Below are 288358 nucleotides of genomic sequence, written 5' to 3'. Positions count from 1 at the left end.
GCCTGAACATAAAAAAATAAGAATATTAAGAAAGAACAAGTTATTATAAGTATAAATAAATTGATAATAAATATCACAAAAACATGGACCTCTCTGCTCTTTCGGGTGTCAAGCAAAACACATCTGGATCCAAAGCTTGAGCTGTTTTTGAGCAGACTCACTGAAGGACTTCCAAGGTCCAGGGCTCCTCTGCTCCCTCCTGTTCCCCCTCTTTGTGCCTATAGTTTGAGCTTAGGCAAGTGAACACGTTTTTGTGAGGGAGACAAGTTAATGTTGGACCAAACTGTATTTTTTCCAGACTATCTTTTCTGGGATGATTGTATCATGAACCCTCTCAGAAGACAGAGTATTTCCTCTGGAGCAAAGGGCAGTTTTCTTAGTCTTGTAAGATAAGCTTCCACACAGGAAGTACAGTGTTATCATTGCTGTGGTCCCCAAGTGGAGCCAACATCAGTCAGGGAGCACAGGTTGACAATAGTTCCATGTAGCCTGCCAACCAGCTATGGTTCTAAGAGTCCCTAGTTCAGTCTGAATAACTGAATCTAGACCTCATTTTGGAGGCATGCTGGGAGCCATCAGCCAAGTAGGTATGACAATTTCCTTGCCAGCGTACCCCCATGTTTCTTTAGTGGAAGGACTCGTGGAAATAGGACATTTTGCAGCGACATTGCATGTAAGGTGACCTTGCTCAAGGACCAGGGCGGATCCGTGTTTAGGGTGTTCCCGGTTTAGGATAATCCGAATTTAGGGAGTTCCCCGTTTAGAATAGGGCGCATCCTGCTGCCTGAGTTCCCCTTGAGTTCTCACGGGATTCAGAATATATTTGGGAGACAGAAGCCCAGTGGGTGTGGATTTGGGCAGAGAACGTGGATTTCCCCAGAACGTGTTTGTAGACGGCCGGTATGAGATCGGGAATAAAGAATTGCTGTTTGAATCTACAAAGCTGTGAGTGGCTCGTGATTTGTGCCCAGTCAGACTGCAGCAGAGGCACTGCAGAAGGCAGTCAGCACAACCTTTCAGTTTGTCCATATAACCAACCAAGTAGGATTCACCTGCCTCTTTGAATGACTAAGTGATGACTATGGAAATGGCAGTGGAGAGGATATCCAGTAAGTCAGTGGGCGTTTTGCCTGAGAGGTATGGCAACTGGGGCCCCCCTGCTATTTCCCAAAGACTTCTTGGTTGTTTTAAAGGGAATTACAATTAAATGATATACAGAACCATCTGGTGGAGGATGTTAGTTAAACTTAAGGCATTTGTAATTATCAAATATAAGGCATTTGTAATACTTGCAATTTTTGTGAGGAAGGCTCCAGGTGTGGTTCTAAAAGACAAGATCCTTTTCCCTCCTGTGCCTCTTGGGTCTTAGGGTTTGCCCTCTACTGCCAAACAGAACAAAACAAAACAAACAAGAACAACAAAAAACTAGCGTGCTCCATTCCACTAGCTATCATTTTACTTTATTTCCAGTCATCCTCTACTTACACTCAGACCTTTTGTCCAGAAGAGTCCGGCACAAGAAAGACAAGTTTTTTTTTGTTTGTTTGTTTTTGAGACAAGGTCTTACTAAATTGCTCAGGTTGGCCTTGAACTTATGATGCTCCTGTCTGAGCCTTCCTAGTAGCTTGGATTATAGGCATGCATCACTGCACCCAGCCAAAACAAACATGTTTTTATAAAACTTACAGAGACTTTTACATTACCTAACTGACGTACATGTCTAATGTTAAGGGTACTTGAGAAGTATATTCAAATGAGCAGTCAATGTTCTTCTTATGATCTAGGCCATATCAATTCAAGAGAATCCAGGTGGCTGAACCACAATTGACCTTAAGTCTACCAGACTTCCCTTAGTTAGGCTTCCATGTAGGGAGTGTAAAAATCAGACCAGTATGGAGTTCCCATTTGGAAATAGATAGGAATAGCCTGCCCAGGAGTGATCATTGTGGGATTCTGGATTTTCTCAAAAGGTTTAGACAACCAATCATCTGCCTCTTTATTCCTAATCATCACCCAAGTAGTGGCTGAAGGAAGGTGGTCTCTTTCTGGGAATAGCCACATTCATTGACCAGAACTGATTTACTGATGTACATGTCCTATAAAAAAATGAAAGAAGTAGAGATTGTGCCCATGATCGACAATTCTAGATGACTGTGGATGGTAAGGGAGAGTGGACGATCCATCAAATACTCTCAGTCTGCTGTTGAGTGGCTTTTATAATAAGCAGTGCACCATTATCAGACTACAAATCATCTAGAAAGCCAAACACAGGCCACTTGCGAGGGCCATAATAGTGTTCCTAGATCAGCAACATCATAAGTAAAAATAAAAAGAAAAAGAGAAAAGAAAAAGTCAACAGTAGTAAGGTACAACTGATAGTCCCAAGAGGGCATAAAATTTCTGAACCAGTTAGTCTGCCAAGGGAGGGAACATCAGACCCTCAGTACCATGTGGACTTTATAACCACAAGACAATGGGGACAACTTTGGGTAGGAATCCCAGTTCTGGCATGAAGTGATAGCCTTTGCATGAAAACTATAAAGCCCTTCCTTTTGGCCTCCAGTTTCAGTTTTGAGGCTTACTCCATATACAAATATTGCTAGGTCGGGGGTTCTGTGTTGGAGTTTCTAATTAATTTTAATGAGCTGAGGAAAGTTCCCTAACTGAGGTAAGACAATCACGAGGTTCCCTTTCTGCTAGGCCAGATTCGGGATGTTGCCATGGTGAGGGCAGAGTAACAGAATCTCATAAAAAAGTTAATTGGCTGGGCAAATGTGTTCTATATTTCTAGTCAGAAGAAATACCTGTTTTGCATGAAGAGGTAGGAAATCAAGTAGGGAGCCTAGAACTAGTTCAACAGGAGCATTGACAAGTTTTGCAGTGGCAGCTATTGCCCTAAAATAAGCAGGTTAGGCCTTTGCAATTAGATCATTGAAGAGGCTATCATAAACAAAGTTATTTTGTTTGTTTTAGTACTAGGGATTAAACCCAGGAGAGCTTTACTTGGAGCCACATCCCCATCCCTTTTTGAAACAGGGTCTCACTACGTTGCTTAGGGCCACATTTAATTGCTGAGACTAACCTTGAATTTACTATCCTCTTGCCTCAACTTCCTGAGTCGCTGGGGTTAGATGTGTGTGCCATTATGCCCAGCAGCAATGGGTTTTTGATGGTTCTCGTGAAGCTAACTTAAAACCCCAAAGATTTGTCCAGATTACTCATGCCAATCTTTATATTGTCACCTTCTTTAATTCCTAAATGTTGTTGGAAGGTATTTGGTACATTATTCTAAAATAATCTCTGTTGGCATATTTGAGTTAGGGTTCACTTGGGTTCCTATGGGAAGTGTCTCAGGTGTGGCTATTGGAGAATTTGCCCAGATTTGGGGGGGCGGGGATTTTTGATCCTTGGATTAACTATGGAAAGAAGTATCCAAATTGGAGTCTTTGCCCAGCTTTAGGGACCATTTTTGGTCCTTGGATTAACTATGGAAAGAGGAATCCTCTAGATACTATTCTGGGTCAATCCAATCAGCCTTTGCTACCCTGGATTCAGCATCCAAGTTTCTGATTAACATGTGTATGATTTGATCTTGTTCAGAGAACCCTGGGCTCATATGCACCAAGGTCACATGCATAATAATTTTGAATTCATCTATGAATAATTGTTGTATTGCCCGGGCTTAGGTAAATCCTTAATTATAGCTCTTGATTCAGCTCAGATCCAAGGTTTAAATTTTACTATTGATGGCATAATGGTTCAAGGGCCAGATTGGTTGGTAGAGGGCATTGATATCTTAGGTATCAGGAGAATTGTTGGAAAGGCAGGGGGTTTGGATGAAGAAAAAAGAAGCCTAGATGTAGAAATAGAGAGGTCAGAAGGATAAATGATAAGAGAGAGGGCTGGATGAAGAGAATCAGCTGGGAACAGGAGCAGGGAAATGAAGCTAGTTTATTATTGGCTGAGTTTATTAGCTTTGGGCAAACAGTTTGTTTGTTTGTTTGTTTGTTTAGTGAAGCAATTATTGAATTTAAATTTTGTCTGGAGGTCTCTGCATAAAAAAAACAGAAGAAGGAGAAAGAAAGAAAAAGAAAAAGAAAAAAATATTGCACATAGGACTTAAGATTCCCCTCACATGAACATATCGCTCAAGTCAAATGTCTTCCCAGCGTAGTCATTGAGGGCCCAAGTCAGCCTTGGTGAGTAATGCTTCAGAAAGAAGTCACAAGAACTAGGACTGTAATGAAAGTACTAGTGAGAATTTTGGGGGGGCTGGGGATGTGGCTCAAGCGGTAGCGCGCTCTCCTGGCATGCCCAGGTTTGATCCTCAGCACCACATACAAACAAAGATGTTGTGTCCACCGAAAACTAAAAAAATAAATATTAAAAAAATTCTCTCTCTCTCAAGTATGTAAAGTATTTAAAACAACTAAATAACGTGTTAATAAAAATACAAAAGTTTGACTTCTTTTAAAAAAAAAAAGTACTAGTGAGAAATTTTTCCTGGAGGAGAAGAGGATTTAGACTAAGCTGAACCCATGAGAGCTGACAATGATCCGTTGAAAGTGATATGCATTTTGTGTCTCGGATCCCAACCTGACAATTGGCCACCTCAGAATGTGATTATCACTAGTAAGTAGAAAAGCAGAGAGAACGTTCTTTCTGGGTCAAAACCAAGATCCCAGGACCATCTTCCACCAAAACCAAAATCAAGACAGAAGAATGTAATCCAATTTTATTGGTGACCCACATCAAAATTTGTTTGAATGAATGGCTACTGGTTTGGTGAGAATCATCTATTTAATAAGCATATGATACTGACTAAGAGAAAAAGCCAATAATAGATCCAAAATGATTTTACAAGAAAAGTGACAGCAATAGGAGGCAGGAGGATCACAAGTTCAAGGCCTGCCCTATCCACTTAGCAAGACCCTGTCTCTTCCTTCAGTACTTTCTGGTTGGAACCACTGTTGACATTCCAGATGACTTCTATCATTTATGAATTCTGAACAATCAGAGGAAAAGAACTATTGTGGAAGAACTGCTGACAGATCATCAGTTCAGAAGATATAACCAAAAGAATGACTCAGAGATCATGGCTTGTGAGGTATGATGGTGAATGCCTATAATCCTAGTAATTTGGGAGGCTGAGGCAGGAGGATTGAAAGCCCAAGGCTAGCTTCAACAACTTAGTGAGACTCTGTCTTAAAATTAAAACAACAACAACAACAAAACTAAAGGGCCAGGGTACCTGGACTAAATCCCTGGGGTACCTCAAAACAAAAGCATGGCTAAAAAACAGCAATGCAGCAAGAAGAAATTTTGCAATTAAGATTCACCAAGAAAATCACAATATTTTATCTCTTGCCTTCATTTATTTACTAAAGATGTTTTGAAAACTCATGCCATCACATAAATAAATTTAACTTTAAAAATAGGTTAATGAGGTCTGTGCCTATGTTCTGCTTTTTCCCTATGGAAAACAGCACTTTCAGGCAGTGTAACACAAATTAAAAGCACAAAAAAGCAAAAAACGATGAAAAGATATAGCTTACTTCAACAAAGGATGCCAAACAAATGGAAACTAATAAATAACTTGGGTATCAAACAGAAGAAATAGTCATGGAAGCTGAAGCAGGAGGATCACCAGTTCAAGGCCAGCCCTATCCACTTAGCAAGACCCTGTCTCAAAATAAAAATTGAAAAGGACTGGAGATATAGCTAGTGGTGAAGCACCCTTGGGTTCAATCCCCAGTACTTTGGGTGGAGATGGGGGTGGGGGAAGAATCATGGAACTCAAAGTAAAGAGGCAGAGTTTCGACTAGGTGCCGACTTACTATGACAAAGTGAATTTAAAAGCCACAGGTAGAGGGACCTAAGGGGTCTTGGTGGTGCTATACTAGGTAAAACACCGTAGTCTGCAGCAACAGGCAGTGCAGATCATGTATCATGGAAGTCCCAGAAAAATTGTGGAAATAAGCAAAGGCCACCCAAGTGCAAACAAACAGAGGCTACACATTCAGAGATTGCTATGGCAAAGGAATGAGCCACTATCATTTGAGTTTGGCAGAGACTCAAAGGCAGGCAGGCAAGTGGGATTTACAGTGAGGAAAAAGAAGACTTCCGGGTATGTGTTGATTGGAGCTGTTGGCATGGGGAGGCTGGAGGCAGGCCAGCCAGCAGCAGGCATCTATACGACTGGTTTGCAGAGCATACTTGGCTTTTTCTGGTTGGTTCTGGGTTGGGAGGGGCAGGCAAAGATAGGGATGCTGACAGTTAATGACCTGATCGTGTCCTCACCATTCTGTGCCATTGCTGCAGAGGCTGTGATTTGCTTTTCTGGATTAGTGCTCACAGATTGTGGATAAGAATTCTATTGTTATATGTGGTCTGCCATTCTCCATTTGTTTTTTTTTGTTTGTTTGTTTGTTTGGCACTGGAGATCAAAAACTGAAGGATTCTATTTCTAAGCTCATCTAGAGTCCCTTTTACTTCCTTTGTTTGTTTTAGCTGGGGAGAGCCTGGGGATTGAACCTAGGGGCACACTACCACTGAGCTACACCCCCAGCCCCTTTAAAATTTTTTTTTCTTAATTTTGAGACAAGGTCTCACTAAGTTATCAGGCTGGCCTTGAACTTAACAATCCTCCTGCCTTAGTTTCCCAAGTAGCTGAGGCAATGGTCCATTTGTATATTGAGTCTTTTATTTTAATTTATTTTATTTTTTTAAAGTCAATCTTACCCAAGTAGAAGTATAGACTCAATGGTTTTTTAAAAATATTTTTTAGTTGCTGATAGATCTTTATTTATTTATTTATTTAATATGTGGTGCTGAGAATCAAACCCAGTGCCTCGCACATACCAGGCACGTGTGCTACCACTGAGCCACAGTCACAGCCCCTGTATATTGAATCTTTCATCGGGAATCTGATACTTCTTAACTGTACTATATAGTCTGACGTCCCCTTCACCTCGTAGGAGAATGCCCCTCTCTTGGGCTGCCTGAGACATTAGCAACATCGGTTTAGAATGGTCTGCCTGTTGCTTACACCTCAACTGGGAATTCATTCTGCTGGCCTAATTCATTTCAGGGAGTAGAAGCCTGGATTCTGGTTGTCCCTTCATTAATAACGATAAGCCCTGGACACTTTTATTGATCCTCTTTGGTACTCAACTGCTATTCTAATAAAACAGGCTTAAAGATAAAGGTATTTCCCCAAAGACAAAAAGAATCAAACCAGATGTTCACTTGCAGTAATTTCTAGCCCCAAGTTACATGAGAGTTCTAGGATTTTTTTTTTTTTTTTTTTTTTTTGATTCTAGGCTAGTCCCCTGGGATGGGCACCAGGCTGCTGGGATAAATGGGAAATGCTCACTTGTGGTTGTTTGTTTTCGTAACTTGAGCTATGACAATGCACTAATTCATCCTTAAGCTGTTTTGCTACAGTGGTGTAGTAAGAAGAGCTCTGAATTTGAAAGGAGCTCCCTGGTGAGTTAGAGTTCTGATGTTTAAAAAGTTTGTGATTTTCAGTAAGTTTTTTAACATCTCTGTGCCTTACTCTCTTCATTTGCAAGATGTCATGCTGCCACTTCGAGGTTGTAAGGAGAGTCAGTACGTATTCTCCTGTTGATCTTTGGCTTCGTTAAAATTGTGGTATTGAATAAAATCAAATGTGAATTGAAGAAAATAATTCAATGTGTTTTCCGTGCAGAATTTAAAACCTTAAAGAAAATGTTGAGAACCACAGGAAGTATTTTCTAGACAGTTTATCCATAGACTCATAGGTGGGGTTCTATATGCCCCTTGACTGACAGGGAAACCACTGTTTTCTTGGTGAAGGAGAAAGAGAAAATTTCTTTCTTGTGTCAGGAGTAGCTTTCTGGAAGACAATCTCATGTCTGCATCTAGTCAATTCTTTGGAATGCTCATTCTTATTTGGCATTTTCCCTGGGGAGAAAGCAAGAGAGAATATAAGAAAATAAGATAAAATTTATCATTTTCCTCAGGAGGCCGAGGCAGGAGGATCACAAGTTAAGTTCCAGACCAGCCTCTGTAACATAGCAACACCCTGTCTCAAAACAAAAAATAAAAAGGACTGGGGTTGTAGTTCAACGATAAAGTTCCCCTGGGTTTAGTCCCCAGTACCAAACCAAACCAAACTAAACCAAACAAAACATTTTAACCATTTTAAGTACACGATTCAGTACACATTCAGTACATTTATATTGTTTGCAATCTTCACCTCTGTCCATCTCCAGAACTTTTCCCTCATTCCACTGGAACTTTTGTACTTTCTTTCTTTTCTCTTTCCCTCCCTCTCTCTCTTCCCTCCCTCCCTCTCTCTCCTCCCCCCTCCCTCTCTCCCCTCCCCCTCCCTCTCTCCCCTCCTCCTCCCTCTCTCCCCTCCTCCTCCCTCTCTCCCCTCCCCTCCTCCCTCTCTCCCCTCCCTCTCCTCTCCCTCCCTCCCTCCCTCCCTCCCTCCCTCCCTTCTTTCTTTCTTTCTTTCTTTCTTGTGCTAAGTATTGAATCTAGGGCTTTACACATTCTAGGCAAACACTCTACCACTGAGCTACATCCCAAGCTCTTGTGGATTACTCTTGATGCAATCATGGTTGTACATAATAGTGGGGTTCCTTTAGACTCTTTGATAAATATATATAGCATAGTTTCCTCCATTTCAATTATCAGTACCTTTCTCTTCCTTCCACTTCTTCCTCTTCCTTATCCCTTTCCTCTACTCTTTTAGTCCTCCATATATTTATTTATTTTTAATTGTTTTATTGTAGTTATGCATAAAATTGGAATATATTGTGGTATATTCATTCATGCACAATTTGGTCAACTTTATTCCCCATTTCTTCCTCTTTGCCTCCCATTCTCCCTCCACCATATTCCCCTGGTTTTATTCTACTGCTCTTCTTTCCATTTTCATGGTATCTCCTTTCTCTCCCCCCCGCTTTTTTTCTCCCTCGAGCTTCCACCTATGAAAGAAAAATATTACCCTTGACTTTCTGAGTCTGGCTTATTTCACTTAGCATGATGTTCTGCTCATTTTCCATCTAATGCCATAATGTCATTCTTCTTTAAGGCTGAATAGAGCTCCATTGTGTATAATACCCTACATTTTCTTTACCTATCCGTCTACTGATGGTCCCCTAGGCTGGGATTCCATAACTTGGCAACTGTGAATTGTGATTCTATAATCATTGGTAAGCATGTATCACTAGAGTGTGCTGATTTTGATCTTTTGGATAAATACCAACCAGTGGGATAGTTGGGTCATATGGTGGTTCCATTTCTAGTCTTTTAAGCAGTCTTCATACTGCTTTCAAAAGTGGTTGTACTAACTTTCAATTCCACCAACAATATATAAGTGTACCTTTTCCCCTACCTCCTCATCAGCAGTTATTGATATTGGTATTCTTTTTTTTAAGAGAGAGAGAGAGAGAGAGAGAGAGAGAGAGAGAGAGAGAGAGAGAGAGAGAGAGGTAATTTTTTAATATATATTTTTTAGTTTTCGGTGGGCACAACATCTTTATGTGGTCCTGAAGATAGAACCCAGCACACCGCGCGTGCCAGGCGAGCGCGTTACCGCTTGAGCCACATCCCCAGCCCAATATTGGTATTCTTGATGATTGCCATTTTGACTGAAGTGAGATGAAATCTCAGTATAGATCAGGTATGCATTTCCTTGATTACTAAGGATGTTGGATATTTTTTCATATATTTGTGGGCCATTTGTACTTCTTTTTAAAAAAAGATTTTTTTTTTTTTTAGTTATACATGGACACAATATCTTTTTTTGTTTGTTTATTTTTATGTGGTGCTGAGGATCAAACCCAGTGCTTCACATGGGCGAGGCAAATGCTCTGCTACTGAGCCACAACCCCAACCCACCATTTGTACTTCTTTTGAGAAATACCTCTTACAAGATGAGAAGACTCCCCTTTGGATCATTCACCCATTTATTGAGTGGGTTATTAGGATTTTTTTAGTTCTTTATATATTCTGGTTATTAATCCTCTGTCAGAAGAGTATCTGGCAAATATTTTCTCCATTGTGTAGGCTCTCTTCATGATCTTAATTGTTTCCTTTGTTGTGCAGAAGCTTTTTAATTTAGTGAAATCCCATTTATTGATTTTTGGTTTCATTTCTTGAGCTTTAGGAATCGTATTAAGCAAGTTGGTGCCCTTGCCAATGTGAGTGTTGATCCTATGTTTTCTTCTATCAGTGTCAGTGTTTCTGGCCTAGTTCCTAAGTCTTTGATCCACTTTGAGTTGATTTTTATGCAGAGTGAGAAACAGGGATCTAGTTTCATTCTTCTACCTATGTTTATCCACTTTTTTCCAGCACCATTTGTTAGAAAAGCTACATTTTCTCCAACTTACGCTTTTGACACCTTTGTCAAGGATTAGATGACTATGTATCTATGTGGATTTGTCTCTGTGTCTTCTTGTCTATTCTATCCGTCTTTGTATCTATTTTTATGCCAGTATCACGCTGTTATGTGACTATGGTCCTGTAGTATAATTTGAGAGTGTATTGTGGTGACTCCAGCCTCACTCTTGATGCTCAGGAATGCTTTGGCTATTCTGGGTCTTTTATTCTTCCACATAAATTTTAGGACTGTTTTTTTCTAGTTCTGGAAAGAATGTCATTGGTATTTAATGAAATTTGCATTAAATCTGTAGATTGCTTTGGTAACAGCCCATTTTGGTGATATTATCTCTACCTATCTATAAATAGGGGAGTCTTCTCATCTTGTAAGGTCTTCTTCCATTTCTTTCTACAGTGTTTTATAATTTTGTTTGTAGAAGTCTTTCACCTCCTTAGATTTATTCTCAAGTATTTTTATTTTGAGACTATCATAAATGGAATCATGTTCATGATTTCTTTCTCAGCAGATTTATTATTAGGGTATAGGAGAGCTATTGATTTTCATATGTTGATCTTCATACCCTACAACTTTGCTGAATTTGTTTATTGATCCAGGAGTCTTTTGGAGGAATTTTTTTTTGGGGGGGGGTGTCTTCTAGGTATATGATAATGTTGTGAGCAAACAGATAATTTTACTTCATTTCCTATGTGTATCGCTTTCATTTCCTTCTCCAGACTGATAGCTCTGGCTAATACTTTTAAGAACTCTGTTGAATAGGATTGAATACCACCATTTCTTTATCTATTCATCCATGCATGGGTGACTCCATATCTTGGCTACTGTGAATGATGCTGCAATAAACACAAGAGTACAGCTATCTCTTTGACATAGTGGTTCTTTTCCTTTAGATGTATACCTAATATTAGAATTGCTGAATCATATGGCACTACTGGGTTTTTATTTTTTTGAGGAATCTTCATACTGTTTTGCATTATGTCTGTACTAATTTATATTAGAGCAACAGTGTAGGAGAGTCCCCTTTCTCAACATGTCTGCCAGCATTTATTTATTTATTTTTGTCTTTTTGATAATAGCCCATTCTAATGGTGGCAAAATAATATCTTATCATGACTTGAATATGCATTTAGCAGTGCTGGGAATGGAACACAGGGCTTAAGTGCTAGGCAAGCATTCTACCACTGAGCTACATCTTCAGCCCTGAGCAGTTTTTTGTAAACTTCTTGGTCATTTTCATTTGTATACTTTTCTTTAGAGAGGTACCTATTCAGATCATTTGCCCATTTTTCTGTTGTTTGAATTCTTCATATATTTAAATGTTTGGGATATTAATCTGAAAGATTAATAGTTTGCAAATATTTTCTCTCATTCTGTAGATTACTTTTTAACTTAGCCAATTGTTTCCTTTGGTCTGAGGAATGCTTTCTTACTTTTAGTAACTAGCATATGTTGCTGTTTCTTCTGGTTTTAGGCACATTCACCAGTTTGTCCACCATGAATGTTGAGGGAGGATTCAACCCTCCTGTTCATCCCTCACTATTCTCCACCCTTAACTTTTCTGTTTGCTCCTTATTCTGTCCGTGCAGTACAAGGGAGCCATAAGAGAGGATCACTTTTCTTCGGCAAATTAAAGGCAAGTCTCCATTGTCTTTTACTCTGGTTTAAAAGTTCAGTGCTCTTATTATTCCTTCTACTTCCATTATGACCTTTTCCCCTTCATCTCTAGAACTTATAGTTACTTGTCTCCAGTGTTCTGAATTTCATAAATATGTGCCTTACTCTAGGATCTCAGGGAGCCCTTTCAATGTGGAAATCAAGTCTGAATTTCACTGATGAATTCTGTTTTTTTCTCTCCTCCATCTTACTCTCTTGAACCCTTTTGTGGAATGTTGGCCCTCTGGGATCAGTCTTGTAATTCTCTTTTTTTAGTCTACTCTGGGAAATTTACTTAATGAAGTAAGTTGAAAGAACACAAATGTATCATCTTAAATTTCTGAGGCTCAGAAATCTATCAAGAGTTGCACTGGGATGTCGGAAGCCATTCTCACACGTGACTGGGTGACTCCCGGTTAGGGTCTGAGGCGCTCTGGCTGTGTCGGAGCTTTCCCGGCCCTCTCCTGATGAGAGAACCTGTCCGTGTGGGGGTGTAACTGATCACTGACCCTGACCTTGGAGTGCGGCTCCCCCTTCAACCTTCATTGGATGGAATTATCCCCTGAATTTCTTGCTCCCCAATAAAAGGCTACTCCCTGGCGTGCTCTCTCTCTCTCTCTCCTGCTAGCCCTGAGTAATCCTTGCTGCCCTGCCGGGCGGTTAGAGGAGGGAACCAGAGAGGGGAGCCGTCTCGGACCTGGTCATAGAAAAAGGTAACTGAGTCTGTGTGTTTATTTCGATCTCGCTAGCTAACTTTTATGCCAAGAACCTCATTAATGAAACCATTGCGCTGGCCGCATGGTAGACTGGGATAAACAAGTTGGCTGGAGGACTACACTTTTTCTGGAGACTTGGGAAAAATATGTTTCTTGCTTATTCATGCTGTTGGCAGAACTCAGTTTTATATGATTGTAAGAATGACATCCTGCTCTCTGGATAGCTGTCAGCAAAGGGATCTTTTAGCTTCTATATCTACCCACAGTTCTTAGCTCATGCCTCTTCCTCTATCTTTAAGCCAGTAACCATGGGTCAAGTTCTTCTCATGCCTTCTAATCTCTCTTGCTTCTTTGTCTGCTGCAGTATCTCCCAACCTCTGGCCACTAGATTCTCATATTTTAAGACCTCATGCAATTAGATTGGGCCCACCCAATAATCCAGGAGAGTTCCCCCATCTCAAGATCTCAAACCTTAGAGTCTGAAAAGTCTTTTTTTGCCATAGGCTCTGAGGATTAGGACACAGTCTCTACCTACTGCAGGAGTTGTTTTTTAAAAATTTATTTATTTATTCTAATTTGATATGCAAGATATGCATTTCAATTCATAGTACACATATGGAACACAATTTTTCATTTATCTGATTGTGCACAAAGTAGAGTTACACCATTCGTGTCTTCATGCATGTACCTAGGGTAATGATGTTCATCTCATTCCACTATCTTTCCTACCCCCATGCCCTCTCCCTTGCCCTCCCTCCCCTTTGCCCTATCCAAAGTTCCTCCATTCCTCCCATTATGGATCAGCATCAACTTATCAGAGAAAGCATTCGGCATTTGGTTTTTTGGGATTGGCTTACTTCATTTAGCACAATATTCTCCAACTCCATCCATTTACCTGCAAATGTCATGATTTTATTCTCTTTTTAATGCTGAGTAATATTCCATTGTGTATATATACCACAGCTTATTTATCCATTCATCTATTGAGGGGCATCTAGATTGGTTCCACAATGTAGCTATTGTGAGTTGCGCTGCTATAAACATTGATGTGGCTGCGTCACTGGAGTATGCTGTTTTTAAGTCCTTTAGGTATAAACCAAGGAGTGGGATAGCTGGGTCAAATGGTGATTTCATTCCAAGTTTTCCAAGGAATCTCCATACTGCTTTCCAGATTGGTTACTATAGGAGTTTTAATGTCTATTATAATCTATTGAATTTTGAAGAACTTTTTGTTCTCTGAATGTTCCCTTTTTCATATAGCAAATTATTTTTGTTTCATGTTTGGAATATTTTCTTTTTATTTTTTTTCTTTTTTAGTGCTAGGAGTTGAACCTTGACCCTGTGCATGTGGAGTGTGCACTGTACCACTGAACTACATCCTTAGTCATAGGATGTCTTCACTTATCTCTCTGAATATATAATGAGAACTTTTATTTTTTTATTTTTATTTTTTTAACAATGCTAATTGGCTTCATTTTTAATTTTAAAATCAGGTAACTTCATTCCATAAAACAGAATCAGTTTTCCTATGAGCCAAGCACTCATCAAAAATAATTTGATGAGTTAACATCAGTTTATTTATTTTGCTTACACAAAATAAGGACAAGGGAACTTCACTATTTTGCCAGTTGAGAATGGCTGTTCTCCCCCCAATCCAGATTTCTCTTGGAGGAGCAGATGTGTCAGCTTGGTTTGATTGACTCCATGTTGTTTTTTTTCCCCCTGGAATATTGTTTCTGTTGAAAAACTGGCTTCACCAAAGAAGGTGGCAGTAGGAAAATTTCAGAATCCAAAGCTTAAAAATAAGTCTTGGGCAGTGTGGGGTCATTTTCTGTCTCTGGGAGGGATCATCCAGTGTCTGAGGCCTGGAGACAGAGGCAAAGTCCCAGCTGCCCATCCAGGAGATGTCACTCTCAGTAGTCTAGTGTCCTGACCTTTGCTCGCCCAGGATGACAGTGGGTAAGGAGCAGCAGGTCACAGGGGCCCCCTGACCCTCTGGGAGACAGAGCTCTCCCTGGGCAGACCCTGGGGCTGAGGGTCCATGGCCAGGGGAGAATCATGTCAACGTCTCCCTGCCTGTAGTCCCTGAGGTCCTGGGGCAGGGATGTAGGAGGCAGTTAGTGTCATAAGACGCCCCGTCCCCAGCAAGGCTGGGCGCCTGGTTAAGCGAGGAGAAAGACGGTATCCCTCCTCAGGGCCTGGCCCCTGCTCCTGGTCTCACTTCCTCCCCAGCACCGCCTGGAAGGGGAGGAAGTGACACCCAGGGGAAGGCCGGGAAGTGAGGCCACCGTCACATTCAAGTTCAGGGTGCGACAGCTCAGTCTGACCCCTCAACAGGCCTCATACTCAGCTCCCCTTCATGGGTCACGTCCCTTCTGAGAGTCATGCCTTGCCCCTTATAGGCACAAGGACCCAGAAGTTTCAGGGACACGTCCATGTTTAGGCGCCCGGATCCGGAAGTTCCTCAGGCGTCCATATTTAGGCCCATGGATCCGGAGGTTCCTCAGGTGCATGTCCATGTTTAAGGCCCCAGGCCCGGAAGTTCCTCAGCATCCGTGTTTAGGCTCTAGGATGTGTAAGTGCCTCAGGCATACATGTTTAGGCCCTCGGATGCGGAAGTTCCTCAGGCGCACGTCCATGTTTAAGCCCCTGGATCCGGAAGATCGTTGGGTGCACGTCCATGTTTAAGCCCCCGGGCCGGAAGTTCCTCAGCATCCATGTTTAGGCTCTAGGATCCGGAAGTGCCTCAGGCGTCCATGTTTAGGCCCTTGGATGCGGAAGTTCCTCAGGCGCACATCTGTGTTTAAGCCCCCGGATCCAAAAGTTCATCAGTCCTCCATGTTTAGGCCATAGCAACTGGAAGTTCCTCAGGCACACATCCATGTTTAGGCCCCCGAATCCTGAAGTTGCTCAGACATCCATGTTTAGGCCCCCGGATCCGGATCCAGAAGTTTCAAAGGTGCACGTCCATGTTTAGGCGCCCGGATCCGGAAGTTCCTCGGGCGCACATCCATGGTTAGGCCGTAGCATCCAGAAGTGCCTCAGGTGCACATCCATGTTTAGGCTCTAGGATCCGGAAGTTCCTCAGGTGTCCATGTTTAGGCCCACGGATCTGGAGGTTCCTCAGGTGCACATCCATGTTTAAGCCCCAGGATGCAGAAGTTCCATGTTTAAGCCCCCGGGTCCAGAAGTTCCTCAGGCATCCATGGTTAGGCTCTAGGATCTGGAAGTGCCTCAGGCGTCCAATGTTTAGGCCCCAGGATCTGGAATGCCTCAGGCGTCCATGTTTAGGCCCCAGGATCTTAATGGGAGCTTTTAAAGTCCATTTTCTCCTCTTTGTAAAGTTTATTTCATGTATGTTACCTTTTTATTGTGATGTTTGGTCTCTATTTTCCACCTGCTTGCCCTAGGCATTAAGCACCTGATTGGTTCCTCTGGGTACCTGGGAAAGACCTGTGGACCATGAGTTTGAAGATAAAGTGACCTGGCTTGTGCAATATGAATCTTTTTAGTTCTTTTCTCATGGGTTAGTCGAATGCATTAGAGATGGATCTTTCAATATCCAGCTTTCAGGGTGTGGTGCTGGCTGTTTGCATTCTGGGAAACAAGGAGAGGGAAGTTGGAGATCTCACCATTCATAGTGTGCCTGCTAATGGATTTCTCATCTTCCATAGGAAATCCTTACCATCAAATGTACTTACTAACTGTCCTCTCATCAGGAGATTATTCAATTCCCTTCTTCAAAAAAAATCATTTTGGTTTTCTTTGCAGAGGAGGGGAGGAACCTGGGACTTAATTCTTTCTTAAGTGGACATTCAAACCATCCCCCTGTTTTGATTCTTTCTTTGTGCAGCAAAGATACCTGATGCCAAGTCCCAAAGCTTTCTGGAAGTTCTGAGGTGTAAATTAGAATGGTCTTGGCTTTCTCCTCTGCCAGCTTAGCATTGGGTTTTTTTTTTTCAGATCTGAAAGATCAATGATCACTGTGTATCCTCTCATATTCTCTTTGTCCTTGTAGGTTTGTCCCCTTACTGTGATTTTGTAGCTATGGGAGGAGGTAAAAATGAATCTATGTCATGAATACACTAAAAATCAACGAATTATATACTTCGGAAGGGTGAATTTTATAGTGTGTGAATTATATCCTAATAAAATAAATTGAAAAAAAATTAATGGAATATGTGTAATATAGCATTTTAAACCCAAGATATAGCTTCAGGTTTTAGAAATGAGGATGGTGAATCAGAGAAGGCTATGTGAGAAGCCCAGGACTGGGATGGTTTAAGTGATGACGTGTGTGTGTGTGTGTGTGTGTGTGTCTGTGTGTTGCTGGTATGACTTTTAAGTGATGATTCAGCTGAACCTGTTCTCATGTTCTGAGTTGTATCTGGTCTTGCAGTGTTGTGTTTTAGTGACACTAACACACACATATATTCCTCAGCCTTCATCCTGGGTTCTTGATATTCGAACCTACACCATTTCTTCAAGAGGATCACTGTTACGCTGGAAAACTACTCACACTTGCAGGATGAAATGATCTGTAAGACACTAAGTCCGAACATCCGTTAAAAATTTTAGAATATAGGGCTGGAGTTGTAGCTCAGTGGTAGAGTGCCTTGCACACGTGAGACCCTAGGTTCCATCCCCAGCACCATATAAAAATAAACAAATAAAAATATTTATATTGTGTCCATTTACAACTAAAATTTTTTTTAAAAAAAATTTAGAATATTATTAATTGTTTAGTTGTTGAATTGATATAAAACTAATTTATACCCTGGGTCATTTAAAGGATGGTTGAAAATATAAAAACGCTTGATAGCAGTGATAGCAGAGACCACAGAGGAAAAGGGGTCACATCTCTCTCCGTGCTTCCCTCCCCACCCAGCTCTCATAACACAATTTGATAGATACACAGAATTCAAAGTGGCTCAAAAACATACAAGGAAGATTAAGTGGTCTATGGCTTTTCTTAACATAGCCAAAATCAATAATGTGAGATTGCTTCCTGTGAATGTTTAGGAATTTATGTGTCCAACTTGTATTAGTGTTAAGTACTCTTTCCTGCCAATACCCATTTCTACATATTTTTTTAGTTGTTTATCTCATATCCACAGTTACTCTTTATAGCTGAGAGTACAAGAAGATGACTCTCCTGTTTTCTTGATCAATTAAATGTTAATTACCTGACATTAAACTGATTTTTCTCCAAAATTTGTTCTTGGTATCTTGGATCTCCTAATCCTCACCCTCTCATTTACTTTCATTGCTTAAGCAGGAACAGTCTGCCCTTCTCCTGAATGATAACTTTCAAAATTGTGGTATCATCTGCCTTTGCTTGTTGGATGAATCAGTGAGTCCTACTGTCCTTAGATGCACGGTTGTCAGATTTAGCAAATAAAAACATATGATGCCTAAGACTTTTGAATAAATAAGGAATAATTTTTTTTTCAATATAAGCAAGTTACAAATACTTTGGGGATAGATATATTTAATCTAAAAGATTACTTGTTATTTATCCGAAATTCATATTGAATGACACATCCTTTATCTTAGGGGGCAACCCTAGATTTAGGCTCCTGGGAACCCATGTATGGGCCCCGAGCTTTAAAGACTGCCTACCAGTGTGTCTCTTCAAGGAGGAGAGTCCTTGACACCAAACAAACATCTCCATTCATACCTGCACACTTTTTATAGATCTGGCACCAGGTACCTGAAACTCTGAAATCTCCTTCCTACACTGACCCGCATAGGCTGTCAGGGCCTCCAAACTTTTCCCCAAGACAATCCTTTTGGAGGCCACTCTAGGCTGGCAGTATGGCCAAGAGGCAGCTGATGGAAGAGGGTGGATGGATATGGGATTTGTTGTAAGGTGTCTCTACCAGAGGAGTGGGCCAGGCTCACACTGATGTAGGACAGGGCAAAATGGAAAACAGAAGAGAAAGTCAGGGCTCCATTTGTACTCTTGCCCCCAATATGAGGGTGGGCCTGAAGAAAACATCCTAATATCCACACAGTTTGTGTGATTTCTGCTGGTTATCATTTTGAGGGATGTGTATAAGGAAGGCAGAGTGTAGAAGTTTCTACTTATATAACCTCTATTTATTTATTTATGCCAGAGATCAAACCCAGGGTTTTTCATATGTTAAGTGCATGATCTAAGTGCATGATCACTGAACTTTGAATTACATTCCCAGCCTCTAAATTCTGTCTGTCCTCTTTAATACTTTTACTTGCTTCAATCCATCTGTTTTGGGAGAAGTCTACAGTTTCTTGTAGAAATTTCATCAATAAGTGAGCATTTTGAAAAAAAAAAAAAACAATAAATAAATCCATGTCACCCACCAATAACAATAGTAACACAACAAAGTAAATCTAGCGTTTCTCTCTTGTTCTGAACCTTTTAAGTGTGGCTCAGCTAACTGCACCCAGGTCCTTTGTTTAAGTGCTAACCATTCTCCAGAGATTCCTCAGAAGGCTATTAGCTCTGTTCATTTTAGAAGAAACAGAGTTGTAAGTGAAGGGTCTGGTTGTCAGGGGGGAAAATTAATTAGAAGACAAAAGAGAAAAGCAAGCTTTTGTGGAAATATTATGTGTTAGGTTGTTCATAGAACAAAAAGAACTTATTTAACCTTACAGTGAAAATTAAGGTACAATTTGCCTAAGGCTCAGGATTGCATGAACCCATCTTTGTGGGCATATGCCAGAAGGGGATTTAAAATATTCCCTCTTTATCAGGATTGCTTTCAGCTCCATGTAACAGGAATCCAACCAACTACAGTGGCTTAAAAGAGTGGAATATTTGTTTTTCTCCTGTAGGAACCAAATCTGTGATGCCATTAAATACCCATTTATTTATTTATTTTTGCCTTTCCACTCTGCCTGCCATCTTTACCTTGTGTCTTTCTTCTTCATATTTGCAAGATGGCATCTGCTGCTCCTCCATGCAGGAAGGGCAAAGGGGAAAATAATATTATGGAGTCTGTTTTCATTATAAATATTTACTTGAAGATTCATTTTTTTTAAAAAATATTTTTTGTTGTAGATTGATATAATACCTTCATTTTATCTATCTATCTATCTATCTATATTTTTTTTAATGTGGCACTGAGGATTGAACCCAGTGCCTCACACGTGCTACGCAAATCTTCTACCACTGAACCACAACCCCAGCTCTTGGAGATTCCTACTGGCAAACTTTGCTTATATCTCATTGGTTATTAATGACTTAGAGAGCTACCCCTAGCAGTAAGGAGTCTGAAGTGTTCAGTGCGTCAGCTGGGCACATTGCTTTCCCAAACAATATTTGGGTTCTTTCAGGAAGGAAAATGAGAAAGCTGCCATGTGTGAACAAGTACATAAACTCTTCAAAATATAACATTTTTGCTTTTCAACATTCATATAAATCAAATCCATCACTGCATAGTGAATTGAACAGTGTTTTAGCCAATACTCATTTTCAAGTGTCATTCATTTCTACACAAATCAGTTCATAGCCTGAGAGATTGTCTTTCCAGATGTTTATCTCTGTGAAATAGATGGAGCAGTAGCTAAATCAAGAATTCTTTTTTTATGTGTGTGGTGCTGCGGATTGAGCCCAGGGCTTTGCATGTGCTAGGTAAGTGTCCCCTCTCTGAGCTATGCCCCAGCTCCATCTAGTCAAAATTCTTTCACACATTATAGAATTTCCTTCCAATGCGAAAATTTATTTTAAAATATATTTATTTTAACAATATTCATGGATTTATTTATTTTAGTACCAGGAATTTTACCCAGGGGTGCTTAACCACTGAGCCATGTGCCCAGCTCTTTTATTTTTTTATTTTGAGACAAGTTTTCGCTAAGTTGCTAAGGGACTCCCTAAGTTGCTGAGGCTGGTTTTGAACCTGAGATCCTCCTGCCTCAGCTTTCTGAGCTGTTGGAATTATGGTCAGCAACACTGTGACCACAAAAATATATTTTTTAACAGCATACCACTTCACCTCTTTGTTATAAACATTGGATTGGTAGCAGATACAGTATACCTTGTTATACAATATACCTTATACTGAAAGCTAAAATTACAATACTTATTGTGTGTGTGTGTGTGTGTGTGTGTTTCTGTCACTACAATCAAAATGTCTGAGATAATCAACTTATAGAGAAAAGGTTTATTTTGGTTCATAGTTTGTGGAGGTTCCAGTCCATGATCAGTTGACCCTGTTGTTTGGGCCTGGCAAGGTACCACTATCATGGAGGGAGCTCACAACAACATCATGGTCAAGAAGAAAAAGAGAAGAAGGAGCTAAGGTCCCACTATCCCCTTCAGGGCCATGTCTACCCCCATCTAATGACGTCCCAATATGGCCCTCTTCCTAAAGGTTCTAACATTTCCCAATAGCAGTACCATGGGACCAAGCGTTGAACACATGGCCTTTGGGAGACATTCAAGATCCAGATTATAACATATGTGTGTAATTACAGGGATGCAAAGATGACCAAAATGATCCTTGTCCTCCGGAACTTGTAAGGTAGTTGGATTGTGAAACAGATAAAACTGTGACAGGATAGAGCCAGGAACAGCCATCAGGATTAAGTGCTAGAAGAGACAAGCCAGGTGCAGTGAGAGGAGTCAATACCATACCGAGTTGGGGTAAACAGAATTCACTTCAACAAAGAGAAGACTTTGGGGAGATTCTGGCGGGAAGCAGCTACACTTTACATACAGTGCAATAGTCTATATAGAGAAAGCAAGGAGCCACTTTTCGCAACTAGAAGTAATTTAAGAATATACTAATAAAAGCTTAGGGTCTGAGGAGTACTATACAACGCTCAGAGCTGAAGGTCAAGAGCCCCCGAGTCTCCACGGGTAACACAAAGGCACGCCCCGCACTAGCATCTCAGATGGCTAATGAAATTGAGGTACCGTCTTAGGACCTATATAATCAAAATGCCTGGAAGAGGATTAACCTGTAAAACACCTTGAAAACAGAGTGCCAATGCTGATAATTGAAAGTATTGTCATAGGAACTTCAAACAGACGTTTGATCAATGAACATGAAGCCTAAAAATGCATGTCTCTAAGATCCCTGCTGATATTTTCTGCCCAGTGGTTGATTAATGTCATTTAATTCACTTGAGTGTTGTCTCCAGTCCTGCTACTCAAAACACTCACATTCTTATGACATGAAATTCTTCCTAATTGGTCACCTAAAAAATCCGTAGATTCTATGAAAAGAAAGGACTATTATTTTCCAGAGATCCTTTGTAATGTTCGCCTCTGCTGGTTTTTGACCTAGTTAGTGAAGATATCACAGGGTACTGAGAATATGGAGACTAAAGGGGAAAAAAGAGCCACTGGCATTTCCAAATACCCTTCCTGTGGTTTCTACTCTACAAGTGCATGAGAACAGGTGCTCCCAGAGGCGGAGAAAGGGCACCTGCAAAGCCCAGAGGAAACTTTTGATTTTATAAATAAATTGTTGGAGGCACACGAACGCCATCTCGGTTCCCAAGCCCTCTCCACGCGGCCTCCATGGTGAGCCTCTCCTCGCGGCCGCCCTCCTCCCTTCTCCCGGCCGATTTCCTGCCCGAGCCCCAGCCGCGACGCGCCCGCCTCGCCCGGCACCGCCCGCCCGCGCCGACGTGGCGGAGCGCACAGGTCGCGGGTCAGGTGGTCGGGTGACGCCCCGAGTAAGCGCTCCCGCCCGGGGCGGGCGGTGCCGCCGCGCCCGACGCCTCAGGGGGTGGGGACTTCGCAGGAGTCGCGGCGGAGGCGAGGAGGAGCTCCGGGCGCGGCGCGGTGCGGCGCGGCTGGCAGGGGCGGAGGCGGACGGGCTGCGGGCGGCAGAGGCGTAGAGGACGCGAGGCGGCCGGCGGGAGACATGGACCGCAGCGAGCAAGGTGAGCGCGCGGCCGCGGCGGGCTCCGCGGCTCCCGGGGCGGGGGCGTTCGGCGGGCGCGGGTTCGGCGCCGGGCTGCGGGCGGCCGGGCAGGTGTTGAGCCTCTCCGGCCCGAGCCGCAAGTTGCTTCTCCCGGATCCAGATCCGGCATCCTGGGGTGGCTGAGCTGGAGGGAGCTGCCCTGGCGGGCGGAATCGGTACTTGGGTATGTGTGAGTGTGTGTGTGAGTGTGTGTGTGTGTGTGTGTGTGTGTGTGTGTGTTGGGGAGAAATGGAGAGAGAGGGGAAGGAGCTATAGGAAAGAGGGAGAGGGAGAGAAGATTCTGGGATGCAGAGGAGGTGCTGGCCAAGCACCCAACGCTTTGGGCGTACAGTACAGCTACAGCTTGCAAGTGATGGGAACCAGGAACTGGGGGGCTGTGGGTCGGTTTTTTTTTTTTTTTTTTTTTGGTCTCTCAATAAGAACCTCAGAATGGGTACCTGACTTAAGACTTTTTGCCTACTTGGAGTTTAGGTGCTTGGTTAAGATTTTTAGTGGTCTTTGATCCTGTGGCAATGGTTTTGGAAGTAAGATATTTGACATACCAGGTGTTCCCAAATTGTGGAGTGGTGTCTATGGGTTTAATTTGGGGGGTGGTGGGGTGCGGGAGGGAGCTTTTTATATTGAGGGTTTTCTTTTTTCCAGCAAGGTGAAATCCCACAGGACAGAACCCTTAATTTACCGTAGCTCTGTTTTTTAAGATGGTAACTTAAGTGAAATTGCCTTGAAGAGAATCCTTGTATGAGGTGTGGTAATATTAGGGCACAATTTTTAGATTTAAATATTACTTCATCCTAGAGATCTCTCTGCTGATAATAAACCAGACTAACATAGATATGCATGGCAGGCCTTTAAAAAGATATACAAATGCTAAGAAAAGATAACAAGGTAACATTTGGGAAGTAGGAATAGGAATCATTCCCGTTTTGAGCCCAGACACAACACTTAACCATTTTTGCTTATTTTCTTGCAGTATTTGCCTTCATGATGAGTTTTTATGTAAATAAAACCATATTCCACATATACTGTTTTGTTTTTTACTTCTGATAGCTTGTAAGATAGAATCCGTGGAATCCTCTGACACTTGTTTTCCTCCCAACCCCTCAAATTAATTTCACACTTACCATGTGAATGCTTATAAATCTTATGTACAATATGTTTTATACATACGCATATTATTCATTATATATGTATCTATATGATCTATATGCATGCATACATTATCTGCTTGATTTTCAGCTTTTTTTTTTGTTTTTTTGTTTTATGCTAGGGATGGAACCCAGGGTCTCAGGAATGCTAGGTAAGCTGTATACTACTGAGCCACATCCTCAGCCTGTTTTTAGCTTCTTAAGGTCAGAACATTCCATCTTTGATCATGTGTGGTTGGTTGGGCAGCATAGTGACTTGTACATAGTAGATCCTCAAATGAGTGAAGAAATCTCAACATAGGTTTTATATGTATTGTTAGAAGACTTGGGGGCCACCATGGCCCCCCAACTCTGGTTTTTAATGTGGGTGATGGCAGAGGTAAACATGTACATGGATATTTGTATACTCATTTGTTTTTAACATAAATTTGCTTTTAACATAAATGAGATTTTTAGAGTAACTGAGCTTGGTACATGCCAAAGTAGTTTAAACAGCTGTTTGATAAAGGTGATTGGACTGATTAGTTTTAATATGTTGTGTGTTCTGCTTTGTGTGGTAACAATTGCAGTACTACTGCGATATTCTAGCTTGCTTACATACTTTCTGTGATTTTATAGATTTTTTTTTAAGTTTCTAATTCTAAGAAAGTTTAATTAATCCTTTGGCTTAAGGCAAGTCTATAATATTCAGATGGTGTCTTTGGTTGGTTGAGATATTCATTAGTTAAGTTAGTCCTTGTTTTTAATTGTCCATCCTGGAGGACTAGGGAAATCCTCCTTTTTAATGTGATGGACAATGTGGTAGACTTTAATGATAAAGAAGAGTTCCCTGCTTTGGGAAGGTCCGTTGGCTTACTCCTATGCTTTGCCATGCTAGATTCATATGGCCTTTTCTTAAACTTTTGCTTCTATCTGCCTGTCATTTCATCTGTATGTTCTCATGGCATACAGTTAGTGCTCAGCAGTGTGTTGACTGGATAAAGTGTGAGGGAAAGGTATCCAAGAGCAGGTTCCAGTAGCGGGAACCTCTGTCTCTCTCCAAATTGATCTCTTGTTTCCCACTGCCTCATGTCCCTTTTTCCCTATTTCTCAAGAAGCAGAACTCTGCGCTTAGGTAAAGAAAGTTGCTGATAAGGCTGTGTTGGGCTTAGTGGATAAGTTTACTTCAAAGGCCTTTGAACTGGTAGCGCAGAGAGATCTGTCTTAAATGAATCTGTATCAAGATGTCTGGCTTAAAGTGAACAAGGTGGAATGTTTGAGTTTGATGTTCATTAGCAAACTGTGTTGACTGAGATAAGATTTATAAAACTTTGTGATTGTCTCTTGAATTGTGATGATTTTTTTTCAAATTATTTCAAACCAAATCATAAAATTTTTATGATTTCTTTCTTATGTGCATGAAGTTTTCTTAAATTTGTCTCTTAAAAACCAAAACTCTCATTACAAAGTTAAATGCCCTCTTTCCTTACATGCATTCTTTATTGAAAATGTCCTTCTTAAACCTTATAAGATCTCAAAATCTGTCCATTGCTGGGAATTTTATGAACAGCTGCAAAGTTTAAAAAGGAACTTTTTTCTTTGTGTTTTCAGCCATATATTCTAATGTTGTGTTGTAGGAAGACCAGAATATTTTTCTACTTTCTTCTATACCCAGTCCTTATATACAATACTCTGCTTACAGTGAGAGTTCAAAAAACATTCAGTGATTTGAAATACCTTAAACTGCATAATGTCTTTCAATAATTTCTAAGAATTAAGCTAACCACAGTGCATTTAATGTGTGAAGCGTTTCCCAGTGTGACTGGCTAACTAGAGCATACCTTATGTTGAAACAAACAAAACTAACAACAACAACCCCCCCCAACTCCTGCCTCCTTTTATAGGCTGAATAAATATTTATATGCAAGTATTCTCTTATGTAAGTTTAGTTTAGCATTATTATATTGAAGCTGAGATAGTCACCTAGCCACTAAGAATTTTAATAGTTAGAATTAAAGGGGAAAAAGCCAACTTTATTACTTTCAGAGGATAGGGGAAGATTTCTGAGGCCAAAAACCTGAAGAGGGGAGGCTGCAAGATAATTGCCACTACCATTTCCTCATTGTAATTATGCCTTAGGTATAACACAAATGTGGCATGTCATTTATTTAAAAGTAAAGCATTTATGGAGAAGAAAGGACACCATTGTGAGGGTCTGCTCACAGTCTCTGGCTGTGATCTATCTAGGCTATTAATTTCTTTGGTCAACACTCTCGATTTCCATATGGTGCTAATGTCTTTGTTAGCCCTCCTTCACTTCCTGCATTTATTTTTATGCAACAGCTTGCCTAGTCCCTGGAGGAAAAGCTGAGTGGTGGGAGGGGTTGTGATCTCTTAGCAAGATCTCAAAACAGAATAATCTATGCATGCAGTAAAAACAAATATTATACATGCACAGTTTAGAACACAAAAGAATACCCAAATCCCCCAAACATCAATGCTCCTGAGCCTTTTGTTGCAGGCTAAGCTTATTTTATTTTCCTGTTGGGGTTAATTATTGCTGCTTTAGTTGTTGACTGTTGTGAAATAGTAAATTGTAAATTGTCTCTCCTCTGAGACATTCCCAAATTTATTTAAACTGGGTATTTACCAGCTGTGCTGAAACCATAATTTTAGCATGTCTTTTTATCTAAGACAAAAAGGTAAAAATGATAAAGATATTTAAATTTTAATGAAAGTTCATAAAGAAAATGTTTGAATGTAAAATTACTTTGTTTTTTGTTATCAAGAATAGTTGTCCATTTTAGAAAAATCAATAGTATAGATTCAGAAAAAGAAAATGAAATCACTTGTAATCCTATTCTGGAAAATTATAGTTAACATATTGGTTTGTTTTCATCCGTATAGTTATTTAAAATAAATCACAAAGCAGTCTTATTGAATACATTTAAACTTAAAAAAAATAAACTCGATGTATTTTAAAAATATTATTTCGACATCATTTGTCTAGTATTTTCAAGTAATTAATGCACCTGGTACAAAACTCAAAATGACTGAAAGGGTGTAAAATTTAAATCTCTTTCTCATTCTCATCTCCTTGGCTATTATTTCTCTTAGATAACAATGCTGTCATCTTTACTAGTTTCTCTGTTCATCCTGGGAGATTCTATGTATGTTTGTATAGATGTACACATATACTTAAGCACCTATGTGTGGCTTATGTAAACTAGCATATAAATTGTTAAGGCCCAGCTTTCTTCATTAAATACAGTATTTGTTTTACTGATCATTCAACACAATATTATTATATGGAACAGATTTTTGTTGTGGTGGTTGTTATGCTGGGGACAGAATCCAGAGCCTTGTACATGTTAAGCAGGCACTCTACCAGTGAGCTATAGCGCAACTTACAAGAGCTTTATTAAAAAAAAAAAAATATTTTTAGTTGTAGATGGACACTATATTTATCTATCTATTTTTATGTGGTACTGAGGATCAAACCCAGTGCCTCACATGCTCCAAGCAAGCGCTCTACCATTGAGCTACAGCCCTAGCCCCTAGAACAGCTTCATTTTTAATGGCCATTTGTACATGTCTGTTATATATATACTATTTTGTGTCTGCATTAGGCAGTTTTTAACCCATTTTGTTGTATCTTCCCAGACGTGAAACACCTATAAAAACTTATATTGAGCAACGAATGATGTCACTTATAGTAACTCTGAAATAATATTTACATATTTATTATGTTTGCAGAATTGAAAGCTTGGGACTCAGTAAGTTAACTTGTTCCCTGCTGATGGGTATTTTAAGTGTGGCTTTATAGGGGAAGGGAAATTTCTTCTCTAGTTTCTGATGGGCCAATGTATAAAGTCAAATCAACAGAAGAAAAATATACTCATCATATGATTCAAGTGTATGATATGTCAAGATCATTGTACTATCATGTGTAACTAATTAAAACAAATGAAAAAATAAAAAAAGAAAAAAATATACTCATTTATAAAAGTATGTAAATTTATTTAGTTTACCTGTACAGGCAGGCCACTCACAAGAAATTGAAGACCCAATTAAGTGACTAAGTTCTTATATACTAGGATTGGCAATTGTGAAAAAGTAACTAAGACAAAGATTAGTTTAACAAGATTTGTTGGTATAGATTTCTCTTTGTCTTCTATTTTTGCTGTAAGAATGTTTCTTTTTTTCCTGTGTAGGAAGGACATTGTTCATATGTAAGTTTCATCTGATTGCAGATGTCAGAATTCAAAGGATGTCAGAATGCCCTGCTATTATTCAGGGTCATTTAGCTAAAAATAATCATTAAGCCAAAATGGAATGTTTTGGTGATGGTGTGTGTTGAAAAGCTTCAGCAGATATACACCTATATATGTATATAGATCTATACCCATATATATGCATCATTTTGCAAAAATGCCAATATGTCTGTAGGAAGAATTCTTAGAAAAATGTGACTGTTCAGTTTTGATTGTGCCAAATTCTGCTCCATAAAAGTGGTGCCAATTATACTTCTACCAGCAGTGTGACCGTCTGCTTTCCTACACCACGTGGCCAGGCTGTTCTCACACTTTTTCAGCTTTGCTTATCTCACAGAAGAAAAGTGGCTTCTCAGTGTGTGTCTCATCATATATCCTTAATATGAAGTTAGTTGTACTTCTGATATGTTTTAGATCTAGATTTCAATTTCTGTGAAGTTTCTGGTTGTAGTAACCTTTGCCAGCTTATCTATTATGTGTTTTTTCTCTTTGTTTTGTAATGTGTAGCTCTTTGATCATAATGTGAGTTTTTAATACATATTTTTCCTAGTTTGTCATTTCTTTTTTTTTTTTTTTTGATTTTAGTGATTCCCCGCCCCCCAACCAGAAATACTAATTGATGGCTTCATTTGTGGATTCTAACTTTTGAATCATTCCTAGAAAAGCCTTACTCACTTTGAATTTCTGTTTTTATGATTTTATTTTTTACATCTAAATCTTTCATCCATCTGGAGTTTATTTTGGCTGGGTGTGGTGGTGCACACTTGTAATCCCAGACTCTGGAGGCTGAGACAGAAGGATTCCAAGTTTGAGACCAGCCTCAGCAATTTAGCAAAGGCCCTCAACAATTTAGTGAGTTTCTGTCTCAAAAAAAGACGGGAAAGCAAATCTGGGTTAAATCCTTAGTACCCTCCACCCCAAAACAAAGTGACTGGAGTTTATTTTGATTGAAGTAAATTATGACTTTTAATACCTTTACCCCCCTCCCCTCTTTTGGCTACCCATTTGCTTAACACAATTCATCACCCAATGGATTTTTCCTCTACTGATTTGAAGTGCTACAGTTATCATATACTATTCTTTTTTGTTGTTATTGTTATGCTGGGGATTGAACCCAGGGCCTTGTGCATGTGAGGTAAGCGCTCTACCAACTGAGCTATATCCCCAGCTGTAAATTCTTAACTTATTTTTTCCCCTTGATATATATGTTCATTGCCAACAACTAAACTGTGTAAATTATTGTAGTTTCATAAAATGTAAAAATGCCTGGAAGGGGATCACTTCCTTGATTACTCCCCTAATTACTCTCTCTCCCTTTTTTTTGGTGATTAGGTTTTTCATGCCAGATTTTATTTTCAAATGAATATTACAGTCGACTTATATAGGTGAAAATTCAACAGAAATGGTGTTAGCCTAGCTGTTTGTCTTCTGTCCCCTTTCTCTCTCTTTTTCAGAAATTGGTCTGTTTCTTTATTCAACACCCCAATAATATGTCCATCAGGTTCATATTATATATTTTTTTAATCTTAATGTTTAGGGTACTATTAGATAATAAGACTTTGCCATAGCATTATAAATGTTTCCTAAACCTGTAATATTTTATGGTTTCACCCTTCCACCATTTGAATATTCATTTAAATTGTTTCTCTGTTACAGTATAGATTGTGTTCCATTTCAGCTACTACAAATAATGCTTTAAGAGAAATTATTTTAAGATGGAATTCCTGAGACATCAAGGAGGTGAAATGTTTCCGGCTTTAAATATGTGATATCTTAATAATTTTTAAGTTTAACATACAGTAGTGTTAACAATATGTACTTTATTTAACAGATCTCTGGAACTTTTTCCTATTGCAAACTGAATTTAAACCCATTGAACAACAATTCCTTCTTTCCTTCTCCCCTGTCCTGGTAACTGTCATTCCTGAATTTACTGTTTGACATACCTCATGAAGGAGGAATCACTTAGTATTTTTCTTTTTGAGACTGACTTATTGTGCTTAGTATAAAGTCCTCAAGGTTCATCCAGGTTGTAGCACGTGACAGTTCTTCTTTCTTTTGGGAGATGAATAATGTTGTATGCATACCCTGCATTTTCTTTATCTTTCATCTGTTAGTGGACATTTATGTTGCTTCTATCTTTTGGCTGCTATGAGTAATGTTGCAGTAAACATGAACATGCACATCTCTTTGAAATACTGTTTTCACTTCCGTTAGAGATGTCTCTAGAAGTGAGATTGTTGGATGGTAGGGCTTTTCTATTTTTAGTTTTTAGAGGAACTCAATATTTCCTCACATGTCTATACCAGTACATATTCCCACCAGCAGTGCCCAAGGATTATCCCAGTTTATCCACATCTTTGCCAACACTTCCTCTTTCCTTTTTACCTCTTCTTCCCTCTCCTTCTCCCTGTCTCTCTCTCCTCCCTCCCCTTCTGCCATCCTAATGGGTGCAAGGTAGTGTTTCATTTTGGTTTTGATTTCCTTTTCTCAAATGGTAAGTAAAGTGTGTTTTTATATATATTTGTTGGCTTTTTGTGTATCTTCTTTGGGGAAATGTTCAAGCTCTTTGATTTTTTTTTCTTCTAATCAGTTTACTTATTGTTGAGTTGTGGGAGTTCTTTATTCTAGATACTAATTTAAGAGTAAATGTTTTATAGATGACATTTTTGGATACATTGCTTGGCTCTTGAGTGACTTTTTAATACTTCCCTCTCTCTATCTTCTCTCTTTAGATACTTCTGTAACCAGTACTAAAAAGAGTGGTTTCAGAGAAGCTATTAATTTATATACTTTAGTATATAAACTGTATTTCATATTAATAGCTATGTTCATATTGCAAAACTGAATCTAAACCCATTGAACAACAGTTATAATTCATAATAATTCATAATCTTTAAATAACAATATTGTATATTACTATAATTTTATTTGTTATTATTGTAATCTCTGTTGTAAATTGCAAGTTTTTATTTTCCAAAGGGTTTGGGATAGAGTCCTCTATCAATACTTTTTTTTTTTAATTTATTTTTTAGTTGTAGTTGGACACAATACCTTTATTTTACTTATTTGTTTATATATGGTGCTGAGGATTGAACCCAGGGCTTCACAGGTGCTAGGCATGCACCAGACACCTCTATCAAATCTTTTAATAACACATTTTCTATACTGTTCTATCAAAGTTAGTTACTTGCTTTTAATGTATCCTGATCTTAGGACAGATGGGTATCTCAATATATTTTAGAAGTAGTTTCTTTGAAACTAAATTTCTAAAAGAATGGTGTCAGAGAAACTATTAACTTCATACCTTAGCTTATAACATAATATATTTCATGTATAGCATAGCACCTATGCTATGTTCTTATTGCAAAATTGAATCTAAACCCATTGTGGAATGAATGTATAATTCATGAACAATTCCTTCATAATAATTCATAAGCTTTAAATAACTTTCAATATTGTGCATTGCTATAATTATTTTTATTTAGTTATTCTTAGCTACTTGGGAGGCTGAGGCAGGAAGATTGAAAGTTTGCCATCCTGGGCAAGTTAGTGATATCCTGTCTAAAACTATAAGAAAAAGGGCTGAGATATAGCTGTGAAGTAGGTAAATGCCAGTTTCAAAAATGACATAATATAATTTTTGAATACAATCATACTATACCTTGATAAAGTTTTGGACTATGAATTTACAAGGATTAAATTAGGGTTTATTGAACTATTGTGGTATTGAAAAGAAGCTTGTGGTTCAATCAGGAGGGCTGAAGGAATAAAGATAATAGTTTATCCAACTTGTTGGAAAATGTACTTGGCTAGAAATAAAGTGTCGCTAGAATATTTTCTCAGCACTCCGTTCAAGGGTGTGTGTAGTAGGTACTCCATAAATATTTGTTATATCACACTCACATCAGCTGGAAGGACTTCTAGCATAAATAGAGTCAGATGGGAGTAGACAGAAAAGGCTAAGAATTAGTGAAAGAAAAAGGTTTGGCAGGGAGATAGGCGTATATGTTCCAAATGTGCTTAAGGTTTTATATATAACTACTGAAAATCTGATCTGTAAATAGAGAAGAAATTGGAACTCTGCTTTGGAATTCTACATGTAAAAATGTGCATGTATACATAGAAGGGCTAATGTTGGCTAAATTTTTATTCTTCAAAGGGTGTGGGATATAGTGCTCTATCAATACTTTTTTAATAACACACTTTCTATGCTGTTCTATCAAAGTTAGTTACTTGCTTTTAATGTGTCCTGACGTTAGGAGACATGTGTAGTCATAATACATTTTAGAAGTAGTTTCTTTGAATGTCACTGAGAAGGGTGTGTTAACAGTAGTGAAAAAATGCTTGCTACTAGGAAAAGAGAACAAAAACTCAATAAAGAAAAAAATGCAGCCAGGTGTGGTGACACCTGCCTGTAATCCCAGCTAGTTGGGGGGTTGAGGCAGGAAAATTGAAAGTTTGAGCCATTCTGGGCAAGTCAGCGATATCCTGTCTCTAAATAGAAAAAGGGCTGGGATATGGCTCTAAGATAGGGAAACAAAACAAAACAAAAAACAAAGAAAAATGCAAAATCTGCCTGTCTGGGACATTTGCAAAGGAGAGACCCTCTGGTCTCTCTTATCCATGGAGATTAGATACATCCTAGGGCCCATAGAGGATGCCTGAAACTGTGGATCATACTCAATCCTGTATGTACTTTGTTTTATCCTGTGTATGTATGTATATGTGTATATATATATATATATATATATATATATATATATATATATATAAATATATATGTCCCTGAGAGTGTTTAATTTGTAAATTAGACATAGTAAGAGATTAATAATAATAACTAATAAAAATAGAATAATTATAACATTTTACTACATTAGAAGTTATTTAAAGCTTATGAATTATTTATTTCTGGAAATTTCCATTGAATATTTTCATACTGTATTGAAGCAGAGTAACTGAAACCACAGAAAATGAAACCTGAATGGGGAGATTCTCTGTATTATTGTCCCAGGTGATGGTGCCACGTGGTCTTTCAGAGCTCCTACTAACTTTCCTCTTATCTCCTTTGAGTCCTCAGTGGTGTAGTAGCTAGGACTGGCAGATGGGGAAGCAATCGAAATGACCACAGCTTCCCCAGACTTACTCTTCTGGATGTGGAGAGCTGTACAAAAACTTCATCCCAAACCTATTGTCTCTAACAAAATAACCTGGGTTCCAAGAGAAACTTAATTTACATTTGCTGCGCAGTTTGGAGGGATAGGAACGTGTTCTAACTCTTTAGAAGTGTTTTCCTTACAAGTAATTTAAGCAAAATTGATATCTGGAGGGACACAGCTTCAGTCCTGTGTTTTATTTGCTAAAGTTTTCCAGCTGAGGTTTAGGGAGTGTTTTAGTAATACTACTATTACCAGTAGCTGCAACATTTATTGAGTATTTTCTGTATGTCAGGTTCTGTTCTAAATGCTATTCTGGTTTCATTTTTAAAAATCTTGACAACAGGCAGGGAGCAGTGTTGATAGTGTCCCTGCTTTACAAAGGAAACAACCAGGCGTGAAGGGATGGAGTAATAATAACTTCAGGGACACAGAGCTTGGCACAGCTGGAGAGCTTGGCACAGAGCTTGCACTTCTGATCTGTGATGCCTGGATATAGAGTACATGACGTCCTTACCTATTATACTGCCTCAAAGTTGTACAGCCTCTTTTGTTTCCAGAGGTGGTGTTCAAGAGTAGCATAGCTATGGCAGAAGCTACTAACGGCAACTCTAAGAAGCAGATGACCTGCATGTCTGTCTTTGTGCTTCAGAGCTAACTGTATATGTTGGGGCAGAGTGCAGAATGTGAAGCATCACCTGGGTTCAGAATTTGACTTCATCATTTTCTGTTTATGAGACATTGGATACGTTGCTAAACCTCTATTGAGATTGTCGGTACTTTAAATATTTGTGAAAATTACGTAAAAAATCTGGTGAGTAGCACTGGTGCTCCATAGATACCAGTTCTGAAACTGAGTGGCACGTATTTCTGGGGAGTGCTGACTCTGTGGTTCCAAATACAAATTATCAACCTATTATTTAGAGACAAATAGGATAGAGTGACTGTCCCCAGACTCTTCGGCCAGTCTGGAGGAAACAAACATGCAACTGGGCTGCTGTGGGGAAATGGATGTTGTGAGAGCCACACAACTCTGCCAAGGAGGAAGTGAGCAGTTTCTGGTGGGGTCATCAGAAAAGAACCCAAAGATGACCTTTGAATTTGGACTTGAAGGTTGCTATGGACTGAATGTTTGAACTCCTCCCTAAATTCACGTGGGGGAGTCTTAATCTCTAATGTGATATTTGGAGTGAAGTCTTTTGGGAGCCCACAGGAGTGGGATTAGTGCCATTTATAAGAAGAGAAAAGCGAGAGGTGTACTGTGTCTACCCTGTGTGGAATCAGCAAGAAGCAGCCATCCGCAAACTGGAAAGAGGGCTTTCACCAGGAATTGAATCTGTGGTGCCTGGATCTTGAGCTCTAGTCCAGAACTGTGAGAAGCCAGTGTCTTGTTGAAGTCCTTCAGCCTGTAGTATTTTGTTATAGTAGCCTAAGCTGACAAAAGATGAAGTAGGACTCTCCTAAGTGCCGAGATAAAGGGGCAGGGAAGGAAATTTACCATGAAGATTGAGCATGTGCAAAGGTGCAGAGGCATAAAACCACAAACAACACAAATGCAAAAGTAGGTGAGGAGACAAGGAGAGTGAGGTGCTTGATTCCTGAGACTTCTGGGATAGAATAGGTCAGATGGCAGCGGGTAGGGTAAGGAAGGGAAGAAGAGAGAAAAGCTTTCAGGTTGAATGAAGGAGAAACTGGAATAGTGAATACAGAAGGAAGAGCAGATACCAGGAGGGAGATAATGGATTTGTTTTGGGGGTACATTATATTTGATGTTTGTCCCAAGTTCCAGAGCTGCATAACAAACCTATCCAACATTTATTGTGGCACAGACCTGTGATTGGAGAAGGGCCTCTGAGGACAGCTATTCTCATTCAGCCTCAGCTGTAAGGATTTGAAGACAGAGGCTGGGGTCTTCTAAAACCTCACTCGAGGGATGATTGGTATCAGGAAGGTTTGAACAGCTGTGTTCCTTGGACAGCTGTCTCTATTAACCTGGTCTTGTGCAGCCCCCAGGTGCCCAGACCTCCTGGATGTTAGCTCAGTGTTTCCCAGGAGGGACTCTGAAGGAGGCAGGGACAAGCTATATGGCATTTGATGACCTGGCCTTGGAAGTCAGGAGGCCTCACTTCTGCATCATTTGAGTGTTAGAAATGTGTTCCCAGCACCAACTTACGTTCAGAGGGGAATTAGACTGCACCTTTAGGTGGGAAGAGTCAGTGAATGTGTTCATGCTTTATGATCACCAGGTCTGTGTGGAATTTCCAAGTGGCTAGGTTCAGGAGCAGAAAACATAGATCTCCACACTAACAAGTTGGGCAGGATTAGATCACAGCTGTGGAGATGACCTGGGAGGAAAAGTAGAGCTGAAAGAGAAGAGATCCTCAATCGTGGACCTTTCAGATTGGGGAGGGGAATGTGTGAATTAAAAAATTGAGTTAGACTTCCAAAGGCTGTGGAGTTATAGGTCAAGATGGGCAGACATAATTATTCCAGGCTTATGAATAGTGAAACAGAGGCATCCAAAAAGGGGACTCTGCTTTTTTTGGATAAGTCAAGAAGTGTTTTGAAAGGAAATTTGGAGTAGGAGGTGATGACAATTTGTTTGCCTGCCTTTTTTTTGGGGGGGGGGGAGGGTATTGGGGTTTGAACTCAGGGGCACTGTACCACTGAGCTACATCCCTAGCCCTTTTTACTTTTTCTTTTGAGACTTTGTCTTGCTAAGTTGCCCAGGCTGGACTCCAAGCCTCCAAAGTTGCTGGGATTGTAGGCCTCCACCACTTCACTCAGTGCTTGCCTATGTGGAGTGTCTTTATTTACTGTGGAAATGGAGAGGATAAGTCCTTTGACAGTTGTGTTTGTAAAATGAAAGAGAAACCGGAGGGCAAGGGAGGAAAAGTGAGTTTGCTATTCCTACATATACCAGTGGTTTTAGTGAAGATGCTTTTAATGTGAAATGTATTTTATTTTATTTTTGGGGGTAGTGGCGATTGAACTCAGAGGCACTCGACCACTGAACCACATCCCCAGCGCTATTTTGTATTTTATGTAGAGACAGAGTTTTACTGAGTGCTTAGCACCTCGCTTTTTGCTGAGGTTGGCTTTGAACTCGAAATTTTCCTGCCTAGCCTCCCAAGCCACTGGGATTACAGGCATGCCCTACCGTGCCCAGCTGCAAAATGTACTTTAATAGTAATATTATGGAGTCTGACCTTCAGGGAGCTCAGGTCTGTAAGCAATAATTTACTTCAATGTGTAAGAGTGTTGCGGAGCATAAGCACTTATTAACTGTTTCCTTGGTGAAAGTTTTATACTTTCCTTGGGTGGTCTGATCACCAGAGAAGCAATTTAGCCTAGAGGTGACGTTAGAGCAAAATTGTACTGCTGTTATTTAAAAAAAATTTAACCAGCGGTTTCAAAGGGCAAACTGAAGTTGTGAGTACTTGCTTTCCTCATGGAGGGTCTTGGCGATGGGATTGATTTGTGTGGTGTCTGGATTTATCAAATAGTCTTGCTCATGTTTTTTTTTTTGAGAAATGATTTTCATTCTGCAGTGCCAGTTCCCTAACTCGGGTGAAAGTCAGCTCTTTCCTTCAGGTCATCTTTGGAAGATAAACCTGTTTGCCCTGTCTGCCTTGCCTGGTGATTTTAAATGGATTGTTACTGCTCATTGCTTCAGGGATTCAGTGAAAATTTGACTCATAGTAAAGATAACATGACAGATTTTTCTTGTTTAGGATCTTTAGAATTCCTTCCCAAACTTTCTTCATTTTTATTGTTTTAAATTCCCCAAGAGGGGACTCCGATTGGGCTCTGGCCAGGGCTGTGGTCTCTGCAGAGCACATTCTCCTGGTGCAATTATTCCACTCATAATGAAAGCAGGTAAGTCTGTTGAGATAGCCAACTTCTCAAAGGGCTCCAGATAACTTTGCTCATTTTCTCCAACATCTAGGGAGGTGCAAACCTCAAGTCAGTGTGTCCACTTTCTTTTTTCCTCTCTGCAGGTACCTTTCTTTCAGGGCTTCTACCTCCCATTCTTACTTTCCTATCCTTTTTCTTCACCAATTCCCTTCTTTCTCTTTTTATCCTTTCCTATTTGGAATTCATTAAAATGGAACTCAAGTGTTTTTGTCTTGCTTCTATGTTAGGAATTTCATGAACTTATTCAGTGTGCTTTATGTATCCTATTAATTTATTTTTGTGCGCAGGAATAAGAGAAAAATAACTTCTGAAAATGGATTTCACTTACTATGTTCATTTATTATTCATTTCATTGCTTTTTCAGAGCTGATTTAGTGTGGGTGGGAGAAATGCTTCAAGGTTTAAAAGAAACATTTCAAATTGTTAATTGATGGTTTAAGAAAATCATATTTTATTGGTTAGCTTAACTTTTTGGGTTTCTCTGGGCCAGCAGAGAAATAGAGGCCACAATAGCTTTCCCTTAATGTTATTGTCATTTTAACTTATTAGAAGATGAACAGGAAATTTTGAATTTTATTTTCTCAAATAAAGGTTTTGAGGGAAAGTGGTGAATCAGTTGTTGATTCTAATCTGGCTTCATCCTAGGACCTGGACTTCTGTGGTATTTATTGTCTTCATCCCCATGGACACTAGCCAGTGCTCAGAGCTCCTGCTCCTGTGGTGCTAGAATTCAGGAGAGGATGCAGGTTGGGCCTGTGTCTTTCTGACTCTCCTGCTTCTCTTGACCAGAACACCTGCCTGCCCAATCACTTTTTTGCTTTTGACAGTAACATACACTTTTTTTAGGTGTGTTCATTTTCCCAAAGTTAGAATATGTTAAATCTCTTATCTTTGCACAGTGAACAAAGGAAAAATGTCATTGTGCTCCTCGTAGTGTGGCAGTTCTACTCATCTCTTTTTTAAAGGTTGGAAAAGGTGAATGAGAGATTGCAGAGGGTGAGATGGTTGGTCTGGGCTGAAGAATTTGGAGTTTTTAGTTCTTTTCAACTAGTACTGTATGGAAAAGAAGCGATTTCGTTTGGTAGTGATATTAACTTGCATCATGCGCTTCCTAGGTCCTGGCTACGGCTCCACATTTATGGGTGAGTGCCTTAATTGAGCCTCACTTCAGCCCTGACAGCTGATGTACTTTTCCTTTTCCTGTTTACTGATGTGGGAGTTTAAAGCCTATGAGGATTAAGAAACTACCCCAAATCACAGAGTTTATCTGCAGTCTTACTACCTGTTTCTAATGTAGAAAGACCTTATTTTAAATGAATTTGTTATAGACATTAATTTGCCAAAATGAAGTTGATTTATTTAATAATTCCAAGTCTCAAATAAGGGATGGAATTTTGGCTGGGAATTATTAAGTTAATCATGGGTGGAATGTTATGGTACCTGGAGAGCAAAATCTTTGGTTTTGCTGTAGGCCATTTTGGAGAGAAAAGCCCCTGTGATGCAGGAGAGGGGAGAAGGCAGTGGTAAGCTGTGGAAAGTGCTGAGGAAGTGTTCTGCTCACCCCTGCCCAGCCTGCCCAGGGGAGCTGTAACTGCCTTTGAAGAAGTAACTGTTCTATGGAGGCTGTACACCTTTGTTGATTCCAGCGGAAGCCTGGGCAGGCCACTGTGCAGCCCTGTGTTCTTGGAGACAGCTGTGGTCACCTTCAGTTTCTTTCAATTTCTGGGCATTGTGAAGTCAAATCAGCTGTACTTAATGTATTTAGTATTTTTGTATGTTTTCAAGTAATTACTTTTTTTTTTTTTTTTTTTTTTGTATCAGGGATTGAAACCAGGGGTGCTTAACCATGAGCCACATTCCTAACCCTTTTTTATTTTGAGATAGGATCTCACTAAGTTGCTTAGAGCCTTGCTAAGTTGCTGAGGCTGGCTTTAAACTCATGATCCTCCTGTCTCAGCCTCCAGAGTTGCTGGGATTGCAGCAGCTGTGCATCACCATATCTGGCATAATTATCACTTTTTTTTTTCTTTCCTAAGTTACACATAACTTTAGTGAAGAAATGTATAGGAGAGCATAGCAGTGAGACATTTTGATAAAACTAGACTTTCATTAATTTATTTGTTTATATGTAAATAAATTAATTATTAGAACCTATACAGTCTTAAGCACTCTTCTACATTGACTTGTTAGTGTCTTAAGAGTCCATGTTTCTTTGAATATACACGTAAATTAAGGGGCAAATATGCTAACAGAAACATAAGCACTTCTAATAAGAGTGAAACTCAAGCAAGACCTCATTTTCTTTATTCACTAGCAGTGGTCGGCCCTCCCTGCACACACCCGGCAAGTCACCGTTCAGGTTCTCAATCACAGGCCTTTACTTGAAGCACAGACTGCTTTTGTTGGCAGCCCTTCAAACTATCAGGTTTCCTCCATTCAAAGGGAACCCAAGACCTGCTTATGCCTGCCTTTTTTTCGTGTAAGAGATCGTGTTTAGAGCTGGATTTGCCAGTCTCAGTTTGGATTTAAATGTAGTGGGTGTTTTTTGGTGGGGTGGGTGCAGAGGAGGAAAAATGTTTTCACAGCATCATTTCATGCCCGTCTCGGTGCCCCAGGTGGGGTTTCCTTGTGTCAACGTGGGCTTGTCAGTTTCTTGTGGGCTGGCCTGGCTCCTACATGCTTCTCAGCTTCCCCATCACTTCTCTACCTCTGGATGGGGAAAAATGTCCAGGACTCAACTTGTTGCTGAAATGGGGGCCCGAGGGCAGGTAAAGTCAGTTCTGGCCTTCCTCCTTTCTTGAGTTGTTGCAGGCTATTCAGACATGTCTGTTTCAGAAGAAGTCTCCAAAGCCCAAGCCCCAAGAAGAAAGAAAGGTGCAGGGCTCTTGTGATATGGAAAGCTGCTGATCAGGAAGTGCTGAGGCCTCTTTTGACAAATATTGACATAAAGGCAATTATATCTGATGTCTTGCTTTTAACTTGTTTCCTGACTCATGTAGGAATGGATATATTCCAGAATGTTCATGTACTGTGTCTTACACCTGTCAAAAGACAGAATGACAACAAATTTAGTTACAGATCAAATTGAGTTTTATTTGAGATTCGTTTAGAATGAGAACTCCCAGTGGGGATGATGGAACAGCGGGCTTTGTAAGGTGGGAACAAGAAAATGGAACAATAGGGAAAAAAAAAAGATTGACTGACATCAGGTTACTTTTTTTTCCCAAGGTTTAAAGCAGAGGGGACTTCCTTTGTTAAGCTGACTCGGATAGACTGGAATCTTGTGTTTTCAGAAAAAAGCTAGACTTTTTTTTGGAATCTACCTGTTCAAGTTTCAGTTTGATTCTGTGGCACTTAGCAAAAGTTGAATCCATTTTTCTTTAAACTGCTTTCTTGGGCTTTAGTATAGCTGATTCTCAAACAAATGGCCTCTAATTTTCTTTTTTTTTTAAACATGTCTTAAAAACGATTTATGCTGCTTTTCTCAAGTATTAAACATCTTCCCTTTAGAGGTAAAGTATATCTATTTCTCTTGTTCCTTCTCACACAGTAGCAGATCCTTTTCCTTTTTGGATAATTGGTTATCCCTATTTTATGAGACTATAACAACAACACTTTTTGTATTATCTTCTCTGGTAAAGACTAAGTTTCTTAAATGGATACAACAAAAAATCTGACCTTGTTAAAGGAATCAAAAGATAGACTGACTAGTGGGAGATGAGAAGAGTCGTATTTGCTTTCAGGTTTAAAAAAGAAATATTTTTTTTCTATACAATGGAAAATCATTGCTCCAAAAGTCGAACAGCACATAGCTGTTTCTTTGTAGTTCTGCAGTCCCTTCCAGCATGGGGTCTCAGCAAATATGAGGATGACAGAGGGGGCTGGGAGCTGCAGTGGATGTATACTGCTAAAGACTCAAAAAAAAAAAAAAAAAAAAAACACAAAAAACAGGACAACAAAAGACCTTATAAACATAGAGCTTTGGCAAAACAAGGTCTGCATTGTTCAGTCTTTTTCATCCTGTGGCTACTAGCTGTCCTCCTTACTAGGCTTGGCCACTTGTCATGTACTCTCTCCATGGAAGATCCCAGTAAGACCAGCTCTTGAGGGTTTGAGTGAAATCTCCACTGGATGTGTTTTTGTGCCCTTTGTAATCTCCACTGTTGAGCCTCTCCTAAGGGCCCTCATTCTGTTTCACTAACTTTATCTCTCCCATTCTTGCATAGTTAGCCATTTCACTGATCCTCCCATCCCAGCACCTGTAGTATCTCAAACAAGTTACTTTTAATTTATAGAAGCAATGCACAAATACACTCTTCTTGTTTAAAAGTAAGTGAAAGAGAATATAGATAAAGCTCAGGGATCTCAGTTGGTGTAATTGTCTCTTAGTGATCTCTATGCTAATGTAGACCAGGGGTTCTTAAACTGTAGGGGTATCCAGGGGCTTGTTAAAATATAAATACACACCCCACCCACAGAATCCTAATTCAGTAGGTCTGAGGTCAGGCCCAAGAATTAGCATTTTTAGCAAGTTCCTGGTAGTGCTGATACTGTTGGTTCAGGGATCACATTTTTTCCCCATAGTTTTATTGGTGCATTATAATTATCCATAATAGTGGGATTTGTTGTTAAATATTCACAGGGACCACATTTAGTAATACTACATAGAACTGGTTTTTGTGTGTGTGTGCCTTTTTTTTCTTGGTTTTGCAATGCAGGCAATCAAACTTGTGACTCATGCATGCTAGACAAGAGCACAACTGCTGTGCTACACTTCACACTCTTGTGTGCCTTTATAAAAAGCAAATGCTAACACACTATTCCTGTTTTTATCAGCTTTGTGTCATGGAGACCTTTCTGTGCAAGTACACATTGGGCATTTCACTCTTTTTAACTGCTGCATAGTGTTCCACGGTATAAATATTCCTTAATTCAGCTTCTAATAATAGACATTTCCAGTATTTTTATTATTATAAAAAAATGCTGCATTGTACCTTTTTGTATATTTCTCTTCTATGCAAGCATGCTTACCTAGGGTAATATGGAGCAGTGGAATTGCTCAGCATGCATGCACATGTTTAATTTCATTTTGGGGCTAATAAATAATGACCCCCTGACTTTTTTTTTTTTTAAAGAAAGAGTGAGAGAGGGAGAGACAGAGAGAGAGAGAGAATTTTTAATATTTATTTTTTAGTTATCGGCGGACATAACATCTTTGTTTGCATGTGGTGGTGAGGATCGAACCCGGGCCGCACGCATGCCAGGCGAGCGCGCCACCGGTTGAGCCACATCCCCAGCCCCGACCCCCTGACTTTTTGATTCTTATCACATTAATGTACAGTTCTAGGTAATTTGTTTTTTTCCTCTTACCAATTTGGGATTTCCTCAGAGTTGATAAGAAAATCACAAAATATGTGCTGGCTGGATCCTTTAAAAATTCAACGTGCATTGGGTTTTGAGCTGTTGGCTAATTTAATTTTTTAAATAGAATTTCTAAAGCAGTGACATTCAGCGTCTGCCTGCCAGTACACCGAGGGATGAGAATTGCCCTCAGCAGCGACTCACTTGGATCCACTTCTAGGGGATACTGATCTAAATATATTTTTTTTCGTGGGGTTGGTGCTTCCCCTTCCCCGGGGATCTCTCACCTGGTGTCAGACTCGACCTGTGTGTAACCAAGTGCAGCATTTTTGTGCCCTCCTCCTTCCAAACCAGTTCTTCTCTTTCTTCTTGGACCTGAACAGTAATGGGTGTTACTTGAGTTGGACAGGTTTTGGGGAGGCCTGCTGTCATAGGTGAGTTCGAGCAGGGTGAGTGGGCGTTAATCCTGCTATTACCAATCCTTATTTTTTTGGATTTCATGAAATGATAAAATCAGGGATAAAGAGAGCTCACACTGGATTTTCAACTCCTTCTTTTGCCAAGTCATTAAAACCAACCAACAAAAAGCTGCCTTCTTTTTATAAATATGAGATTTTTACCATCCCTCCCTCCCCAATCTGGAAGAACATTATCTCAGAATAAAAGGCATTACTTCTATGTTTAGTGTCAGGAAAATTGGTTTTTCATTTCTCCTTTTGCCTCACACAAGTGGAAATGTTGATGTAGTATAGAATTGTCCTGGTTTGTAGAGGAACTCAGTCATTTCTTGAATAGGTTTGATGGCTGGTTCAGGCTGGACTGGATTGTCATGTTGTGATTGTTCTCTGCCTTAGAGGCTGCTGGGCATGCAGTGGGCCTGGAGTCTGTGGTGTCCTGAAGGAAGCAGCATTCTTGTGATTCTTAAGAGTTCCCACCCTTTGAACACCTGCTGTGTTCCTGCACTGAGCTAGGCCTGGAGAAGGAATGGTGTCCTTGCAGGACAGCAGCTCCTGAATACAGCTTCTTCAATAGTGTACAGTCTGCTGTCCTGTGAAACCTTCTGTGCTGATAGCTTGCCATGCCTGCTCAGATATCACTTGCCATCAGAATCGACATAGATCTGTCACTTCTGGCCACTGCTGGGCTTGAAGATCTCTGCTGTATCTGAGAGTGTTTTGGGAGGCATTGCTACTCACTTAGCTGCAGGCAGGGTGGGGTCAGGCAATGGCAGCCCTTTATTGCTAGGAAATCTTCATATCTGTTCCCAACTTCTGTGCTTCTGCTTTGGGATGTGAAAATAACCCTAATACATGACAACAAAATTTGCACTAACGTTAACATCTAGGCTCCCTAGATATGGAATGGCCCTCCAGGAGGGCTTCTGCTGAGTCTAAGGTAACTGTTAATTTTAAACCTCATGTGGTATGTGGAAACAAATTAAAAAATAACCCACAGAATAACTCTTTGCAATTATAATTCTTTCCAAACAATGAAGATATAAAGGGCTTATTAGGTTTCAAATAGATACTGTACTTTATTAATTTTTTTGTCCTTGTTGTTCTAACTTACTGAATGAGGTGCTAAGGGGATTGAGATGACCAGAAAACTTTGAAAAACATTTCAAAATGGACACAGAATGCCATGCAAGAAATGGAAACGGAGTTGTGTTGGGCTGGGATGTTACTCAGTGGCAGAGAGCTTGCTGAGCAGAGGCCCTTGCTTTGATCCCAGCATAACTAACACACACACACACACACACACACACACACACACACACAATCATAAAATATAGACGGGACAATCCAATACCTTCCCACCCCAAGTAATCAGTTGTGGACAGTCTCTTTCTGGGTTTCAGTGAATCTGAAGGAAGAGGTGTCCTTGAAGGAGAGATGGTACGCTCTAAGCTGTGTGTGCCTCCCATGAACTTCTCCAAGAAGCCTCCTGTTCTGAAGCCTAATAAATGTTTAATGTAAGAGGAGGCATCTGAAGGGCTTGCTGCAATTTCTATGGAGGCAGTGTTGGCCTCAGCTGTGTGACACAGGCAGGCCTTTTAGCAACCAGAGACAGAGCAAAAGGTCATTTAATCTCCGCTAGAGGTGCCCTCTTGGTTCTGGTGAGCATTGGGCATTCTCCATGGTCTCCCATATTGTAATGTGTCTAACATTTTTAACTGTTCATGATTTTTTAATTTGAATTAGAATTTTATTTGGACTAGTTACAGTTGCAAAATCTTATTGGCCTTGTATGTTGGTAAAATTAAGATATAATTCACTTGCCAATTGTTTGTAACATTGTACAATTCTTCACAGTAGGGTAAAAGAACAAAATATTACAATATTTATAGTAATTATAAAATATTAAAAAATTCTTGCCTGACAAAGATTGCTTTTATTTGAAGAAGCGTAAATGCTCTCGATTGATTCTGAGTATACCTAGAATTTTAAAAAACTTATTATAAAATTTGTCTTATTTTGTCATGTAATTTAAATTTTGGAATCTTTTACATGAATTTCATTTTATGGATTAACCAACAAATGGAGTGTGATTTTAGTGATTGTTTAAAAAGTTAATCTTTATATTTCATGAATATTATATGAGAATGTTTCATAAATAACATTTAAAAATATTTTTAGTTGTGGATGGACACAATGCCTTTATTTTATTTAGTTTTATATGGTGCTAGGGATCAAACCCAGGGTCTCACACATGCTAGACAATTACTCGACCACTGAGCTACAACCCCAGCCCCATAAATAACATTTTTGGGAAAATATTTTTGCTTCTTTTTGTCTGCTTTGGTGCCTAATACAGTGGAATGTACTAGAACCCTTTTTTTTTTTTTTCTCCTTGTGCTGGGGATGGAACCTAGAGTCTCACACATGCCCGACAAGACACTGCACCACTGACTACATCTCTAGCCCAGAATGTTCTAAAATCTAATAACTATTTAACAAATGTGCTTCACGTTGAAAATAAAACTATCCAATTCTTAGTAGGTTCAGTGTTTCTACTTTCTTAGTCTTCTGAGTGAGGTTATATGATCCTTGGTAAGTTCTAGAAATATTAATTTTTGGTTGACTACTCAGTTAGTTGTCTATAAAGTAATGGATACTGTGCTAAACTATGATACTTTTAGGAATAAAAGGAGAGAAGGAAAGGCATCCTTGGCTTTTCTACCTAAGTAAGGTATAGATAGGTGGGGGAGGCCAGGAAGTGTTATTTAGAGTGGTACTCTGTATAATTATTAGTTCAAAATAAGCTTATGGGTGGCCTCCTGTTAAGTTTTAAAGAGTTCTGATTAATATATGTTTTAAGAGAGCCAAACTTTTAGTTGGGGCCACCTGTATGAATTCAAGGATGGTAGAGCCTCTTGGGATTTGTGGCAACAAAAGCAAATAGGAATGACTTTGGGTCTTCAGGTTGCTGCTTATACCTTCCTATTCTGGGCACAACTTCTCAAAGGGCCAGAGAGGCGAAGGGAGTGAATGATTTGACAAGCTTTGCTCTGGGTGTTTTGTTAACTTCTAGATGGGTGTCATTTCCTCTCTTCAACAGCTGTCTCAGTCATTTATGGGTGATCCAAGGGTCCAAGAAGTGGATACTTCTTCCTTGCTCATGATCCATAGTGGAGTGGAGATGGAAACCTGAGTTGATTGGATTCTTAATTGTGTGATCTATGGCCACTACTGTCAACCGTCAGCTGTGGGAAGATCTGGGTAGATGTCTTGGTGGGTGGTGTTCTGTTGCCTCCTGACCTACCTGCCTTAACCTCACTTCTCCTGTGAACATGTGCACCCATGGGTACGTGTGAACATATAACTGAACATGTGTATAGAGGCCTTAGCTCTTTCTGTATTTTGGGCACAGCATCATCATCATCAAGATGATGTTTCTGTGAACTATTTCTCCTTCCCCACTGCTTCTGGTAGCAATATAAGAGAGGGGAGGGGTAAGAAAGGTAAGCAAAGATTGGATCTCTCTGAGTGTGCTTTTTTCTTTCCTCTTTCTTCGACCCTCCATGTTTTTCTCATGTGGTTCCTGATTAGAGAAGGGCTCTCCATGGGTAATCAAGTCTTTTTATCATTGGGAAAAAGCCCAATCCTAATGTAACATCCAGCAATGTCACTTTCCAGTTTTTTCTGTATGCAGGTATGGGGTAGGTGTGAGTCCCTAACATGACCAGGCCAAACTGCTCTCGGTGAGAAGAGATAGGCTGCATACATGTCTTAATGTAGGGTGGGATGCAGGGACATGAGCCTTAAAGCAGAGTGACATCAGTGTTAAAGACTGAGCCATGCAATTTGAGTGAAGAGAAAGGAGTAACTCCTGAGAGTGAGATTGCAAATTATTGTCATAAATGATAAGCCACTTTCCTTGGATCACAGTGGTAAGAATTTTGGCAGGTCATCCTAGGGAAGAACATTCCAGATAAAGGGGATATGGAGCTTGTCTTAGTGTCTGTTGCTGCCTAACATACTATTCTCTACCAAAACAGAACAAAACCTAGAACATTGTTACCTCTTGCTGTCCCTGCAGCTCAGGAGCTTGGTGTGAGCTAGTTGAGTGGTTCTGGCTCAGTGTTTTCCTAGAGGATCCACTAAAGCTGTTGGTTGGGGCTCCAATCATCCCAAGGCTCAGTGGGACTGGAGGATCTACCTCCAAGCTCACATGGGTAGGAGGTGTCAGTTCCTTGATCCTGGGTCTCTTTGTAAGCCTGTATAGGACATGGCTTCTCTCAGGGTCAGTGATCTGAGAGAGAACCCAAGAACTGTTTTAGTCTGTTGGTTGCACAGATCAACCCTGGTACCATGTGCAAAAGGCCTACACAGTGTGTATATCTCAGTGATCTTGGGGCCACAGAGATGATGGTCCAGGTATGCGATGTATGTGGGGAAAAGGCACACCTACTTTAGCTGGGACCTAGGGGCTCAGGAGTGATGTCTGGAAGGTAAAATTGATGCTGATGAGTAGTTGAGTTTTGTGGGGTGTGGAACATGTGGAATTGACCTTCAAGTAACTTAGTCTAGTTGGGTGTTAGCATTTTTGTTTAACTGTAATCCAAGTAGGAAATTAATACACATGCAGAGGTATGGATTGTAAGGATGTGAGTTTGGAGTTCACTGGGAGCTGAGGGAGTAGAGCAGAGCCAGGTTTGTGTGGATGGGGTTTGGTCCAAGTGTGGGTCACCTTGGGTTTTTATGCCATAGACTGCTGTGATTGTACACATGTGCGCGCGCGCACACACACACACACACACACACACACTTATCTAGTCATTGAAAGAGCCTCTGCTTGTGTGTTTTCTTGCTAGGATGATGGAACTTGTAGAATGCTAGTGTAGAATCAAGTTAATTGGTCACTCTAGTTGGTTTGGGAGTGTTGACCCCTCTAACTTTTCTGGTTTTAAATGGTGCAGAAGTTGGAGCTGGTAGGAAATATGTAATTTTCTAGATTGCACTTCTACTAAACCTTTTAATTTATGTTGTATTGTTTAGAGTTTGTTACCACATGTGACCAATTCACTTAAAAATAGATGACATGAGGGAGTTGTGTTTGTCCAGATCATTGTTAATTTTAAGAGACATGTCCTGCACCCTGGGAGGTCTTAACCATTGTTACTTATGTGGATTACTTTTCAGTAGTTAGTTAATCTCTTTAGGTCATTAACAGCTTAGAGATTAATACACAAACCCACAAAATACTACTTTGTGCTTGAAAAAAGAGTTAATGTTCCTGGAAAAAGCAAGCTGCTTTCTCTAGCTGACAAGGTGGGGCCGGTGTTCCCAGTGGGTCAGGTTATAAGACTCGATGAGTCAGGAGTGATGTCATTGTGGGGGACAACTGTAGAGTAATTAGAATTTTGCCTCAATTTAATTAAAGGATTCTAACTTTAACCTACCTTCCCATCTGAGGGACACATATGTACTTTAGGTTCTGTTCCTGATTTTCCATGTAATCTGGGGAGAACTCCGGACTTTGACATCGGGGAGGGCTCTCATTCTTGCCACCAAACAAAGGGAAAGCATTTATACGGGACATCGGACCAGTGTCTGTGTGTCACAGGCTGGCCAGTGCCGAGAAAATCTCCAGGGCTTAGCATAAAACAAAGACATGCTTTGTTGTGTTGAGAGCATAAATAGCTTGCTCTTATTTTCCTTTTTTTGAGTCAGATATGTGGTTAGAATTGCTTAACTGTAACACGGTGTCTGCTCAGTGAGCCGGTTTGTTCACTTTTCCTACACAGGCAGAAGAGCTGGTCTGGGGGTTCAGCCTGGGTGACTGGGAGCCAAGTGTCACCCTTGAGTGACAGGCTCTCCACTCACAACTATCCTGTGTACCTACCAAGATGGTTGGAAGAATTGAAAAATAGCCACTGTTTTTTAAAATTTGATTTTGTGATAAGACCATTTTCCATGAGACCTACATTCCTAATAAATTTTTAAATGTATAATATAGTATTGCTAGCTGTAGTATTTGAGTACATTTTATAAATTGTCCAAGCACAGACACATTTATTGTTGCATATTATTTTTTTTAGTTGTAATTGGACACAATACCTTTATTTTATTTATTTATTTTTATGTAGTGATGAGGATCGAACCCAGTGCCTTGCATGTGCTGGGGGAGCACTCTACTGCTGAGCCACAACCCCAGCCCTGTTGCATATTATTTTAATAGTTATGCTGATTTTTTCCCCCCAGGGGAAACCTTACCTCTGCTCTATGAGTTGTATATGCTCAACAGTGGGTAATTATTAACTGTACTAATCTAGATCACATACTGTACAGTCTTCGGATAACATGAATAGTGTATAAGTTTAAATGTTCTTAAAGTTTGTACGTATGAAATTCTGAACAAAAAACCTTTTTTTTTTTTTTTTTGTCATAAGATCACTATCCTGGACTGCTGATGGGTACAAGTTTCTCTTTGGGGTAATGAATGTTCCTAAAATTAGATCCGGGTGACGGTTGCACAACTGTGAATAAACCCTTTATAACCACTGAATCGTGCTCTTTATGAAGGGTGAATTTTACAGCGTGTGGATTATGTCTCGGTAAAACTGCTGTTAAGAAACAAAACACGTCCCTAAATGTTACTACAAAAATCCCCTCATTTCTGGCCTCTCAGTGTCTAAGACACAATAAGCTATTCAGCACATACAGGTATCTGAATGTTGAGCAGTATTTTAGTCCATTTTCTGCTGCTGTAATGAAATATCTGAAACTAGGTAATTTCTAGTGAACACAGATTTCATTCAGCTCGTGTTCGTGGGAGCTGGGATGTCCATGGTGCAAGGACCTTTGTGCTGCCTCGTCCCATGGAGTAACGTGGAAGGGTGAGAGAGAAGCCAAAGAGTGCTGAACTTGCTCTTATGACAGATCCATACTTGCAGTGACAGATCACTCACTTCTCTGATAATAAAATCCATTCATGATTGCAGATCTCTTGTAACCTAATGACCTCTGATGAGGCCTCACTTCCCAGCACTGTTGCATTGGGGATTAAGTTTCTAACACATGAATTTTGAGAGACACATTCAAACCCTGGCAGATAATACAGTTGAAGTAATCCAAATGGCACAAATAGGTCAGAGTGGGTGTAGGGGCTGTTAGAGTGGGAGTAAAACTCCCAGGGGAGAGGAAGGTTCCAAGGGTGGCAGGAATGTTGGTTCAGAAGGAAGACGTGCCTCATCCAGATGGGAAGACTGTAGTTGAGTCTGGATGCAGGTTGGACACAAGTCCTGTGTTTGAAAGTTGGGTAGTATTTTATGATTCCAGTCCTGGTTACTGGGGTCTTCTACATCAGGGTGGGCTTGAGGCTGGAGAAAGCTGCATTTTGTGGAAGTTGGGGAGGAGAGGATGGGGTGAGCCATAAGTTCTTCATTTGCTATGTCTGGGTCCTGGCATTGCAAGGTGATAGATAGCCAAGGGATGAGGGGAGATAAGAAGTGGAGCCACGCCTGGGACTGGGCAGTTGTTGAAGGGCCGACTGGCAGCTTTGGGAGTGTGGGAGCTACTTTTGGGGTCAATTTTAGTTTTTTCTTTGTGTATTTTTATTTTTGATAACTCTCCATAAAGGAGTACCTTTTCAGTTCCCTGGTGCTGATAGCCCTGTACTGGGGAGTAATGTAGCTAATGCCTTTTCAGATTTCCAGTTGCAAAGCTTAAGAGTTTCATTTGAGCACCTGCAGAAGCAGATGACTAAGATTTAGGAAGCCACACTTCCCCTCCTCAGAGGGCATTCAAATTCTCTTCCTGTTGGGTTTTATGCAGTTAAGCTTTCAGATGGAAGATTCTGTCACTTGGCATTTTATTGTCAAAGACAGACCTTTTAAATGTAGTCTTTTACTGAGGAATATTTAAATTCTGAAGCACCCTCTTTCAAAGGATCCAATCGACTAGCACTATAAGGAATTTGAGATTACTGTGTGAGTCCTACTTCTGAGGGCTTCCATCCAACTTGTTTTTTTGTTTATGAAAAATAATACGTGCTCAAGGCAAATAAATTCAAATAGTATAAAGTGGTGTGCAGTTAAAAGTCAAATTCTCTTTACCTGGACCCATTTCCTGCAGATAACAACTGTCATGATTGGCCTTTTGGATGTCTCACCAGAAATGTCCAAGCACGTAATGTGGGCAGCCACCTGCTTGTCCCACACATTGTCCTGTACTTTGCTTGTAAATCTTGACCATTTTTCCTTATTTGGCATGTAAAGATTTTTTTTAAAAAATAATCTTATTGAGGTATAATTTGCTATAAATAATTACCATATAATTTACCTTAAAATTTGCTTTTTAATGAGAAATTCATTGATATTTATTAAACTTAGCATTGTGCAGCTGTCACCATAGTCCTTTTAGAACCTTTCTGTCGCCCTGTGCCTGTTTACAGTCCTACGCGTTCCTACCCCCAGGCAACCCCTAATCTATTTTCTGTCTCTGTAGATTGGTTTTACTCTTTTAAACAGAAGCTGCTGGTCCATTTTGTGGAAGTACAAAAATGTACGTAACTGGTCTCTTTCCAAGCAGATTTAGTTTTTTTGCTGATGTATTATTCTAAAGCTTTCCTACTTCCTCCTAAAAATGTTTTGACAAGATGGAAATTTTGCCTTTCAGCCACACTTTGTAAGATTGATAAGGGAATTTTAGCTGAAATTGTTTATGGGTTTTCCAGTCATTAACTGGAGGACTAGGAGAATTTTAGGGCCTGGATAATTATCTGCATTTGAATAGAAACTGCCTGAGGTTGTTCTTGATTAGGTAGAATTCCATGCATTAAATGTGTATTTTATGGATGTGGATGAAGTGGAACTAAATATTTGCACATGATTGAGGCTGAAGGGAATTTATTATTTGGGTTTTCACTTTCATCTCTAAGTAGGAGGATTTCAGGAGCTGTAGAATGTTCAGGCATATGATTAAAAATATATTTTTCTTACCGTGTATTGGGACCTATTACTGGGTGATGACTTTTGACCAATTATTTTTTAAGAAACAAAGGAGAGTGCTCCCTTCGGCAGCACATATACTAAAATTGGAACGATACAGAGAAGATTAGCATGGCCCCTGTGCAAGGATGACACGCAAATTCGAGAAGCATTCCATATTTTTTAAAGGAGAATAAAATCATGGCATTTGCAGGTAAATGGATGGAGTTGGAGAATATAATACTTAGTAAAGTAAGCTAGTCTTCCAAAACCAAATGCCGAATGTTTTCTCATATATAAGGATGCTGCTTCATAATGGGGATGGAGGGGCATGGGAGGAATGGAGAAACTTTTGATAGGGCAAAGGGGAGGAAGGGGAAGGGGGGGGCATGGGGGTAGGAAAGACAGTGGAATGAGATGGACATCATTACCCCTGAGTACATGTATGAAGACATGAATGGTGAATGGTGTGACTCTGCTTTGTGTACAGAGACATGAAAAGCTGTGCTATATATGTGTAATATGAATTGAATCTCATTCTGCTGTCATGTATAACAAATTAGAATAAAAAAAGGAATAGAACATATAATAGTAAAATATTTTACATGTTGTGGTGGTGAGCCTTGTTCTCTGAAACTTGAGATTTAGTTGTGTGTATACAGTGTGTGTGTGTGTGTGTGTTAAATAAATATCAGAATCAAGGGATCTAACAGGTTATATTGAGGATTCCTCTACATCTGAGCTTTCTGGGTGTTGGTATGGTAGGGTGAGAAGACTAGGACCCAATGGCTAGTGGTTTTTTTTTTTTTGAGAGGGAAGGGTACTGGGGATTGTACCCAGAGGCGCTGTACCACTGAGCTACATCCAGAGCCCTTTTAATTTTTTATTTTGAGGCAGGGTCCCACTGGGTTGCCCAGACTGGCCTCCAATTTTTGATCCTCCTTTCTCAACCTCCCAGATCACTAGAATTACTGATATTTGTCACCGTGCCTAGAAAGTGGTTACTTGATTGAGATAAAAATGTGTTGGGGTTAGCTAGGGAAGTCAGTTAGTTAATTGTGGGAACTGAGAGGTGAAAATGACACTTCCTGTGTAACCACTTTTCTTCACCAAAATAATGAATCATTTCAAATGTGCTTGACAGGAGGCTTTGAGTGATTTCTGTTTATCAACTAATCGCTTCTGGAATTTTTGAAAACATTATATACATCTAGATTAGGAAAGATTTTAGAAAAATTAAATTCATTGGATCTTGTGGTTGAAAGTAATGTGAATGGCCCATCCTGTGCAGGTTTCTATCTGAGGTATGCATCATTCTATCATACCTGTTTGATATTTCTACATACCATATTTGTATATATCAGTCAAAAGGGGAGTCATTAATTCCAGGGATCCCAGTTCTTTAGTTTCTTCATGTTGAAGATACTTAGGCTTCATATGTCTCAGTTTTCTGGATTGGGTAACTGTATGACTTATGACCGTTTAATAGATTATCTCAAAATTTAGTGGCTTAGGCATCAAATATTTATTATCTCAGGAATAGGTCGGGAATCTTGGATTGAATTATCTGGATGGTCTGGCTGAAGGTTTCTTATGAGACGGCAATCAAATTGACAGGGCTGCATTCAATTGAAGGTTGCATGGGCAAGAGGATCGTCTTTTAAGATGGCTCACTTACATAGCTGTTGGCAGGAGACCTGCGTTCCTCACTCTGTAGCTTTCTGCATGAAGTTGCTTGAGTGTTTGCATGACACACTCTCACATCAAGAGTGAGGAAGAAGGGCTGTGGATATATCTCAGTTGGTAGAGTGCTTGCCTGGCATACATAAGGCCCTGGGTTCAATCTCCAGCACCACAAAAAAAAAAAAAAAAAAAAAAAAAAAAAGGAAGAGGTAAGAATGTCTTTTATGATTTTACTTTGAAATATGTATAATATACTAAGTGTATTATATATAATCATGTATATAATCACTTCTGTATTTTATTGGTCACAGAGACCAACCCTGATACAATATGGGAGGGTGTACCCAAGAGTGTGAGTACCAGCAGGTAGGATCGCTGGGGCCATCATGGAGACTGGTCACCTTAGCAGCTGACTAGATGATGGTTATAGCAATGTTCCAGGGGATCTTGGTGGGATCTTGTGATCTTCCTGAGCACAGTTCAACTTGACTGTCGATGATGAGTTGAGTTTGGCTGTGCTGTTTAATATACAGTTGTGCGTTGCTTAATAGGGGTATGTTTTGCAAAAGATGTCTTTAGGTGATTTTTGTTGGCCTAATACCATGGAGTGTGCTTGCACAAATATAGATGGCATAGCCTATGGCATACCTTGGCTAAATGGTGTGGCATGTTGCTCCTAGGCTGAAAATCTGAATAGTTTGTACTGTACTCAGGACTGAAGGTAAACATAGAAAAGGTACAGTAGAAATTATGTATAAAAGACACACACAAAGTGACGCACCTGTATAGAGTGCTTAGCTTGAATGAAACTTGCAGGACTGGCAGTTTGCTCTGGGTGAGTTGGCGAGTGAGGACTTCACTGTACCTAGGACTGGTTCTTCACTGTACAGTACTGTAGTACTATGGTATTTATAAAAAGTTTTCTTCAATAGTAAGTTAACCTTAGGTTAACTGTAATGCTCTTACTTCATAGATTTTTAACTTTTAAAAATCTATGAATTTTGACTCTTGTAATATCACTTAGCTTAGGGCTGGAGTATAACTTAGTGGTAGAGCACTGCCTAGTGTGCACAGGATCCCTATGCTAGTTCACATAGTCAGGTGTTGCTTAAAATTGGGGGTAATCTGAGAAAGGTATCATTAGGCAATTTCATTTTTGTGTGAATATCATAGAAACTGCTTAGAAATTCAGACAGCTACCATGTCTATTATGTAATATGATCTCATGGATCCACCATTATGGACCAAAACGTCATTATGTGGCAATGACTGTGTTTGAATGACTGCAACACCCCTTAGGGTTGCAGTGAAGATCATGGGAGAGAATACATGTAGATCACAAAGCCTAGTACCTAGTGCATGGCAAATGTGCAATTAATAGTGCTGTCAGAATTCCTGAAATAGATATGATATGACTAAGTAAGACTGTTAAGTTAAATGGCTGCTGCCCCTAAGCCATGACCATGGGTCAGGGTCCACACTGTATCTGCCACATCATTGACTGTACAGAATATTAGATATAGGGAAATGGTTCTTATTATTTTCTGTCTGGATGACATAGAATAAATGTCATTTTCTGTGTCTGGAAGATTTCCCCAATTTAAGTTTCAACCATGACTCCTGGTGCCCTGAGTCATTGTCATCTTAGGCTGCATCGTACAAGAGAGACTTAAATGCTTAAAAATGATTCTTCCTTGGTATGTATTGACTGTTCTCTTCCTCTTTACCTGGCTTCCTCAAGATGTACCAGCAGTTCTTTTCCTTTTTAATGTTAGTGATACCAGCAGTTTCTGGACTCCAGATTGAAGAATGGAGACAGGGTCTGCAGCAATCCATTAGGATAGAGGTGGTGGTGTGATCTAGGCCTAAGGTGTGGTAGGAGGAATGGAAAGAAACAAAGCCCAAGGATTTGGTTGTGCACTGGCTGAATTAGTGGATGGGACCAGGAAATAAAAAGTATAAATATAGAGTGCTGTGTGTGTGTGTGTGTGTGTGTGTGTCTGGGAATTGAATCCAAGGGCATTCACCGCTGTGCTACATCCCCAGTCCATTTTATTTATTTATTTTTGAGACAGGGTAACTCTAAATTGCTGAGAGTCTTGCTAAGTTGCTGAGGCTGACCTCAAACTTGGTGATCTTCCTGCCTCAGCCTCCCTAGTTGCTGGGATTAGAGGCACGTGCCACCATGTGATTATGTTATTAAGAAACCAGAAAGAACAGAAAGGAAAAGAGAAAAGAATATCTGGTTTTGGAGGGGGAGAAGTAAAATTCAGTTTAGATTTTAAATTGAAGGGAATGGGTGTTATCCACCAGATGGTTTTACTGGAGATTATGACCCCAGATGGCTATAATGTTCCTTGATGTTACTTTTTGAACCTCTTGCAAATCAGAGGGTATAAAGTTCTTACAGATAACATCTTGAGTTGGTCCAGGAAAAGGGATTTGTGGTTTATGGAAGACAGGTAGAGAATAATTTTTTCCCCCCCAGTACTGGAGGTTGAACCCAGGGAATCTTTACCACTGAGTTACATCCCCATCCCTTTTTATTTTACTTTGAGACAGGGTCTTGCTAATTTGCTTTGGTGAACTTGTACTCCTTCTGCCTCAATTTCCTGGGTAGCTGGGATTATCGGCATGCACTACTATGCCTAGTAGAAAAAACATTTTTTAAGTACCAAGAATTGTTACTTTTGAGTGTCATACTTATTCTTCATAGCAATTATAAAAAGTATGTTGGTTACCCGAGTTTTAAAAATATAGGAAAAATGGGACTGCAGTTACCAGCTGCAGTCACAGAGCTAGTAGATGTGGGAGCTAAGATTTGCATTCTACACTCAGTTTTTATCAGTAAATCAATCTTCTTTTTATATCAGCATCAAAGGGCATCATGGCTAGTTGAGTTGCTAGAATCAGAACACTACAAAGGATACGCTCAGAAATGGCATGTGGACCCCAGGAACAAATCTCCTGTCATCTTTTGCCCTTCATTTCTTTAGCCACTAGAGGATGTCTTCATGTGGTACTCGTATGTCCCAAAGGGCACTGTTCCCTCCTGCTATTGAGGCTGGAGACTATGTTTCCTTTTGTTAATCAGTAAGAGGAAGCAGCGAATAGCAAATGGAGGTCTGGTTTCAAATCCTATCCTTAAAAGCCTCTGGCACCATCCACTCCTCTTCCCTCTTGGTCCTCTCCAGCCTCACCCTGGTATACTGTAAAACCAGGAAGGACAGTTCTGTGTGGCTCCCACCATTGATTGTATTATGTCAGTGTGGAAGAGGGAGGGTTGGTTGGCAGATAGATTTTCCCACAGGATCCTAAATCCTCTCTCGCAAATAATATCCATCACAATTTCCAATAACGAATTCTGAAACATTTACCATGTATGGAAAGATTTGTGGATACAGAAAGAGTTAATCCTTTATAGCAACTGAATTAGATTTAATTTTTTTTGTTTTTTTAGTTATAGATGGACACAATACCTTCATTTTTTAAATTTATTTTTATGTGGTTCTGAGGATCGAACCCAGGGTCTCACTTATGCCAGGCAAGCGCTCTACTGCTGAGCCACAACTCCAGCCCTATTGTCCCACTTTTATTGAAGAAGTCGGCTTCACCAATTTACACATTTAGTAAGTGGTAGATATTTAGCAGCATTTGCATCCCTGGAGTTTCAGACTTTGATGTTTTGTGTTAGGATGCTGAGTTGCCTCTTCACATGAAACCTCTTCCAAACAAAAGCCATTTCATCCACAGCTAGTCTTACGCCATTTGATTTTAATGGCTGCTACGTGGAGGAGCCATAAGGGGATATATGGCTGAGACAGCTAGTGGTTCTCCTCTCTTAGAAGGAATCTTCTTGTAGGTATTGGTGTGGGGTCCTGAGTTCCAAGGAAGACTAAACGTGGCCACATCTCAACAATGTTGGGTGAGGGTGGAGGAAGTGAACTGCTTAGCAGTGGCCCAGGGACTCTATGAAAGCTACCTGATAAGTGTACCACTATACCTGGGAAGTTGCGTTGAAGTCTTGCCCGGGAGGAGTGAAGGGCTTAGGAGACATACTGATCTTTTGAAGACACCAGGATATTAGATGAGATTAGCATTTAAAAGGGAGTCTCAATTATTCAGTGTACCAATTAATACTTGAGGGTGTTCATGTGTTAGATATTTTGCCGTGAAATGTGTTTACTGTGATTAATAAAGCAGGTTTATCAGTATAATGATTTATTAGTTCCAGAGGAATATACCTGACAAGCAGATGGAGTCATTGGTGAATATCATTTGCTTCCCTTCTGTGGTGGCCAGTTTTTACTGGCCTCCTCATCTTAACACCAGGCTTTGTTCTTGACCCTTCTCTCAATTTTCTGTCCACACTGGCTCTGTAGGTGATCTTACTTAGTACCAGGGCTTTGAATACCACTGAGACGCTGACTCTTCAAGCCAAAACTTCACCTCCTCCCAACTCCCCTATTCCTAGAAGTCACTGTTGTGGGTGGGAAGAAAAAATAATTCCCAGGACTTGGGAGAAGACTGGTTAAACCACTTTCCCCCTCCATTATCCTTTTTTTAAAAAATGTTATTTTAAGTATGGTTAAAATTGTTCCTCTTCATTAACAGAAGCATGAAATCAGATATTTTATTTCCCAGCCCTTAGGCAATACTTAGTGTGTTGATGACTCTTACTGGGTAGAAAATGTCAGGATTTATCTTCTTTGTGGGTTGGATTAAGGGTGAGCTCTAATGTTGAGGGCAGGTGAGGTTGGTTTCTATAAACAGTCCATCCTGGAGCTATGCGTCTTAATGTTTAAGTCATTCCAAACAATGTTTCTTCAAGCTATAAATGTGAAAAAAATTGGTTTAGTGTATTGCTGGTGATTTCTAGTTTCCATCTTGTCCATCTCAACTTAAGAAGTAGCTAAAGCTCCCTACTGTGGGCAAGAGAAGTGTCCTGGATGGAGGGCAGTGGGTATCATGTCCTGAGGTTACGTAGGTCTTTGTAATACTGCTCAGTGACCAGGATGGTGTAGTGTAGTAGGTGGACTGCAGTGGGGTTGGTGACAGAGGCCTAAGAGTCTTGTGTGCCACATTAAAGAAGTAAATTTGGTCCTAAGGGCCATGGAAGGTCTCTGTATATAACCAAGTACTGCAAAGTGAGTTAGAAGTTGGTTTTGTTTTTAAAAGAACTGGGGATTAAACCCAGGGATGCTTTGCTACTGAGCTACATTCCCAGCTCTTTGAAAAATTTGAGACAGTCTCAATAAGGTGACCAGGCTGATCTCAAAGTTATGATTCTCCTGCCTCAGCCTCCCTAGTAGCTGGGCTTACAGACATGTGCCACTGTGCCCGGGGAGCCAGTTTTTAAAAGTAGTGGCGCTCACCTATAATCCTACCTGGGAGGATTGCAAGTTCAAAGCCAACCTCAGCAAAAGCAAAGCACTAAGCAACTCAGTGACACCCTGTCTCTAAATAAAATACAAAATAGGGCTGGGGGTGTGGCTCAGTGGTTTAGTGCCCCTGGATTCACTCCCCAGTACCAAAAAAAAAAAAAAAAAAAAAGATTTTCCAGCCTGTGATATCAACGTCCTATGCTTTTATAGGTTGAGTATCCTTTGTTTGAAATGCTTGGGTTGCTGCCCTCCCCTTCTCTTCCTCTTGTTAACGTAAGAGAAATCAGCTGTGCAAACTGTGGCACATAGGTGGTGGTTCTTTAGTGGTAAATAAAAAACAATACCGAAACGTGCAGCTGGAATACAAGAGCAGAGAAAACCTACGAGCACTTGGGTGTGATGCAGCTGACAGATCTTGGCGTTGGTGTTTGTGTAACGTAAGACTGGTTGTTATTTTTACAATAATAACAACTATTTAAAATTTGTTATTTTAAAAAAGACTTTGTGTTTGGAGCCAGGCAGATATAATAGTGGGGAACAACCATGAATGTCTTAATTATTCATAAACTTGTATGCTTATTATATATAGATGAGAATGAGGAAATGTCCGAATGGACTCCTGCTTATACAAAGAGAAGTTCTTGAAAATAAGTGAGGATTATATTACAACATTTACCTTCAAGTTACAAGTCAAACACACTTTCCAAAGGCCCTCGGTGCCTCTCTAGTATTATTTAATGTATCGCTTTCTTTCTTCTGTTCAGTTCTCCAAAGAGGTCTGCCCTGTCTTCACTTCCTTACTTTCAGCTCTGGTCATTAGACTTCTTCCTTCTGCGACTTTCCTGACTGCTGTTGTCCACACCCCGTCTCCTCCTGCTTGCCACTGGTTCGGCCTTCCTTATGTTACCGGACATTTCTGTTGCGTGGGGTGCTGTTCCCCCATTCTTCTTCTTGAACCTCTATTCCCAAATCTTTCTGGTTGAACTTGTACAGTGTTGCTCATACTTCTTGGATCAGTTCTTCAAGACGACATTCTCTGTCTGTCCTTTACAAATTCATGGTTCTCTGTCTCCCTGGGTGCATTCTTTCAGAGCTTAGGCCTTTCTCACAGTTTTAGCTTTAATTTTATGCTCATGATTTAGAAACCTGTTATTTGGCTGTTCCTCAGCATCCCAGTCTTATTTCCAACCGCTCATGTAGTATATCTACTTGGATAGTCCTTGAACTTGATCAAATGAAATTCAGTTTTCTTTAAACCTTCTTAACCTTTTGCATTCTTTTTTGTTTGGTGACACCACTGTCTAACCAGTCTTTTGAGAGTCATTCTTTTCTCTTTTTTTAGTTTCTGTGTGTAGTAGTTTAGTGTGTAAATTTCATCTTCTGAGTCTTTCTCGTCATTCACTTTACTCCTATCATAAGCCACTAAGGATCCCCCCACCAAAACTGTACCCACTCGTGGAAATGCGAGAGCTCTCCTAGCTGGTCTCTCTGTCTCTGGGTTTGGTCTCACCTGGTCTTCCAGTCACCAGAGGCACTCACCTAAGTGGCTGATCCCAGTGTGTCACCTCTCTGGCTTCTGGTCTCCAACATATAGGTACTTTCCTTGCTCCCATCTCCACTGCCCTTTGTCCTGAGCCTCCTGGTACCCTGAGTTTGCCTTCCCTCTGCTCCTGTGCCCCACTGCTGGGGCAGGCTTGGGTAAAGCTCAGCAGTCTCAGCCTGGCAGGGAAGGTTCTCCAGACCTTACTTTCTAACCTAGATAATTTATTCCTGTTCTTAGAATGGACCTGTCTTTGTGTGTGTTGCTGTCTATTCAGTACAAATGCTGCTGCTTATTCAAATGCTGTGCACTCCAACCTGGCTTAATCAAATTTTTTTCTGTTTTGTTTTGAGATGCAGTGTATTGCAACAGATTTGAAAGCCCTCCTTAGGGTGTAAGACTTGATTCCTGGTTCTCATGGGAGGACTCCCCTGTGATTTTAGCTAAATTAAATGAATGGTTTGATCTACAGTGTTCTCATGGATAAAATGGCAGTGATGGTATAACAACATTGCCTCAGAATTTTTTTTGAAGCTACGAGTATATTGAAAACAATAGGGGACTTTATAAGGTAAAAATAATAAAATGATGAACATAATCCTATAGTATTTATTATGTTACTAATAATAATGGAAAAGGAAACTTTCACCTGTGTCTTATTACTCATAGCTCTAGGACCTCAGCCATAAAGAAAAAGGGCAAATTCAGGGCTGGGGTTGTAGCTCAGTGGTGAAGAGCTTGCCTGGCATGTGTGAGGCCCTGGGTTCCATCCTCAGCACCACATAAAAATAAATAAAGGTATTTAAAAAGAAAAGAAAAGAAAAAGAAAAAGGAGATTGGATCCCTGGTGGTACCTCAGGCTGAGAGTAGAGGGAGACAAAGGTGGCCAGCAGGGCAGGCTAGGGTCATGAAGGCTGGGTTAGGTCTGGGATTGGATTGTTTTGGAGTTAATTACAGGTATTCGCATAAGAATGTAATCTCAGTTGGAATTTCTTGTAGCAAATGTACAGAGTTTAGGGGGAGATAATTATATGATATTTCCCGAGTGCCTTTTGAGATTTCATAGGATTAGCTTGTATGGTCTATTTGTATGCTTGACTACTTCCACACAATGTACTTGTTAGTTTTGCACTGTGGCATTTGTGAGGATTAATGGCTGCATTAAGAATAAACCCAAGACTCTGAGAGATCATTGTGAAAACATTGTCAAAATCCCCAGTCTCTGTGGCCATAATCTTTTGATGGAATTGAGTAATGTGGCTTCTTATCCTTTGCGGAGGAGGGTCTTGTCCTGTCATGTTCATTGGGGGCTCCTGCCATTCTTGCCTTTTCTGGACTTGAGAAAGGGTGGCAGTTTTGCCGAATTCATCTTAATCCTTAGTTTTACATTGATTATTTGTTCCTGTGAAAAATGATAGAAATGTTGACTCCAGTTGTCTTGGCAAGATATATTTGCAAATTTGTATGGGTAAAGGAAGGGAAAACCAATATAAACAAATTTTGAATTTTTATTTTACTATCAACATTATATTTAAAGATGTGTGGCAGTTGAAGAAAGCCTGCTTCATTCTGAACTATTTTTCTTAGATTTTAGATTTTTCTAGCTAAAATGATTATAATAAATATTTGTTTATATTGCTCACTAGAGAGGATCAAACACTTTACATACTAAAGCTGCATTTCACTTCTGTACATATATTGCATTTTAGTACCATCAGTAACTTCCCGAATCAAACTGTAATTCAGTCCACACATGATTTTTATTAACTGGTCCCCTCCCACCATCTGTTTTAGAAATGTATTCCAAGGCCCCCAGTGGATGCCTAAGAGTATACATGGTGTCAAACCCTGTATGTGTTGTTTTTTTTTCTGTACATACAGTCCTATGATAAAATGATTTATAAGTGAGACACAAAAATGGGGAAAAAGGTATACTCATACATTGCTGGTGGGACTGCAAATTGGTGCAGCCAATATGGAAAGCAGTATCCAGATTCCTTGGAAAATTGGGAATGGAACCACCATTTGACACAGCTGTCCCTCTCCCCAGTCTATACCCCAAAGACTTAAAAACAGCATATTACAGGGACACAGCCACCTCAATGTTTATAGCAGCACAAGTCACAATAGCTAAACTGTGGAGCCAACCTAGATGCCCTTCAGTGGATGAATGAATAAAAAAAAAAGTGTCATATATACACAATGGAATTTTACTCAGCAATGAAAGAGAACAAAATTATGGCATATTCAGGTAAATGGATGGCATTGGAGAAGATAATGCTAAGTGAAGTTAGCCAATCTCCAAAACACAAATGCCCAATGTTTTCTCTGATATCAGGAGGCTGACTCATAGTGGGGCAGGGATGGGGAGCATGGGAGGAATAGATGAATTCTAGATAGGGCAGAGGAGTGGGAGGGAAAGGGAGGGGGCAAGGTATTAGCAAGGATGGTGGAATGTGATAGACATCATTATCCAGCATACATGTATGAAGACACAAATTGGTGTTAACATACTTTATGTACAACCAGAGATATGAAAAATTGTGCTGTTTATGTGTAATAAGAATTGTAACGCATTCCACTGTCATTTATTTAAAAAAATAAAAAAAGTGAGACACAATTAAGTTTAACAACAACTAATAATAAAACAGAACAAATATTATAATATACTATAATAAAAATTATTAATAACTTAAAAACTAATTTAATTCTAATTTTGTTTTTTAGGATGTTTTCGAATTATTATTCTATGTATGCTGCAAAATATATAAACTCAGGTCTGTTGTAAACATTTTCTATCACTTGTCTTTTAACATTTTTTATTATAATTGTTTAAATTATATGTAGTCAAATTCATTAGTCTGCTAGTAACTTTTGAATTTTTTTAATCTTAAATCATCTATACTCAAATCATAAATGTAATATCTGATAGGTTTTCTATCATTTTTCTTGTATAGATTTTCTAATGTTTATGTGTAAGTTTTTTATTCCATCATGAATTTCTGACTTAGGCTGGAAAATGACTTCTTTTCTCCACTCATATAATATTTTCATATATTAGTTATATTTTCATATATTAAATTACTTTGTAGTTATGGAATGATTTCTGAATTTCAGTTTGTTTCTATATTTTGTGTATGTTGTTGCTAGCATTGTATCTTTAAATGCCATATAAACTAAAGCCCGTATTCCTTCAATTAAAAAAAGTTTATATTTTCTCTTACATGTTGTTACATATCTGAAACAAATTTTATGTGACCAGCAAGGTATTAAATAAAAATTGAAACCCTCTTTCTTGAACCTCTCCCTTGTTCCCTTCTACCCTTCTTTACTTTCCTGGGATTGAACCCAGGTCCTCATGCATGCTAAGTACATGCTCTACCACTGAGCCCCATGACCTGCCTTCTGTCGTTTCTTTTGTTGTATGTGCTTTTGGTGTCATATCTAAGAATACATTGCATGATCCAGGCCATGAAATTTATGTCTGTGTTTTCTTAGAATTTTATAGTTTAAGCCCTTACATGTAGGTCTTTGGTTCTAAGTGTGTGCTTTGAGGAATGGATCCAATTTTGCACTTTTGTGTGTGGATAGCCATTTTCCCTAACCATTTTATGAAAAGTCTATTTTCTTTTTTTAAGAAATATTTTATTGTTGTCAGTGGACCTTTATTTTATTTATTTATATGTGGTGCTGAGAATTGAACCTAGGGCAAGTGCTATTCCACTAAGCCACAACCCCAGCCCATGAAAAGTCTATTTTCATCATTGCATCATCTTGGTATCTTGTAAAAAATCAATTGACCTTAAATGTGAATTGTGCCTCTGTACTCTTAATTCTTTTCCAAGGATCTGTATGTCTTATCTCTAGACCCATGTCCTATTCTCTTGATTATATATAGTAATGTGGCAAGTTTTGAAATTAGAAAGCTTAAGTGTTCTAATATACTATTTCTCAAGATTATTCCAGCTATTTTGGCTATTCAATTTGCACATGAATTTTAGGATGAACTCTTAAATTGCTGAAAGGAAATCAGCTTGGATTTTGATAGGCATTACATTGAATCTGTCAAGTGATTTGGAGTGCCATCTTAACAATATCATGAGACTGATGCGCCACCTACTGCGCTAACAAGGCACCTCCATCCTAACATATGAAGTCTTTAAGATCCATGGATATGGGGCATCATCCTACCCATTTAAGCTGTCTGACTTCTTTCAAAAATATTTTATAGTTTTCAGAGTATCAATTCTGTTTTTCTTTTGTTAAATGTATTTTTTCTGATGCTGTTGCAAATAGAATTTATCTTAATTTCATTTTCATATTATTCATTACAATTGACCAGATACTTGACAACTTTTGTATATTGGTCTTACTTCCTGTAAGCTTGCTAAACTTGTTATGTAGTTCTAATAGTTTTTAATGGATTCTTCAGTAGTTCTATATATGAGATAATGTTATGTGTAAGTAGAGATTATCTTCTTCATTTACAAAACAGATGCCTTTCATTCACAATAGGTATGATACTGAAAGTGAAAGTGTTGTGGTATAATCAAGGCACTCTAGAAAGAGAGGGATACATGAATAAAGGCACTGTGGTAGGAAAACAGAAAGTTGAGGAAATGCCATCACCCTGGATTTCTGGGTCTCGTTTAGTGGAATTAAAGTTAAAGGTCAGTTAGGACCCAGTTTTGGAGTGTGAGGAATCCCTGAGAGGATGTCTGAATTTTATTTATAAGTATTGGAAAGCTACTAAAAGTTTTGAGCTGGACACTGACATGTAAGTAATCCAACAGATAGATTTCTGTGTGTCAGGTACTGTTGTAGGCACTTTGAGGGATTGAACCCAGGGCCTGTGCATTCAAGGCAAGTACTCTATCAACTGAGCTATATCCCCAGCCCAACTTTGGGTATGTCAATGAGGAAAAAAGGAAAAAAAAAAAAAAAAGGAAGAAAAAAATTCTTGCTGTTAGACCTTATGTTGGAGGAGACAGACAATAATGAAGAGACATGATAAGTATATCATAATATATTAGGTATATATTCCATTATGAAACTAAATAGAGTGGGGCAGTGAGGTTGGTTGCACATGTAGGGGCTTTAAGGTAAAGAACATAGTTGTGTGATTTGAAATAGGTGGTCAAGGTAGAGTGCAGAGTGAAGGTGGCAGATGATAGAACCTAGTAGTTCATCAGGGAGGACAGTCTAGAAAGCCAGGGGTGGTGTTGCATGAGGGGGCAGGTAGGTGGAAAGTCTGCAGGCAGGCATGTGCTGGAGTATTGTATGACTAATGTGATGCTTTAGTTTTGCAAGTGGAATTCCTTTTCCACTTGGTTGTGTATTTTTATACCTTAGCAAAGTCTAGCACTTAATTACCCTGGTAAGCTCTACTTTGTTTTTTAGACTTAAGAGAAATACGATTCTTAAACTGTAGGTATTGTTTACTACAGATAGGGTTCAAGTGTTTCTTGAAGTGTCCTCATGGACTATCAGTATCAGAATCACTTGGGAGCCCAGTTACAGACCAGATATCTGGGCCCTGTCTTGGGGACAGAGCCAGATGGTAATTAACACAGGCTCCAGATAGTCAGCCTGTATTCAAATCCTGGATCTGCCCCTTACTCGGTGGTCTTGGGCCAGATATATAACCTTTTGGCACCTCTCTAATGATACTATCTCGTCCATAAAATTGTTGTGAGATTAAAATGCTATCAAGTGCTCAGAGCGCTGCCAACAGACAATGCCTTGTCATTACTAAGTGTTCGATACTGTTGTTTTGTTTTTATTGATGCATGATCTCTGAAGATAAGACAGGTAATTTTCAGACTCAGCAGTGAACCAGGTGGATCATTTGGCCATGTGCAATGGGGTATACGTTATTGCTCCTTCTAGAACTACAGTAGTATGGTGTCTTTGTTAGAATATGAACCAACTAGTTTTTAAATTTCCCAGATACAGTGGTTTATTTAGCAACTGATGCCATTGTTCTGGTGTGTATGACTGCTAAGCATGTTGTGCTCATTTCCAACAACCCCATGAAATAGGGAGATATTGGCTTAATTTTATAGATGAAAAACCTGGGTTCATGGACGAAGTGACATGGCCAGTGAGCTATGGAATGCCATGGATATTTTATTTTTCCTGACTCCAGAGCGTCCACTCCTTCCTTGATACGGTCTTCTACTTATTACCCTTTGAATCTTGTAAATGTGTACTTTATAGTCAGATGTGTTTGTTCAAATTTTTCCCATACTGATAAAACCCTCATTGGTCATGCTTTATTAGTGGTGAGTCACATCATCCTATAGGATTGAGAACTTAAGAAAAAAAAAATATATATTTTTTGGATCTTTACAAGTGTGGTGAAACAGCACTGGAATAACCAAAGTATTTTTTTCCATTCTCACGGTCACTCAGTCTACCACAAAATGCTTTTGTGACCAAATGTGTGTGAGCTTTTCCCACCCACAGATTTTCCAAGTAGCTCTGCAGTGGACTCATGCCTGGTGTCCTCTGATTGAGTTCATTCTGACACTGTGTACCTGGAGGTTGCATGATTACACAGGCTGAGAGCTCAGTCCTCTAAGACACTCTCCTGCTTCAGATGCCAGTCCCAAGTCTGGGCCACTGGGGCTTCTGACTGACCAGCTCTGAATTGTAGTTTTCATAAATCTCCCTTTTTGGCTTTTAGTAATTTGCTTGAGTAACTAAAAACCAAAACAAACAAACAAACAAAAAACCTCAGAAATACTTTACAGATAATTTCCCATTTATGACAGAGGTTTCTCATGCATAGCCAAAGGGAAGGGATGCATAAGGTGAAGTTCATAGGGAGGGGCACAGAACTCCATTTCCTTTCCATCTGTGCCATGGTCCAGGTCCTCCTGTTCACTTGTCTGGAAGCTCCCAGAACTTGGTTCTTTTAGGTTTTTATGGAAGTTCCATTGTGTAGGCATGAGTGATTGAATCATTGGTCATTGTTTTATCAACCCTCAACCTGTAGCTCTTCTGTCCTTCCTGGAGATCAGGAGTAAGACTGACAACCCGCAAGTCACATGGTTGGTTTGCCTGACTACCTGATCCCTGCCTAGCTAGCTAGGGTCCCCCAGCCACCAGCAAAAGATAGCCCTGTGGAGATTCCAAGTAATGTAGGAACTGTATGTCAGAAAAAGGGATGAAGACCAAATATATATTCATATCATAGTAAGATATTTTTGAAAGCTGTTCTATTTGCGAGTTTCCAGTACCAAAACTCACTACAAGGTGTTTTTCGGCCCCACCCCCAGTACTGACACACCCAGGTGGTAGACAGCCTCCAGGATGCTGACCAGGGATCCAGCATTCACTCCTGGATATAGTCCCCTGCCATAGGTTTAGTCTGTGTGTGACCAGTAGGATATGGCAGAAATGATGGCAAGTGACTTCTGAGATGGGGTTATAAAAGACTGTGGCTTCCATCTTGGCCTCTTTTTCTCAGTCACTCTCTGGGGGAAGCGAAATGCCAGGTTGTGAACACCTCTATGAAAGGCCAATGTGGGGAGAGAGAAAACCTCCAGCCAGTAGCTGCTGGACTCAAGCTTGCCTGCAACCTCATGAGATCCCCAAGCGAGAACCACCCAGCTGAGCTATTCCCTGATACCTCACCTTCAAATTTGTTAAGCAGCCTTGGTTCTAGCAATCCTCCAATTCCTGTTGCAAAGTTACAGATTACACCCTTTCTCCCAGCCTTCTAGAGTTGCTCAGTGCTTGCCTCTCTCCTCTTCTTTTTCTCATAACATTTCATGTAGTTGCCTAATTTACTTCTTTATTATGCTTGTTAGTCTAGATCGTCTCTGTTCTACCTGTTTTTCCACCGAATATGTTGTTGACTGCATTGCTGTTGCTAAAACTTGAAAGCCCTCAGTGAAGCCCTCAGTGTGTGGCAGTCCTCTGAGCAGCTTAGTGATGAAGTGTTTGTGTATGTGTCAACTTGAGTGGGCCACACGTTGCCCAGACTTTGGGTCAAACAGCCTGGATTTGTCTGTGAGGATGTTTTTGGATAAGATGAGTGTTTCAGTTGATAGAGAAGTAAAGCAAACCTCCATCCCCATGTGGGTGGGCTCCTGCAATCCACTGGAGGCCTGAGGAGAATAAAAAGGCTGCGTTAGAGGGGAACCCGTGGGACCTTTCTTCAACTGTCTTTAGCTGGGACCGTGGTCTTTTCCTGCTTTCAGACTTTGACTGGAAATTAACATCCTCACCTCTCCTGGGCTGCTGGCTGGCCAACTACAGATCTGGGGATTTCTCAGCCTCCAGAGTGGCAAGATAGATATATCTAACTACAGTGAAGTCTGACTAATATGGATGATTTAAGACACATGAGCTGAACGTAGTCATTCTGAGATGCTGCATGCTGGGCAGGCCTTTCCCTAGCAGCCCTTAGTGAACCTTGTTTCTGGTAGAGTTTTCAGTGATGCAGCTTCTAATTTCTGCTGCAGAAATGCTCTTGGTTTTTAGGGAGAAGTCTTTCTTGCTTCTCATGCAGAGTAAAATCTGGAAGGGGAAGTCATTGTGAGTCATGTTTCGGTTTTTGTTTAAAAGTAAGAAATGGTGATAGAGAAAAATCATTAGGGCTCGGATCTGTGTATTTAAAGCAGTGATCTTCCTATAAAGGTAAGTATTACCATGGTTTCTGTTTCACAGCTTGTTTCTGTAAGTCATTTTGCCTCATCCTGCAGTTAGTGCCCTTTGATTTCCAGTTCTTAAAATGTGGAGGTCAGTTTTCTCTAGAGGATTACTTTCCTAAACCAAATCTTCTTATGGAGAATATGAATTTAGAATTGCTCTCTGTTTTGATCAACATGTGGGTTAAGTGTTCAGCACACACTTAGGGGAGCTACTGGGGCCATGTCTGCCTTCCTAGAAATCCATAGAAAGGAGCCAGGGCTGCCAGTGTTCAGTGTGTTATTGGTACTAAAGGTTTTGTCATCTTGGTAGGCTGTTTCCACTGAATTTTTGCCAAAAAGGAAACTTAAGGATTAAGTGTAGGCTTTCAACTTGGTGTCCTTTTTCTATATTAACCCATTATGCCCATTGTCTTGTAGTAGGTCACCCATAAAAAACCTATACAGAAATTTAAAGGACAGCTACACAATTGCTCAATTTGTTTTTATAGGATGATGGGACATAATGGTTAAATAGATATCTGTTCCTGATTAGTTAGTTTTAGAAAGATGTTAGATTACAAGCAAGTTTTGTGAAACACCTTCACCTGAGGTGGAAGGTTCTTTGAAAATGATACTGTTCTCTTGTAGTTTGCAGCATCTTTAGTTTGACAGATACTGAAACCACTACATTTTTTTTTTTTTTAAGAGAGGAGTTTATCTATAGATGCTCAGGTGATTGTCTACTTCCCATTAATAATGGAACTTGCTAATAAAGCTATCATTTCTTTATCATGAGCTTAGAACTTTCTTTCTGTGGTGAAGCCTTGACAATAAAAAGCCCAAGTAAAGTTGTTTCACTATTCTAGGTGCTTTCTCTTAGGCAGAGTAGGTGAAATGTGCTTATTTTTAAAATTATTAGGTTTTAATTGTTTTCGAGCAGTTTGAGGTACAAAAAATTGAGCAGATAGTACAAAAAGTACCCCTTAGTTTACCCTGTTAACATCTTATATTTGTCAGGCATAGTGACATAACACCTGTAATCCCAGCTACTCAGGAGGCTGAGGCAGGAGTTTGATGAGTTTTTAGGGAAACCCTGTTTTCTTAGCATGTGGGAGGCCGTGGGTTCAATCCCCAGTACTGCAAAAAACAAAACAAGTTCATTTGTATGGCACGTGCGTTGCAGTTGATTAATGTGATACATTATTAACTAAAGTGTATGGTTTACATTAGGATTCACTCATTGTGTTGGACGTTGAAAGGGTTTTGATAAATGTACATGACACAACCCACCATTATAGTATCCTACAAAGTATGTATATTTCATTGCCCTAAAATCCCCTGTGTTCCACTGACCTCTCCTTCCTTCCTCTCACACCTAGTCCCTGGCAGCCACTGATCTTTTTCCTGTCTGCATGGGTTTGCTCTCCAGAATGTCTTATATTAGAGTCATGTGAATCTTTTTTTCTGTCTCCATGGTTTTGTCTTTCCAAAATGTCAGATGTTGGAGTCATGCATATGTGGTCTTTTCGCGTAGCTTCTTTCACTTATTCCCAGTGTCTGTCCTCTTGCTGATGCCTATCCTTTTTATCTGTGGCAACCGACCTGGTCCTGCCTCTGCTAGGGGTTCTTCTTTACAGGAAACATTTTCTGAACAAATCTGGACCCAGATTTTGATTGTGTGATTTTAAGTACCCTTCCAGAAAGGGTACTTAAAAATTTTAACCACAAATATTCCTTAATCATAGTAATGAGCTCCTACCCTTTCCATTGTTCCATGTTGAACTTCTTATTTTGTTTTTTCTGGTATTAATTAATTTTAAAATGTAAATGACTGTCTTTATGTGATTTTGGGGTGTTTTTTATTGTGATAGAATGTGTATAAAAAATTTGCCATTTTAGCCTTTTTATTTCTCTCTCTCTCTCTCTCTCTCTCTCTATATATATATATATATATATATATATATGTTGTAGATTGATACAATATCTTTATTTATTTTATTTTTTTATATGGTGCTGAGTATAAAACCCAGTGCCTCACATGTGCTAGGCAGGGGCTCCACCACTGAGCTACAACCCCAGCCCTTAATCATTTTTAAATGTACAATTGAGAGCATTTATTATATTCACAACATTTGGAAACTATCATCACTATCTGGTTCCAAAACTTTTTCATCTGGGGATATGATCATTTTAAAAGAGAAATTTTTAAAAATCCATTTGAAGCTCTGTTTGGCTGAATAATCAGCTTATGCTAAATTCTGCCGCAGTTACCACTCCCCAACTCTCAGTGGCCATGGACAGTAATCTTTGTGTCTTCCTTATGTTATGTAGGTATCATTTTCCTTTGGCTACAACTTAGTCTCATTGCCACATCTAACTGTAGGAGCCTGGGAACTGTACTAGCTACGTGCATAGGAATAAGAGGAAATTGGTGATTAGTTAGCATTCTTAGTCATATTAAGTAAGATGATTAAACCATACTCATAATTATCTTGATCTTTCAGGGATGACATGGCAGTAATTCCTAGTTCTGGAGACTTTTCAGGAGAGCATTTTTCCACTTCATGCTCTCTTCTCATCCATACTTCAGTGATCTTATCTTTTCAACACTGGGAATGCTTCCTGGAATAAATAAAGTGATGTGTTGTTTTGATAAATACCCATTTGTTAATAACATTATATAAAACAGAAAATGCCATAAAGAGCCTTTACAGTAATAAGTACTGTTATTATAGTCAGATAATTTTAAAATTTCAGAACTCTCTTCCAGCCATTGGGGTACTCTTGAATTTACTTGTAGCATTGGTGTTCTATTGTTGTCTTTAAGAAGGAAAGGATTTGGAACAAACTGTGTTACATGCATTTATGAATCTGTCAAAATTTACCCCACCATTGTGTGTAACTATAATGTATTAATAAAAACATTAAAAGAAGAAGGAAAAGCTATGAAATTTGGAATTGGAGACAGCATCTCCCAGAATACCAGGATCAGAGACAGATGCTATAAATTTTGACATGAGACTCTTATTTCTTAATAAAAGTCGGCAATAGGCAATATTTGTGCTGTGTATTTTTTAATGGCTGACCCACTGGATACAGCTAATTAGCTTAATTCAAGATTAAAAGTGAGTTCAGCTGTCTAGCTATATGACTTGCTGGTATTTTGAGCATGTTTGGTATGCCTCAGCTTGCTGGTGATTGAAGTTCTTGGCCAACATTCATTTTGATTAAGTGCCTACTGTTCTCAAGAAACTCCCACTCCCTTAAGGTAAAGTATTTCATCTGAGCCTCCAGTTGCTGGGAATAGCTGTGTAAGCATTGTGGAAGTTTTTCCAAATTAAAATTAGGTTTGCCAATGCATTAATTCCTTTTAGGGTTCTGACAGTTGAGTTTATTATGCACCCCTATAGAGCGTTCTTTAAACTCAGTCAGCAAATTGGAATCATTCAGCTTGGACGAATCCTCTTTATCTTCCAGTAATCTCACCATAGAGACCAGGGTGCTCTCGAATACATCGTTAATACTCTTAGACAGAATGGCCAGCTTTCCTTCCCATATTACTGTTCCAATCTGTTTATTGTTATTATAATTCTAGACTTGAGGTAATTATCCATAGAAACACCCTATCTTGACAGGACATATCAGTTTGTCCTGAACTTGCTTGCTTTGTGAACTGTTGGGACAGCAGAAAAACAAAAACATAAAAACAAAACAAAATAAAACAAAAAACCCCACTTCATTGGCTATCAGGTCTTTTATCAAAAAAATATATTTTAAAATGATGAGATTATGTAGAATGACCGTCATGTGACAAGTAATACTTTTTTTTAGTGGGGAGTGTTTACTGGGAATGAACCCAGGGGTGTTTTACCACTGAGCTACATCCCCAGCCTTTTCTGTTTTTAATTTTGAGACAGGGTCTTGCAAGTTGCTGGGGGTCTTGCTAAATTGCTGAAGATGGCCTTGAACTTGTGATCCTTCTGCCTCCACCTCCTTAGTTGCTGAGACTATAGGCGTGTGCAATGCCTGGCAAAAATAATATTTCAGTTAACTATTGCAATGCTTTGTCTCTGGGATGTTCCGGAAGGACTCATGTATTGAAGGCTTGCTCACCATCCTGTGGCACTATTAGGAGGTGGTAGAACCTTTAAGAGGTAGGGTCTACTGGAAGCAAGTTAGAAGTGGGGGCCATGCCCTTGAAGAGGATTAGGGACTCCTGCCCCTTTCTGTCTGCTTCCTGGCCCCCAGGAGGTGAGTGGCTGTGCTCCACCACACACTTGGGCTGCCATGTTCTGCCTTGCTACACTTGGGCCCAAAGGGACTAGGGACTGAAACCTCTGAATCTGATCCAAAATAAATCTTTCCTCCTTTTGCATATCTCAGGTAATTTGTCACAGTTACGGAAATCTGACTAGCATAAGAATGAGCCACATGTAAGACAGTGATCCCATAATATCATATCATCTAATGAAGTCATAATATTCTTAGTTTTTGTTAGTGCACTCAGTGATGTTCTTACAGTGGCCAAATTATGTAATTACATGTTTCCCACGGTGTGTCTTCTGGTTATGTGACCCATGACTATAGAGTTTGCTCAAGCTGTCATCCTAAAGCTGGGACAGCATTCAGAATCACCTCGAGCTTGTCTCCAAAGCAAAATCTCAGGTTCCTCTCCAGCCCTTCTCAATCAGTCTGTAGTTCAACAAGGTTCCCATGTGGTTCATGTGTGTGGCAAAGTTGTAGAAGTAGTGGTTGGAGAAATTTTACCTGAGCCTATAATGTAGGAAACCACTGATTAGTTTGAAGAGTGATCATAAATTTTTTAAAATATGAAATTATGTATTTATTACCAGCAAAGTTACATTTCTAACTGAGTTTTTATCAATAGCAGACATGTACACACACAATAACCAGACAAAATAATATTTTTCCCAACTAAGGGTTCATACTGGAAAGAAAATAGGCATATGTCCAAAAGATAATCAGAAAGCCACAAAAATCTTTCCTCTTTCAATATGGAAAATCTTCCAAGGGAGACTCTTTCTGGGCAAGATTTAGTAATCAAAACTGCTTGTAACCTTAAGGTTTTCAATATCATTTTATTCATGAAATAAGACTTTTATTTGAAGTTTTCAAAATTTCCATGTTAATTAAAAATCAACATTTGTAGAAAACACGAAGTTTCAAGTGGCTGCAACTCTACTGTGCTAAATTTATTCTTCTTTAATGTGCTAAAATGATACATAATTCATTCTTCACAACTGAAAATTCAGTATAAAACCAAATATTTTGTTCAGTAGAGAAATATAAATGCTTACAAAGTATGCAATAATTGTTAGAATATATAAATTGAAATTTTATTTCAATCTTATATTTAAATATGCTTAATTTTCCAGCTTCTTTTTCACACTGAAGTTCATTTTGTATAAACGAGATGTCTAAAACTGTCAATAAACAAGCTACACCAAGAATATATTAGTAAAAATATAATGGAAAACAAAGTAACAGCAGACACAGTTGATAACATCCATTTACTGTGCTACTATGTTACCAAGTTTTTCAATGTTCATATGTCGTCTTGTTCATACTAGTAAATATGTTATTTCAAAGTATTTCATATTATACATTAGTCTTAGTTTAGGAGGGGAGGACTCTTTAAAAATATTTATAAAGAAAAAATACCTTGTAAGAGAGAAAATGTGTAATGGAAAGGACATAAACTCAGGGTTCATTATTTTTTTGACTTAGTAAGAATATAAATGTCATTGGTTATTTAAGAATACATAAAACTCAAACTGAATGTAATTCCTCAATTTATTCAGCCTAGCAACTAAAAAAATAATAATTTTGTCATTCCCGGCACGGATCCAATCCATGATTCAAAATCATATCCTTGGACCAGCCCATTTTCTTACAAGATTTATTTTTTAAAAGAAAAGAACTTGTTTGGCGCTATTTATTAATTTAACTCATTTAATTCAAGATGGAAGAAAACAGATTAAAGTAGATCAGCACTGTAAAGAAGGACATCTAAGCTCAAAATCAAAAACATTTTGGTTTCAAACAAATCAGTGCTTTCCCCTCACTCTACATTGAGAAATTTCAGATACAAATCGGAGAAACCAGTGTATGAAATTTTAGGAAAATCTTGCTAAAAGTGATTATAAAAATGCTTTTAGAAATTTAAGATGTAAAATACAGTTGACCATAAATTAAAGTACAAAACAACCTCACCCCACCTCCCCCAATTTACAAGGTTATACCTTAAAAACTGATTTTATTCTTGTCAGTATTTTGGCTGTATTTCCCATCATTCGGTGGCCACCTTGTGGCATTTCAAAGAAGTTCTGCTAGCATTTTTGAAGCCCAGTGCTTTTTTCCCCTTTGAAATACTATAACAGGGCATCAAGTTTCATAATACTTACTTCAAAGGCTCCCTCCCCAAAAGTCCATTTCCTAGTGGAGTTAAGGTAATCTTTATATATATGCATGTGTATATATATATGTATATGTGTGTGTATATATATATATACATACGTACATACATATATAATGTATGCATATGTCTCTCTCTCTCTCTCTCTCTCTCACACACACACACACACACACACACACACACACACACTTTTATTTTAATGTGGTGCTTAGGATTGAACCTAGTGCCTCACACATGCTAGGCCAGCACTCCACCTCTGAGCCACAACCTCAGCCCCAAGGTAATCTTTTTTAATAGGAAGAAATGGGATTTGTGATTGACTAACTCAGCCTCTTTATAAAAATGAAAAAGCTTTTTTCTTTTCCTTGATATATTGTAGTTGAATATACATATATGGCAAATATCAAGCTATGTTTCTATTTTGTGCTATGATACTGAAGCCTTTTTAGTCTGTGAATAGTAGTGGTAAAAACATGCTCTGAGACGACTGAATCAACTTGGTAAGATCTTGTGCCCTTTGGAATTCAGTGTGACTTTCTGTGACAGAGAATACTGGCACTCCTGAGAATTCTCAACAGGTGCTGATCTGCCCAGTTAAAGGCTTAACTAGAAAATGTGTCTGGTGGTAGGTTGAGGGAGAGAATGAAATCTCATTAAGTGTCACTTTTAATTTAAAACAAAAGCAAAAAATCTTAAGTGGGGGAGAAAGCCTCTGGCCTGACAATTGACAGGAACTCAATTGCTATTATTTTGTGGAGGCAGAACATTCCTGAAATGTTAGGGTTCCTGCCAAGTGAGGATTTCTTTGCAAGTCAAAGGGTCAGATAAATGGAGTTGAACTTTTTAAAGAACTCATTTATCACCGAAGAAGTATTTGCATTTAGGTATAAATAATTTGAATATATCTTCTAGTTTATGTATTTTTATTCAGGATAGGGGTCTTCAAAGAGGACATGTTTTTTGTTTGTTTGCTTGTTTGTTTATTTGTAGTACTGGGGATTGAATCCAGGGTGTCAAGGATGCTAAGGAAACCCTCTGCCACTGAGCCACATGTCCAGACCAGATAGATTTTTAAATTTCAACTTTTAAATAATACTGGGCACAGTAGACTTTTCTCCCCTTGGGGTGGAAAATAAAGGGGGAAAGTAATGGTGTTTCCATAGGGAATATTTCCTCAATTTCTAATGCAAAGTTTTAAACTTGAAGGCTGACATATATTTTTACTTTTTAAAAAATCTATTTAATATTTTTTTTGGCCAGGTGTTATGGTGCTGCCTGAATTCCTAGTGGCTCAGGAGGCTGAGGCAGGAGGATCATGAGCTCAAAGCTAGCTTCAGCAACAGCGAGGCGCTAAGCAACTCAGTGAGACCCTGTCTCTAAATAAAGTACAAAATAGGGCTGGGGATGTGGCTCAGTGGTTGAGTGACCCTGAGTTCAATCCCCAGTCCCCTCCCCCAGTTTTATTTTTTTTTTTTTTGGCTCTGGAAATTGAACATATAGGTGCTATCGCCAAACTACCACCGCAGTTTTTTTTGTTTTTTTTAAATTTATTTTTAAAATTTTGACACAGGGTCTTACTGAGTTGCCAAGGATCTTGTTAAATTGCCAAGGCTGGCCTCAAACTCGCAATTCTCCTGTCTCAGCCTCCCCACTCACTGTCTTTGCAGGAGTGCTAGGCTTTCCCAACATAGATTTTTAAAAGAAAGCCAAAATGATTTAATCTAGTTTTACTAAATTTAGAAATTGAAGTCACCTCCAAACCTTCTTGGACATCTGATGTCACTCTGCACCTACCTACCTTTGTATTGCCTCTTTTGTCTCTTCCAATATACACAAATCTTATTTTTTTAAAACTTATTTTCACTTGACTTTTCCCTTCTCTACCCTTCGCTAGCCTCCACATTCCCTTATCTTTTACCATGGCTTATAACTAAAACTTACCTGCAAGGTCACTTGGACCCCAAGTCCAGTGGTTTCATTCAGAGTCTCTCTGGTGTTTGATCTCATCCATCCTTTTCTTTTTATTCCTGTGATATTGTTCGCTCAAGGTTTTCTTCCATGTGTTTTGCTTCTTGATAGCACAGGAGCCAGACTGTAGGAACTCAAGTCCCAGCTTCACCTCTTCCTGTGTGCCTGAGGCAATTCACTTTACTTTTGTGGGCCTCAGTTTTCTCATCTGCAAAATGAGTGTGGTGAAAAAGTCTGGCCCAAAGGACCCGTGAGAAGTGCATTGAAGAATGCCTGGTTCCCAGTAGTGGTTCCTTAGAGGTGAGTCATGGTTATCATCATCATTAAAGGGCATTTTCTGCCTTTGGCCAATTCCTGGCCTTGCTTCCTGCTTGCAGGTGTTCACTGTCCCCCCTGCCTCAGAAAAGATGTCACCAGCAAAGGATATGATGATGAGACTGCTTTTACTGCAGATGGAAGATCAGGTGTTTGTTTAGTGGAAGTGGGAGCAATCCTTTCAGCTCTCAGAAGTGGCTGGGAGCCAGGATGCGCCTGTGCATCTCAGTGGTAACCGAAGCCCAGTCCTGTCAGGCCAGTGACCCCATTACTGCCTCTTCCTTTTTATTCGCTCCCTCAAGACTGCTAACTCTGATGCAGAGGAGTTCTTGCCATTCAGTTTTTAATTTCATATTTATAGAAAGATGGCAAAAAATAAGAATAATATAAAGGACACATGCATTCTCTTTTCAGATTCCCCTACTGTTAACATTTTACCCCACTTGCTTTATCATTCTCTGTGTCTAAAGTACTTGAGAGGAAGTCGCATATTCCAGGGCCATTTGCCACTCACTGCTTCTTGTATTTCCTACAAAGGGGCATATTCTCTTATAACCTCAGTGCAGTGGTCAACCTTAGTAAATTTAAAATTTGTATAGCTTTTGACTGATTTGCAGTTGTATTCCAGTTTTCACAGCTGACCCAGTAATGGCCTATTTTATACAGTTTCTTTTTTTTTCCCTTGAATATACAACCAAATCTGGGACCACGTGTTGACTCTTTAGTTGTTGTGTCTTTATAATCTCCTTTAGTATGAATCATTTTCATAGTCTTTGTTTTTAATGAAGTCAGTAATTTCCAAGAATGTAACCTCCTCCCCTTTTTTAAATATTTATTTTTAGTTACAGGTGGACACAATATTTTTGTTTTATTTTTATGTGGTGCTGAGGATCGAACCCAGTGCCTCATGCATGTGAGGTGAGCACTCTCCCTCTGAGCCACAATCCCAGCCCCAGCCTCTCCCCTTTTAAAAAAACAGACCCTTCTTATGTTGGATTTGTCTGATGTTTCCTCATTAATAGGTTCAGGGTCTGCTTTCCTAGTCAGAACACCATAGACATTTTCAGAATATCATACTTAAGGACACATATCCATCTGCCTTTCATTGGGTGATGGCAATTTTGGTCATCATTTAAGGTGCTGTATCACTAGTATATTTTCCCTTCTGACAATTGATTAATCTCCGGGGGAGGGACACTTTAAAACTACATAATATCCTGCTTACAGCTTACTGAAATTTCTCCCTAGATGTGGCTTCCTTTCATTATTCTTGCCTGACTCTTTGCAGTGATGGCCAGGATGGCATTCTTCTGAAACAAGAGTCGTCCTTCTCCTTCTTACTTATGTTTATATTTATTATTTGCATGGATTCTTGGATTCCTCTTTTCCCATTGATTTATAACCCATTGCTGCCCCTAATTATTTTGGTCCAGTTGCTCTGTATTTGGTAAGTGGAGCTCCTTGAAGCTGGCTGCTGTGTCGGGGCTCATGCACCTTACCTAAATCCCTGTGACCTGCCTCTGCTGTTGGGCAGCTGAATTGTCTCTCTTTGACATGCCCTTCAGGGGTCCCCCACTTAAGTTTAGTATATTGTACAGTTTTATTTAAAAATTATGTGTGTGTGTGTGTGTGTGTATATATATATAAAATACATGCATATATATGTAAAATTATATATATATGTATCTTTTTTTGGGCCCTGGATATTGAACCCAAGGATTCACACTCACCCTCTCTACACACACACACACACACACACACACACATACACACACTCCCCAGAATCTTATTGATTTATTTATTTATTTTTGGCAGATGGACAGAATGCCTTCATTTTGTTTGTTTATTTTTATGTGGTGCGAAGGATCTAACTCAGTGCCTCACACACGCTAGGCAAGTACTCTGCCACTGAGCTACAGCCCCAGCTCCACAATTTTATTTTTTATGTTTTATCTTGCTCAGTTGCTGAGGGTGACCTTGAACTCCTGAGTGCTGGAATTATAGGTGTGTCCCGTAGTGCTCTACTTTCCTATAGTTTTAAATCAGACTAACCCTTCAATGTCTTTCAGATTTGGAGAGGATGTATGCTGACGTATTTGAGTGATGTTTTAATAGGCAGAGAGAAATTTAATTTTCTGTACGGTTATTGTACCTACTTCCATTTCCATTTTCAATATGAGTCTTCTAATGGGTTTATGTCCTGTTGTATGCACTTTACTGGCTGTACTGAGTTGACCTCTGAACTGCTCGTGAGTGCCCTCTGCTGGTCATACAGTGCATGAGCACTTTTGGGTGGAATTGAATGCTGTATTTCTGCCCATTTTCCTTCTTTTGATCAGTTGTTTTCAGTTTTTACACAGCTGTGGATCATACAATACAACCTTCTTTTGAACATGTTTTGTTACTTGAAATTATATCAAGAATGTTTCCATGTAAAAATAGATATATTTTTAGATCATCATGTTAATATTTGCACATTTTCTATTACATGAGTGTTTTTTAAACATTCAAATAATCAAATTTTAATAGGCATTTGTAGTGCCTATTTTAAAAATTTTAAATAGCATGTAGAATGAACATCTCTTGTACATTATACCATTTGTATGTGACTTATTAGGTAGAGTTTGATAAGTGGTTAGGAATTTGTTAAAAATGTAGAGAAAGGAGAATTTAGCCCCCAAAAAATTGTCTAGGGAAGGTTTAGAATATTTTCAAGAAACAGGAAAATCAAATTTGGCAGAAACATGGTTGGGTAATAGTTGGGAAATGTGGTTGGAAAGTAGGAATTTTGAGACTTTTTATATTGGATTAATAAAATCAAACAAGAAAAGCAGAACAGAAATTTATCTGTTAAGTAGCTGGGAAGCCCAGGCAGTTGGATGCAGGAGCTCAGGTGCTGCTGCTATATCCCTTACCTGTCTCTGTTGTGTTCTTTCTCCATCTCAACACTGTTTTTCTTGCCTATTGGCGAGGGGAAGGAAGGAGCCCCAGATCTCTTCAAACCAGCTTCTAACAGCTCAGATTATAGAGAAAGCCACTCTCCCCCTCCCCACTACTCATAGAGGAATTACCAGGGAAGGCCACTGACTGGAGCTGTTTGGACATCTTCCCTTAGGCCAGTCTCTGTGAAAAAGGGGACCAGGGTCTGCATGGGCCAGATCTGAAGCATAGGATCTCATCTGAGGCCAATGAATAGGTGAGAACTATGGTCATTTTCCCTTTCAGAACCCATGCAGTAGGTGAGGTGAAATTCCTCAAGGAAAAGAGAGTGTTAAAAAGACAGAACAGGGCTGGGTTGTGGCTCAGTGGTAGAGTGATCACCTAGCATGCATGAGGCACTGGGTTCAATCCTTAGCACCATATAAAAATAAAATAAAGATATTGTGTCCACCTAAAAACTAAAACAAACAAAAAAACTAGACAGTGGATATCCACCATACTGTTGTGGCCTGGTCCCTGTGGGAACACTCCAAGCAGGTCTGACTAGGGTGTGGTCACAGACAGTGGAAGAAAGGGAGGTGGACAGCTTGTGGTGTAGTTGGATAAACAGCCAGCCCTTGGTGGTGCCTCATAGAATGAGAGTTCTTGGGAACAATGCATCATGAGGAAGACTGGTGAATTCAGTCTTAGGCACTTTGATTTTCGACTGTTTTCGACAGTCCTGTGAAAATGTCCAGCAGCACAGGACCACCTGTTACCTGACTCTTCCTTGGGCCAACTAGCCCACATGGGAAATAAAAAGAGCTACTGTGCATAAAAAAGGAATGACTTCATGACATTTACCGGAAAATGGATGGATCTGGAGACTATTATGCTAAGTAAAATAAGCCAATCCCCCCAAACCAAAGGTGGAATGTTCTCTCTGATAATGTGAATGCTAACACACAACAAGGGGGTGGGGGTGGGGGTGGGGGAGAGGGGAATAGAAATTAACTAGATTAGACAAAGGTGAATGAAGGGAAGGGAGTGGGGACAGGAATAGGAAAGATAGTGGAATGAACTCTACTTTGTGTGTGTATATATATATATATATATATATATATATATATATATATGTATATATAAATACACCACAGTGAATCTCCACATCATGTACAACTACAAGAGTGGGATCCTAATTAGAATAAGAGGTACTCCATGTTTTTATAAATATGTCAAAATATAACTGTCATGTATAATTAAAAAGAAAAATTTAAATAAATAAATAAAAAGATCTGCTGTGGACCCAACGACTTCTCTCTTTCTTGTCTGTATTGTACTATGATCCTCTTTTTAGATAAGCACCCCCTCATTATTTTGAGGTGCTGGGGATTGAACCCAGGGTCCTAGGCAATCACTCTGCCACTGAGCTGCATCTCAGCTCCTCATATTTACTTTTTATATTGTCACACAGTATACTAAGTGTAAATACTTGTCTCTCAAGATTTTTAGTGGTCTGTCCCCAGACCACAGTTCTGCCTTTTATTTTTTTCAATTCCTCTTCCATTTTGCTTGTGAATCTTAAACCAGTTGAGCTTCTGGCATTCCATTAACTCATCTGTGATTTTTCCACATCTGGTCATCTGTTTTCACTTTTCTCAAGGCTAGAATGTGTGAATTAGGTTCTGATGGGAGATATGGAGAACAAGAACCTGTTCTAAGAACCAGGCTGTTAACACAGTAGTCCTAAGCTTGTACCTAAGCAGATAGAGCAAAACTTACTTTAAAAATCCTCATGTTTATTATAAGTAAGACATATAATGTCTTCATAAGGCATTATTGATTTTTCCCCTCTCCATGTTAATTGCAAGCCACATCTTCAGGGTAGGTGCAGCCATACAGCATGGGCCCTGAGGGGAGGCTGTGGAGGCACCGACTAGCTGGCCAACAGGCACTTGCTGCTGCTGGGAGAGGGGAGGTCACACTGGGAAGGCTTCTGAGAAGAGGTGGCATTTCTGCCTGACCTTTGAAGGGTGCATGACTTTGGTTAACACTTCAGGTAGAGGGTGTAGCTTATACTCAACAGAAGGTCAAGGATATGAGTTTGAGGAGGTGAGAGGGTGGAGGTGACTGTGGCATGCATTCTATCTATGTCTGTATTACCTTCTAAGACCTGTGGCTTTAGAAACAAAAAGGTAACAGAGAATTATTTTTTTTTTCCTACCAGTATTCAGTGACCAAATGCAGAATGTGTGGAGAAGGCCAAAGACCCCATGAACCACTTCTAGCCCAGGGACAGAACTCTGATGTGTGTCCTATCGCGGTGCGAGTTACCATGGAGTTCAGGAAAATGACAATTCATTCTTTCAAGTAATAATTAAAATAAGAAATCATTCTACTTCTAAATGTAAAATGAACAACATTTGTAGTTGATCCAATTTTGGTACCTTTTAGTAGAAAACAGACTAATTATTTTGTTATTGAAAATGAAACTTTTAAAAACTTAAATAAGATAAAGACTTGCTATAAATGGAGTAAAACATGAGAGTAACAACAATAACAAAAATATTAAAAATCTGCCATAAGTTGAGATGAATATAAACTACCTTGGTGCATGTATATTTTAATACACTAGATACACTCTGATTTTTTTTTTTTCAATGCTTAAAATACATTGAAGCTGGGCATGGTGGCACACACCTGTAATCCCAGAGGCTCAGGAGGCTGGGGCAGGAGGATCATGAGTTCAAAGCCATTTAGCAAGGCCCTAAGCAACTCAGTGAGACCCTGTCTCTCAATGAAATACAAAAAAGGGCTGGGAATGTGGCTAAGCCTGGTTAAATGCCCCTGAGTTCAAGCCCAGGTCCCCCCCCACCCCCCATGGGGGGAGTGGCAGGGGATTGAGTTTCTAATTTTGCAAAAAAGGTTTTAGAGGAGGAAAAGTTTATTTGGGGCTCATGGTTTAAGAGGTCTCACTTCATAGGTGGTTGGCTCCATTGTTCTGAGCCCAGGGTGGTGGCAGAATAATGTGGTGGAGAAAACCAGGTCAGGAAGTGGCCACCAAGAAGTAAAGAGGGCTGGGGTTGTGACTCAGTGGAGCGCTTGCCCTAGCACGTGTGAGGCACTGGGTTTGATCCTCAGCACCACATATAAATGAATAAAAAATAAAGGTACATCAGGAACTAAAATAAAAGCAGAGAGACTTGCTCACCTTGGACAAAATATAAACCCCAAGGGCAAGCCCCCAGCGACCCACCTCCTCCAGGCATCCCCACCTGCCTACAGTTACCACCCAGTTAATCCCAATCAGTGGACTAGTGCATTATTTAGGTTAAGGCTCTCATAATCCAATCATTTCACTTCTGAAGTTTCTTGCATTGTCTCACATGAGCTTTTGGGGTGACATCTCATATCTAAACCTTTACACAGTAACAGACCATTGCCTATCAAGGGCAATGGAGTGAGTTGCCTTTATTTTTATCTGCTTAGTATTAGAATCAGCAGGAGCTATAAATGCTGAGCTTGAGCAGAGATCATGCAAAGGTGAGCATACAAAGATTCTGCTAGGAGCCTTGTGGTAAGGAATTTGGTGATTTGGAAGTTTTGATTTACAAGCTAATTGTGGCCCAGTTGCTGTAGGGGGGCTGTGCAAAGGGAAAGGGGGTTTAATGTAGAACCTGCAGAGTCATGGCCTTAGTCATAGGGTCAAGAAGACACGGGAGCTGCACCTTCAAAGCTGTTCATCTCAAATTTTAAGTACAAGTAACGGAAACACTTCATCCTTCTAAAAAAGAAAGGAAAGAAAGGGAGAAAGAAAAGACGGATTGAAAATTTTATGACTGTAATGTTACTCTACTTTAGATCAAGTAATGATGAAAATACAACTTTATTTTTGTACCGGGGTTATGTTTAGAAAGCAGGTTGCTAAACCAGGAATCTTGGCTTCCAGAGTTCATTGGTAATCCAGGGTGAAAAAAAAAAAAAAAAAAGTATCATCCAGATGGCAGTTGCAGGAGATTATTGATTGATAATCCTTTCTTGTCCTAGAAGATTAAGCTGGCCTGGTGTAGCTGTGGTCAGCTGACTGGTTTTTAAAAGAATAAATTGTAGTGCTTGTAATTCTGCCAGAACCTGGTGTTGGCTTGAACTGTTTGCACATCAAGCGCTGCAGTGAGCCTGGCCCTCCTTTGTTTACTGAAGCAAGCTCCACTCCCCTGCCCAGGTTGTTCTTTGTTGACTGAAATTAACAACAGGTGGTGAATAGAGCCCCTCCTAAGGGTGCTCTGGAGAAGTCATTTCTGAAATAGGCCTGCTTGCCAGGAGGGAAGGGTTCCCAGAAGGAATTGCTGCACCTGGGCCCGGAAGCCAGGGCGGGGCCTCTAAACCGGGGTGATTTCCTTGGTGAGGGTGCATGGTGCAGAGGGAATATCTTCAGAGGGGCATGCATCTGAAGAGTAACCTCAGGCGGTGATCAAGCCATGCCTCCTGCCTTTGTTTGGAATGGATTGTCCAGACATGGATTTATATGAGGACTACCAGTCCCCGTTTGATTTTGACACGGGAGTGAACAAAAACTACCTCTACTTGTCTCCTAGTGGGAATTCATCTCCACCTGGATCACCTACTCAGATATTCGGTAACTCTTAATTTTGTGAGGCTAAGGTTGCTGTGACAAAAGCTAGACATAATTTGAGGTTAACCTGGCTTTACGATGATTTTTAGTGTAAAGGTATACCAGGGTGTTGCTCTGTTGTACCTAGTTAGCAAAGCTGTTCTAGATTCAAAGCCAGGAGAGAGAGGGCTCGTTAAATATTTAGAATGTAGTTAGGTTTTAAATTAATAGAACTATTTTTGTGATCATTAGAAGTCTTCTGATCACTTTGAGCATGTTGAGCTGCTAAGTAGGAGAAAAGGAGGAATAGGTAGGACTTGGTTTCCAGTTGCCGAAGGAATTTATGGAGCCCCCCCCCCCCCCCCCCCCCCCGTTTTTTGTTTTTGGTAAAATGAGGTGTGAGCTCCTGAAGTACTGACTAAATTCAGGGGCCCACACTAGGTGGCCTGGAGTTTGTAGTGGAAGATTGAGAGCAGTGTACAGAAGTGCCTAGGCAAGAGATTTCTTTAAAAAAGAAAAAAATTGCTGTACCTTTGGAAGCAGTTATTCCCTCCAATGTGCTAGTACGTATTTTTCCGAAGTTTGAAGCCCCATCAGGTTGGATCACAGGACAGCACCAAGCCCAACGCAGCTTAGCCATTGTCTTTGTTCAGGCATTTTATAGCCATCGCTGGAAAATGGGAAAGAGACCTCCTCTTAACTTGTCAGGGAGGTAACCAGGTTTTCTCAGAAAAGGTTAATTATTTCCTTGTTAGTAAAAAACAGGTCACATTTTGTTCGTCCTTTCTTTTCTTCTTCTTTTTTTTTTTTTTTAGTTGTAGATGGACACGATACCTTTGTTTTATTTTTATGTGGTGCTGGGTATTGAATTCACACATGCTAGGCAAGCGCTCTACCACTGAGCCACAACCCTAGCCCATATTTAGTTCTTTTTAAGGATGAAACGTGAAAAACAAATGATTAAGGATAGTATGAAACCTAGTTATAAGCATCTGAGGTTTGTCTATTTGCTGACCACAGAGTGAGCTAAAGCAACATGCCTTTAACTGGATTGCATTTGGTAGCCACCTTTGGGAGTGCAGTTTGGATTTCTAGGAAGGGAAAAAATACTGAAAGTAACAGAGAAAGGTCAGCTGGTTTCTAGAAGCTGGGGGCTGGTGGACAACCGCTCATGTCTATTGGAGGGGGTGGATTTTCAGGACGTTTTTTGACCTTTTCTTGTCTAGGTGGCCCACCTTGGACCTCTGTCATACAGGGGCTCAGTCTTCCTCCTTGCCCAGCCTCTATAAAAAGATGGCATCATCCATTCTAACTTCTAAATCTTATCAGAGCTGCACAAGCAGCTGGAAAGTTAGATCTCCGTAATACAACCTCAATGATAAGGGCTGTATGCACCCTGGAGAAGCCAGGGCTACAGCTGCTGCAATTCAGAGGTGTAAGATTCCAGGGAAACCTTGGGCTGCTTGTTTCTTGTCATTCTCTTTGCCACTTCCAGTTGTGACTGCCTTTGAATGTTTTCTGTCAAAACAAAGGCAGTTGTAGGGTTGGGTATGCCTTTAGGAAAGTTTTGAAAAATTATGTTCACAGTTCCTAATAGCAGTCTGAAAGAGCTTGGCTCATGGGACTAAAAAAATTATGAAACAAATGAACAAGAACTAAAAACTCCTATAACTGCTAGTGCTCAGATTTAATAGTTTGCATTAATTAATAGAAAGAAGAGGGAGTGAGCAAGAAAATGAGCAGAAAGTATTACAAGAGATCATTTGGTAAGAACACAGTGATTCCAAAATAGACAAATAAAACTAGAACCCGGGACAATGATTACCAGTCTCTGTACCTGGGAACTGTTCTGGCACAAGAGCCCAGTAAACTTGTCTGAACATCAAGTGTGCTGTGTAGACAGAATGAATAACTTGTCCTCTGTGTATGCTATTTGTATTTCTATGTAGAAGTTCTTAGCATTTATGCTGATGAATCTATTTGAAAGTTCATGTGGCTTTTAGCCACTATTTTCTTAATCAGACAAGAAGTGCATATAAAAAGAGAACTGATATAAAAAAGCATCCTACTCAGAAAGGTTGCGAACACTTATCTGAAAGAACATATTCTTTGATATTTATCCATAATGCCATTTTTGGGCAAATGAGAAAGTAATGAGATTCAATCTATGGGCAGGATGTTCCTAAGAAGCACCCACAGTGAAGAGTAGGAGGTGAACCAGTGACCAGAAAGAAAAGAGACCTTCTATTAGGACTTCTGACCCCTTTGTAACCAGTGACCCACATTCAGACATACCTTATCCTTCTTGATTCTCCTAAATACAAATATCTATCAGTAACTAAACAAATTTTGTAAACAGCTTATTCTTACCATGTGTGATGCACTCATATATATTTTATGAAATATCAGAATACTGTTCCATTTCTTCTTTTCAAAATGCTTATCAAAGATTCAGTGACCAAAAAAAAAAAAAAATGCTTATCAGGTACTACTGCTAAATGAATTTCACCACCTATACTTTGAAAACTCTGATTTATATAGTAAGTTCCAGAATCTAGAGTGGAAGCTCCAGGAGCAGTTGTTTTGTCTTTTTGTGGTTGTTCACAGCTATTTCCCCAAACATCTGGAATGGAACTTGACATTTGTGGCTCAACAAATACTTGTGTAATGAATGAATGAGTGAGCCTGTCCAAATAGTAAGTCTTTGGATAGATGAAATATGAGATGGAAGTTTTATTGCTTTAGCAAAGTGACAGTTTATATCTGTTTTAAATAGGAAAGCCTTTGTTGGTAAAAAGCAGTTAAGAGAGAGTGCAATGCATGAAATAAAAGTCTCAAAATATATGATAGACAGTGAAGCCAGGCTGGGTTCTTATATTTCTCTCTGACTGAACTGTGTACCTTCTTTTAATTCATTTATTTGGAGAGTGTTTCTGAACATCTCCTGTGTGCTGGGCACTGTGCATCAGAGATCGTGCTGGGGCTACAGGTATGGAACTGGAACACGGAAGCCAAGCATTGCGCCGTCTGGGCCAGGTTCTAGTACAGTAGATATTACTCAGACGTTGCTATACCCAGAACCAGGGCTAGCTTCTCAGCTCAGATCACAGGGTCCAGGGGAAATCCTCCAGGAGCAAGAACAGTTAAAACATTATGGAAATGAATGAGAGTCAGAAAAAGGTAGAGAAGTAATATGTGCAAAGACACAAAGCATGTTGAGAAAAAGAGGTGATTGTACAGCATTGTGAATGTAATTAATGCCACCAAATTGGACACTTAAAATGGTTAAAATGTTACATCTTATGTTATATATTTTATCAAAATAAAAAATGGACCCCAAACAAGTATGGGAGGTAGGTTTATGCATATTAATATATTCTTTAAAAGAACCCCAAATTGCATCTCCCTGGATGAACTTTGGATTGGAAAACATGGTGGGAGAGGTCAATAGCAGGAAAGTTCCAAGAGCAATGAGCTCAGTTTACTTGAAGGTAAGAAGCCATGGAATGATTTAGGTCAAGGAGCATTTAGGTCAGATGCCTACCGTAGAGTGAAGCTTACTCTGGAGGCTGGGTGATAAATGAGTTTCAAGGAATGGAGACCAGTAAGGCACTGAGGGCAAAAATCTAAGCAGGAAATGGTGAGAACCTTAAATGAGTCAGGAGTAATGGGGTTAGAGGTGATGAGTGAAATAGACACTTGAACATTGAGATGAAGTGACACCTTAGAGAATAGGCAGAAAAAACCCAGGGAGGTTGGGTGGACTGGAATTTCAGGGGAACAGGAATTTCAGACTAGAACTCACTGTCAGATACCTTGGAGATGCCAAATGAGACCATGGCTGAGAACTGTCCTTAGTGGAAGGGATGTGGAATGGGCAGGCGCGAGGTGAGGGGACTGAAGGGTGATGGGAGTTTGGGGGAGAGAGGCCTGGGATGAGCGATGGTGCATGGGATGGTGGGGAAAACAAGTCCTGTGTGTCCACTTTTCAGGGGTAAGGACTGTGGGCCTCTTGAGGATGAACATGTGGTCAGAGGTCACCCAGCTACTGACTGGCCGAGTCAGTTTTTATATTCCTTTCCATCTGTGTTTCCTAGTGCTGCTCTTAATACAGTGCCACAAACTGGGAGGCTTAGCACAAGATAAATTGGTTGTCACATGGTTCTGGAGGATCGAAATCCAAATCAGTGTGTCTGCAGGGCCATGCTCCCTCTAAGGGATCCTTCCTTGCCTCTTCTAGCTTTTGGTGGCTGCCAGCCACCTATCTCTGCCTCTGCTGTTGCAGGTTGTTCTCCCCAAATCTGTGAACTGTCTTCTCATGACATTCCTCTGGATCTGATAAGGATACCAACTGTTGGACTGTTGCCCACCCAAGTCCAGAATGACCTCACCTTAACCTGATGATGTCTGCAAAGTCCAGCTTCCAAAATGGCTCTTTCACGTTCACAGGTTCCAGGAGTTAGGAAGCAGAGTGTATCTTTGAAGGGGACACATTGCAATCCATGGCACCATCTAATTTCAAAGCTTATGCTTGTCTTTTTCTATTCTTAAAAAAAAAAAAAAAAAAAAAAAAAAAAAAGAAGTTCTCTCCCCAGTTTCCTCATCTTCATACAAGGAAGGGTTTACGTTAAATAACCTCCAGTTCTATTCAGATCTAAACTTTTGTGAAAATGGCTAAAAAAAGTTTTAATCATTGTAGAAGGTCTTGAAGGGAAGCAGTTGGGATGAAAGTCAGAGATGAACAGAAAGCCGTTCAGGTGTGTGGCCCACACATGGGGGACTGGAGCTGCACCTACTGCGCCAAGCAGAGGTGCATGATGTGTACTAGGCTCCCTCTCCTGGTGTGAGTGCACGGCCCTGGAATGTGTAGAAAAGACTGCTGTTTTCCTTGGTTGAGGTTTGCAGAGGTATGCGGCGAATAGGTGGATATGCATAGGAAGAGAGACACCTCTTTTGAATCTTGAATCCAATAAGTCAGTTCAAATAAAGTCTTTATTAACATTTGTTCTGTTCTAGGCACTGAGGGTTTTTTTGTTTGATTTTTTTTTTTTTTTTTTTGTGTGTGTGTGTTTTGGGGGGGGTTACTGGGGATTGAATTAAGGGGTGCTTAACCACTGAGTTACATTCCCATCCCTTTTTTTTTTTTTTTTATGTTTTATTTAGAGATGGCCTTGTGAGTTGCTTAGGGCCTTGCTAAGTTGCTGAGGCTGGCTTTGAACTCTCTGTCCTCCTGCTTCAGCCTCCCAAGCTGTTGGGATTATAGGCGTGTGCCTCTGCACCTGGCTGTAGGCACTGTGAGTTCTAAGGTGAAAGGATAAGGGAGTGACGTCAGGACACTTTATAGTCTGGAACTGGATTGTCATTCGTTCTCAGGACTCTTTTCATTCTCCTCTCAGGCTGGCCTGCTTTCCTCCTGCCCATCACATTTGCTCCCAGGGGTTCCCACCAAGCCAAAAACTTAAGGACCCTGTCTTTCTCAGATGACCCCCAAGTGCTCACAATTTTGCATTTGATCAAATCTAAGACCTCAGATCTTATGATGTTCTGTTATTTTGTGTTTTATTAAGAGGCAAAAGATGTTGGCAATTTAAACCAAGAATCAATACTTTCTTGCCGCTTAAAAATTGTAATTTCATGTGTAGTGAAAAGTCTTTTTTAGGTTTATTTAGATATGTGCACTGACACGGGCATAATTTTTTTGAAGTAAGAAAGTTGAGGTTTTCCTAGAATGCTTTTACATTTGTTGTCTCACTTGCCTGAATTGCTTTTTATCTAGGAATCCTCTATGTCTGTGCTGTTTATTTTCTTCACACATATTGTCTGTGTGGTAGTCCTTCTTAAGTGAGAGGTCTATAAGTAGATCTGGGGATTTCTAAGCCACTCACACCAGTTTGCAGGTGATACAGAGCAGAGTCACAGGCCTGGTTGGCTGAGCAGTCGTACTGTGCCTCTCAAGCTCAGAGATGTAAAACGTAGAAAGATATCTTCAGACTGGGGCCCTATGTCTTATCCTTCTCCCCAGAGTGTGGGGCTCTCACCTGCACATCCAACAGTCACCTGTGTGTGAGCTTAAGGCTCTTCTCAGTGCAGGCCACCAGCCACCCTGTTGCTAGAGGGACTTTGTAGAGGATACACTGTTCACTTCCCCACTGAAACACTTCACAGGCCACATGGGTGGAGCTGAAGATGGGCCACAAATAATGACTTGATGGGACACGGGGTCACCGATTTCAGGCTCCTGGTACTTTCAGACCAGTTGTCTTAGTCAGCTTTTTTTTGCCGCTGTGACTAAAAGATCCAACTAGGACTACTGTAGAGGAGGAAGAGTTTATTTGGGGGCTCACAGTTTCAGGGGTCTTAGTTCATGGACAGCTAGCGCCATTTCTTGGGGCTCAAAGTGAGGACATCATCGCAGAAGAGGGTGGCAAAGGGAAGTAGCTCACATGGTTATCAGGAAGCAGAGAGAGAGAGAGAGAGAGAGAGAGAGGGAGGTCTTCACTTACCAGATACAAATATGTACCTCAAAGCTATGCCCCTAATGACCACCTCCTCCCGCACACCCTACCACTTCAGGTACCACTCAATTAATCCCTAGTAGAGAGATTAATTAACTGACTGGGTGAAAGACTCTCACAACCCAGTCATTTCCCCTCTGAACCCTCTCTCATAGTCTCACCCATGAGCTTTTGGGGGACACTTCACATCCAAACCATAACACCAGTGATGTAGTGTGGAGTCTCTGTGGAGAAAGAATTGGCCCTGTTTCCTTTATGCAGGCTTTAAAATTCAATAGCTTTTTGAGCATCAAATTTTGTTTTCCAGATTAGGAGTGCTCAACCTATGTCTGAATCCCTTTAGATTCTTCCTGAATTGGGTAGTACACATAGACAAAAAGGTATGTGTCTAAGAAAAAAATGTGAAGGGCAAGAGTTTAAGTGTCAGGAAGACCCTCAGTTTTTATCTTGCTTCTGTGAATCTGGGTAAATTATATACCCTCAGGGGATCTCAGGTTTCTGGTGGAAATAAATAGTAGTCCTCTCATCAGGTGATGGATGGTTGTAAGGTTTTTCTGTTTTAATGAGACTACATGTTAGAGAAAAAATATTCAGTGATACTTGTTTTAAAGCACAGTGTGAAAGACTTTATCCAAGACCATCAAGGTAGATGTAGGGACCACTGCACTTGGGGGGGGGGTCTTATACTGGGGGAGGGAGACTGGCTCCACTCTGAATTCGGCATGGGCAAATGGGAATTTATAGTCATTTATTATTATATATATTATTATTATAGCGTGGGGGTCTGTGGATGGAAAATCACTAAGAGGTTAAAGCAGGTTCTGGCTAAACCAACCCAACAGGATTCTTGCTGAAGGCTGCGGGTGGTGGAGGATGAAGCACCTAATCAGATGTCAAGGTAAATCAGATATCAAGGATGTGGATTCTGGCTAAACTGACTTAGCAGGGTTCTTTTGCTAAAACTAGATTTTACAAGAAAGTGCACAGATGAGCCTAGGAAGAGTTCAAAGGCCTGACTGAAGTTTGGTCAAGCAAAGAATCTTTGCCCATGTAAAAATGTCCCCTCAGAGTAGCTGGTGTATTAAACTTCAATAAATATTATACTAATGTTAATTACCCCCTTCATCTTTTTTGGGGGGAAGGAGGGGGTACTGCGGATTTAACCCAGGGCTTCTTGCATACTAGGCAAGCACTCTTACCACTAAGCTACATCCCCAATCCCCTCCCTGCCCCATCATTTAGAAACAGCTTTCCATCAGATTCTGAGAAGAAACATTAAAATTAATAAGTAAGTTTATTTTTGGATTATTTATAGTTTTAAGCAGTACTTTAAAATGTCCTCATTTCTTCACTCTCATGTTGAATGTGAAATTGGCTTGTAAGCTAGATTCTTCTTCTATCTTAGATATTGAGGTATTACTGAGCACATAGGAAGCAAGCTAATATTGAGAAAATATATAAGGCAAATTTGGAAACCATAGAGTTGGAAGTGATGAAGACTGGTTTTGATCTAGTTGCCAGAGTCTTTTATGTTTTTAGTTTTATTATTATTGTTTCCAGATATCTTCCAAGCCTGGCCGCCAGCTTCCTACTTGTGTCTTATGTGTTTTCACATCAGTGAATTGAAACATCTGTTTTCAAATCAGACTGTGTTCAAAATCCTAACTCCACCACTCATTCAGGTGGGTGAGCTTGGGCAAGTTACTTCTCCCCTGTGAACTTTTGTTTCCTCATCTGTAAATGGTGGTAGTTTTCCCCACCTTACAGAAACGTTGCAGGTAAATGAATGTTTTTGGACTCTTTAGCTCAGATTTGGATATAAATAGGATGCACTTGTGTTGGTATGTATGGTTAGTAACACTCCTGAGGCACATTTTGCTGGTTATTTTGGATCTATCATTCTGTTTGATTTTTTTTAATGTTCTTTATTTTCATTTTCTTTTTCCAACTGATCATCTAAAAACAAACCTTCAAAAATATTGATGATTTGCTGCCACCTACAGGCTCCTGTGGGAAAAGCAGAACACATCATTTCTCATCTTTTTTTTCCTCCTGGTACTGGGAACTGAACGCAGGGATACTCTACCGTTGTGCTACATCCCAACCCTTTTTATTTTTTGAGACAGGGTCTTCCTAAGTTTCCCCGGCTGGCCTCTAACTTGCAATCTTTCTACCTCAGTCTTCCAAATAGTCAGGATTACAAGTGTCTGCCACCACACCTGGCCATTACCAGCTTCTTAGATTCCAAATATGATGTTTCCATGTTATCTAAGTGGTCCTGAACCAAATATGAATAATACCACCTCTTTGGCACCTCTTTGTTTTCCTTGGTAGCCTAATGGAATATTTAAATAGTACGTAGGTAAATATGGGTATTCCTTATTTGAAATTCTTGGGGCCAGAGTATTCAGATTTTGGAGTTTTTAGGATTTTGAGTTGCATAGACTTCACCAATTGTGCATCCCTAATTTGAAAATCTAAAATCATGCATGCTTTAAAATTCAGTAGCTTTTTGAGCATCAAGTTTTGTTTTCCAGATTAGAAGTGCTCAACCTATATCTGAATCCCTTTAGATTCTTCCTGAATTGGGCAGTACACATAAAACATCATTAGCAGCTAGATAATATATTTACCCCTTGAAGTTGATTTGAAAAGTATTGCTTATTCAAAAGCATGGGAGAGTTTTTTCTGTTTTAAGACATAGCTTAGCACCTGAATTTTTTCTTATTTTGTTTTGGGCTCCTGTTGCAGTTGAGAACTTGGGAGCTCTGAGTAGAGCATTAAAATAATGTTTAGTGTTTGTTTTGGCTGCACATATACTAAAAAAATAATAATAAAAGCAAAGTAATGTTTATAGGCAGTTCTGTTAGTTCTTTCTGTGCTGCCATATCTGATAGATCCTTGTGTGTTTGCCTCCTATCCTCAATCTCATACTCCCTTTATCACACAGTCTGACGTGGAGGATGAATTTCCAAGTGCACACAGATCTCGGAAGTGGTTTCTGACAGTACAGGGCACAGTGCCTCTTCACAGTTTGGTTTGGCTGGCGTTGTCGTAAGAGGTACCAATGCCAGGAAGCAGGAGATGGCATCTGGTAAAGGCCTGGGTGCTGACCTAGGGGGCTAAGCTAAAACAATAAGAAACTGCTGGAAGATTTCAAGTGGAGAGTGATATGATCTGACTTCTGTTATGGAAATGTAACTTAAGTAGTCCATTCAGGATATTTTAGAGGAAATGTACAGAAGCCATTATTCATTGAGCTCTTCTACTGGCTGATCATACATTTGAAGTACTGTGTGTGCATTTGAGAGCTTATTCATATTCTATTTGTCAGTCCAATTTGTGGTTTTGGAATTGTTTTAGTTGTATTAACAATTCTGTAAACACCTTCCAGGTAGGCACTGTTTTGGTACTTCACCTTGGTGACTCTTGTTACTAAACAGTTATTATACAACAGAGACTGTCAGGTCCCTCTGTAACGTGTATGCAATGTTCATACACATTGTCACGTTGGCTCCTTTACTTTTCTCATGTTTGTCGTGATGAAGGCAGCTTTTTCAACATTACAGCTCTTTTTCCTCTCTGCCTGCCTGCCTGTTAAGTCCTTCATCTGCTGCCTGGCGTCTTGCTTTGGGCAGGTGCCACACGATGATAGAACTGAACAATCCCTTCTCAGACATGGGAGTGGAAGGTGGTAGGGGAAAACTGCAATGGCTGTGACACTCACTGGCAGAAAAAGGAGAATTGAAACAGAGGGAAGCTTCCTCTGGTCCTCCATGCAAAAAAAAAAATTTGCTGCTACAGAAAACCATGAAATCTCAAATCTGCAACATGGGAACAGGTGGGTGGACCATAGTCTGGGTAAGCAGGAGGCCCGTGAGTGCTTGCTTCAGGTGGAGATGTTTAAGTGGGTGCCCAAAACTCAGCAATCAGATATGTTAATACAGTGTTTTTAAAACATCAAACTTAATGCAAACAAAATCTGTGATGGACAGAATATTAAAATTTTAAAGTCATGTTCAGTAACAGTGCTGTCCATGTAGAGCCATTTGGGAGCCCGAGGCAAGAGGAGAAAATCAGCAGTACGGATCCTATTTAAAGTTGGGTATTTTGTTTGTCATGGATTTTTTTGAATTAATTTTCATTTTAAAACTGCATTACAATATTATTTGTATTGAGTTTTTTGGTACTCAATTCCATTTTGCACTTAAGGTTTAGGATCTTGCTGGCCTCATCTTCGCCTTTGGATGAGAATTGAGCAAGAAGACAGGGGAGAGCAGAGGGGCAGCTGCCTTCCTGGCCATGATCCAGATACAGAGCTCGTCTAGTGGGCTCTGTTCCAGGGGAATGGGTGCAACTGATGTGGCTTTAAATAATGTGAAAAGTCTGTGTTTTTGTGTGTGTGTGCGTGTATTTGTATGTATGCTTTTTAAAGAGTATCTGGATCCCTTGTACTGAGGATTGAACTCAAGATACTCTAACCCTGAGTTACATGGAAAGAAATGGAAGGAATACAATTTCTCTAGGGCTTTAAGTTCATCCCATGGTTGATTCTTCACTGTTTTTCTTTTCTTTGGATGGTGCTGGGGATGGAACCCAGGACCTCACACATCCTAGGCAAGTGCTCTACCACTGAGCTACCTCCCCATCCCTGAGGTTTCTGAATGTTGGGTTGGATCATCACAGGAAGCTAAAGATGTGTGCAGTCTTCTCCCAGGGGCTAAAATCTTTCATCTCGTTTATGCTGATTTGCTTATGTAGCATCTTATAGATGTATTCTATAAGATGTGTGCAGATCCCATTCTCAGCCTCTCTTCTGCTCTGTCCAAACTGTATGGTGATTGAGAATGTGAGCAGAAGCCAGCAGAAGCCTGTATTTTCTAAATTCATATTCTGGCAGAGTCTAAATTGGTGGTTTTAGTGGTTAACCCAGACTTTATTCTTGTCTTTTACTGGGAGAGCCCGGTCATTTGAAGGTACAAAGAGATGATGTGTGGATCTAACCTAATTGACTTTATTCTGGCCAGTTTAGCGGAGCAACCTAAAGGACAATTCTACTGACCTTTCACAATTGACAGACTTTTCTCTTTCTTTTTTTATCCCCAAGGTCTGCTGAGGACAGACACAGTACCTGAGGAAGGAGAAGATGCTGCAGCCACGCTCAGTGCCACAGAGACCCTCTCAGAAGAGGAGCAAGAAGAGCTGAGAAGAGAACTTGCAAAGGTGAAGGAGAACCATTCCTTTTATAAGCTGGTGTTTTGCACTTAATATGCAATTTCCTTGTTTCTCTAAAGCATGTGGGACTGGTTTACAGTTAGTTCCAGGGAAGAGAAAGCACCTTGTGTTTATTGCTTAAATTAGGTCTTGCTTCAGGAGAGGAGATTGAAGGGGATGATTCCAGTTTTTTTTAATATAATAAAACATAGGGGTCAAGTGGGTCTGAGATGTAGCGTGTGGAGGAGGAAATGGGTGGGAACACTACCAACAAGTCTCCTAAGGGATGTTGCTGAGCCTGATACTTGTGTTCTTCAGCCACACCAGTGACTTCTCTGTCCCTGCCTGTGGTGTGGGTATTGGCACCTCTGAACCTTCTGCTCTCCAACTCCATTCCTCCCTCCCTCCTTTCCTTCCTTCAGCTTTCTGCCTGACTTCAAAATTCCAACTTCCTTCTTTCCTAACTTCCTTTCTTCTATAAAACTCACATAACATAAAATTAACTGTTTTTCTGGGCATTGTGGTGCACCTGTAAAAATCACAGTGACTTGGGAGACTGAGGCAGGAGGACTGCAAGTTTGAAGTCAGACTGGTCAACTTAGCAAAACCCTCTTTCAAAATAAAACAATAAGAAAGACTGGAGATGTGATTTAGTGGTAGAGCATCTCTGGGTTCCGTTCAGTTTTCCTACTGGAAAAAAAAAGAACTGTTTTAAAAGTGTACAATTCAGTAGCATTTAGTGCATCTACACTTTGTGCACTATTACTTCTTTCAAGGTCCAAACATTTTCTCTTGCTCCAAAGGAGTCGTCCATACTCATTAAGCAGTTACTGTTTGGTTTCCCTTCTCTCAGCCCCTGGAAATAGCTAATCCGCTTGTGCCTGTATGGATTTAACTGCTTTCTGGATATTTCATGTAAATGGAATCATGCAATATGTGACATTCAAGGTTTATTCATTTTGTAGTATGTGTCAGTGCTTCATTTTTATGGCTGAATAATATTCCATTGCATGTACCTAGCATATTTTATTTTTTCATTAATTTATTGATGAACATTTGGGTAGTTTCTATCTTTTGCTTATTGTGAATAGTGAGCTTTTAACATTTATGTACAGATATTTGTTATGCCTGGAAGTGGAATTGCTTTGTCATGTGGTGATTCCACCTTTAACATTTTTGGAGAATCACCAAACTTCCACAGCAGTGACACCATTTTATATTATCACCAGCCATTTGTTCACATCCTTGGTAACATGTTAGTCTCTGTTTCCTTCATTAATAGCCATCCTAGTGGGTGTGAAGTGGTATCTCATTGAGGTTTTGATTTAAATTTCTCTAATGACTAGTGATATTGAGCATCTATTCATGTGCTCATTGGCCATTTATCTCTCTTGGAGAAATGTCTATTTAAGTCCTTTGTCCATTTAAATAATTGGATTGGTTGTCTGTTGTGGAGATGAGAGAGTGAGTGAGTGTGGGTGTGTGTGTGTGTGTGTGGGGGGTGTATTCTGGATGCTAGACCCTTATCAGATACAGTGGTCAAATGTTTTCTTCTATCTTGTAGGCTGTCTTTTTACTTTCTTGATAGTGTCTCTTGATATGTAAAAGTTAATTTTTGATGAATTCTGATTTTTTTCCTCTCTAGTTGCTTGTGGTTTTGGTGTTATATATAAAAATTCATTTTCAAATCTAAGATCATAAAGATTTGCCCCTGTGTTTTCTTCTAATATTTTTGTGGGGTTAACTTTTACATTTAAAGCCCTTTGTTTATTTTGAGTTAATCTCTGTGGTTTGTGGTAAAGTTCCAAGTTCATTTTTTTGCACGTGGATGTTTAGTTTTCTCAGACTATTCTTTTCCAGTAAATGCTGTTGGCATCTTTGTCAAAAATCAGTTAACCATATATGAACTTATTTCTGATCTGTCAATTCTGTTACATTCCTCTAGATATTTCTTCTTAGAATAATTTTACGCTGTTTTGATTACTATAGCTTTGTAGTAAGTTTTGAAATCTCGAAGTATGAATCCTTGACCTTTTCTCCTTTTAAAAAATGTAATTCAGGTCCCTTGGAATTACAAATGGACTTCAGAATCTGCTCCTCTTCTTCTTCTTCTTTTTCTTTTCTTTCTTTCTTTCTTTCTTTCTTTCTTTTTTTTTTTTTTTTTTTGGTACCAGGGATTGAACCCAGAGGTGCTTAATCACAGAGCCATATCCCCAGCCTTTTTTATTTTTTTATTTTATTTTTTTGAGACTAGAGTCTCACTAAGTTGCTTAATGGCCTTGCTAAATTGCTGAAGGTGGCTTTGAACCCAGGATCCTCCTTCATCGAGAGTCACTGGATTACTTACTGCTCCCAGTAGAAGCTGCTTTTCCACCACAAAAAAATACCATTGGAATTTTGATAGGGCTGGCATTGAATCTGTAGATTGAGTTGGTGAATATTGCTATCTTTTTTGTAGGGGGGTGGGTTGCTTAGTAAGTTGCTTAGTACCTTGCTGTTGCTGAGGCTGGCTTTGAACTCGTGATCCTCCTGTTTCAGCCTCCCTAGCCACTGGGATTATAGGCATATGCCACCACACCCGGCGTATATTGCTACCTTAACAATATTAAGTCTTTAGTCCATCAACATAGAATGTCTTACCATTTATCTTTAATTTCATTTAGCAGTGTTTTTTAGTTTTCTGTGTACAACTTACACTTCCTTAGTTATGTTTATTCCTTTTAAACTTTTTATGTATTTGATCCTTTTACTGTTAACATTTTATTGTTTTATTCTTTTTAAAGAATCAGCTTCAACTTTATTCATCATTGTTTTCTATTTTACATTTTGTTTAGTCTTTATTATTCTCTTCCTCCTGTAAGCTTTGCATTTAGTTTACTGTTTTTTTTTTTCCTCTTTCAGATTTATGGTATTGATTTGACATCTTTATTCTTTTTTTTAATATAGGTTTTGATAGGTGTATATCTCCTACGGACACTGTTTTCATTACAACCCATCAGCTTTAGTATCTTGTGGTTTTGTTTTCATTCATCTCAAAATATTCTGGGGGTGGGGATGTGGCTCAAGCGGTAGTGCGCTCGCCTGGCATGCGCGGGGTGCTGGGTTCGATCCTCAGCACCACATAAAAATAAAATAAAGATGTTGTGTCCACTGAAAACTAAAAATAAATATTAAAAAATTCTCTCTCTCTCTCTCAAAAAAAAAAAAGTTTTTTTTTTTTTTTTTGTAATTCCCTTTGTATTTCTTCTTCAACTTACTGGTGGTTGAACAGTGTGTTACTTTTCATAATTGTGAATTTTTCAATTTTCCTTTGGTTTTTTATTTCTAATTTCAATTCATTATGGTTTAGAGAAGGTGCTTGTACAGCTTAAATGTTATCAAGACTTATGCTGTTGCCTGGAGAATGTCCTTTTTGTAACTGAGAAGAATGTGGGTTCTATGGTTTTGTGGGGGAGAGTTCTATGTATGTCCATTAGGTTTAGTTGGTTTATATTATCTTTCAAAGCCCTGTTTCCTTCTTTGTCTGGCTGTTTGTACTATCCATTTCTTTCCAAAAGGTTTTATGAATAAGGCTGGGATAGAATGGGTAAGGGAGATTGACATAGGCCTTATGAGGAGGGTGAGGATTATTATGAGTATTTAAGGTGTGACTAATGTTACTTTAAAAAAGACAAAACCCAGTTTTTCTACAAGTTATGTTTACTATAGAAACATTAAAAAATGAAGAAGATTGTAATGAACGACAGTGTCAAAGTTTTTAGATTAAGTTTCTTGATTGTATATATTGCTGTAACCTGTTTTAGAAATCTCTTCTAAGAAAACATTAGAATATACATCTGTAGCTTTTCCCCACTTATTTAAATTTCAAAACATTTTCATACCAATAAATAATCTTTCACAATCTTATTTTTGATTTCTGTAAGCTCATTTTTAGTTGATGGACATATTGTCATTTATAAACATTCTGTTTTTTTTGCTATTATGAATAATTGATAAAAATACTTTCACACAGATCTTTATGCACTTCTTTAATTATTTCCCTTAAGAGAAAGTCCTTGAAGTAGAATTATTTATATTCCCATGTACACCAACATAGCCAAAATGCTCTTCCTCATGTTTCTCATGGTGTATGAAAGATCATTTTTTCCAAATCCTTTCCAGCTCTCAGTATAATATCAAAATAAAAATAATTAATGGCACCTAATGTCTACAGCTCAACTGAGCTCTCAGTGTATTATTTTTATTAATTTTAATAGCAGATGTTATCATGATGAATGGGAGAGGAAACACAGGTCTTGAAATAGATTATATAACTTTGTTTAGTAAATGAAGTTATTGGGTCTATGATTTATAAATATCTTCCCCACTCTATGGATTACCTAAGTTTTTTTTTTTTTTTTTTTTTTTTTACCTGGGATTGAACCCAGCTCTTTATATATGCCGGACAAGCACTGCACCACTAAGCTATACTTGATTGCACCCTTTGAAACAAAGAAGTTTTTAATTTTGGTAAAGTCAACTTTATGTATTTTTCCCATGTGGTTTCTTGTGCTTTAGTATCATGTGACAGAAGCCTAATCCAAGGTTGTGAAGATCAAGGTTGCCTACACAATGAAGGGTAGCAGCCTTTAGGCCTATATTCAGAGTTCAGCCTTTACGAACTCTGATGCCTGGGCACATCCTGTTTTGTTTGTATAGTATTCATGCTTTTTTAAGAAGTTTATCCACCCTTCCCAAAGTCTGTGAGATATGACAGAATACAATGACTGTTACCTCTTGGTTGTGTAATAATAATAATTAGATACAACAAAAATCATTTACACTTCTAAGTAAGGATAATTTTCAATTTGGAAAAAAACTGGTTGAAATAGTTGCAGAAACTTCAATAGATTTTTTTTTAAAAAAACCCTTTTATTTTTCTGTATTCTTTTTTTTTTTTTTGGGAGGGGGGACCCAGGGATTGAACTCAGGGGCACAGAACCACTGAGCCACATCCCCAGCCCTATTTTGTATTTTATTTAGGGACAGGGTCTCACTGATTTGCTTAGCACCAAACGAAGTTGCTAGGGCTGGCTTTGAACTTGTGATCCTCCTGTCTCAGCCTCCTGAGCTGTTGGGATTACAGGCATGGGCTGTTGTGCCCAGCTCTTTATTTATTTTAATCTATCTATCTATCTATCTATCTATCTAATCTAATCTATTAGTTCCCATCAGTTATACGTGATAGTAGAAAGCTCTTTGATTCATTGTACACAAATGGAGTAAAAGTTTTCCCTTCTTTGGGTTGTGCACGAAGTAGAGTCACATCATTTGTGCAATCATACATGTACCTAGAGCAGTGATGCCCATCATTCCACCGTCTTTCCTACCCCTTTGTCTCCTCCCGACCTCCCCTTTGCCCCATCCAAACTTCCTCCACTTATCCCAGGTGCCCCCACCCCCATATGGATTAGCATCCACTTATCAGAGAAAATATTTGGTCCCTGATTTTTTTTTGAGATTGGCTTATTTCACTTAGCATAATATTCTCCAACTCTATTCTTACTTTGAACTATAACTTAAATACTATCAAATTCAACTTTTTAAAGTGTACAATTTGGGGTTTGCCTATGTGCATTCACTAGGTTGTACAGCCATCACTGCCAATACCAGAACATTTTCATCACCTCACAAAGAAACCTGTTCCCCTTAACAGTCAGTCCCAATTCTCCCTCCCCAGCCCCTGGTGATTATCTCTTTCCCCATAGATTTGCCTATTCTGAATGTTGCATGTAAATGAAATTATGTAACACATGGTCATTTATGATTGCTTCTTTTACTTTAATGTTTTCAAAGTTCACTCATGTGACACATACCAGGACTTTTAATGGCTGAACAGTATTCCATTACATGGTCACATTTTGTCTTCCCATTCATCAGTTGATGGACATTTAGGTTGTTTTTTTTTTTTTTTTTTCTGCTCTACTTTTTCATTTCATTTATTTTTTTATTTTTTTTAATTGGTTGTTCAAAACATTACAAAGCTCATGATATATCATCTTTCATACATTTGACTCAATTGGGTTATGAACTCCCATTTTTACCCCAAATACAAATTGCAGAATCACATCGGTTACACACTCACATTTTTACATAATGGCATATTAGTGACTGTTGTATTCTACTACCTTTCCTATCCCCTACTATCCCCCCTCCCCTCCCCTCCCATCTTCCCTGTCTACCTCATCTGCTGTTGTTCAATTCTCTCCCTTGTTTTCCCCCCCTTTCCCCTCACAACCTCTTATATGTAATTTTGTGTAAAATTGAGGGTCTCCTACCATTTCCATATGCTTTCCCTTCTCTCTCCCCCCACTCGTCTTTGTTTAATGTTAATCTTTTCCTCATGCTCTTCTTCCCTGTTCTGTTCTTAGTTGCTCTCTTTATATCAAAGAAGACATTTGGCATTTGTTTTTTAAGGATGGGCTAGCTTTGCTTAGCATAATCTGCTCTAATGCCATCCATTTCCCTGCAAATTCTATGATTTTGTCATTTTTTAGTGCTGCGTAATACTCCATTGTGTATAGATGCCACATTTTTTTTTATCCATTCATCTATTGAAGGGCATCTAGGTTGGTTCCACAGTCTAGCTATTGTGAATTGTGCCGCTATGATCATTAATGTGGCAGTATCCCTATAGTACGCTCTTTTAAGATCCTCAGGGAATAGTCTGAGAAGGGTGATAGCTGGGTCAAATGGTGGATCCATTCCCAGCTTTCCCAGGAATCTCCATACTGCTTTCCAAATTGGCCTCACCAATTTGCAGTCCCACCAGCAGTGTACAAGTGTACCTTTTTCCCCACATCCTCGCCAACACTTATTGTTGTTTGACTTCATAATGGCTGCCAATCTTACTGGAGTGAGATGGTATCTTAGGGTGGTTTTGATTTGCATTTCTCTGACTGCTAGAGATGGTGATCATTTTTTCATGTACTTATTGATTGTATGTCCTCCTCTGTGAAGTGTCTGTTCAGGTCCTTGGCCCATTTGTTGATTGGGTTATTTGTTATCTTATTGTTTAATTTTTTGAGTTCTTTGTATATTCTGGATATTAGGGCTCTATCTGAAGTGTGAGGGGTAAAAATTTGTTCCCAGGATGTAGGCTCTCTATTTACCTCTCTTATTGTTTCTCTTGCTGAGAAAAAACTTTTTAGTTTAAGTAAGTCCCATTTGTTTATTCTTGTTATTAACTCTTGGGCTATGGGCATCCTATTAAGGAATTTGGAGCCCGACCCCACAGTATGTAGATCGTAGCCAACTTTTTCTTCTATCAGACACAGTGTCTCTGATTTGATATCTAGCTCCTTGATCCATTTTGAGTTAACTTTTGTGCATGGCGAGAGAAAGGAATTCAGTTTCATTTTGTTGCATATGGATTTCCAATTTTCCCAGCACCATTTGTTGAAGATGCTATCCTTCCTCCATTGCATGTTTTTAGCCCCTTTATCAAATATAAGAAAGTTGTAATTTTGTGGATTGGTTTCTGTGTCCTCTATTCTGTACCATTGGTCCACCTGCCTGTTTTGGTACCAGTACCATGCTGTTTTTGTTACTATTACTTTGTAGTACAGTTTGAACTCTGGTATCGCTATACCTCCAGATTCACACTTCCTGCTTAGAATTGCTTTTGCTATTCTGGGTCTTTTGTTTTTCCATATGAATTTCATGATTGCTTTATCTATTTCTACAAGAAATGCTGTTGGGATTTTGATTGGCATCACATTAAACCTGTAGAGAACTTTGGGTAATATCGCCATTTTGATCATGTTAGTTCTGCCTATCCATGAACAGGGTACATTTTCCATCTTCTAAGATCTTCTATCTCTCTCTTTAGGGTTCTGTAGTTTTCATTATATAAATCTTTCATCTCTTTTGTTAGGTTGATTCCCAAGTATCTTATTTTCTTTGAGGATATTGTGAATGGAGTGGTTTTCCTCATTTCCATTTCATAAGTTTTGTTGCTGATATACAGGAATGCCTTTGATTTATGCGTGTTGATTTTATATCCTGCCACTTTGCTGAATTCATTTATTAACATTTAGGTTGTTTTCACTTGGGGCTGTTAAGAGTAATACTGCTGTGAACATTTGTATATGTGTTTTTCTGGGGATATAAGTTTTCAGTTCTCTTCATTAAATACCTAGAAGTAGAACTGCCAGGACATATGGTAGCTTTTTTTTTTTTTTTTAATTTTTGAGGAACCATCCAACTGCTTTGCTGCCAAACTGCATCATTTTATCTTCCACCAATAGTAACTGAGGTTTACTTTAGTAACTTTGTCCTTGCCAACACTGGTTTATGTCTGTCTTTTTGGTTATAGCAGTCCTACTGGATGTAAAGTGTTATTTCTGTTGATGTTGATCATCTTTTCTTCTTGCAAGAAATGTCTACTCAAGTCTCTTTCCCACTTAAATCTGGTTATTTGTCTTTATTATTCAGCTGTAAGTTTCTTTATATATTTTGGAATCTAGACCAGACATATCGTAATATATAACATTTGACTCTCAGGCACTTAATTTGCCCATTCTGTCAGTTTTTCTTTTCTTTTTTTGGTACAGGGGTTGAGCCCAGAGGTATCCTACCACTGACCTACATCCCCAGCCCTTTTTGTATTTTTAATTTGAGACAGGATCTTTTTTTTCCCTCTACATATTTCATTGGTGCATTGTAGTTGTACATATTGATGGGATTTATTGTTACATATTTGTACATGTACACAATATAACCATATAATTTTTTAAAAAAATTTTTAGTTGTAGTTGGACACAATACCTTTATTTTATTTATTTATTTTTATATGGTGCCGAGGATTGAACCCAGTGCCTCATGTGTGCTAGGCAAGCGCCCTACCGCTGAGCCACAACCCAGCCCAACAATATACTTTTTTTTTAATATTTATTTTTTAGTTTTAGGTGGAAACAATATTTTTATTTTTATGTGGTGCTGAGGATTGAACCCAGTGCCTCATGCATGCTAGGTGAGCACTCTACAACTGAGCCATAATCCCAGCCCCTCAACAATATACTTTTTGAGACAGGATCTTGCCAAGTTGTTGAGGCTGGCCTTGAACTTGTAGTCTTCCTACTTTAAACTCCCTAGTCACTGGGATTCAGACCTACACCACCTGACTTGTTCAGTTGTCATTGTAATTTCATGATAATGTATTTTGGAGCACAGCAGTTTTTAATTTTGATGATGTCTAATTTAATTTTTTCCTTGTTGCTTGTGCTTTATTTGTTATATCTAAGAAACCATTGCCTAAATCAAGGTTTTAAAGATTTGCCTTGGTGTTTTATTTTGAGAGTTATATGGCTTAGTTTTTATATTTAGGTTTCTGATGCATTTTGAGTTATTTTTTGTATATGAACTGAGTTAAATGCTCAGTTTTATTCTTTTATCCAAGAAATTGGAAATTCAGTTGTCCAAGTCATATTTATTGGGGATAAAAAACAAACCAAAACCAAAAACCAAAAACCAAAACAAACAAACCTATTTTTTTCCCACTAGCTATCTTGGCCACTTTTATTGAAAACTAGTTTGCTTAATTTTATTCCACTGGTCAACAGGGCTGCTCTTCCTCTCCTTCCCTTCCTCCCCTCTTTTTCGGTACTAGGTGTTGAACCCCATAGCCTCTCACAAGCTAGGCAGGCAGTGTATGACTGGGCTACATCCCTAGTCCTCACATGTCTGTTCTTAATGCCAAGTACCACAGTCTCCATTAATAGAACCTTGTAATGCCTTTTTCACTTGTTATTTTTGATTTGCAATAGAGATTCTTACTGATGTTCTCTAATGCTTTTAAAGTCATTGTGTATGTGGAATTAAGAAATGGTAGCTATGTTGGGCTGTATTTTATCACATGCTAACCAACAAAAGCAGGGAATGCACTGGGTTGTGCATTGTTAGGAAGATTCACAGTGGTCTTTTTTTTTCTAAGTTTCATTAGGGAAAATTGGTACCTCAGAAAAGTGAGGGGTAGGAAGCTTACCATTTAGTTCTATGTGAAGTACCTGGGGATTTGGAGTTTTGGGGAGAGAGAGGTATTGGAAAGGTAAGAGTGCACGATGAGGCCCCTGTGTTTAATTGCAAAGATTCGTAAGTACTTTCAGAGCTTAAACTAAGTCACTCATTCTGAAATCATGGAGAAGTGGAGTCTGGAAACCTGGGTTGAATTTGTGGTTCCTGTGTTACTTGTTGGATGACTTTGGGCAAATCATTCAATTTACTCAATTTTGAACCATATTTACTCCCCTTCTGCTACATTTTTACATTCTACTTCATCAGCATTAATCTTAAAATATATCTTTCAAAACTGGTATATACTTGAGCTATCTCCTACAGGCATAGAAGATCGTCTGTTCTTGGCCTACCTTTCAATTAAGCCATTTAAGAGTCTAGTGGTTAGAGTATTCTATTTTTTGGTGTCTACATCATGTTTGATATATGCTTCTCTCCATTGTTGAGTACTATATTTTTTAATTTCATGTTCTCTTAAGATTTAATTAGCAGCACAAACAGTTGACTTAGTTATGTATGTTGTTGTTAAAGGTTGTACTGTCTTTGAGGTCATAGAAGTGTGCTGGTGAGGGCTGAGAGTATGGTTTTGCAGCAAGCTAAGGGAAGCATTTCTGTAAAGGTCTAGAATAGTAAGAAGCATATCTTAGGGACCTAATTTTTCAATTTTCTAGGACAAAAAACAAATTCTCTCCCATATGGTGTGTTTCCCTGTGTGAGCCTACCCTTTTTCTGATTTCCTGGTTTAGCCTTTTCTCCTACTCTTTCTTTTCTTTGTAGCACCTGCTTACAGTTTTAGCTTCCGCAGCTTCTTCCTCCAAGTCTTTTCAGCTTCTCCTTTCAGTGTTATCTCAATTTCTCAAACTGAGCTTCTGGATGAGAGAATGATTAGTTAAGTACCTCTTTCCCACCAGTCATATCATTGGTTGATGGCCCCTCGATGGGTGAATGGTCTTGGGTCCCTGACCCACAAAGGATCTCCACAGGCCCCTGTGGGAGGCAGTGTGGTTTATTATGGCAGTTTCTTTGGCAGTCACGAAAAATGATACACCAAGTATGAACTCATGAAATACACAAGAAGATTGAATTCTGGTGTGGGTTGGTGGTACATGTTTTCGTGGGGAATGAAGGTTATTTTGATTTTATACACAAATAGAAGATTTTGTGGGCATTCAAATAGTGTAGAATTATTTTATCTGGCAGGTTGCATCACAGGTCAGCAGAATAGGTATTGGAGTGATTTGAGCATTATCTGTTGGAAAGGGATTTCAGCTCTTAACCACCATGCAATAACTAAGTAAAGAACTACAGGGAGAGAGGAGAAGGCAGATACAGCTCAATAGGAATTTGAACAATTACCTGCAGAGAGAAAAGAACAGCTCTGTAGAGAGAACCTGCATGTAGCCTGTTTGTATAACAACATGATGTGTTAAAAAGACAGGTAAATGAATCAATTTTTAAATCACTCTGGAATTTTGAGTAGAGTTTTGTTCTAATAATCTTGACTTACTGAATAACTTTTGCCATATTCTTCCCCCAAATCTCTTTCTCATAGGTAGAAGAAGAAATCCAGACTCTGTCTCAGGTGTTAGCAGCAAAAGAGAAGCATCTAGTAGAGATCAAGCGGAAACTTGGAATCAATTCACTACAGGAACTAAAACAGAACATTGCCAAAGGGTGGCAAGATGTGACGGCAACATCTGCGTATGTTCCCTCAATACATTTTTCTAGACAACCTGAAGGACATTTCTATACCTTTTCTTTGGGGAAGGGAAGAGAAAGGGGATGAGGACACTTGGATAGCTTTTATTTAAATCACACAGAGCACTTTCTTTCCGTTTCTCTATTATAACTTTGGTTTTCTAACTGTTTTAGGGAATAGAAATAAAACCAGCCTCATATGCAAGTTGAAAAAAAACAAAATTCAAATTCAAGAAGGCTATACAGTAGTCCTCCTTTACCATAGTTGTTTCCTGAGGTTTCAGTTTCTTATAGTCAACTATACTCTGAGAATATTAAATGAAAAAATTCTAGAAATAAATAATTAATAAGTTTTAAATTGCATGCCCTTCTGAGTAGCATGATAAAATCTCTTGCTGTCTAGCAAAGGAAACAATTAGATGTAAGAGATAACCTACTGAATAGGAGAAAATCTTTGCTAGCTACTCTTCTGATAGGATAATCTCTAGAATATATAAAGCATACAAAAAACTTTAATAAGCAAAATAACCCCACTAATAAAAGGGCAAATGAATTAAACAGACACTTCTCCAAAAAATAATACAAATGGCCAATAAATATATGAAAAAATGTTCATCATTAGCAATAAGGGAAATGCACATCAAAACTACAGTGAGTTTTCATCTCACATCAGTCAGATGACAGTCATCAAGAATACAAATAATAATAAATGCTGGGGAGGATGTGGAGAAAAAGGAACACTTTTACACTGTTGGTGAGATTAAAATATAAATATAAATTAGTACAACTGCTATGGAAATCAGTGTGGAGATTCCTCAAAAGACTAGGCATGGAACCACCATATGGTCTAGTTATATCATTTCTTGGTATTTGTCCTAAAGAATTAAAAGTCTTCACACTACAGTGATATATGCATACTCATGTTTATAGCAGCACAATTCACATAGCCAAACTATGGAACCAGCTGAGGTGTCCATCAATGAATGGATAAAGAAGAGTTTTATTTAGTCATAAAAAAAGAAATTATGTTATTTCCCGGAAATTGGGTATAGCTAGAGACCATTATGTTAAGCAAAATAAGTCAAACTCAGAAAGTTAAGGGTCATATGTTTTCTATCATATGTGGAAGCTAGACAAGAAAAAGAGGGGGAGGATCTCATGAAAATCAAAGGGAAGATCAATAGAAGAAAGGAACTGAAGGAGTTGGGGAGGGAAGAGGGAAGTGCTGGAGAGTGATATTGGCCAAATTATAGTGTTATATTGTGTGTTGTATGCATGTATGAGTATGTAACAGCAAATACCATCATCATGAACAACTATAATGCACCAATTAAAAACATGAGAGGAAAATTTTTTTTCCCTCCATTAGGTACTTCCAGAAATCATAAAACAAACAAACAAACAAAAAACTCCAAAAACTCATGCTATCCTGCTTGGGACACAGATCATCTCCTTTGTCCAGTGTATTCATGTTGAATATGCTACCAAGTCACTTAGAAGCCACATTAGAGAAAACAGTATATACAGAGCTTGTGAGATCTGCGGTTTTATGCATACACTGATGATTTTGGAACATGTATTGCCATCAGATTAGGGAGGGGACTACTGTATATTGACTTTCCAAATATATATATAGTGTCGTTTAGTCCTCAGAATAAGTCACTAGAGTATTGGTAAGACAACCCTAGATAAGGAAATAGGCCCCGATAAGTGAAGTTTTGAGGTCACACACCTCCCAAAATGTTGGGTCAGGACTCAAATTCAAGTCTGGACAACTATACAGCCAGTCCTTTTTATTTATTAACCTGTTTGTATGTATCATAAGATTTTCAGGTCAGTCTCTTCGATGTGCTCATAGCAGAGACCAGTTATTTGAGATGTGTCTTTGATCACACAAGTTCTGATATAGCATTATCATAGTGCAGTTTTCTTTCTTGTCACAAGGAGGAGCAAATTTCTAGCAAGGGATTTAAACTGTTGTCTTATCTTTTGTATCTCTGCAACTGCTGACCAGGTGAGCTTAGGAGTTGTTTACAGCTTAGCCATCATCAGTGAGGCCAGCTGCTTTTGACCTGATGGTACTTGCCCACTCTTGGTCCATTTCCATTCATGTTAGTTGGCAGTGGGAAAACACACAGGAAACTAGTCTTTGACTGCATTATCATGAACAATATTTGTTCCTGGTATTTGATCTTGATGGGGTAAGAAAAAATGCCTGAGGGGCTGGGCTTGTAGTTCAGTGGTAGAGCTCTTGTTTCACATTCGTCAGGCCCTGGGTTCAATTCTCAGCACCACATAAAAATAAATAAATAAGAATAAAGACATTGTGTCCATCTACAACTTAAAAAATATTTTTAAAAAATGCCTGATCATTCATTTCCACAGTGGGGATCTTAACCTTTGTGTAGGTACCATACTCTTTTTGTTGTTTGTTTTTCTAATCTTAGGTGGCTGGGAAGAGAGGGGATGGTAACTTAACACCTTTCTGGTACAATATCACCCTAGAGTCATTTTAAGTGTTGCATCTTTTACATACTCTATTGAGGGTTCAACAAGTCCTTACTTGGTAGCTGTACAGATGGGAAAAATTTTAAAAAATTATGCTCATAAAATTTGTTTAGATAATAAAATATACAAGGGCTCTACTGAACCTGACCTACTTTTTGCTTTTGAGCCTGGTTTTATTTGCTTTAACTATGTGAGATAACGGTGTAAAAGGCATTTGAACAATTTGATGTCATTTTTGCTTTGTTTGACTTATGTGGAAAAGGAAGGGAGAAGAGGTGTAATTTTGTTCAGACTCTGGCTCATTTTCATTTTGCTACTATTTGAAACACTTCCCTTGGATTCTGTGGGCCTTCTGTAATAAGCCTCTGCCTTTCTGTCTGGATGAGAGTGCTGCAGGAAACTGCCTGAAATGATGGCTCAGACTGTGATGTGATGGTTGTTGCCCTGGTATTAGGAAGGATTTTAGAAGTTTTTAAAGATATTTTATTTTGAGGAGCTGGAGTTGTGGCTCAGTTGTAGAGGGTTGCCTAGCACATGTGAAGCACTAGATTCGATCCTCAGTATCACCTACAAATAAATAAAGGCATTGTGTTCATATACAACTAAAAAAATTTTAAAAAATACTATTAAAAAAAGATATTTGAGAGTCCTTCAGTAGATGGTGACCACTGCCTTGGAATAATGTTAGAAAAGATTAACTGACTTTTTTTTTTTTTAATAATTGGATACAGATATAAGAAGACGTCTGAAACCCTGTCTCAGGCTGGACAGAAGGCTTCTGCTGCATTGTCATCTGTTGGCTCAGTCATCACCAGAAAGCTGGAAGATGTAAAGTATGTCTGCATTTTTCCTTGCTCACTAGGTAGCTCAGGCAGATTGAAATGCTCTTGTGATTGCTTTTGTTTCCCAACTTTGGCTCAAGATGATGCTGAATTCTCTCCTCTGATGGAGTGAGGGAGGGTGCTCTGTCCAGCCAGGACCTAAAATGTTTGCATAACATTCTGACTTCAAAATGATCACCTTATGAATCTGTTAAAAGTTGTTGAGAAATTCTGGTTGCAAACTTTTGTGTTTTTTAGTCCTCTTTCATTTTACAGGGTGGTAAGTATGTCCCTGGTGGTTGCAAATTTGTGATTGTGGGCAGAGCCTGGTGCCTTTCTGGGGATGAGTACAAGAACATTGACATGCACGCTTGGATTGAGACCCAGCTTTACGTTCTGAATGAGACCATGGTGTGATTGCAACAGGCTGATTTGTGCAGTGATGCGTACTAACTCGTAAGCTGTACCTACATTCATGCTTAGGCCCAAATCTTGATTTTTGAGCTGTTGCTTTTTATTTTGCATTTGTATTTGAGATTAGTTTGCAGATATTTTTCTTGTCATTTTGATAAAACCACTTCATAGTGCTTTTGTGCCTCCCTCTACCCATGTGGATTAGAGTAGTGCTGAAGATGACAAACATGGTTTATATCAGCTGTGCTTTCTGTTGGCATGCAAAATTTGTGATTAAAAAAAAAAAAGCTCAGATTGCATGACTGTGTTTTTTGTTTGTGGAGAAAGTAGATTTTACAACCAGAATTTTGTTAGTTGAATAGGTTTGGTCAGTTAAGGTATTATATACTTTGTATCAAAATAACTAAGTTCCTGGCTCATTGTATTTGGAATATCGTAAATCTAAGCTTAATGTAATAAGCATAGTTTTCTTGACCCCTTTTACACATATGTGTGTGTGTTTTATATATATACATACGTTTATTAGATGCTCTCTCTTCTTTTTATGCTGATTGAATGGTGTAGCATTTTAGGGCCCAGGTAAAACATCATATGACTTTTTAAAAGTAGGTTATTTAATTGTTCTAGATTTATCAGTACTTCCTTTCTTTTTTAATGCTTACTCTGGCTTCTTACAGATTGCAAGCTTTTTCACATTCCTTTAGGTAAGGAGAGTTTGAACCATCACTGCAGTCTAGCAGTCATGTAAGACAAGTGTGCTAAGATGAGATGATTAAGCCACGTTGAATGGTCATGTTTGTCCACTACATAATTTTCTTGCATTTGCAATATCTTTTTCCTCTAGTGCATTTCTAATTTTAAAGGGAGGGTTTCTTGTATACCATGAGTAATGGATAAATTAAAAGAAGAATTTGACACTGTGGTTCAAGGGATATGGAAATGGTTTTGAAGTTTCTTTTTTAATTTTTTTTTTTTTTTGTAAAAAGAAGCAGTCTTACCATGGCATGCAGAATTCCTCCCTTTTAATGTCTTTGTTTGTTTGTTTTTGATGCTTTTGGTTCTTTGGTGCTTTTGTAAGGATGTTGGAATTCTCCTTCACCTGGGTTCCATTATGTAATTATAATAGACTGCATATGTACTGCCTCGTGTTAAGTCCTCTGTCTTATATGAGCAACTCTACTTTTTTGTGTGTTTGTTAAAGTAAACATAAGAATTTTTTTACCATTACTTCACACTTTTTAATACTTGTTTTACTAGCTTACAGTTTTTACCATTTTATTACCCCAGTTATATTCTTTATGCATCAAAGCAATTTCATGATTTGCAAAGGAAAAAGTGTATTAGTTTAAAACAGAAAGCGCGTTTAAAAGACGTTAGCTCAGGTCATACCTTATAGGAGTACTTGTGATGTTGAGCAAACCTTTCTTCTCTCCTAGGCAGACTCTGATAATCCAGTCAGGTGTGGAAAGAAAACAAAAGTGGAGGGAGATCTTTAGAGTGTCATCAGGAAGGATAATATAGTAGTTTCCATTTCTGTTCCTGTTACAGCAAATTGTCTTCTCAAGCATCACTGTTGTGATCTAGCTATAATATGCCTTCTTAAGTAAGCAAACGGATACTTAATAACTCAGATTTTGGTGACACTTAATCCTAGAAGTGAGTCAGTCATAGGGATGTACAGACTCTAAATGTTGAACTCTTTAAAGCAAAAAATTATGTGTTAAAAAAATCAAGTCACTACCTAGGTGCAGTGGCACACGCCTATAATCTCATTGACCCAGGAGGCTGAGGCAGGAGGATTGCATGTTTGAGCCTAACTTCAGCAATTTAGTGAAACTCTAAGCAACTTAGTATCAAAATAAAAAAATAGAAAGGGTGGGGAGGTAGCTCAGTGGTAAAGCACCCCTGGATTCAACCCTTAATACAAAAAAAAAAAAAATTAAAAATCAAGTCACCAGTAATAGGAGGTGATTTTATATTTTTGGAGTTCAGTAAAAAAATGGCCTAGGGGCTGGGGCTGTAGCTCAGTTGGGAGAGTGCTTGCCTTGCATGCACAAGGCCCTGGGTTCAATCCCCGGCACCATATTTTAAAAAATGGCCTAAATATTGTAGGTCACTGAGTAAGCATTCAGTTATATAATTCATTCTGCTAACTTGAGGGTGCCTGCTGTGGGCAGATCCTAAGGTTATAACTATAAAACAGACAAGGCAGTTATTAAAATAGAGCTTAAAATTTTTGAGTCAAGTGGGGTAAGGAGAAGGGGACTTGGGATGTATTTAAGAGTGGAAGACTCTGTAAGCATTTGATTAAAGAATGTTAGGTGTGATATAGATGTAAACTATAAGAACATACAAGGGCTCTAGAGAAATGATGTTTCATCTGTACTTATCACTATTATTTTTCTACATCTTTAGAAATATCAAGTAGATGGATCTAGGTATCTAGTCTTGTTTTAAATGATTATACTGTGTATCAATATGTGGATGTTAAGTAAATCTTTTGATTAATACTTGGAATGAGAGACATAAGATACTGACAAATCTTTGTAATTAATTCTTAACAGACCAAAGGTTGGGTAACCCGCCTTCACTTTTTGGTGGTACTGGGAGTTGAACTCAGGGGCACTCTACTGCTAAACCACACCCCAAGTCCTTTTAATTTTTTGAGACTGGGTCTTGCTAAATTCCCAGGCTGGCCTTGGAATCCTCCTATAATCCCCAGTAGGTGGGATTACAGGTGTGCACCAGTCACTTAATCTGATGGAGTGTGTTCAGATGTATGAAGAAAAACTACATCTTTGAGATCATGTGGGTCACAGAGGCAATACTAGCCACAGGAACTGTCCAAGGAGAGGGAGCTAGACTGTTGAGTTGAGTTCTCCAATTTCAGCAGCAAGGCCCCTTACCACCAGGGATAGATGCAGGAGGCTCCTTTGGGCAACTGCTTGGTTAATCCAGTTAACTGTTCCAAATCTGTATTTCTGGAAAATTTAGGCCAGTGATTTCACTCTTAAATGTAATTACAAATACAGAAGGAGAAATGTACCTAGTTTTGCCAACTTGAAGGTATTAGAGTCAACTACAGTTTTAATTTTACAGAGTCATCTAATTATCTCTTAAAGTTTAGATATTTGTCATACTTTGATTAGGGGAAAAAAGGAGAGGAGAAAGAGAGAGGGAAAATGAAGGAGATGGAGAGGAAAGAGGAGGTAGAGAGAGATGGAGGGGGTAGGGGGAGTGAGTAAGGGAGAAGGAATGATGATATGAATATCTGTTTTATGCTTTGAGAATGAGGGCCCAGCAGGGCAGCTAAGGGTCAGGTAGGACAAGATAATGAGAACTGTCCTGGGGAACTTCTGGGGACAGCCAGCTTTCCCCCAGGTGCTGTATGCATTTCCACCACTTTCCTGTTGCTTACTCTTTTACATACATGCAAGTATTGGCTCATGCTTTTACAATTTCAAGATAAACTTTAAAAGAACAGTTCATCAGTGCTACTGTTAAACATAAGTTTCATTGTTACAAATAGTATTACTGTATTTATTTAGTAGCATGTTGCTCTATTTTTGATACATTTAAGAGGAAGTGCTAAATCATTTTGCTCTCATTTTCAAAGGGAATTGTTTCTTTCTTTCTTTTTTTTTTTTAAAGAGAGAGGTGAGAGAGACAGGGAGAGACAGAGAGAAAGACAGAGAGAATTTTTTTAATATTTATTTTTCAGTTTTTGGTGGACACAACATCTTTGTTTGTATGTGGTGCTGGGGATCGAACCCGGGCCGCACGCATGCCAGGCGAGCGCGCTACCGCTTGAGCCACATCCCCAGCCCCGGGAATTGTTTCTTTTAAAATGTTTCTTCATGTATATGATAGATATATTTTGTTCTGTTAAAATCATTCAAGATAAGTCACTTTTGCTGAAAATTTCTACCCCTTAGTGAAAAATAAATGTCTCTTTTTTAGAAAGAGAATACCCTTTGATTAGACTTTGAAACACTATAATAACTTTTCTACCTTTCATACCTCTACTTCCCAATTTTAGTTAACAAAATTGTTTATTCCTCGATTCTTTCATTTAGAAGTATTTATTGAGTGCTGTGTATTTAGTACTGTTCTGGACTGTAGGGTAAAAGCTAATGAATGAAATAACTATGAAATTTGAAAACTTTGAGAGAGGACATTTAGCATGAAGTAGATGCTGATTTGTGTTTCAACTCAAATCATCCATTATAATAATGATTAAAGAGTTTATGCCATGCAAAGCTATGGATTGAGCTTCTGAAGTAATTGCGGGTATTGCTTTCATACTGCAGCTGGGAGGAAACGCCCCATGGGGAGATTGATTTCCGCAGGGTTGGCAAGCAAGTGTGAGTGACTGATGGTCCGGATTTGACCCCAGGACACCCTAAATCTGAAACTGGCACTCTCAACTGTGCCTCCCCAGAGGAATGATAGTTTGAGATGGTTTCTCTAGGCATTGCTCAGAAGTAACTCTTCCATTGCCTACATGAAGACATTGTTGGGGGCAAAATGGCGTAATCATGTGCAGAAGGCTCTTACAAGCCTGCCTGGCTGAAAGCATTCTAACACGCCCGCATATCCTCTTCCTTCTCTTTCTCCACTTACTGCATCTTTCCTCCCCCCACCCCACCATCTGCCCCTCCACCCCTAGTTATTAAGATGAAAAGTTCAAATAACTATGTAAGAAACCAGAAAAAAAAAATTAAAATCAGTTTAGCTATTTTTAAAAAATTACCTTTTGGGGGCTGGGGATATAGCTCAGTTGGTAGAGTGCTTGCCTTGCATGCACAAGGTCTGGGTTTAATCCCCAGCACCACCAAAAAAAAAAAAAAAAAAAAAAAGGAATAACCTTTTCATAGTAGGAGTAAATTTGAGATTAGGAAGTATTTAGTGAGAATCAGGTTGCCCTGTGACTTTTTTTTTTCTTCTTCTCAGTGTGTTTTGAGAAACACAGCTTTGTATTTCTACTTTGATAATATATTTGATATTACACATCAAGGTGGGACAGTTTGCTATAGATGCTAACTGATCTTTACAGCCTATGAGATGATTCTGGTCTAACAGCATCCTGGCATTTTGCTTTTGAAGGTTTCCACATTATATTTAACCTTGGATGACATTTTAAGTTGAAGCTTTTGTTAACATTCCATAGAGAAGCCCAAATGAGAGAGCTGCTGCCCCCTGGATTACAGACTATCTAAAAAAAAAAAAAAAAAAAGGATAGAATTTCATCTAAATTTGGATTGTAGAGAAGACCAGATAATTGGATAGAATTAAAGCTGGTGTGTGCTCCTTGTTCTTCCTACTGAAATGGCTACCTCAAAGGTAGAGAAGCCTTAGCTATAACCCTATCTCTATTAATTGATTTCATTTTGTTTAATGGGTACATCTAAAAATCCTTTTACTGTGAAATATAGTGCACACAGAGAATTGCTCAAATTGCTCAAATAAAATTCAGTTCAGTGATTTTCACAAATAAACCTTAATCAAATTGCTTCCTTTCTCTTTCTTACATATTACCACTGAAGAACATTGTCAGTTTGTGTTGGTTAATGGGACTGAGAACCCAGGTGTCTGCTGATAAGATCAATTAGCTGTGAATTTTTAAAATTTGTACTTACCTTATTCATTTATTTCCTCAGTCCATTGATACTGTAGAATTCAGTGTATGTCCCATGGACTGTTTATCCGGGTTTGGCCATCCCTTGCCTTCTGTCACCAGAATTTGATAGTTTCTGCCATAATGCGTGTTCTAGTGAAGATCTGGTTGCATGGAACAGAAAACTATATATGTTAGTTCGTCTTAAATGGAGACTGAGTTGCACAGATTAGAAAAATTATTTTGTAATCCACAGAGAGGAAAGGAAGCAAGTCCAGGCCCCAATCAAGGCAGTCCTGCTTTATAGGAAATGGGTTAGAAATTAGGATAACTTCTAGAAACCGAGGAAACCAGTTCCTCCTCAACCCTGCCCTGTTCCCCGCATGGTCTTCTCTCCTTGTTACCTCTAACTGTGCTTAGGCTTGATTCCTTCTTTGGGAACAGGCTTCCTGTGCTTGCAGCTTTCCCCTTGTCTCAAAGAAGTCTTTGTCAGTATTTAAGTCGATGTGACTTTCTGGCTGAACTGACTGCCACTAACTGAACCAGAAGCTGACTACTAGTCTTTTAACCCCCTGCCCTATTCAGTCCAAACAATCTGTAGCTCACAGGAGGTTAGGTGTGGGCTCTGCTCCCTGGCCCAGTTATCATATGACTTATGGTGGAAGGTGGTTTGTGGCAGTGTGGCTGTTCTAGGCAGTTTCTTTAGAAGGATGAGGTGAGGGGTAGGTGATGACTGGAGTTCTGGTGTGGGGAATTTAGAAGGATGCTTATCATCAATCTCTGTCCTCCAAATATGGAACCGATAAACTTCAGATCAAGTAGGAAAAGGACTAGTAAATGCCTTCCAGAGTATATTATAGTCCTTTAAGCCAACATATCAACCACCATATTGTAGGATGGAGAGAATACTCAGTTAAATGGATCTTTTCCTGTGTTACCTAAGATATCAAGTACAGAGATGTCCAAATTTTTTATTGATTATCTTGATTACACAAACTTTCAGAACATTTTGATGTATTTTAAAATAGTAACTCTATATTACACATGAATACAATACTAGATTTGAGGAGCTGCATTTAAAACACATTATCATTTGTTAACAACTGAGTCTCAGAGAAAACCAAATCATAAACACACAAAATACTTAAATATAATTGAGTCTTGCTACCTTGAGTGGTTCACTTTATCCAAAGGAAAGTTTATTTATGTAAAAAAAAAAAAAAAAGCTGTTCCAGTGGTCAAAATTATGTATATGGTAACAGTAAGAGCAGATTGCAATGATTTTAAAATCCTAGGAATAAAGGTACTTTCAGCATATGAAGTGTTCTCTGGGAAATGACTAAAAATAGATACCCTTGAACCTGTACAGTTACTCAGATGCCTTCCTTGAGTAGAAGTTGGACCTAGTAAGACAGAGAACCAAATTTTATTTGGCCTTTTAGAAGCATTCAATTTAATTGGGATGAGTATAAGCATCTCTTATTACAAAATGGGTACTGTTATTACTGAGGAGTGATATGTAATTTTAAAATCACTTAAAGTTGTCAGGTAATTTATTTTGAAACCTACCTGTTCTAGCCTGGGGACAAATACCTGAGAGAAAGGGGGCTGCAGGGCCTTTTACTGGCCTCGCTTGTGTATTTGTGTGTGTGCTTCATTTTTGAGGGGAGGTGGTAAACATTGAATTAAGAGTCCCTGAGACCCAAGTTCATTCTTAATTCTGCCATGACCTTGGGTAAACCATCTTACTTCTGAGCCTCTTAAGGTTATGCACCTTACAGATCCAGGTGAGAGTACAGTTTCAAAGTCTGATAAAAATGCAAGGTTGTATTATTAGTTGTAATAACGATTGGGATTAATTGGTTTATGAGTAAAAATAAATTATGTTGGAATAACTTTGATCCCCTCCACCTCAAAAAGCAGATACTTCTTCATGGTGCCAAAAGAATAAAGCTAATAAAGCTTAAGTTTTGTTGGCTTTTTATATGTTGAATCACCCCTATATACTAACTTCATTTCTATCTCTTTTTAATGCTGCCTCTTAGTATACGCTCCATTCAACATTCAATTAGCATGCCTGCTATGAGGTAAAGTATATTTTTACAAAGTGTAGTTGGTATTATGCTTTCTGGTGCTTTGTTTAAATGTTTAACCTGAACTCTTCTGAGGCGGGGATCTAGAATTCTACTCTTAACAAGCTACATGTTTAACACTGTATCAGTCTTCAATTACTCTTACAGTGTTGGCATGGGTACAAGAGATCCATTAAATGTTTGAGTTAAAAAGGAGTTTCTGTTTTATTTTATAAAGCCTTTATGTTGTTTATAAGTGAATGCTACTCTCTAAAGAACCTTCTGTTCAAGGGTATAGCTGGCCCACCTCCTTTGTGAGCATTAGCCTTCGTTACACTCCCCTTTTCTCCCATTCAGCCCATCTTTGCTTCCCTCGTCCCAGTGTGATGTTGGGAGACAACTGTGATTAATTCTACTGTCTGTTTTCATCAGTGAGCATCGAAGTAGTACATGTGTTCTCTTTTCCGAACCCTCTAGAGAAGCAGAGGATTTTAAAAATGTCTGCTTGGTGTGCATTGGAATCTCCCAGAGGGCTTGTTAACCCTGCTTGCTGGGCCCACTCCTAGAGTTTCTGCTTCTGTAGAGCTGGGGTGGGACTATGAGTTTGCATTACCCACAAGTTCTTCGAAGTTGTGGACCCAGCTGTTGTGGGGGCCACACTTTGAGAACCATTGGCTTACCTTAGTCTGTTAACACCACTGTGAGAAGGAGGAAGCTCCTGGTTTCCTTCTCTGCCTTTTCATCTTGATAGGAGGATATTCAAGGTCTAGTATATAGGATAAAAATTGTGGAAACCCATGGGTGAGATAAAAGTGCTGCAGTCCTTAATTAGTGTGGATCAGTGTGACTGTGCCTACAAAGCTTCCCTGGGGCTCAGAGGCTGTCAGGTGGGGCAACTTGTTAAGTATCAAAAGTTCAAGTTTCTGTGCTCCTCCCCTCCTCTTGGTCCCTCCTTTCCCTGTCTGTGGTGCTGCTCCCTGGAAATTAGGATCCTTGTTGTAGAACCCCACAGGATCTGCTTTTCTTGAATGGGTGGTATTGGACTCCTGCCAGGTAGGAAATGAATATAATCAGGAATTCTAGAGTCTAGTATCTTTACCAAAATTAAACTAATCTAATGGTGGCATTTTCTTGAATTGTGACACATTGATTGGGGAAGTGACAGACTTGATGTTTTACCTGGTTTGGTCCCACTTCTCTCATATGTACTGGATTTTTTCTGTATCACTTTATCTAAATGTGATATAGACTCAAAATCAGACTTGTAAAAATATTAGCTCAGGAATTGGTAATCTTACATAAAAATATTTGTGCATATACCTGCACACATGTACATATAAATATATCTGTTATTTTGCTCACTGAGAATAATGGTGAAGAGGAATATGGTCAGCTAATAGTACTCAAAACTGTCGAGTTTTTTCAGTGTTTATAATTTAACTATTTTTTTCCCTCCCTAGAAACTCTCCAACTTTCAAATCATTTGAAGAAAAGGTTGAAAACTTAAAGGCAAGTACAAAGGTGAACAGGGTCTTTGTGACAAATTGCATGTGCCTTAACTTTCTTTGGTGTGGGCAAATCATTTGCATCTGTATTTTTTTTTTTTTTTTTTTTGGTTGTAGATGGACACAATACCTTTATTTTTATGCGGTGTGGAACATCAATCCCAGTGCCTCACATGTGCTAGGCAAGTGCTGTAGCACTGAGCTACAAACCCAGCCCTTTTAAAATTATTTTGATTTTTCGTACTGGGGATTTAACCCAGGAGTACTCTACCTCTGAGCTACATCCTAGCCTTTTTTATTTTATTTTTGAGACAGGGTCTCACTAAGTCACTGAGGGTTTTGCTAAATTGCTGAGGCTGGCCTTGAAATTGTGATTCTCTTCCTCAACCACCCAAGTCACTGAGATTACAGGTGTGCCCTACCATGCCTGGCTTTGTTTTTTTTTAATTAAAAAAACAAAAACAAATATCCATTAATTTATGCTATTAATGGATATTTCAAGAGTTATGTAACTCTTTTAACCAATATGTTTTGAGGGTATGTTATAGCATAGTAGCATGCTAAATGCTGAAAGGATATGTACAGTTTAAAAAGCAATAGCGCTTTAAAAATTTGTGCTTTTTGCTTTATTCATTTTAAATAAAATATACTATAAATTTATTGTAGTTAATAATATAGAAGGCACAAAAATTTTCAAAAACTTGGTGTTACTACCCAAAGACAGTAATGTACACACACACACACACACACACACACACACACACACAATGCTGTTATACCTTAAAATGGATGTTGTTTTTTAGTCCTTCATTATTGGGCATTCTATTTTTATTTTATTATAGTGATGCCATGATGATTGTCATTTACTGTTCACTGTTTTGCATTATCTCAAGGATTATATTAAAAAGAAAAACATCAGTTCTTAAAATCACAAGTGACCTGAAATGTCATATAATTTATATGCACTGCCTGACTTGCTCTAGTTTGTATGATGGCTATGTGTTCATTGCTTCCTAACTTAATTCTGATAATTATAGTGGCATCTTTGAAGGGTTAAAACCGGTATCTTAATGAGCATAAAAGCTATTATTTAGTCTTTCAGAACTTTAACAATGTCACTCATTCTTAAATCATCTTTTAAAAATTATAGAGCCAGGGGTATATTTATTGAAAGAAAATCAAATGCTGCATAGTGATCTGGATTTTTTTTTCCCTTTGCACATACTAACATTAGCACACACCTTTTCTGTTTGTATGCACATACCATGAATGTTTTCCAGAGGCACAGTATACACACAGCCTTATAGCTTATTTATTCAAAACCCACCAGCATGGTGCTCTGTGAACTCATAATGATAGGGTCCTGTTCTTTCTGTTCACTGAACTTCTCAGTGGCCTAGAATAATGCTTTGCACATTGCTCAGTATGCATTTGATGAATAAAAAATACATCATTCTTCTAAATCTGTACAAGAGACCTGCTTAGTTTTTGAAATGGCTAGCAAGCACAGATACATCAATGTGGAAAAGCGAGAACTGACATGTATAAATGCCGCAGTCTGGCTGGGCACAAGATCACGAGCCACTCAAACAGGAACAAACTTTATTTGAAAAAACCGCCAATACCACGTCCGTGCCCGGGAAGCTTCCCGATCCACCCACGCGGCGTTCCGCCGGTCCCTTCCCGGAACTCCAGCGCAAGCGCCTCCCCCGGAATTCCCTCCTACTGCACTTTCCCAACCAATGGGAACTCTCCAGGAGTCCCGCAGCAGGAGTCCGGTATCCATATGAATGTAATTTTTAACATAATCATATCATCTCAATGGCTAGCTGGCATCACCTTTCAATCAAAAATGCCATGCATCATATTAATTGGCTGTGGCTCCCAGCATATAAGTTTTGAAAAGCATAAAATATTGTATAAATGTATATATATTCAAACAAATTTATTGACAATTTCAGTTTAGATAGGCTAGAGTAGTGTTTCACAAACAGAATGTACACATGAATCACCAGGATCCTATAAAATGTAATTTCAGTTTTGTGGTTGGAATTGGGGTGGGGAAGAGTATGTGTCTGAAATTTTGCATTTCTGACAAGCTCCCAGATGATGTTGAGTCTGCAGGGCCTTGAAGCACACGTTAAGTAGTAAAGGGCTGACATGCCTACACTGCAGCTGGAAAAAATACATATATTATCTTTTATTTATTTTGCTCAGTATTTCTTCAGTAAGTGGAGCTGAATGAAGAACTGAATGTAATACAAAATGTTTATCAAGCAACAAGAGTTCAGTAGATACTTTATATTTTTCAGTAGATATTTTAGAATAGGCTTTACAAAGTTCTTTAAACAAAATTTCCTTTGAAGAATAGTTAGTTGATGGGGCTGGGGCAAGGGTAGAATTTACCACCCTGAATGTTACAACAGTACTAAATTCCATATATATATATAAAATCACTGAGCTACCAGGTTCTTGACTTATTTGTTTTTGAAAGTAAAATTAGAGTTCCTTTATGCAAAGTTAACTAATTTTGTTTCATATTGTCTTTTCTTTTTTGAACTTTTTTTTAAGTCTAAAGTAGGGGGAACCAAACCTGCTGGTGGTGATTTTGGAGAAGTCTTGAATTCGACTGCAAATGCTAGTGTCACCGCCACAGAGCCGCCTACAGAACAGACGCAGGAGAGCCTGTGAGATTCCTACCTTTGTTCTGCTACCCACTGCCAGATGCTGCAAGCAAGATCCAAGCACATCTTGTCAACATTCATTGCCATGAATTTCTACCAGATGTGCTTTTATTTAGCTTTACATATTTCTTTGACCAAATAGTTTGTGGGTTAAACAAAATGAAAATACCTTCACCTCTACTTCTGGGAAACACCCTTTAATGTGTATTATTTAGGAAATATTATTATATAAAGTCACATATAGTACCTGGGGATGCTCACTAGGATGATCTGAGAAGCTGCAGGTGATCATAGTTGCTTTCTTACTTTATAAAATTGCTCTGCATCTGGGATGCCAGTTTGCTCTTTTGTCTTCTATAAGAGTATTTTCCTTTTTGAATCACTGCATATTTGATTCCTGACTAAAATTGTTCTTTAAAATTTTATGAATCCTGGTTATTAAAAATTTTAATGTCATTTTCTTTACCTTAAGGGATGAACTACGAACTACAAAAAAAATCCCATTTTTGAATAAACACTCCTTAATATAAGGTACCTATCTTGGGTATCTGAAGATGCCAGACTAAAATAAACAGTTCTACATCCATTTTGTTATAACTTCATATGTACAGTAATTCAAACTGCTGGGTGACTTGAGAGTAGGACCCCCATCCCCATATCCTTGTTAATTGGCATTCGTGACAGTAAGCATTTCAGCCTATTAGTTATTTCACCACTTATGTCAACTTTTTTTCAGATTCAAGTTTAAAGTTCAGAGTAAACTGACATCATTCTGAGTCAAACATACTGTATTTCAGTAGGCCGAAATATGAGTGCACCCATCAGTGTTCAAGACCTAGTTGTAAACATGCTAAAATCAACCACATCAGGGAACACATTGCTGTCTCCACTTAATCCATTTAGCATCCTTTAAGTACACAAAGTTATATTACTGTTAAAACTTGAACATATTTTGGTGATAATTCCTGAGGATGTAATACATTAATAAAAATCAATTCATTATTCTCTACTTGTTTTCAGTGTGTTAGAAATTATAAAATGATACTGTAGACATTCCCCTGCTGTGAGAGCTGTGTTGGGGCTAATGAATCAAAGCCTCTGGACATATCTGCATAGAGACTGAGGTTCTAACTCTACTCTGACTCACCACCACTTTTTTCTTATGCTGTAAATGTAATGGCTTACATTGTCATATCTATTATTTATCAAGTTGTGATTGTTTTATTGTTTATGCCAAATGTTAATTGCCAAGCTTGGAGTGACCTCAAACATTTTTTTAAAAGCATGACTAGATGTCTTTATGATAAATTCTTCTAAACACCAAATTTGAAAAACCCCAAGTGGTTTTATAAAATAATGTGCTGCCATTCTTGATTGCTAGAGCTTTTGTTAGCACTCTGATGCAGTTGAAACTATGCTCTATTACATGTGAAAAACTTAGTAAGTTCTGTATATCAGTAGTATAGATCTCAATATCTATTATGAGACTAGTGTTCTGGAAATAGTTTATTGTATAAAAGAATCAACTGGTACCTCTTCTTTAAAAAAGGCAATTAAAAAAATAATCCTCTTTAAACCACTGCTTAATGGTATCAGATTAACATTCTCTAATTTCCTTCTAAAGGCTTTAAGACAAAAGTTGAAGCATTGGCCCAGAAGAGAGCTCTGTAGAAATTTGTCACTTTATAGAAATATTATGGTTGTTCCTCATAGCTGTTAAGTTATTTTTCCCAACAACTAGTCTTTAAAAAATTTGTTTTTTTTTCAATCATCTTCAGTTCATCACATTGTTTCTTGGGTGTCCTGCCTTGTTCATGTCTTTTCAACACTGCCAAATAGAGTAAGATGGCAATTTCTTTAGTTAAGAGAAATATTCTCATATCTTTTTACTGTGTGTATGCAAAAAAAAATTATAGAAATTGGAATGGGTATATGAAGGTGAGTACTGGAGATGGTCATGAAAGAACTGGAGAATCATTTTTTGTTTTTATCTTGTTTGCCCCCCAGCCAATCATTTTTGTAGACATCTTTCCAGTCTACAAACCAAACCAACCAACCTACCAACCAACCAACCAACACTTGCTTCTTAAAAGTAAAGAATGAGGATGAATTTAGGAAAATAAAACTGGATTTAGACATCCTATGCAAAATGTTCTTTGTGGTAGATTCAATATTATGAGACAAATATTTAAGAAATTTGTAAAAAGTGATTAATAGGAAAACCCAGAAAGAGGTCCTGGCTACTCTGTTGTGTGTTATATGTGACACTACAAGAAAACAGCAGGAAAGCGAAATCTCAGATATTTAAGGATTCAAAAAGTGTAACAAAAGAAAATATCACTGACAACAACTCTGTCTTACAAATAGGAATGCCTTTAAATTATAGAGTGTGGGAATATTGCATGATTCGTATGCTTGTAAGACCAAAGTAATCAATGAAGAGGGAACAAATTAATTGGATTATCATCTTAAAACTTAATTACTGCAATACAAAAAAAAAAAAAAAAAACACCAAACAATTTGGACTGTTCTTTATCTGTTAAGATTCACACACTGTCTATTTTTTGTATAATATTTGAAAACAATAAAAATTCTATGATTTGGGTATGGGTTCTTTTGTAATGTATTACCTGTCTGTGGAGGAAAGGGGTAAGTCCATTAGGCAAACTTAACTCCAAACCTTTCTATCCTGGATATGTAAGGAACCATGACAGCTGTATTGAATCAATGTTATCAAGCAAAAAGGAGAATGCTACATGCTGGCTACCAAAAGGCATTTATGAAGTGACTATTTGCTGCACATGTTCCAGAGAAAATGTTACATAAGGCAGTTTGTCAAAATCATGTTAAAACCAGATGAAAACTCTGATTTTTGCACGTAGTGAAGACATCTGGCCATTGATTAATCATTTTTAGTGATGGTCCCATAATTTTATATCAGTTATAGAGACCATGGGTGGGTCACAATTAATAGAAAACATTGCTTTTAAATAAACCAGCAAACTTCAAAACTTCCATATTCTGATATTGAAACCAAAATGAATCTAAAGGCTTTTTTGAACTCTTAGTATGTGAGCTCTTAGAGAGCAGGGTCTGCATGTGCCTGTCACCTGCCAGGATTTCATACTTCAATAAATGCTGTTTGGTGACTCAAATTCTTGAAAACTCATAATTTTTTTGGTACTGGGGATTGAACTGAGGGACATTCTACCACTAAGGTAGTTACATACATCCCAGCACTTTCTATTTTCTGAGACGAGGTCTTCCCAAGTTGCCCAGGCTGGCCTCAAATTTGTACTACTCCTTTAGCCTCCTAAGTATCTGGGATAACAGGCATGCACCACCCTGCCCAACTCATATAATTTTGATGTTACTGAGGCTGGTCAGTGTGATTACTTTAATGGTTTTTCTACTACACAGTAAAAGCAAAACACAAGTTTTGGGTTTTGAATTATATTTTTAAGTGGCTATCTTCAACATTCTCTAAAGGTTTTCTTGCTTTACAGGATTAATTCCATTATTTTCCAATTTGACTAACAGTATTTTCCCAATTCCTTAAACGCTATTTGCCTATCTTCAGTCATTTACAGAATCCATCTTCTTAATGAGCTTATCTATTTCTTTACCTGAAATGACTGTCTTTGGATAGTCTGTATGTCTAGACCAGTCCCCTCTCTTCCAGGCATTTATACGTGGTTAAAAGGCACAAATCTTTAATCACCTCCTAGTCACCTTCACCTAGCCATCAATAAGCTATTTTTTGAGCTTTCATTAAGTGCCTAGGCATTTTACACATTTCCTTTAATTCTTAGGGGTGTGGTGTCAGTTTTATAGATGAGACCATAGCCAGTACTTGTGAGGCCAGGATTTGAATTATTTTCTGTTCACTTACCTTGCCATATGCGATTACTAGTATTTTTGTAATGTGTGTTTTAACTTGCAAAAAAAAGAGGACTATTTTTAATGAAGCAAGAGGGAAGGTGCAGTTAGGGCAGGATCAGAGTCCTTAAGATGTGAAAACACTGCCCCTCTGTAGTGTCTGTTTCTATTTGTGGCTTGCATAGGCAAAAATGCCTGCAAATCCTCATTTGATGCTTCTGATTCTCTATCAGAGGCAGATAGTTTTGCTTATTAAAGAATATTGTGGAAGTAATCTTCAATCTTCAAGTAAAAGTATGAAGAAGATGTAGCCTACTTATGTGGACTCACAGCCCATCGACATGTAACTTAAAAAAAACCCTACAGGAATTGTTCTGAAAATGACTTATCACAGTCCTTGAGAAGTTTATCATTTGGCTGAACTAGGACATGATATACCTATTGAGTTTCAGTACTAGGGAGTACTCACCTGGAATAGAATTTATATTAAGCTCCTACTGAATTTATAAGGGTTTTCCCACAGTTGACTAGTTGTCGTGAATCCTACAATTACTTTCAATGTTTTGTACATTGTCTATGCCATAGAAGACATGAGAAAGGCATCCCTAGTCGGAGGCATTAGTAAAATAGGGTTTGTGGTCCTAAAAATTACTTCCCTCGGTAATTTTTTCAAATGACATGGAAAAGTGTGTGCCACCTTGTCTCCAAAATAGCTTGTTTGCAGGTTAATATTAAAACTACTGGGTAAAAGATGGCTGAACTACTTCATTCATTAAAAGGTAAAGTATGGTGTTTGAAGAGGGTGGCAAAATCTCGGAATTAATATTGAGGTAAAAAAAGTGACACAGCCTCTGGTACAATACACAGGCACTATCTGAAATTCCCTAGTGTTAGGGAACAGACAGATGTGAATGGTGGGAACACAGAGATTAAGAGAGTAATTCCCCCAAAATGGGCCAACTGTGCTGCCCCCACATGCTTTCTTTTCCAGGAAGCACTTTACCTGCAGCCCTGTCTGGCCATTCCTCAGCAAACTGCCAGTTATCTGCTGGAGAACTACAGGTGGTTGTTAAGAGGACCCCAAGTTGCACTGAAGGAGGAGCCTTTTATGACCAGATACTGAAATACTAGGAGATAAGAATAGTTCCTCCTAGCCATAAAATCTACAAAAATATATGGTTAAGAGTCCACCTAAAACTTAAAAAAAATAAATAAATATTTAAAAAAAATCCAATTAGAACTGGCCAGCATGGGCCAAGGTGACCTAGAGTTGTCAAGGCAGTAGGGATTTGAAAGGCTGATGTCATCTTGCTGCAGCCAAAAGTCATGAGGTGGACCTGGGTGGGACATTTTGGAAACATCTCTGGGATCTCCAATAAAACTGAAGTGTAAGAATGGCATATTGTCCTTCTCCTCTCACAGAGGCAATTCTCTCCTTTGAGAGTGTCCACTTTCCTTTTCCCTATCCTTTCAATAAACTCATTCCTGTTACTCTGAGCAACATGTCTGAAATCTTTCTGACTTGATCACAAGAATCAGGGTTTGAAGGGCAGGTTTTTGCATTGCCTGTTTCTTACAAGGACCGAGCTCCTGAACACTAGAAGGTACAGTAGCTATTAGGAGGTGACAGACGTCTCAGATTATTATATTCACGTGAGGACTGGCCCCAGAAGTGGCAAAGGACTAACTTGCATCCAGAATTTCACTAATGTGAATTGTTCGATGTGAACTGCGTCTTACTAAGTGCCCAGTACAAAGGACCTAACAGCAAATTCCTTCCTTCATGGAGAAAATTCGGAAAGCACCTAAAATTTTAAGTACAACACATGCTATATTGGAAAGTGCTCAAAGGCACAGAGAAAAGCAGAGCACCGGCGTGCATATCCGGACTTCCAATTCTAAGTAGGGTAATAGGGAGATAACTTCCAATTCTAAGTAGGATAACAGGGAAAACTAAGTAGGTTAACAGGGAAAACTGAGGGAACCTGAAAGGTTGCATTACCGCACTCTGCCATGAACTAAGCGCACTTCCCACACGAACCGGTGATCTCCAGTCGCTAAGGATACAGTCCATCAATTTTAACTTAAACCTCCAACCCAACACTCCTTCCTTGGCACAGCACAGCCCGCAAACAGCCAGTCCTCCTGGCTCCGCGGCAGGTGGGCGGGCCTCTCCTCGCTCCGCCTTTGACCCGCACGCTTGCGGAACGGAGGCCGTAGGTCAGAGGTTGTGAAGGCGTCATGGCGGCGCTGTGTGGGACTCGTGCCGTGGCTGCCGAGAGCCATTTTCTGCGAGTGTTTCTCTTCTCTAGGCCCTTTCGAAGCGCAGGCACTGAAAGTGGCTCCGAAAGTGGGAGCTCCGATTCCTCGAAGCCTCAGACGAGTCCAGGCGGCTTTGCCAGCGCGTTGGAGCGGCACTCAGAGCTGCAGCGGAAGGCGGAGCTCCGACGGGTGAGGGGCAGCCGCGGAGCCACGCCCACGACGCGGTTGGGTGGCTGGCGCCGTCGTAAAGGGTGGGGCCACGCCAGTGACCTGTGGGCAGGGCCGGGCCGGCTGGTGGGCGGGGAGTCGGCGAGGGGAACCGGAACTGGGAGGGCTGGAGGTGGCTGGTGGCTCGGGTTATCTGGGGAACTTGGGAACCTGGGAGGCTGGAGGGCTGTTGTTGGGCCGTGTGTTGGCTCTATGGCTGGCCGCTAGCAGCCGAGCGCATGGCTGGTGTTTTTCTTCATTGATTGTACTTTTATGTGACTGGTTCTTAAGCGCGGGGCTTGCTGGGGCTTGCTGGCCCTTGGGCAGCTGGGAGCGCTGCCTGTGAGGAGGTCTGGGGCGACTCCGGGGACTGGTAGAAGTGGACTCACACTGGGAGAGGCAAGGCTCTGCTTGGTCTCCTTCTATACAATAGCTCCAGTGTGGAGCTTCTTGGTAGCTGTTCTAAGCATTTGTTAAATAGGGGAACGACGGAATTACTATTTTTCTGAACTTGGGCAAGTGATTTAACAGGTCAGTGCTTCATTTTCCTTTTCTGTAAGTGATTTTTTTTGGGTTTATTACCCCTTTGCCTTAGCCAATATTTTTGTAAACTATGAAATAACTAAATAAGTGAAATAAAGGAAATAGACAAGTACAGATGTTGTTTTTGTTTTGTTTTTTACTATTGCATTCAGCAGACATGAAATTGGATATATTAAAAAAATTTCTCAATTTCTGTATTTATTTCCTTGGGGAACAGTATCAAATAGCTAATAGGCAGTTTCCTGGATTGTAGGATCATTTTAGTCGTTAGAGTCAAAATTTTCCTAAGATCCAAGGATTAAAAGAAATCTGATGTATATTTTCTGCTGTAACAAATTACCACAAATTTAGTGGCTCAAGACACTGGGTTACAACCAAGGTGTTGGCAGCGTTTCCTGTTCCATAGGTTTTGGGAAGGAACTGTTTCCTTGCCTTTTCTAATTTATGGGGCCACTGGCATTTATTGGCTCCTGGCCTTCTTTTGCTTCTTCAAAGCCAGCAACAATAGGTTGAGGCCCTCTCACAGGGGGTTCTCTTATGTCTCATTCATTTTTGCGCTCTTTATGATTATATTGGGCCCGCCAGATAATCCACAATATTTTTTCTAAAATTAGTTGATTAGCAATCTTAATCCTACCTGCAATTTAATTCCCTTTGCCACAGAAGGTGACATTCATAAATTCTAGGAATTAGGATGTGGACATCTTTAGGAGCACATTATTCTGTCTGCTATACCTAGGAAAGTCAACATCGCAGCAGAGCTGAAATCATCAAAGGGATGAATTGGATTCATCCTTGGCATAAGGCATTGCTAATGAAGTGTGGTAAGTTAGGAAACATATTCTGAATATTTGTGTAGGAAAAGAATTTCCCTGTTTCTCACCTTCACCCTTTCTCTTTACCAGCCCCATAAGTACCCCATTTTAAGTTTCTTCAAAATCTCCAGAAAATAATTCTCAGATTGCTGAGTTAATTGTGGCAAGAATGAAAATTGTGGCATCACAGTAGCAAGTGTTTGAAGCTAAAAAATTTTCCCATACTTTAGTGTTTCACATGGTGAGCAGTAATAAATGTTTAATGAAGGAGAAATTCAGAGTATTTATGAGTGAGCAGGATTCCCTTTCCATTTCTATCCAAGACTGTTCTAATTGGACTGCTCAGTTTTTCCAGGAGGCAACGGGGGTGTTTCCTGGGAGACTCAGCACATCCATTGGATTTGCCTTGCCCAGCTCAGACTGAACAGTCTCCATGGGCAGTTTTTCTCCACTAACACAGTTTTGAAAACATTATTCTATTAGATGGAGAGTAAGTGTGTTTAGTTCTGACATGTGGTTCACATTTTTTCTGGTTCATAGTTCTTGGACATCTTGGTTTAATGGAAGGGTAATTTCCTGGGAAGGATGGTATCAGGAATCTGGGGTGTAGTCTTGTGTTTTATGAGTTCTTAGCTTTGTAGCATTTTGAGTGTTCCCTTTTATTCAGTAATTAATACCTCTCACTTCAGCTGTGCTGAAGGTCATTATACACATAGCAACAGAGTTGTGCTCTACAAATCGGACATAAGGAGGTGGTCTTTATGTTTTTCTTGGGAACGTTGTAAACTGCCATTCCTGTTCCCTCAAACTTAACTATACATTTCTTGCTATGGTATTAAAAACCTACTGGCCTGGGGCAGAGGTTAAAAGTTGCTCAGTTTGAGGCTGCTGAGATTGTGATACTCATCTAGCCATCTTACTAGTTGATGACTTTGACAAATTAGCTTGCATACTCGAGTTTGCACCCTTATATCTAAGTGAAAAATATACTCTAATTGGAGTTATTGGGAAGTTTATATGAAATAATACATTTAAAAGGTTCTCAGCACACAGTGTAGAGAAAGCTTTCACTTAATGCATTTTAGGTATAAATGTGGCCCCAGCCATTTCTCCATTGTCCTCCTGCCTTTTGGAGAGTAGTTGCACCAGAGATATTTCCAGGATCACATAGTTCTTTTAATGAAACCCCACTATTAAGTTGTGAATAATAAGCCTTGTCAAACCATCCATGTAGGTTCATCCATTGTAACACGTATATTCTGGTGGGGATGTTGATAGTAGGGGAGGCTATGCAAGTTGGGGGTCAGAGAGCACATGGGATTTCTCTCTACTATTCAATTTTGCTATAAACCTAAAACTGTTCCCAAAAAAGAGAGCACGTAAGAGGCTATTTAAAAAATGTAGATGAGTCTATAATTTTAGATTGAGCTGTACAGAAACAATAGAGTTAAGTTTTATACAGAAAAAAATTAAAACTAACCAAGCAAACAAAATTACCCCAAATCAGCATGCACATGCACATGCCATTCTGTGTAATCTCTAATTTAAGGATATTTGTAATCTCTAATATCTCAAGCAGCCCGCACCTCACCAGGGTAATTTTTCCTGCGCAGGAGGAGATAAGCCACCTGAGAAAATAAAGTCTGAAATAATTAGTGAAGAAATAAGAGATAGTGTCAAAGAATAGATTTTAAAAGCAGGGCCTCTGATAGGATCTTCCAGTCCTAGTAGGAGCTGGACCAGAGCAATTAAAAAATGGCTCTGGTGGTTTATTTAAGGGGGTACATCAAAGGCAGGGGTATGGTTTCAGGGGTGGAGTCTTGCTTCCTGATGTCATGTAGTCAGCAGGTTGATTGGCATCTTGGCAGGTCACACCCATCTCAGAGATGCTATGTGGCTATAGCAGGTTACCCCATCACTGGTGCTGTGTGGGACCTATGGCAGAGCTTGATGGGAGTTCACAGCAGGGTTGCCACTGTTAAGTTCCCACATACCAGACTTTCCCATTCAGTGGGCTTCCATGCTGATTTGGTCCACACATAGTCCATGGATGATTCTTAACGCTCTAATATGTCAGCTTAATATGTCAGAGTACTATGTGCACACTTCAGAAAGAAGTGTATCTTGGCTTTTCTCCCCCCCAGTGGAATGTAAGTTTTAGGAGGACAAAAAATCTTTCTCCTTCATTCTGATATGTCCATAGTACCTGGCACCATGCTTGACCCGTGGTGGGCACTCTGTAAATATTTGCCAAATGGATAAATGAATGAATGGTACATGCATTGCATATTGAAACTTCAGTTCCACTTGACTTGTCTTTGAATTGTGATATGTGTGCGACTGCTCTCAAGCAGTTTGCGAAAGTTGAATAATATAGGCTTGAGCATATTAGTTAAATGTGCCTGACCAGAACAATAATTGAGAAAAAAATTGTAAGAATAATAAGAAAACTCAAAATACTACATTAGATTTAATTTTAATGTTTATTTGAAAGTTTTGAGTGTATTTCTATCTTATATTTATGATGGGAATATGAGCAGCTGTTAGCTGTTGATAGGGATCCAACTTAACATTACTTTTTGAAGTTTTTGGATCTATTTAATTGAAGACTATCCTGAGATTACAAGAAGAATAATTACTTATTTTGTAATCAGGATTTTTGAAACAATTTAATTATTTAAAAAGTATGAAAGCAATATTTATTTACTTTAAAAAGACATTTTAATAGTGCTGAAAATTATTATGTGAAATATAAACAACTCTGTTTCCTTTTTCTAATTTTCTCAAGGCTGGAGAGTATGATTTTTAATGGATGCCTCTGGAGTTTTATATATGTATACATATTCCAAGTGTAATTACTAAATGGTTAATACTAAGTATTGTTCTGGACTATTATTAATGTTTAAGAGTATAAACTCTGGGCTTTAAATCCTGGCTCTTCTACTATTTATTAGCTACTTTTCTTTGAGAAATGACTTAATATCTATGTATTTCCTTTTCCTTTTTTGTAAAAGGAAATCCTGTGTCACAATATTATTATGAGATAATCTCTTTAGGGCTGTTTCCTAAACAAATCTTTATTGTTTTACCTTATTATGTTTTATTGATTAAATAATTTATTATTTAAAGCACTGAATACAAGTGCCTAATACTTTTAAAAAATCAGATTTTTTAGTTGCTGCTGAAAATTGTTATTTTCACTGAAGTATAACTTTGAGTTATAAGTGTACTTTATGTGCCTCATTTAAAAAATTGTTAGTATTCCATAGTAGGTATCATTTATTAACTAGATAAGGCCTTCATTAAAAGCATTAGATTGTTGCCCCTCCCTCAACAGTCAATCTTACAGTGGACATTTGCTCTTTTGCATGCTTATGAGAGTGAATTTATAGGATGTGTTCTAGGAGAAAATATATGCATATATGCACAGTTTGAACTTGAAAAATTAGTTGGTTTAATAAACTCCCCACTGTAGTGCTTGGCAATGCTCATTTCCTCGCCCTCAATAACATATGTTGTTATAAGTGGATTTGATTCTTCTTTTTCTTCTTTTTTTGTGGTATGGGGCATGGAACCCAGGGCCTCCTGCATGCTAGGCAGGAAATACTCTACCTTGGAGCCACACGCCCATCCCCTAGGTGGATTTTCTTCATATTGGACGACCAAAACAAAATACAGGAATTAGGAACTGGGTTTGTTATCCCTCATCTCTGATTCCCATCAAAATTACTACATATTCACAGTTTTTACTTTATAATAAAGAAACGCTACCAAATTGAACTCATAAAATATACTAACAAAAACTAAGTTATATGTACATAATAGGGTTTTATGTAAGATATTATTGGTAGAATGGCTTCTGCTTAATTTTTTTTTTTCTTTTGAAGATAAAAGTTTGCTGTTCCCTAAACAGAACATTATTGCTTTACCTTTGCCCTGAAATTAGCTTCTCTGACTGCAGATTTCCTTGTAAAAATCACAGGAGGTGGAGGGTTCCAACCAATAGAAGATCTGTTAGGGGAAGAACTAATAGAGGAAGGGGATTGATGGGGAGGGAGGAGGGATGGGATAAGGGAAGAACAGTGAAGGATCTGACCTGACTTTCCTATGTACATATGTGATATACTACAGTGAATCTCACAATCACGACATCCACAAGACATTAATTAAAAAGAAAAAAACTGTAAGTAAATAGCAGAGAGATCAGTAGTGTAGAGTGAAGGGAACAAGGGGTAGAGGAAGGGTGGGGAAGGGGAAGTACTGGGGACTGAATCAGAGCAAATTATATTCCATGCTTTTATAATTATGTCAAAGTGAATCCTAATGTTATATAAAACTAAAAAGAACTAATTAAAAACAAAGAAGGTGGGGATCATCTATTCTTTTGGGCCTCTGTGATCTCACCAACCAGGTGCCACTCCTCTTGAATGTCCTAAGGCATTGTTTTCTACTACCTTTATGTTACAACTGTAGTTTTAAGTTACATTAAAGTCATTTGTGAGCCTGTTTTAATCTGTTTTCTACTTGTGGTTACTAGAGATCAAGTTTATACCTTATTCACTCTTTTTTTTTTTTTTTTTTTGATATGTGTGTGGTGTACTGGGAATTGAACCCAGGGCACTCAACCACTGAGCCATATCCCCAGCCCTATTTTTTATTTTATTTAGAGACAGGGCCTCACTGAATTGGTTGACACCTCGCTTTTGCTGAGGCTGACTTTGAGCTCATGCTCCTCCTGCCTCAGCCTCCTGTGGTGCTGGGATTACGGGCTTGGCCACCACACCCGGCCCGTATTCACTCTTTTCATCCCTTGCATAAAGCTTTACATATAAGCAAGAATTTAATACAATATAAATTGTAGTAATATTTTAGTTTGATGATTGAATAATTATAAATGAAAAATGAACTTCAGATCACTTATTATGGGATTTAAAAATATGTATATATACTGAAGTTCAAGTAGTGAGCTTTGATTTAATTTTTAAAGTCTTTAAAGTGTAAACTAAAGTATACATAGACCTCAGAAATAAATGCTTTTCAGTAAGAGCCCCAAAAATTATCCTTGCAGAGACCTTTTCCTCACAGTCAGGACTGAACCAAGGGCATTGCATCATGATCCTTTTCCTAATATTTCACTGAAGTTATTCTGTAAAGAGAGCTTGGGTTTAAAAGACCTGCAACAATGTTGTTTTGTGTGGAGGCTTGGAGTTCTGTAATTGTCCTGTGCTCTCTCATTTACTCTCTTTTCTTTTGGTTCATGAGCTTTAATACTGGTTTATGCATCTATTTCTTCAACTAGTTTTTGTTTTGTTTTGGCTTATTTTGGGGGTTGGAACAAGCCCTGTTTATTTTTGTGACCAATAAGTTGCCCACTTATGTATAAAAAAACTGGTAAATATTTGCAAAAGTGGACTGGGGTTATGGCTCAGCGGTAGAGCACTTGCCTATCATGTGTGAACCCCTGGGTTCCATCCTCAGCACCACATATAAATAAATAGAATAAAGGTCTTGTGTTCACCCACAACTAAAAATAATTTGCAAAAGTTTGTTTTTTTGTGTGTGTATTTTTGTTTTTTAGCCAGATACCTTTCTTCTCCCCGTTCCCTGCTTTTAAAAATCTTAAAAGCTTCATATCTCTTTTGTACTTAAATAATATAAATTTGCAGACTTGGGACCTGTGCTGTAGCTTATAACCCATCTCATAGCCACAAGGTGGCAACAGTTGAACAAAGGTTTGCTTTTTCTGCTTTATGAACATTATCACTACTGGTCCTTTACAGTAGAGGGTGGCACATCACTTTCCAGCACGTTAAAAAAGGCAGTGAAACATCTTACTACTTTTTATTTATTTAGAATGCTGAAGTTACAGGAAAGCTTTTAGTTTTATTTTTAACACTATATTAAATGGATTTCTTGCAAATATTTTTAAATGCTATGTTTCACTAATATTTCTTCTTGCTATTTTTTATTTAAAAATACTGGAATATTCTGGGAGACAGAACATTTCAGTCACATGTTTAGTTGTTTTTAGAATACTGAAAAAATGAAAATATAGATTTGTTTAAAGGATTTGTTTTAATATAAAGGAAAAATTCTCTAAATTTTTATGTAACTTTTAAGTCCAATAAATTCATATGGTAGTAAAATTATCTAGTTTTGGTTAATCCTTTGTTTTCCCTTAGTTTTGTGTTGAGAACTTTAAAAATTGCACCAATCTTTTAAAATTAAAATGTAATATGTAAAGGAATGTTGGAAAATGTTTCTTATTTTAACTGTGATGCCAGCCTGTTTTTATATTGTAGAATTCCAAGAGAGTTATCTTTGAGTTAATGATAAAGAATCTTCTGAAATATTTAGTTCCATTTTCAAAGAATATTTAGAGAAATGTGACCATTTAATTAAAAAAAAAAAACAACGAAAGAGTTAATTGAAGTAAATAGAATTCTCAGGGAAAAGTAGGTTTTTATCAGTACCTGTATTGTGCTTATGAGCAGTCGTATCCATTTCCTAAAAAGAAAGATGCTTATTTTCTGTATGAATTGTATTTTGTAGGTGGGTCATATGATCTGATTTCTCAGGTCAGCATTAGCTTTTGCTATTTGTAGATCTTTCCTAATTCTTATTTTTGCCCAGAAATGTTGCTACCTTCTTTTAATGTGTTTAGATTTTATTTTGCTTTTTAAATTTTTTTCTTTTGAATATATTAGGGGCATGAGTATAGCCCCTAAGTCTGTTTTTACTTATTGGCATTAAGGAAATAAAAGAAGTTTTTAAGTTATACAGAATGTAACTTTTGTGAAGAATCTGATTTGTATGGTTCGGGGAGTAAAATTAAATAGTTTGAATTTAGTTTGGATTTTGCTCTCCTTTTTAAAGCTTCAGGGACTCTCTGGTTGGCAACTGCTGGACAGTGAGTCAGTCTTGGCATAGGAGTTGGCAGTTCAAGTTGCCTGGTTTCTGACCAGCTTGATATGGTTGGGTTCTCTCAAAAAAAAAAAAAAAAAAGAAAAGAAAAAGAAAAAAAGGTGGGGGGGACACTGGGAGCTGGATGCTACTGGGCAGAGAATATGTATCCCAAAGACATGAAAACATGTTTATATAACAACCTATGCAAATATGGCATTATCTGTAGTACTAAAACTGGAAACAGTTCATATGCCCTTTGGTGAATGGTTAAATTACAGTACATTCTTATCATGGAATAGTACTTAGCAATAAAAAGTAAGAAGCAATGTAACAATGTAACACTTGGAATGACTCTAAAGAGAATTAGGCTACATGAATAAAAAGCCAGTCTCAAAGGGTTATAAATTGAGTAATTCCATTTATATGACATTCTTGGAATGACAGATTTATAAAGATGGAAAACAGATTAGAATGGAATAGGTAGGTAGATGGGAGTTTGAGAGGTATAAAAGGACACACAGGGATCTTATGGATCTTATTACCTTATGACTATGGTAATAAATAGGAACCAGTACATATGATAAAACCTCATAGAAACAGATACATGCATGTAAACAATTACAGGTAAAACGAGTGAAATCTAAACAAGACCTTTGGACTGTATCAGTGTTGATTTCATTTCCTAGTTGTGATAGTCTTGCAAGATGTTATCACTGAGGGTAAGTGGTAAGTGGGTCTCTGTATATTATTTATTACAACTGCATGCAAATTTACAAGTCTTTCAAAAGAGAAAGTTTAATTAAATATAAAAGGATCATTCATTAGGCTGTCAGGCCCAACACAGGTAAGACCAATGAATTTAATAAGCAATAAACCTATTACCCTATACTATTTCCTACAAAATGATGCTTTGGTGGTGACAAGCACTGTCGTATGGAATGCCTTGTCAATGAGTAGAGCATTATATACATTCAGAAATGTATATAATGCTCTATTCATTGATGTGTTTTGGTAGAATCTTTTGGACAAGTAAGACAAGTCTATATTCAGAGTGCCTTTTTCCAGTGATAATATGTTGTTATTTTTTTCTCTACATAAAATGATTGAATGTAATCAACTTGCTACCAGGGAATGATGCTATATTGGTATCTCAGCATTGGTCTCTGCTGTTGGCAGATTAGTAATTTAGTGGAGATTGTAACCATAACAACATGGGTAAGTAAAAGTCAGTGTTCCTGAATTCCTTCATAGTTTCTATCTCAACTATAGAAGGACCTACCACTTTGGTGACATTCTTACATGACTAGTAGTCTGAGGTATGTTGAGATACCCCTTTTAGCCCTGATACAGAAGCATATCCCTGTTGCCAGAGTCACTTTGTTCTTGAACCTATTTGGGAGGGACAGGAGTATCTGGGGAAGGAGGTTGACAGGCATTCAGGGGAATGGTTGTCTTGTCCACCTGAGAAATAAGATTCTCTGATGAAGAGATCATTCACATGTAACTTACTATGGTCTGACTATGGTTTGTCTCTCAAGGGTTCATGTACTGAACACTTGGTTCTCAGTGTGGTGATGTGAGAGGTGGTAGGGTCTTTAAGAGGTGGAATCTAGTGCTGGGAGATTAGGTCATTGGGAGTGCTGCCCTCAGAAGTAATTGGTATAATTCTTATGGAACCCCATTTAGTTCTCATGAGAGGTTGTTAGAAGAGAGCAAGTCTGACCCCTGAATTGCATATTGGCGTCTTTTCTTGCCATGTGATCTCTCCCTATCAGATACACTCCGACCATGATACCATCTGCCATGATGAGACATAGTTATGGGGGCCCACATCAAAACAGTACCATGCTATTTGAACTTTCACACTCCATCACTGTGAGCTAAATAAACCTCCTTTATAAAGTAACCAACTTTGGGTATTTTCTTAAAGCAATAAAACATAGACTTATATAGACTTATTTATGTTTTTACTCTGTGCCTATTCAGAGTACCTCCCATCCCAACCCCAATACTGGAGAATGAACCCAGTGGCACTCTACTACTGAGCTTTATCCTCAGCCCTTTTTATTTTTTATTGTAAGACAGGGTCTCTAAGTTGTCCAGACAGGCCTTGAACTTGGTGATCCTTCTGCCTTATCCTTCCAAGTAACTGGGGTTACAGGTGTGCACCACCACACCCAACTTCTGTGACTATTCAGAGAGCTCAAAACCTTGTCATCTATTTTTTGGTCAGGTTTTTAAAAACACCTAGCCATCAGCAAAATCATTCACCATTTTCCATAATAAATACAAGCTATCTCTCTTTCTGGGCAAAATGCTCATTTGCATGTATTGTTCAGGGAGCTGTTACTTTAACACTGTCCTTCAATGCCTCCTGGTTCTATATAGTCAGCCACCTTTAGAGGGCTGTGAAAGACTCCTTCTCCAACTTCATCTGCCACAGATTCTCCCAAGCACCACTATAGCTCAAGAAGTAGAATAGCTGGCCTAAGAGCCTGGACCTGTTGCAGAGTCTTATCTCCATCTGGGATCCTGTCAAAACTGGCTGCTTTGGGGGTTCTTGATAAAAGGCTTAGAAAAATGTGTCTAAATAATAATGTATTTGTTGCTTACAAAGTTTAAAAAGAATTACTAAGCATTGTGCTCTTTTCCTTTTAGTAAGAAGGCGTGTCTTTACATGTTCTAGACCACTAACCCTTAGGAATTTCACCAAGGTGGGATTTATTGTCATCTGGCATTCATGTGTCTTACCATGTGTTGCTGCTTAGAGGTTCCATCAACAAGTGTAGTGGACCAGCATGTTGTCCAATGGAATGGAGTGGCAATCACAGTTCCTACAGATTAGACCATAACATAGAGCTAGAGAATTGATATAACCTTGAGATAACATGGGCTTTACTAGCAGTTTAGATAAAGAAAGCATTGTCAGGTCAATAATTGCATCCCAGAGGTTGAGGTATATTTGATTTGTTCCAGCCTTGAAACCACTTCTAGTGCCATAGCAGCTACAAGTGGATTTATCACCTGATAAGTTTATGATAATGAATTGTCATTCTCTGAGACCCATCTGTTTGCTGCAAGGTCAAATAGGCAAGTTGAAGAGGAATGTTGTAGGAATCAGTATCTCCAGGTCCTTCATGGTGGCACAAATTGCTACAGTCCTTCCAGGATTACTTTAATTTGATTTTTTGGTAAAGTGGAACAAGGGCAAGTTCTAGTATCTTGCACTTGTTCTTCTCTAGCTTAATAGCCCTTATTCCATAAGTCAGGGAACCAGTGAGGGTTGCCTAGTACCTACTTGTTGCCTAGTTCCTATTCCAGTTGTCTTCTGGACCGTAGAATAACCACAGCATGGGTACATGGGATGGACTTGAGCTATAATCTATAGAGTATGTGAACTCTGTAAGCCCCTGTTCTGGTCAGTAGTAAACTGGTTCTCTAAGAAGCAGTCAGGGGGCTGGGATTGTGGCTCAGTGGTAGAGCGCTTGCCTAGCATATATGATTTATCATACATGATAAATGGAGTGGCAATCACAGTTCCTACAGATTAGACCATAACATAGAGCTAGAGAATTGATATAACCACATATAAATAAATGAGTAAAGTAAAGGTCCATCAACATCTAAAAAACTATTTTAAAAAAGAAGCAGAGTCAGTTCAGATAATCTCTGAAAAGTCTGATTATTTCCCCTTCCTCTATGGACAGTCACCTAGGTAAATAGCCATAACACCCCTGGGAAAGAAGATTGGTAATAAAAGTTTTTGACTGTTGGTGAAAGGAGTATCTAGAGATCCTCCCAGCCAACATGCTAAGGGGCAGGTGAACAGGTCAGAAATAATAAATACACTCCAACATTCCATTCCCTCTAAGCCTTTTAGATGCCTTCCTCTATCCTTAGAAAGTTCTGGTATTTCAGTTTTATTTAGTGTAGTCTAAATGGGTCCAGGTTTCATTCAATCAACTGGGTGAACTCTTAAAAACTATTCCTACTCACCTGAGCTAACACCGTGTCTAGAAGTCTAAATTTTGATTTCAGGCAAGACTGTTTTTCCTCTCACCATGATACCAAACTCTCAGGCTCCATTTCCACACTTATCCCCAACTTGATGTAAGTTGGCAAAATCATGCAATCATTTTGTGTACATTGCACGTCCACATGGACTATACTTTTTATCTTACCCATGATAGTTTGCTGAGAACTTGAATTTGTTTAAAGGTCTGGGACAGTTTTGTCCGATAGAACATTTTTGTGATGATAGGAATATCCTATAATGTGCTATCCACATGTAGTTTTTTGTGTATTTAAAATGTGGCCAGTGCAATGGAGGAAATGAATTTTAAATTTTATTTATTTTAATTTGAAATTAGAGTTAAGTGGCCACATATGTCTAGTGGATACCATGCTGAACAATGCAGGTCTAAAAACAACAACAAGTTATAGAGATGGATGTTTAGGAGGATCAGTTGTCCTTTGTAAGTACCTTCAGGGTCGACCGTTGCAGGTTCTTCAGGAAAGGAGAGACTGAGTTCCTGAGATGGAGATGGAGGGTTTTCTTTTATTGGCAGAGAACACTCAGTAGAATTTAGGGGTTTAAGCATATACCATCCCATTTCAGTTTTCCGAATCCACTGCTTTCCTAATTGATACTCTAATATTAGAGAATCTGAAAAGTTGGGAATACAATTTATATTGTCTTTCAGCCATCTGCAGAATTAGACCGTGAGCTTGTTTTTTAGAAAACTCAATCATGACTAAATAAGATAAAGGTTTCTTTTTGGACTGTCATAGATACTTTGAGATTCCTTATGTTGACCTTTATCTGGGAATTTTTAGCATCCAACAAACAACACTTTTATATTTCAGTATTTTGATCTAATTGATATGGGACAGAAAATGCTTGCTTACCACAAAGCCTTGACTTCTGTGGGTACTTGGTTATAGATGTCTCCAGGTGCTACACCACACACTGCTACATGTACCTGCTTTGCCACCATACACTATGGGTACCCCTTATCACTAGAAATGGAATCAACTAATGCTTTTAAGCAGAATCAATTTGGACCACCGACCCTGAATAACCCAGAATTTTTTTCTGACAGCCCACAGTAAGGTTCTTTTCCTCTGAAACAGTCTTGGTATCTCATCTCATATACACAGCCTTGCTCTAGGGACTTAAATTTAGTGTCTATTTATGAGCCTGTTTCTGTCCTGGACATTTTTCCCAGATGTTATTTGTCTTGCCCCTGTATTTTTATGTGCAGGTTGAATAAGAGTTAGAAGAAGGCACCAGTAGCATTTTTATATCAGATCTCTCAAAACACTTTTTACAGTAGCCTCTTATATAACACATTTCCCAAAGAATTTTTTTTTGCCTAGTGTGGTTGTTAAACATTGAAATGTGGGTGTTAGATGGTGCCATAGATGGGATAAAAATTGAGTACTAGAAGGTTGTTTATAAAATACGATATAGGCCAATTGTATTTTTTGCCTTTTAGGAACTGAGTTTACATATTTACATAGCTTCTTCTTTTTGTTTTTAGTAGTAAACAAGACACATACCTGTTTTCATCTTGAAATATAGCAAAAGAGGTAAAATTTTAAGAATAAAATTTAAATTTAAATATAATGTTATTAAAGAAACTGTGTAGCATTGAGTTGAGTTATGTAAGACCTGAGAGCACATCTAGTTTTGGAAATGTTCTAATTCCTAGAATAGTTAGAAGTAAGATTCCATATGTCTACCTGAGAGAGAGAGAACACCTAACTTCCTCTTCTAACTATGTTTCCCTATATCTAATAATTATTCTCCTGCTACTATAAAATCTCTTCATTCCAAAGTTTTTGAAATTTTTCAATCGTGCTTCTTCATTAAGAGATTTTTGAGGACTTGTTCAGGTATTTACTTTAAAATATATATATTTTTGTGAACAGTCGCCACTTTACCTTTCCTGTAACTATTTCTTGCCTTCTTGATAAATCTTGATAACCTCACTTCTCTTCTGACCTTCCTTAATGTAGGATGTGAGGGGTCTCTAAGAGTAGAAAAAGTTCTTACTTCTCAGTAACATTTTAAACTCCTGTTTTATTGGAAATGCTTTAAAAAGCCTCCTTAATAGAAATTTTCTCAACTCTTTTAATTTTTTCTTTAGCATTAGCTCACAGCTTTTTTCTTTTTCTATATGTACTTACCATCTTAATTGACTTCAGCATCTCCATTGATGATTTTACCAGTACTTTGACTAGATAGGTTTTTATTATATTTATATCCTACAACCTTATTGTAAACCTTATTAGTTCCAGGAGTTCTTTTGTTGTTGTGATTGATTTCCTTTTGTCAAAAAAATTTCTATATCTACATCTGTGTGTGTATGTATATATATGTATGTGTATGTATATATGTATATAAATATGTATACAATCATGTCATTGGCAAAGGAAAGATTTCTTACTTCTCAATATATATACCTTTTATTTGTGGGATTGGTTTTTATTTTTTGGTCTTATTGCATTAGCTAGAACTTCCAATATGATGCTGAAAAGCCATGTGAGAAGGTACATCTTACTTTCTTCCTCATTTTAGTAGAAAAGCTTCAAGTTTCTCATCAAGTATGATGTTAGCTGTAGGGTTTTGGAGATATTCTTTATCACTTTGAAAAGTTCCTATTACTAGTTTACTGAGAATCTTTAATCATGAATGAATATTGAATTTAGTTGTACTTCTTTTTGCAATTATTGGCAATTATTGATATGATCATATGATTTTTCTTCTTTAGCCTGTTGATGTGATGGATTACATTAATTGATTTTTGAACTTGTCATAAAACTCGCTTTGTATGGTGTTTAATTCTTTTTAAGTGTTGTTTGATTTGTTAATATTTTGTTGAAGAATCTTTAATTCATATTTATTATGAAACACATTGGTCTGTAGTTTTCATTGTAATGTCCTTACATAGTTTTAGTGTTAGGATAATGCTGACTTCATAGGATGAATTAGGAGGTGCTCCCTCTGTTTCTGTCTTCTGAGGGAAATTGTATGTTATTCTAAATATTTGGTAGATTTCATCAGTGAATTCATTTGGACCTGGTGCTGTCTGTTTTGGAAGGATGTTAATTATTTATTGAACTTCTTTAACAGAAATAGGCCTATTCAGATTGCCTGTTTCTTGTATGAGTTTTGGTGGATTGCGTATTTCAAGGAATTCGAGTATTTCATTTAGGTTATCAAATTTGTAGGCATAGAGTTCTTTATTAGCATTTTAATGTCCATGAACTCTGTAGTAATATCGCTCTTTTCATATCTTATACGTGGTTTTTCTTGGCATGGTTTTGGTACTATCTACAGTTTTAGGCATCCAGTGAGGGTCTTGGAACATAGTTGTCATGGATGAAGGGGGCTATTATATTAGTAATTTGTGTCTTCTCTCTCTTTATCTTGGTTAACCTGACTGGAAGCTTATCAAATTTATTGATTTTTTTAAAGAACCAGTTTTTGGCTTTGTTGATTATCTGTACTGATTTCCTGTTTTTAGTTTCATTGCTTTTTGCCTCAATTTACATTTTTTCTCGTTTGCTTTGGGTACAGTTAGCTTTTCCTTTTCTGTTTTGTTAAGGTGAAAGTTTAGGTGATTGATTTCAGAACTTTCTTCTTTTCTAATATATGCATTCATTACCATAAAATTCTCTCTAAACACTGCTTTCACTGTATCCCACAAATTTTGATAAGTTCCATTTTCATTTAGTTGAAAGTATTTTTTAATTTCTCTTGAAATTTCTTCTTTTTCTCAGATGTTAAGAAGTATAAGTATGTAGTATATTTTCCAAGTATTTTGAGACTTTGAGACTTTTGAGCTAAATTTCTGTTATTATTTCTAGTTTAATTCCATTCTTATCTGAGAGCAGACATTGTATGATTTTTAAACTCCAAAATTTAATGTGTGTTTTATGATCTAGAATATGACCTAATTTGGTGACTGTTCCAAGTGAGCTTGAGAAGAATATGTATTCTGTTGTTATAGGATTAAACAGTCTATAAATGTCCATTATATTCAATTGATTGATGGTGGTGTTGAATTCAACCATATCCTTATTGATTTTTATGCCTGCTGGCTCTATCCATTTCTAGTGGGGCAGGGGTGTTAAGTCTCCATTTGTAATAGTGAATTTATTCATTTTTCCTTGGGGTTCTATTGGTTTTTGCCTCATATGTTTTGGCTTTCTTTCTTAGGTGCACCCATATTAATGATTCTTATGTATTCTTGGAGAACTGATCCCTTTATTATTAATGAATTGCTTATCATGAACAAACTGTTTTCTACTCTATTAAGAATAAGAAAAATAAAAGTTTTTATTTTATTTGCACTATTCCTTCTCTAATGCCCTTTTTTTTTTGTTTATGTAGATCCAAGTTTCTGACCTTTATGTAATTTTTCTTCTCTCAAAATAATTTCTTTTAATATTTCTTAAAAGCCCACTGGCAAAATATTCCATTGGTGTTTGAGAAAATCTTAGGTATTTCATTCCCCTCTGTTTTTGTATGAATGGTTACTGAGAAGTTATAAGTAGTTCTTACCTTTATCCCTTTATTGGTAAGGTGGGGGTTTTTTGGTTTTTGTTTTTGCCTCTGGTTTCTTTCAAGACTTTTTTTTCTTAATCTTTGACTTTCTCTAGTTTGAAAATTATATAGTCCAGTGTTTTTGACATTTATCCTGCTTTGTGTTCTCTGAGCTTCCTGGAACTGTGGTTGATGTTTGATACTAATTTAGGGAAATTCCTGGTCATTATTATTTCAAATACTTCCATGCCTTCTCTCTCTCTCTCTCTCTCTCTCCTTCTGGAATTCTCATTATGTTTATCTTACACCTTTTGTAGTTGTCCCAGAGTTCTTGGATATTCTGTCCACCACCCCATCTTTTTTCTCTTTATTATTTTAGACTTGGCTATTTCTATTGAGATATTTTTAAGGACAGAGATTCTTTCCTCAGGTGTCCTGTGTAACAAAAGCCTATCAGAGGCATTCTTCATTTCTGTTACAGTGTTTTTGATCTCTGGCATGTCGATTTTGGTACTTTCCAAGCCATTTCAGTCTTTTTGAGCTTGCATGCTGTTTTTATTACAGCAGCTCTGAACATTAGAGCCCTTAGCATCTTTATCATAGTTGTTTTAGATTTCAGGTTTAAAAATTCCAACATTGCTTTTATATCTGAGTCTGTCTCTTCTTACTGCATGTTTTTGCTTTTGTTTTTGGTGTTATTTTTTGCTTTTCGATATGTCTTATAATTTTTCTTAATGGCTGCACATGATATATTGGGTAAAAGGAATCACTTTATATAAATATTAGTTATATGAGGATAAGAGGAAATGTTCTAAGGCCGTATGAATAGGTCTCAATCTTTTAATAAGCCTGTGCCTTTGGGCTGTAAACTTCACATGTGCTTTTTGGGCGCACCCCTGCTTCCATGGGACAGGTGCTTAAAGCCTGCTGGAGCTGGATATTTCCCTTCCTCCAGGTTAGGCTCTGATAAAACCCCAGCAAGTCAGATTCTGGTTAGTTTCTCCTGAGGATATACCTTGTTGAAACAGAAAGCTCTGGTGTATTTCAAAATTATTTTCTTTCTGTCCTCTCCCCTTGCCTGAAGCACAAAGGGATTTTTCTTATATCTTTAATGTGAGAACCAAGTTAAGCTCCTGGAAATTAAACTCACAAAAGTGTGGGAGCACCCAGTGACTGAGTTCCTCTGGAGTTTTTATCTCCCGGACTTGTCCACTCTGAGCCTCCGCCAATTCATCAGTTTAGTTCACATTTTCCTACATTGGCACTGGTTCCTACAGAGATTTGGGGCTTTGACCAACAGTTCAGTTCTCTATATTTTGCTATTTGAGGAGTAACAGTTTGCCCTGTGACTCCCACCTTTTCCATGTATTTAAAGACATTGTTATTTTCTTCAGTTTGTTCATCTTTTTACCTGTTAGGAAGAAGTGACAACTTCTAGTTTCTTACATTCAGCACCAGAAACCAGAAGTCACCACACAGTTTTTTAGTATCATATTTTAAGACCTTTATTTCCACTTTCCTTCACTTGTAGATATGTGGTAATTTGCATATTAATATCACTTAGAACTATCTTATGTTCAAGTTCTCAAACGTCTGAGCTCTTTCTTGGATCACAGTTTTACCATTATCATGTTCACTAGTCCCTTTATCTCACCTTTTACCACCAGTCTATCAACTTTTATCTGGTCCATCTTACTTCATACTTTCTAGAGTCACTTGACAGCCATTCGGATATCCTGGAATCTCACTCCTTAATCTTTTTTGCCTTGCCTGCCACCCTAGAACTCCCTTAATGTAACTTAAATTGTTCTGCTCTTTGCTGCTGGTTCTCTTAGTCCAGGAATTTTAACCTTGATATTAGTGACAGCTGGATCAGATAATTCTTTGTTGTGGGAAGCTGTTGTGTGCACTGTTGGATTTTTAGTGGCACCCTGGCCTCTCTGCAGTAGCATCTCCAGTCATAACAATCAAACATATTTCCAAACATTGCCAGATGTCTCCCGTGGGGCAAAAATTATCCCCTTTGAAAAATATTAGGTTAATCAATGAAATTTTATGGTGGCTAATTCTAGAAAGATTTGACTAATTTTTTAAAAAGCTAAATTTGGGGGACTGCTTCCTTTAGACATCATTCAAGTGGCTTACATGTGGCTATGCATCTATTTCATCCTCACAGCAACACTGAACTCTGGGTACTGTAATTGTTAGTCACAGTGTATAAGGCGATACCTTGTGGAGCAGCACAGAGGCACAGTGTGTTGCTTCATCCACAGGGCTGCTCAGTGGTAGAGCCCAGATGTGAAGCATGTGGCTGGACTTCAGAGCCTGCCATCAGGAGCCTCCAGTGCTAGTCCTCACTAACATCTGCACAGCTGTCGTTTTAATTCTTTATTATTTATTAATGTTATCTATTATTGCATAATAAAATATCCCAAACTTAGTTCTCCTTTGGGCAATTTGTTCAAAAAATTTTTTAGAGAAGAGGGAAGATATTTATTTTCGCTAGGGCAATAAATGCCTGCTTACCAGGTACTGTGCACTGGAGATATTTTGTGCTTAACAGAGATTGGCTGTACTACCTCTGTTTTTAATGTAATTATTTCTCTTGTTTTCATCTGGTCTTATCATCGTAGCCTTCTATTATTCCTGGTGTCACTAACCCCACATCTTCGTGAAATTCTTCAGGATAGATGATAGATTGGCTTTTAAAATTTTTTTTTTTTTTTTTTTAGTGCTCAAACCGAGGGCCACATGCTAGGCAAGTGCTGTGCCACATCCCCTCAAGATTATTATTTTTTTAAATCTATTTATCGACTACTTTAGTCTAATAGGATTTGAGTTTCCTAGAATTTCTGTTATTCTGCCATACTATATCCTTCATTTTAAGTTTTTAGATGATGTCTCTGTCTACTTTCTGTATCTTGTGACAATTTTGTTGAATAACAGGTATGGTCTTTGTATTCATTAGTTGGATTGGGCAGTGTCTCATGTTTCTTTTAGTGCTAATAATCTCTGATTACAACCTGTATAGTATGTGCCTTCATATGCATGATAGTTATAATATGTATGTACACTTAACGTAATAAAGTAATGCATATTCTTTTGTAGTTTAGATTTTCTGAAATCAATAATATAAAGAAGAAAATAGTTCTATACATAAATTATTACAGTTAGCATATGGCATATTTCTTTAGAGGGATTAATATCTATATAATATCACTAAACATACATATATATCTGTAGAAATATGTACACTGGTGGTTTTTTTTTTTTTTTTTCCAATGCTGAGGATTGAACCCAGGGTTTAGTGAATATTAGGCAAGGACTCTTTCACTGAGCTACATTCCCAACCCTATTGTGTTTTCTTAAACTATCTACCAGACAGTCCGTGTTCCCTAAAATCTCATATAGGTTTATGTAAAAACCCTAATATGTAACAAGTAAACTTACTCTCTTACTCTGCTGCACCCCACCCCATTTCTTAATACTCCTCAATTGGATATCAAGTCCTTATTTTACTATTTGGAAAATATCTCTATTTCCATTCTTTTGTTTTCCTGTGGCCACAGCTGGGTTCAGTAAAGGCCCTTTATCATCTCTATCCTAGCTAATTGAAGGATCGAGAAGCTTCTCAACATTGACCCTCTTTCCAATTTTTCTTTTCCTCCCTCAAATCCACCTTTCATGCTGTTGCCAAAGGTTCTGGGGATTGAACCCACAGGGGCTCTACCACTGAGCCACGTCCCCAGCCCTTTTATATATTCTGTTTAGAAATAGCATCTCACTAAGTTGCTGAGGATCTTGGTAAGTCACTGAGACTGGCCTTGAACTTGTAAGACTCCTGCCTCAGACTCCTGACCTGCTGGGATTACAGGTTTGCACTACTGCTACCGGCCAAGGCTTTCTTTTTAAAACAAAGGATAAGTGATGTCACCCTATTGATGACAAACCTCTTTTGACTCTCCATTTCTTATAGGATTTTTAACTCAGCCTGGAATAAAACACTCTTTACAATTGAAGTATGAGAATCGATTACTTTCAGCAACTATTTGGATCCTATGCTCTGTAGTAATGCTGGTTTAACTCTATGTTCCCCTACCATTGCACATATTTACAAACAAGGCCCAGAATACAGACAAGGGCCAGAAGAGAGGCCAGTGCTCACCACTCAATGTATGTTTGATAAATGAGTGATTAAAAGCGGTACCGTTTCTTGTATCTGTAATCCCTGTACCTTTCCCGTTCCTATCTAAACATTCTTGTTCAACTTCAAAGTGAGAAAACTATAGCAGAATAACAGGAAATCTGAGCTCTATACCAATCTTTAAAGAAAACAATCAACTCTGGTTACCTGCTTTACTTCTGAGACAACTTTTTTGGTAACATTTTCCATAACCTGGATGCAGGTTATGATATAGACCTAACAGTAGATTAGGTATACCTACAACTTTGGAGTTTGCATGCACAGGAGAGGAGCTAACAATGTTGGTTTAAACACCTAATAAACAGGACTTCCTGTTGTCAACATGTTTTGTGGGAGTTACTACATTTATTATTTTTAGAAGTCACCTGACAAGTAAATGTGTACAGCTGGGCTTGTACCGTAGGAATTCAATAATGGTTCCACATTATGATTTTTGAAGGAGGGCTTTGTCTGATTGTTAGATAGTTTCCAAAAATCAGTGAGCAATAATGAATGTACAGTTTAAAAACAAATTTAGTTGTTAACTAACAAGTATTATGCTGCTCGTAGTAAAATCATTTCACTCACTGGAAATGCTTTTGCCTTCATTGTAAAATGTGATGAAATAAAAGCAAAAGTAATTGAACAGAAAGCAATAACAAGTTATTTCCAAGTTATTTTATTTTTTGTGGTTTTGGGGATTGAACCTAGGGCTTCATATGCTAGGCAAGTGCTCTACTACTGAGCTACATCCCTAACCTTACCCTTGAATTTAAAGTTTTCTTAAAAAATCATTATTCCTAGTTTTATAAAGTTTATGATGAAACAGGTATTTCACAAAAGATTTACTAAAGATCTCAGAATCTTCTTAAATAGTCAAGAATACTCAATTTATTAATTTCTTCTACATTTTCAGTTTATTATAATATGAGTTTTCAAAAAATAGTCCTTGATGATACTCTGTATTTCAATGTTTGGTGATATCTCCTTTTTCTTCTCAAATTTTGTTGGGTTGGGTATTCTCTCTTTTTATTTTGTTTTGGCTAGGAGTTTATTGTTTATCTTTTCAAAGAACCAAGTAGATATTTGGCTTTCTTTTTCCTGAGGCAGAGGCCATAAACTCACGGTCCATGAGCCAAATTCAATACCTGAGTGTGTTTTGCCTGATTTGTAAAGTGGAAAATTTTTATTTTTCAATGTATAAGTATTTTAAGATTGGAAATTTTATATTAATGTATGGATTTGGGGCTTCTTGGTAATTAAAACGTGGCAATAACTAGACTTGAATTGTAGCCACAGCTGTAATTGAATAGTGGCTGCACCTTTTAGGCTGGGTACATATTCTTCTGCATATCTAGCTCCTATGTGGCCTGGCATTTGAGTTTGTAATCCTTGGAGTAATACATGCACTAAAATTAAGTCATATTTATAGTTGTGTAGTTTAAAAAGTAAATATGCAATGGTACTTAGCAATTTTCCTTGAGTAACAAATGTAAAAAGTCACTCCAAATACAGGATGTAGGTAGCCGGATCAAATTGTTAATGTTCTTCTGTGATTAACTCTCACAAATAGAAACGTAGTACTTCCCTTAGTTTGTGCCAAAGCATGCACACATCACTCTTTGTGAAAATTAAAGATGAGTAGAAGGTACATCTCTATGTTCATGGGTTCCTACAAAAGCATGTGTTTGGAAAAAAAAATTATAAAAAAAAAAAAAAGGAGTAATCAGGTTACATTATGTGTTCAGCCATCCCTCAAGTGAATTGTGTCTGCAAAAAACACTCCTAGAAAGTGAGCAGCACAAAATAGTTGAAAAAACTATTTTTCCTGTGGGATTTTACCTTTGGAAAAAGAAAGAAATTAAACTCAAGTCATTTAAATTAGTACAAAAACTTATTTTCAGACTGATAATTGTGATAAAGGGTCCTTAGGTGTTTTTAATCTGAATATATATTTGAATTTGTACTAGATACATAGTCCTTCTCACCAAACCTGAATCAAATGTCAGTACTAGGAACAGTCAATGGTCTCTTTGGATGCCCTCCTCACCTTTAGATTCTGACACACCCCAGGCTCCTATTCTAGGATACTTGGTATGCAGACTCTCCTCTGTTGTTTACCTGCCTGGGCTTTTGAGACTCACACTGGCTCACCTCATCCCTCCATCACCTGCCAGGTGCAGGTGTCTACTTTTCACTGGTTCATCTTCAGGAAGGAAAAGGAAGAAGAGCAAGTTGAAGAGCATAACTAGCTTCCCCCCCCCCCCCCGATGGACACAACATCTTTTTTTAATTTTATTTTTATTAGTTACACATGGCAGTATAATGATCTTGACAATTCATACATTTGAATCAAATGGGGTATAATTTCTCATTTTTCTGATTGTACAGGTTGCAGAATCACATTGGTCATACAGTCACCTATATACATATAGCAATAATAATGACTATTTTATTAACTAGCTTTTAAAAGCAAAATTTCACTTATATTTTTCTATTATTGCTACAAAATGTAAATGTAGAACAAGTTGGCTTTTAAAAATCTCCCTGTAAGACTTCATTATACTTGCCATATTGTGTCTCATGTTGAATCTTATGTATATAAATATCTCTTTTCATATTTAGGAGTCTCAGAAAAATGTGGAATCCTTCGCATCCATGCTGAGACACTCTCCTCTGACACAGATGGGGCCTGCCAAGGATAAATTGGTCATTGGACGGATCTTTCATGTTGTGGAGAATGATCTTTACATAGATTTTGGTGGCAAGTTTCATTGTGTATGTAAAAGACCAGAAGTGGATGGAGAGTAAGTAGAATCATTTTCAAGTGCTTTAAGAATGTTCATAAAAGTAGAAGTACCACAAAATTATTGTTTGATGTAGGTGATTTAAAAAGACAGACAGTATATTTATTTCTCTTGGTAATGCTATTAGAAGAAAAGTCAGAAGTGCTTAAGATATATTTGTTAGTTATATTCAGTCATATTCATATCTTATCAAAGCAGTGATAACATTTGGGAAGAAGGTATGAATGTTCATCCTGGTAACAAACCATTTCGTACCATAAAATTAAAACAAGCTTTGTAGTAGTATATGCTCATGAGACCCTTTTTCCTGTAAACTTTTTTTTTTTTGCCTCTATTATTCCATAATCTCTTTCCACTTCTAAGGGAAACCTCCCCCTGTTGCTTCTTCACTGATACTCCTTTCTCTTACCCTACCAAATTCTGATGCTTTATCATTTTTTAAAATTATTCTCCATTTCTTTTTCCAGATTATTTTTTTTCCTATTATAATTATATCAGTAGAATTAGTTGTATTTGTAGTCTGTACTGATGAAGATATTTTTAAATATAAATATACAATGGGGAAAGCACTAAGATGGGAGATCTAGGAGTAGCATGTCAAGGTTAAAGGAAATGTTGAACTAAGATTCTAAAAGGGAAAACAACAGTAAACAAGATAGAAATGACTACTTCTCAACAATTTTTAATGTGAAAACTTTTTAGATTTTCATATTTCTGGTATCAGAATGCATCTTACAGTTGATGGTATATCAATTTCATTGATAATGTTTTTTTCTCCTGAATAGTATGTAAAATAATGGTGAATCTAGTAATCAGTAACATGTTAGAATAAATTACAGTAATGAAGAAGTTTATGAGTTTAAGAATGAAATACATTGTAGAAATGAATAAGAAGAGAACCTACTCTGAACGTAACTGAGAATTATGGAATGAATTGTTTCTTCCTGAGAATTTTAGGCATCTAAAGATGTAGATGATAATGGAGCTCACCCAGTGAAGGGTCATAAGCTCATTCTACATTAGTATGAAAAGGACCCAACAAAATTAACAGAATACACATTTCCTCAGATCATTCACAAGTGAGTAAATGTTTAACAATCAGATTTTTTTAAGGGTGGAATAGAATAATAAACACCTGTATTACATGAGCTAAGGCAGAAGGGAGGAGGACTCATTTACCTTTCCCGACTTTGATTTTCCTCAGATAGAACTCCAGCTTCTTGCCTTCTAGCACATAAACATCTGCTAGGCTGCGCTGTCCTGATCTTAATGCAATGCAGGCAAGAAGCTTGCCCCGACTGCTCTTCCAGAAGAGTGTTGATTTTAGCATTTTTCTTCCTTTCATCGTATTTCTTTTGAATTTTCTTTGATCAGTCTTTGTTTAAAATTTCTTCCTCCTCAGAAGTCAGCTTGGCCCCCTTCTTGCAGCCCAGGGGCAGTGTGTAGTGGGACTTGTACCACTGTTGGTATGGTGTGCTCTCAATGAGCATGCTGCAGTTCTTCACCAGGGTCTTGGTGTGGACCAGCTCAGTACTGAATGCATTGTAGACAACATCAATGATCCTTGTTTTGCTAGTACAACACTCCAGCCTCAAAGCCCATACTTCTTGTTGCCTCCTTGCACTGGGACAGTGTGTCCGCAGTGGGGTCCAATCATAGTGTTGGCAGCAGGGTGTCCCAACTCATACTTCTCTTTCTTGTGGTAGAGCCTTCTCTTGCCCCCAGTCTTGCAGCACTGTGCCAGTTGTCCCGGCAGATGCCTATCGCTTGGTGCCCATTGGAAAGAGGCAATACCAACAATCAGATTTTGAGTTTTTAAAAAAAGACCCAATTTGTTAATTTCTGTGGTATAAATTTTTATCATGGCCAATTTCAAGTTACTAATGTGATATCACTGAATGCAGGGCTGGGAAGATGTGTGTATAGTGTGCTCTCACAGGCTAATATGAGCCAGCTTCAGTACACCTTTTTCTCTGCTAATCAGATACCAGCCAGTTCTTAGTGAGGTAGGTGGGTAAAGCAGCTTATACCTGGGAAAGAAAATGACCTTCTTACACTTCTGGCATGGGAGGTAATGGTTCGAGCATGGTTTGAATTAGTATATCCAATAACATACAAGCTCATTCAGAAGTACCAAGACCTAAAGAAATTTATAAGTAGGATATATTTATCAATTCAGATTTTAGTACGATATTATATATCATGTAGAGTTGTTGGAGTAAATTAGTTGTTATATGTAAAGATTTAAAATGTGACTGACATGTGGTAAAAAGATACTACAATTGTTGTTATTCTTCTTGTATTATTGAAATCCTGGTGACCTAATGATGATATTGGTCAAGAATTCCTACTGAGGGAGGGGTTAGGGAGGAGGCAAGTGTGAAGATAATGTGGTCTTAAAGTTATCACTCAAGAGAAGTCTCCTAAAGCTGTTGGGTATTGTCAGCAGAAGCTGTAGCCAATTATTTTTCATTAATAAAATGATATCAGATGAAATACTATTTTATTTTATACCAAAAATTTCTCTAGTCTCTAGTTATAACTGATAACATTTTTCACTGTGCTACCATGGATGAATTCCAGTTGCAGTAACTATCTTATTCTTACAAGTTCACGTAACATGTGGCCAGAGAATCAGGTATTAACTTTATAAAAAGATGAGATTTTTATGTTTGTTTGTTTGCAGTACTAGGGATTGAATTCAGGGCCTCATGCACGCCAGACAAGTGATCTACCACTGAGCCATATCTCCAACCCCAAAAGACATCTCTGAGATATTTCTCAGCAGAGTGTCACCTGTTTGGATAATTTCATCTTATTATCTAAATACCAGCAATATACATATTTCTTTATATTAAAAGATGGAACTTTTTTTTTTTTTTGGTGGGGAGGTACCAGGAATTGAAATCAGGGGCACTTGACCATTGTGCCACACCCCTAAACCTATTTTGTATTTTATTTAGAGACATGGTCTCACTGAGTCGCTTAGTGCCTCATTTTTGCTGAGGCTGGCTTTGAATGCGAAATCCTCCTGCCTCAGGTTCCTGAGCCACTGTATTACAGATGTGATTCTCTGCACCCAGCTATCATATTCTTATTTGTTTTTGTTTTTTTGCAGTACCAGGGATTGAACCCATGATCTTGTGCATGCTAGACAAGTGCTCTACCATTGAGCTATATCCCCAGCCTTATGTCATATTCTTTTTTTAAAAAAATTTTTAATATTTATTTTTTAGTTTTTTTCGGCGGACACAACATCATTGTTTGTATGTGGTGCAGAGGATCGATCCCGGGCCACACACATGCCAGGCGAGTGCGCTACCGCTTGAGCCACATCCCCAGCCCTTATATCATATTCTTGAATGTAATATTTCAGAATGTGTTAGGAATCTAGAATCAGGATTTGATTTTTATGTCTTATTTGCTAAATCACAACATTTTAAATATCAGTATTTATTATCAGATCTTTCCCTATTTAGTGCTATAGTATGACTTAAATTTACTTTATGTATAGTATAGCTTTAACTGGTTAAATACGGGAGCCTTGCAACATTTATCAAATCTTAAATTTTTATTGAAAACCATATATATACCATATATGCACATATGGAAGTTATTATATGTTTAAAATCCCATTTTTAGGGGCTGTGGCTCAGCAGTAGGGTGCTTGCCTCCTATGTGTGAGGCACTGCATTCGATTCCCAGCACCACATATAAATAAGCAAATAAAAAATAAAGGTCCATCAACAACTAAAAAAAAATATAAAAAAAAAGAAATCCTCTTTTTAAAATCTGTTTCCTCTCCCCCCAATGAAGCAATCTGTTTAATAAAACTCTTTTGTGGGAATGACTTATGGTAATTTTTTTTTCCTTTTTTTTTTGTGGGGGGGGCGGGCAGGCTGGTGTTATGGGTTGAGCTCAGGAACAGTCTACCACTCAATTACATCCCCAGGCTTTTTTTCTCTTTCTTATTCTTTTTTTGGAAGACAGGGTCTCTCCAAGTACTTGAGGCTGGTCTCAAACTTGGATTCCTCCTGCCTCAGCTTCCCGAATCTCTGGGATTAAAGGTATATGTTACCATGCTGGTCATAATCCTAGTAATTTTGCAAATAAGTTCTCTAGTCTTTGGAGGAGTGACTGTATTATAGTCTTTTGATGTTGTAGAAGAGTTAAATGCCTGCATTTCTGTATTCTATAGTTCTCTCTCAGTTCCTGCTTCCATGAAACCACATGTCCAGTATCCAGTCACCATCCAGAAATACCCACTTAAATTTCCAGAGTACTTGCAAAATCAATACATTCATGAATGAGGATCTTGAAAAGGGAGAAGTCAGAGTGGTCTAGAAATAAATTTGTTCATTTGTATGCTCATTCATTCCTTCATTCACTCATTCAAATGTGACTAAAACATATCAATTTGCCAGGCACTATTTTAAGGATTGGTAAACAAAACAGACTAATTTCCTACCTTCATGAAATGAATATTCTAATGGGAGAAGGAGAAACAGGTAGGAAACAAGTATATAAATCAATTTAAAATATTGATAATTATAAAAGTGAAAATGGGGAAAATATGGTGGCAAGGTGCTGATGAATAGAAAATAACAATAGTCAGAAAAGGTCTTTGACCTCCACTTCTGTTGCTATACGTGTGAAATGCCATCAAAGTACCTTAAAGGGGGGAGGGTAAGAGAAATGACAAACAGGAGTTAAAGCTTAAGCTCTATTCCTCTCTATCCTGTGGATCAGAAATGTTGTTTCTAATAGTATGTGCCAAGGGATAGTTTCCTTCAGCCAATATTTAATTTGAACCTACACACGTTGCATTTGGGAGAAGGACTTCCTAAGTTAGCAAGTTCCTTGTTATTCAGTTTTTACTTATCATGAAATGAAGGTTTATTCTATTCACAGAGTGTTTACTAAATCTCTTGATTTATATATGTAGAAATATTTAGGTTCTTTCTGAAAACCCTTGTCTAGGTTTCTTACAGATCTCTGTCACACTTAGAAAATATTGTCAGGCCAGCATATAGTTTTATTTACTTTTTATTTCTACTTGTGTCTAAAACAAAAGTTGTGAGTAGGAACCTACTTTATTCAAATGTTTGCTTATTGTCTCTTTCATGGGTGGGAAAGATGATAGCACTGAAAGGGGAAATAAGGAGATTTGGCTTGATTGCTTCTGTGCTCCCATTTTTTACCCCTACAAGGTTAGATAATGTGACTAGATAGACCAGCTTGTTGGGCTGGAAATCTCTTGGCATTCTCCCTCCATAATGTCTAATGGCTCAGATTCTGGGAGGCTTCATCCCAGTGATAACAGACCTTCTTATTATGATACATTTAAAATCACTATAAATGAGATTTAGAAATTTCTATAACTTATTTATCGTTTATCAGACTAATCCCTTTTTAATTATCCCTTTAGAGAATCATTTTTTCACTTCATTCAGACTTTTGTGTATTGAATACATTCTACTTAGGATAATTTAAAGTAATCAAGTGTAGTTAAAATAACTAAGATTCAATAAAATATCCAGTTTAGCCAGATGTTTTAATTTTTTCATTATTTAAATAAATAAATTTGATGGCATTTCAGATTAGTAGTTGATAAGGATTGGAAACATTTTGGTTACCTGAATAATCTAATTAGCTAAGTAATAGTCTTTTAATAAGCTTTATATTTTTTGTTTTAGTATTTAATATTTAAATATTTAAGCTGTATAATTTTTTTTGTAATACTAGTTTTGAGGAACTGTTTTCAACCTTTTCCCCAAACAGCCCTAGAATTTGCAGAAAGATTTCAAAGATTGTGCAGAGGTTGGGAAGTAGAGAGAGAATTAGGTTAACTACTTTCAGAGCAGCTTTACATTTATGTGTTTTATTTATTTGGCGGGACATTTCTTTTTAAAGTATGTGGGTAATAGTGGTTTTTTTCTACTGCAAAAAAATTTAAAGTTTGAAACGTACTTTTAAAGGAAAAAAATGATTCTAGAACAATATTACATTTTAAATAACATTCAGAGTCTAAGCTATAGTCTTTAAGTTTGAACAATAGTGATCTAGAATTGCAAAATAGAAATATTATAAGTAATTTCAGAGATTTGGGGGCATGAGTGGGCCCTCATACTTATTAGTTCTGACCTCAAAAGTTTTACCAATTATGTTTTTCTTCCAAATCGAAAGCTAAATTTAATATTTTGGAAAGACTCCATTAAGTAGAGGTGTTTTGTTTTGTTAAGCAATTGCTATTGAAGGATGAAAAGAAAACTATGAATATTGAAAAAAAAATCAGGGCTGGGGGATTTGGTAGAGTGCTTGCCCAGCATGCCCTGGGTTCCGTCCCTAGTCCCTGCGCGCATCACACACACACACACACACACACACACACACACACACACAACTGAAAAGAATATTATGAACATGTGGAAGGTATTGCTTTCCAGATGTCTTTGTGCTCTTGTTCTGCTTTCATGTGACCGGCCCTGGCAGGCCTAGGTCTTGTAGTGTGGGCCTTCTTATGTAAGGAAGTAGGTGCTGAGCTCCAGTATGTGTGGACCCCAACTCAGAGAAAAGGTATTGGCCTCATTTCAGAATATCCATGCTGATTTGCTGTAAGTTAATGTCTTTATAGTGTATGTGTGTCCTTTTCTGTGAATCTTTACTTTGACCTACTTCCATGAACCAATCTAAGTCAGAGGGCTTCTACTGTGATTTAAACAAAGCACTTTCCTTATCATGTGATCTCCCGTCCCTTTAGATATTTTTTTCTTCTGTCATATTAATATAGCACACAATTTTTCAAAATTTGTCTTAGTGTGAATTAAGATTGCTCTCTTCCCATATTCCATTCTATTTCATTTCATAATTATACCAGTTAGTTTTTTGAAAACCTATATTGGCATTTTATATATATTGTTTCATTTATAACTTACAAGAAACATAGTAAGTAGACCACATTATTTTCATTCTCCAAATGAAGAAAATGAGTCTCTGAACATAAGTAATGTGTTGCAGACACACAACTAGAAATTAACAAAGCAGAGATCCAAACCTACTGCTGTATAGATCTGAAGCCCATCGATGTTCTTTTCACCTTACTGTGCTGTTTTCCAAGTCGTCCAACATATATTCATTCAAGTGTCTTAAAAACCTCCTAAAATAGTCTCACTTACAAAGCAGTTTCAGACCAGGGACCCTGAAGTTAAGGTGATAGAGAGATAGGGAGCCCCATGCAGGGCTGTTAAAGGATGATGAGTAGTCCATTTTGAGACTCTGGGTTATGGTGTTCACGGCTGCTGTGTTCTGAATGTTTGTGTCCCCCCAGGATTCATATGTTGAAATATAATCATCAGTGTGATGTTTTTAAGAGATGGGCTAATGGGATGCGGTTAGATCATGAGTGATCTGCCTTCATGAATAGGATTGGTATCCTTAGGAAAGCTGCCTTGGTCCTTCTGCCATGTGAGGACACAGTGAGAAGGTGCCACCTGTGACCAGGACCACCTTTCATCAGACATTGAATCTCCTGGCACCTTGTTCTTGGACTTCATAGCTTCTAGAACTCTGAGAAATAAATTTATGTTGTTTATAATTTCTGATATTTAGTTATAGCAGCCTGAACCAACTAAGACAGTGGAATAATATATTTATATAGTGTTATGGCCAATAAGATAATGACTAATAGGCATGGTTTTGTTTTGGAATGGATCTGTCTTATAATTATAGTGAGACCTGTTGTCATAGTAACTGGTTAATGTTTGACATTGATTAGTCACTTTAAGTCAGAATTACTTCATATTATTTGGGAAGGATATATTTTATAAAGGTTTATTCTGCAAATAATAGAAAGTTGGTCATTTCATGCTTGATTTTTAATTCCTTATTGGAGCTTTTTAAAATATATCATCTTGGGCTGAGGTTGTGGCTCAGTGGTAGAGCGCTAGCCTAGTATGTGTGAGGTACTAGGTTTGATTCTTAGCACTGCATATAAATAAATTAAATACAGGTTAATTGAAACTAAAAAATATTTTATAAAATAAAATGCATCATCTACTTTCTTGGAACTTTGTTATACCTAAAGTAATTTAGCCTTTTTTGGTTGGTTGATGAGCCAGGATCATAATTATAAATACCAATTTTTGTATTATATCATCAAATACTATATAGAATTATTACTTAATAACACATAACCTCCCAGTTCTGTAGTTTTGTTTCAACTTTCCTTTTCTGCTACTATGCCCATTTCTGCCTATTATAACTTTCTCAGACCTCTTAATTTTCTTGTTTCTGGATGCTGATAAATTGGTCACCATGTTTATTGTGCTTAAAATAAGAGAAGTTAGTATGTTAGTGAGGACCTAACAGCCACTTCTATAAGTGAAGTGCTTTCACTTTAGTGCATGGGCTTCAACATGTATTTTGACAGCTCCTAAACTCCTGTTTAATTCTCATTGGGTTCTGGGTGTACTTGATATCGTCATCAGATAACTAACTTACTGATAAATAAAGTGTCACTGGTTCAGAGTTTTGCTTGTGTTGACTGCCTGTTCACTGATGCCCTTCCTAGGGATTGTCACATATCAGCACAGTGTTTGTTGAACTAGTCAAGGTGCTAAGTGTTTTGGACATGAACATTTATCATGGTTGAAGCTTTTGCACCTCCAATAGGAACAATAGGAAAAATAAGATGGGATTATTGAGTCCCAAATTCTATTTGAGGTGATGCCATTTCTTATAGTGAATTTATAAGTAATGAGCAATTTTGGAGCAGGGATAGGGGAGGGGTGGGGTGGGGAGTATGAGTGGGTGGGGTGGAAGGGTGGTACTGAGGATTGAACCTAGGGGTGCGTAACTGCTGAGCCACATCCTTAGTCCTTTTTTAAATATTTTATTTAGAGATAGGGTTGCTAAGTGCTGAGGCTGACTTTGAACTCACAATCCTCCTGCTTTCAGCCCCCCAAGTTGCTGGGATTACTGGAGTGCACCACCTTGCCTGGCAGTAGTGAGCAATTTTGTTAAGCCCAAAGAATCACTTTATAGCACTGATTAGTTTGATTGCTTTGGAAAATGCCTGTAAAACCTTTTATGAGTCTTAAGAAATTACTTTTATTAATTTTATTTTTAAATCAGGCATGGAACAGTTTTTCATTGAACTAGCAAGTTTTTAATGTGCGCTCTGATAAGCTGCCTCTGTATTTAGTGCTTATGATGTGTGAATTAAAGACAATCTCTGCTTTCTGAGAATTGATTAAATCTGGGCATAGAGACTAAAATGATAGGTATACCATTCAGTTCTTTTTACTGATTCTACAGGAATGGAGAAGAGGGAAATCAATAGTTCAAATGCTTGTGTCAGAGAAGCTTTCTCAGTGAAACTAATAGTTGAACTGAGTTGTAAAAGATACAGAGGAGCCACTAAGTGCAGGCAGTGAGTGTTTTCAGGTGAGGGAGCAGCACTTGGTAAACACTACCAGTAAGCAGAGCCTGTCTTTCCCGGGAAGCTGGGCAGGTAATTGGCTTAAGTTAAGGAGGAGTGGTAGAAGAGTGGGGAGACAGATAGATCCAGATTTTCAGGAATTTGTATGCCATCCTAAGAAAGTGGGGCTGTATTCTGAAGTTGGGGAATAGCCATGAAAATAGCAACAAGTAACAGATTATATTTGCATTTCAGTGAGATCATTCTGGCAGAGGTATGGAGTCTATGTTGAAGAATGATGTAGAGTTAGTTCAGTAAGGAAGCTATTGGAACAAAATGATGTGGATGTGAATTAAGTCTGCTCATGGGGAAAGGAGACAGCAATTTAGGATATGGAAGTGATAGGTCTTGTTAACTGAATAGTAATGGATTATGAGATGGGTAAACATTTTGAATAGTTTATTTTAGATGTAAGTGAATAGTTAGGTAGTGAGTTAGGTTATATTGGGGAGGTGAAGGGGTATGTATTGTATTGATATTTTTACCCACTTTCCCAGATTTATATGATTTCCATTTGTGGTCATAATACTTCTGTTTAGTTATTGGACAAGGAACATTTCTCTTTTTACTGAAATTATAAAATCCCTGTGATTAATCCATGCATCTTATATTTTATCAAGAGCCAAAAATCTTTTCATTTTATGGTTATATTTTAGGTTTGATTCTTCAAGAGTTGTTGACATTTTCTGTGAAATCCTCAGGTCCAGTTATAAGTAAAGTCCACTTATTTATTATTGTGGAAATGAGGGTTGTGTCTTTTAAAGCATTATCTCTACATGGGCATCTGTATCACAGTATTCATGATTGACACCTCTGAAAATCGAAGAGTTTCAAAACAAGCATGATTGGCAGCTCTAAGGTAACTAGCACGTGCACTGAATATTATTTGTGCTTTTGTTTGACACTAAGGTGGAATAAACAAGCTAATTTTCCAGTCTTTGTTTCTATTTCAGGTTCTATCGTATGTAGGGTCAAATAGAAAGTGGAATGTATATTGAATGCTTCGAAAACTAAAGTTTGCAAGGTGTAATGGAGGAAAAAGAAAATAATTTGAATAAGGTGGATCTTTTTATTCCAGAGGACATGGAACACAATTATAAAGTATGCATAGCTTTGAATAGATTGGTGATTTAAAACCATCCTATGAGCTTTTCTTTAACAGAACTCTGATTTTTTTTAAGGAAAAGAAAGCATGTTATATTTAACTTATAATAAGAAACCTTAAGAATATGTTCAAATATGAGTTATATATTAAAAATATATAAATTATATATTAAAAATAATCATATTAAAATATGATTTTAGGAATGTTCTGGGTTCATGAAACACATGTGATTCAGACCAAATAGCATTAGAGTTGTTTTTTTTTTCTTATTTTCATATATGTCATGCAAAGTTCTGTTGGATTTTGTTCTGATGGTTTGGTTCTGATTCTATTTTGATTGGCATACAAAATTGACTTACTTCATGTAGCAGTCACATGTATGGTTCTATCAGTCCAAAGACTGACTAAATTTATGTGTCTAGTAGTTTGCCTTATATGCCTTCTCAGGACTGTAAAGGTCAAAAGTGAATCAGGAAACTACTTCAGTAACTGCTTATTAGGAATGCAAACAATTAAGTGTTCCTACAAAAGCTTTGAAGTTAGTATCTTAATGGGACAGAGGGAAAAAGTCAAGGCTGTACTCCTACAATTGGTTCAGGCTCCTATTGGCTTAGGAGTGGATTTTTGAACAATTAGAAGTTATCTTATTAGAAGGTTTGAGTTCTATTTTAGTTTGTAGAATTTTGTATTAATTTAAGTTGCCACTTGATAACATCCATTGACTCTTAGGAACCCATAATTTCAGCATATATTTGTAATTTGTGATTAATTATACAAATCATAACTTACATTTGTTGAGCACTTTCTCCATGTTGGGTGCTTTGTTCAAAGTTTTGCATACATTGATTTCTTTAACCTTTTAACACTCTTATGTAGACACTGTTGGGATCCTCATTAAGGGGGAAAAAACACTGAAGAACTAAGGCTTACAGAGATTTTAAGTAATTTATCCAGAAATGGCAGTAAGTAAGCATCCGAGGCAGTGTAGCATACGTCCATTTTTGTTAACCACTACTTTATACTATTCAAAACCACTTCCACGGTGCATGTGTGTATAATTTGCTGATTTTTCTCAGCAAATTATCGAGTACCTTAATTACAATGTGCTGAATGCAATTTAAAAAACTGTTAAGACATCTTTAGGAGAAAAGATATATATAGCACTGTAATATAGAGGAACATATGAACAAATGTGTCAGTGAACGATGTGGCTAAACAGAAGTGTTCGAAGGAAATGCTAGAGAAAATGTTGAGATGATTTCATAAATAAAGTATCTCTCCAAAACATAGAACTTTAATTAGATTCTGAAAGATGGGGGAGATTATGGGAGATGAATGATGAAGGAAAATCTCAGGGGAAATGGTGTGAGCAATGGCATTTGAGAATGGACTCAGTGTGACTGAATTAGTTTTTTATGTCTATATCACAAAGTATTTCAAAACTTAGTGTCTTAAAACAGTAAGCATTTATTGACTCACACAATTGCTGTGGTCCAGGAATTGCTGGATGTTTCTGACTCAAGGTCTTTCATAAAGTTCTGTCAAGGGCATCAATCATCTGAAGGTTTAACTGAGGCTGGAGATTTTTCTTTCAAGTTAGCTCAATCATATACCTGGCAAGTTAGTGTATTAGTTTTCTGTGACTGTGATGAAAAAAATATATATATGTATCTAAGGTAAAATCAGCTTCTAAGGAGGAAAAGTTTATTTTGAGTCATGGTTTCAGAGGCTCAGTTCATAATTAGTTGCCTCTGTTGCTTTTGGGCCTGTGGTGAGCCAGAACATCATGGTGATGAGTGTATGATAGAGCAAAGATGCTCCCCTCTTGTTAGCTGAGAAGAAAGAGAGAAACAGGAAGAGGCCAGGGGCCAGTATCCTCTTCAGGGGCTCACCCCAATGAAATTACTTCCTTCCACTAGGCCCCACTACTGAAGGCTCCAACACCTCCCAATAGTGTAATAGGCTGGGGACTAAGCCTTTAACATATGGCCTCTGAGGGACATTTAAGATCAAAACTATAGCATGCTGGTTGTTGTCAGGAAGCCTTAGTTCCTTCTCATATTGACATCTCCATTGGGTTGAATGAGTGTCCTCATGAATGATCTAAGGAGAGAGCAAGGAGAAAATATAATACTTTTCATGATGGTGTCATACATTGTCACTTGTGCCATATTCTGTTTGTTAGAAATGAATTCACACTCAAGGGGAAGGGAATCAGTCTGTGCTTTTTAGAAGGAGATATGTACCAAAATCCATGTACATATTCTATCTTTGAATCAATAAAACTTTTTAAATCTAAGATTGTAATAACTATAAAAACAAATATATGATAGAGCAAGATTTAAAAAATGGAAACAACTTCCCTTTTTGCTCTATTTTCAATGTAAGTATCTTTATCACTAATATTACTGTTATTAGACATTACTTTAGCTTAGATTACCTATATGCTTACAAGATACTTTTATTGTTTTCTTCCCTACTGTGATTTCAAAATCTAAAACTTTGTCTCCTTACTTACTCATACACTGAATAAACTGCTGGTAACTTTGGGCTAGTTCAGAAAACATTTATGAAGTTTGTTAGACCCAGTGCTAGCTTGGGCTATACTGCTTCTTTCTTTCTTTCTCTCAGTTGCAATCCAGTGGAGGCAAAAGCTCTTTTTCAGGCTACTGGAAATCAGTTCTCTTAAGTAGTTATTTCCCTCTCATGCAAGAGAGCCTTGCTAACTTTAGTCAGTCTTCAAAACCACATTTTTGGTTTGGTTAATTGAATTAGCACCCAGCCACTTAGACTAGAAAGTTGAGAGACATAATAGACTCCTTTCTCTTCATTTTAGCCCTCCTCCCAGATCTGATCAATCCATAGCTTCCGTCTACCTTCCCTCTTAAGAATCGCTGAAATCTGCCCTCTTTTCTGCCTCTGCCACTGGGACTTTGCTCCAGCCTTTGATATCTTGTACTTCATACCTGGATTTGTCCTAGTGACTTCCTGCTAATCATTCTCTTTCATCCTCTAATCTATTTTTCCATGTACATATTTTAAAACCACTGCAGTGGTCAAGATCTCTTGGCATCGCGGACATTTTAGGGATTGGGAAACAGTTTGCTTTGCTGGATAGGCTAGGATTCTTATAAAATACTCTGAATTTCAGACTGAAAAGTTATGATGGGAGAAGCAGAAGCATGGTGTTTGAGGATAGCCATTTTTGGATGCTGATATTAGTATAGTCATGCATGGAGTAGAGCGGACCCAGCAAGACCAGTTCCAAGAATCTAGTAGTGATCCAAGCAGGAGTGGAGTGGGGCTGGATTGGAGTGAGAAGGATAGGAACAGAAAGCTGGGGGCTGTTCCAACTAAGACTGATAGGATTCAAACTGAGACTGATAGGACCTCCTGGAGTTCACAGTGGGAGGGAGGTTGGGTAGAGGAGCCATTCACAGGGCAGGAAGCTGAGCTTTGTTCTAGACACATTTAGATTATTCTGTTAGCATTTGGTACATGGGATTGGAAATAAGAAATTAGACTGTATAAAAGCCACAGACCTGGAATTAGCTCTACATCTGTATATCTTCTGCCTTTTTCAGGAAAAAATCCAAAATACACACCTGTATAGGTTTGTGTTCATGCTGCATTAATTGAGAGTGACTGCCTTGAAGAAGTTTGGTAATGTTCAGGTTCGAGTTTAAACCATATGAAATTGCTGTTTTTTGTAAGTCAAAAATAGTTGAATGTCTGAAATTTCATATGATTCTCTGGGTTTCCTATTCATTACCTTAAATTTTCTCAGTATTGTCTTTTATAGGGAATTTGATAAAACAAATAACTTGTTTCCCCTGGAAGCTATTGGTCTGTTCTTCCCTGTCCCAAATGTTGCCCATGTTTTTTAAATCTGCATTCAGTCCTTGGTCCAGCCTGCCAGACTGCCCTCCCCTCTCTGCTCAGTAAAGCTCATTGGTGGCCTCTGGTCATCGGCTCAAGCCCTCCTACAGATTCAACACTGTTGGTTATTCTTTTCTTTGACATTGTCACAGCTGTTTATTTTCTTGGTTATCTTTCTACCTTTCTGTTCTTGATCTGTATTCCTATAGGAAGTACTTTATAAAATTTTAAAAGATAGAAATGGCCAGAAGGAGATGTGATAGTGCTTTTAGCTTGGGTCTTGAATGCCTTGCAAAGGCCTGGGTGCTCAAGGCTTGTTGCCAAGGGTGGTGCCTTGGAGAGGTGGTGGAACCTTTGGGAAGAATAGCCCAGGGGAAGGAAGCTGGGGCAGCAGGGTGTTGTCCTTGAAGGGGTTATTGGGAGGCCAGTCTATTCCTTACTCTCTTTGGTTGCCAGCCACCATGAGGTGAGCAGTTTCTTTCACCACATGCTCCTGTCATGATGAAAGTCTTGCCAAAGACCCAGGCAACAGGGCCATGAAACTTCTGTAGCTGTGAGCCAAAATAAACCGTTCCTCTTTATTATTTATTTATTTATTTTACAATAGAATGCATTTTGATATATTGTACACAAATGGAGTACAACTTCTTCTTCTGGCTATATGTGGTGCTGAGTCACTCCAGTGGAGTAATCATGTATGTATAGAGGGTAATAATGTCTGTCTCATTATACCATCCTTCCCAGCCCACAGCCCCACCTCTCCCCTCACTCCCCTCTGCACATCCAAAGTTCCTTCTTTCTTCCCTATCTCCCTACCCAACTATGTATGCATTTGCCTATCAGAGAAAACATTTGGCTTTTGTAAACTTTTCCTTTTTTAAGTTTATTTATCTTAGGTATTTGTTACAGTATAGGTAAGCTGACTAACAGAAGTAGTTTGAGGCATGTGCCAGGAAGATAAGCAAGGCAAGTATTACAAAGAAAATGAGAGCAGAGGGCAAGAGGCCTTGTTTTTGTTTTTCTTTCTTTCTTTCTTTTTTTTTTAATTTTTTTGACATAAACTATTTATTTTTTTAATTGATTTTATTTCTTTAAATACACGACAGTGGAATGCATTATAATTCTTATTACACCACATGTAGAGCACAGTTTTTCATATTTTTGTATATAAAGTATGTTCAAGCCAATTCATGTACTTTGGGGTTTTTTTGCATTACAATTCTTATTACACATATATACCACAATTTTTCATATCTCTGTATATAAAGTATATTGACACCTAGTTCATATCTTCATAAACATACTTTGGATAATGATGTTCATCACATTCCACCATACTTGCTAATCCTCTGACCCCTCCTTTTCCCTCCCACCTCTCTTCCCTATCTAGAATTCATACGAGGCCTTGTTTTTAATCCTGCATTTATCATGTTGTACAGGAAAAGTTCTTTACCTGGGAATCTAAACCCTAGGCCAATTTAACCAACAGGGTTTTTCCTAAAAGGGGCTAGGGTGTAGCTCAGTGGTAAAGCATATAAATGCATGAGGACCTGGGTTCAATCCCCAGTACTACCAATATAATGATAATAATTGTTCTGAAAGGATTGTTCTAGTGTTTTCCCATTTTAAAAACTACATAATTTTAATAATTGAAAACATTTTATGTGCCTATAAATGAAACTTATGAACGTCTCCATGTCTGTATATCTATTTTTTTTTCATTTAGTGAGTAAGAAATCATTCAGGTTCAACATAGCCCAGTACTTGAAAATGTGCTTTGTTCTCAGCTTTTTCTAAATTTTAAGAAAATATTTTTTCCATAAATATACTTTTTCCATAAATATAAAAGAAATTTAGGTTTCTTTTAAAGTTTTAATTTTGGAGAAATTTAATTTTGGAGCTAAAATAGAATACTTTGTGTTCCTTTTTAAAATGCAAATTAGATATTAAGTAGGTATAATTAGATCCTTAATTAGTACTGATTGAGCATATTATAATGTTCATGTGGATTTTGCGCTACTGCCTCTATCATATTTGAATTTATTAAGCAAATGAATGTTTCCTTGATATATTTTCCTTGAAAGCATTTTCTTTTATATACTGCATTCTTATGAAAATCACAGTATCAACTGTTTACTGTGATAAATAATGAACAAAGATATAGCTTCTTCAGTGTGGAATATATGATTTGAAATTATTTGGCTTCCAAAATATATTGATGTAAATGTACATATTTTGAGACTTAACATTTTTACTTGAGCTAACCTGGTCTCAAAATTTCTGTTTTACTCAACATTCATTTTGTAAGCCTTTACATGACATTTATTTTCTTATTTACTAAAAAGATAATATTTCAGACTATTTGGAAAATTAACAGCTAAACATAACTCTTGAAATCTCAAAATCTGCTTCAGAAACTAAATATCATTTTCTAGTTGCTCTTGCAAATATTTTAGCCTACCCAGTTCCTGAATGTAATTTATTTAGAAACTTAAATTCTGAATTTATCTTTGTGCTTTGAATATTGTGCCTTGAGCATGACTTTTTTAAAAGTTCTTTGTCTCCTTACTTTACTGAAGGAAACATCTGAAGCGTGAAGAAAAATGTTCTAAAAGCAAAGCTTAGCATATGCTGGTTTGTGAGATAAGTTTTATATTTGTTAGTAGTGGTAGTTGATAATGGTGTTGATGACTAATAACAGCAACAGCAACTTCCTAATTTGTAGCACTCTGAAGGAATTCTCCCGCTAGAGGGATCTTTAGTCACTTTAAGAAAACCAACATATGCTAAATCTTTGGGGAAAAATAATCTTTAAATATCTGGCATAGTACCATACAGAGTGTAAATTCACAGTGTTTATTACTCACATTTTTTTTTTTTTAAGTGCTGAGGATTGAACCCAGGACTGGCAGGCACATGCTAAGTGTGCACTCTACCAGTGATAATACCTCCAGCCAAATTGCTTACTTTCTGGATAGACAGGATTCACAAAATCATTTTGCTAATAGTAGAGTATTTCAATTATTGGTTGAGATATACTGTTTTTAATGTTCCTTTGATGTTAAAAAGGAACAAAATTACTTTTGATGAAGAGGCTTGAGTATTCCTGTTTCAGGGAAAAAATGAAAACATTCTTAATTTTAAGAAGGAAAGTAAAATTAATATCGAATTCAATGGGAATTTACTATTTTCCAAAATTGAAAGGAAATTTCCTGCCAGTTCTTGTCTTCATTGTTGTTCATATTGTCATAATCATTATAGCCAATAATGTCAATTCTTATTGTGTTTAGTCACTTTTCTAAGCATTGGTCCCAGAATAAAGATTTCCAAATTTGAATCCTGGCTCTACTCCTTATTAACTGTGTGATCCTGAGCAAGTTGCTTAATTCTTGGAGTCTCAACTTTCTTTTCTTTAAGGATGGATAAAATGATAGTGCTTTCCCCTGGTGGTTGGTGTGAGGATTAAATAAGGCTATCACCATTGAAACAGCTGGCATGATTGAGCCTTTTCTGTGTGTCACATTTTTTTTTCCTTTGTTCATGTATCAGTATCATTGCACCTACTTAATAGATGAGGGAAGTGAGCCTTGGCGAATTTAGTTGACTTTCCAGATTATTTAGACTTGTGGCAATTGCAAATAGCAGAAATCTTGACGGATTGTGGCTTAAACATTAAGAGACTTATTTTTCTTGCATAGCAATTCAGCTTCTGGGGTTGCCTCAATAACTTGACTCCCTCAGTGCTTCATGCTTCAGCATCAGCATCAGGCTTCATGCTTCTTGGGTCACATGTACCTTAAGGTTGTTGGTACTATAGGTGGGCAGCCTAGAGGGAGAAAGAATGAAGAACTCGGGGTCAGCTTGTTTGTCTCTGTTGTCAGGGAAACAAAAACTTTATTAGAAACCTTTCCAAATTTCTCTGGTTAGATATGTATAACATGCCCCCTCTCTAGGTGCAGGGAAAACTATAAAATACAGCATTTAACTTTTAGTAATTAAAAAAATTTTTTTCTTTGACTTTTTCACTGTGGAGTGTCACAGGGGATAAGAGGGTTGGGAATAATTTTTGTGTTACCTAATCAGTGGGTCTACACTTTCCCTGAGCCCCTCTGACTTAAATAGCCAAGATGGGATTCTAATCCAGGTGTATCTCCCGCCTCTAACTCTCCAGTCCTGCCTCTTAAAGAATAAAGACATTCACATTATAGACATTTTGAAAGGACATTATTGACATCTATACAAGTGCCGTTCTTCTTGGATTTCTATGGTTTTCAGAATAAAAATTATTTACCTTTAGGTGCTGGGGGAATTTGGGAGATACAGGTTTTATTCCTCCCTATCTCCAAGGAGTAGAATAAAACAAAACAAAATTTAGTGTCTGAATACTTTTTGCTGTGTTTGTTTCTGGGAATTTATGATTGGTGGGCGATGGTAGTGCCAGGGATTGAATTCAGGAGTACTCAACCACTGAGCCACATCCCCAGCCCTTTTTTGTATTTTATTTAGAGACAGGATCTTGCTGAGTTACTGAGGCTAGCTTTGAACTTGATATCCTCCTGCCTCAACATCCTGAGTCACTGGGATTACAGGTGTGTGCCACTGTGCCTGGCTCTGATAACATTTTTTAACTTTCTGTAGTGCAAAAAATCACAATACATGAAGTACTGACTATGTTTTCACCTCTTTCCACTCTAATTATTATGTTTTAACTCAGGTTAAATGAGTTTGTTCTGTGTTTACTTCCTAAGGAGTGGTTATCACTCATTTTCTGGAAAAATAAAAATATCACAATTCTTGGAAAGTGGACACTGTATTTGTCTATTATTTGTTTTGTTTTTGCAGAGAAAAGGTGGTATAGAGTCATAATTCAAATTCTGTATTTGGACCTTAAATATAGTCATAGTTCACTTTCTTTTTTGCCTTTTTTATATTTGAAGTAAATGATATTGAATTTCGTAAAGGAAAAGGGTAATGTTCTGAGTTAGGCAACATTATTCACATTTTTTTAGGCAAGGAAACTCAGACCAGAGAAATGATTAAATTTATGCAAGAATCCATAAACTGTATTTTCAGCAGAGTTGGATTGCAGCCTGACTCAATTCAGATTGCCCTGTGAGAATGACATCCCAAGCAGTCTCTAGTTAGGACAGATTTTTATTCTTATAGTTCTTTAAAAACTTAAAAATGAATTCTACTGACATGTATAACTAAAAAGAACCAGCTAAAAAAATCTAAAAATTAATTACATGTTTATCAGGGGGGAAAAGCGTACAATTAAGTATCATTTTTTAAAAAAGTTTCAGCAACTTTTGTTACAATCATTTTTTATAGAAGAATTTTTAAAGGATAGTGAGTATGGTCTGAGTTTACCTTACACACGTTTCCATTTGTTTTACCAAATAACTACCAAAGATGATATTAAATACTGTTTAACCAAGTTGAGCTAAATTCAGCTGCACCATTGTCAGTCGTAAGCTGTCAGTGACTAATAATGGACTGTTTCTGTCTTGACCTTGCTAGTTTGAATTCTAAAGTACTATATGTCTTTTTAACTATTACATTGCACTTGGTCTGTCTACGTTTCTGTGTGTATAGGTGTATTTTCAATTTTTTAATTGGATAATTAAAAGTTCATTTTTTAATTGGATAATTAACCAAGCAAAATATTTCTAGCTTAATTTTTATAATAAAAAGGAAATTAGGAAGGATTATTTGTATATTTGTTGTAAATACTAAATGTTGTGCTCTTGTACATTAAAATTGATAGTTTGCTGAAAATGCAAAAAAAATAATTTATGGAAATATTCTTTTTTCTATATACTCTTTTTAAATATTTTTATATATCCTTTTGTTTTATAAAGATATTTGTGACGAGTCCAAGCCTAATTAATTCTTTTGACCTCTTCATTTTAGATTAAAACTTTAAATCATTATTTATTCTATATAATAATTACTGTAGTGTCTAAGCTAATATTCTTCAGTGATCAAGCCATATTAGTAAAGTTGTACTTATGTTATTTGTTATTAATTTATTCTTTTTTGTTTTGACTTGAAAAAATAATGCATTTTTATAAAAAAGCTATGGGAAACTTTGTAAGTATTTAAATGTTTATACTTCATTATTCCACAATCATTTTAGTGCACTTCCCGCCAGACTTTTCAGCCACAGGTTTGATTTGGTTTGTATATCGTTTTAATCAGACTGTCAATAATTTTTTAAACTTGAGCTTCTCATTTAATTTATATCATAGCAGCTTTTCACTGTGCTGAATGCATTATATATCTTTAGATACATCCTAATTTCTTCTGGCATTCCTCTTTGTTAGATGTTGTTTCTATTTTTTCACTCTTACTATTAATGCAGCCATAAACATCGTTGTACATAACATCTATAGGATTATTTCCTGAGTGGAATAACTAGGCTTAAGGTTATTAATATTTTTTAGTCTTATGTAAACAGATCAAAATTTTATATACTTAGTATTGTTTTTTTTAAAAAAAATGCCCATTTTTTTTTAACCTTATTTATCTTGGCATTATAGGTATCTCCGTAGTCTATGTACATGAGCTCTTGATGTTGTTAAGATTGTTTACCTTTTTGTCTTAAAAATACCATCATCTTTTACAGAAGTAATTCAAGTTGATTGCAAAGTACAAATTCAGGTATATTGAAGAAGAAAACAAATATTACCTAGTGAAAAGATTTTTACACATATTAAAAAAAAGTTTCTGAACAACTAATCCTATTTTTGAATTGTTTTATGACTTGACTTCCCATTGGGGCTATATAACTATGTCGTGACAATATTGTTAAAGACTACATAGCGGGCTGGGGAATGTGACTCAAGTGGTAACACGCGCCTTTGGCATGCGCGGGGCGCTGGGTTCAATCCTCAGCACCACATAAAAATAAAAAATAAAGATGTTGTGTCCATCAAAAACTGAAAAATAAATATTTAAAAATTCTCTCTCCTGTCTCTCTCTCTCTTAAAAAAAAAAAGACTACATAGCATTTCATTAGTATAACTTATTTAACTAGTCAAAATTTGATATATATTGATATTGTTTCTAGTTTTCACTACTTTTATAAATGATACTTCTGTGACAGTTCTGTGCATAAAACTTGCTTTTAGTATCTGATTATTTCCTTGGAATAAAGTCTTTGTAATAGCAGAACTAGAAAGACTATATAGTCAGCCTATAGTCAGAAAAATAAATTGTATCTGTACTGAAAATATACACAGTCTTTTTTGGTCATTATTCACTAAACAATACAACTATTTACATAGCATTTATATTTTGTTAGGTATTATAAGTCATCTAGAGATTATTTAAGTATGCAGGAAGATGGTCTTGGGACATAAATACTATTGCCATTTTATATATGGAAATTGACCATCTGCAGGATCTTTACTTTCTTTTTGTGTTCCTAGTCATACTTCCTCCTAGCCACTTGTCTACTTGATGCTGTTCCCCAAATTCTGGACTCTCTCCTCAACAGAAACACTCATGGGAGTTAGTGATGCTTGGCTAGATTCTTCTTTAATCTCCCTTTGCACTTAACGAGTCATAGACACAGACTTTTCCCAGCCTTCCAGTATAGGTTACGTACCTAGTAAATAGAATCAGGGCCCTTGCCATCCAGAATGTGCAGTTTTCTACATAGTTTATAAAGTTGTTGGTCTTCAAATTGCTTACCACTAATCCATTTGGGCACTAGCTCTTTATTATCTTTACTGAATGGTTATAGATGCTAGCTCCTATGTTCTGTTCTAAATCTGTATACTATATTTGCTTTGCCCTGTTGAACATATGTCACTTTTCTATCTTAAAAATAATTTCCCTTTCTAATGAATGAAGTTATATAGATGTAGCATGTGATGGAGCACGATGCTTACCTCATGGCAGCCAGAAATCAAAGAGAGAAACAGGAAGAAACTGGAGTCCTATCATGCCCTTCAAGAGCATGCTCCTGAAGACCTAGCTCCCTCCCACTGGGCCTCCTGAAGGTTCTACCACCTCCCAGTAGCACCAAGCTGAGGGCCAAGCCTTTAACAAGTGGGCCTTTGGGAGATGTTCCAGATCCAAACTATAGCAGAAACTTAGAGACAAAAAGAAATGTAAGGAAAAAAAAAATCAGCAAATTGATACATGTAGACTCATTTGCATCCTGATTCAAATAAGCAATGTGAAAAACAGCATTAACAAATGTTTGTTTGTCATTTATGAGACGTTTGAAATGTGGACACTGACTGGATATTTTTGTGGTAATGATGCTGTAGTTATGATTTTTGAGTCCTTGTCTTTTAGAAATATGTACTGAAATATTTACCAATGAAGTAAAATGGAAAGAATTTACTACAGAATAATATGAAATGGGAAAATGAGAGTATAGATGAAATAAGATGGGTTGATAACTGTTGAAGGCAAATAATCAGTAATTGGCATCATTATGTGATGTTATATACTTTTGTTTAGTTTTTAAATTTTCAAAAAGAAAAACAATAGGCCCTTTTCTGGAGAAAAAAAAAGTTTATTAATGATTGGAAATTTAAAATGTGTTGAAAATGAAGAAAAATTTTTATACACTAGACTTTCTTTGCTCTCACATTACCCAGCTTTTTTTCTGTTTATAGGTAAAGATAGTCATTCACCCATAGAACTAAAAGCAGCCAGGCCCGGTGGCGCACACCTGAGGCAGGAGGATTGCAAGTTTGAGGCTCGCCTCTGCAACTTAGTAAAACCCTGCCTCAAAAAATATTTTTAAAAGTGGGCAGGGGCTGGATGTGGTGGCGCATCGTGAGATCCCAGCAGCTCAGAAGGCTGAGGCAGGAGGAGGTTCAAAGCCAGCTTCAGTAAAAGTAAGGTGCTAAGCAACTCAGTGAGACTCTTATCTAAATAAAATACAAAAGCGGGCTGGAGAAGTGGCTAAGTATTTGAGTGCCCCTAAGTTCAGTCCCCAGTACCTCCCTTCCCTGCAAAAACGTGGGCAGGGTAGAGTCTAGGGATGTAGCTCAGAGGCAGAGTACCCATGGATAACCAAATAAATAAATAAACCAAAAGCAAATACTGTTAATGTCAGAGGGAAGAAATTCTCATTCCAATCCTGCAAATAAATCCACCTCAGAAGTTCTTGAGAAGCTGTTCTCTTCTGATTTGGAAATGTGATCTGACCCTGGTAGAATAGACACCTGAACAACAATACTGGAAAAGTTATACCTGGGTGGCAAATACTGGGTAACCTGATGAAATGCATTATACTGTACAGGAATGTTTTGATTGCATTTAGATTGATGTGATAATTATTTCATCTGAGTTCATTACATAAGACTGTTTTTTTCCAGCTACCGTTTATGGACTATTTCTATGGGCCAATAACCTTTAGAACTTGTATATTTTGTCTCAATTTTTTATTTCTTATATTATCCTATGAGGTTGATATTAGGTGTTGTTTTGCCTGTTTTATAGATAAGGAAAGTGGTGCTGAGAGATTATATAACTTGTTCAGAATCAATAAAGTTACTAATAAGTACAATCTGAAAAAAAAAGAAGTTATATAGATGTCACTTAGTAAAAATTCATTTTGTCCTTTTTAGTTCATTTCTTAAGATTTCCCCCAAATTTTAAGTGTTTGACATTTATCTCATGTATGATATTTTGATGTGATGTAAATAATAAAGAGAATATTTACTATATTATAGCCCTTTTAAAAATAGTAATTTGAAGCTATCTTTCTGTTCTGAACACTGGATCTGAGTTTCATATAATGGTAGATAAACTCTATTTATCAACACTTGAGTTTTTTCTTCACTTACCTATAATCAAAAATTAAAGAGTTCATGATATGATTGTTATGATTTAAAAGCTAGAACTTTTTAATGGGTGGGAATATAAAATGGAACAAACTACTTTAGATAACTTTTTTGCAGTTTCTTATGTGGTTATAGTAACCATATGATCCAGCAGTTCCACTCCTATGTGTACATACCTGAGAAAAATGATGTACATGTCCACTCAAAACTTACACACAAATATCTATAGCAGCATTTTTTGCAATAGCCAAAAGGTGAAAACAATCTAAATGTTCATTAACTGATAGATGATAAAGAAAATACGGCATTTCCATACACTGTTATATTATTTGGCTATAAAAGTAATGAAGTTACTGAGCCGTGGGCACAATGTGGCTGAATCTCAAAAATTTTATTCTTTGTGTTGGCAAGAGTGGTATACTAGGGATTTAACCCAGGGGTGCTGTACAACTGAGTTACATCTCTAGCCCTTTTTAATTTTTATTTTGAGACAGGGTCTTGCTAAATTGCTAAGGCTGACCTCAAACTTGTGATCCTCCTGCCTCAGCCTCCTGAGTAGCTGAGATTGCAAGTGAGCATCACTGTGCCTGGCTTGAAAATTTTATTTTTAAACGAAAGAAGGGAGTCACAAAGGACTTCTTATTGTATGATCCCATTTATGTGAGTTGTCCAGAATAGGCAAATAGGTAGAGAAAGTAGATTAGTGGTGGCCTAGGGATGAGAAGAAGGGGTGACAAAGGGACATTGAAGGGAGTAAGGGCTAAAGAATACAATTTCTTTTGGGAGTGATATAAATGTTCAAAATTGTGATGATGGATGCACAACTGTTTTTAGTGAATATACTAAAAGACATAAAATTGTTGAAGTTGGTAATTGTATCTCATGAGAATTATATTTCAATTAAAAATACCTTTCTCTGCAAAGAAGGCAGTGTAATAAGAGAGCTAGGAGACTCAATTTCTTTTCATTCTGTTTTGTGAACTTGAACAAGTCACAGGCCCAGTTTGGTCCAGTTTCTGCTGTATGTTGGTGCTTACGAGCCTTTCCCCACTCCAAAATCTATGATTTTAATTTTGGGAGCAATGATCTGATTATAGCTGTCAACAAATAATGCATACAGACACACTGATTGCTCTGATTCAGTGGTTTGCCCAATTGCAGGTCAGCTGGTTCCGTGGTACCACTTCTGCTGCCGCCTTCTCCCTTATCATGGCTTTTAAGGAAAATCCATTGTTTGTTTATATTAAAGTCACTGCTTTCCCAATGTTACTGTACAGTGCAGTCCACCTCATTTCTTAGCCCAGACAATACATGTGGTGCCACCCAGTCTCCTGTCAAATAGCTTTAGTTATTCTTTTGTAAAACATGCTTGAAAGTAGCCCTTGTCATTGCAATGTTAGAGTATCTCAGCAAATAACCACAGATGTTATTTATAGCAATGTATGTTTTGGATTTATAACATTTTATCTGTTAGAGACATAGTATATTATTTGCTTGGTTACTTTATAATTGTGATAGTTTCGTGCCACCCACTGTAGGTTGTTCTACAGTGGTTATTCTAACCACAAATTAAGGAGTTATTTTTCTGTGGTTCCGTTATACACAAGGATTATATTGCAAGAGTTGCTGGAGCCCAAGTTCTGTAAACAGTTGTTTTGGAAGAAGTCTTTGTCTGACAGACTGACTACATTGCTGGTACTCAAAACAGTCTAGGATGGAATTTAGATGAGCAAAGCATAACTTGCCAATTATGTTCAACTCGTTGAATATTGTGCTAAGAAATGTCGGATAAGGAATTTCCCAAGTGCCTTTTGAGTTAGTATATAGCAGCAGCCTTTTCAGTAGGATAGAATTGCTAGGGAATTTCCTGCACCTAGAGTAGTGAGCATTTGTACTTTCTAGGTCCATTTTAGATCACAGTTAAAGCACACTGTCTAGGAAAATTTGCACACGTATGTACATATAACATTTTGCATGCAGTCATGGGGGCCAGTAAGCGCATTTCATTTAACACATCCACTGGCCTTTAGGTGTCCATGATCATAGATTAAAAATCCATGATCTGGAGGTCTGATGATATGGAAGCAAAATAGGTGTTATCTTCTAGTTTCACTAATGTTACTGAATTGCAGGTGAAGCCACAGCTTCTTGTGGCAGTGAATAAGGTTGGCAAAGTGTTGCTGAACTTGTTGGAGAGAGGTTTCCCGTGTGATAAGCCCAGTAGGAATGATATAACACTTGTTGCTTCTTGTTCACAGTTCTCTTCAAGCAAGTACAGAGTAGTAGATGCTTTTATTTAAAGAATGAATGAATGGGTTCAGGGAGAAATGTGTTCTGAAAAAGAGCTAACTCTTGTTTCAGATTTCACCATGTCTTCTTTAATCCCTTTCTTAATAGCTGGTATTTCAGAATCAAAATAAGAAAAATAGGTGGGAATGCATTCAACAGTGATGTGACATTATAGAAGATGCTCACTGACCTCTAAGCAGAAGCTTAATTTTCCTATTTTCTTCTTACCTTGTATAACCATATTTGTTCTTCTTTTGTTGAAGATGACTAAGTTTTTCTTTACTGTCTTTTTTTTTTTTCCATTTCAGATATTACTTTAGTAACTAGAGAAAGGGCAGAATTCATTAAAAGTTTTGAATTGTTTCTAGTTATTTTAAAAGCCTACAAGAGTTCTTGAGATTTATTTTTGGCTTAAATTTAGATTTTTTAAGTAAAGAAAATCTTGTTCTGTTAGAGTTCTTTCTAGATTTCTTCTGTTTTTCTTTTCTTTTGTGGCACTGGAGACCTAACTCAAACCCTTTTGAGTGGTAGGCAATCACTCTACCACTGAGCTACCTCCCCAGACTCCAGTTTTGTCTTTATATTTATTTATTTGGGGGCAGATGTACTGGGGATTAAACCCAGTGGTTCTTTTTTTACCACTCAACTATATCCCCAGTCTTTTTTTTCAATTTTGAGACAGGGCCTTGCTAGGTGTCTGAGGCTGGTCTTCAACTTGAGATGCTTCTGTCACAGCCTCCTCAGTAGCTGGGATTACTGGTGTATGCCACCATGCCCAGCTCAATATTTCCTTTCTTCTTTGAAATTATTCAAATAGGTATCTAAACTTTCCAAATTATTTCTGCCTCTCTAGTGGATGACTTAGTAAGATAATCAAAGTTCTTCTTCTATTAATTATGACTTTTTTCTTAAATAGGTTTAGTACATCACTGATTTAGTCAGCGTTTTCGCTGCTGTGACTAAAAGATCTGAGCAGAACAATTTTAAAGGAGGAAGAGTTTATTTGAGGGCTCACAGTTTCAGAGGGTCTTAGTCCATAAAAGGCTGGTTCCATTCCTTGGGACTCCAGACAAGGATGAACATTATGGCGGGAGAGTGTGGCGGAGGGAAGCAGCTCACATCATGATCAGAAAGCAGAAAGGGAGGTCTTCACTTGCCAGATACAAATATATGCCCAAAGCCACACCCCAGTTCCCACCTCCTCCAGCCACACCCTACCACTTCAGTTACCACGCAGTTAATCCCTATCAGGGGATTAATTCATTGATTGGATTAAGACTCTTACAACCCAATCATTTTTCCTCTGAATCTTCTTGCATTGTCTCACACATAAGTTTTGAGGGACACCTCACATCCAAACCATAACAGTCCCCCTTGTTTTTTTGATTTTTTTTTTTTTTTTTAGTACAAGGCCTCACATATGTTAGACTACTATTGAGGTCTAGCCAGCCCCAGCCTCTCAGTCATCTTTTGCAAAGGAAAATAAGTTATTCAGTATGTTATCTTTTTTTTTTTTTTTTGTTAGTATCATGAGGGCTGGGGTTATGGCTCAGTGGTAGAGTGTTTGCCTAGAACATGTGAGGCACTGGGTTCGATTCTCAATACCGCATATAAGTAAATGAATAAAGGTCCGTCAACATCTAAAAAAACAGGAATTTTTTTAATTGAATGGCTTACTAGAATAGAATTCAGGTTCATAATTCTAAGGAACAGGAATAACTTTTAAACAAAAGCTAATATTTAAGGATAATTGGCTAAGGCCCATACTAACTTTTACTTATTTAAATCTGCCCACATAATGCTTTATGTTTAATAACTCATTAATCCTTAGATTTATATTGAATACACACTATTATTAGTCCCATTTTACAATTTGAAGGCAACCAAGGGCAAAGAGAAGTTAAGTAACTTGTCCAATGTCTCATGTTACTCATTAATAATAATTTGCAGAGCCTTTGCTATTAACCACCATGTTGAAATGCCCTTAAACTCTAATCTAGAGTGCATGGATGGAACAATATTTATTAGCAACTCAATTCATAATAGCTAAGCTATGGAACCAACCCAGCTACCCTTCAACAGATGACTAGATAAAGAAAATGTATATATACACAATCGTATATTACTCAGCCATAAAAAAGAATGACTTTATGACTTTTGCTGGAAAAATAGATGGATCTGGAGACTATCACACTATCAAGTGAAATAAGCCAACCCTAAAAAAACAAGGCCAAATGTTCTCTCTCCTATGTGGATGCTAACACATAATGAGAGAGGGAGGGGAGAATAAAGGTTCAGGGGATTAGACAAAGAAGAATGAAGGGAAGCTGGAGGATGGGAAGAAGAAAGACAGTAGAATGAATGAGACATAACTTTAATATGCTCATATATGGATGCACCACAGTAAATCTCAACATCATGTGCACTCACAAGAATGGGATCTTAATTAGAATAAGCTATCTCCATGTATGTACAATATGTCAGAAAGCACCCTACTGACATGCATATCTAAAAAGAAAAAATTTTAAAAAGAATGAATAGATGTTAGAGGTCGTCAAGGAAGGTGTCATAGGAGGGTGACAATTGAACTCATTCTTCAGGAATGAGCACAAGTTTCCTAAATAGAGAACAGAGAGGAAGGCAAATGTGTAGATGTCAGGAAGTTTGAGAGTGTGTTTAAAGAAGGTTGAAAAGGGGAGATTTCAGGTTGTAGAAAGAAAAAAATTGGAAACAGATTGTGAATTGACTTGGGTTTCTTTCAGGGAGTCTGGACTTTCTTCATAGAGCTGGGTTTACAACATAGATCCTCAGATGGATGCTGAGCCCTTTACCTCAGAATCCAGTAGGGAGCTTGTTAAAAAGGCAAATTCCTAACCACCACCCTATGCGATTCAAATTCAGAAAGTGTAGTGCGGGGGCCAGGAGTCTGGGTGGTTCTGATGTATAGGCATGCTTAGGACCTCTGCTCTAGGCTGTCTGGAACTAAAAGACTTACAAGTAGGCAGAAAACATGGATGGGATTTTGTTTTTAAAGTGGGACTTATAGAAATTGAAACTAGTACACAATATAGTGGAGAGTGATCAATTAAGAGGCTATTGTAAACATTTAACAAAGAGGTAATATGATCTTGGATTAAGATGTGGCCTTGTTGATGGAGTGGACTGATTCAAAAGGTATTTCAGAGTAGGAATTGGTAGAGGATAGGGAAGTGATAAAGGATTGTGTTAGGATTTACAGACTAAATAAATAGTGTATAATGGTGTTTTACCTGAGAGAGAGAAGAGGAAAATGATTTTGCCATTCTAACTTTTACTTATTTAAATCTATACATTCAAGATTGTATAAAATACTATGTTTCCTTGATAATTGCCATTCTGACTGGGGTCGGATGAAATCTTAGAGTAGTTTTGATTTGCATTTCTCGAATTGCTAAAGATGTTGAGCATTTTTTTCATATATTTGTTAATCAATTGTATTTCCTCTTCTGTGAGATATCTGTTCAGTTCCTACCCCGTTTATTCATTGGGTTATTTGGGGGTTTTTTGGTGATAATTTTTTTTTTTTTTTTAGCTCTTTATATATCCTGGAGATAAACACTGTATCCGAGGTGCTGCCATGTACAACTAATTAGAACAAATTAAAAACTTTAATAAAAAAAAAACAAAAAACTATGTTTCCAATCATCTGAGAGTAAGAAATAATAGCTTCTATTCAAACATGACCTGTCAGTTTCTTGAGGCAGCACTGGCCACATGTTTCTCTGTTGTACAAGTCTGCTCCTTGAGAAAATCCTTGCTCCACCCTAGAAAACAACCTGTCCTTTACTAAAGCCACAAGCAATGCCCTCCACCTTGATTGTCCAACTGGGCACAGGGAGGTGCAAGAATTACATCAGAAAGTACAGTGCTTGCTGGGCATGGTGGCACATGCCTGCAATTCCAGCTACTCTGAAGGCTGAGGTGGAAGGGTGGCAAGTTCAAGGCCAACTGGGGCAACTTAGCAAGACCCAAAATAAAATAAAAAGGACTGGAAATGTAGCACCTCTGGGTTAAACCCCCCCATTGCCACAATTAAAAAAAAAAAAAAAGCAAACTAGACTCACTCATACATTATATACTGATGCTTAACACCTATACCATTTGCTGCTCACAACAGTACCTTTAGTTATCTCTTGCCAGCCAGGCACTGGTCTGTAGGCAGCCATGTCGAACCAATATGGCCTTTTCCACCTGGCCACAGGTGATTATTATACCAGATTAGATACCTGAAGCAAGCTGGAACCAATCCAAATTCCATCTGTTGGAATTGAACATTGAGGTTTTACTTGTAAATTCGAGGGCTCTGAGTAACATGTATCATATGCTATGCAGATTGGGGAACAGAGAGCTGATCTAAAAAAGAGAGAGAAGAATCACACAGATAGGCAGTGAGAAGAAAGAGAGATAGAGAAAAATGGGGAGAGACCAGTACCTATGTCCCTCCCTCATGGCTTCTCAGCCAGGAATCAGTATCCACAAACAAGTATTTCCACCCTCATTCCTTTTCTTACCTTTTGTGAAAGACACACTATTAGGCTCACCAGCACTACCTTTTATTTATTTATTTTGGGCATTGGGGATTGAACTCAGGGGCACTCAACCACTGAGCCACATCCCCAGCCCTATTTTATATTTTTTTTAGAAACAGGGTCTCACTGAGTTGCTTGGCGCCTCTCTTTTTGCTGAGGCTGGCTTTGAACTCAGGATTCTCCTGCCTCAGCCTCCCTAGCTGCTGGGATTACAGGTATGAGTCACTGCGCCCAGCTTTATTTTTATTTTATTATTTTCTGGTGCTGGGGATTGAACCCAGGGGTGCTCTACCCCTGGACTACTTCCCCAGTCCTTTCTAGTTTTTATTCTCACTAGGTTGCTTATAGCTTCACTAAGTTGCTGAGGCTGTCATCAAACCTGGGATCCACCCCTCAGTCTCTCAGACTGCTGGGATTATATGCATGCACCACCACTTTTGGAACGTGTTTGACCTTTGGACAACATAAATGATTTGAAATGTAAGTCAGGCCTTTATATTTTCAGTCTAGTTTAGGCATTTGGATTGAACTAGCATTTTGGATTGGGAAATACTGTGGTATGTATTCTAACACAAAACTTAAAATTCAAGTGCATATCCAATGTATCTCTAAACATTTATTTCAAGTTTCTTGTTTTTATTTTTCTTCTCCTACCTCTTTTCAAATGGTTCTTGTGTTTTGTAGGCATGCTATGAGTATGGAGAAAAAGAAATCTACTCAGGAATCAAGATTGCTTTTAAGCGCACACTTGTAATTTCTCCACATTTCTTTTAAAAAGGATATGCACACTAATTTTTTTAAAACAACATATGCACACTGAAGTCAAAGAATCACAAATGTATGCTTTCAGGGATGGAAAATTTGAAGATGCCAAACTAACTTTAACAAACTGTCATTTGGAATAGCCCAGCCTAAGGAGATCTCTAATAAGTATAAAATGAGATGGATAGGAATTTATCCATAATGAAAAAATATTGGTCATATTTTTAACCATAATCGTGAACTGTGATCAGTGTTCTAAGAATAACAAAAGGACTAAAAGCCAAACTGCAAATTGTTAAATAAATTAATTCACAAGAATTAAAGTGCTTTTTTAGTATTCTATATAATATTGTGCTGTTATATAGTACATTTGAGCAACTTTGCTAATTTTTCACTTACTTTTTCATGCTATTTTTAAAATTTCTAAACAAATGAGAGTTTTTATGATTGAGTTCCAGTGTAATTGTATTGGAATCAGAAAAATACTCCTTTTTGAATTTCTCAAAAGTTTCTTTTTTGTCCAGTTTTGAGTCAATCGGTATAAATATTTTGTTTATAAAACAACTATTATGGTGTGTTTATCTTTTCGCTAGTAATTATTTAAATTTTTGCGATTATATATTTTGAGGCTATTTTACTACTTCTTATTGAAGTTTAGAATTTTTATATTTTAAAGAACATAATGAAAAAAAAGGAGAAAGTTTAAGTAACTTTCTCCCCTTTTTTAACTTTCTCCTTTTTTTTCATTATGTTTTTTGAGATTAGCTCTTTTTTCTTTTTCTACTTATTATCAATTCTAAGCTATTGGATCAGTGATAAAATTAAATAGTTTTGGTACTTTAATCACACTATGTTTCTTTCTTTTTTGCTGAAGTTTTGGTCAGCTTAATTGTTCTCACATAACTACTAGATGTGGAAGTTTGTTGTTTTTATTTTAAAATTTACTTACAACCCAGATCATTATGAATGTGGGTATATGTTTACAAGTTCATGCTTTGAAGAATAAATTGAATCACAGCTATATGAATGAACTTTTAAAAATATTTACAGCATTTTACTTAAACTTCTGACATTGTTCTTGCTTAGAATTGATGTTCTTTTAAGAGAAATACTGTGGGAGGTTTCGACATAGGCATTCTGAAAATAATTGAAACTGGACTTTTTTTTCTTTTTGTAATCACTTATATGCTTAAAGCATCTATCCTTGAGGCAGTCATTTTTCGTTAATTAACTTCTTTGCATTCTTAGAATCATTGCAGATATAATTAACATGTAAGATAAAATTCATAAGCATGAAACTAATTATGGTTGTATAGTGATGAGGATTTATGAAAGCAATTATATAAGGCATTTTACTTTTTGACTCCTAAGACTAGATGTGGTCAACAACTGACTGCATATTCTTCAAAAAAGAAGAAAGGACATACCGTAAGCATATTTTAATTCATAACATATTACCATTTATGAGGCTACTCTGAATTTGTTTTTGATTCTATGCCAGACCTTCTGAAACAGTGTCTTCTTTCCTTGGCTAAGCATAAGGACAGTAGTACTTAGCAAGTTGTTATAGATACCTTCACAGGAATATCAGTGAGACAGTATGGTGTAATATTTATGACAAGATCTGAAGTATAGTTGGGGGGGAAGTAGTTCTGCTATTGTATAGCACAGTAGGATAAGCATAGTCTACAGCAATTAATTATAAATGAATTATATTACATATTATATTATGTAATTATATTAATTATAATGTAATTACAATTAATTATATTATGAAATAACTAGGGAAGACTTTGAAGTTTCCCAGCATATAGAAATAATAATATTTGAGAAGGAAATGCTAATTATCATGATTTGATCAGATTTGATCATTACACATGTATATGTGTATTGAGTCATAATACTGTACCCTACAAATAAATATAAATATTATGTAGGTTAAAAAGTAAAAATAAACAAAATAATGGCTTTTCTGAGTGAAGAAATGGATGAACATCCCATTTTACGATGAGGAAGTGAAGTTGTAGAGGGATTATATAAAGTCACAAAGCTGTTAATTGATAGAACTATAAATATAAACTGATTCTAAAACTTAAATGCAGATGCAATTCTACCAGCATAGTTTTGGCTTAGGGAAATGACATTTCATTCAGTACTTGAGCTTGTGCCTTGCTATAGCTAGGTTTTCTTGGCCAGTGTCAAGCAAACCATTCTAACCCAACAGAAGCTGTGTGTCCATAGTCTCCACTAAATTGTCGTAGAATTCTGTTTTATTCCTTGCTTGGGCTTTTTATCATTTTAACTTGTTACCTTAGGAGGTAGGCTTGAAGACAAAAGTGTATGTGCTTGGTACAATATATTAATAAAAAAAATTTAGATGCCACTGGTATCCCTTATTGATGACTCAAACCCCCACCTGGATCTTACCCCCTAGACTGCTTTCTGGCCCTATCCCAGCAGACTCTGAGTCATGGCCTACTTTACTTTAGTTCCCTACTTTGAGCCAACCCTGGTTTCTCTTTTCAGCTAACACAAGTCTCTGAAAAAGATTATGTAAGTGGTCATAGGAGAAATATGACAGAAAATAAAAAATGAACAGTAATAATAATTCAGTCAGTAACTACATTGATGTTAAACTAATTATAACTTTTCTGTTTTGCCTTACTTGTATTTTAACTCAAAAAAATACTTCAGGCATATCAGCTAGGGCAGGAAGAGTTTCCTCTAGTGACTTTCCAGTTCTCACTTGACCTGTCATGTGCATATGGATGCAACTGCTGGCCAGGGGAAGAGTGGGGAGCATTCTTCCGCCTTCACTTCCTAGGCTCTTTAGCCCCCATTGAGCTGTGAACAGTGGCTGAGGACAAAAGCTGTATACACTGTACAAACAGAGCAGCAAAGCAGCAGTACACTGAGTCATTCTTCGCTCTGTGTGAGAACTGAGGGGGACTCTATTCATTTCCTTTGTGCTGGTGTCTGTCAACAGCGCTGTTTGAGGCAAGGCCTATTGTGCCGGCCAGTGTTTCTTATTGACCTAAGTCTGTGCCTGCTATGTTCCCAGGGTCGAAGTTGCGAGTGAGAGAATGTTTGGAAAGGGGTAATCATAGGCTAAATGCATTTTGCTGCATTGTCATCTGACCTATTAAATCTAAACTGTGGTCTACGTTAATGCAAACAGGTAATTATATAGTCACAGCTGCAGCTATTGACATCTGGTTACCACCCCCATGGGAAAAAAAATATGTGTTTTTTTCTTCTGTCTAGGTTCTCATATGGTGGACTTTAATGATTTTTAACTGAAAATAGATAGTAGATTAGGAAGAATGAAAGATCAACAGGGTGGATACTATTAAATATCCTCTGCCACAGATGCTGCATGTTTTTCTTTGATAATAGTGCTTTTCCATGTCTCCAGCGTGAATAATCTTGACTTAATTTTAAAGTAGATTAAGGTGAAGACCATTTTTATGTTTCTATCATGTATAATTGCAGCATCATTCGAAATCACTTTGAAGGGCCTGCCTCTCGTAACTTAATTTTGCCGGCTTGCCTTGGGGTTTCTCCACTGTGTTCTCGTCGTGGTCCTGTGCTCTCCCAGTGCAGGGTGCTCCTCTGGGCTCCCTGATCTTAGCAAGTACATTACAGTGACTTGAGGCCATGGCTATCAATTGTGTTAATAAGGTCTATCCTTTCTAGTTGCTTTTAGGACTCTAAGGAGCACAAGTTATGAATAAATAACTCTTAATGTATCACATCATCCATGTCCTATGGAGAAGAACTTTTATAACAGCAGAAGAAAAAATGTTTAGAAATCTGTTCCAGTCTACCATGAAAATTCATTTACTATTTGAATACTCTATTTTATCTCTACAATTCATTATGTAGCAAGATTTATTAAAATCCTAATAACTGATAGACTTTGTGCTACGTATTAGGGTACGTAGAGATGAAGATCCAGTGTTTTTTTCCTAATTCAGTCCATCAACTAGTAGCATTTTGAAGTATAACAAGAAAGACCTTATGAGTTCAAGGTTGTTCTACTTTCTGTCAGGTGAATATTGGAATGTAGTCTCTCTCTAAGTGGATGTTTACAAGTCCTATTGGGTCTTGATGAGAAAGCACTCAGGATGCCCATGGGCATGGATTACCTTGCCTTTTGAACCTGTAAGCAGGGCTCCCCTGGGTTTTGCACTTCTCAGAGTGCACAAGGACTGATTGTGCTGCTCTCTTAGAGCTTGTGGCGGTCAAAGGAGGGCTATTCAGCATCACTTCTTGCATTCTAGGTACTGGAGATACAAAGACGAATATTTTAAAACTCTTACTGTCATAGGACTCAGGTTAAATGCCTTTTTAAAATCTTTATTGCAAGCATGATTTTGAAAAACAAACTATGGCACCATAGTTGAATTTAATAATAAATAATATGATAAAAATATGTTTTATCTTTGAAAACATTGGCCAGTAATGAAGACTATTCCTTCCACTTTGAAAATAATATTTCATGTTAATATTTCTAAGTTCACACTAATATTTCTAGGTTGGCATCTTGTATGTGGAGTACTAGGTGGAATCAAAGTGATATTCATGTAGATGATATTCTGGTCACTGTTTTAATTCTCAAAAATGAGAACTACAAATTCTTACAGTGAAACCTTTTTCTGTCCTTTTCTCTCTTTGTATTTTTTTTAACAAATAGTACTTTATTTTTCTATGCTGCTGTTTCATATATGGAATTATTTTGACAGATACCAAGTATAATCACTTCAAAAGGCTTTTCATATTTGTAAGAAATAACAAACCATATGCCATCTAGCCAAAGCCCTGATTTGGAAAGAACATGGCTCTTGGCCAGCAATTAATTAAGCCACCCTTTTGTTTTGGCCATATTGTGTTGTTGTATAGGTGTGAAATCATCTGTCGTTACTGGATAGGAATATTCCTATGCATCCATGGCAATTTTAGGGAAAGAGTCGACTTTGGTACTGTTTTTCTACAAAGAAATAGGAGTGGTAAGTCCAAGTACACAAAGCATGAGAAGCCTGGAAAAAAGCTTTTGGGATAAAAAGGGCATAAGAATTGGGTATTGGGTAGCTGAAAAGTGATTCCTATCATTTTGGACTCTTGAAAATCATACTAATGTTCGCAGGAAGTTAGAAGTTGAACATCTGTAGCAGGTGTCTATTGCTAGAGAATATAGAACAAAATAAGATTACTTAATTATGTGCTATGTATAGTAGGATGCCCTGTTGTCAAAAAGAGAAAATAATTAGCCTGACTAATCGATTTCCTGCATTTCTCCTAAATTCCAGTTAAGATAGTCTTAAATTATCTTCAAAAAGAGATCTGTCCTGATATCAGATTAGATGGACTCAATTAGGTTAGTCAGTGTTCCTCTCATCGAGTGACTTCACTGCTTCTCATTAGAGTAGAATTAACTTCTTATTCAGGATATAGTAGTTAAACAGAGTTCTGGGCCCTGGGTCTAAAGATTGCAATCAGGGAAGGCTGGTCTCAACATAGAGCTTCCTTTCACCCATTTTGACCATTGTCACTGCTTCCCCTCATTCATCCTCATTGCTGTTGATCTTAGCAAGGGACCCAGAGACACTATTGCCTTGCTTACAAATAAGGTTTTATGTTTGATCTTTTCATTTTGTAAAAGATAAAGCACCTAAATCTTAAAAGGGTGCTTTCTTTTTTTAATGAACAGCATTGGCTTTGGGAATTTCAAAAGCTCTATAATGTTTTGTGTGTATGGTAAAAAGGACTCACAACAGACATTGTGATCCAAATACTTGTTTTCTCTTTCTCTTAGTGGAGAATTATTTCCCTAAGATAAAGCATGATTAAACTAGAATTCTTTGGTGTTTTTTCACCAAATCCTAACTAATAAATCTAAATTCACACATATATTTTGGAGGGTTTCCTGAACATTAGCCTTGGCTAGTGTTGAGCTTCTCTTTCCTTCAGTGAGTGCTGGCTAGCCTGTGGTACTTGCATTTACCCACCCATACTCACCCTCTCCTACATTGGTCTGGTACCTATCTTTATTTTGGGGAAAAGTGAAAGTATATTAAAGTGCTTTACAAATAACTGTAGGTGGGTACAGAGAGGGTTAACCATCTGGCATTCTTAGTGGCTTAATTAGGCTCTGGCATAGAGCCAGCATCCCTAGAAAATGGGTCTGCCAGAGACATCCACAGAAACTGGTGGGTTTCAGTGTCCTGGAAAGGTCTGGAACCTTCAGCATAGTCTGTGCTTTTGCCTACCTGTCGTGTGAAAGAGGGAGGCTGTTCAGACGAGGGACAAAGCAGCCAGTCATATTTCCATCCAGCACCATGATTGTGTTTTTCTTTTTGAAAAGGAGGCAGGAGTCCCTGTCAAGGTTCTAAACCTCTGTAGTGATTCACTGCCCTATGCTTTGCACCATTCAAGGAGCGGCCATCACAGACCCACTGGGGAACCAGTGGTTCCTCTGAGACTGCACCCAAAAGAAAGAGCCTTCCTTGTAAAACAGAATGTTATCAGGATTTGAGTTTTGGGTTTGAACCCTGGGAGATCTGGCAGTGCAGAGAATGTTTAGCCTCTATACTATTTCAAGAAAGGAAAGTAATTTTCACAGTTGCTTTATTGATAGAATGCCTAGTAACTCAAAAGATTATGAGTCCTTTGAAATAAAATATTGCTATAAATGTATTATGTTATAAAACATGCTGGTTTTGCAAGTGTAAAATTTGAAAGATCAAGGATTATAATCCAATATTTTCTACTTGTCTTTTGTGTGTGTGTGTGTGTGTGTGTGTGTGTGTGTGTGTGGTGGGGAGTGCTGGAAATTGAACCCAGGACCTTCTGCATGTGAGGGAAGCACTCTACCAGCTGAGCTATATTCCCAGCCCTCTACTTGTTTTATTAGCTTAAAATAAATGTATTTGCTATTTGGATTGTTCACAACTTGGGTTTCTAGGACTAAAACGTGAAAAGTAATCTTTGTTTAATTCTAAAACCCTATATTGTAATGTGCTTGAATTTCTGTATGCTGAAAAGTTTTTCTGTGTAAAAATTACTTCATATAGGGGAAACTATTTTGCATTAGAAACCTCTTTCTGGGTTTTTGTTTTATTTTTTTGAAACAACAACTTTATTTTATTTATTTATTTTTATGTGATACTGAGGCTTGAACCCAGTGCCTCACACATGTTAGGCAAGCACTCCGCCACTAAGCCACAACTCCAGCCCCTGGACCCTTTTATTTAAAGGTGTGCTATTTAATCTTTCAGAATGAACTCCAACTTTTAAAAACTACATGTAAGTAAAAATATAACAAAACTTTATAGTTCATAGAAAAACTTCATTGCACTCTTTATTTAGAAATGCTAATTTTCCCTATAACTATTATAAATAGGTGGAATGTGTCTTGAGAATAACAATTTGAAATTTTTCTCATATTTTATAACCTTTGTATATAACAAATATCTCTGACTCTCAGTCTGTCACCTATTCTTTGAAGCATTACTTAAGGTAGCACTATTTCCCTACCACAAGGAAATGAATAACAGTATTTTGGAAATGATTTATTGCTATAATGAAAGGCAGATTATAGTAGACTGTCATTAATTCCAAATTCCTAGTGGCAGTTAAAATAATATAATTCCTGTATACTCTAATGCTTTAAAACTCATATATGAAAAAGGGAAGAATTTCATTTCAAAATCCATTGTGTAGCTCCAACTGTATACATATGATGTATATTGTTATTCTCTATATCACTTATTTATTTTGGCCCTTATTCATAGACAATCTTATTTCTTTAACTTATATCATTTCCAAAGCCAGAGTAAAACCCTATATCTGTGTTTAAGGCAGTGTTGGCACAAACCCACAGCAAACCCTTCTTTCCTTCAGTTGCATAATTTGTTTTATTCAAATAACTTGAGTAAATCCAAACTAGTTTTGATATACTTGGGGGCTAACCTTGGAACATTTTTAATAAGGTCTAAGAAAAATTTACCCTGGCTTTTTTTTGTGAACAGAATCTAGTGTTCATGGTGTTCTACACATATCACAGTCAAAAATTACTGATATACCAAATAAAATTTGTTAGAAATAAAAATTATTTAAAAATAACTCTGAGTTCCTTTGAATCTTAGTGTCCTTTTCATATTATGCTGTTTGGGGGAGAATTTTAGAAGTCACGATAATGTGTCTTTTCTTACCTTTGAAAACTTTGTAAAAGATAAAGAAGTTGTATAATACAACATGAATGAACTCTGAAAACATTTTGTCAAATGAAAGAAGACAGTCACAAAAGACCACGTATCATATAATTCACTTTATATGAAATGTCCAGAATAGACAGCTTCATAGAGACAGAAAGTAGATTAGTCATCGCCAAGGGCCAGGTGAGGGGACATAGGGGATGTCTGCTAATGGGTCCAGGCTTTTGGGAGTGATGAAAATGTTCTAAAATTCAGGTAAAGACTGCATAATCCTAGAATGTACTAAAAATCACTAAATTGTCCCCTTTAAATGGATAAATTTTATGATATGTGAATTATATCTCAACAAAACTACTAATGAAGTTTTAGTAGTGGGAAATATTTTAGATTTTAAAAAATTGATAATATTTTATGCTCATAGTTAACCCCTCCCATAATACTCCACTTTAGAGTAGTAAATATAAGTTATATGTGAACTAAATCATTAGCATCATTTTAATAGCTTGTAATAATATCCACACTATTACATGTTAATCTATGCAGTCCTAAAACATGACTGTTTAAAAAGATTTTTTTTTATCCTCTTGGACGACATTATCAGTAGAGAGAAAAATGCATGTCTTCAGCAAATATTTGTTGATGACTAATCTGTACTAGGTTCTGTCCCATTGTTACTCATACGGAGATGACCAGATTATGGTTCCTGCCCTCTGGAATCTCACCATTAGTATGCAGACAGGCAAAAACAAAAGCCTGCCAGGAAATGTGACCATATGATACATGTTGTCAAAGGCCTGACCATTCTTTATAAGGAGACCCACCAGACTTTGGGGGATGGGGAAAGAAAGTGCTGTGGCCTACCTCAAGAACTTTAGGAAGATTCTTCAACAACAGTACTTCTGGTCTGTTTGAGAAGAAAGAGAATATGCCAGGCAGAAAAGGACCTTCTAGGCAGAAAGAATGAAATGAATAGCTCATACCAGGACACAGGAGCAAGGGGATTACAGACGAAACCAGCACAGGCTGTTTAGGAACCTCAAGTGACGCAGGTCACATCTGAGCCCAGGGTTTGTGTCTGAGGCTGGATGGGAGCTGCAGCAGGAGGCCGGAAGGGTGCCAGGAAGGGCCCTGGTAGGCTTTACTGAATCCATTAAGTATCTCTGAAAGAACTGCTCATTTATTATTTAATCCCATTCATTTATAATCACCCGGTATAGGGACAGAAGAGGAATTATGAAATAGTCTAGGCTTTTGTTGTTTTTAAAAGGAAAGTAAGGTCCAGAGAAGCCTAGAACATATGAGTCTCATCCCAGCAGTGTGGGTCCTGTATTACTTGCCTTTGGAAAGTCAAGAGACTGCAGGGCCTAAGTAGCACTCAATAAATGTTAGCTATTCTTAATTTTCAGAGATATTTCCAATACTGTCCAGAGATAGCTAAGAAGTACCAAAAATTGTCCTGCTGAGCCACAGAATGCCAGCTCTACACATAAAATAAAGGTTTCCACCAAAGCCTTTGTTTTGAAATTAATTTATAGCTCTTCATATTAAGAAAAAATTTTTGGAAGTCCTTAGAAGCTTAAATAGATTTTTATCTCTTGGTGGAATCCATTTATTTGTAATTGTGAAAATTTTTTTTTATCTCTACTAATGTTTCACTTAAAATCTTTTAAGTTTTATATCTTACTAATATGGCCATGCCAGCTTCATTTTAGTTAGGGTTCATCTGATATATCTTTACCCATGTTTTTATTTTACTTTCAACTTTTCTAAGCCTTTTGTTTATGGGGTGCTCCTTAGTCCCTTATCATACCTGGAATCAGGATCCAGCCCTGATAGATGCCCAGCACAGATTGGAGGATTTAGGGGTTCTACTTAGAAGAAGAAAAGTTGGTTTTGCCATCTGTACCAGTTTGCTCTGCAGGGAAACAGAACCAATAAGAATTATCTTGCTATAGATGATTTATTTTAAGGAATTGGCTCACCCAATTGTTGGGGCTGGCGAGTCTGAAATATGTAGGGCAAGCTTGCAGACTGAAAACTCCAGCAGGTGTTGCTACTGCAGTTTTGAGGCAGAATTTCTTCTTCTCTGGGAAACCTTATATTTTGCTTTTAAGGCCTTCAACTGATTAGATGAGGCCCACTCAGATTATTTAGGGTAATTGTGGATGCTAACACTATCTACAAAATAATTTCACAGCAACATTTAGATTACTGTTTGACTAAATGACTGAGTACAATAGCCTAGCCATGTTGACACATGAAACTAACCATCCCATTACTTGTAGCATCAAATAATGTAAAAGCAGCAGCAAAATCACAGAGAGGTGTTTTCAATGGCAGTACTGCCTTTGAGATAGTGGAAATGCCTCCTCTTGGGGAGAGAGCAGCAAAACCTGGGACAGAGACCCACAGAGCAACCATTCCCAAGTCAGGCATTGTAGGGGTTTATGTAGTTTTGCAGGAAGAACTCATGACACACTCATTCCTTTATTCTTCACCACGAATTTCTAATTTTCCCCAAATATACAGGGGAAGAACCAGGGAGAAGTAATTCTACTATTGCCACTGGGGGTATTATCCCCTATAGTGCTATTGTACAAATGGCCATCCCAAAATTAAAAGAAAAGTATAAATATGCTTTATTGTGTTTCTCTAAGTCATGGTCTTTTTTCTTTTCTTTTCTTATTATTTTAATTATACAGGCTTATGGGGTATAGTGTGATTATTTCGTATATATACAGTGTGTAATGAATGATCTTTTATTTCTGTATCTCTTACTCTCACACTACATATGATTTACTTTTTCTCTTAACTTTCTTTTGTATTTCATTAATTTCATTCTTTAACTACTCTAAAAGAAATTTTAAGTCACTTTTGTTTTGGTTTACATAAATGAGGTCAATGATTATTCATTTTTAATTTCCTGGGGAAAAGGCAATTTTATGACTATGACTGTGGCTCTCTATGCCTGTAGGTATGGATTTAGCTCCATATCCTGAGGAGAGCACCCCTCCACCCACTGCCTTTGACATCCATGTACTAATGGAACTGAAAATTTGCTGTCCTCTCTAGCAGTGATGAGAACTCTATGTGCCCTTGGATCATGAAATATGCAATCAGAGTGGCATTGTATTTTTTAAAGGAGAGAAAACGGCTGCAGCCTGCTGAGCTCCAGCAGCTGCTGCTTGATGTCTTCTACTGTGAGAGCACCTTTCTGACAGGTTCTCAGGCTCAACTCTGAGGTCAGCACAGGATTAGGACAGGAACCCACTTTGTACTGACAGCTGCTCTGTTAGTCAGTGTGCTGACTTCAGCCCCATGGCTTCTAAAGAATGTTTAATTAATTTTCTCACTACCAAAAGTTATCTCTAAAAAGAAAAAAAAACTATAATCATGTGCTTTATCATGTGCTTTAACTGTTTTTTGTTTGTTTGTTTGTTTTTTACAAGAGATTATGATTTTTCCCCAAATCAGATGAAATTTTTGTCTCCAACCTGCTCCTGGATGCTTTTACATAACACAAATGTATCGAATTGTGAATGTTACTGTTCATTTTTTAAAATTATTATCTCTAGGAATGGATTGTTTTCTCTTGTAGAATGAGGCAACTCAAGATAGGTCCATTTGGCTTATTGAACTGCTGGTTCCCTGTAATAGAGCAACTACCCATGGGCAATAAGGATCTTTACTGAGTATGAAAGACTCTTCCTGTTATTAGGACCCAGAGGTGAGGAGGGTGGAAGGGTTCTGCTAGTGAGAACAAGGATGCATCTGCTGGCATGTTCTGTGATGGTTATTTTGCCATGTGGAGATGAAGTCAGCCCATTTGAGGGACAAAGATCTCGATGCCAGAATACTCTCATAGCAAGGACATTCCACCTTACATGAGAATTATTTAATGTCATTGTCTTGTAAAATAAGAGTATGCACCCTTTCTACCCCCAATGTGAATGTGTTTGTTCTCACTCTTCATTTATATGGGGTATATGCAATGATGATGTGATTTCAGAAGGTTAGGGATGGAAGCGAGAGAAAGTAGATTTACTAGAAACTTGGTTTTTTTTCTAATATCCCCTATTGATCCATCAAGATAAGATAATGCATCTCAGGTTATATGAATAAATTTGTTTTCATCTATCTATGATCAAGTAAATTACTGAAAACATTCTAACAGAATTTAAAGAGAGATGTTTTTGAATGATTTGATTTAAAATATGGACAATATAATATATAAAATCCAGAAGAATTGGTGACATCTCAAAGGAATGTACATTGTTTTCCAAGTTTATAGAATAGGTCATTTAATATCTATATTAGTCCTATCAAAAGCTGCCATTAACAGAGAATCCCATTTTATCTTAAACAATAAGAAATTGATCATGTCACATAACAAGAATCCAAAGCTAGGACAGTTGTAATTGTGTTATGATAAAAGCCCCGAATCCTTCTTTTTATAATTTTCTCATCTAGGCTGGCCTTTCCTCATAGGTTTTGTACTCAGGGTTGATCATTTTGTGGTTTGCAAGATGGTGGTAAAAATACTGGGCATCACGGCCAGAACTGACAATTACAGATGCAGAAAAGGGGGCATCTCTTTTCTGTGTCTTTTTTTAACGGTAAGAAAACTTTCTCAGAAGTTACCCTGCAAGTACAAAGTAATCGTTGATGAGGGTGAGAGCACCATTATTGATTCATACTTATCAGGATCTGCCAGTGCTGGCTGTATAATTTGTAGGGCCCAGTGCAAAATGAAAATTCAGTCCCTTTATCAGGAATGGGAAATGAATTTTCCCTTCCATGGGCCTGACATTAAACCCCTAGTGGTGGACAAAACCCCTGTCTGCCAGAGGGCACAGAGGTATCTGGATCTTGGATGGATGAAAGGCTCCCATTGGTTTTCCCCCAGAACATGCCACAGCATTATCAACCTGGGGCTGGAAAGGCCACCTCCTTGCCTTTTAGTTGGGATTCCACAGAATGGGTATCCATCCCTAAAACTGATGGCCAAGAACCTGTCCTGAGGAAACCAATACATCTGAGCCCTGGGTGCATGCTTTGGTGTCCCACCATGCTTCATTTATAACCACAGATACAAAGAATTTCAAGTAGTGACAACAAAGCCTTAAACCTCAAACATGCCCTTCTATGCATGAGGCCTGAGTGGCTATACTGGTGGGTTGCACTCCCATTCTCTTCCTGGGATTGGGACCATAGCCATCCTCCATGAAAAATATCAGAGTGGCTGCCTGAAAAAAATGGAGCTTTGTCATGAAGGAAGAAATAGGGGTGGAGAGAGGAATAGACATTAGGCTGGAAATCTGTGATGTCTGCTATCAACATCATTGGCAGAGAAAATACAGTCCCAAAGTAAATGTGAGTCCCAAAGTAAAAGTCACAGGGCATGTGCTCTGACTTCACATTGGCAACTCCAGCATGAACAGCAGCGGAGCTTTAGCCATTTGACATTGGTTATCACTCACCCTGAACAAACCTGAGAAATAAGCTAATCTGACATAAAGTACAGCCCCTAAACTCAAATTTTACTTCAGATGGCAAAGTAACATTTTTTCATTAAGGTAACTATATCGGTAAAGATGTTTTTTATATTTTCGTTTCATCATTTTTATTTCCAGACATATACAAGGTATTAGATACGTGTGTGTCTGTGTTGGTTTTCATGGAGATCTTACACATATTTTATGTTTATTCCAAGGTATTTTGTCTTTTTGTCATTGTCATTGCCAGTGGTGTTTTTCCTTCTATGTCTTTTTTTAATATTTATTTTTTTTAGCTGTAGTTGGACACATTACCTTTATTTTATTGATTTATTTTTATGTGGTGCTGAGGATCGAATCCAGGGCCTCCCACGTGCTAGACAAGCACTCTACCACTGAGCCACAACCCAGCCCTCCTTCTATGTTTTTATACTACTTGGTTTATCAGTTTGTTCGCATATATGAAGGTACTGGATTTTTGTGTATTAACTTTGTATCCATCACTTTACTAAATTTATGGGTTGTAATATTTACTACTATTATTGATAAATATAAATATCTAATATTTACTACTATTTATTGTTTGGGATTTTCCAAAGGAAAAAAATTATCATCTGTAAACTATGAAAAATATAACGTTCTTTCTATTTTTACGCTTCTTATGTTTTCTAACTATATTGGTTAAAGTGATACTTCTTGTTATTACAGTGTAAAACCACCAGATTATTTATTGATTTTTCTTTTTTGTTTAATAAACAACAAAAAAGGTGGGTACACTTACCTGTATCAAATTTTATTTTTAAAAACTGATTCACAAAAACATAAAGTTGTACCTATTAATGAGATACCATATAATGTTTGATACATATATACATTGTTTAATAAATAAAAAAGAAAAACTTAGGGACAATTCTGAAAATTTAAATCAAAATGATGTGTTTACAAAAAACAAAAACTTACTGTTTTAATTAGAAAAAATAATAATTTTGTAGAACTATAATTAGTGACTTGCTGATAAGTATTTTTTTTTCTTTACTCTAAGGGTGTCTGTAGAAAATTCAGAAAGTACACAAGAGCAAAAAGAGGAAAATTTGGGCTGGGGATGTGGCTCAAGCGGTAGCGTGCTCGCCTGGCATACATTGGGCACTGGGTTCGATCCTCAGCACCACATAAAAATAAAATAAAGATGTTGTGTCCACCGAAAACTAAAAAATAAATATTAAAAAATTCTCTCTCTCTCTCTCTCTTCTCTCTCTCTCTCTTTAAAAAAAAAAGAGGAAAATTAATCCCACCAGAGATGATCATTGGAAATATTAATACTGAATTCTAGAGGGTTTTTTTTCCAAGTAGGAAATCTTGAACAGATAAGTTTTGTTTCAGTTAATAGTGGATAATGTTTTTAATAGCTAGTTCTAATTTTGGCAAATTGATTCTTGTTCTGTAATATTTTGAACCTTACAGTGAACATTAAATTAGACGTCAGTTAAACTGATTGGGTTAGGAGGATTATTTATACTTTCATTATTACAAACAATGTACTTCTATTTCTTCTTTACTTGAAGCACATATATTAAAATGACAATTCAAAAATGCTGCAGTGTCATTTATCCAAACTCAACTATCAGTGATGGGATTGTCTAAGTATCAGTGGAGTTCTCCCCTACCACCTACTATTGTTCTGTTACTTGAGTGCTCAGCTGCGGTGACATATTTATTAAAGCAATTAATTCATACTGGTACATTTTTTAGTTATAGGTCTTATGCCTCTGAGATTTGTAGGTATATATTTTAAAACAATCTACTTTTTTAGAGTTCACTCTTATAAAGATCTGTCACTCCATTTAAAAAGTCATTCAACAGCATGTTTTCATTGCTTCAGTGTTTATTATAATGAAATTTGTTTTTGAAATTTTAATTTGGGAAAAAGTAATTTTGATTAAATTGTTTAACTTCTTTGAGATTGCTTAGCCCCTCTGTAAAATGGGCTTGATAAATCTTGCTTTTCAAAGGTGTTACCAATATTTCTTGACTTTCTGCAGTATGCCAACCACTCCACTATGTGCTGTAAGTAGGTTTAACTGAGAAATAAGGGACTGTAATAATGGTTAGATCCTGCTAGGCAAACGTTCATGTAGATTACTGGAGAAGCAGGTAGGTGTGTGACTTTTTTCTGTTGATGATTTCAGATAGATAATTTTCAGAAGGATGAAATGAGCCCAAAAGAGAGGTGACAGATTATTGCCATAGGGTGTGACATTCTGATGATTTGACTTTGGAGGTAGCATTAGGAATATAAAAGAAGGAATGGGTTCTTGATATATTTACAAAATAGTAAGTAATGGACTTTGTGTTTTAAGTAAAATATTGGGGTCCGGGAGGTTTTTTTAGATTGCCATCTTAGGAACCATGGATAAACAATTTGATCTTGAATTGTGTTAGACCTTTTGTATTGGTCTCTAATGCAAATTAGATTTAGTGTTTTTAAGAATATTTCTCGGAGTGTCTTTCATTCATACTGTGAAATAGATTCTTACAGTATGAGCTTTACATGTTTTTTTGTGAGGATTAAATAGTTAATATTTAGACTATTGACTTATGGCAGAATTTGGCATGTATTAAAGGTTCAGCAAACGTCATTTCTCTTCAAAGTTGTACAGGATTACCTGTACAGACTTGCTTATTACTCTTTTATTCTTTCACACCTTTTTAGACTGTAGGTTTCCTTCCTGTTTAAAATTTTGAAGTCATTCATTAACAATTAATGAGATTTTACATTTATCCACATAAACATGATATAAAGATAAAGAGGATTGAAGCTGTGCTTGGGCATTGATTTGAATCCTCATAGTTGCAGCAGAGGAGAGCATGCCATAGCGAAAGTGAAAACTGCAGGATAGATAAAGAACTTCAAAAACTCAATAACGCTAGCAGTAACAAAAATCACAATAGCTCTGTTTGAAATTGGACAATAGATCTAAATAGATATTTCTTAAAAGAAAAAATTCAGATGGCTAACAGGTACACAAAAACGTACTCAACATTACTAATCATCAGGGAAATGCAGATCAAAACCACAATGAGATTTTATCTCACCTCAGTAAGAATAGCTAATACCAAAAAGACTAAATATAACAGGAGCTGGTGAGGATGTGTAGAAAGGGAACACTGTATACGTTGGTAGGAATGTAAATTAGTGCCACCATTATAGAAAAAAAGTATGGAGGTTCCTCAAAAAATTAAAAACAGAACTATTTTATGATCCAGCAATTCCACTAGTGGGTACGTATATCCAAACAAAATAAAATTGGTTTTTCTTTTTTTTTTTTTTTTTTTTTTTTTTTTATTGGTTGTTCAAAACCCTACAAAGCTCTTGACATATCATATTTCATACATTAGCATACATTAGCTTCAAGTGAGTTATGAACTCCCTTTTTTACCCCAAGTACAGATTGCAGAATCACATGGGTTACACATCCACATTTTTACATAATACCATAATAGTAACTGTTGTATTCTGCTACCTTTCCTATCCTCTACTATCCCCGCTCCCCTCCCCTCCCATCTTCTCTCTCTACCCCCTCTACTGTAATTCATTTCTCACCTTGTTTATTTTCCCATTCCACTTACAACCTCTTATATGTAATTTAGTATAACAATGAGGGTCTCCCTCCGTTTCCATGCAATTCCCCTTTCTCTCCCTTTCCCTCCCACCTCATGTCTCTGTTTAAAGTTAATCTTTTCTTCCTGCTCTTCCTCCCTGCTTTATTCTTAGTTGCTCTCATTATATCAAAGATGACATTTGGTATTTGTTTTTTAGAGATTGGCTAGCTTCACTAAGCATAATCTGCTCTAGTGCCATCCATTTCCCTGCAAATTCCAAGATTTTGTCATTTTTTAGTGCTGCGTAATACTCCATGGTGTATAGATGCCACATTTTTTTAATCCATTCATCCATTGAAGGGCATCTGGGTTGGTTCCACAATCTAGCTATTGTAAATTGTGCTGCTATGAACATCGATGTGGCAGTATCCCTGTAATACGCTCTTTTAAGGTCTTCAGGGAATAGTCCGAGAAGGGCAATAGCTGGGTCAAATGGTGGTTCCATTCCCAGCTTTCCCAGGAATCTCCATACTGCTTTCCAAATTGGCCGCACCAATTTGCAGCCCCACCAGCAATGTACAAGAGAACCCTTTTCCCCACATCCTCGCCAGCACTTGTTGTTGTTTGATTTCATAATGGCTGCCAATCTTACTGGAGTGAGATGGTATCTTAGGGTGGTTTTGATTTGCATTTCTCTGACTGCTAGAGATGATGAGCACTTTTTCATGTACTTGTTGATTGATTGTATGTCCTCCTCTGAGAAGTTTCTGTTCAGGTCCTTGGCCCATTTGTTGACTGGGTTATTTGTTATCTTATTGTCTAATTTTTTGAGTTCTTTGTATATTCTGGATATTAGGGCTCTATCTGATGTGTGAGGAGTAAATATTTGTTCCCATGATGTAGGCTCCCTATTTACTTCTCTTATTGTTTCTCTTGCTGTGAAAAAACTTTTTAGTTTAAGTAAGTCCCATTTGTTGATTCTTGCTATTAACTCTTGTGCTATGGGTGTCCTATTAAAGAATTTGGAGCCCGACCCCACTATATGTAGATCGTAGCCAACTCTTTCTTCTATCAGACGCAGAGTCTCTGATTTGATATCAAGGTCTTTGATCCATTTTGAGTTAACTTTTGTGCATGGTGAGAGGAGGGGGTTCAGTTTCATTTTGTTGCATATGGATTTCCAGTTTTCCCAACACCATTTGTTGAAGATGCTATCCTTCCTCCATTGCATGTTTTTAGCCCCTTTATCAAATATAAGATAGTTGTAACTTTGTGGATTGGTCTCTGTGTCCTCTATTCTGTACCATTGGTCCACCCGCCTGTTTTGGTACCAGTACCATGCTGTCTTTGTTACTATTGCTCTGTAATATAGTTTGAAATCTGGTATCGCTATACCGCCTGATTCGCACTTCCTGCTTAGAATTGCTTTTGCTATTCTGGGTCTTTTATTTTTCCATATGAATTTCATGATTGCTTTATCTATTTCTACAAGCAATGCCTTTGGGATTTTGATTGGCATTGCATTAAACCTATATAGAACTTTTGGTAATATCGCCATTTTGATGATGTTAGTTCTGCCTATCCATGAACAGGGTATATTTTTCCATCTTCTAAGATCTTCTTCTACTTCTCTCTTTAGGGTTCTGTAGTTTTCATTGTATAAATCTTTCACCTCTTTTGTTAGGTTGATTCCCAAGTATTTTATTTTTTTTGAGGATATTGTGAATGGAGTGGTTTTCCTCATTTCCATTTCAGAAGTTTTGTTGCTGATATACAGGAATACCTTTGATTTATGTGTGTTGATTTTATAACCTGCTACTTTGCTGAATTCATTTATTAGTTCTAGTAGTTTTTTTGTAGACTCTTTTGGGTCTTCTAGGTATAAAATCATGTCATCCGCAAATAATGATAATTTAAGTTCTTCTTTTCCAATTTTTATGCCTTTAATTTCTTTTGTCTGTCTAATTGCTCTGGCCAGTGTTTCGAGAACTATATTGAATAGAAGTGGTGATAGAGGGCATCCCTGTCTTGTTCCAGATTTTAGAGGGAATGCCTTCAATTTTTCTCCATTCAGAATGATGCTAGCCTGAGGCTTAGCATAGATAGCTTTTACAATGTCAAGGTAATTTCCTGTTATCCCTAGTTTTTCTAATGTTTTGAACATAAAGGGATGCTGTATTTTGTCGAATGCTTTTTCTGCATCTATCGAGATGATCATATGGTTCTTATCTTTAAGTCTATTGATGTGGTGAATAACATTTATTGATTTCCGTATATTGAACCATCCTTGCATCCCAGGGATGAATCCTACTTGATCATGGTGCACAATTTTTTTGATGTGCCTTTGTATCCGATTCGCCAGAATTTTATTGAGGATTTTTGCGTCTAGGTTCATCAGGGATATTGGTCTGTAATTTTCTTTCTTTGAGGTGTCTTTGTCTGGTTTCGGAATCAACGTGATGTTGGCCTCATAGAATGAATTTGGAAGAGCTCCCTCTTTTTCTATTTCCTGAAATAACTTGAAAAGTATTGGTATTAATTCTTCTTTAAAAGTTTTGTAAAACTCCGCTGTATACCCATCCGGTCCTGGGCTTTTCTTGGTGGGTAGTCTCTTGATTGCTTCTTCAATTTCCTCCATTGATATTGGTCTGTTCAAATTGTGTGTATCCTCCTGACTCAGTCTGGGCAAATCATATGTCTTAAGAAATTTATCGATGTCTTCACTATCTTCTATTTTATTGGAATATAGGTTTTCAAAATAATTTCTAATTGTCTTCTGTATTTCTGTAGCATCTGTTGTGATATTGCCTTTTTCATCCCGTATGTTAGTAATTTGAGTTCTCTCTCTTATTCTCTTCGTTAGCTTGGCTAAGGGTCTGTCAATCTTGTTTATTTTTTCGAAGAACCAACTTTTAGTTTTGTTGATTTTTTCAATAGTTTCTTTTGTTTCAATTTCGTTGATTTCCGCTCTGATTTTAATTATTTCTTGCCTTCTGCTGCATTTGCTGTTGTTCTTCCTTTTCCAGGGCTTTGAGATGAAGTGTGAGCTCATTTATTTGTTGGTTTTTCTTTTTTTTGAGGAATGACCTCCAGGCGATGAATTTCCCTCTTAAAACTGCTTTCATTGTGTCCCATAGATTCCGATAAGTTGTGTCTGTATTTTCATTTATCTCTAAGAATTTTTTGATTTCCTCCTTTATGTCTTCTGTAACCCATTGATCATTCAGTAACATATTGTTCATTTTCCATGTGTTATAGGATTTTCCCATCCTTCTTTTATCATTGATTTCCAGTTTCATTCCATTATGATCAGATAAAATGCATGGTATTATCTCCACCCCTTTATATTTACTGAGGTTTGCCCTATGGCATAATATATGGTCTATTTTTGAGAAGGATCCATGTGCTGCTGAGAAAAAAGTATATCCACTTGATGATGGTTGATATATTCTATATACGTCAGTTAAGTCTAGGTTATTGATTGTGTTATTTAGATCTATAGTTTCTTTATTCAACTTTTGTTTGGAGGATCTGTCCAATGGTGAGAGAGGTGTGTTGAAGTCACCCATAATTATTGTATTGTGGTCTATTTGATTCTTGAACTTGAGGAGAATTTGTTTTATGAACGTCGCAGCACCATTATTTGGTGCATAAATATTGATAATTGTTATGTCTTGTTGGTGAATGGTTCCTTTTAACAGTATATAATGGCCTTCCTTATCCCTTTGGATTAACTTAGTCTTGAAGTCGATTTTGTTCGATATGAGGATGGCCACACCTGCTTGTTTGCGAGGAACGTGTGCATGGTATATTTTTTCCCCAACCTTTCACCTTCAGCCTGTGTATGTCTTTTCCTGTCAGATGTGTCTCCTGGAGGCAGCATATTGTTGGATTTGTTTTTTTAATCCATGTTACCAGTCTATGTCGCTTTATTGGAGAGTTTAAACCATTAATGTTTAGAGTTACTATTGCTATATGGTTTGTACTTCCATCCATGTTTGATTATTTGTCTCTCTCTCTTTTTTTTTTTTAAATTTAGTTTATTTCTCCATGATTAGCTTTCCCCCCTCCGTCAGTCTTTACTGGGGCACTTCCCACTGTTGGCTTTGGTTATTGTTTCTCATTTCTTCCTCGTGTAGTGTTTTGCCCAAGATATTCTGCAATGCTGGTTTTCTGGCTGCAAATTCTTTTAGCTTTTGTTTATCATGAAAGATTTTTATTTCGTTGTCGTACCTGAAGCTTAATTTTGCTGGATACAGAATTCTTGGTTGGCATCCATTGTCTTTCAGTGTTTGAAATACGTTGTTCCAGGATCTTCTCGCTTTCAGTGTCTGAGATGAAAAATCCGCTGTTAACCTTATTGGTTTACCCCTGAATGTAATCTGCCTCCTTTCTCTTGTAGCTTTTAATATTTTCTCTTTGTTCTGTATATTGGATATCTTCATAACAATGTGTCTTGGCGTTGGTCTACTTTGATTTTGTATGCTCGGTGTTCTGTATGCATCTACAATTTGTATATCTGTTTCCTTTTTTATTTCTGGAAAGTTTTCTGTAATTATTTCATGTAGTAGATTACACATTCCCTTGGTTTGAATCTCTGTGCCTTCCTCTATCCCGATCACTCTTAAATTTGGTTTTTTAATGTTATCACATATCTCTTGGATGCTTCTCTCGTGATTTTTGACCAGCCTATCAGAGTTGGCTAGACTCTTTTCAAGATGATATATTTTGTCTTCATTATCTGACGTTCTGGCTTCTACTTGCTCCACTCTGTTAGTGATACTCTCATTTGAGTTTTTAATTTGGTTTATAAGTTCCTTCATTTCTAAGATTATTGTCTGATTCTTTTTTATAATCTCTATCTCCTGATAAAGATGCTTAACTTCTTCTTTTATCTGTTTTTGTAATTCGTTCTCAATGTGTTCTTTTGCTGCTTGAATTTGCTGTCTCGTATCCTCTTTAAGGTTCCATTCCATCTGTCTAAGGTATTCCTTGAGGTCTTTATATGACCATTTTTCTGATGAATCTATATTCTCCTGGGTATTTAGGCCTTCCTGCATTGTTTGTACTCCTTTCCTTCCTTGCTTTTTCATATTGCTTCTTGTTCTGTTTGACTACTGAGTTGTTGATTACTCCTATAAATTTATTTGCTGCTTGGGAGGAAAGGTATTATAGGGGGAGGGAATAAGTCACCAAGGAGAATGAGAGTAAGCAGGCAGAATTCAAGGAAGGGGGAATATGAGAATTGAAAATAAATGCAAAGACAGAAGAAAAGAAGAGAGAGAGAAAGGAAACAGAAAATTAAAAAGAATTAAAAAGAAATCATAATTGCAATAATAAAAATGAAAATTAGTATTAAAAATAAGATAAAATGAATTAATAAAAATTTGGGGAAAACAACAACAAAAACAAAACAAAACCAAAAAAAAAAAATTTTAATACATGCAGTCTTTTAGACTCATCAATTCAGATTGTTAACTACAATTCTGGTATGAGAGAGATCATCCATAGTGTGAATAAAACAGGAGTCCAGAGAAAAGAAAAAAAAAAAAAATGCAGTCTTAGAGTTCGATTCACTATTCTTCCAGTAGGTGGATCTGTGCTCACCGGGCCACGCTTCTCCTCTCAGTAGGCGGGAGCCAATTGCTGTGCATCAGCTCTTCCTCCTGGACTGGGCGGGTCTCTAATCCTGAGTGCACCGGTGAAGCTCACCACAATATTGGCTACACACCAAGTCTGCTGTTCCTGTGAGCCCTGTTTTCAAGAACGCCTGGGCAGATTCTCCCTGTTTGCCATTCCCTTGGACCCTAAGTTTGTAGAGCTTGGGGTTGAGAACCCCCAGCGAATTTGCTTGCCCTCTGGTAGCCACGCCCTTGGAAGCTGGTGCAAGAGACCTCAGTTGTCAGCACTGGTGATAGCGGTAGCCGGAATTCCGCGCCGCGGGTCACGCGCCACTCCTGATTCCCCAGTGCAAGAGCCGGGCGGGCGGGGCCTTTAGCAGCGCCCGGCAGGCGGGGACTGTCCACACAAGCACGGGGTTGGGGGTTGGGGTGGTTGTTTCCAGTGCCGAACCGCCAAAGGGGGCTCACAGAGCTGGGAAGGCAGGACCCAGCCTTCCGTATGCTCGCTGCAATGTGTGAGCAGCGGTTTTTCGGCTGAGCCGGCGGGACCGCGCCCCAGTGGGAGCTGTTTACACGAGCGCGGCGGGGCAGGGGTGGGGGGTGGGGGTCGTTGTTCACAGCGCCGAGCCGGCGGGGGGGGGGGGGGGGGGGGAGGGGGTGATCGGAGGGGGTGGTCGTTTGCAGCGCCGAACCGCCTCTGCGCTAGGCCTGCTGGGGCCCAAGCAGGCTGTGGCCGTTTGTAAGTACGCTGCAAAGTGTGGGCGGCAGCAGGAGTTCGGCGTTGGCCGTGAGTTTCTGCTGAGTTTCACTCGCTGAGATTCACTCGTCTGGGACAAAGTGACCCCTCTAATAGACTTACTAATTCCCGGCAGGTCTCCTTTCAGCGGAATTTTGCTAGAAGTCCCTCAGCAGGCTGTATGCAGGTGAATTAATGGTCCTCTCTGCTCCCGTTCCTGCAGAGGCATTGAAAGTGCTGCCTCCTTGCCGGCAGCCATGTTGGGTCCCCTAAAATTGGTTTTTCAAGGAGACCTCTGTTCTTTATAGCACTGTTCATAATAATCATTGCACAGTTTCAGAATATAAATATATTCTCTGTGTGTGTGTATGTATGTCTTAATAAAACATCTGTGAATGGCCTTCTATGTGAGTAGGTTGCCAGGACTTTTCAAAATTACTGACTTTATTGGAACTTACTAGGTTTCATATGTTTTGGTGTAAAATTGTGTTCCTATGCAGATCATTCTAACCAGATATTATTTAAAATGTTTCTTACTAGTAATAATCAAGAACTTGAAATTTTGTACTTGACAAGATTGTGCTTTACATAGGAATATTCTTAAGTCTTTTTATATAATGTACAGCTTAGTATTCCACTCTGACCAAAGCCAATGTGTTCATGCCCTACTGTTAGGCTCCTTCTGGTAGATAATGATAGCCTTCAAAGAAATTTGAAGTAAGTAAGGACTAGCTACTTCCCACAACCTCATCATTAGAGTCTAAGGAAAGCATATCTCAGACCATATTCTGTTGCACATGTAGAGATTTATTAGCTAAACATTAACAGGCAGGCATAGGCAGTTCTTGGAGCCTGAGGAAACCCCATCTCATAGTCCTCCGAGACACTGCCAACACCTTGTCGAAAAGGGCTCAATAAGGGGAGGTCTGCTGGCTTCATTGCTTCATAGCCCCCAACAGGGAAATGGAGTCTTCCACATTTCACAGCTGGATATCAGAATATTCCACTTAAGGGAAGACATGTAGCAAGGGAAAAGAATCAGTGGATTCTCAGGCCCTATTCATGAAAAGATGGACCAAGTCTTTAAAATGCTTTTTAGCCAACCCATATTTCTTAAATGCTATTTATTTCACAATTGGTACCCCATTTTAAATATTCACCATGGTAGTTGTAACTTACTTTTTTTTTTTAAACTAATGCCACCTCTGATATTCAGTATGGTGATTAGCAAAGAGTTAGTTATCTATTAAAATACAGATAGTAGTACTTCTATAATATGGATTTTTATTAAGAGTTTCACTGAATATTCCCTGGATCTGTATATTTGTTATCTTTGCTCACAGGGCATTATATCAGCATACGCTTTTAAGTATTTCAGAGTACTAAATTATAATAGACCTCATGGTCATTAAGTTTATAGTGAATATTTTTTATTAAAGTAAAAACATTTTTTTAGAGAGAAATATGTCATTGCTGCTTATAAACTATTTAGATTTTTAATCCATATTGAATATACACAGGGAGGGGCATTTTATTCAAACAGAAACACTTTTTTGCAAATGTTAGTTCCCATAAAGTTGTTGTCTACTTCACATTCAATTGTATCCTGGTATTATCATTCAGGATATAACAATGCTAATGTTAGAAAATCAATTTCCACTAATAACTGTTGAATTTTGGACACAAATATTCAGGATTTTTTGCTTAAATTAAAATTGTTTAAATTTTTTAAGATTAAAAATCAGGAATATCTAATCTGCTGGTGAGGGTTTACTTCTATGCATAGAATACTAAAGAATTTAAGTTAAAAGTATAAAAATCAGTGTCATATCTCATGATGAAAATAATGTGGAAGTATAGTGTGTTATTGGTAGAAATTATTCGAATTCATTCTTCATCTCTTGAAGCTCTTGTCACATAACACACTCTGCAACAGTATGACAGACAAGCAGCTGCCTTCACAGGCCTTGCCAGCACTAAAGATTTTTCTAGGCTTTTAGCACTCTTCTTTCATCTGTAGGACAGGCAGGGCAGCTGTCTTTATGTGTTGCTGTAGGGTTGGCAAGGTTTGCTAAGGCAGCTGCGGACTGACTTCACAGCTGGGGGAATAGCACTTGGTATTAACAAAACCTCACTAGACAGTGGGGAGATCTTTAATCTTAGATCTGGGCCATTTGGAGTGAAACAGCACTATTGATTCCTCCTAAAAATATAGATAATTACTGGAAGGATATTGAAATAGTTTTAATTGAGCTTGTTGCTAGCCTTTTTTCTTCTTGGTCTTTTTTAAAAAAGAATATTTTAGCATTTCCCCTTCTGAGTGATTTAGGACAAGGATATACAAACTGTGGGTTATTTGTTTTACTCAAAAGTAAACCACATTTTCAAAATTTCTTTTATCTATTGACAACATATGAGATTTTTCCCCCTTGTATTATCCCGTTATAATAGCCTGTTAGACAGTTTTAAAATATTTAATTTAGGGAACAAGCATATTTTAAAGCAATCTCAAGACCTATTTAATTAATTTGACATGATATAAGTGCCCAAATACTGGTCTAGTGTTACCAGATACCAATTTTGATAAAGTCTGGGGAAACACTAGTATTCTTGAGACTTGTTGGGTAAATTCTCATTGACCCAGTAACAATTCTTGACTCCAGACATGAAAGAAACTAATATTAGAGAACCAGATAGATACAAACATTGCAGAGTTTATATTGTTTTTTATTTAGCCATAAATTTGGGGGTAATTCTAAGATTTTAGGACCCATCTTCAGAATCCCAGAGATGTCCCTTCACTTTGAGGAACTGACTAGTTCCTGAAACTAAGTTATATTGAGGTAACTATGAAGCACTGTTCAGGCTAATGATACTTTGTGACTCTTTTGAAGTTGTGGTCTTATTTTTACTCACAAATGCTGTGCTTCTTTCAAATGCAGTGCCCCCTTGAATACAGCCTGAACCATCAGTGGAGAGTCAGTGTAGTCCGTTACCACCTATTAATCCCTTTTCCTCTTGGACCTAACTACTGACCCTGAACCTCCTTGAGCAAATCACAAATGTTCATTTTTTCACCCTGCAATCTTAAATTCATTGTGCTCAGATGTCTTGTTCCTTGGTATGAAACTTTGCACATCACTAGCAAGCCTGAGGTGAGTCTCATATCTTCAGGTGCTGTGTCTAACTTATCTTTTTTAACCTCCTGAGCAAATTTTCTTGACATGTGACCACATTCAAATAATTAAATGCACATACTCTGCTTTACCTTTTTCCACAGCAGATGGCCCCTATAATTAGCATGAACACGGAGATGAAAAACATGTTTCATCTTCATCCCTTTCTTCCTGATTTACAATATTCAAGTCATAAATTCTTATGATGGATAATACATTGGAAGATGTACAGACCTACCTTCTCTTTAGATCTGAAAAACCATTCACTTTCTCTTTCATTGCAGCTGATTTATCTTTGGCAGTGAGCTTAACTTTTCAGCATTTAAAAACTGAACTTCTCAAATTCATTTCTATCTCATTAGTTCATGCTAGCTAACTTGACTAAATGAATAGTAGTAATAGTGGTAGTAGTAGTAGTAGTAGTATTAGTAGTAATAGAACCTATGATCTTGGAAGAATTGTATTTCATTCTAAGCAACATATTGATTTAGGAGGACTAGGGGCAGGAGATTGGAAAAGGTGACTTTTCAGAGATTCTCCCCCCGACCCCCCACAAGAATATAATTATTTTACACTGTATTTGGTTTGCTTTGTTCTGCAGATGTCTTTCTTATCAATAATTGTGTAAGTGGAGTAAGTAAGTGACTAAAACTCTCTGGTTTTAAGATTGTATAAATACCAAATGCTGTGTACAGAGAATGATAAAAGATATGGGAAATAATTGTTGCCTCTTTGTGCAATTTGAAACATCTTCTTTCATTTTTGATCTGCAAGAGTAGAGGGAGACTGACCAGTGAATGGATCAAGATGTTAAACCACATTTAGAATCTAGGAAGGACTGAAAATTTTGATGATTTTCATTTATTTTTTCCAAATGATTAAATTTATGAAATAACCACCAACGATTATATGTCTTGCTTTTTCTTTTAAAAAAAAATTTTTTAAGTTGTAGGTGGACACAATACCTTTATTTTATTCACTTATTTTTATGAGGTGCTGAGACTCAAACCCAGCACCTCACGCCTGATGCGCAAGTGCTCTACCACTGAGCCACAATCCCAGCTCTCACTTTTTCTTAAAGACAAATCTTTCCTGGAGTTGGGACTAAAGTTCCACTAATCTTTTTTAAATATAAATCTTATTTTTAAGCACAGACTGATATCACTGACTTGTCTATTGGTGGGAAAAAGGGATTATGTATATTAAAAGAAAAGAACAAAAAACAAAAAACGATGGCCTCCTTTCAGGTGTTTCAATAAAGGGTTCCAAAAAATAATGAAATAAAAATCAATGTTATGTGCTTCATTGCTTTTTCATGTGTGAGAAAACTCTTTCAACAATTCTCTCTACCCCAGGGGTACTATAGATTGCTTGTACTATCAATACTTTTCTGCATTTCTTTTATCCAGTACAATACACCTCCTTGTCCCTTTTTTTGAGAGCAGTGGTAGAATTTCACCCACCATTTAAAATGTAGATGATGCATTGTTTGGAAAAGTTGGCTTGAAAAAAAGCAGTTTAAATCTAAGTGAATTATCACCTAGGTTGTGTGTGTACCTAGACCAGCAACTGGATACTGTGGGAAAACTGTGAGCCACCTTTGGAGGTGGTGAAAAAAGAAGGGTACTGCTGTATAGCTTCTTTTGCTATGCAATAAAGGCAGAACTTCTTAATCACTTGTCTGTTGTTCTTTCCAAATTTGGAGTATAGACTCCACCCTGTAAGACTGATGTTAAAAGCAGTCTTAGAAAAACTTCAAAAAAAAAAAATCATTTCTTCTCATCAGCTGTCACTATATTTTAATTTTCTAGAAGAGTCAAGGAGTTCATTTCTAGCAAATGCATTGTAAAAATGTTCCATGAATTTTAAGCAAACGACCAGATGATACGTGCAATGATGCCTTGTGTCTCTTAAATTAAGCTCCCAAAATGACAACTTTTCAGGAAGGAGCAGAGAACCTAAATATCATGTGGACTTCTAAAAACAGTGGCCATAAAACCTCTGTATTAACTTACCAGAGGTTTTTGCTTAATATGCAAATCAATGATCTTGCCCCAAATGTAAAAAATCTGGTGATAAAGCCCAAAATGGATCATTCAACACATCCTCCAACTACTTCAGATGCTCACTAAAAATGAACAGTGTTGTGCACACTTGTAATCCCAGCAGCTCGGGAGGCTGAGATTGGAGGATCGGGAGTTCAAAGCCATTCTCAGAAACAGCAAGGTGCTAAGCAACTCAGTGAGACCCTGTCTCTAAATAAAATACAAAATAGGGCTAGGCATGTGGCATAGTGGTTGAGGGCCCCTGAGATCAATCCCGGGTACCAAAAACAATAAGAACAAAAAAAAAAAACAGTGTTGCTTTTTGCATTCAAAAAGAGCTTTTTCAACCCTTATACATACACTTCTTAATAAGATTATTTGATCTCCCAGTTGAGAGATTAGAAGTGATTCACATCTAAAAACCATAGAAGAAATTGAGGCAGGTACCAGCACAGCAGGAAGAATAATTTTATGAACAGAAATCAGAACACTAAAAGTTATACTCCTTAAAAGAAACTTCTATATTAGAATATTTAATAACAGATCTTTTAACTTTTTATATTATTTTAATTGATACATAATAAATGAGCATATGTATGGGGTACATTTGTAATGTTTCAGCGTGTTATACATTTTTATAATGATAAAATCAGGCTAATTAGTATAGCTGTCTCCTCAAACATTTATCATTTCTTTGTGGCAAGAACATTTAAAATCTTCTGTTATTTTGAAATATACAATATATTATTATTGACTAGAATTTCCCTACCTTGTAATGGAACAGCAGATTTTACTCTTCCTACCTAACAATAACAATATAGCAATAACTTTTGTACCCATTTTCCAGTGTCTCCCCTGTCTTCTTCACCCCCTCACTTCAGTTTCTGGTAACTACCATTATGTTGTCAACTTGTACAAGATCAACTTTTTTAGACTCTATATATGAGTGAGATTGTGTGCTATTTGACTTTCTGTTGTCTGGCTTATTTCACTATATGTCCTCCAGGCTTATCTGTGTTGCTGCAAGTGATAGGATTTCATCCTTTTTATAGCTAAATAGTAATCTATTGTATATATGGTCACATTTTCTCTATCCCTTTGTCTGTTATTGGACCCTTGGGTTGATTCCATATCTTAGCTATTGTGAACACTATTACTACAGCACTCTGCAATATATATGTGCATATATCTTTGACAAACTGATTTTATTTGCTTTGAATATATACTGTGTTAATTAGCTTTTTGTTGTTGTGATCCAAATACCTGACATAAACAGTTATAAGAGAAAAGGTTTATTTTGATTCACAGTTTCAAAAGTTTTAATCCATAGGCAGCTGACTCCAAGGCAGAAGCATCGTGGTGGAAGGGTGTGGCAGAGGAACACAGCTCAGCTCATGGCATTGGAAAAGCAGAGAAAAAGAGGGAGAAGGGGCCAGACACCAGAAATATGCTTCCGGGGCATGCCCCCAGAGACCTCCTTCATCCAACTAGGTCCTACCTTCTACAATTGCCACCACATTCCAATAGTACATTCAGATTTTTAATTCATCAAATCTATCCATTTGATGGCCTAATCTTTTGATGAGGTTAGAGCACTCATGTTTCAATCATTTCCTAAGACATATCTCTGGACATTGTTGCTTTAGGGACCAAGCCCTCAATATATACATGTTTGGGGGACAACTCAGAAACCATAACTACCTAGTAGTGGGATGGTTGAATCAGCTTTTCTTAGTGATAAGGCAGATTTGTTCTTTATTACAACATGACTTTTGTAATAAATTTTGAAATATGTTTAGGTTTCTAATAATCTTAAAAAGGCAAGGAAGTATGTTATAGGCAACTCTTTCAGCTTTAAAGTCATAATACTAGAAAAAATAACAGTGGACTGATGGATGACTTAGAAAATGTTTGATTGCCTGACTGCATGCATTGTAATGAGACTTAGGAATCAATATGCTCCCCAGCAGGCACTGTCTTTCTCAAAGCACTGTTGTCCTGCTTTCAAATGTGAAAAAATATGATGTGACCACTAGAGATGTTCTTTTTAATGTGAACAAAATCATTTTGAAAGGAAGAAAGAAAACTCTAGGTTACTGAACCCAATCAGAATTTGGGGAGAATGTCCTCTCTGATTTTTCAATAAATATCTCTGAAACTATGATTAACTGAGGCACATGGATAGAGACTATAAATTGAAGTAGTAGTCACCATGGACCCCTAGCCACCTTTGTCCCCCTTCCACAGCCAGCCCAGCATATCCAAAGAATTACCATTCATAGATCTCTGTTAAGTTTTTGATTTTATTTATTTAATAAATGTTTATAAATATATAAAGGTGAATTTTGTTTCTTTTTCTTTCTTTCTTTCTTTATTTTTATTTATTTATTTATTTGGTACTGGGGATTGAACTTGCTGGCAATGGACCACTGAACCCCATCCCTAGCCCTATTTTGTATTTTATTTACAGACAGATCTTACTGAGTTAGTTGCTTAGTGCCTCACTTTTGCTAAGACTGACTTTAAACTCGGGATCCTCCTGCCTCAGCTGCTGGGATTACAGGTGTGCACCACTGTGCCCGCCCTTTTTTCTTTTTTTCTTTTCTTAATCAAATCAGGATCTCCTGATCAGAAAACTCATATCATTGAATCTATGATCCAATTAATCTAGAAATCAATTAGGTTATATTTTAACATTCTAATGTACCCTTTTAACAGATTTGCAACAAAATTGTTTAATTATCTACAAAATTCTTTTATGTCAAGCATTTGATTTGGGTTTTGCTTCTCTAAGAAAATGCACTTTGCCAGTGTCTGGGAAACCACTGGCAACGGTAAAGTATTCTTTTAGTCTGGTAACAGTCACTACTAGAACTTCTACCATAATGAATTCCTTAAGTTTAGTATTCAGTTGACTCATGACTCAATAACATAGTAGAAAGAGCACAGACTGCAATCAAGAGAGCAGGGTTTGGATCTCAGCTCTAACATTTCCTAGCCTTGTCACTTTGGGAAAGATTTTTCACTTGGAAAATGGTAATATGAATGTGTACCTCTAAAGTTGTGTGTGAATAAATGAAATGACATTCAAAGTGCAAGACACAACATGTGACAAATAGTATTAATCATAGGAGCATGTGCCCCACCATGCCTTGGTGGCACGGCATTCAAACTTGAGGAGATAGGCGAGCTCCCTACACTTCATGTGTGAGTAATTGCTTCAGAAGGAATCTGCACATCCTTTCAAAGGGCCTTATTTCTTGACAGGTCTTCACATATTGAGATTACTCTTCTGCCTCTTATTTATGAGCATAATGTGGTTGTATACTAATGAACACACAGACAAGCCAGATGAATTAACTTCTAGTAAAGTACTTCTTTAAAAATATAACAAGAACACTTGTGTACAGTGAGAAATCCAGAACCCAAACCAGGGCACATTTTCTTATAGATTGTTTGAACATATCAGTGTGGCAGTGTAAGGTACCAGGAAAGTAAAAATTTAATAGTCCTGCATTGTCTTTGATTTAAAGAATAAAAACTTCATAATTTCCCAACTATTCCTCATCTATCAATAACCACACACACAAAAACACAGTTATAATACAGTGTACCAAAAATTGGAGATACGTTTTACATGATCTTTCTGACTATGAAAAAATCAGTCTCAATCAGTTGTAACTCATATCTTCAGTAAATTTTTAAGCTATAACTTTTCAGTTGTCTACTACTACTTAAAGTAAGAAACCCAAGATTTTTTTGTCCTGGTCCCTTAAATTATTGTACTGACCTGTATCTTATAACTTTCAAATTAAATTTTATGTGATTTACAACAGAACAATTTTTGAAAACCTAGGACAATGCTAATGTATCTTTCAGAAGAAAAAAGATACTTTTTATTTCTTTAATGATAACATGTTAAAATTTACCATCTATTTTGAGGCAATATTACAAGGAAGTTTCTCCCCCCCACTATAAAACTAAGAACATGTTTATTATAAAATAGATAAATATAATATCACTATCAAACCACCATGAGATAATATTACTGTCATTCTTTTTTTTCTAAGCAGGCACACATTTTTTTAAAAGGTGGGTTGTCATTACATATCATATTTTATAATCTGCTATTATCACTTATGAACTATTTAATGAACATATTCATCTCCTCTTTGATTTTCTCTACTGCAGACCACCTGTGGGTCTCAACCCTTACAGGGATAGTTGTCAACTGATGCTTTGTTGAAAGAACTGCTACACTACAGCCAGTTATGCATGTTCTCTTAAAAGCCTTATATTTTTGGTAGTATAGTATTCTTTGCAAAGATGTATCATAACTTATTTAGCCAACACATTATAGATGAATATTTAGGTGGTTTCTAAATTGCTTTTATTTTAAATAAAGCACAGTAAACATCCTTACACCCTTCTTATTTCACTTGTGTAGGACAATTCTAGAAGTAGAATTGCCAGACAAATTGGTGTAAATATTTGTATTGCCAAATTGTTCTCTTTTAAAAAGGTAATACTAGTTTAAAATCTCAATTAGTCCATTCTTTTGTAAACATGAGTACGCTTTTTCTAAAATATTAACCATATCAATAGCAAAAGTATCTAGATTTAATTTTCACTTATTTAATCATTAATGAGCTTAAGAATTCTTTTCTAGTGGGTAGATCAAGGTTTAAGGCTTGGAATATGTGATTCTTTTATGGTGAATCCCTAGTTACATCTTTGTCCATTTGTCTCTTCTGCCTCAATTTCTTTTACTTCCTCAAGCCCAATTATTAATTTGAGGTGAAATAAGCATAACAGAATGGTCTGTCTTGGTATAAAATACCAAAAGATGTTTTATTCTTATGAAACACTAGCTTACACTGTCAGTATTCTACAGGGAACATATAGTTTGCAAGTTTCTTACTCTTAAGAGTATATTCCCTTTTTTTTTTTTTTTTTTAGTGTTTCATTTGGATTTATTGCTCTTCAGAACGAAGTTCTAGAATATTCTCAGAATTGGGTATCTTACTTTTATTAATATTCCTTTAGAGATCCTCATCTTCAAAGTGAACACTTTTCCACTGTTCTCAAGTCTAAGTTCATATGAAACCAGAAAATAAACTTTCCTGTGTTTTCTGGTGTATAGATAAAGTAATAGTGGATGGCAGATGTAGTTGTTTGACTGTCATGAAAAACAAACAAACAAACAAAAGGGAAGAGGAAGGGAACGAAAGACCATTTCCTCACCAAGCAATCACACAGTTTATTGTCTAGGAAATAAAGAAAGAAGAAATAGAAGAAAGAAGGGAAAAGAAAGAGAGAGGAGGGGGGAAAAAAGAGCCAGTTTTGTGCACTGTCGAGCGCACAGATGTTCCTCTTGGCAGCCACACAGTGCTGGTCAGGACTGGGGTTTTTGCAGACGTAGGATGTGAGGCTTCTTTGTTGGAGACAAAGTGTTGCCTGTGGTGGGAATTGCTGCAGTGATGGGAAAGTATCGTAATGTATTGTTGGATTACTGTGATTTTCAATAGAGACAGTACATTAAAGTAGCTTTGTGGGCAATGGATTGTTTCAGCCAAGCCTGGCTAATAACACACTCATCTTGGCAAACTCTATTTAAAAGGTAGAGCTGGCATAGTTTTGTGGTCATGGAGCCTGTCCCATACTTGGGCCTCAGAATTACTTTTGTAAGCGCTAGTTTTTAACAACCAATTTATTTAATGTAATTCAACAAAAGAGTTTGTGACTGTAAAGCTAGAACTGTAACCATTTTTCAAACAGAACCACTTCTTTTTTTGATAATTACTAGTGTTTGGGGGGAGTTATAATAGAAATATCTTTTTAATTGAGTCATTTCTTCTTAATTCACTTCTTAATTCTTTTAAGATAAGGTTTTGTTACAAAATAAAGATGTATGATTTATATTTTCTCAATTTCTTTACATATACGTGGACTGTTTTTTGTTTAAATACATATATTGTGTTGTGAAATGTTTAAACTATATACATATGTGTGTAAACTGAATTACTAGAAAACAAAGGCAAATATTTCTTAATTGGCCTGTCAGTATTATTGGTCCTGGTCTTTCATATTATTTACTTGAAGTAAAATAATTAGCTGTGCTGTACTAGATGCTAACTTATGTTTTAGCTGTATTTTAAGAACAACGTGTAGATGTTAAGGACTGATAATTGAATGTTTTTTAGTTGCCTCCCCCCTCCCCTGTTATGTTACATATAGTATTGAATGAATTTTTATGGCCTTTTAATTGCTTACATAAAATTCAAACAGGAAGGAAAAGGAGACTATAAAAAGTAGTAGAGACTGGAAACTTTAATATCACCCCTAATTAGATAGGGTTGGTGGATTAGAGATTGAACTAATATCTTCATCAAGGTTTAGGTCTTGTAAGAATCATAGGTAACTAGTCCACACTGTTTTTTGACTGAAGAAAAATGAGACCCAGAAAAATTAATCTTTAATAACCTCGTTATTCAGGAGTTAGAACCAGATTATAAGGCTCCTGATTTTCACATCTAAGTACTCTTTTATATCCTTTAATTTCATCAAATCAAAGCAACATTCATTGATTGAGCTCCTTCTCTTTTGAAGAATTCACCACATATTTACCACAGAGAAGCCTACATTCTAGTGAGTAAACATGGAATGTACTCATTAAAAGTTGTTGATAACAAAAGATTTAAATAGTAGTTCAAGACAATAATAGGAGCCGTATCTCAGAGCAGTACTTCTTTAATGGCTAAATGAACTGTGCAAACAATAATTATTCTTGAAACTCAGTAAGAGGATAAATATATTCAGGCTGGGGTAATCAGGGGAAGACTTTTCATAGCAGTTGTACTGTAAGGTAGGTCTGGCTCTTCTTGTCTGCTTCACTGGTTAGTTCCTACTCATTCTATAAAACTGAATATTAATTTCAGTTCATCTTCCTGAAGTTCCGTGAAATTTCTAATAAAATTCTTTACATTTATATCTATCTTTGGTATAATATGCCTTTTTTTATTATAGTTGTCTATCCAATTCTAAGTTTCTTAAGATCACAGACTTCATGTTCTGAGTTTTTGTTTAGCACATAGTTAGTGACTAATGGGTGTTTCATATAAGTTGAACATTTGCTTGAACTCCCACAAATAAGAATTCATATGACAAAATACCCTGTTATGGACTAAGTTCTACCTTCGTCTCCCCTAACCATTCCTATGTTGAATTCCTAATCACTGATATGACTGTACTTGTAAAACCTATAAGGATATAGTAAGGGTTAAGTGAGTTCATAAGGTGGGGCCCTAATCCAATGGAATTGGTATCCTTATAAAAGGAGGTGGAGACATGAAAGAGTCCCCACCATAAGTGTTCCCGTTCTGTTCACATGTTCTCAGTGATGGGGTTCTGTGGTCAGCAGACAGGCTCTCTGGGGCCTAGAAACACACTTGCTCAAGAGGTCCAGCTGCTGTTACATATCTAATAGATTAGAAGTCTTTAGCTGATTTGTACTCACCAAAGTTAAACTTTCTCAGGGAAACAGCCTGAGTAACATAGTGAGACCCTGTCTCAAAAAGAAAGGAAGGGAAAGAGAGATAGCAAAAAAAAAAAAAAAAAAAAAAAAAAAAAAAAAAGGAAAGAAAGGTTAAGCTCAAATTCATTGAATACAAAATCTTTGAATACTTCTTGGTCAACCTCTGTCTGTTCCCTGCAAGAGACAGCCCACCTACCAAGTCTTTTCAGCCCCAGTAACCTTCCTGCCAGGCCTACTCTGATTATGACAGAAAATAGGTAGTTCTGCACCTGAATTATCTCCTTGTTAAATCAAAGCCACCTTGGCAGGACTTTCTTGAAAATTTACTAAGTCTTTTATATGCATTCTTTCATACAGTCTTCAAGCAATCCCATTTTATAGTACCCACAGAAAAGATTAATATCTTGCCCAAGGTTACATAACAATCTGCAGTCCTGGAGTCATTCACAGAAAAGGAGTGTGTCCATGCTAATTTTAGTTATTTCTGGCCAGTAGACCAATAAACTGACTTTCTTTACCTATTAACATAACATAATATACGCTCCCTAGACAAAATTCTGTTGTTTCTGCATTCATTTTCTCAACAGGTTAAAAAGTTCTAGGATTTGAAAATCTTTTCCCTTTCTATAACAGTGATTTAGGAAGTCCATTTACATGGGCAAGAAAAGCTAGATGGGGAAACTTCTAAAATAGAATTTCATAGAGAAGGTGAATGCTGGTCAAACTTAAGAGTTTCTTATTAAGGACTATTAATTCTTTCTTCATAGTGAAGAAGAAGTTTTCAGAATGCAAGGACAGAAGAATAAAATAGACATTATTATTGCTGTGGGTATATACATGACTGCATGACCAATGTAATTCTGGAACCTGTACACTCAGAAAAATGAGAAATTATATCCCATCTGATTCAAATTATGATATGTCAAGATCATTGTACTGTCATTGTAACTAATTAAAACAAATTAAAAATTTAAAAAAAAAATTTTCAGTCACTATCTTACTCTATTGCTTTACTTTAAAAGCATTAGGATTTATTCAGAGACACTTATTAGTCAAAATACACCTAATATTCTTTCTTTGGAATTTTATTGTTATTTGAATGTTGTTATTTGAATATTTAAATAAAAGATTTAAAATAATATTATCTAATTCTAAGAAAATTGCCTTCATCTCCTACTTCAATAAAAACAGAAACAAAAGCAAATAAAGAGCTTCTGTTTACAATTTAAAATCATAAATAGATGCTTTGATTTTTTTTTAAATTCACAGATGAAGTATGTAATCTTTTTGCAGAACTTTATATTTCAGAGGCACTTGACTCTTGACAATATTTTATTATTAGCATTTAGAAGAGAGTCACCCTGCGGAAATCCTTATTTCTTTCCTTGGATAAGAAACAAAAAATATAGTCAACTTGCTGAGTCTAGCACTGTGGCTACTGTGTGGTTGCACCTGTTTTCACAGGAGTGACCCAGAGCCCAGGGTAACATACTAAGCTGAGTCACACTTTGTCAACACTTAGTCTGCTCCTCAGGATGTAAAATAAATACTTCAGTGATGAGTTTGGAGGCCAAGTTGAGGAGCAACATGAAGGGCTCAGACCCCAGTTTGCAGAAGCAAGTTGTAGATGTTTTGCACAGCATTTGAAAGTGTATATTTACTATAGTCTTCTACAAACATTGACCACATGCCTACTTTGGATAGCATAGTACAGTGTGACAGAGTGAATTTGAAAATACTACACTAGCATGAATTTATTAAAAGAGAGTAACATAGGTAACAGAAAAAGTTTTCTACATTTGACCTCTTTAGGGCTCTTTATCATTTATATACCAAAGGACAGAAATTTGGGGATTGCCTACCTGCGAAAATGATTAAGATAATGGGTAAAACATTTGTGTTGCCAGGTCAATTAAGTGAAACACAGCTTAGTTGGCCAGGAACCATGCCAAGTATTATCTTTAGTTTCAGATTTGAACTTGATGAATAATTCACTTTTGTATAATGGTACTGCATTGGGAATAAATCCAGGCACCTTTGAATGTGGTGTGAGTCATTCTGAGATGACCATGCTTCATGGTGTGAAGAGGTAGTGAAGCACCTTCTGACTGTTTGGCAGCCCCATGCCCAACTTTTTTAAAACCTTCACAGGAGTGACTTTTATGCTTGCTGGTGTGAGAAACCCAATAGGCTTTCTGAGTAGTGGAATCAAATACGTTAGAAATGGAAGGAATCTTGAAAGTCATCTAACCTCTTACCAAATTCAAACTCCATTGTTGCCACAGTTATTATGCATTATAGAAATTCTCTGCAGTTTATACCCTTAATATACAAAACAACACCCTTTCTAGCCAGCTCTGTTAGAAGTTCTTCCTCCTATTAAACTGAAATATACTAAGTCTGTTCCATCTTGAAGCTTCTACCGTTTGTCTTATTTCTGCTTCTTTGGAGGTACGTGAAATAATCACACAAAATGTATGTCACTTTGTTTTGTCATAAGCTGTTTTGTTTTTCATTTTAATTTTTAATTGATACATAAAAACATTAAAATTGTACATTTTTATGGTGTACCATGTGGTATTTTGATAGACGTCTATACTGTGTAATGTTTTAATCAGGATAAATATGTCTACTCAAAACATTTATCTTTTTTTATGGTAAAACTTTCAAGAACCTTTCTTGGATCCTTTTGAAATATACAGCAGGTTATTGTGGACTGCAGTCACCTGCTGTGCAACAGAACACTACAGCCTCTTGCTCCTGTCCTGCTGCAACTTAGCACCCATTGATCAGCCCTTCCTCATCCCTCCCTACTCTCCCCAGCCTCGTAGCCACCTTTCTACTCTCAGCTTCTATGAGATCACCTTTATTACTTACCACATACAAGTGAGATCACACAAGTACTAATTTTCTGTGTCTGGATAATTTCATTTAACATAATGATCTGCAGTTCTATGTATGTTACAAATGACAAGATTTTGTTCTTTTTTTATGGCAAAATAGTGTTCCATGATAGATATGTACCATATTTTCTTTATCCATTGTCAGTTGATGTACATTTAGGTTTTTTTCCATTTCTTTGTTAATATGAATAGTATTATAATTTTAATATTAAGGTCTTTATAATCCAGATAGGTTTAAGGTCCTCTATTTTTTTAACCTAATGAGTACCTTCCTTTCTAAGATTCTCATTCAAAATAATACCAGATTTTTTCAATGTCCTCTTCTGTGTAGATTCCAATTATCAGTTACTATATTGAGATTATTATGTTGAATATACATTATATATATATGGAATACATACTTATACTAATTTAACCTAAAAGTACACTAGCTCTCTTGGGAACCAAATCACATTATTGGATTGGGGATGTAGCTCAGTGGTAGAATGCATGCCTAACGTGTGAGGCCCTGGGTTTGATACCAAGCAGCACAAAAAACAAAAATAAAACAACAAAACACATCATTACCTCTTGATGAGCCTGCAACAATCTAAATCTATCTTATCACATGATGTGCCTTTAAACTGCTTTTCTGTACATATGTGGTTGACTTTTTTTTTTTTTTCATGGAACTTCTGTGCCTTTGGATTTTAATAAAGAACATGAACTTAAATATTTAATGTACTCAGAGTTGGGAGTGCAAAAAGGGCAAGTATCAGAGCCTAAAAATTTTCAAGTCCCAAGCTCTCTTCCAAGCCCCAAAGTCTTTCCTTAAACCAAGCCTAACATGAGCCTGGTCAGTGTGGGAAAGGAGCCTTTATGTTCCACCCTTACCCAAAACTCTGCTTGTCACCCCTCCTTTCATGGCTGCTGGGTCAGGTACTAGAAAGGTGGCTCTTTACCACACTCTAGGCTGCACGAAATCTGTGCATGGGTCTGATGCTTTATGAAAGATCACTGGCCCTCATTGGCAACTGTGGTAAGAGTCTCTTAAAGTGTGTAGCTTTCAGAAGGTCTCTGATTAAGTTTCATCTCTTGTTGAGAAGGCATAGAGATCTGATTAATAAAGTGTTTCTACCTTCCACTGAGGGAATTAGTGTATATGGCTTTCCACTCCATTTTTGCCACCAGGGATTGCGGGGAAAGGGGATAGTTTCTTAATTTCTTCCTGTAGCCCTCTGACCTCATTGGTGTTGTACAGGTGTTTGTAAAAATTCAACAAATTACCTATCATAAGTAACTAATTTAGAGAGACATAAACAAGATCAAAGAAAACTAAAAGGGAGCAGCACAATAAATTTAGAACTTTTAATGTAGTCAAAAGTTCATCAAATTAGGTAGGAATCTGGAGACATATTTCATGTTTTACCAAGAAAGAACATTACAAAGATGTTTTAGAGATGTGATAATCTGAAGATAGTATCTGCTGTAAAGTCATTGTCAAGCTGAAGTTTGACTCATCTCTGATAGAAAGTTCTAGGTTCCGGAGTGTCATGTAAGTGAATTTGAAAATCTCCTGTCTTGTGGTCATAAAAATACAACCACAGCCAGCCTATGATGATTTGGCCTTTTGTTTAGATGAGCATACAGATTAATCTCTTCAGTTTTCACAATGGAAAAACAGTTTTGCTCTTTTCATACCTGATAATTTCATCTTCTATGCAGTGTTGAAACTGAATTTACTTGTTAGGAAAATGAATGCTTGAGTGAAGCAAGATTCACGTTGGTCCCAAACTACCACAAACCATTTGGAATTGAGTTATAACAAACACTCAGAGAATAACTTATGAACACATATATCAATCGTCTTTTAATAGGTCCACGAGACAGACCCAATTGAGGGGCTTTTTCCCAAATGTAACGTAAATTTCCAGCTTTTCCCTATTGATTTTGACAGAGCCTAGGTTGCACCTCAGGATTCAGATTTGCTTTTTTTAAAAGAAGACAAAAAAGTTTAACGAGTGTCCACAGGCTATTCTATTAAGTCTCCCAGCTCTGACTTCCAGGTCTATCCCTGTAAATTATAATTTCTGGATGTTGTTGTTCCTCTCCCTCAGCCCCAAATCCCCAAATATAAAGATTCCTTCCATAAGTTTTGTTCTCCTGCCATTTATTTTATGTATGTTGAAGTTTGCTTCTAGACTTGTCCATTTGAATAGTTCTCTTGTATCTTCCATAAACCCAAACTTGAAAGTGACTTGGAAGGCTGAGGCAGGAGGATCACAAGTTCAAGGACAGCCTGGGCAACTTAGTTAAATCTGCCTCAAAATAAGAAATAAAAGGCTGGGATGTAGCTCAGTTATAGAGCTCTCCTGAGTTCAATGTCCAGTAAAAATAAGTAAAATAAAATACCATATTTGTAATTATTGTTCTTTGATTTGTCTGTTGCACTTTAGGTATAAATATTAATACAGTAAATTTTATAAGAGCTGTTATTACTGATTACTTGCCGTGCACTTTTTATACCTTCTAATGCTCTAAACCTCCTGACAATGTTGTGAAGTGTTGTGTGTTGTCCTCACATTATAGATAAGTAAACAGCCCAGAAAAGGTGGATTTCTTGTACTCAATCACAAGCAAACCCATATTGTCCACGGACAAAACTGTCTCTGCCAATGATATCCTTTCCTTGTCATCAAGTGAAAATTACATAATACAAAATGAATTCCTTTCCTCTTTGTTTAGATGCCATAGTGCTGGCACTAGATTTGATCCTGATTGTAATCATCAGCCTAATTCAGGTGCCTGAAACACATATTCCTGTTTCCTTTGGATCTTTTCACATACTCCCCCCTTCATATATGAATATTCATATTCTGACTAGGCACAAATTTTCAACTTTTTAAAAAATAATAATGGACTTGATAAGGTTGTTAGGTCATAGAATGAACCATAGGTAATGAACTACATATATAACATACATATATATTCCACGTGATCAAAGAGTAGAGCTATTGAGAGCCAGCCCCCCACCCCCAAATAGAGCTATGGAGCTGCATCCCCAGCCCATTTTGTTGCTGTTTGTTTGTTTTAAAGACAGGGTCTTGTGCCAAGTTGCCCAGCCTGGCTTAAAATTTGAAATCCTCCTGCCTCAGCCTCTCAGTAGCTAGTATTATAGATCTATGCTACCATGCAAGGTTCTGCACAGTATTTTAAATAGTAATAATTCAGGTAGTAGAAATTAAGATTATAACACTTTTTATTTTCAATTTACATCTTATAATGGCCTGAGAGAATTAACTAGGACTTAGATTTATTTAAATTTAATGATGAATGAAAATATTAAGTTAAAGTTTAAGAACACTCTCTCACTTTTAATTTATTACCTATATGTTAGTTACTACAATACAGATAGTAGAGTAACAAGCAATAAAAAAATTAAAGTATACATTCAAAACAATTAGCCACTTACATAACAGATTGTACAGAAACCAGTTAGGGCCTGTGAAATGTTACATGCTTATGATCAGGTAAGGAATAGAAAGAACAAATAAGAGAATCTTTGGTACCTGGGACAGAACCCAGGGGCACTCAACCACTGAGCCACATCCCTAGCCTTTTTTGTATTTTATTTAGAGACAGGGTCTCACTGAGTTGCTTAGGGTCTCACTAAGTTGCTGAGGCTGGCTTTAAACTCTCAATCCTCCTGCCTCAGCTTCCTGAGCTACTGGGATAAGAGGCATACACCACTCCATGCCCAACTAAATGGGAGACTCTTTACAGGCATCCTAGAGATTGAACACAAAGAAGCAAGAGACTGGATAAATCTAAGAAACATGTCTTATAGTTCTTTTAAAAGGTGGGACAAATCCAAAATATATCAGATAATCTACAATAGAAGTTTATTTATTAATTGGATATTGGAGTCTATCACAAAATTTTATATAGCTAATAAATATTTAAATTCTTGCATTTTGTATTTATATTTTATCAATTTTGTGCTTAATGTCACTGCAGTATATATCAGTTCCCTAGACCATGGGTATTTTCTAACTCTGCTTTTTAACCATGAGGAGGTTGAGGCCCAGACAGTTCATTTAAAAAAGAGCTAAGTAGGGCTGTAGCTGTAGTTCAGTGGCAGAGCGCTTGCCTAGCATGTGCGAGGCGCTAGGTTTAATCCTTAGCACCACATACAAATAAAATAAAGGTATTCTGTCCGTCTACAACCACACACAAAAAAAGAGCTAAGGACACCCATTCTTACATGTTCACACATACACTCAGCCGTGGCTGCCAGCTATACATATACACCAACATGACTGTGAGAATTACAAAAATCAAATTGCTCTTAGTTAATCCATTAGAAATGTGTTATTTTTTTTCCTCTTAAAAAAAGAAAAATTTACTATTATAGTCTTAAAACTTTAAGGAATTATGAGAAAGTGAGGATAAAAAAAATCTAAATGATTTTGACTTCCTGAGCTGAAACCGTAAGTGATGAATGATTTCAAAAGAATTATTTTTAGGGCTGGGGTTTGTGACTCAACTATAGATGTGCAAGGTGCTGGGTTCTGTCCTCAGCACCACATCAAAATAAATAAATAAAATAAAGGTATTGTGTTAAACTACAACTAAAAAATAAATATTTTTTTAAAAAGAACTATTTTTAAAACCCTTAAGAATTATGATTATAGAAAGACAGCTAATTTGACTAGCAAAGACAGGAATCCTCCCAGTATTCTCTTTGGATAATGAGGTTCAATCCAAGTCTGGTGTTTGTAGGCTTTGTATTACTTAATATATTTATATCAAAGAGTTAGTCAGGGAGATTCTGTCTATTTTAAGTCTATGAGAACCATCAGTAGCATGCACTGACAGATGTTAAAGAATGTCTGTGGAAAGAATGTCAAAAACCTCTCCAAAGGAAAGTCTTTAAACCACGTCCTTAATGCAGAAATGCAAAACCAGATTTAATTGCCCCTTTCCTACTCAGCTCAGACATGCAGGCTCTTTATGGTAGCATATGGTCTGAGAAAGTGCACAGCGGAAGAGAGCAGTCCTGGGGAAGGCTCAGATTGAATCTATTTAGGCTGGAGTTCACAAAGATCAGTCAGAAGAAGCACTTGAAGTTGAAAGAAAGAAGCACACCAAGCAGTGGAACACGGGCTGTTCTGTTGTGAATGGCTCATTGGAGTCATCGTATTTGCTTTCAGGACAGTGATACTCTTTGGTTTTAATAGGAAATATAAGATTTCTGAAAAACTAATATCTGGAGTTCTTGTTATCCTAGTTTTTTAAAAATGATGTAAAAAAGTAGACATTGCATGAAGTTGTGTGGATATTTTTTGGATAATTTAATTCATTATTCACCAGCACTAAACATAGCCATTTTTCTAATGGAGAATCAACATGACTTACATTTTATTTTGCAGGATGAACATTATAAGAGTATATGAGGGTTGGGGTTGTAGCTCAGGGGTGGGGCACTTGCCTAGCACATGTGAGGCACTGGGTTTGATCTGTAGCACCACATAAAAATAAATAAAATAAAGGTATTGTGTCCATCTACAACTAAAAAAAATTTAATTTATGAAGTGGCAAATTTTTACCATTCATAAAGGAATTAAATTTTCTGTTCTTGCAAGAAATTATAGGTAATTGAGAAACTTAAGAGAGAGAGAGGGAGGGAAAAAAAAAAAAACATCAAGCTGTGAATCCTTTTACACCCTTATACCTTTGGGTATCACTGGGTCACTAGCCTTACTTCTATCTGCCATAGTTTTTCTGACTGTAACATAGAAGAAGCTACTTGTAAGGAAAATGTAATTTTAGCCCTTAAATATCTAAGATGGTTTATTTGTGCGTGTCTGGTATATCACACAGATTTGAGGAAGAATACAAAAAGTAACAAAAGGGGAAAATTACAGGGATTGATAATGGTCTGCATAGAGAGTCAGTCTTTGATGTTGCTGGATCTAAGTAGTAGCTGTCATTTATCATGACAAATTATTCCATGTTGCTATTTTTCCTATAAAACTAATCTTCCCACCATAATATGTATTTACATATTGTTGAATAGATATGAGTATTATTTTTATTATCAACTTGAAATTTTCTAGAACTGCACTGTCACATGACTTCAAATTTGGATTTTAATTAATTAAAATTAAATAGAATACAAAAATTTAATTTCTAATTCCTAACTCACATTAGCCATATTAAGTGCTCAGTCATCATATTATATGGAATGTTTGCATCATCATACAAAGTTACTTTAGGGCAGTGATATTTTTATATTGATCCTTTATGTTTTTATAAATGCATTTCATTGAATGGGAAGAACATAGGTCACATTTGGGGATGGCAGGTATAGAGGAGACTCATCTACCAATGGAAAGAAGCCCAAGGTAATTCTGGAAAAAAAGTTTCATTTAACACAGGTCACAAACCCAGAAAAGAAAAAGTGACATTGCTTATGGTGATATAGTGAACAACTCTGGCTAATATTATGAACAAAGACAGTCTCCATCAATTTATTTAATAATCACATTCTTAGAAACTAATTAATGCATATATGTATGTATTAATTTATTTTCAGAAAGTCTGGGATTGCTTCCCATTTCCTGGAAATTTAGTGTATACACAAACTATATTTTTAAAAACCTCTTTATCTTTAGTAGGTATAAGTTCTAGATTTAGTTTGTTATATAGCTTACTCTATCCATTTTCAATGAATTTTAGAAAATCTGTGCTTTGTGGTTTAAATATTTAGAACTGTGGACTCACCTAGCCTCTCAATAAGTCATCTTAATCCTGTTCCTTTTGTGAAAATTTTATTGATTTTGTTCTATGTTTTTTACTTGAAAATAGGATGCTACTATAGACCTAATTCTTCTTTTAACACCTGTCCTCATTCATTCCTAATAAGGGCAGACTTATTTAAGTATCCAGGGAAATGGAAGGAAAATTTCTTTTTTACATATATTCTGGACTGTTGTTTTGTTTTTATTCTAATATAAAGCTGTGGCAGAAGTTGGCTTTTCCAGGTTGGCTCCACAGTTTAGCTATTGTGAATTATGCTGCTATAAACATTGATGTGGCTGTGTCCCTGTAGTATGCTGTTTTTAAGTCCTTTGGGTAAAAACTGAGGAGAGGGATAACTAGATCAAATGGTGGTTCCATTCCCAGATTTCCAAGGAATCTCCATACTGCTTTCCATATTGGCTGCATCAATTTGCAGTCCCACGAGCAGTGTATAAGTATACCTTTTCCCCCACATCCTTGCCAACACTTATTGTTGTTTGTCTTCATAATAGCTGCCATTCTGACTGGAGTGAGATGATATCTTAGGGTAGTTTTGATTTCTCTAATTGCTAAAGATGATGAGCATTTTTTCATTTTTTCAGTGGGTGAATGGATAAAAAAATGTGGCATATATACACAATGGAATTTTACTCAGCAATAAAAGAGAATAAAATCATGGCATTTACAGGTAAATGGATGGCATTGGAGAAGATAATGCTAAGTGAAGTTAGCCAATTCCAAAACAACAAATGCCAAATGTTTCCTCTGATACAAGGAGGCTGACTCCATAGTGGGGTAGGGAGGGAGAGCATGGGAGAAATAGATGAATTCTAGATAGGGAAGAGGGGTGGGAGGGAAAGGGAAGGGGCAGCGGGTTAGCAAGGATGGTGGAATTGATGGACATCATTATCCAAAATACATGAATGAAGACACAAATTGGGTGTCAACCTACTTTATATACAGAGATATGAAAATTGTGGTATATTTGTGTAATAAGAATTGTAATGTATTCCGCTATCATTTTTTAAATCAATAAAAAAATAAAATAAAATAAAAAATACAACTTTAAATATAAAGCTGAAAACATATTTCTCATTAAAAAAAGGAAGTTGGCTTTTCCACTTTTTAGCATTGAGTGTTGGCCCAATGAGCTTTTTCAGCAAAGTCCTCCGTTTCCTTAAGAAACACAGGCAGAATCATATTTCTCTTACTTAGGACCTAAAGTCTAGAGCAGGACTTATTAATCATCAAGACTTTATACTATTTAGTCACTCTAATCAAGACTTGGTACACTTTTCTGTTTTCCTAGGCTTTATCTCTCAATCTTTCAGACCATCTTTCAGATTATCTTCCAGGTAATCTGTGAACCTCTGAAACTGGAGCAAAATTATGTTTGTGGGCATTCATGCATGTTTTAGAAGAGAGAAGCCATTGAGATAATCAAGGGAACAAAGAGAAACTGATTAAATAAAAGAATAACAAACCCCCATTAGAAAGAAGACAGGAAATAGATTTGAATCTATGAAATCATGAAGAGAACAGTTCATTAGATTAGAAGTTAAGTGTGGTACTGAGACAGTGAATTTTAAAAGAAGCTGGGAAAAATGTTTCTTGGAAGAACGGATAATGAACCTATAGGAATTATTATCCTACCCTTCCAAGAAATGGAGTGTGTTCATAAGAAGCTTACAAAGCTCCAGCACTTTCAGGGGTTAAAGCAAAAGTGATAGAAGGTAGGAGAAGACTGCCCTTCTGTTTTCCTCGAGCCTCTATTGAAAAGAACCCAAGGATGGATGACCCTTTTGTGACTGATAGTACATGCTACTTTCTTGTTTCTTGTTCTGTTGTGGCTAATGCTGGGAAATGGGGGTTGTTGAATGTGTAGTTCTCTGAAGTGTGCTCATTCTTGTTCAGTACAATTTTGCTTCATATCCTCCAAAGAAAATCAAAATTTGTTTCAAAACAAAGTTCACTTTTATAGATCATTTATGTTATAATGTATTTTAAGAGAGCAGTGTTCATACCATTAAAATAATTTGAATTTGAATCAAAACCCAACCCTAACTTTCTGTGTATATCCTTTATTGATATAGTCATAACCTAGAATTATTACAGCTGGGAGGGTTCTTGTACACTTTCACCCCCACAGTAGAATATCAAGTGTCACTGAGTTTGTTTTGATGATGCTGATGATTTCAATGAGGAAGAGAGCCAATATTTAAGTGGCTCTTATAAGGACTTGACATATAATTGCTCATTTTTATGCTCACAACAACCTTAGGAGATAGGCACAATTATTATTCTTATTTTACAAATGAGGAAACTGAAACAGAGATAAAGTACCTGAGTCAGAGTTGCATATTTAGAAGTGGTAGAGCCGAGTGCCATTCCTAGTCAGCTGATTCCAGGACACACTCTGAATGACTACATTGCTTCTTCTTGATTTTTATTCTTAGGCCAGATCATTGAATAAAGCAACCATTTAAAGACTACACAAACAATCCAGGGAAAGTTTACTGGCATATTCACTTTAAATCTTGTTATGGGACAATGGGAAGCCAAATAAGACGACTAAGTAATGTAAGTGATTATCAGAAACCACAACAGTGAAGGTTCACCTAAAATTACATTGACAGAAATGGAGTTCTCAGAAATACATTATTAGTTGACCACTTTCTTTCTCTTTAATAAGTGTTCCAAAGTTAAAGCAAGAATGAACTCCTCATCCATTGTATGGCCACTATTTCTGTTGAGCGAAGGGTATGGTAACCTTTCCGTATCCTGGATTTCCCAGAATGGATTGTGTGCAGCAGAGGCTACCCCCATTGCAGCCTGACAGTGGGCTTTGTTGAAGGGACTCCTCACATTTGCATTTCTGCATTTTATAGTGCCATTGCCTGGCCTCCCCCCACCCCCACTAAATGATTAGACCTATAAGACTCTTTTTTAAAAAAAAATTTTTTTAAATATTTATTTTTCAATTGAAGTTGGACACAACACCCTTATTTTATTTATTTTATGTGGTGCTGAAGATTAAACCCAGGGCCTCACACGTACTAGGCAAGCACTCTACCGCTGAGCCACAACCCCAGCTCCTGTAAGACTCTTTTACCACTTACAGAAGGCACCTTATCCTGCTAAAAGTTGGTAATGATGGCCACAACACTTTGTCAATGGTCCTTATTTTACCAACCCTTTGTACTTATATAGGATGACCTGTCCTCCTATCCTCCTGTCTTATTTATATACAATAAAGGTAATTCTGGGTCAGGTTTTCACAAGTGGTCATCTGAGAGGATTGCCAGAATCACCTTGGGCACTTTTGGAAAAGATGTATTCTCAGGTTCCATCCCAGATTTGCCAGATCCCACACAAGAGTTGTTTCTGTCCATTAGCATTTTTAACCAGCACTCCAAAAGCTTCTGGTGTACTGGAAAATGTGAAAAACACTGTTCAGCAGACAACATTTAGAGAAATCCTTTCATCAGGACACTGTAAAGAACACACAGGCATGATTATATCCTGGACCTTAAGGAGGCTACAGTCTAATAGGGGAGGTAACACTTGCATAGAATATGTACAAAGTTAAAAAAAAAAAAAAAAAAAGTTTCCTAAGTGTAGAAACAGCTACTTTCAGAGAGCAGAAGTTGGAGAATCCTTTAGAGAAGTTTTTTTTTTTTTTTTTTTTTTTTTTTTTAGTTGTAGTTGGACACAATACCTTTATTTTGTTTATTTATTTTTATGTGGTGTTGAGGATTGAACCCAGAATCATGTTCATGTCATCAGCAAACAGAGATACTTTTAGCTCTTTTTTTTTTTTTCTGTTCGTATTCCTTATTCTTTCTTTTGCCTAATTGCTCTGGCTAGAGATTCAAGGACTGTGTTGAATAAAAGTGGTGAAAGTGGGAATCCCTGTCTTGTTCTTGTTTTTAGAGGGAATGCCTTCCATTTTTCTCTGTTTAGAATGAGTCGGCTTCATCTATTGAGATAATCATGTGATTCTTGTCTTTAAGTCTATCGATGTGATGAGTTACATTTATTGATTTCCATATATTGAACCAATCTTGCATTCCTGGGATGAACCCCACTAGGCTGTGGTACACTTTCTTTTTAATGTATTTTTGTATGTGATTTGCCTGTTTTTTGTTTTGTTTTGTTTTTAAAGAGAGAGAGACAAAGACAGAGAGAGACAGAGACAGAGAGAGACAGAGAGAGAGAATTTTTTAAATATTTATGCCAGGCGAGCGTGCTACCACTTGAGCCACATCCCCAGCCCAATTTACCTGTTTTTATTGAGAATTTTTCCATCTATATTCATCAGGGATATTGGTCTGAAGTTTTCTTTCTTTGATGTATCTTTGTCTGGTTTTGGCATCAGGTGATACTAGCTTTATATAATGAGTTTGGAATTGTTCCTTCCTTTTCTGTTTTGTGCAATAATTTGAGGAAAATTGGTATTAGTTCTTCTTTACAGGTCTGGTAGATTTGGCTGATAATCCATCTAGTCCTGGGCTTTTCTTTGTTGGTAGACTTTTAATGGCTTCTTCAATCTCATTTTTTGAAATTGATCTGTTTAAATCTTCTATATCATTCTGGTTCAATCTGAGTAGGTTATATCTCTTGGAATTTATTGCTGTCTTCAAGATTTTCTAGTTTTTGGAGTATAGATTTTCAAAATAGCCTCTGATTATCCTCTCTATTTCAATAGGATCTGTGGTCTTATTTCCATTTCATCACAGATTTTAATAATTTGCATTTTTCTCCTTTCTTTTGGTTAGCTTGGCTAAGGGTTCATCAATTTTGTTTATTTTTTCAATGAACCAACTTTTTGATCCATTGATTTTTTTAAAATTATTTATTATTTTTTTTAATTATCAGTCTCATTGATTTCAGCTCTGATTTCAATTATTTCCTTTCTTCTGCTGATTTTGATGTCTCAAAATGGCCATACTACCAAAAGCACTTTATAGATTCAGTGCAATTCCCATCAAAATTCTAATGACATCCTTCATGGAAATAGAAAAAGGAATCATGAAATTCATTTGCAAAAATAAGAAACCCAGAATAGCCAAAACAATCCTTAGAAAAACAAAGCAGGAAACATCACAATACCAAACAAAAATTATACTGTAGATCTACAGTAACAAAAACAGCCTGGTATTGGCACCAAAACAGGCAAGAAGGCCAATGGACCAGAATATAAGATACAGAGACAAACCCACAAAAGTATAGTTACTTCATACTAGACAAAGGCACCAAAAACATATATTGGAGGAAAAATAGCCTCTTTAACAAACGGTGCTAGGAAAACTGGAAATCCACGTGTAGTAGAATGAAATTTAACTCTCATCTCACCCTGCACAAAAGTTAGTTCAAAGTAGATCAAGGACCTAGGTATTAGACTAGAAACCCTGCACATACTACAAGAAAATTTAGGCCCAACACTCCAACTTATCAACTCAGGAACTGACTTCCTTAACAAGACTCCTAAAGTGCAAGAAGTAAAATCAATAATCAATAAATGGATTGGCATCAACTAAAAAAAAAAGCTTCTTCACAGCAAAGAAAACAAAAGCATGAAGAAAGAGCCTACATAATGGGAGAAAATCTTTGCCACCTGCACCTCTGTTACAGCATTAATTTCCAGGATATATAAAGAACTCAAAAAACTTAACACACACACAGACACACACACACACACAAATAACCCAATCAATAAATGAGAAACTGAATAGACACTTCAGAAGAAGAAATATAAATGGTTAACAAATATATGAAAAAATGTTCAACATCTCTAGCAATTAGAGAAATGAAAATTAAAACTACACTGAGATTCCATCTTACTCAAGTTACAATGGTAATTATCAAGAGTACAAGCAACAATTAATGTTGGTGAGGATGTGGGAAAAAAGGTACACTCGTACATTGCTGGTGGGACTGCAAATTGGTGCAACCACTCTGGAAAGCAGTTTGGAAATTCCTCAAAACACTTGGAATGGAATCACTGCTTGACCCAGTTATCCCACTCCTCAGCATATACCCAAAGAACTTAAAATCAGCATATTACAGTAACATAGCCACATCAATGTTTATAGCAACCCAATTCACAATTGCTGAGCTATGGAACCAAACTAGGTGCCCTTCAACAGATGAATGGATAGAGAAAATGTGGCATATAAACACAATGGAGCCATAAAGAAGAATTTGACTTTTGGACATTTGCCAGCAAATGGATTGATCTAGAGATGATCATGCTAAGTGAAATCAGCCAGTCCCAAACAGACAAAGGTTCAATGTTTTCTCTGACATGTGGAAGCTAATCCACAATAAGGGGGATGGAGGTGAGGGGAAAAATAGAAGTTCAGTAGATTAGACAATGGGGAATGAAGAGAAGGGAGGAGGGATAGAAAAGGAAAGACAGTAGAATGAATCTGATAATTTTCCCGTGTACAATATAAAAACCACACATTGTATCCCATCATCATGTACATCCATAAGAATGGGATCCTATCTAGAATAAGATATATTTTATGCTTGTATAATTATATCAAAATGGATTCTGCTTCCATGTATAACCAAAAAGAACCACTTAAATAAATACGTCTTACCTGATCACACCTCTAAAAAAAAAGAAAATCTGTGCTTAAGAATGAACAGAATTTGATAACTAATTGGATGTTGCAGAGCAGAGAGAAGGGAGGGGTCAACATAAATGAAAGCTGATTGGATGAATCACTGAGTCATGCTATGAGGACAAATAAAAGAATCCATTAGAACACAGGTTACAACTCCAAGTAATGTGGACAAGTAGGGCTCTGCTTTACCTGGACTGCAAATTAACCTTATATTTCTGGTGGTTAGCTCATGGAATATGTTCTATAATTGCTGCTTTCTAAGAATATAAAGCCATAACTCAATTAATAGTCTAGATATATGTTTAAGTTTTTTAAACAGAGACACAAAAAACATGATATATGTTGACAAATACACACTTGAACATATATTTAAATATATAGGAGGAATAGGATATGTGACTGACTTCATTATTTTCCAGATTTTACCAAAGGAAATTTGCTTTTAAAATCAGAAAGAAAAATAACTTTTCTTTAAAAACTGAATGGACTAAATATTTACCATTTTTCAATTCCTTCAGAATACCTAATCAAACATGTAGAGACTATTCATTATATGGTCTGCCAAAATGACTTTCCAGAGTGACGTTTTTGAAAACTTTAAAATTTTCCATTTATGTAAAATTATTTTAATTTCAATATTAACTTAGAGTATTTGAAGTACATGTTTAGACATTTAAAGATATGTAGCTTTCAGGGAGTAGCAATATTTTCACTCTCTGGCATTTCTATGATGTTGATATTAAGCTTTTAAAATCCTTGATTATTGAAGAAAGGCAAGTAAATATCATTTGGTGTTATAAAATACTTGAATACTCAATAATTATTGGCCAAATTTAGTCATAATTTATGTTATGTTGGTATTACATTTTTCCCTTGTTTATTTATTTACTAATTTTTAAATGGGCAGATAAAACTTATATATTATTGTGTACAACATGATGTATACATGGCATACATATGTATACATGGTGGAATGCCTAAAATGAGCTAATTAACATGTAACCTCATATCATATTTAAAATCTCTCTTGTCTATTTTCATGTATGCATAACATTGTTATTAATTATATTCACCATAATGTATAATAATAGATCTCTTCAATTTATTTCTCTAGTTTAAATGAAATTTCTGTCTTTGACTAGTATCTCCCCAAACCTCCATACTCACTAGCATCTGGTAACCACCCTTGTATTTACTCCTTCTATAAATTAACTATTTTAGATTCAACATACAAGTGAGATTATAGTGTTTGTCATCCAGCTAGCCTTTTAATAACAGTCCAGTCAATACCAAGTTCTAAGTTTGTACTTGGGCTTTTTCCCATTTTGCTTTTTTAAAATGAAAATTTTCCTTTACTTTGAAAGATTTTAATTTTAGGAAGAAAAATGTATCTGAAAACTTTTTTCCTCTATTATTCTCTTTCACTTTAAAAATGAATGACATATTAAAATAAATGCTAGTTCTAAGAACTGACTTGCTGAATTTCAGATTGGAATACATTTAAGATGAAAATCCTGATACAACCAAATTAATTTTATGTCAAATATAGTTATTTCTCAGATACTTGTGTTAACTTTGTTGATTTGAATAAGCACAAACTAAAATTAGAATTTGAATTTCATTTTAAACCAGTTGTTCACATTATGATATGCAGAATTAATGGAATTTTTCCTTACCATTTAGGAAATACCAGACAGGAACCAAGGTACGGCTGCGCCTCCTAGATCTAGAGCTCACATCTCGGTTCCTGGGAGCAACCACAGACACAACGATACTGGAGGCTGATGCCATTCTCTTAGGACTTCAGGAAAGCAGAAAATCAAAAGAGGAACATCATGAAAAGTAAATGAACTTTGCCTAGTGGGTTCATGCCCTCTTTGTTGAACCTATATACTTATCAAGAATGTAATTAGAAAATTATGAAAAAATGATTGAATAAAGATATCATAAGTGAAAACTGTAATTATGGTATAGTGCTTATTCATTAGAATTTTCTTTAGCTTGGTCCCCCTACATTTTAACCCACATTTTGCTTTGTTTTATGTGTTGGACAGTGATACACACTAAAAAGCAAAATAAAGCCAGGAATAGGTTACAGAGTACCCAAGGACAGGTTGAAATTTAGGTATGGCATCAATGTGAGGTCATTGTTGAATATCTGAGGGAAAAGAGAAAGTTAGCCATGGGAGTGTCTGGGAAAGAATATTCCAACTGAGGCAATGAGTATTGCAAAGGCCCTAAGTCCGGCCTGTGTCTATCCATAGGGAAAGGCAGGCAGGTACTTCTCAGCCAGAGTAGCTGAGTGTGTAAGAGGAGTAGGAGACAAATGCAGAGAGGCAAAGGAGGCCATGTTGGTCCTTTGGCTGGTATTTATTTCCTCTGATTGAGATGGAGGATTATTGGAGGGTCCTGAGCAGATAAGGGATATATAATCTGATGGAAATTTTAGCAGGATCCCTGCAGTAGGTTGCCTAAGTAAATAGAAGATGAATAAGAGCTTCTGTAGCAAAATCTGGAAGGAGACTATCATCCAGGTTAGAGATGATGGCAGTTTGGACCAGAATGGTGGCAGTGGGGGTGGTGAGAAGTGGTTGGTCTGGATGTATTTTGAAGGTAGAGCCAGTGGGATTTCATTACTACTGGATATGGAGTATGGGAGGAGAGAGGAGTAAAGGCAAAGTTTTTGGCCTGTGTAACTGGAAGAGTTCAATTGCCTTTAACTGAACTGGGGAAGAGCAGCTTTGGGAGAACTATCCAGAGCCCAGTTTTGGCCAATGTAAATTTGAGATGCTTATAAGACATTCAGATGGAGATATTCTTATGGGAATTGGTACATGGGCCTTGAGTTCGTGAGAAAGGTCTACATGGAATAGAAACTTGCAAGTCAGACATTTTATCACACATTAGAGCATGTAGATAAAAAATTGAGGCAAGATTCAAATGGGTAGTTGTGTTTCTCATGGCATCAACTGAAGTCATTCTGGGTCCTAACTGGCCCACCTACTAGGGTACAAGACAACTTCACACATGCTAGCATTTTGGCAGGGGTGACTGGAAAGTTGGGTTTAGGTAGGGCTATTAGTCAAGAAAGGACCTGTGGCCTCTAGATGGTACTTGCCCCAGAGTGAGCATTCCAAGAGAGCCAGGACAAAACTATATGGCCTTTTCTGACCTAGTCTGGGAAGTCATATTGCTTCACATTCTCTCAGCTAATTGTTAAAAAAAAGAAAAGGAAAGAAATGCCAGCCCATAGTTAAGGGGAGGGGAATCACACTCCATCTCTTACTGCAAATGTGATTGTAGAAGACTAAATGAGATGGGAGATATTATGGTCATCTTTAGAAAACAGTCGGCCACACCACTCTTCCCAAAGGTCACACCCAATATGCACACCTTCAAAATCTCAAATGAAAATTTCAAACCTCCCCTCACTTCCTTACTGCTTTTGTGTACCCATTCGAACACTTTTTCAACAGTCTGTGGAACTTCAGTCTATTAGCTCCCAGTGTTATCCTTCATCATCTCCAAGTTCTCACTGCCTTGCTTTCCCCAATTTAGAGTCATGCATCATCCTGTCACCTCACCCGCTTCATTTCTTACCTAGCAAAACTCCAGCCCCACTCAAATCTATTCACCTACTTCCTGCCTGTACCTGACCAACTCAACATTATGGGAGAAAACTTCACCATCATGTCAATTGCTGTCACTTTAAATTGGGAATTCCAAATTAAGATCTCAGATTAACATACATATTTATTGTCACTCCTTCTAAAACCCCATAAAACGACAATAAAGAGATGGTTGGAGAGATGGATCATGGATAGATGGATGAATGGATGAATAAATAAATGAATATCTACCCCCCCACACACAAAAAAGTATTTAAAAAACAAAAAAATGACAACAGCAACAAAATATTGCAATCTGGAAAGTAGATGGATGAATAGAAATTGCCTTAGCAGAAGAGATACAGACAGATTGTGAGTTGGCAGTGGGGAAAACTGAGAATCAACCTGATTTACTACAGAATTTTCAGAATGTTCAGGAGCTGACAATGTTGGGCACTTCTGGATCTGGAAGTGAAATATGTGTGGGGGAGGTCAAAATAAACATGATTGGGTAAAAGCTGAGAAGCAAGACCCTAGATTCCTTCTCCCACCCAACTTAAGTGGTCCAGTTGCCCCCTCTATCCAATGTGGCTGATTCCCTCCGACCCTAATATAAGTGTGGCGATTCAGTATTTGGACTCTGGCTGTCTGCCTTTCTCTATGGAGAGAGTGGGGAGGTGCATGCACATGTGCAGTAAGCCAGATATTTCATTGTGCTCTGGGAACTGGAAACCAAAGAGAGTATCAATTAAGAAATCATCTTCATTGTGGAGGAATGGTTATCAGGAAAGAAGAATCTATGTCATCTGATGTTTCAGATCCTGTAGCAAGATGCTATATTTCTGTTTTCAAACACCACCAGATAATTCTTTTCCATCTCTTATGACACTAATCTGTAGGCCAGCTTTTAATCTAAACTCATTCCCAGGCACACTGGGTTAAATATTGTGCCCCCCTCCCCAAATTTATGTTCACCTGGAACCTAGAATATAATCTTATTTGGAATAAGGACTTTGCTGATGTAAGTCAAGTTAACATGAGGTGATGCTGGATTGAGGTGGGTTTTAAATGCAATCTGACCATTGTCCTTACACAATGAGGGAAATTTGCACACAGACACACAGGGAGAGTTCTGTGAAATATCTCTGCTATACATGAAATTCCATCTCTTTAGATTATATTTATTCTCCCACAAATCAAGGGGTGCCAAGGATTGCAGACAACCACCTGAAGCTAGGAAAGGGGCATGGAACAGAATTTCCCAAGACCCTGAGAAGGAACCATTGTGCTGACACCTTGGTCTCAAACTTCGGGCCTCTTGAACTGTGAGAGAATGAATTTTTGTTATTTCAAGCCATCCAATTGTGGGAATCTGTCAGGGCAACCCTAGAAAACCAATATACCAGGCGTATGTAGGAGGTATGGTATCTGGACAGGAATTGATTTCCCAGTGTCGGTTCTAGAGCTTTGGCTCCATGATTCCCATTTGTACCTCTATTTACTTCCAGTTTCCTGTCTTTCATTCTTTGGTGGCCACTTCCTTATTGTGGTGCAGCATGTCCTCCATTTGCAGCCTTGATGAGAACATCTATCAAGACCTCCAGTTGTATTCAGCCTTGAGAAAACAGTTTCTCAAACCCCCAGTTATCTAGTTCAAGTCAGCCAGGCTAAGATATCCTGGAGAAACAGCTCTCAGGGAACAATATTTATCCTTTAGTATTTTTAAAGTAAGGCAAATATTTGAATCAAGTCAAGTCAGTACTTTTTTTGGTACTGGAGATTGAATCCAAAGACACTCTGCTCCTGAGCTACATCCCCAGCCCTTTTTAAAATTTTTTTTTTTTTATTTTGAAACAGAGTCTTGCTAAGTTGCTGAGACTGGCCTTGAACTTTCAGCCCCCCCTGTCTCAGTCTCCCTAGTGGCTGGGATTACAGGCATCCTGGTACTTTTTTTTTTTTTTACATAAGTCAATTCATCATGCCAAACAAAACCTATCTCATAAAGTTTTTGTGTCAGCTCAGGCCCTCCAGGAGGCAGACACTAGACAGAACAGGACATGCACTTCTGGGGAAAATGCCTGTGAAGGATAAAGGACGGAGGAGCAGGAGTAGGTGGGGGAGCCTGAAACTCTGATGTCAACCTGACACCTGTGAAAGAAGGAGGATTGGGGAGGAAGAATCCAGACTGCAGTGAAATTCTCAGGCATTCCAAAGACTGCCAATTAGAAGAGTCTTGTATTAGGGAGGGCTGACCCTCCAATGCTGCTCCCACCAAGCTTTGTCATTGGAAATGCCCAGGGAGCATCACAGATAGACTCTGAAGGTACAGTCACCGGAAGCAAAGCTCTCTGCAGACTGCCCTACCATACCCCGCTCAAGGGAGATCTCAGCAGTGCATTCCTAAGGCTACTGCAATTTCTATACATGCTAGTGCTGACATATAAAGGCTGGTACTGTTCTGACTTGTCTCCTGGTTTTCTGAACAAGAATATAAACTTGAAAAAGGTGATTTTTCAATCATAACAGATTTGCCATGTCTGTAGAAGTCTAATTTTATTTGAAGTATAGATGTATTATAAGAGTGTCTCAGCCCTTCTCAAATTTATTTTTATTTGGCCTACAATTTACTGATCAAATATAGCCAACTCCTAATTACCTATGATGATAGATACAGTATTGTGGATTATCTTAATTATTTGTATTTAGCTTTATAGTATATATATATATATATTTTTCTATGAGGCAAATAGTTTTTTAAATTATAAAATAGATAAACATATTTTATCATTTAAAAGCCATTTTAAATGCATAATTTTTTCATCATCCCAAACTGATGCTCTGTATTCATTAAATAATAACTCCCCACTTGTCCCCATCCCTAGCCCATAGTTACCACAATTCTACTTTCCCACTCTATGAATTTGACTATGCTGGGTTTTTCATTAAGTGGAATTATACAATATTTGCCCTTTTATGTCTGATTTATTCCACTTAGCATAATATTTTCAAGGTTTATCCATGTGGTAGCATGTATCAAAATTTCATTTCTTTTTAAGGTCTTTTAATATTCCATTGTGTAAATACACAATATTTTATTCTTTAATGATGTGTTGTTTCCATCTTTGGGGTATTGTATATAATATTGTGTATGGTGCTTCTGTGAATATGTTTTTGAAAATACAATCAAAACAATCTATCTGACCTGAGCAACTTCAGGTATGCAAAAAACAAAAAAGGAAAGAAAGGAGGAAAAAATTATGTTCTGTAGTAAATAATAGGCTAATTCTGGATATACCAGTTAACTGTGCAGCATATTGGTCCTGCCTTTCCTATCCTTCCAGGTGCTTGTGAGAATGTAACCACCCTAGTGCTTGCTAAACAGAACTGATCTCTTTCTACTATTGCTGGTTTACACATTACTGATACAAATATTCTATTTCTGTGGTGTTGTAAAAAAAACTAGACATGACTAGAAATCATCTAGCAAAGAACTTAAAGAATTTTTAGGCATGAAAACCTTTATTCCAATGAAATATTATTTAGCACAATAGATTGATTTATTGGTCATGATTCTTTCCTCTGAGGTAGTACATTGTGTGTCTGTACTCTCTGCATGGTGTCCTAGAGCAAAATGTACTTTCCACTCTTTAACTTTGGACTTGCTCTGGTCAATAGGATTTTAGTACCTGTAATGTGCACAAGCCTAAAACATGCTTTTGAGCCTGGCTTTGCTCTCTGGCACAGATCCTCAGACTACAGCCAAGATCATTGGGCTCACAGCCTGAAGCAGCAATACCCTAAATCTAGAAAGTTCCATAAATGTATATCAGTATAAACTGCTGATATATTTTTTGGCTGTTTGTTAAGCAGCAAAAGCTGACTGATACAGAAATTAATTCCCAGAAGTGGCATTTGTTTTGGAATTGGGTGGTGTGGAAAATAGTGATCTATGCTATGTAGTAGCAAAATGTTTGATAAAACTGTCACCTCAGTTATCTTGAAAGACAAAATGTACCTAATTAGTAGATTTGGGCAAGAGGTCTTAAGGCAGAATGCCAAAGGTATAAGATGTATTTAATGAGGTACTATAAGAAACAGATGAATTCGGGAAAGATTCTGGAAGCTGTGCGCATTAAAACAGCTCAAGCAAAAGTGAAATTCAGGGTGTTATCAGTAAGTCATGACCTTCGAGTAAAGATTAAATCAGAAGACAGCTCTAACGTCTGTTAAGTCTTCCAGAAGGAGCAAGGTGTGTCCATCTAGTAGATTACTTCAATGGACAAAAGATCTTTTAGAAATCTTACAGGCAAAGACTTACAGAAACCTGAATGTGTCCAGTAGAGGGAATTAGGTTTAGAGACATAAAGGCTTATCTCAAAGAAAATTGTGAATGTGCCTTTTGGCATATGAAGTTGATTGGAATTAAGTAAATAGAAAACCTACAACATTTGTGAGGGACATCTATTGACAAAAAATGTTTCCAGTCTAGACTAAAAGAGAATGAGATTGTTCCAGATATAAAAAGACCTTATGGGCCTCAGTTTTCTACAGGCAAGGAGGGGTCGGGGAAAAAAATTGTTCAATTTCTAAAAAGACCATATTCCCCAATGTTCTTTTCACAAGAGAAAAAAGAGTTTGATGGAATGGGAAGGCCTTTGAAAAGGCAGCCAAGAACAATGGAAAAGACAGATTTGAGATCTATCCCTATGAAGCAGAATGGGCATTTAATCAAGCTAGATACAGGGACCTAGTATCCCTGTATACCCGTACCAAGTGGTTAATGACAGGAATCCCCACAGCATTTACCTAATGAAATCTCAAAATTGCTGGGAGTCAGTGATTGTTATGTGACCCCTATTCTTCACCTTTTCAAAAGAGACTATTTCCTGCAACTATCCTGTCCCTGTTTTATTGTACATTAGATGTGCATAATCTACTGTTAATTATCTGTTGCTAAATGTGTTAGTCAGATTTCTGTCACTGTGACAAAATAAATGAGAAAAGCAATTGAAAAAAAGGAAAGATTTGTTTTGCCTTGTGGTTTCAGAGGTTTCAGTCCCTAATCTTTTGGCCCCACAGCTGTGATGAGACAAAACATCATGGCAGGGATGGTGTGGCAGAGCAAAACCGCTCACCTCATGGAGGCCCAGAGCAGGGGGAAGGCAGGGACAAGATAAGCACATCAAGGACCGGCCCCAGCAACCTTCTTCCTCCAACTAGGCCCCACTCTTAATGTTTCCACCACCTTCCAATGATGTCATCAACTACAAACCACGCCTGTAACACATGAGCTTTGGGAGATATTCCAGATCCAGACTATAAGAGTAATTAAAAATCATCCCCAAAATATATTCATTTAAAATAACATATATTTATTATCTTATTGTTCTGATTCAGGGTATTTCCCAAAGCTTCATCCAAGTCCTGACCAGAGGGTCATCTGAGGCTTCACTGGGAAAGGATCCATTCCCAAACTCACCTTCATGGTTGGCAGCATTTAGTTCCTTGAGGACTGTTGGACTGAGGGCTTCAATTCCTTGTGTCAGCTAATGGCTGAAAGTCACCTTCAGTTCTTTACCATGTGAGCCTCTTCAGCATGGCTCTTACTTCATCACAACCAGAGAGAAAGGTGGAAGTCACTATCTAATGTAACCTAGTCATAGATCTTGAGGATATGCTGTGTCAGTGCTACCACATTCTATTGATGAGAAGAAGCAAGTTACTCACGGGAAGAGGACAACATAAAGCCAAATTTTCAGGAGGTAAGGACCATTGGGGGGCATGTTAGAAGCTGCTTACCAGCAGTATGTAGGAAGCAGAAAATTTTCTGTTCAATTCATATGTCTCTGAATCAGAGGCAGGATCTGGACCTGATATAGATGAGAAGATCCTGTAGTTAAATTGGGTGCCATGAGTTGAACATGGCTTTGGGAAGAGGGCTCCCAGAATGAGGGTGAATATTACCTGTGAGAGTCAATTATTTTATAATGAATAGTTGTGACCATGAATGACAGATTGATTATCCATCCCCATTCTTCCTTCCCCCGGAATAGTGCCCTTACTCGTGGTAGTTAGGGTGAGATACTCTAGCCATTGTGGGACTCTTCATTTCTCTGTTGATATAAGCCAGAGTTATAAATAGTTTGGGAAAAAATGTAGATGAATCTATGAATGGTAAATTCAGATTTGAGTATTAGAGGAAACCAGGGAGTTTGAATACATCCCAAAACTTCTGAAGCCAACATTAATGGAGTACTGTGAAACTTTGAAACCACAGGCTGGTTAGACCATTGGGCTGACCCGGTATTGCATTTCTTATATTCATATCATTTGGTTTTTAAAAATAAATACACATTTTAGTATAAATTCCTAAGGGACACATGTAGCTTATTTGAAAACTGTAACTTTCTTTTCCATGTATCTTTTAAACTAATTACAAGGAACTTAGTGATGCTCTGACCTGAAGGAGTTTGAAAAAATAAAACTCTAGGAAAAAATAGTGTCTTATTTTAAGTTCTCAAACCTGTATTCTATATGTGGGAGATGGAAAATGAGATTCTGAACATAGAATGTTAGTCTCCAGGTAAGAAAATGTATGGACTCTGAAATCACCCTGTGAACGGATGAAATTTTTAGAAACCAAAAAGTGGCTCAGATTACTACCATTTGCTTCACAAAATTGCCTGCCTGAAAAAAACAATCCAACTGTTTTACCATAGTCTATAAGTCTCAAATCATTATGGTTTGGGAAAAATGCACAAGAGACTATGATAGCAATAATTAGTTCAAATGAATGAATAAAAGAAAACAAGATATTGTGTTTTTTTCCAGGCAACATTTAAATGTAGAATCTTTCATTTGGGATGCAGTAAATACCACAGAAGCCAGTAGATAAAGATAATGTCCCAACTCCCAAAACCATACCAAAAGAAGTGGGAATTCCACTCAGGCAGGCAGCTGAGGCAAGGATTGTGGGAAAATGGGTGAGCTCTATTGGTTGGAAATAATGGTACGGCTGAGTTACGTTGCTTCATGACTGTCTTTTAAATATATTTAGTGATGCCCAATATTCTAGTAAATTTCCAAAACAAAACCACAAAAATGGATGGCAATTTAAGGTAGTCCCATGCCTATAATTCTGTTTAAAAAATTTTTGCTGAGTTAGTCATTTCAATCTTTGTTAACACCTCTTTTCCCACTCACCCTCTGGTGCAGATGTTACCAAAATTTGAAATGACTTAATGGACCAGAAAATGTCCTGGAACATCTAACAAAGTGGATACAATCATTGGCCTCCACATGATCTAACTTAAACATTACCTTATAGGTATGGATCTAGAACTAGAAAACCCAGAAAAGACATTATTTCACAAGAAGCTAAAGGGCAAGTGACTATAAAGTTGGATCCTCTGATAAACCAGAAAGTAAAGTCTTAACTCATGTGAGATGAATTAACTTCACCACGGTGTATTCTAGATAATTCTGTATGACTGCCTAGGGAAGTTAAGAAGTTATTGGTCAAGGATATAAACAATGGGGGCTGGATGGTCACTTGAGAAGTATATGTAATGTGCAAGAAGATTATAAAGTTCCAAGGTTAATAAAGAGAAAGAAATATAGCTTGTCTGCAGCTAAGAACTCATTAGATAAGACTTGTTCATCCGTATAGAATTCCAGATAAGTCTTGCTCATCCATATAGAATTCTGGGGTGTGTTTTGACTTTCTTCTCTCCTACTCCAATAAGGACAGACCAGTTTCCATTCTCACCAGGGTGCACCCTCAGACAACACCGTCATCATATCCAGATACCTCTAAGTCAAGGCCCAGGAAAGTGAGGCCCAGAGAAAGGTGTTCTCTCTCCCATTTAAGGAAGGGCTTGTCTCTCAAATGCATTTCCTATTCCAGGGCCTTCTTCCTCCATTTGAAAGAAGTAGGGACCATCCACCAAAGTGTGCCCTTCCCTAGGGCCTGAACCTTACATGCCTGTTGTAATGTTCTCATCTATTGAAAAAAAGGCAGGTAGAGGCAGGGGGTCATTTTCTCATATTCTCTCCACCCCATGGCCTCATCTACAGGGTCCTGCCTCTATCAACCTTCCACTGCAAAATCTCTGTGCAGCCAAGTTAACACATATTCTTCATGCTATTTCTATGCTGTCGGCTTCCTTCCTGTCATCATTTCTCCATCTATACAAAAGTTACACAAAATTCTCTCCCCGATAGAGGTTAGATTTTAGTGTTTTAAAATAATTTGGGGGATATCTGAAAATTTAATTACTTTTTTTGGCTAGACATTTCTAATGGCATGTTATCATAGTTGATACTTATTGGAGGAAACTTTCAGAAGAACATTTGATTGATCAAGCCCCTGATTAATTAGAGTAGACAGTGCCTAGGGAATATGTAAAATGTGTACCCAACCAAATCTTGCCTATAAAACTCTAAAATGCATTATTCAGACTCCTGGCCCCAAAACATTTCCTGCTTTTTAAAATAGAGAATACTAAACAGGATTTAAGGTTTTCCTTGATGACTCAGGGCCACCATTATGGAAAACAATGACATAATGATGTGATTTCCCAGGGATTATTAAGGTGGGTAGAGCTCCTAGCTCCTAGCGAACGGTCCAGAACATTGTGGCCTTTGAAGTTTTTCACTTGTTACCTCCATTCTCCCATGTTATCAGCTGATCCTTTATGATTACGTCATATAGCTGTGTCTTCTAATCATCTCCAAGCATGTCTTACTAGTTGCTCAATCTAACAGAGGGAACTTTTTTGCCTGTGTACTAGGGTTTTCAATAACTACCCTTCAGTTCTTCCATTTGCTTTAGACATTTTTTTCAATCTCTTGTCTCTGCTGTCAGCCAGCATTTTTATTGGTATCATCGTGCTTTTCTGTTTCTGATTTATAAGCATGTTTTATAGTAGTCTGGAAGAGGGACCAAGGGCAATTTTGTAGAATTATAGAGCTATGAATGAATTTGAATTTTAGGATATTTATTTTCTGTTTCAAAGCCTTTGAGTCTCTTATTTTTTATTCTTATGCTTCCCCAGAAGTATACTTTGTGTTTTAAATGTTATAAGTTGTTAATTTAATTTCAGTTTAGTTTTAAACTGCTTTTAGAAAATCTTATGATAGAAGGATTTTAGAAAAGGAGATAAAACTAACAAGAAAATAACTTGAATATTTTCAAAATCAGCTTTAAGAGTGTCCTGATACAATCTCCTAGACCTTGAGTATATTAAGTATGAAAAAATGAAATAAATGAATGGATAATTGAATTCATAGATTACTTCTGCTTTGAAGCCAATTAGTGCTTTGTAGACCATCTCCTAGGGAGTTACTATAAATTCCCTTAATAAACTATAGGCATCTCAAAGATGGGGTCTGAGTTTAGTCATTTTCTTATCTTCTTTTGTGCAAGAATGAGGTGAAAAACAAAGAATGCTCATCAGTATTTGTTGAATGTAATTTAGTTGATTTAGTGGCTATTGTTCTACAAGATTCTCTGTTGACAGAGAAAGATAAAATGATCTGCAAACTCTGATCCTCAAGGTAAGAAGTGGACATTTTTAGCAATTAGATTGGTGCAGATAATTGCCTGAAAGACCTTCATTGCACTCCTCTCTTACACAGTCCCCTCCACCTCAGATCCCTTGTCTCTGCCACCACCCTATGCTTTCTGATTCACTATATTTTGTTTTAGAGGCTTTGAACAGAAATTAAACATTAGGCTGCGTGAACAAATTTTGTGTGTTAGAGTGTTCATTTGAGTGTGGCTCATAGCTCCTTGTAATGTTTTAGCAAAAAACTGTTTGCTGGGCTTGTGTCTCCATGTCTAGCATTTTGCTCGCCTGCAGGGCAGGAACAGAGGAAGTGATCATGTGTGTGACTATAAAAGATGCCTCATGATTTTATGTTAACTGTGCTCTCTTACTTTGTTGGCACAAATGCTAGAGTGCTCACTGTATTCATTGCAACCAGAGGGGAATTCCTTGAGTCTAGGGAATGTGGGGAGTGTGTGGAGGCTGCAGAGGGGAGGGCACAGAATCCATTCTCTTTATGAGCATTCTGGTCTTTTCATGAATTGCATGTAGGTCTTATAAACTTTCAATGCCTGTCTCTTTCCTGCCTCTGAGCACTTTTCCTTCCATCACTCATATTGTTTACCCAAGTGTTGACAGGCAGCTTTTTCCTTAAGGCTGCTGGAAAGATGGTTATATTGAAACTAAGCATTTGGCTCCCTGTTTAATCCCACAAAAAGTGCACAAGGGTTGCCTCTTAATCAAATTTGCCCTCACAAAGCGATAATCTCTGCTCCTTGGTTTGAGAGCCACTCCTATGCCCCCATTGTCAGAGTCAATGATGGCTTGTTAAACTTTCCCTAAGTATACACACAAAACAAGGTCACTCAAGAGTGAATACCACACTGTCTGCACAATAAAACTTATTGGTTCCATCTGTGTTTCGTCCAGCCCTAACCTCACAGATAAAACTGGGACATGCAGGTAAAATAGTTCTACTTTTAACTTCAGAATGAAAAGGCAGGCCTGAAGGCAAGAAAGAAGTCCAGCCAGACTCAGCTTCTGACATAGAGTGGCCTTCTTATGGATCCTTTCATGGGAAAAAATCCAGGGTTGTATTCTTTATTTGCCTGTTAGCACTTTGGAACAGACATGGAGAATTGCTCTGTGCTGTGTCCAGTCCAAGTTGTGAAAACACCAGTAAAAAACAAACAAAAAACAATTTTATTCTTTGTCTATTTATTGTTTTTATTATTGCATTATAATTCTACATATTAGTGGAGCTCTTTGTGACATATATGCATGAAACATAATTTGCTCTATTTCATGTCCCAGTATTTGCCCTTGCTTTCCCTCTTCCCTCCCCTGACCCCTTTCCTCTACTCTACTGGTCTTCCTTCTATTTATTTATTTATTTTTAGTTGGTACATTGTAATTATACATAAAAGTGGGATTCATTGTGATACATCCATACATGCACAAAGTTCTTCCCCTTTTCTTCTCTTCCCTACACCTCGATCACCTTCCTCTACTGTTCTTCCTTCTATTTTCATGAGAATTCCCCTACTTTTTTTTATTCATTTTTTACCCCTCTCTCTCTAGCTTTCACATATGAGAGAAAAATATTGGACTCTTGACTTTCTGAGTCTGGTTTGGTTCACTTAGCATCTTGTTCTCCAGTTCCATCCGTTTACCAGCCAATGATATTATTTCAGTCTTATTTATGACTGAGTAATGAGTTATGACCCTATTTTGTGTGTGTGTTTTTTTATCCATTCCTTTGTTGAAGGGCACCGAGGCTGGCTCCATATAACTTGGTTCTTGTGAATAAACATTGGAATGCTATAAACATTGGAATGTATGTATTGCTATAGTATGCAAATTAATACAACCAGGATAGAAATCAGTATGGAGATTCCTCAAAAGAGAGGAACAGAACTACCATTTAACCCAGCTGTTCCCCTTCTTGGTAGTTATCCAAAAGAAGGGAACTCATCATACTAAGCAACATTTAAAAATAATCATGCAACTTTATTAACATTGATGTTAACTATATGTGGGATCCTATCATATTTCTGACCTCAAGTTCAGCTTTTGAGTCTGACTTCCCAGAAAGTAGATAGACAAGGTCACAGAACACCCTGTGTTTTGGATTTGAAAGTGACTTTAACTAAAAGGTCACAACTTCTTAATAAGAAGTTATTAATATTTAAAAAATATGTCAGTGGAATAGTATTCCAAAATATTTTTATCCCTGGTGGAGGCAGTATCTCCCCTCTGCATGTAATCCTACTACTTTCATTATAATGATGAAGTATAAAAGTATGTAATTTTCTACCATATGTTTACTAATTCTATATTTTTGATATTTTCTGATCAGTTCTTCATTATGGATTACCTGTGTGATAAATAACTTATCGATAACCTTTTAAAAATTCTTGGCTAAAAGGCACTGAGAAGAATTATCAGGGTTTTTTTAAATGTTATTTTTCTCACAATTATTTTAGAGTATTTAAGGTTACATTAAAATCCAGAGGAAAAAAAATTCCCCTGTTAAAGCAGATATCTATCAAATAAGTAAAGGACTGATAAGATGATATTTATCCTCATATAGTATACCTTTAAATTATTTTTTACTTGATAATTTATAACATGATTTAGGTATTATATCCTAAATATGATATTCTACTGGGATATTCTATTTCAGTAGAAAAAGAAGCAGCTTATAAAATTACTACCTAGAATTAAATCACTGCTGAATCAGAGATTCATTTATTCTCTAGAAATCCTTCTACCTGTCTCCTTCCCCCCCCCCCCCCCATTTAAGTCATCTGGATAGATAAGCATTCAAGTGATCTGGATCCTGGCCTCCAGGCCACCTACTGTCACTAAGACTGCTCAGCTCCTGTGCCCGGAAATGCGGCTTCCAGCAGACCTTCCCTCCCCTCCTCTCTTGTCCCACTTCCTGCCTTTATGTCTTTTGAGACCCAGACAGTGTGGATTGAGGAGACTTCAAGATAAACAGGAATCATTTGGGGGCTTTTCCATTGTAGTAGGTGCTTAGAGCAAAGAAGTACAATAAGCAGCAAACAGTAAAATATTTCTCAACAAGCATTATATTTTCAAGTTTTTGTTTTGTTTTTATGAATCATGAGATTTCTTTCCAGTTTTTCATTGTCTTTTCATTTGGGTTTGGGTCTGTTTTAATATTACAAATGCTTATTTTGAATTCTTTCCTTTGGTTTTTTATAGAACCCAGAAAAGGAATGGCACCTTTCAAAAGCCAAATAACTTCATGTTATACTCCAAAAACCAACCTCACATGGGAGCAAAATATCCCCACAGTTCAATGCTCTCCAGATGCCTGCTTGTCACCAGTGTAAATAGAGGTTTCCCAGTTTTTCTTATCTCGTCAAAATGTAGGCCTCAATATATATAAAAGCACTCAGAGGTTCTCACCTTATCTATGGATGATCAATATTTTTTCCTATTTAAGGTAACTAAGAGGGATTAGAAATTGGCCTCCCTCTCCTAAACACTATTGGTTGGCTGGAAGGTTGGAAGTTTGGCCCAGACCACTCCGTGGAAATTGTCATCCTTGGTCATATTTCTGCCCCCCAGGGGTTTATAGTGAGGGAGGCGGGGAAGTGGCAAATAGAAAAGCTTGAACATTTCAGTTAGTAGAATTTAGCATGGATTTGTTGAAGATGCTATCCTTCTGGGCCAAGGACCTGAACAGACATCTCTCAGAGGAGGACATACAATCAATCAATAAGTACATGAAAAAATGCTCACCATCTCTAGCAGTCAGAGAAATGCAAATTAAAACCACCCTAAGCTACCATCTCACTCCAGTAAGATTGGCAGCCATTATGAAGTCAAACAACAACAAGTGCTGGCGAGGATGTGGGGAAAAGGGTACACTTGTTCATTGTTGGTGGGACTGCAAATTGGTGCAGCCAATCTGGAAAGCAGTATGGAGATTTCTTGGAAAGCTGGGAATGGAACCACCATTTGACCCAGCTATTCCCCTTCTCGATCTATTCCCTAAAGACCTAAAAAGAGCATGCTACAGGGACACTGCTACATCGATGTTCATAGCAGCACAATTCACAATAGCAAGACTGTGGAACCAACCTAGATGCCCTTCAATAGACGAATGGATAAAAAAAAATGTGGCATTTATACACAATGGAGTATTACTCTGCATTAAAAAATGACAAAATCATAGAATTTGGATGGAATTGGATGGCATTAGAGCAGATTATGCTAAGTGAAGCCAGCCAATCCCTAATGTCATCTTTGATATAAGGAGAGTAACTAAGAACAGAGTAGGGACGAAGAGCATGAGAAGAAGATTAACATTAAACAGGGATGAGAGGTGGGAGGGAAAGGGAGGGAGAAGGGAAATTGCATGGAAATGGAAGGAGACCCTCAGGGTTATACAAAATTACATACAAGAGGAAGCGAGGGGAAAGAGAAAAATAATACAAGGGGGAGATATGAACTGCAGTAGAGGGGGTAGAGAGAGAAGAGGGGAGGAGAGGGGAGGGGAGGGGGGATAGTAAAGGATAGGAAAGGCAGCAGAATACAACAGACACTAGTATGGCAATATATAAATCAATGGAAGTGTAACTGATGTGATTCTGCAATCTGTATACGGGGTAAAAATGGGAGTTCATAACCCACTTGAATCAAAGTGTGAAATATGATATATCAAGAACTATGTAATGTTTTGAATAACCAACAATAAAAAAAAAAGAAAAAAAGAATTTAGCATGGACGTTATCTTTGACAGTCCCTAAATTCTATAAATCCTTGGACCAAGGCCACTTGGACTTTGCCAGTGGTTCCTTGAGAGACAGTGTGTCTAAAGCATTTTACTTTCTATCCTTCTCTTCAGGAACTAGGACACAGGCACAAGCACATTCCCTGATCTTGTGGAGCTTAGAATTCAGAGGGAAAGAAAATATTATGCACCAATTCTCAGGAAATACATAAGTGTCAGTTTGTTAAGCTCCTGAAAAAAGATTCTGTTTTCATGAGAGTGTAAATGGGCATCTTAGTCAATTTTCTGTGGCTATAACAGAATATTTAAGACTGCTGGGAAATTCTTAAAGAAAAGAGGTTTATGTAGCTCATGGTTCTGGAAGCAGGAAACTTCAAAATTGGGAGTCCACATCTAGCAAGGGCCTGGTGTTACATTTTGAATGTCACATGGTATCACACACCAGGACAGTGTTTAAAAGTTGCAAGAGTAAACACATGTGGAAGGGACAATACAGGGGTAACCCTGCTCTATAATAACCCACTCTGGTAGCAAACAGTTTAGTCTCGTGAGAACAAGACCTTGCTGAGAGGGCATTAATCTGTTCATAGTCTTCACTCCAGGATCATCATGAGACAATGTTTTCAGAAGATCAATAATGATGTTTTTTTTTTTTTTTATAAATTTAAAACTTTAAAACCACTTCTTTGAAGATAATTTTTTAAAAATTACATTTAACAATGCCACAAAATTTTCACTTCATTAGGGTTGATCTAAAAATATCCTAGGGAGCTGTGTCCATTAGACATTCAATCCAACTGTTCATCACAGAAAACCCCAACAGCAGTAAGAGCCTACACTGGGGGGTTTCTTTTTTGCACAAGTTTAGAACCAACCAATGGCTGGTTGTGTGGTAGGTAGCTCCAGAGCTCTTTGATTCTCTCAGCTGTTTTCTCATGGCTGCACGGTGGCTGTGTTGACTCTAGTGCTAGTCGCCTCTTGTCCTTCCAAGCAGGGACAGTAAGAGCCATGTGTGTATCCGGAGAGCAGAACCTAGAACTCACCTGCAGACGTCCTGTAAACTATCTGTCAGAACAGTGTCACATGGCCATTCCAAGTTGCCAGAGAAGATGGGGAAGGGTTTTAGTCTTGGATTTTTTTAAAGCTGGAAATTAAAACTGGAGTCTGTTAATAAGGAAATGGAGGAGGATGGATTATGGATAGGTAATTAATGGTCGTTAAGACCAAAGATTAGTTAGCCTACTTTGTGAGCGGAAACACTTTTTTTTCTACACCTACTCAAAGGACTTAGTTACTTGTTTTCAAAGAATCTTGACTTTGGGGCATGTGTTTATCGACCTCTGTGACCCTCACAGTCTGTTGCAATGTTAAACAGACTTAAACCAAAATGAATCTTGTCCTTATGATAACACAGATTTGTTTCCTTTCAGATTGTGTCTTGTCTTGTTCCATAAAATTGGAGCATCTGCTCTGTTACATTCTCCTGTTAAAAGGCACACAGTCATGTGTTGGTTTCTGTAGTCTGTGCGCTGTAGCTTGGGGGTGAAAGAAAACCAAGAAGTAAACTGTCTAAATGATTTAATCAATCCAAGACGCAGGCCATTTTCAGATCATCTACTGTACTTGTAATTGTAAAATTCTAGATCAGCTTTGCTTGTAGTATTTTCTGAAACCTTTGAACATCCTCCCGGATTCAACTCAAAGAACCAAAGAAATGATTGGGTATGAGTGGAAGGAGGCATTAAGGAAGCACAGCAGGAACAAGCCTCGGGAACACCGCGGCTTACCTCCCCATGTCCTCATGTCTGATTTCAGTCATGTTGGTACAGTTCTGTGTGGGTTCTGGTACATTCTGTGCTGACAGTGCCCCCTAAGCACGTATTCACATATGGTAGCCGGTCTTCAGGATGGCCCCAGTTGGTCCCAATTGTCTCCACTCTCTGGTGTACTCATTCTTTATTTTTTTAAATTTACATGAGACAGAGGAACTCATTACAATTCTTATTACATATATAGAGCACAATTTTTCATATCTCTGGTTATATACATATTATATTCACATCAATTGTGTCTTCATACATGTACTTTGGATAATAATGATCATCACATTCCACCATCATTAATTACCCCATGCCCCTTCCCTTCCCCTCCCACCCCTCTGCCCTATCTAGAGTTCCTCTATTCCTCCCATGTTCCCCCTCCCTACCCCACTTTGAATCAGCCTCCTTATATCAAAGAAAACATTCAGCATTTGGTTTTTTGGGATTGGCTAACTTCACTTTGCATCATCATCTCTACTCCATCCATTTACCTGCAAATGCCATGATTTTATTCTCTTTTATTGCTGAGTAATATTCCATTGTGTATATACGCCACTTTTTTTTTAATCCTTTCATGTATTGAAGGGCATCTAGGTTGGCTCCAAGTTTAGCTATTGTGAATTGTGCTGCTATAAACATTGATGTGGCTGTGTCCCTGTAGTATGCTGTTTTTAAGTCCTTTGAGTATAGACCGAGGAGAGGGATAGCTGGGTGGTGTACTCATTCTTATGTAATCCCTTCCTCCAGTGTATCAGGGTTGATCTGTGTGACCAATAGCATAAATACTATTGGATAGTTATAAAAAACTTTGTGGCATCAGTCTTGCTCATCTCCCCTCACCCCCTCCACATGCTACATCATTTTTTTCTGGGAGAAGTTAACATCTAGAAGTGCATGCAGCAAGGATACTTTAGAAACCCTATAGAATGACCCATGTGATGGTAAATAAGGGCCACTGCCAATAGCCTGGGAGGAACCAATGTTTTCTGCATCAGCCATATGTGCAAGGACTATCTTGGAAGTCAAGATCTGCACCTTGGCTAGGTCCATCCTGAGCCAGTTTTGTAGCCGCTCCTACATTCTTTTTTTAAAAAATTTATTAATTCTAATTTGTTATCCATGACAGCATAATGCAGCTCAGTTCATAGTACATATATAGAGCGCAATTTTTCATGTCTAGAGTCACACCATTTGTGTCTTCATACATGTTCTTGAGGTAACGATGTCCATCTCATTCCACTGTCTTTCCTACCCGCCACCCGCTCCCTTCCCCTCTTCCCCTTTGTCCTATCTATCTAAAGTTCCTCCATTCCTCCCATACTCCCACCCCACCCCCACCCCCATTATGGATCAGCCTCATTTGACTCATAGCAACTCTGTGTGTTTGTCAACATTTTGTCATTGTGACAAAATACCTGAGAAAAATAACTTAAAGAGGAAAGATTTATTTTGACTCACAATTTCAAAAGTTTCATTCCATTGTTATTGTTTCTGGGTCTGCTGTGAGGTGGTACTTACTCCCTGGAAACCAAGAAGGAAAGAGAGAGAAGGAGCCACGGACAAGTTACAGTCCCCAAGGGCACACCCCTAAGGACCCTCTCCCTACAACTAGGTTCCATCTCCTATGGTTTCCACTACCTCCTAAATAGTCCAGTCAGCCATGAATCCATCTTTGGTTTAATCCATTGATGAGGCCCTCATGAATCAACCACTTCCCCAAAGCCCACCTCTGAAGATTGCTGCACTGGGGACAAACCTTCAACACCTGGATCTTTGGAGAACATTTTAGATCTAAACCATTCAGTATCAAATAATAAAATATTTATGGTTTTAAGCCATAAAATTTTGGGTGATTTATTCTATAACAAAGAAAACTGATAACATCACATGTTTTTGTTTTCTACCCTGAAGCACTACAGATTCTGAAAAGGGTTGGATTGTTCCAGGCATTTGCATGGATCAGGAAGTTAATGCTACTGAGGATGGGAAGGAGCTGATGGCCTCCTGAACCTGCTCCCTCTGTCTCAGTAGGGCAGTTCCAAAAGACATTAAATGAGCTTCTCAGGTGGCCCCAGCAGAATCAATCCCCTATCCCTACAGTAGTATTTTCCCCTTTTGCTATCTTACTCTTTTTCCTCCTCTCCAGAGTCACCTCCCAAATAATCTACCACACACACACATCCTGGTATCAGCTCTTCCTTCAGGGAATCCAAGCTAACACAATAATAGTGTGAATAAATACCACATGCTTGCAGGGAGTGTGTGAGAGCAGCGCGTGGGCCTATACGGAAGAGACAAAACAGGGTAACACTGCTTTATAACAACCTGCTCTTGGAGTAAACAGTCTAGACCTTTGAGAATGCAAGAACTCAATTGCTCCTGAGTCAGGGCATGAATCTCTACCCAAACACCTCCCACCCAACTCTGCCTCATTGAAAAACTTTCAACATGAGCTTTGATGGGGACAAATCATAGCACTGAGTTGTTTGGTTCACCTGGAAAAGTCAGCCAAAGCCTCTGCAAGGAACTGTCAGGTAAATTGGGGGTAGACACTTCTCATTCTAAATGAGAATGTAAACATTTGGCTTCCTGGTTGAGAACAACAGGCTTAGCCTAGCTTAAGTGGAATGTACAAATAAGTTTATTTTATTGGAGGACTTCTTGAATAGCCTAATGTTAAATCTTTTTTTTTTTTTCCCCTTTCTTTTAAAAGAAAATGTGAGCATTTTCCACAGTGTTGGCTTTGCAAATTTCCTAATTAGACATCCACATATCAAGGGCTCTTCTAAGCCCTTTCTCTTGGCATTAATAAAGAATAAAATAGCTACTGAGAAAAAATAAAAGGTAAATATTGCATTCTTCATTCTTCAAAAAAAGAAAGCTTATTCTCAAACAAGCCTGACAGCTAACTAAGTTCAGGTGCTTTGGTGTTAACAAAGGGAGTGTCCCCACCTGCTAGACTGCACTGGGGTCAGCTGGAATAGAGGGCTCCTTGGAAAGGCATTTTCCTAAGGATGAAGAACTCAAACTTCTTTAATTAAGTAAGGTTATCATTCTTGTGTCTCGGCCCCACCGCCCATATAATAGTTATGTATGATGTATGTTTATTTTTTTAGTTGTAGATGGACACAATACCTTTGTTTTATTTATTGATTTTTATGTGGTGCTGAGAATTGAACCCAGTGCCTCACACATGCTAGGCAAGCGCTTCACCACTGAGCTACAACCCCAGCCCCATGTGTCTATTTTTGATGAAAACAATTATTATCATGCACTAGGTTTGCTTTGTCTTATATAAAAGAGTTTTCTTGCATTAATCTAATTTTATTAACTACCAGAAAGAAATCTAAAGAGGTACTTTAAAGTAAGTTGACATAAAAAAAAATTAAGGGAAGTATAATCATGGGTTCCTTTGGCTACGACACCATTCTATGACCCCTGAGAGGTGGTCCACAGGGGAGGGCAAGAAGCTTCAGTCCAAGTCCCTTTCCAACAGACTCAAACCCAGGCTTATACAGCATCCCTTTACTTTTAGTAGCCCCCAATCCACCTTATATGTTCAGAACTGTAGTGAAGATAGAAGTTATTCTAGATAGAGAGAAAATTTTACCCTAAATCTGATTTTTGACACTAGGATTACAGGATGAGAAAAAAATCAACTGAAATGGGAACACAACAGAGCATGGTAAACAACTGGAGTTCACAGGAATTGAAAACAAATGAAGGGCTACAGGCCATTCATTCAACAGGTAGATTGGCTACTAGGTGATCAGTGCTGTTCTGGATTTGTGATGATGATGAAATCTCAGACCCTGTCCTTAAGGAGTTCAGCCCAGGGAGAAATATGACTATAACAAATAAAACAAATGATATTCCAAGTTTTTGAAATGTTACCAGGGGAAATCTGCACACAAGGACCCTTGATAAAGACAGAGATGGATACAACCATGACAGTGACCATAATTCCTATTCCAGCCCCTTCTTGATTTCTAAAATAACTTTACAAGATAATGCAGTTGAAAGATTCTCTGAATAGTGCCTGACAAGTGTTTATTCTCCACCAAGCCAAGTGTACAGAATGGCTCCAGGTCCCCAATTCTGAGTCAGTCCTTTTCCCTCATGACTCAAAAGCCTACTTTCCTAGGACTTGCCCTCATCTCCTGAGGCTTCCCTCCTTGGCTAGCAGGTGGCCACTTGTTGTGCCTTTTTTCTGTGTACCCCAAGTGGCTCTTAGTTAGCTTTTGCACTACTGTAACCAAGAGACCTGACAAGAACAATTTTAGAGGAGGAAAGTGTATTTGGGACTCACAGTTTGAGAAGTCTCAGTCCATAGATGGCTGGCTCCATTGCTCTGGGCCTGAGGTGAGGCAGAACATTAAGATAAGGGTGTACTGAGGAAAGCAGTTCAGGACATGACAATCAGGAAGAGCAGATATATATATATATATATATATATATATATATATATATATATATATATATATACACACATACACACACACATACATACACACACACACATACATACACCAAAGACATGCCTCAATGACCCATTTGCTCCAGCCATACCCTTTCTGCCCACAGGTACCACCAAGTTAATCCCTATCAGTGGATTAATGCACTGATTAAGTTAAGGCTCTTATAACCCCATAATTTTACCTCAAACCTTTTTTGCATTATCTCTCACATTGCCTCACACATGAGGTTTTAGGGAACACCTCATATCTAAGCCATAACACTTTGTATGTCCAAATTTCCTCTTCTTATAAGGATACCAGTCAATTTGGATTAGGCTTCCTGTTACCATAATCACCTTTTTGCAGGAACAATCTCCAAAGCAGTCCCATTCTGAGGCACTGGGATTAGGACTAATTTGGAGGGAACCCAGTTCAGCCCATGACAGAAGAAGTCACCACTGAGTAAGTTTATAACTTCCCAAGTGTTCTTTTCTGAAGAACAGCATCATTTTTAAATACTGGTGTGCTTACTAAAAAGCAATTGTTTTCATCAGTGGGCAAATGGATAAACAAAATGTGGTAAATATATACAATGGGATATGATTCAGCCTTTTAAAGAATTGAAATTCTAATGCATGCTGCATGTCAGTCAGCTCTCCATTGTTTTACTAAAATACCCAACACAATCAATTTATAAGGAGGACTTATTTTGGATTATTGCTTCAGAGGTTTCAGTCCATCGGCAATTGGCCGTGTTACATTTGGGCCTGTGGTGAGGCTGTATATCATGGCAGAGAATGCAAGGTGCTTACCTTATAGCAGTCAGGAAGCAAAAGAGACGCAGAAGAGGGGCGAAGTCCCAACATCCCTTCACCAATACAGACCCAATGACCTAACATCCCTCTGTTAGGGTCCCTCTCCTAAAAGTTCCACCCTCCTCCCAATAGCATCACAGGCTAGCAACCAATCTTTCAACACATGACCTTTGAAGCACATATAAGATCCAAACCATAACATTCTATGACATGGAAAAATGTCCAAGACATCATGCCCGATGAAACAAGCCACTCCCAAAATGACAAATATCGTATGATTCCACTTGTATAAGATACCTAGCAGAGTCAAATGCATTCAGAAAGAAGGTAGAACAATGGTTATCGGGGCCTGCAGGGAGGAGAGAGTTGTTTAATGGGTAGAGTTTCTGTATGGGAAGATGCAAACATTCTGGTGCTATATAGTGGTGAAGATGGGAACTGCATTTCATGCCACTGAACCATACACTTAAAATGGGTAAAATAGTAAATTTTATGATATTGTATATATTTGACCAAAATTTTTAAATTCAAGGTAATTACTCTGTAGTTGTCAAGAAATAAAAGCCTAAGTCTTCCAGTTAATGTGGCTTAAAATGGCCTCTCTATTGAAGCAAAAAATAAACAGATATACCTAGGGATATAGAGAGCCCAGGAACCCAGGAAAGTTGGATAGTTACAATTTCCAATGCAGTGTCTTAATTATTTGACAACAGTAATATCTCTATAATAACCTGCAATAGCAAGTCAGGAGTCCCTATTTCTACCTAAATAGTGCTGTTATGGTCCACAGGAGCCTTCCTACCAAGAGTATGCCATGTCCTGTGGTGAGAGTATGAGGTAGTTGCCCATTCCCAGGATTGAGTCTTAATTAAACCATAAAGCAAATTGGGTCCAATTCTAGATTCCCTTCCTGTGCTCCTTCTCCTATTAAGACTCTCTGTACAGAAATCCAGAAACATATAACCAAAATTATTCATATTTTCATCTCTTGCTCCATCTTATCAAAGCTTGCAGTGATCAAAATAGAAGTTTTCTGAGAAGTTGTGGACCAGGAAAACTGTCTATTATATAACATATGGTGATTTGTAAGAGAATAAACTGAGAAAATGTGTTGATTTCATCCACCATTTAAAAAAGAACAAAATTTGTACTAAGATGTGAATGGCTAGAGAGTTTACTGGCAGGAGGAGGCAAAGGTCAGTAGCTTTCTTCTTGTGCTTGGCCCTCTGGAGCCAGTGCATCAATTTTCTTTTGCAAGACTGAGGTCAGAGAGGAGTTTTATTAGAGCTTGGCAGTTCTCAGTTCCTAACTCTTAACCACAATCAACCAACCCTACACAAATGCCACTAGAGAGTGACAGTGCTTCTGTTGGCCTTATGCTTGTGCAAGATAAGGCTTTTCAATGGTATTATTATTCTTTCATATATGGAGAAATATAATCAGACTCTTGATTTGTCTTCCCTAGACTTGTTTTGAAATAAATGAAAAAACTGTACCAAATGGCATTCCACTGACATAATAGCTTAAACCAAAGTTGCGCTAGTAAATAAATGATTCTAACCTTGTGAAAATATTTGTGAAAGTTTCTTCCACTTACAAGGGGCTCTTTTTCTCAAATTAAATTCTCTATAAAGTGATTCTTCTTTAACTTTCCTGAAAGAAGTCTAGTTTCTAAAAGTGTCAGAAGACATTGCAAATACAACAACTCCATCTCAAAGATGTTCTCATGGCACCCGACCCTGAAGACAGCACCAGGCTTCACTTTATGGTCTATGCAAAATAATGAATGTCAAGTCATATATTCAAAAACATAAAGCTATCCTTAGGCAGTAATAAGGGCATCACCTGGTTCTCTCCCTTTTACTACCACCTCATTTTCATTAATACTAATTTACTATCTATATCTAATTGTTTGTTGCTATCAAAACTACTGAATTGTGGAGCCATATTGCATTTTTAACCTTTCCCACATCAGAAGTTTCACCCAGAATCTGAGTCTGATGAGTGAAGAATGACAGTTGGGTCTGGTCCTGGTGAGCATTTGAGTTTCTCTGATGTTGAAATCTTGAGCCTGGGAGGAAATTCCTCAGAGGTAAAATTAATGCAGGGTCCTTCTATGAGAAAGAAAATGTCTCTTCTACACACCAGATTTCTCAAACAAAAAGAAAAAATGCCTTCTTGCTGTTCTACTGCTTTTCTGTCCTCTGCTGCTCAATATTGATCGGACTCTAGCCTAGGAGTGAGGAACTCTTAACAGCATTGGAGCCAGATGGGCCAGCCACTTACAATGGTGTGGTTGGGCAGTTTCTGAACCTTCCTAAGCCTGTTTAATCATCCATAAAATAGGCTGTTGTGAGGAGTAAATAAGATAATTATAAAGCATGAAGCAAGTGGCATTACTCCTGCTTGTTATTAGCAGTACAGAGGGTCTGCAGAGACTCTCCATTTGGGTGTCAGCAAAGAATTACCTGGGCCTGCAGCCTGCAGATCCCTGGGGTCATCACCTAGGTTGAGAACTCCAGCTTTCCCACAGCAACTAGCAGCGACTCCCTTAGCCAGGAAGAAGGAGTGGTGCTGAGAGGAACAAGAACCTCAAGTCTTTCTCCACAACTCAATCCATCTCTCTCTTTCTCTCTCTCAAGAACAAGGGCCATGGTGAAGGAACCCATATATTTCAGTGGCAATTCCAAGAATCAGTGGGAAGTAGTTGGAAATTTACTAATCCCTGAACTAGGAGAAGCCATCTAAGGCCACCAAAGGCTCGCACAGATCACTGTGGTCCTGCTCAGGTAGCTTCAGATGAAATGCCTCAGGGAAAGGAGTTCCTATCTAACTGCATCGGGTGAAATTCCCCTTTGATGCACACACTAAATAAAAGGCTGACTCATAATGATCAAGGTAAACGTAGTTATCGCTTGGATCTATCTAGAAGACCATTTCACGTTCTCCTCCATAATTTCATCTTGATCAGTGTGAGTTTCAAGCTAGTTGCATCAGGGCAGGAGGCGGAGGGGGCCTCTGGTGCGGGTCGCTCGGGTGGCACAAGGGATGCCCGGGACAGGGAGGGGATGGAGACCGCGCAGAGCCCGGGGCTGTGAAAGAGCAGCGGCTGCCGGCCGCCCCGCGCCCCGGCTCGGCGGCCCCCGCCGCCCCACACACGCGGGATCACAGGGGAGCTGACGTTTCATTTACCGACTGAGCGACTCTGAAAAAGGCCCCTGTGCCCAATTACCGCGGCGCGCCGTCTGCTCGGCGGCGGGCGCGGGCGCCCTGCGCTCGGCTGGGCCGGGGAGGCTTTCAAGGGAGCCGCTGGGAGCGGGATTCTTGTGTGAAAAACAACCGCCACAATGCCCGAGTCGTCACCTCGTCACCCCTGACGACATGGGAATGCCGCGGCCGCCGGGGCAGCCCTCGGAGGGCTCGCCCCCGCTCCGCCCGCGGGCCCCAGGCCGCTGCGAAAGGACGCTTGTCTTCCCGGGACCCCAAGTTCAAGCGCCCATCATTTCTCAGGACCTTTTCCTGCCTTTATGCGCTCTCCTCTCTCTTTTTCTTTCTCTTCTTGTAGGGATGTGCCAGAGGCATTTGAGAATACAAAAAAAAAAAAAAAAAAAAATCACAAATGAGGCTTGGTTTTCTCTTTGGCGGCCCCTGGACGTGCCACTAAGCGGTCCCCAGGCGAGGTGGCGGTTTCCTCCCACACCCCCCTCAGCGACCTCACAAGAGCCCCAGCTGGCTTCCTGGCCACCGTTTGGCTTCCTGGCAGGCTGGGCTCAGACCGCCTACTCTGCCTTGGGGTCAGAGTGAGCTCTCCCCAGTTAGGGACAATATCTGAATCTCCAGCTTCATTGGTACTTAACGTTTTGGTATCGACTAGGAATACCTGCTTTCCGCCAGTCCCTGCACGTAGGTAGGCAGGAGGCACCTACCTAATCGGCAGATCGGTTAACCTGCTTGCCAGACACCTGACAGGAAGGTGGCGTGGTTGAGTGAAAGGGACAATGGCCTGTGCGTCAGGAGCCCTGGGTTATGTTTCCACCTCTACCGGAGACTTAACCACCTCTGCTGGCCCAGCCTCACTTTCTCCATTGAGAGAGCCTGGATAAAGGCTCTTTGAGAAAGCCCCATTGAGGATTAGTGAGATAGCATCTGTGTGGAGCTCTGCGGTCTTGAAGGAAAACGCTGTGTAAATACAACGTGCTGAAATCACCCTTCTCCTTGCTATTAATCTTGCCTTCCCTTCCTTGTCTGTTTTGGTGACATTATATAACCCTGTGTGTGCATGCGTGTGCCTGTGGGTATGCGTGTGCGTTTGGGGAGATGGGATGGGATTTGAGTTCAGAATAAAAGCCAAGCCCTTAAAAACTGTGAAAGCCAGGAAAATTCCAGTCTGGAAAACCCCTAAAACTTGACAGGTGAAAGCAATGTGTCCATTTCAACTCAGCTTCTCCGATCTCACTCCCCCAGCCCACCCCGCCCGTGCTGCATTAAAACCCATTATATCTAGCAGGAAACTATAAAAACATAAATTAAGCAAAAAATTGGATTCTAACTTTCAGAAGACACCACTGAATGACCAGGGCAGCAAAATGAGATTTAAAGTTGTTCTTTTTTGCTTACTTAACCATATCCATTTTTCTTTTCTTTTAGAAATTGTAAGAAACTTGAATAAGAGAGAAATAATTGCAGAAAGTGAAGTTAACAGTTCCCAGGACACTGCCTTGTTCCTTGTGGACAACAAGGGGTTTATTAGTGATATGTCCAGTGCAGAGAGAGTAGTATGGGCTGAGTACAGGGAGACCTTCTGATCCAGGTAGCTACACAGGCTAGAATCAGGTTCAGGGCTTGCAACAGTTTCCACCTTCTCCCACTCTATTACCTGGTGTCCTCACCCACCCAACTGCCTGAAGTTCCCATAGCAGAGTGGCCTGGGGCAAGGTAGAAACTTCTGGACTGATATGCTGTTATATTCCTCTTCAGGGGCCTTTTAAAACTGCTTGCATTTTTTAAAGATAGCCTAATAAATATATTAATCATAGACTCTGCTCTTCTTCTAATAAGTTGTTTTTTTTTTTTTTTTTTTTTTTTTAATAAACCTTTGTAGTTAGGCATAGTGACGCACACCTGTAATCCCAGCAACTCAGGAGGCTGAGGCAGGATTATCACAAGTGCAAAGCCAGCCTGGGCAATTTAGTGAGACCCTGTCTCAAAACAAAAAATAAAAGGGTATAGGACCAGAGGCCATGGCACACACCTGTAATCCCAGGGACTTGGGAGGTTGAAACAAGAGGATTGCACGTTAAAGACCAACTTCAGCAATTTTGAAGGCCCTAAGGACTTAGCAAGACCCTGTCTCAAAACAAAACATTTTTAAAAAAAAAAAAAAAAAGAAAAAGAAAAGAAAAAAAGGGGGAGGGGCTGGGGATACAGCTCAGTACTTAAGTGCTGTGGATTCAATCCCTGGTACCAAAACAAAAGGTAAGTATGGGGAGGTAGCTCAGTGATAGAGTGCATGTACAAGGACCCTGGGTTCAATCCCAGTACCATGAAACAAATCAGAAAAAAAAAAAAGAATAAGAAAAAAGAAATCCACAAAACATTATGTTCTAAGGATTTAGACTGCCAATTTGTAGGCAATATTTTGCTTTTCTAAAAATCAAGCCAATTTAATGCCTTTTATATATCAAGTGGAATTATAGACATTTTGAAAGGTCCACATATTTGTAGTAACTCATTTTCAAAAAGTCTAAACTGACTGGATGCAGTGGTGCACACCTGTAATCCCAGCAACTGGGGAGATTAAAGCAGGAGGATCTCAAGTTCAAGGCTAGCCTCATCAATTTAGTGAGACATTATCTCAAAGTAAATAACTAAATAAAAGTGTTGGGAATGTAGCTCAGTGGTAGGGTACCTCTGGGTTCCATCCTGAGTACCACCAATGAATAGATGGATGGATGGATGGATGGATAGATAGATAGATAGATAGATAGATAGACAGATAGATAGATAGATAAAATAAAAACAGTCATAGGGAGACTTTGCATTAGCAGACTGTCTCTTCAGCATGAAAGGTCTGGAGGTCATCAATATATTGCAGTATAGATGATAACTATAAATTTGTTAAAACAAGGTAAAATTATGCTTATTGCACTCCATTTAGAGTGGCAGGGAAATAGTAATATATTTTTTTATAAAGTTCCCATTTAAAATGGGAATTTTTAGCACTTAGGGGGATAGGCTTTAGTTGGCTGTGAAATATTTAAGTAAAATTCCTCATTCCTCAAGAATGTTAGTTAAATGAAACATTTTAATGAGGAAACACTAGTAGTTTTACACATTATTCTAATGCATGATTTCCAGTTAAACCTCAGACTACAAGGGGTGATTGATTCAGTGCTGATTACAGGAAAGATTATTATCCATGAAATAATTTAGCTCACATCCTCTTTTCCTCTGATTTCCATCCCTGAAGAGTCAAGGCCTAGTTTTTTTTTTTAAGTTTGTGAAGTTCCCATCCATAGAAGTTGGCTAAGGACCATGAGTTCTAGGCATGTCAGACTTGGGTTACCACATTGTCTGTGTATGTCATCAAGAATTGGGAGGCAGTTTGATAAAATTACCAAAAATACCTGGGAAACACAAATTAAGAACTAGCCACAAGGATTCCATGGAAAGTTATGCTGGAGTTACACAACACACACCAGACCACGATTGCAGGTCCAACAAATGTGAAAACGGATATCTGGGTTTCTCTAGAGAACACAAAAATAGGAAACAAGGCTAGAAGAATTTGCTTATTCCTAAGCCATACAACAAGGAAAAGAACTTATGTGAATGGCAATAGCTGTAGAAATGAAGCTAAATTCTGAAATTAAGATTTTATTTGGCATAGCTCAGTTGCAAGGATAACTGATGGAAGTTTCCAAAGTCCATTCTAATATTTGAATTTGCAGAAACCTGGAAAACTTTTCACCTGAGATAAATAAATTTTTAAAAAAAGTCCATACCTCCATACCTTGCCTCAGGTATAATTATCACAAGTTACATTAATAGAGTTGGTAATGCCAAGACTTTCCTTGCTTTAATAATGGGTAGCACACCTGTCATTCCAGCTGCTTGGGAGGCTGACAGGAGGATTTTTAGTCTGAAGCCAGCCTCAGCAATTTAATGAGGCCCTAAGTAATTTAGTGAGATCCTGTCTCAAAATAAAAAGGGTTGGAGATGTGACTCAGTGGCAAATTACCCCTGGGTTAAATTCCCAGTACCAAAAAGCAAACAAACACACAAAAAAAGAAAGGATAATGCAAATCACAATATGCAATATGTGATCAATTTACAAAGAATTTTGTGTTTCCTCTCTGTTTTGTGATGTCAATTTCAAAATATACTCAGAATATCTTATTCTCCCAGTAACTACCTTTAAGACTCTTTCTCTGCACTGCTAACTGGGGGTATCACATTTGTTAAACACCCACCCTCTTCTAGATGCTGACCTAAGTTAATACAGTAATCCAATTATCTTCTTTTTCTAAATGAGGAAGTTAAAAGCTTAGAGAGATAAGCTATCTTGCCCTAGGACTCATAAGTGGTAAAAAAGATGGAGTTAGCCTTCAAATCCAGGTCCATATTTTTCTAAAGTGAGTACTCATTCCACACACTATCCCAGAGGAAGGAAATTGTATTAAGATGGCTGACTCCAAGGTCTAGATGTGTATAGAAGTCTCTAGGCATCTATACATTTATGTAATATATTTTAAGATTTTGAATATAAACAGTGTTAGAAATTTAGAATTTTTTTCTTTTTAAATGAAATGTCCAAACATTTCAAAGTTTCTATCTCTGCCAATCTAGAAATTGAGTTGAGTGTCTGCATCTCACTTATTATTGTTAAGTTGCCTCAAATACAGTCAGAGCTGCCTGATGAACTTAAGTTAAGAACATGATTGTGTTCTTTCTGCAACTCAAAGAGAAGGATTCGTCCTATTATTGAACAAAGAACTGGTATTGTGTTCTGATACAGAAAAGGGATTTAAAGTCTTTTGTAGTTGTGTACTTTCTATCCTTTGTTTGGTGAGTTGAGAAATTCTGAGAGGTACAATAAGGTAATAACATAAAGTTTAGGTTTGTGAAAAAGGAAATTATGAAGCACTTAACCCTGGTATCACATTTCCCCTTTTAAAAAAGAAATCTACATTCCCCATCATTTCTTTTCGGATAGTAGTGTTTGTTCTTCAAATGACCTAACATTTTAACTATTTATACTTCAAAAATAATAAAGACTACCATTCACTTCCCAACTTTTTTTCCAGCCAGTGTGTGGTGGGGTTAGATTAGGGGGTGCAGTTAGAAAATTTCCGACTTGGCTGTGGCTCTCAGCAGAAAATTGCCTAAAATTTTTATTTAATATAATTTAATATAAATATAATAATATAAAATTTTATAGTATGAAACTTCAAGAGTGAGGCATGAACACATACACACAAAATAAATCTGAAAACTCCTCATTTGAAATAAGAGAACTTCTGATTCAACTTGCCTCTGGGCTACAGGTTTCCATGTACTTTACAAAGAATCCAGCCAAGGGTTGATGCATTGTCCTGTTTATATCTTTCTAAGTAAGAGTGAACAGTGTCTTAATTGCCAGGATAAGATAAATTGCATATTTTGATGTTCAAATCTGCATCTTGTATTTGATTATTCCAGAACTGCTTTACTTTAGGAAATACGAGTGAGGGAATCAAGTAATGGCCCCTCTTTATTCCTCCTGTTTTTCCTTCCAAGAGTAAAAGAAAGAAGATAGAATAAGAATATAGGGTCTTATGATCCCTATAGACAATTTTGTAGCCAGTCCTGATGTGCCTTTCTAGAAAAATGTAGACAAGGAACTGCCAAGTACAAATATTGCTGGCTTTAGAGCAGAAGGGTCCCTCTATGCTTGCCTGTTCAAGCGTGTGAATGTTAGGGAGTTGAAGTACATAATTTAGAAGTAGATTCTAGACATGCATGCATGTTCTCACTGCTTGATTCCCCTGCTTCTTAAAGTCAGAGTCCCCCGGACACAGTCCTTCCTTTTATTATCTTCTCTCATCTCTACTCACTGGTATGGTCTCATGACTTTAATCCCAACTTTAAATTTCTAGACAGAATCTTTCCAGAACTAGACTGAATCTTTCCAATATATATATATTTCCAAAATGCTACACAATCTGGAATTTTTTTGAACACCAGTGGGACTCCACAAATGGAAAATTTCATACCCGTTCTCATGTGACAGGTTGCAGTCAAAATGCAGGTGCACTGAAAATATTGTACAAAATTACCTTCAACTTGTGTGCATAAGGTACATATGAAACAAATAAGTTTTGTGTTCAGACTTGGATCCCATTCCCAAGATATCTCTTTAGGTTTATGCAAATATTCCAAAATCAGAGACACTTCCAGTCTCAAACATTTCAGATGAGGGATATTCAATCTATATGACCATCATCTATTCCATTGGGATGTCCAGTCAGGAATGAAGAACTTAATATCACTGAGCATGGTGGCACATACCTGTGAACCCAGCAACTCAGGAGGCCAAGGTAGGAGGATGGCAAGTTCAAGGCCAGCCTCAGCAAATTAGTGAGGCCCTAAGCAACTCACTGAGACCCTGTTTCAAAATAAAATACAAAAGGGCTAAGAATGTGGCTCAGTGGTTAAGTGTCCCTGAGTTCCATCCCTGATTAAAAAAAGAAAGAAACAAAGAAATAAACAAACAAACAAAACTAACTTATTAGCTCCTTTTGATGCCCTTTACCTCCAACTTCTCACAGCCTTCTGCCCGACTCCTTTTGGCCAGCTGTTTAAGCTAAAGAGCATGCAATCAGCATTGATCCCTCCCTTTCAAGTACACCCCTTTTCTCATCTTGCAAAAAATCCTTTTGGCTCACCTTCAAAACAGAACCAGCATCTAGCTACCTCTCCCCACCAGCACTTCATGGAAGTTATGTAATTGCTCTCAACGATCTTTCTCAAAATTATCCAGTTTACTCAAAAAGATCTCTTAGATTAAATTTGTTTAGAGATGAGATTCTTCTAGAAAAACTGATTATGACACATTTTTGCCAGAGTCTGGCACTGAAACACTCTGTAGAAACCCCTGTCAACAGCCATTCAACAGGCACTTGCTAAGTGTTTATTAGGTGCTTTGGGGCATATAGAAAAGAAAATATACCTTGCCCTTCAAGGAGCTTATTTTCAGTAGGATTATTAATATCTATAATGCTACATGAGGGAGATAAGTAACAAATAAATCGTATCAACACATAGCTCTTAGGGTAGTGTGAATTGAGAAAATACTTCCAATAGCAGTGGTCAAGAAAAACTTTATGAAAGAGCAGACATTTGTGTGGACCTTGAAGCATGGTTAGGATTTGACAGGTGGAGATAGATATTGGGATGCAGGCAAGCTATTAGCCAAATCTGTGAGAGCTTACCTTCTCTAGAGGAGCTTTCTTTGGTTGAGAAGAAAGAGTAATTTTGTTTTGTTTCAGCCATTTTTTGCTTTACCCTAAAGTTTGAAAAGGGATTATCTTTATTGAAAAGAAATCTCTTCAGTAAGAGGAATAGGGTTACTCTGCAGTAACATTAAGTATAAAATAATATTTGGGCACTCAGAAACTCAGTTTAACAGATACAGATGCCATGCCCAATTTGTTCAAGACTCTGTAGAGAGGAGAGCTAGGAAAGGTAGGAGGAGAATGAGATTGTCTCCAAAACCATAGGATCGCACTGTTTGAATTTAGCAAAGGAGACCCTTCTTAGAGTGGTCAGTGTGCTGGACAGATGGGAAGCCATTAAAGTGCAAGTGAATGGTGTGGACGGACAGGCAAGGAGGGCAGATGGATGTTCCAGGAACTGTGTTGGTGCGGGGGTGGGGGGGGGGGCGAGTTTAAGGCAAAGTGCTTGCTGAAGGAGTTAGCTTGGATCTTGGAAGCATTTTTCTGAAAGGACTTATCTAAACAATATTTTATATAATGTTATAATCTTAATTTCTCACATTATCACTTTCTCTTATTATGAAATATGAGCAAGAGAGGGGAAAAGAGACAAAGGGAGGAATGGAAAATGCAGTAACTGCTCTTATTTCCCACTTTCCTCTATAGTTAGTACAATTTGAGCTGCTGCTTGGGCCAGCAGCAGGTTGGAGCCATGACAAAATCCATCAGAAGCTTCTGGATAAGAATTTTTCATCCTTGGATTCATCATCAGAGCATTTGAAGATTGGTAAGGTTTCCAGAGTCAAATCACCAACTCACCAGGGCGGATTCCTGGTCTCTGGCCTTAGCCCACTATTTCCCCTGCACTGTTCCATAAAACCTCAAAGTCTCACTTATTTTCCAAAGGCATGCTAATGCTGCATTCTGCTTCACAAAATGTACATTTTTGTTGTGATATGGAAATTATGTGTGTATTACTTTATACAGAAAAACGATGTTCATGAAGGGTTCACCTAATTTCAACATATTCTGCAAATGGAGTTGTCCTTCCTGAGAGATCCAGGATCTTAGGCTCTCTATAAAAATAAGGAATTCTCTCTTTGTTGTGCCTTTCATTTTCATTAAGAAGAGGGCAAACTACTCTTGAGTACTTACTTGTCTAATGAACAAGTACTTACTGAGCACCTATTGTATGACAGGTACTGGTAAACAAGACAGACAGGGGCTTGCTTTTGTCAAGAAAGAATGAACTAGAGACAGACATTTCTGCCTTCTCACCTCACCTCCATGAAACTCTACACCATGAGAATACTAGCGAATCCTCTGTCTAGGCAACCCTCTGTCTGAGCAAGAGAGGGGAAAAGAGACAAAGGGAGGAATGGAAAATGCAGGAACTGCTCTTATTTCCCACTTTTAGTTGGAAAGTAAGAGATCCTTTCTAAAGGGAGACCCCCAAAGCAACATATTAGTCCTGATGTAATTTTGGCTCTGCCAAGACAAAGAAGGCTGAGTTGAACTTTGAGATGGGATATTCATTTCTGTTACATCCTATTTTTAGGGAAAAACAAATGATACAATTGAGGCCCAATAACTTCTTTGAGGCCATGTGGCTAATTAGTGTCAAAGTAGGACTAGGGTTCTCTGGTCATCAGACTCTTCACCAAATCTTCCCTTGGCATCGTAAAGTCCAGTGTTGGCCTTGCAGCACTCGGAGGACTAGGCACTGACTTCCAGCAGGCTCAGAGCAGGGGTGAGGACCTGCTGAATTCCAGGTGGAGCTGGTGAGGCGTCAGCTGTGGTTCTGATTTCTTCAAGCAGCAGGAAGATTTCCTCCTGAGGACCAGGATCTAAGCTCCTGTTCCTTTCAAATTTTGAATCCCTGCCTTGTCTTAAAGAAAAGAGAACAGAAGTCTGCTGTGTACCTGTTCCATGCCGTATTCGATGTTAAACCCATATCCTTATTTTCAAAGAGAACCTTAGAGTAAACAGCTACAGTAGGTAAAGTGGGATTAAGGGAAGCCAGGTAGACCTTGAGGGCTGGCACTTTTAATGGCCAGGGGAGCAGAAGGGAAAAACCAATTGCCAGTGCTGTATTGGCAGCTGAATGCTTTATCTATAGAGTAAATGCTTATCTTTTCATCTAAGCGTGGAAAATAAGTGTCTCAGAGTGCAGAGCACAGCCTGTGCCCAGATTGCTCAAAGACCAGTTATTGTTGAAGATTATGTAAAAAAAAAAAAAAAAAAAAAAAAGGGCTTATTGGGAGCTTAAAAAAAAAAAAGTTAAAATCACAGAGTCCCATTTGTTTCTATTGTCAGAGTGAGATACTGGCCAGGGAAGAAGGAAGGAAAGACTAAAACCCTGTCGGATAGCACACAAGTGCTCATGCGTGAATCAAAGCTGCTTGGTCTTTTAATGACCACAGGCCAAGCAACTGAGAGTTTTTGTTCCAAGGAGAGCTGGTCCGCACTGTGGCATGGGGGCTGGAGTGGCACACTGCTATGAGACTTCCTTATCCCCTGCTGGTGGCTGGAGAAGGAGGCCCTTCCTCTGTGGTTCTGCCTCAGGCAATGGTCCTGTCCGTTGGCCACTGCTTCTCTCTGCTTTTCCACATCCTGCCTGTTGTCTGGGCCCATCAGTGCTCCCTCCTAAACCTCTCCTTCTCTCCATTCCCACTGCCACACCCTGGGCCAAGCCACATTCCTCTCTAACTTCCAGAATCAAGTCTTAATGGGCCTGCCCCATCCATTCTCCACTCAGCAAGCAGGATGTCTTTCCAAAGGGTAAATCCAATCTGTTTCAAACCATCAGTGGCTTTTTCCTTGCTCTTTAGGACAAAACCAAACTCCCTAACCAGCTTACCTTGTGCTCCCTGAGTCCTCTCTCCCTGCCTGTCCATCCTCACTGATTTCTCACCTGCCCACTGCTTTAGGGCCTTCATCACGTTGTCTCTGCCTGGAAGTCTCCTGATGCCACCTGACCTGGAAGAATCCTTAATATCCTTAAATTCTTTAGAAAGGATTTCTCTAAGTCTGCTATGTGCTCTCTTAATATTCGGACTTTTTTCTTTGTAGCATTTACAAAGCTTATCATTAAATATATGGTAGTTGCTTACAATCTCTCTCTGTTCTAAAGGACAATATATACTCAGAGCAAGGGCGCACCTTGTCTGTCTACAGCATCAAGGGCAAGCCTCAGCCTGCAGCAGGCCTCAGACCACCGAATGAATGGGAAGATATCGTCCATTGGGCCACTATTAGTTTATGCACGACTTCCTTATTTATCCTTTTTTTTGCAGCGCTGGGGATCAAACCCAGTGCCTCCATGTGCCAGGCAAGCACTCTACAACTAAGCCATCCCCCTAGACTGTAGTCTATGTTCTTCTTGAGGTCAGAAGACCCCTTCCATCCCAGGTCTAGTATTGGACCTAGTATCACAAAAGGACTAGCTACATTTTCCTTACTTGAATTTGAGTCATCTAGTTATAGATTTAGAAGGACAACTTCTAAAAGCTTGTTCCAGAGACTTACTAGGACATCTGACTTAAGACATAGAAGCTCATTGTAACTTTTTCTTACTTAATTACTGGTTCAGCTGGAACCTATAGATTTTAGTTCTTAATTTTGCCTGTTTTTTCTGGTTTAGCTTTTTCTTTGAATTTATATCAGCTCATAAAGACTGAGGGAAATTTTTGAGTGAAGAAAGCTAAGAAGGGGGCATAGAATAAATTTTACAAAATTGTATGATTTATTTTTATGTAGTTGGTTTTCTTTTTTGAGATGAGGTCTTGCTCTACTGCCCAGGCTGACCTTGAACTCCTGGGCACAAGCAGTCCTCCAGTCTCAACCTCCTGAGTAGCCGGGAGTTCAGGCCTGGGCTACTACACTCCAGTCTCCTCTAGTCTATTTTTCCTCCCAGCCCCGCCCCCAGGACTTCTGAATTCAATAGTCCCAGCAGAAGCTACTTTATTCAGAATATTTATCAAGATGAAGCTCTAATTCACCTATTTTCACAAAGTTGTATTTTCACTAATACTCCCTTCTTTCCCCTCTTCATTTCTTCATCCTCTCTTTCATCCTATAATCTCAAAATGAGCAACATTTTATTCTTTTCCAAAATTTACCTTTCCTACATTCTTTTTTTTTTTTGTACTTGGGATTGATCCCAGGGCCACTTCACCTTGAACTGTACCCCTTGTCCTTTTTATTTTTTGAGACAGGATCTTGCTGAGCTCCTGAGGTTGGCCTCAAACTTGTGACCCTCCTGCCTCAGTTTCCTGAGTCGCTGGAATTACAGGTGTGCTCCACCGTACCCTACACTCTTAATCCCAGTTTTTCCTTTGATCTCTTTGTCAAGACTTCTCTCTCCCGGCTCCTCTTCATGGCCCATGTTAGTGCTCAGTTCATAAAAATCCCCAAACAAACCCTTCCTTTTATTTTGATTCCTTTTCCTGCTCCTGTTTATCTTTCTATTTCTATTTTCTTTTGTTTACCAACTGGCTCAGAAGAGTTGTCCATAATTATCACTGCCACTTTTCTTATGCCTTCTCACTCTGATACTCATTGCAGTCTTTTTTCTGAGTTTTCTATTTACTACTAATAAATCCATAGAAGGTCCATAGTCACCTTCATCCAGTTAGCTGAACCCAATGGGCCCGTGATGTGCACATAATGTGGTTGGACACCGTAAGTGAAGGATTGTGACAGGAATTCACGGAGGCAGAGACATCATGCCTGCCCACCTGGAGCCCACAGATGGAAGAGCTGATAAGTGAGTACAGCACAAGAAATAACTGCTTTATGGAAGGACACATAAAGTGTGATGAAATAACTAGAGGAGATGATAAGCTCTTCCCCAGGAAGTCAGTCCTTCAGCTGAGACTTGCAGGAACAAGAGGAGATTCATGAGGGCTAAAACTTCTGGATGCTGTAAGAGAGAGTGCAGATTCCCTTAAGGAGGAGAGCAGGAGACTTCCAGGGTGCGGAGAAGGGAGATGCTAGGGCACTCTGAACAAGGCGGTGCTTGATCTGGACCCAGAACCATGGATTGGATATGGACATCTTGGAAGTGATTTGGCTAAAAGCTCCAAGGATTCCATCTGCAGAAGACTGTAGTACGGAAGGCAAGCAGGAATTCTACCTCCTAATGGGAAGGCGGCAACAGCTCGTGTACACTGAGTGGGGTATCCAGGGGATTGTTAATTAGGCTGATTTCTACATGTATTAAGCATGTTCACTGAATTGGGGTGGGGGGGTTTAAGATTACAAGAGAACTCGAAGTGTGAGTTCTGCTCTTGCCAACTCTCTCCATCTGCTCCGTGTTCTCTAACACGACCTAAGTGAGGGGGGAAAACAATGCAAATCTGCAGAATCCTTTTCCCTCTTTAGTTTCTATGTATTTAACTCATAAAATGAGCCATTTTGTATGGCCTTTCCCTGCTCCATTTCCTAGCTCTCCCTCCCCTTTTGGATGTGTTGGCAGAGAGAAAGGAACAATATTCCATTTGTGAGTGAAAAGAGGACACAGATAGAATGGTTTGGAAATGAAACAAAGCCCCAAAATAAAGTCAGTGCTCTTGGTTTCTCCCTCCTCCTTGGGTTTTGAACTGTTGGGACACTTGCCTTCCTCTATTGTCCACAGAGCCAAGAATGGTTTCTGCTGAATGGTTTTTAAGTTTCTGCCAATGTCACTATCAATTAGAACATCACAAATTAAAAGGCACAATTGCTTTAGGATACAAATAGTAAAAAGCTCATGTAAAAGGAAAACAGAGAAGGAAAAATTAATTTGGGCTTTTGCTTTCCGATCCCAGAATTGAGTGTGGGTGCTGGGGTGGATTGCTGTTTTTTATTAGTCCCTATTGTGAGGACTCTAGGATCAGAAATGAAAACATTACCAAGTGTTGAGTGAGGCCTAATCCCTATAGGGTGTTCAAGGGGACAAGGGCCCACCTTGGGCTGACAGCCCCAGATAAACAAGCAAAAACAATAAACAGTAAAGGTGAACAAGGCCAGAGGAGGAAGATTTTAATAATCCAGGACTCTTTTGCCAGAGGAGAATGATCCCCTTCACAGCCACCTGCCAACTCCTCAGCTATTGGAGCAGTAGGGAAAGAAGGCCCAAGTAGTCCTTTGTTCCCTAAAGCCTTGCCCCGTGCACACAGCTTTCTGGCTTCTCAGGAAACATTTTGTTGTGTGTGGTATGCAACATTGCTATTTGAATGAATCAGACTCTACAAATACTTACAAGTCTAATTTAATCCCTCTAATAATCTACATGGGACAATACCTTTTGTCCTCAATTCTGGTACAGACTCTGTGAAGGCAGAGACCGAGTCGCCAGGTTGTGTGTGTGTGTGTGTAATATAATTAAGACAGATTCACATAGTCAGATCTTCCAGTGCCTGTGCTGATGTATTTTAACAATTACATATGCTCGTGTGAACACCATCCCAATTAGATATAGAATATTTTCATTCTTCTAGAAAGTTCCTTCATGCCCCTTTGCAGCCTTTCCCCATGTCCCCATCCCCAACATGTTATTCACTGCTTTCTGAATTCTGTCACCCTAGATTAGTTTTGCCTGTCCTTGGATTCCTTGTAAAGGAATCAGATGGCATGGAGTCGAGCCATTTGTACGTACCTCCTTTCCCTTCCCATGATGCACATTGTTACATATATCAGTTCTTTCCTGAGGAGTATTTCTTCATATGGGTATATTGCGATTTATCCATTCTCATTTTGATTTTCTGTGGATAGACATTTGGGTTGACTGACATTTGCCTATTATAAACAAGGCTCTTTGGGGGAATCACATGTTTTCATTTATCTTGGGTAAAAGACCTAAAAGCAAAATTTCTAAGTCCATAGGACAGATGTAAGTTTACCGTGAGAAGAAACTTGCAAACCATTCTCCAAAGTGTTTTTAACATTCTGCATCTCTGCTGGCAATCTATGAGAGTTTCATGTATTTTGCACCCTCGGCAGCAGAGTTGCCATGTTTTTTTTTTTTTTTAAACCATTCTAGTAGATGTGAAATGGGATCTCATCATGGTTTTAATTTTCATTTCCCTAGTAACTATTGATGTAATCCACTTTTAAGTGATCATTCAGTCATATTATTTTATGCAGGGTCTATTCAAGTCTTTGGTCTATTTTAAAGTAATATTTGCTGTTTTATTAATAATTTATAGTTAACTGATGTTCTAGATATAACCCTTTTTATTTATTTTTTAGTTGTAGATGGAAACAATACCTTTATTTTTATTTCGTTATTTTTATGTGGTCTGAGGATAGATCCCAGTGCTTCATATGTGCTAGGTGAATGCTCTACCATTGAGCAACGACCCCAGCCCCTAATTTTTTTAAATCAGGTTATGGATGCAATTGCTTTTCCCAATCTGTGATTTGTCTGTTCGTTTTCTTAATGGTGACTTCTAATGAGAAGAAAAATTTAAATTTCAGTGTAGAATGATTTATAATTTTTTGATTAGTGTTTTCTGCATCTAACCTAAAAAAAATTTGCCTACATCAAAGCTACAAAGATATTCTACACAAATAGAAAAGTTTTCTTCTAGGTGCTATAAGATTCTTGGTTTCAGGTTGAGGTCTATAATCTCAAATTTACTTTGTATATGGAATGAAATAGTGTCCTGCCCACCCAGGGATGCCACTTGCCTCATTCCTGTGACTAAAACACTCAGGGTCACTCCACACAAGAGACAGAAATACCTTTTTCTTTGGTGGTGCTGTGATGGCTCCTCTGACCTTAAGGGTCCACAGAAAGAGAGAGTGCGAGTGTGCACTGACCCCTTTTATTGAGGAGAAGCCATTCAAATGAGGCAAGGGGTCAGGTTTCAGGGGGTTGAGTCTAGCTTCATGATGTCCACTATCAGCAGGTTGACTGACACCTAGGAAGGCCACACCCAAGGATAGAGTAAGAGAAGGGGACACACAAAGGGTGTTTCCACCATGGGGCATTTTATCCCAAACAGGGCAAGGGATAATATCACAAAGGAACAGGTGAGCATAGCTCAATCCCTGGGGATATAGGAAGGCACGCCTACACATGAAGACACATTTGGTTGCATTTTTACTACTCTCAAGATCGGAGCTACCTTCTCTGGCTACTTAAAAGCAACTGATTAGGAGAGAAAAACGCTGGTCACATGACATGATGGCCTCCCACAAAATAGGGATCAAAGTATTTTTTCTCCCTTTTGACTTTTAGCTGATCCCACGTTTATTCAAAAAACTTTCCTTTCCTCATTGGGTTGACTTGGAACCTTGTTTTGGAAATCAATTGCTTATATATGGGAGCATCTATTTCTCAACTATTCCATTTTATTGATCTATTTACCTATTCCTAAATTACTACTTGTGTGTTTATTTTAAAATTCAGAACTACAACTCCTTTACCCAGCTGCCCCACAAACTCAAGCATATGGTCAGTGGCAATATTGTATACTTATTTAGGTATCAGTACTTGTCAAAGCCTTTAGTATACTTTTTAGATTATGCTAGCAGTATTAATTAAATGGCTCTCATGTGTCAGTCTTACTCTTTGCTCCTCCTATACATTGTTCATATAATTCTTATAAGCCTTTACATAGATGTTATCTCCATTTTATTGGTGAAGAAACTGCACAAAGTAGTAAATCACTTACCTAAGATCACTTGGTTTGTTGGCGTTAGAGTTGAGATTCCAAACTAGCTCTGATGGTCCAAGAGTTATTGCCACTATCCTCTAATAGGGGTGCAATGAGGCAATGTAATCTACTTTTCAACAAAATGTCCTCCTTAAAGACAACTGGGGAGATATATTGTTTTAAGGCTAAAACCTAACCCTATATTTACTTTTCCAGCTAGTGCTTGTGCTGATAGCTTTGCCTCTTCAGATGAATTCACAACACATGATCTATCTAAAATGTAAATGTATGTTGGTAGAAATTTGCAAATTTGTGGGTAAAAAAGTATTCAAATTAGATGGAATAAACAGATCATTGAGTAAGACTGATGACTGTAAGGAACTGTCCACATTCCTCACTGATCCTGCTGGTGATGGAGTTGGGATGGTTTCTGTGATTCCTTACTCAGCCTGTTGCAAGTGATTTCTGCTACCCCACACTCCCAACCCATGGCTTAGTGTGTCCAAAAAGACTCACCAATGCTCTAAGCTCCCCTCTTGCTTTCTTGGACTCATAAAAGACTCTAGTGAGGTGAGGTGGGGTCTCCATTGTCTGTACTTGGAGTCACTGACTCAAATTTCAATAAAAAAGAAAAAAGAAAAAAAAAAGAATGCTAAAGACATTTTCAAGAGGTGCCTTCTATTGTTTCTGAAAGTATTACAGTTTCAGTAACTTTTATCTAAAATGTTGGAACCAGAAGTGTTTCAGATTTAAGATTTTGAAATATTTGCATGTACATGATGAGATATCTTGGGGATGGGGCCCTAATCTAAATACCAAATTAATTGATGTTTCATATATACCTTCCACACATAACACAAAGGTAATTTTGCATATAATTTGTATCCTTGCATTTTAAACTGACCTGTCACATGAGGTCAGGTGCAGAGTGTTCTATTGTGGTACCAGCTTAGCACTCAAAAAATTTTGAATTTTGTACCCTTTCAAATTTCTGATTTTCAAATTAAGGATGCTTAACCTATATAATCAAGAGTTTGCCTTCTTGAGTTCTTTCTAAGTTGTTGGGTTGCCTGGAGAAAAAGCCTGTCCACCTTTGCCTGGGTTAGTGGTTGAGAACAAACTGCTACTTTTGGGGACAGCTCACACCTCTTAATCAGTTCCAGCAGCCAAGGAGCACAGGAGTCAAGTGCACAGGGGAGAAAAGGCAACCCTGTCAAACAAGTTTGGCTTTTAAAACAAGCCTGAATCCTAAGCTTCCCTTCACTTTGAAAATATTTCTGGATTATCATTTAAATGCCACCTTAGACTGTGGAAAATCTTCTGAGTTAGCAGATGTAGAAAAAAAAAAAAACAGATTCTGGTTTAGAATTTCTTCAGCAACAATCATAAGAGTTGAGTTTTCATTCATTAATCTGTTCATTCATTCATTTATTTATTCATCCATTCATCATTCAGCGGTACTTACTAAATAGCCCTCTGCCAGATGCTGCTTGGTAAATATATATAATTTCTATATTGTCCAAGTTATTTATTCCCCAGTCTTAGGAAAAAAAATAACAGTAGAAATAAGATTATTACCTTGAATAAAATTCAGTTGTAAGAAGGAGGAGAGACAGAGAGATCAAGATATTTTAACTGTATACACACACACACACATACACACACATTCATATCTTATGGTTCAGTTTCAACAATATGTTACCTTGGAATAATAGGCTTTTGATGATATTCTTATTTTATAACTCACAATTTTTTTTCATTAAGCAGATTGATACAGTACATTTTGGTTAGATTTGAGTACATTGCAATAATTTACTCTCAGTGATAGGGTGAATATTTAAGGGTACTGCAAGGTGAGTATTTGCATATGCTTCATTTTTTAGTTTAACAATATTCCAATTTCACAAGCCAGTCACTTATGCATATGAATGTAAGAATGCCTGATAAACATAAGTGATCTTTGGGGGTGGGGGTGGGGCAGAAGCAGTATCCTTTTTTTTTTTTTTTTGCAAAGTTCCTCCTTAGTCTCACCAAATAGCAGCATATTGAATCTGTTGGTCAGCATTACTGGTTTGTGGAAGTGGATGTACCCTCTCATATCTGCTCATAGTCATTTTCCAAAATACTTTAGATTTCTAGTTAAAGTACTGTTGCCACGCCAGGACCCAGAATTATGGCAGATATCTGAGGCCAGGACCAGCGATTGCCAAGGCAAGGTTGGGAAAACAACTAATGGAGAGAGCCTGACCCAGGAGCTGGCAGAGTCTGGGAGTGCTTAAAAACTAGCAGTTAAATATGGAGCCTGGGGAACAGTCAAGAGTCAGGGAACACGCATGTTAGATGTGCCCCTGGACACAGGAGTGGTGATGGAAATGGTCAGGAGGTACTGGCTGCAAGGAACCCTGAGACTGGAGCTGATTTTTTCCTCCCAGAAAGCCCTTCCCATACCATTCACGGCAGAAGCTGCTCCCAGGTGTACTGCACTGGGCAACCTGTGGGGAGATAGCTAGTGAGTTAAGCTCTAGAGAGGGGACAGAGGGGACATGTGTGGACCTGCCCAGGTCACAGGCCCTGCACAAGTCCTCTCATCCCTGGCTCCGCATTCCTTATTCCTTCTGTTCCTTCCACTAAGGCTACTGCTTCTGATCTGGAAAGCTTTTCTGGGAGAACGGTGGCTCCTGATCTTCTCTAAGGAGATTAGTTTGTTACAAGGCAGGAAGTTGAATAGCTTTGGGCTTTAATCTCCTGGTTATTCTGAGGCTGTTTGATGTTAGCTCTTCCTTCAGACTAGGGCTTTGAAAAGGGCTTATTCTTTTTCTATGACAGAAAAAATGGCCAGGACACAGCCATGTTTTAAGTTCCAGGGGCCCTCACATCTGTTTGCTTCATGCATTCTGTGTACAAATAATATGTGATATTTAGAGAACATTGCTTTCATTCTCTCTCTCTCTCTCTCTCTCTCTCTCTCTCTCTCTCTCTAATGCATTTTTTTCTTGCTCCTCTCCTCTTAGCTATTTTTATGCCATTAGGTTATAACTGAGGTTGCTACTTCAGATGTGCTTACTCAGCCTGGGGGAGAATACAGGATTAAGAACACAGGCCAAGCCTGACAGCCCTGTTAATTGTTTACTTATTTATTACTTAACACACACTATCAGGCTTGTTTCTAGGCCTCCTGGCTGCTGGAGTGATATAGCCTCCAGCTCTGCCATAAAACCTGAAAGCTGTCGCCTAACTTGGGCAAATCCAGCCTGAATTTTAGAATCTTAAAAAAGAAGTACAAATTTATTGCTTTGAAGAGCATCCAATTCAAGTAATAAAATATTATTCAGGATGAGTTTTTTAGGGATCTACTTTACTAAAAAGAGAACAAACTTCATAGTTACCATGTCAACTGTACTTAAATGGCACATCAAAGAGCTTCCCCACCTTGAAAACTTTATGCTTTTACTTGTACAAACTCCATCATCAGTTTGATACCATTCATTTGCTTAGTAGATACTTTTTTTCATCTATAAAAATGCAAGTCATTTCTGTTTCTATCTGCATTATAAAAAATTTGATTCTAATTGCACATGGATCATTAGTTCCTATGTGGAATATGGTCAGCAATATGTGGGTTGTGCCCATCTTCAGGGTTTCTTTTTCTAATAGGTAATGATTTTTATTTTATTTTATTTGTATCAGGGATTGAACATAAGGGCACTTACACTGAATCACATCACCAACCCTTTTTATTTTTATTTTTTTATTTTGAGACACAGTCTCACTAAGTTGCTTAGCACCTCACTAAGTTGCTGAGGCTGGCTTTTGAATTTACAGTCCTCCTGCCTCGGTCTCTCAAGCCACTGGGATTACAGATGTGCACCACCACACCTGACTCTTATGATCTTTTTGTGGACATTCAGACTCTTCTGAGTCATCAATTGAATCTTTGTTTTGTCCAAGAAAGAGAAACCTAGTTCTAGGATTTTCACCTAACTGAGCAGAAATAGTAGAATGTTTTGCTCAAAGCTTCTGAGCTTGAATATAGTATTATTTTCTTCAAGAGATGATGGTTTTCTAGTTTTAGGCTTGGTTCCTTTTGCGTATGTTTAAGCTTGACCAACTTATTGCATTCCCTTTAGTTTTCAGTTCTCCAATCATTCGGGTCTTAAAAGAAGTTCAGCCTGTGACTCCAAGGCTCAAGTCTGAATCTGACAATGTTTTAGAAGTAGAAGGAAGAGAAAGCAGATTGGACAAGGATTCCGAAACGGGTAAGGAAGGTACAGATTTGGGCAACATGCCTGCCTAGTGTGTTCTAGAGAACACTGCAAGTCCGGTCACAAAAGCCTCCAATTAAGCCTCAAAGCACAATCAATTTCCCTCTTATCGAGAGAGAAAATATTCTATCTTTCTAAAGTAGGCAGCATATGGGAGCTGCTGGGAAGGCCTTCCAGGCCAATTAAAAGGCAGATAGATCAGAGGACACAGGGCTCTTGAAGCTGTCTGATCTTTTGCCTATGATTTGTCACTAGTACAACTGACAGCCCCAACTAGCAATTACAATGCAGGGCCTGGTATAGCCAGAGACTGGTCCAACAGGGAGGGAAGGTTTGACCATTTACATGAAGTTAATTATTAAGGGCTGTCAGATGTCAGAATGGGAATTGGTAATATTGTGGTTAAACGCCCACCACATGTCTAATTTGAGTTGTACCCACTACCTCCAGCACCAGTTCAAATTAAGTCTACATTAATGTCTGATGACTCACAGCTGTGCAGCATACAACTCCGTGCACCCCCCCGGGGGTGGGAGGGGGAATTTGCATATCAGTTAGTGCCAGATAGTGATTATGAAAGAGGTGCATTTTTCTTTGTTGAAGTAAGAACCCATAT

At 37.9% G+C, this 288358-nt stretch overlaps 2 protein-coding genes, 1 non-coding gene and 1 pseudogene across 10 annotated transcripts; 3 read left to right on the top strand and 1 right to left on the bottom strand.

Moving 5' to 3' along the window:
• Nucleotides 1-22521: 22521 nt before the first annotated feature.
• Tpd52 (tumor protein D52) lies at nucleotides 22522-127706 on the top strand. Of its 8 annotated transcripts, none has more exons than XM_076835524.1 (8): nucleotides 22522-22647; nucleotides 23956-23985; nucleotides 63286-63335; nucleotides 97073-97188; nucleotides 108785-108933; nucleotides 112170-112271; nucleotides 121823-121871; nucleotides 124439-127706. In XM_076835524.1, exons 3-8 carry the CDS (start codon nucleotides 63287-63289, stop codon nucleotides 124556-124558), a joined length of 585 nt encoding a protein of 194 aa, XP_076691639.1. In that variant the 5' UTR covers nucleotides 22522-22647; nucleotides 23956-23985; nucleotide 63286; the 3' UTR covers nucleotides 124559-127706. The 8 variants fall into 8 exon arrangements, with proteins under 8 accessions (XP_076691639.1, XP_076691636.1, XP_076691642.1 ...); XM_076835521.1 differs by having other exon boundaries at nucleotides 121823-121883; XM_076835527.1 differs by having other exon boundaries at nucleotides 121823-121883; nucleotides 124446-124467.
• Nucleotides 52029-52135, top strand: LOC143382419 (U6 spliceosomal RNA). Its single transcript, XR_013088974.1, has one exon. It is a non-coding gene; the product is annotated as a U6 spliceosomal RNA (small nuclear RNA).
• Nucleotides 127707-130644: 2938 nt separating the features above from the next.
• Nucleotides 130645-241307, top strand: Mrps28 (mitochondrial ribosomal protein S28). The gene is made up of 3 exons (XM_076835529.1): nucleotides 130645-130881; nucleotides 154526-154707; nucleotides 241028-241307. The coding sequence occupies exons 1-3, from the start codon at nucleotides 130672-130674 to the stop codon at nucleotides 241188-241190; spliced, it is 555 nt and encodes a 184-aa protein (XP_076691644.1). The 5' UTR covers nucleotides 130645-130671; the 3' UTR covers nucleotides 241191-241307.
• Nucleotides 155879-185475, bottom strand: LOC143382314 (small ribosomal subunit protein eS8-like; annotated as a pseudogene).
• Nucleotides 241308-288358: the final 47051 nt, after the last annotated feature.

Source organism: Callospermophilus lateralis, chromosome 16 (genome assembly GCF_048772815.1).
Source record: "Callospermophilus lateralis isolate mCalLat2 chromosome 16, mCalLat2.hap1, whole genome shotgun sequence".
Taxonomy (NCBI): domain Eukaryota; kingdom Metazoa; phylum Chordata; class Mammalia; order Rodentia; family Sciuridae; genus Callospermophilus; species Callospermophilus lateralis.
This window is presented reverse-complemented; position numbering and strand designations above follow the sequence as displayed.

Bases quoted from the DNA above. Each gene is read 5' to 3' on its own strand.
- Tpd52 (XM_076835519.1), top strand. From the start codon at position 85,339: ATGGATTGTCCAGACATGGATTTATATGAGGACTACCAGTCCCCGTTT. The intron at 108,934-112,169 runs GTATGTTCCCTC...AATTGGATACAG, and splicing joins GATGTGACGGCAACATCTGC to ATATAAGAAGACGTCTGAAA. The intron at 120,378-121,822 runs GTAAAGTATATT...TTCCCTCCCTAG, and splicing joins ATTAGCATGCCTGCTATGAG to AAACTCTCCAACTTTCAAAT.
- Mrps28 (XM_076835529.1), top strand. From the start codon at position 130,672: ATGGCGGCGCTGTGTGGGACTCGTGCCGTGGCTGCCGAGAGCCATTTT. The intron at 130,882-154,525 runs GTGAGGGGCAGC...TTTCATATTTAG, and splicing joins GGAAGGCGGAGCTCCGACGG to GAGTCTCAGAAAAATGTGGA. The intron at 154,708-241,027 runs GTAAGTAGAATC...CTTACCATTTAG, and splicing joins AGACCAGAAGTGGATGGAGA to GAAATACCAGACAGGAACCA.